At 40.9% G+C, this 288,358-nt stretch overlaps 14 protein-coding genes across 40 annotated transcripts in view; 4 read left to right on the forward strand and 10 right to left on the reverse strand.

Annotated features, from left to right (window-relative positions):
- The window catches only part of LOC147316196 (NFU1 iron-sulfur cluster scaffold homolog, mitochondrial), a 3,972-nt gene extending 1,374 nt beyond the window's left edge, over window positions 1-2,598 (reverse strand). Inside the window, exons 1-7 of the mRNA XM_086259491.1 lie at window positions 2,470-2,598; window positions 1,950-2,047; window positions 1,725-1,860; window positions 807-873; window positions 606-717; window positions 458-521; window positions 60-234 (exon numbers count right to left, since the gene is read on the reverse strand). Coding sequence (XP_086115617.1) covers window positions 60-234; window positions 458-521; window positions 606-717; window positions 807-873; window positions 1,725-1,860; window positions 1,950-2,047; window positions 2,470-2,534 — 717 coding nt within the window. The 5' untranslated portion in view covers window positions 2,535-2,598. The remainder of the gene's footprint in view (window positions 1-59; window positions 235-457; window positions 522-605; window positions 718-806; window positions 874-1,724; window positions 1,861-1,949; window positions 2,048-2,469) is intronic.
- A 2,945-nt stretch (window positions 2,599-5,543) lies between these two features.
- LOC147316197 (transmembrane protein 150A) lies at window positions 5,544-10,294 on the forward strand. Its single transcript, XM_086259492.1, has 7 exons — window positions 5,544-5,858; window positions 6,507-6,554; window positions 6,647-6,712; window positions 6,805-6,872; window positions 6,963-7,093; window positions 7,606-7,783; window positions 9,068-10,294. The coding sequence occupies exons 1-7, from the start codon at window positions 5,794-5,796 to the stop codon at window positions 9,259-9,261; spliced, it is 750 nt and encodes a 249-aa protein (XP_086115618.1). The 5' UTR covers window positions 5,544-5,793; the 3' UTR covers window positions 9,262-10,294.
- Window positions 10,295-10,854: 560 nt separating this feature from the next.
- Window positions 10,855-21,671, reverse strand: eif4e1c (eukaryotic translation initiation factor 4E family member 1c). The gene is made up of 7 exons (XM_086259493.1): window positions 21,537-21,671; window positions 20,117-20,202; window positions 12,944-13,039; window positions 12,673-12,736; window positions 12,440-12,553; window positions 12,177-12,316; window positions 10,855-12,059 (listed from the first exon to the last, which is right to left on the reverse strand). The coding sequence occupies exons 1-7, from the start codon at window positions 21,552-21,554 to the stop codon at window positions 11,945-11,947; spliced, it is 633 nt and encodes a 210-aa protein (XP_086115619.1). The 5' UTR covers window positions 21,555-21,671; the 3' UTR covers window positions 10,855-11,944.
- Window positions 21,672-24,751: 3,080 nt separating this feature from the next.
- tet1 (tet methylcytosine dioxygenase 1) lies at window positions 24,752-65,389 on the reverse strand. Of its 2 annotated transcripts, none has more exons than XM_086259495.1 (12): window positions 65,163-65,389; window positions 62,252-64,596; window positions 33,311-35,507; window positions 32,288-32,378; window positions 30,448-30,541; window positions 29,570-29,778; window positions 29,337-29,487; window positions 29,042-29,131; window positions 28,693-28,830; window positions 28,367-28,543; window positions 28,134-28,278; window positions 24,752-28,040 (listed from the first exon to the last, which is right to left on the reverse strand). In XM_086259495.1, exons 2-12 carry the CDS (start codon window positions 64,427-64,429, stop codon window positions 27,022-27,024), a joined length of 6,489 nt encoding a protein of 2,162 aa, XP_086115621.1. In that variant the 5' UTR covers window positions 64,430-64,596; window positions 65,163-65,389; the 3' UTR covers window positions 24,752-27,021. The 2 variants fall into 2 exon arrangements, with proteins under 2 accessions (XP_086115621.1, XP_086115620.1); XM_086259494.1 differs by having other exon boundaries at window positions 65,081-65,389.
- A 921-nt stretch (window positions 65,390-66,310) lies between these two features.
- On the forward strand, window positions 66,311-71,540 carry slc25a16 (solute carrier family 25 member 16). Its single transcript, XM_086259496.1, has 9 exons — window positions 66,311-66,448; window positions 67,346-67,438; window positions 67,528-67,661; window positions 67,858-67,921; window positions 68,043-68,164; window positions 68,299-68,365; window positions 68,476-68,638; window positions 68,738-68,806; window positions 70,496-71,540. Exons 1-9 carry the CDS (start codon window positions 66,355-66,357, stop codon window positions 70,650-70,652), a joined length of 963 nt encoding a protein of 320 aa, XP_086115622.1. The 5' UTR covers window positions 66,311-66,354; the 3' UTR covers window positions 70,653-71,540.
- Window positions 71,541-74,962: 3,422 nt separating this feature from the next.
- alox5a (arachidonate 5-lipoxygenase a) lies at window positions 74,963-85,679 on the forward strand. The gene is made up of 14 exons (XM_086259497.1): window positions 74,963-75,270; window positions 76,182-76,380; window positions 76,491-76,572; window positions 76,662-76,784; window positions 77,383-77,489; window positions 77,586-77,758; window positions 78,741-78,887; window positions 79,016-79,219; window positions 79,295-79,381; window positions 81,325-81,503; window positions 81,692-81,813; window positions 82,223-82,323; window positions 83,508-83,678; window positions 83,888-85,679. Exons 1-14 carry the CDS (start codon window positions 75,121-75,123, stop codon window positions 84,065-84,067), a joined length of 2,025 nt encoding a protein of 674 aa, XP_086115623.1. The 5' UTR covers window positions 74,963-75,120; the 3' UTR covers window positions 84,068-85,679.
- A 27-nt stretch (window positions 85,680-85,706) lies between these two features.
- On the reverse strand, window positions 85,707-184,974 carry marchf8 (membrane-associated ring finger (C3HC4) 8). 8 transcript variants are annotated; one of them, XM_086259499.1, is made up of 9 exons: window positions 184,821-184,974; window positions 157,573-157,773; window positions 111,441-111,491; window positions 102,967-103,046; window positions 101,646-102,575; window positions 95,097-95,277; window positions 92,940-93,075; window positions 90,740-90,754; window positions 85,707-88,929 (listed from the first exon to the last, which is right to left on the reverse strand). In XM_086259499.1, the coding sequence occupies exons 2-9, from the start codon at window positions 157,666-157,668 to the stop codon at window positions 88,625-88,627; spliced, it is 1,794 nt and encodes a 597-aa protein (XP_086115625.1). In that variant the 5' UTR covers window positions 157,669-157,773; window positions 184,821-184,974; the 3' UTR covers window positions 85,707-88,624. The 8 variants fall into 8 exon arrangements, with proteins under 8 accessions (XP_086115625.1, XP_086115626.1, XP_086115628.1 ...); XM_086259500.1 differs by lacking the exon at window positions 184,821-184,974 and adding an exon at window positions 184,508-184,810; XM_086259502.1 differs by lacking the exon at window positions 184,821-184,974 and adding an exon at window positions 183,815-184,282.
- A 4,691-nt stretch (window positions 184,975-189,665) lies between these two features.
- On the reverse strand, window positions 189,666-204,855 carry zfand4 (zinc finger, AN1-type domain 4). 8 transcript variants are annotated; one of them, XM_086259523.1, is made up of 11 exons: window positions 204,502-204,855; window positions 203,830-203,892; window positions 203,012-203,317; window positions 200,022-200,097; window positions 199,261-199,328; window positions 198,945-199,131; window positions 198,427-198,568; window positions 196,637-197,872; window positions 196,335-196,389; window positions 191,393-191,510; window positions 189,666-190,737 (listed from the first exon to the last, which is right to left on the reverse strand). In XM_086259523.1, exons 3-11 carry the CDS (start codon window positions 203,193-203,195, stop codon window positions 190,602-190,604), a joined length of 2,202 nt encoding a protein of 733 aa, XP_086115649.1. In that variant the 5' UTR covers window positions 203,196-203,317; window positions 203,830-203,892; window positions 204,502-204,855; the 3' UTR covers window positions 189,666-190,601. The 8 variants fall into 8 exon arrangements, 5 of the variants coding, with proteins under 5 accessions (XP_086115649.1, XP_086115647.1, XP_086115648.1 ...); XM_086259521.1 differs by lacking the exon at window positions 203,830-203,892; XM_086259522.1 differs by having other exon boundaries at window positions 203,012-203,892.
- Window positions 204,856-205,381: 526 nt separating this feature from the next.
- washc2c (WASH complex subunit 2C) lies at window positions 205,382-216,256 on the reverse strand. 5 transcript variants are annotated; one of them, XM_086259508.1, is made up of 31 exons: window positions 216,084-216,256; window positions 214,339-214,482; window positions 214,039-214,203; window positions 213,790-213,858; window positions 213,535-213,708; window positions 213,317-213,410; window positions 213,171-213,229; window positions 213,025-213,078; window positions 212,816-212,911; window positions 212,625-212,709; window positions 212,391-212,450; window positions 212,127-212,272; window positions 211,937-212,027; window positions 211,796-211,849; window positions 211,504-211,710; window positions 211,251-211,399; window positions 211,051-211,161; window positions 210,438-210,533; window positions 210,251-210,352; window positions 210,054-210,161; window positions 209,799-209,968; window positions 209,539-209,659; window positions 208,905-209,297; window positions 208,684-208,812; window positions 208,479-208,580; window positions 208,279-208,353; window positions 208,021-208,080; window positions 207,317-207,544; window positions 206,434-207,168; window positions 206,168-206,339; window positions 205,382-206,050 (listed from the first exon to the last, which is right to left on the reverse strand). In XM_086259508.1, exons 2-31 carry the CDS (start codon window positions 214,480-214,482, stop codon window positions 205,902-205,904), a joined length of 4,398 nt encoding a protein of 1,465 aa, XP_086115634.1. In that variant the 5' UTR covers window positions 216,084-216,256; the 3' UTR covers window positions 205,382-205,901. The 5 variants fall into 5 exon arrangements, with proteins under 5 accessions (XP_086115634.1, XP_086115637.1, XP_086115633.1 ...); XM_086259507.1 differs by having other exon boundaries at window positions 205,383-206,050; window positions 208,905-209,336; window positions 216,084-216,255; XM_086259511.1 differs by lacking the exon at window positions 212,391-212,450 and having other exon boundaries at window positions 208,905-209,336.
- A 2,396-nt stretch (window positions 216,257-218,652) lies between these two features.
- slf2 (SMC5/6 complex localization factor 2) lies at window positions 218,653-234,564 on the reverse strand. Of its 7 annotated transcripts, XM_086259517.1 has the most exons (22): window positions 234,357-234,564; window positions 233,642-233,676; window positions 232,828-233,160; window positions 232,631-232,716; window positions 232,261-232,509; window positions 231,107-231,152; window positions 227,140-228,563; window positions 226,935-227,017; window positions 226,740-226,853; window positions 226,469-226,636; window positions 223,257-223,362; window positions 223,089-223,176; window positions 222,862-223,003; window positions 222,641-222,728; window positions 222,370-222,546; window positions 221,919-222,013; window positions 221,395-221,482; window positions 221,076-221,198; window positions 220,869-220,946; window positions 220,686-220,772; window positions 219,697-219,765; window positions 218,653-219,582 (listed from the first exon to the last, which is right to left on the reverse strand). In XM_086259517.1, the coding sequence occupies exons 3-22, from the start codon at window positions 233,096-233,098 to the stop codon at window positions 219,013-219,015; spliced, it is 4,152 nt and encodes a 1,383-aa protein (XP_086115643.1). In that variant the 5' UTR covers window positions 233,099-233,160; window positions 233,642-233,676; window positions 234,357-234,564; the 3' UTR covers window positions 218,653-219,012. The 7 variants fall into 7 exon arrangements, with proteins under 7 accessions (XP_086115643.1, XP_086115641.1, XP_086115642.1 ...); XM_086259515.1 differs by having other exon boundaries at window positions 232,631-233,107; XM_086259516.1 differs by having other exon boundaries at window positions 227,140-228,560; window positions 232,631-233,160.
- A 4,975-nt stretch (window positions 234,565-239,539) lies between these two features.
- LOC147316206 (phosphoglycerate mutase 1-like) lies at window positions 239,540-245,654 on the reverse strand. The gene is made up of 4 exons (XM_086259526.1): window positions 245,364-245,654; window positions 243,292-243,566; window positions 242,130-242,310; window positions 239,540-240,743 (listed from the first exon to the last, which is right to left on the reverse strand). The coding sequence occupies exons 1-4, from the start codon at window positions 245,500-245,502 to the stop codon at window positions 240,574-240,576; spliced, it is 765 nt and encodes a 254-aa protein (XP_086115652.1). The 5' UTR covers window positions 245,503-245,654; the 3' UTR covers window positions 239,540-240,573.
- A 4,196-nt stretch (window positions 245,655-249,850) lies between these two features.
- Window positions 249,851-253,584, reverse strand: marveld1 (MARVEL domain containing 1). Its single transcript, XM_086259530.1, has one exon. It carries the CDS (start codon window positions 252,914-252,916, stop codon window positions 252,431-252,433), a length of 486 nt encoding a protein of 161 aa, XP_086115656.1. The 5' UTR covers window positions 252,917-253,584; the 3' UTR covers window positions 249,851-252,430.
- A 273-nt stretch (window positions 253,585-253,857) lies between these two features.
- Window positions 253,858-257,118, forward strand: LOC147316208 (uncharacterized). Of its 2 annotated transcripts, none has more exons than XM_086259528.1 (3): window positions 253,858-254,074; window positions 255,172-255,535; window positions 255,619-257,118. In XM_086259528.1, the coding sequence occupies exons 2-3, from the start codon at window positions 255,186-255,188 to the stop codon at window positions 255,869-255,871; spliced, it is 603 nt and encodes a 200-aa protein (XP_086115654.1). In that variant the 5' UTR covers window positions 253,858-254,074; window positions 255,172-255,185; the 3' UTR covers window positions 255,872-257,118. The 2 variants fall into 2 exon arrangements, with proteins under 2 accessions (XP_086115654.1, XP_086115655.1); XM_086259529.1 differs by lacking the exon at window positions 253,858-254,074 and adding an exon at window positions 254,091-254,811.
- Window positions 257,119-262,131: 5,013 nt separating this feature from the next.
- LOC147316209 (uncharacterized) lies at window positions 262,132-269,676 on the reverse strand. The gene is made up of 3 exons (XM_086260189.1): window positions 269,641-269,676; window positions 263,622-264,238; window positions 262,132-263,543 (listed from the first exon to the last, which is right to left on the reverse strand). The coding sequence occupies exons 1-3, from the start codon at window positions 269,674-269,676 to the stop codon at window positions 263,450-263,452; spliced, it is 747 nt and encodes a 248-aa protein (XP_086116315.1). The 3' UTR covers window positions 262,132-263,449.
- Window positions 269,677-288,358: the final 18,682 nt, after the last annotated feature.

Below are 288,358 nucleotides of genomic sequence, written 5' to 3' on the forward strand. Positions count from 1 at the left end.
CTTGATATCAGAAGAGTTTACACAAAAACTTATCCCAGAACGGCTCTATAGATTATCACCTGTTCCACTTTGTCCACTTCAGGGATGTAAAACTGCATCATGTTCTGGATCCCATTTTTCAGTGTGACAGTAGAACTGGGACAACCTGTGCAGGAACCAACCAGCTTCAGCTTGACTACTCCGTTCTCAAAACCCTTAAAGATGACATCACCTCCATCCTCCTGCACTGTAGGTCTTGTGATTAAGAGCGACCGTATCAATTGGTACAGAACAGGACAGAGAAACAGTGAGATTAAGACCGTTATCTCAGCACAACTATCTCTTAGAACACTAACAACATCTTTTTTTGTGAACGTGAGTGAAGCAATAAGGTATTATGTTACCGTGCCATAAATACTTTCTGAAGCGCAACTGTGGTTTACTTAAGCAGCTCTCAACAGTACTGAGAAATCGCTACCTGATTCTGGTGTCCAGAAGCTCCTTTATCATACAAACAATATCATCATCATCTTCAGAATGACCTACAGTAAAGAGAAATGTAAAACATGAAAATATTTACACAATTTCAAGTCAAAAAGTTGCATGTTTTCACACTGTACACTCACTGCTTTCATGGTGCACTGCTCCCGTTGTTATCGGCTCACCACTCTCAAAGAACTTAGCAATGGCCTCCAGAGCATGACGCTTAATGTCCGTCCACTCAACATCCTCGTCCGTCTGATAGGAAAACAAACATCTCATGTATTATATGATTAGACTATAACTACAAAGACAAACTGTATTAATGTAGGACATTAAATACTTACTTTAGTGACAGTAATGAAGTCGGGGCCAAAGAACACACTCTGTACTCCTTCAATTTCAAAGAGGTCTCTGAGAGAAACACATTATCATGTTCAGTAAGAAATAAAAAAAACATATCATGAAACAATGAAGTCCTTTTGGTCTGTTTTGTGATTACAAATCAGACTCAGGATACTAAAAGTATCAGCAAAGAAAAAAAAACATCCTGACAATGTGCAAAGGAACCCGATGTGTCTCTCCTCAGGAATCCACTGAGGACCAAAATGTTATTTTCAGGGTGTACATCTGTCACATCAGCTATACGTATTATTCAGCCAAGCAACCCCATCATGATCAGAACTGAAGACACCTCTATTTGTTTATAGAGAATGGTAAAAAAGAAAGAGAAAGAAAATAGCCAGTGAGTGACAAACTGCTTAAAGCTCACAGGAAGGCTACACAGGCTCAAACCTGCCCCCCAGGAAACTGAGGCTACGATTTGCATGAGCTCAGCAAAACTGGACAATAGTAAATAGTAATAAAATTGATCTGTTGAGTCTTGATTTCTGTGACATTCAGATGGTAGGGTCATTAACTAGTATAAACAACATGAAACCATGGATCCATCCTGCCTTATATTAATGGTTCAGGTTGTTCGAGGTATAATTTTGTGGGGGATATTCTCTTGAAACACTCCTGAGTTCCAACTGGGAATAATTTAAATACCACAGCTCATCTGAGTCTTGTGCTAAGCATGTCCATCCCTTTATGACTACAGGGATGATTCAAGGAAGCCAACAAGGTCTAACCTAGTATTAGCACAGTGTACCTTATGAAGTGAGCATACAGTATATTCTTCTTGTTTTAGTGCTAGCCCTGTTACACGTGCCTCCCAAGGCTTCAAATGTGTTTGAAGTGCAACACTAAGTCTGACACACAACCTGGCTAAAGAAGAACATCCAGTCGAGCTTGGAGAAGGAAAGTCAAGCGTTCCACTTCCTAGGACAGGTTTACCGGGAAGAAACTTCAGGCTTCTGGGGTTCGGTGTATCTTGAGTCTGGATGGACAGGTGTCTTACTGTAAGACATTACATAACCATCAGCTCAGGCATAACATAATGCAGTGAACGTATATAAGGTTTTCAAACTTCTAAAAGAGTTTCTCACTTGGGAATTGTGTGGCTCCTACGAGGTGAGGCTGGACTCTTCTGAAGCTCTGAGTCGTGGACAGTGAGTGGTATGAACATCTGGTCGGCTGTGGAAACCTTGAAGCACAAAGAACACATTACACCTTATATCCCCTCAACTCATTCATTTATTGAGGCAGGATATAAACGGGTGGCGTTGTTATGCATGGAATAACCTTCTCACTAACAATGAAGTTTTACTATGCTAACTAGCTAGCGGCCGTGTGCCAGCTACCACGTGATTTTCACAGTGAAAACGACTAAACTAACTAACACTAGACTAAACTACTTTCTTCCACAGCTCCAACCACACCTAGGCGGATGAGTTAGCCTGGAGACAAAGCTTTGTCCCATTTGTTTTGCTTGCTAGCTATGTAGCTGGCTAAAAGCTAATTTCTGTCTCAAATGCAGAGACGCGGCGCAATACTGGTTTATGCTTTACACAGACTCATCATATAGGTATTACAGTACGGTGGATCAACGCTGGTGATAGTTCAAACCTAAAGTGAGCCGTATTTCTTGTCCGTAAAAGCTGCTGAAGACCCCATCTCATGCGCGCCGCCATTTTGTTTGTTTAGAAAATGAGGACCCCACTAGTGATGGGATTTCCGGCTCTTATTAGAGATCCGGCTCTTTCGGTTCGACTCACTAAAAAGAGCCGGCTCTTTCGACTCCGAACCGAGTCTTCAGGTTGTTTTGTTGCTTTAATTAATTTATTATTAACAATAATATAAAATTATGCACAAAAGGAATTACTAACATAAAAACAAGTGGTTTTATTTATATATGTTTATATATAAATATATGCGGTGGCCCCTAGAGACAAAACACGTACAAACTCCAAAACACATTTCTAGCATGAACTGAACTTCCAAAGCAGAGCTACTAGATCACTTAAATTACACAATTGAAAGCATGTGTGTATTGTTTGTGTATTTATACACAGGCACTCATATATATATTCAAATAATTTAAAAAAAAGTTCATTTACCTGTTATTACCACACACCAAATCCGGTCGTTGGTACTTGCTGGCTTGTGTAGCCACAAGATAACAAAGGCTCAACACTGCGCCCAGCATCCTGGAGCACTTCTGTTGTCTTTTGTACGTGTTTTGAGTTTTTATATGCTTCTGAGTTTTTATGTGCTTCGGAGTTTGTACGTGTTTTTACATGTTTTGGAGTTTTTACGTGTTTTGGAGTTTGTACGTGTTTTTACGTGTTTTGGAGTTTGTACATGCTTCAGAGTTCGTACGTGATTTGAAGTTTGTATGTGCTTTGTCTCTAGGGGCCACCGTAAATATACTTTTATTTATTCACTCCACATAAAATGTAATAAATAAATCATATAATACAAAAATCAGCTATTCACATTTCAAGTTTTAACTATTTAAATTTTCAGCTTTTTCCTTTCACAAATTTAAAGTGAAAAGAACACAAAACACTGCAAACCACAACACAATTAAATATAAATTATAATATGAAAACTAAAAGAACATGCATATTCTCTGTCATATGGACCTGCATGAATAAACTTTCTCAATCCTTTATCATCTGCAACTGAAAATAGTTGTGGATGATTACTATACCTTTCTAATGTTGTTGTCCCTGCCTCTCTTTCTCTCTCTCTGGCTCTGTTCCTGTGCTACTGAGTGTAACTACCGCCCCTCCCCCCTCTGCCCAGCGTAAAGCACAAGGCCCGCGTGCAGAGTGAAGCGGAAAAAAAGTGCGAGAGAGAGGCTGAGAGAAAGAAAAAAAAAAAACCCACGTGACGGCTCGCGATAAGGAGCCGGCTCGCGTCGTTCACGTCAAAGAGCCGGCTCGCGTCGTTCACGTCAAAGAGTCGGCTCTAAGAGCCATTTCGTTCGCGAACGACCCATCACTAGACCCCACGCGGCAGACAGCCAGACAGCACGTTGAGCTGCCACGTCTTTTTTGGCACCTCCACAATAAGTATAACGCCCTAGAACTTCTCTTTCGGCCTCCCCAAACCCCGATCCTCTCCTGAAAGAGTATTGCGTTACCTCACCGTGTAACAGAGTTGAAACAACGTTACTAAGAACAAAGAATGCGCCATAAATTAAAAGAAAACTTTTCTCCGAAGAGACGAGTGATCATTTCTCCTTTGAGGATTTACATTATTCCGAAATATAAAAGAAATATCTGACACTGATTTATCATTTGCCCTGTGATCAAGTGTTGTGGATTTATTAGATCATCCATGTGTAATGCTTCAGGGAGGCTAACCAATGACTTTCAAAAGTTTAAAAACGAAACATGATTGGTTGCTTTTTCCTAAACCAGTAGGTGAAGAAAGGACTTAGATCATTAAATTATTTTCACTCCAGTGATCCACAACAAAATATATTGATAATCAAATATAAATATAAGTGTTGGATTTACAATTTAAATGCATTCTAAAAGAGCAGCCTGTAATTCAGTTGTTGAGTAAATATATACTGTATTGTGCAAAAGTCTTGAGTCACCGCTCATTTTATCATTTGTTAGGAAAACAGGAAACAGGTGCAGCAATTTACTGAAACTTGTGCAAAGACGTAGAAACACAGTAAAGGAGACAAAAGGTAGTTTGTACCATTCTAACTAGCTTGAAAATCAATATTTGCTATGATTACCTTTATTTTCCAACACAGCCTGAAGACTCTCAGCCTACTTTCTTGTCACCTCTTTAAGCAGCCTTCATGAATAGTTGCCTAGAATTCTTGTAGCACATTTAAAGCTCTTCGTGTTTGTGTGTGTTTTTCCTGTTAGGCTATGCTTTTACTGTGTGTGTTTGGGATCATTGTCATGCTGACACGTGGTATTGCACAGTGGATCAAAATCTGATGGTATTTCTCTGTTTTGACAGGTTTTCTGACACCACTGGGTGAAATTTAGCTACAAACCATTACAGGGGACCCACTGTGTTTAACAGACGGCTGTAGACGCTCACTGCTGTACCTCGTTCCTGACCTCTTCCCTACATATTGATGATGATTTCAAACAAAAAGTTGGATTCATCAGTCCATAAGACCTTTTGCCACTTTCTTGTATAATTTGGCACATCTCAGCCTTTTCCCAGTGTTTGGGTTGTTCAAGATTTTTGCACAGTATTTTATGTGGGGAATGTAGAAAACAAATATTGGATATTTTCCTCCAAAATGTAGTAGAGAATAAATGTTATGTAGTATAAAAGAGACTACAGCACAGACACACACACATGTACAGTACAAGTACCTGAAATTCATATTTATTGAAATGACTGTACAGGGTGCACGTAGCCACCTACCTGACAGGAAAGACAAGACACGGGGCTTAAAGCATTCCAAGCTTGTCTAATCTAATAATCCTACCAGCCATTCATTGGAAAATTCTCATAAATTCAAATCTGTGCACAACTCCAAACATTTACTGTTTGAGTTGATCTTTAATACGTGTCAAACAGAGCAGTAGCTGGCAAGGACTATAGAAGGGAGACCGTCGACAAAACAAATAATGTGACAAGAAGACCAACCCTGTGTTTCATAATATTTGTTGTAACACAGCAAGGTGGTGCCCTGAAGGAGTGGCAGAGACAGTCTGATTTAAAAGGGAGGTAGTCCTCCGGATGGAGGAAGACTAAACTACCAACAGCAGTGCAAACGTCTGCTCCAAGGACTTGAAGTTAGGATTTTTTTGGGGGGTTTTCTGTTCTAGTACTGATTGTATATAATGCTGACTGCATGAGGCTTCTATAAACCCCCCAAAGAGGCTTGACATTGAGTATTTTTAAGACAGCTGGACCTCTGGAATCCGTCTCTTTGCTGCTTGTCGTCATCATCATCCAGACATGGGGTTGTGGATTATTTTCCCCATCTGTCTTTCCCTGGTGTCCTTCATTGGAACGTGGAGTGTGTAAGTTTACTACAGATTCACTGTTTGTTTTTTGACATTTACACTGTCATAAAGCTGTGGGAACGTTTTTAAACATGTCATTTTTACTCAGTCATAACAATGTTCTTTCTATGTGAAACTAGTAAACAGAGTTTATTCATATCTGAATGTTTTTCCCGATAACGTCACACCACGTACTTGATAGTCAAGCTTAGTACATGAACTGCGTTTTCCTGGCACTTTCAGAAATCAGTGGGATTTCTGCAATGCTGATAACATTTGGCCATGAAGAGGAAGTAAAGAAAATGGCATCATATTATTTCCGCTGCTTTTCACAATCTTTTATTGTACTGTTTTATCTGCACATCGTCTGTGGAAACAGTCGTCGACGTCAGAGCAGCTTCTAAATGTAAAGGCACGTCAGAACTCACCTGCTTTGGAGTTTGAAAATATGTGAGCCGGCTTGTTCTGTTTGCAGGGTGTGAACTGTGTCTGTCACTAAGTTCATAAAAGAAAATCTTGTTGAACAAACGACTTTAACGACTGAGTCACACCAAACTGAAAACGTGCTTGGCGTTGATGCTCACATGCTGTGACACTTCCTTGGAAGCATTTCTGGTTTGATGTTTGCAGATTCTTAACAGTTTTTCTTTTGTTTTATATTTCCAGATACGGGCTAGCCTTCTCCAACAATCATGTGTGCGCCCTCACTGACTGGTGACTTTTTAAATCATCCTCATTTTGTTTTAAATATGACCCAGTGTTTATTTAATAATGCAGCCTCTAAAATGGAATTAACTTGTTCGCAGGGGTAACGGCAACTACTGCAGGGCTAATCATACTGATGCTGGATGCTGCTGGGTTCCTACAATAAGGTAAAAGAAGACTAAATGCACCCGTTCATTTTTCTTCTTCCTTGGAATGAAATCTTGAGACAGAATGAAACAAACTAAATATGTTATTTCAGCTCAAGTGGAACATATCCGCCAGAAAATTCACTTTTTACAGCCACAATCAACGCCGGATCCTTCATGTGTGAGTTTACCTGTTAAATGCCTAAACCATTATACACACATATACATGTATGAGGGATGTGTGTCACACCAACTGCGATCTCTTCTTTAGTTTTCCTGTTCTGCATATTCCACCATGCCCATATTATGGAGAGGCACTCAAGTCAGTCCATGCTGAGTAAATTTGCACTGGTCTTCGGTGTGATTGCAGCCATGGGGGCATTCGCAGCCGGAAACTGCAACGTAAGTGCCGAACGTCATACTGCAGCGGTGTTTCTGCAGGGTTACATTGTTTCAGATCTAAATGAGAATTTCTGTTTGCGCTTGTGCTAAAACAGCAAATAAAGGCGGGTATCTTGTAGCTTTAGGCCATCTATAATGAGAGCCCAAGCACACTAAAGTGCCATTTATGCTTGGGTTATAGTGTTTTTTAGTGTGTTAAAGGGCAAATATGACACTCTGCTACGTGATCTGTAGTGTTATACTGCACTTACATGTAGTGACAAAACGATTCTAGAAAAATCAGTTAGTGAAGCAGGAATGAAAGGAAACCAGTTATAATTTAAACAAAGGGTTTAAGAACATCCAAATACTTGGAAAGTGTTTCAAATCATAAACCTGTTCGGCGACATCGTATTTTTCACTGCACACTGCCTGATAGTACTCACTCACATGCCAACACCTTTCGCAATCTTAGTCTTGATTTAAACAGCCTGCTATTATTCGCTGGATTTGATGGTGAATGTCCTCCACAGCCGTTTCACGTGTCACTCCTCCACTACCTCGGGGCTGCCATCAGTTTCATGTGCGCGTGCTTCTACACGGCCATTCTCACCGTGCTGACAGGGAAGTGCGCCCTCTCTGGATATGAAAAGGTTCTCTACCCACTGCGAATCATCTCCACTGTGATTCAAGTAATTGTGACCGTCATCTGTATCCTTTCACAAATCATGGAGCCAACTTTATTTTTTATTTTTATTGTTGTTGTTTCTTAAGCCATACCCATCGACCTTGTGGCTGGTTAAGCACGCAGGTTAATAGTAAACTTTTGATGGGTTAATTTGGTGTTCCTTTAAACAAGGGATTTCAGCAGCTAGCTCTAGAACTAATGCATGAGTTATAACACACTGGGACATATTTGGATCCGGTCAGCTCCTGTGTTTACCAAGTGGGACCGGCCACAGAAGTCCACATGACAGAAGCAGATACACATTAATGACCTTTTTTAGTGAATTATTAACCATAGCTTTCCTTTCCTTTTCCTTCTAGCTTTACATTTGTCCTCAACCTTGTAGATCTATGGGATCAGATGCACAGCAATGAAACATTAGACACCTCATTTAGCATTTAGCAGAGATTCGGTGATTGAGGTGGCTGTAGAGCAGGTCATCAACTGATTGGAAGGTTAGTGGTTCGATCCCTGGCTGCTCTAGCCTGCATGTCAATTACCCTTGGGCAAGATACTAAGCAAAAGCTGCCCTCTGATGCATCCATGGGAGTATGAATGTGTGTGAATGTTAGCTACAAGGCATTTAAGCATAGGAAAAAGGTGTTTGTGTGAATGGGTGAATGAGGCATGTTGCATGAAGCTCTTTGAGTACAGAAGAGCACTATTTAACATCAGGAATACAGAATCTATTGACTGTGCAGAGTAGCAGAGTTTTTCTTTCCTCACTTTTATAACTTACTTTTATGGGTTTCTTGTATATTTTTACATATGGTTAGTTGCTGATATCAGTCTGCAGTGATTGGGGAAGTTATTCTTTCTTTTTTTATGTGACAACATTCATGAGGTTTACAATAAAACGGATTGCTGTGCTGTGTGTGTGTATGAGAACAATAGCCAAAGACGAATGGTTACTGAATGTAACTTCAGTTCTATGAGTAAAGGTCAAACGTGTCTCATTGGTTGCAAAGGGTGGCTAGATTGTTGAGCAGATTTGTTGTGGTTGCCATGACTATGTGCTAACTCTGCCCCTGATGTATGCACACAGTAGTCAGGTGTGGGAGAACTCCAGGAAGAGCTGGCCCATGCAGCTGATTCATGCTCATCCAATAAGAGTGTATTTAATCCCAAATTAGCCCACATTAATGATAGAAACACAGTTTCGCCTCATATAGCTATGTTCTTTTGTCAAAGAAATGTGTAAGCTCTATGTCCTCCATAGTTTTAACCATCAGTAGACCAGTGAAACACCCTTAACCCAGAACCTTCAGATACTGTCTTGTTCGCTCAGAGCGAGTACTTCTACATCCATCTGTCTGCTGTCTTTGAGTGGATGCTGAGTATGAACCTGGAGCTGTTTGAGCTCAGCTACGCCGTGGAATTTTTCTTCTTCTCGTCCTATATGCTCTCGAATCTGTTGAACAAACAAGATGAGGTAAAGCCTTTGATTATGACGATGTCCTGATATAAGGCTGCCAGGATCCAGCTGAACAATGCAGAAAGTGAGGATGCTGCAAGAAGGACATCTGTTACTACAGTGGCTGGATCGTGGCTGAAGGACCAATAGTGTTTTGTTTTTTCCTTTTCTTGGATGGATTGGATTGGATGGTCTTCTTTACTAATTTTTTTCCATATTTATTGAACCAAACGAACAAACATACCAGCTGGATTGTATCTCACGCAGATGCCCCATCTACAGAACAGCTTATTTTTGTTGTGCAATCATTTTTGTAATGAAAAATTTGTAAAAAAAAAAAAAACAAAAATAAAAAAAAACCGCTCACAGATCAAGTTTTGTGTTAGGTAACAGCTCTTCCATAACCCTTTGGGATGTATTACTTTCACACAAGGAAGTCATGCCACTGTGCTGATAAACATATCTGCGTTTGGAGCTAAAAGGGTGGAGGACTTTTATTTACACCGTTTTAAACAATAAAAGTCTCCATGACGCTATAAGATCCTGTTTGACTGGATGATTAACTTGAACGACAGTAAAAAAATAATAGGCGTCATCAGCCGCAGCTGGTCTAGCGATAGACCAATGGACATTACAAGCAATCTTGGCTACATACACTTAAGGTGATGTTGTCAGTACCCTTTCCATTCCAGAGATTTTCACTGTGGTCTGTTCGATGTATTGCAGTGTCTGTGTGCTTTAGAGGAAAAGCCGGAGTAGTGATTTATAAATTGTAAAGTTAAAAAGGAAAGAATAGTTTCATGCCTCTGTGTCCCACATTAATACAGTATTTTGAACCAGTTTGTTTGCTTCACATTTATGCATCTGTGGCTTCTATTGTTTTATTCCACTCTTGATCAGTTGCCAGCACATAGTTGGAAAATGTTGACCCAGACACTGATGAGCATCGAAACATTTACAGGTGTATAGTTGAATCGTCACTTTTCAAAGTTTATAAAGTAGCTAAAAGGTATTTTGAAAATTTTCTGACCAGACATGTTAACAATGCTGAGAGGTATTCTGACATTTTTCTATTCAAATTAAAAATAAAAAACTTAAAAATGTGCATTTTTCTAAACTTTCATTAGAATGTAAAAGTTAAATATACTTCCATCTCTTTTGAAAAGCTGAAATGTGTTTTTATGGCTTCGTGCACTTTTTCCCCCCCTCTTCCAGATTCTGTCATTTTAGCTGCTCTTCAGTTTGGGTGTATCTGTAGATTCTGCTCGCAAAAAAGAAAGCCAACAACTTGAATCCAGCTGTGACAAAAACACAGCATTACTTCATACATTTCTCCTCTGTGTGAAACTGAAAAATAACTTCCTCAGAATATACTGCTGCTACATTTTTTTTGTGGTAGTTTCCATCATTTTCAACAAATCTGCAAAGCTTGTGAGTTTTTGGTCACTTTTAATTTTTCCTCATGAGTATGACATTAGCCCAAGCTGCTTCTCACTATAGCACTTACTAAAAAGTCAGATTTTTGTTCCCAGGAGTTGGTAAATACCACAAATGGTAGTCAAAACGGAATTTTAAAAATCAGCTTAGTGTTTAAGAAAGCAAGTTTGCCAACTTTAAAAACCTCAAAACAAAACAACACGCTTCTGGTTTTAATGCAAAGCACTTAAACTTTACTTGAAAGAAGGTAATATACATCCTGGAATTACAGATAATAAAGATACATTATGAGCAAAATCATTTCACAATGAATATCATCTTTCTTTTGCAACAACCAAGAGAGGAGTGCGACATTATCTACAGTTTTTGTTAGGAAGAAAACAGTGAAAAGCACACCTAATTCTGTCGGCATCTTTACTGTATGGTACACTGTAAAAAATGTCATCTATATGCAGTAGTCCACATTATTAACCTTAATAACAAAAAAAGAAAAAAAAAAAGAACAATTTGAAAAATCACGAGCTTCATGGTTGTCTTTCAACTAAGTAACTGCAATGCATACATTATAAATAAATGTAAAGGGAAGAGAAAAAAAGTTGAGGGGAAAAAACAAAGCAAAACCTACAAGCAATATCCCATAATTCCAGCATGGCTGAAACAACAAGTGGCCTTAATCCAAACCCTACACTTTGGAGTGTGACCACAGCTTTTACAAACCCTTAAGATACTGTAGATTATTTAAGCTGGTGCGTCTGAAAGCCCGGCTCATGCTCAACACTTGTGGATAAATCAAGTTAAAATTGCCCTTAAAATTTGTTCTGTATGAGGACGAATTGCCTGCCTTCTTTTTCCTGTGAGGTGAGAAACACTTTTTGTAAAGAGTGAGAACTCAGCATGAGAGAAACACAAGGCCCTATAGTTAAGTCTTTCTTTTTTAATTAAACAACTCAAGCCATTAAGTATTGGAAAAAAAAGCTTGTTCTCAGCTAAGCTAGGAGAGGTCACTGATATTAATCACAGAAGTCTTCAACTCTAAAAGTAAATCATCGTGTGTTCTCTTACTCGTCGTACAACATCTCAAGCCCGATACCCTTCCTCCCCGTTTTTTCTTTTTCTTTAAACAACCGCTCCGCTGGCATCTTGAATTGGGAGAAGCTCCAGCTGTACACGCTATGAACACCTCTCTTAGCAATAAAAGGAAAGGACACTACAGTAGTTGACAACTCAAAAATTAATGTGATGATGCAGATCGGCAATTGTTTAAATCTACAGCAAATTGAAATGAGGAGCTTTTTCAAACGGAGTACATGTTCTTGGTGGTGGAGCCGCTCTTACTGGACGTGTCGTCGTGCGACTGGTAGCCAATCATGGCTTTCATGGGGAGGTTGAGACGCTCTTTGTAAAGTTGCCTGTGAAGAGATGAGATGGAAGCAGTGTGAAGACTCAAGCAAGCTCAGTGTTGCCATCTAGTGGTCCACTGTAGCTCCTACTTGCGTATTATGAGTAATGTGACTTTAAAGGCTCACCCTATCGTCATGATGGCGTCCCTGTTTTGGCAGTTGCTCGTCCAGATGGATATTTTGTCACCTTTAGGTCTGACGTTGACCACAGCTCCGCAGACGTCTTCACTTGCCTCATCAAATGACTCACCGACTAAACACAACAGCTGCAAAAAGCACAAAAAAAGTCAAACTATACATATATAGATTTATATTTAAATCACAACCATCAGGGGAAACATCCAATGGATACGACTCTACTGAGTGGTTTCAGAAAACAGCCGTCTTACCGTTTCCATCCAGTAGCGATCGAGGTCATTGTGCCTCTGTTGTTTGTTGAGAGTCATCAGCCATCGACCCCCCAGCTTGTTCCTGTCGTCCTCCCACATGGGCTTGATCCCATCCTGACGCACAATATGAAGCAGCTATTAAACCCTATCCATGTCTTTAGACTCTGCTGCAACTGAGATTAAGGGAAAATGTGTAAACATTTAACATAAAAAAAAAAAAAAAAGAGCCTTACCTTGAATAAGCAGTAATCGCAGCCAAAGCCGAGTTTACTTGGCTGCTGTATGTGGTTGTATAATCTGGTAGAAAGATGAAAAAGCAGATTCCCAACATGAGTGTGTCGAATTGTAGAATTTCAGAAGCTTTTATCAGAACAATGGTCATTAAACAACAATCAGTAAAGTGAAACATGCTGATCCTGATTGACATTACCATTAAGGGACATGTTGTGCACATTAATAACAAACCATCAATAACTCAGACTGACTTCAGCAGAGAAAACTTACGCCCAAAAATCTTCCACTGTGTCAAATTTAGAAATGAGACGCAAGTTCTCTGTCCAGCTTTTGCTCTTGTCATTTTTGAAATACCACAGGGCCCATCTAAAAAACAAACAAACAATAAAATAAAAATGCATCATTCATAGAATTCAGTATTCATAGACCAAGAGGTAAAGAGCGTAATTACACTGACTGTTTGAAAATCTCTCAAAACCATGTCGGAAAATGCAGATTGCTGAACATGCATAAACTGAAAATAAAAGAAAGTGCATGACTTTGCCCCAAATTGTGATTGAGCAAACCTCGTGAGTGTGAGGGGAAAACTCCCTGCTTGTTGACTTCTCCATCTTTGTGGGGATCAGAAATCAGAATTGTCATCACTTACAAATGTATCAACCTGGACATATTTCCAGTCTGTCGCAGAGCCAACACAGTACGAGCTTTTCCGATGTCAGAAGGTAAGTGGGGTAATGCCTGGGTAATACTTGGATGGGAGACAGCCGATGGGAATACCAGGTGCTGAGAGCCCAAATCCGGCCATACCAGCCTGAGTAAGTCTGTCTCTCTCTTGTTTTTCTACAGTTACATTTTTGTATTTTAGCCTGTTTTGTGTCAGAAATTAAGTGATTTCTCTGTAGAAAGACATTGGGCAGCATGGTACGTGATTTTGAAACCACTATACAGCGCTGCAGTCCACACACCTTGTGCTTTCCTTTAGTGACTTTGGACCTTTTTTCACTTTGCCAATCTTTGCTAATAGTAAAGTGCAGGGTTCTTGGAAAACACTATTTAGGGTTCCTACTTAACAGCAGCTGGGCTCAGTATAGGGTATTTGGTACTTTACATTTTCTTTTTTTTAAATAAAACCATTATTGTTAGCAATCAATTCTTCAGTACAAGCATATTCAATGTTTTGTATCTCTTTTAATTTAATAACAGCTCAATGCTGTACCATCACTGTTAAAATCAAAAACAAGGACTCAAAGTCTATTTTATGTTACAACTGCGTGAAACGTTTACCCTAACAGCAGACGTACACGCTGTTTCACAGAAGAACACAACAGCTAGTAACAAAAGCATGAATGTCAATGCAAAAAACAAGAGAAAGCCAGCCATCAACCGCACTACAAATGCACTCTTTGTTTACAGTGGCTGCTGTAATTCTTTTATGCATTACCAAGGGGCAGTGGGTGGGAGGCTAGCAGGCAGGGTTCAGGGCAGTGAGAGGACATCAGCTGAACCGTTTGCCCCCCCTCCACTTACAACTGTAACAAACCCACCCATGTGCCATAGACACAAATGAAGCAAATGGACCGAACAGAGCTAAAAGAGAGGATGAAAGTATATTTGTTTAATGCGAACATCACACTGCACATACTGACACCAGACTGCTCACAGCCGTGATTCTTCTGGTGAACCCAGAACAGTCACAAGCCAAGACTACATGCCTAGTAATGGCATATAAACAAATATGCCAGACAGCAAGTCAAGCCAGCTCTGTTCTTCACATGTACTTTAAAATCTCACGAGAGATAAAATGATCATTTCAGGCCAATGCAGCCAAATGAAACAGCAAACCTGAAGGGGACTGATTAATTTACTACTGTGACATCACCCTCTGACACAGACAGTAATATGTGATTTGTTCAGCTGTGAACTAATCAGCGTGCTCCAGTCCCCACAGTTTTCTGAATGTGTGTAAAGTAAATAAGAATGAGCCGCAGCAGAGCTAGAGAAACACTGTCATCTGAATTTTTAATAGTTCAGCTGCCAAACACAGACGAGTTGTTGTGTTTCTGACTTTAAAAAAAACACGGTCGTGATTTTAAAAATAAAAAGAGTCCATGGGCAGACAGGCATAAACTATCCACTTCACTTTCAGCTCCAGTAAACTGTATACTAAACAATTTTCCAAAGCAGAAGCTGAATGCGTTCTTCCTACTTCCCAGCAGCTGCTGGTTTCGCTTAATGACGGTGCCATATGAAAATGGTGCTGCATGACTTTGAAACTTGAAAGTGATCATCTTATGTAACAGCTGAGTAACGGATCTGCGCAGTCTGTTCAAATCCATCTCTGGACTCACCTTCAGACCGCAGCAAGATCCAAACTCTTTCCAAAAGCAAGAGAAAACCTTCATAAGCAATTATTATATTTAAATCTATGAAAGCAGATATTAAAGGGAATCTCTTAAGGATGGTAATAAAGTATCAGGGAATAATTCAATTAGATGGCACAGATATAAAACACCAAGTATGATGCACTGTTATCAGTAAAACTATCCATCATTATTCCACCTTGAACAGATGTCAAAGGGGATTTGTCTGCTAATTATTCATTTAGTATTAATTAGTGACTCTGCGTGATTCACTGTTAAAACTAATCTGTATTTACTTACACTGAACCTCTGTGCAACCCTCACATTATTCATTTAAAAAAACAAAAAAAACAAGTTATTTTAGCCCCTCTCAATTTAGCAGCAGTAAATATTTATGACAGACAAAAGCAAAAATCTGCAAGTACAATGAGACATGCTGTAGATTTAAAAAAAAAAAAAAAAGGGGATAAGAACTTGTCTTCCTTTACCTAAAAACTCCGACCTCACTCTGAGAGCGCCAACCACTGATGCTAAAACTGACATAACAAAGCAGCTCAATCATTTATTAAGAAACCAATCACACCTTCGGCCGGTGAGACAGTTAAAACACATCTGTGATGAATATTTAACCACAAATTCCAAATAACTCAACAGTCCTCTACTTCCTTACAGTGAAGCCAGAGAGAAGTGACAACACCTAGCCCTCAAAATGAGAAGTCTGCAATCAAAACTGTCAAAATGGAAAACAAACCCCCCACGTCAATATGTTTAAATAAAACCAGGGTGAAAGCAGCAGAGATGGACAGCCTTGACCTCTGAGGCTGAGCTGAACAAGCAGAATGACCTAGAAGTGACTTGCCAAGAGAACCATCCAGCATTTCCAAACCGACTGTACAATGCTCCTGAATAGCTCGTCGCCACTGCAGAACTATGATAACATTTCTAAAAGGACAATAGAAAAAACAACAACTGCAATTCTAACACAGAGGAAAAAACAAAACACATGACTCCTCAATCTGCTCTTCTGATTTTAAACCTTAAAATAAGAAAACAAACAGAAAGTGCAAATATGAACCTGATGAAAATAAACTGAACATTTATCCTTACTATGATGCTCAAGCTGTAACTGCTTGAAAACACGTTTGCTGTGCACTCATCCATAATTTTCCCAAGTGACTAGATGGGTAATTTGAATATCCTGTTTACGCTGTCAAAATAAGTGCTGTGGTGAGTTTCTAATTTCACTTTCATCCAAGAGACCAGAGGGACAAAAAGAAAAATCAATCAGCACATGACTGTAAGTATGTTTGTGATGCCAAAGACCAAAAGTCAAAGTACAGCTCCCATCCTAAAACTAGATGAAGATGAAATGCCAGTTTCAACTCAATGTAAAATAACACTTTTCACACGGTGATAAATACACAACTAACCTTATTCCTAAAGGAAAACTTCTTCACTGATTTCATAATGAAACAGCTGTTTTGTCTCTATAGAGAAAGGTTATTGATCCTAAGCGATTAAGTACATTTAGCCCCACCATCTCTGTATGTTTTCAATGAGCTCAGTTTCTGTATTTGTGTGTAAATAATGATGAAAAAAAGAAGTCCCTCTTCCCTCTGAAAACGGTCACAAAGGTGATATTTGAACGGGTGTTAAAAAATCAGTAGGCGTGAAATGTTCAATGGTGTTGACACCTTTCTGGATGGGGTGAAATTTGGCACCCTGGTAAGCCTGAAGAGATTCTATTATAATCCAAATCAACCCCAACGAGTTTCGTCTGTGCCTCAAACTATTTAATTAACATGACAAAACCAACCTTAAAAATTGTTTCAGATGAGAGTCCAGTCCCGGGCCCTATTTCAGGAAGCCGGTTTAGTGCAAAGTCTGACTAAGTATACCCTGAGTTAACGAAAACTCTGGTTTTTCGGTTTCACAAAGCGAGTTCAGCTGAAGCCTGAGTGAGTCACTATGACGACACACTCCGTGAAGCTAACCTGCCCCCTAGCAGGTTTACTACAACTAACCCTGACTGTCCCCGCCTCTTTGTCAGAAACCTGACAGTAGGAAGTGTCAGATATGGCGTGTCCCTTCCTTGAAGAGCCAGTAGATCTTGAAGCCCAAATACTCCGCAGAGCTCTCCGCCGGGAGAGAGTGATCAGAGCGCGTATGGACATTTTATCATTACCTGATGATTTCCTGTGCGAACGTTACCGTTTCTCAGCACAATCAATAAGTTATTTGGATAACATCCTCAGGCCATATATTACGCATGTGACACATCGCGGACATGCGCTCAGTCCATTACATATTCTTTGTACCGCACTCCGTTTCTTTGCAAACGGGAGCTTTCTGTATAATATTGGTGACGCTGAGCACGTTTCCAAGGCTACCGTCTGTCGGGCAGTCAGGAATGTTACAGTTGCACTGAAACGTCTCCTGCACTCGTTTGTGGTGTTCCCCGGTCATAGACCCACAAGATTTATCAAAGAGGGATGCCACAAAATTGCAGGTAGCAGGATGACCAAAACTTAATTTATGATGTGGTGATGCTTGGACTACTACATAAATTTTACATTTATTTTCACGGTTCCCAGGCATGATTGGCTGTATAGATGGCACTCACATTCCAATCATTGCTCCTTTAGTAAATGAAGGAGACTATGTGAACAGGAAGTCTTTCCACAGCATTAATGTACAGGTACATAGTTCCCTGTAGCATTTCAAACTAACAAATTATTTCATTATAGTAATGGATGCTAATTTGTGTTCTCTGCACTGTGAAGATCATATGTGATGCTGCCAACATTATGACAAATGTGGAAGCCAAGTGGCCAGGCTCTGTCCATGACTCACAAATATTCCGTGAATGTACACTGCGCACAAAATTTGGACATGGTGAGTTGAAAATACTTTAAAATATATAAAGACCAATTGCTACAGGGACATTTGAACTGAAGTGTATCCTTCTGTCTTAGGAGAGTTCACTGGCTACTTGCTTGGTGATAGGGGGTATCCATGTTTACCCTATTTGCTTACCCCTTACCCTGACCCTGAACCGGGCCCACAGCAGCGATATAATCTGGCTACTTACAGGACAAGAGCCAGAATTGAAATGACTATCGGAATGCTTAAGGCCCGGTTCCAGTGCCTGCAAAGACTCAGGGTCACCCCAGAAAGGGCATGTGACATTATTGTGGCATGTGTGATTCTTCACAACAATGCCACAATTAGAGGAGAACACTGTCCTTCTGAACCAAACATCAGCAGTGATCCAAACCATGAACATCCTGACCCTCCCACGGACATACAAGATGGAAGCGCAGTCAGAGACACCATATGTCACAATCATTTCCTTTGACCCATCACCTCAACATGTTGAAAGAAGAATAAACAGATTTTTTGTTCAACTGGCGTTATTGGTCGCCTGTATTTCCTGTACACAAAGTATTAAAAGATGTAAACCTCATAAAGTGTCTCTGTTGCTTCCTCCTCTGTAACAGCTGTCAATGTTTCTTCATTATTTTCCTGCAGTAAAGAAATAAACAACATTGCTGTTCTACTGTAAACTCATATAATCTGTGGAGTATTACTCACAACTGCATGTTGGTCTGGCTCAACAGGAGGCTGCACCAGATGCAGTACACCACCACCATCAACTGATAGAATATGAGGTTTATACAGGTCACTTATAACTTACAAGGGACCAAATGGCAATTAACAAACATATACCAATCACCTTACACTTCATTGTCATTATGCTCTCAAAGACAACCAAGACTGAGGCAAGGCAAGATCAGTAGGAAAATAACTTCACTACAAAATAATCCATTATGGTAAAGAGTTTATCAAATGAATGAGCAGCACTGCAAAGGTGACTGTGAAGAAAGGATGTATGCACATCATGTATTATTTTGAATTTACCCCCTATGTAGGCACTTGTGTCTTGCGGGGTTATTGACTCAGAGGATGTCCCCACAGAGATGCCTTCAGCCACAGGGCGCCCACTGTTTTGGCTGAGGGCCAACTGCTCAGCCTCTGTGAGTGGTGGTGGTGGAGGACCCCCACCTGTTTTTCGGGCCTCCGCTTTTTTTCTGTTGGCTATAACGGGCCACATTTGAGCATACAGAGTAAGCAAATATGTACTTGTAATGTGCTCAGATAATTTCAATAAGTGCTTACAGAAAGAAAATTAATGTAGCCTCTAACTGCAATCGATTTACATCGGACAAACAGACCAAGCACTATGGCTCATAATACAATTCCACCTTACCTGTTTGGACTATATTTTTATATTTCATTTTTACTTGCTGCCAGGAACGTTTGGGGCCTGTTGGGTTGCACCTGCGCTCACATCACATCACAACATAAAATGTATAAAATAACAAATAAAATAACATATGATAAAATAACGTGTTAAATGGGTGGAAATCCCTAGATCAATGTTTAAATTAACACTCACGCATTGACTCTGTCGGCTATGTTTTGCCATGCATGCTCCCTGTCTTTTGCAGCTGAGGCTGTGTTACCTTTTTTTCTGCAAAATTTGCATGTTATCGGCATATGCTGCCATCAGAATTTCGGCCTCAAGCGCTGTAAAATACATTGACCGCGCCTTCTTTCCCTCCGTCTCCATGGTGACTCGCTTACTCTGTGCTCCGCTTATCAGGGCTTTATGTATCCTCGTGCGCGCGCTTCACTTGGGGTTAAAGCAACTCCGCGTTAATTGAACTAATTGTTATCAGCCTTTCTGAAACCGAATATTCCGAGTTGGACAGTTCGGGGTTACTCAATCCTGAGTATCGTTTTTCACTCTAAGTTTTCTAAACCGGCTTCCTGAAATAGGGCCCCGGTCTCTGAATCAACGAGACGGGTGTGTTTGATCTCACCACCACACCCACCTCTTAAGGCACAGATTGGCTTTTCTAAATGAAACCTCCCCTGTATCTAATTTTAGAAATGCTTACACCAGCCATTTCTGATTGTTTGGCCAGAGGATTTGCTGGTTGTTGCAAGAAGACTGCAGAGTATGGAAGCACAAGCAGCTTTCATCCAAATCAAACTCAGAACCTGGTTTGACTCTCACCTGTTTTGCAAAGGGTGTTTGATATACTGCTCAGGATTCGCAACAACCTGACCGTCAGTCTGTTGATCTTCAGTTTCAGTTGTTTTCTGAGGAGACATGCACACAAACACATCACAAAGTCAACCACACAAGTCCACTGATCACAAATGGCAAAGAAATTTGGGGTAGTTGGGTCAGATTTATATCATAATATTGCTAAAGTCCTGCCTTTACTTCAAAGTCAAAGTTAGTTCAATATCACAAATTTCAACAAAGTTAACGATAAAAACTTAATGGAATGGTCATTGCCATATACAGTTAAGGGCTTTTGTCGGGGGTAATCACACACTTAATTTCATAGTGTGTACAGTATCATAACATCACAAAGCACTGCAAGCTTTTTGTCATCATCATCATCATTATTATTACTACTACTACTACTGAGTTTCTAACAGAAGCTAATACATACTTTTACAATTTAGGGAATAATTCCAACCTTTCAAAAAAAGAAAAATAAGACAGTAAAAACATAAATTACTTAGACTGATTCACAAACTCCCAGCATAATCTAAAACATACCAATTTAATCCCTAAATCGGGGCTACTTAAAGCCCCTAATAAGAATAGTGTAACTATGTAGTCCAATGTATGTATGTATATGTATATATATATATATATAAATAACAAAAACCTTACATGATCTATAAAATGCAATATTATTACAGTATAGCTTGCATTTAAAGTGATCTACAGAAACGTAACAAAGGTATGACCTTAAGCCCCTCTGTTTTAGGGGGCCTTAATGGGGCCTTGTCCCATTATCCAGTTCACAGCTGGGCTCTGCCTTATACTCTTGCATTTTTATAAAGATTCACTTAGCAACATCAGAGTCCACCTCAACTACATTTTTAAGGATTAGACGCAGGAGCTGATGGAAAACAGTCAGCAGGGGGTATATACAAAGAAAATCAATAAGCTAACTTTACAGATAACAGTTACTAGCATTAGTTTTAGCAGATGAGCTAGGCTAGCTGCAGGCTAGATATACACGTGTCCAGACTTTCTAAAAATGCACCAATAATATATCACCACGGGTGTTTAAAGGTAATGGCATTTCATTAAAATTGTCGTAAGATATCGACTGTAATACCCGACTAGATTAAAACAATGCGTTGACTGGAGTTTGAATGAACGACGTGCAGTCAGTCACTCCCTCCCTGCCCAACAAAGTCAGGCAGTGCCTCATACATCCCCACTGCTGAGCATGCTAGCGCTAATCCACGCCAACATCTGTCAACTCAAACGCGTTAATTTGGCCTAAACGCCAGTTCGGTTTCACAGAAGCAAAGTTATGCGATGTATGTAGTAGGTGAATTGGAGATTTATCCGGTCTTCACGTGCATATTAGTCGATTTTTTGTGCTATCTCTTGTCTCTCTTACCGGCTCCGATGTCGCCATCTTGACTGTAGAAGTGATCTGCCCGTTCGGCGCTCCTGCGTCACTCCAACAGCTCGCTCTGCTACGGAAGCCGCCTCAGTCCTGTTCGAGCTGAATGACCTGAATCCGGGGAGTCGTCGCAGGAGAGTTACACCCACTACCACTGAGTGGCTGCTTCTGAGGACAATAATTTAGATAAACCAATGTGAATAAACCTCCAACTAATAGTATTCATGCAGGTATATTCAAAACGGTTAAAAATATCTATCTCTGCTTTGAGTATTTTATTTTGTGGTGATTTAAAAATTGTAATACCATCTACAATAGTTTCCAGAGTTGATTTCAGGTTAATTTTTATTGCTTAAAATATTTAGTTTGTATTAATGTTACTACTAGTGTAGTACTTGATATGAAAAATATTTCTCATGTGAATGCCTAAACCAGCTTAAGATTAAAACCATTTAACCTTTAGGAAGCCAAAGTCCTAATAAATATATGGCTTCCCGTGATTATTGTACTGGGACATTTGGCCAAATTGAAATGGACTAAAATGAAAGACATTTTGTGTGTTTGTATTCTTTTTAGTAAGTATGTAAGTAAGTTTTAATAAATAAATCCTCTCCCGTAAATTTATTTCCCATACATAACCATAAAGTGGTGTCTAATAGAATAAGACAACATTAAAGCAAATAGGTTTCAGGGATTAAAGATTTGTAAAATTTATCTCGTTCTGTCTTGTGTAATTAAATTACACACATGTTAAGGACACATTTGTGTGTCTGTATTTTTTCTTTGGCAAACTACCCTCAGCCTCCCCCCTCCCACGCCTCTACTGAAACTATTATTCATGAGCCCAAAGAGAGGTTAATTTAATTACAGTTAACTGTTCATGCTGACCGGGGGAGTTTTCCCCACTTTCCCAGCTTCCATAGAGGCGAGAATGCAGTGAGAAAAAGACAACGCTCCAGGGGTGTGTACTGATTCACCTTTACTAAAGTTGTGAATTTACAGTTTGAAACTTCAGTTAACTTACTTGTGACTGAAGCGATTTGAAACGATTGTTAACAATTAAACTTGCACTCAATTTTAGTAAGGAAATGTGTGTTCTTTGTTGTAATGATGCGTCTTGGCAATAAATCTTTTATCATTGGACAGCTAGTTTATGTCCACTTAAATGGTGCCATTTATAAAGAAAATGCATTTGTGGGTTGAGCAGAAGAGTTGAGTATGTAGCTGAAGAATCACATTTTCTTTTATATAACATGGATGGCCGGGTGCATGTTCAACACTTACCCGGGGAACACCTCCACCAGGATGCACTTATGGACCGAGTTTATGGAGGCAGTGTGATGGTTTGGGCAATGTACTGCTGAAAAACTTTGGGTCCTGCCATTCATGCGGGTGTTACTTTGACACGTACCACCTACCTAAGCATTGTTGCAGACCATATACACCCTTTCATGGAAAATGCTTTATCCCCGATGGCTGTGGGCATCAACAACAAGTTTGAGGTGTTGACATGGCCTCCAAATTTCCCAGATCTCAATCTAATCAAGCATCTGTGCGATGTGCAGGACAAACGAGTCCGATCCATGGCGACGCCCCTCACAACTTACGGGACTTAAAGGATCTGTTGCAAACATGTTGGTGCTAGATACCACAGCACAACTTCAGGGGTCTAATGGAGTTCATGTTTCGAAGGGTCATGGCTGTTTTGGCAGCAAAAGGGAGATCAAGTGCATGTGTCTGATCGCTGTATATATATGTATATTATATTAATGAAACATGTTACGGTGAAGGGTTTGTTCCTATTACTTCTATATCAATCAAAGTGTGACATGTACTGGAGAGACAGATGTACTCCAGTTGACTTTGGAGTCCTGGAAAAACCATATTTTCTGTATGAATCTATCAGATACAGAAAACATGGAGGACATGACAGCAGTTTGCAGGCATGCATTTATGCACAGCTCTTAAGGTCCCACCACAGCATTTCAGGTAGGTTGAGGTCTGCACTTTGACTGGGCCACTAGAGCATCTGGATTTTTATCTTTTCAGCCAATCTCTTGATCAACCTACAGAAGACACTAAATCATACAAATGTACTGTAAAATGAATAAGAGGGACGTGTTGGATGAAATGCCTGAGCTCACACTAATGTTAAATCATGCACTCATAGTTCCCGACTCCTGACCATGCAGCTGTGGTCACATGTGATCAGCTGAGTGAACGCATTCACACAATAATGACAACTTACAAAACTTACGGGGATTTAACACTGTGGCCTTTATAAATCATGCTGTTTTTCACACTTGATATGTGACTTTTTAGTTTATGGACTGTCTTTTTGCTTTTTTCCCCTTCTTTGCTACTCCAACTGAGCAGTCAAAATAATTTAAAATAATTAATTTTTCCACACATTTAGTCCTTTCTGGAATCACACACAGGCTCACACTCTGATGGTAGGATCAGAAGCATTCGTCCAATCATAGTTGAGGTTGTGATGAGGCTGCAGCCTATCCTAGCTTTCATAGGACAAAAGGTAGAGCACACCCTCGACAAGTTACCAGTCTGTTGTAGGGCTAACACAGAGAGGCAACCATTCACATTCACACCTGCAATTAAGTTAGGATCATCAATTAAAAGCTGGTAACTCCATACATGCTTTTGAAATGTGGGAGAAAGCTGGAGTTACACAGAGAGTTCTTGCTGTGAGTAAACGGTGCCAACCACCACATTGAAAAGACTGTCCTTATATTTAAAATTATGTTAGTTTCTCCTGTTACTTTTGAGCCTAAACAGTTAATCCAACTTAATTCTTAAACCCCTTAATTAAAGCTAAACAAGTTTGTGCTTTCATCAAATCGTAATGTTTTGATCTAAAATGCACTGTGGCATTATACAGAGACAAAACTCCCCAAATTGTGTCTTTGTCCGAGAGATTAGGGATCTAACTGTCGGTTGTGCTCTGAAGGTTCACTGTTGTGCTGAAATCACATTACACTTAATTTATTCAGGAGAAAATCACTGTCATACATCTACAAGCTAGCTAGAAAATAACGTCATGTTTTTACTTCAGGAGGCAAAGTGTACAAAAACAAGTAATGTTTCATCTTTAGGGGACAAAGTCTGAGTGACTTCATTGGAATACCAGATCAGTGAGTCATACAGCCAGTATAGGAAAATCAGATGGAGAAAAAAAAAAGAGGAGATCATAATCGGGTCCAAAATATAAATATGACTTTATTTCACAATCCCGAAAGAGATCAGCCATCCATAAAAGGAATGCGAAATTTATTCTCTTCTCAAGTCTAAACTGGATATACTTTAAGCGACGTACAGTAATTCAGTTTCAAAGTAAGCAAGATCACCCATTGTCTAAACACCGGTAACAATACAGTAAAAACAATATGGTTCACATACATATTTACACATTTTCTACTAAGAATTTTCCCCATTTTTTTTAATGCTGGTGCTCGTTGTTAGTTCTTTGTTGATTAAAGAAATGGACTAAAACCGTCCCCCACAGTAAGTCGAGAGAAACATTTAGAACTGTAATTTCATCACGTGATGTTCAAAAAATATTCTTTCTAAATTTAACTCATTTAAAAAACAGTTTTACATTCATCTTTATTTGTGTGACTTTTGATAACTGCTGCAGAGTTGGGTTTAACTGTGGAAGACATTTGAACTCTATGTGGACATCTGCCCATAGTGCGCTGTTTTACTTGTACTTGACAAATTAAGGTATGTCATGATGTTGCCAGCCGGTAACGACCAGAAGAAATGAACTGAACTGAATCAAATACAGGATCAGTGAGTGCTGAGTTTCAAAAAGCACCGTGCCATCACTGTTATACAGTACATAAGCAGGTTGCGTCAATGCATGTACCTTGACATCTTGTCCTATTAGCACCAAAAGGAAGTCAAAGTGTTTAAAAGACCCAAATGCGTCTACAGGAAATGTTATGCCATCAGTTTTAGTGTGAATATTATGTCTCCATCTCTTGAGTCATTCTTAAAATTAAGAGCTTTGCTTGTATGGGTAACAGAAAAATAACAAGGAAGAAATCCTGATTAATCAGGAGTTGACACCAACCCCCCTTTTTTTAGACCCTGTAAAAAAGCGTTCTGTAAACAAAGTTTTCGCAAAGGTCAAGCACCCGAAATCGTCTTAGGCAGCTGGCTAAGTGGGATCTGGTGTTTGAGTGGTTTCACAACAAAAGACAAGGGAAAAGAAACAGATTGATTATTCAGCAGTGGCTAATGCAGCTTTATGCTCAAACTTAAGAGTATGGACATAAAAGCCGAGCATGATCTGTTGACATATCTGACACTTTGTGGTTTCTGGAAAGAAAAAAAAAAGGTCTTCTTAGCACCAATATCATGTACAGTAGGTGTTTTAATTCCTATAATCACTCTTGTTCCCTATAAAAAACTGAATTCCTTTTCCAGAAGCTGAACGTAAGTAAAGTGCAAATGATGATAAGCACTTTACTGATGTAGCATTTCACTATTCCTCGCTAGGTGTTTAGTTTCATTAGATATGTATGTCATCTTCAATCAAATGAGTGAAACGCAATTAAGTGCAGAAATACTGTAAAAAAAGAAAGAAAAAAGGATTAATGCTAAAAATGTCATATATTTCTCTGTCTGTACATACATATTCAGGCCTATGAACTGGGACCCTTTTCAAGTTAGGTTTTTAAAAAAAAAAAAAGTGCTTTTTAATATGCCATACATATCTGTGAATAAAAGACAAACTATCCAGATGTGGATATAACGAATAAACAAACAACAGACCGAGGAAGTACATTTCTTTCATCAACCGCCGACAGAAGTCAGAGGCAGCAGAAAGAAATGTGTAATGCTACATGTGACAATCTGTAGTAAAAATATGCAGAATATTAGTCTTGTTTTCTACATAATGTGATGTAATGAGTTTGCTTAATAAAGATTACAGTGAGAATGGCACCAATGTAAAAAAAAAAAAAAAAAGCCAATGAGATTCATCTTCTGAAAAGAGAATTACTGGCTGAAATAAAAAGTAAATTTCTACTGTACAACATAAAATCTGAACACATAATGCAGGTCATCGTAGAAATCTTGCAGTAAACAGGCTTACACCAGAAATTAAATATAAATCGTTATGATCAGAATAAATAATCACATCTTTTTTTTCTGTTTGTTCTGTATATAAAACCAGTTTAAAAATGTATTTTAAATGCTTCAAAGCACCATCTCTTTACAATAAAAACCGACACCGAAACTCACAGTTAAAAAGCCGACAACCTTTGGTCTTCTTCATCGCTCTGAAGGAAGAGACGAAGAAGGGCAAAGTGAACAGGTATAAGAAAAGCTCGATGAAAAAAAAAAAAGAATAAAAATGAGAGTAACAGTTTAAAATTGTCTGAGGTAAGGCAGAAGCACAGGGTGTAGGAGTTTTCTGTGTGTGTGTGTGTGAATGTCAAGGTTTAAAACACGTTGACTAAGACCAGCGATTGTATGGACCCGTCACTTGGGTAAGAGCATACGGGGACGCGGTGATGACCCCGTCCCTTGGGAGAGTCCATGCCTTACGTGTGGGGACATTCATAATCCTCGCCTCCTCTGTCTCCTCACCCTTTTCCTCCTCTCCCTCCACCCCTCCAGCAACTTTACTAAGGCTGCCCTCCAGCCTCAATCTCTCAGCCTCCTCCTCTCTGTCCCGTTCCCGCTTGGCCATTTTGGCATCCCACATAGCCATCCCGTGGCCCGGCTCATTTAGAGACTTATGCTGGTAGAAGACTAGAGAGATGCGGGTGGGGTGGCTGCGATTTGGCTTGAGGACTGGAGTAGTGGCGTGGAGCTCCCGCCGCGCGCACTCGATTAGGATGGAGCCGTGCGACGGGGCCACGGCGACTCCGCCTATTTCGCTGTCGAGGAAGTTGTGTTCGCTGTCTGACCACACCTCTTCCTGCTTCACTTCATCTGGTTCAAATGGTGGAGTTTGTACAGGGAAGGAGAGAGGAGACATCGGTGGGAGGCCATGACCCCTAGCCTCTGCTATGACATCTCCCACAGACCCATGGAGCCCATTGAGCCGGCTGAAGAGGCCCTCAGACGTTGGACTGGGGGAGAACGGAGAGGGAGGAGGAGCGCTCCCACTGGGAAGAGGTTTGTGCTGAGGAGAAGAGTGCACCTCTCTGGGCTCAGTTTTAAAAGCACCATCATAGTCAGCAGGTGTGTTACGTGGAGGTATACACTCTGTCGGAGCACACTGGTCACCAGATGCTGGAGAATAACCATTCACTGTATCACTCATTGTCTTGTAACTGAGAACTGAGCCATTCTGTCCAAACTGGAGGCCAGGCAGGCCATGGGTGTTGGGTGAGATGACCTCCCTCTGCGGGTTGACTCCTGGACCCACAGTGGGGTAGCTGCTGATCTGGTTATAAGTGCAGGGTTGATTCTTCTCTGGTAGGTACCTTTCCACACTAGCAGGTCTGTAAGAGCTGTTGTATCCAGCTTTTGTTTTGTTGGAAGAAAATTCATATATTTTAATGTGGTTCTATTAAAACAGCTATAAATCTTAAATGACCAGTGGCGTGAATGTACTACCTGTGTTGGGGCTTTCAACTTTCACTTTTCCAGGAGTGAGAGGAGTCACCCCGAGCTTCTTCTCCAGTCGCTCTGCTTGAGCCTTAAGGCGAGCCTCTTGTCTGATCTTACGGGCTGATTTTACCGGCTCTGCCAGCAGACGAACCTGACATGTACCAAAATTGAATTATTTAAAGCATGTTAACACTGCACACTGACCCACAACAAAACAAGATCCTTTTTGGTTCACTCACCTCTCGAGGAAACGAAGACAGAACTTGAAGAGCACCACTTTGGATCTTTGCCATCTGGCCCTCAGCGTGACCAAACTCATCTGTGTCAGAAATCTTGTAAAGTGGCAGCACGTGGAGCTGCTCATCCTCTGGCATGTTACGAACTGCACGGTTGTCTTCCTTGGTTAAAGTGCAAACCTAAAAAACACCAACCCAAAGCCAAAAAGCTAAATTTTCAGCCAAACAGGATCGGTTTAATACTTCCAAACAAAAAGCTGTTGACCTTCAAATTTAGATGCACCATGTAGGAGTAAATTACATGGTATCGCATTCTTAAGCTTGCTTACCACGGTGCTGCCATTATTCATGTTGCTAGTGTCTTTGTGAGCGTGTGCACAGAAATCCACACAAGCTGTAACCCCAGAAAAAGGACGTCCCTCCTTCTTGCCCAGCCGGCATTCACCCCCCGCCGCCTCATATTCCACCTGTGAGACCCGAAAAAACAGGACACTAAGGAAAGATTTCTTAAAACTCTTAAGAGTCCGTAGAATAAACAGGTCCCAGAAGTAGCCTGGAGTGAGACTGTATGGAAATTTAAGGAAAAAGATTAACTGAAAATCACTTCCGCTGAATTAAGTCAAGCCCAGGAGAGCAAAGGATTACCAGAGACGAATGTGGTTGTTTCCCGTTTCATACCTGGTTTTGGAAAGCCTGAGGAGCCAGTTTCTTGTAGAGGGGAGCGACCTCGGTGGCAAGACTCTGAAGGTTGTTTTCTACCTTCAACTCCTGAAAATAAAAGCTAACACTGTTCAAAGGAACCTACTTCTAACTCTTATTGTAATATCCAACATGGTTCATCAGCAGGCAAACCTTCAAAAAACTACTAGCTTGACCTAAATAATAAGAGACGATTTTTCTCTCAGATTTTGCTGTAAGCTGTACTGCTCACTCATTGTTTGCTGCTGTAAATTAAAAAAGCACACTCTCTCACCTCCTCTTGGTAGTCACCTTGCAGGCGAAACTTCCGAGGAACTTTGCTGCGTGCAAATTTGCATCCATTGAAGTACATGCTCCAGGAGCAACCAAAGGAAAATGAAGCTCCGCAGGTGTCCGGATCTAAACCCTGGCACGCACATGTGCGACTGTAAAGAAACGGGAAATAACAAATGAAAAATAAAGAGGGAAAAAGAAGTGTTATGGAGAAATAAAAGAAGGGGTACTCACTCTTCGTTGAGCGCACAACGACGGCTGGTGGGGGAGCCGTACTTAAAGAGGGTCTCTGTCAGCTCCTGGTATAGGTGGTCTGCCACCGGCCGAGGAATTCCCTCCCAGGCCAGGATGAGGATCACCAACACTGCCGAGTCGCAGTGGTGCCCTGGCCTGTGGCGGACCAAACACAGCAGCTTCTCCTCTTCACTGCCACGCCGGATCACCTGTCAGAGGACATTTAATTTATAAATACACAAGCGTCAGTCACATTTGAAACTTGAATTGCAACACAGACGAATACACTAAGCTCACTACATAGATCACTCTAAGTGACCTGCCATACCACCAGACTAGGCAGAAAATGTTGTGAATAAATTTGCAATTTAATGCCTCTGACACGGAGATGGTTTTTGTTTGTCTGTTTGTTTGTGTTGTTAGAAGAAATTATCAAGAAGTTATGGATGGATTCATGTGAAAATTGTACCGGAGGTGGCTAACTTTTTGACTTGATCCACATTAAGGTCTGGTACTGGGTCCAGGAATACCTGGACGAACATTCTGTGTCATATCTAAACAAATACCAATAAAACTGAAACATGAAAAATTGCTGTTCAAGACAAAGAAAACACAAACTAATCCACATATCCTTCTTGATCTAAAGACTCTAAAGTTCATGCCATGGTTTATGCAGCCATAGCGGAAGTACGCTGTCTCAGACTGCTCGCTATGTTTAAACTTTAGTTACACAGTTGGCGGCAGCTAAGGTTTTGCCATGGTGGTGATAAAAGCATAAATCAGAGGCTGCCTTTCATTTCTTACACTAAATATACTGGCTCACAACAATGTTTACATTTACAGCAGACACATTCAGGACACAGACACCAGCCACATACCCATTTAGCTATTGGACACCCCTGGGAGCTCCTGCCTTCTTTCCCAGTGTAAACAACAACTTCCACCCTTATTGCATTTCCTTTGGCACCATACCTAAAACACACACACACACACACACACACACACACACACACACACACACACACACACACACACACACACACACACACAATAAATGATGAGTCTGTGCTCTTCACAAAAGAGCATATAAAAGTCATCGGCATAATTTCTGAAAGTTAGAATAATATTTAAAAAATGTAACAGTTCATACAACTATTTTTTGTTTAAAATATACACCACTCATCACAAAATAAGACAACATCAGTTAAACTTCAGGGTCATTCTGTTCAGTTAGGAAGTATAAACCACTATGAATGCATTTAGTTTGGTGCAAATCGCACTGGTGTTGTTTGACGTTGCCGTCATCACAGCATTTGTTACGGTGTCTTCAGACTCTTTCTCTTCTGTCACATGCACTCTATGTGAAATTCATGTCCCTGCTCTCATCAGCCAAGAGAACAAGATGCCACTGACAGACCTGCCAGTTCTGGTGTTCATGGGTGAACGCCAGTTAAGCTGCACTATGCTGATCTGTGAACGTGGGTCCGGCTAAAGGACGTTGAGCCCTGACGACACCCTTGTGGAGCCTGCTTGTGACAGTTTCCTCAGAAACATGCAAATGATTAGCCCCAGGAGGTGATTTTTGTCGGACTCTGGAAGTGCTCCTCCTGGTTTTCTTGGCAGAAAGGTGCAGACAGCGATCCTGTTGTTGGGTTGATGCCCTTCTACAGCCTTGTCCAGCTGTCTCACTCTTGAGACACAGCAAACCTTCCTGTGACAGCACATTTGGATGCGGCATTCTGAAGAAACTTAGCTGCCTGCAGGTACCATTTCATGGTAGCAGCAATAACAAGGACACAAGCAAAAAGAAAAACAACAGTGTGGAGGGATAAGGAGAGGGTAACGGTAACGGTGCATCTCGAGACCTCCCGTTCATGATCATTTACACTGAAGTAGGTGAAATGGGTTCACAATGGTTCATGCTTCCTAACTGAACCAAACTGTCATCCCTAAAGTTTAACTGACTTGTTGTTAAACTGCAGAGAACAAGTACTCCCTTAATGTTTTTGGGATGCTGTATCTTCCCTCATTTCTAACAAAAATCTGGTAGGATGTAATGCGTTATTACTGCCAGAAGGTGGAGGTAATAAAACTAAAAGCTGTTTACCGACTTACAAGAAAAATAGTAAAATGCGCAACCAACTACCAAGCATTGGATTGAAAAAAGGCGAGATGTGGTTAGAGTATTTGGATGTTGGGCAATAGTATTTCTGCTCAAAAAGCCCATATCTAGCATGTATGGATGGCAATATGCTATATATTACACATGAGGAAGCTTAACCCTTCCTGAGAGCAACTGACAACACAAAAACCTCACAGCATTTCAAAATAAACCCTTTGTGTCTTTTAGTGAATGACAAAGGTTCGTATAATGTAATAGTGAGCAGTGGTATGTGTCCAAAAGAGCTAATTAGACCAGAGACTAAACTATTTCATTTTTACCAGCCAAGCTGAAAATGTACGTTAAGTGTAGCTGTCAAATGGACAAGTTGTATTTAAACAAGCTGTCATCCTGCTTTACGGGCCCCTCGTCTGAGCTAGAGGGGTTTCCTGTTTCAGCATGCTGTGTGTGTGTTGAGCTATCTCAGCAGTGCTTCCTTTTAATGACATAGCATGGTTGTGATCCCGCCCCATTCCACCAAGCCTGTGGTTTACTAGTAAGCTGTGGTAGTAAACACACCCCACAGCGTGTAAACAACGCCGCTGTAGTCACTCTACCTGTTCTCCATAAGTTCCCTCACTGCAGCGACGCTGGGTCCTGCCCCAAGATGAGTATAGTAAGGGCCCTCTTCCTTTTCAATGATCTGGTCTGTGAAAGACAACAATGAATATTGGAGCAACTTCTTCAAATAGCATTCCACTGATGCGTTGCTGGCACGTTTAAAGAGAAACACAGACAACCTGTTTGATATTTTTAATAAAAACATCAGGTTAATGTTGAAATACAAACTAAATGTAGCTGGATTTCAGTTTCAGTTTAGGGTTCATCACCTTGGAGGTCTTTTGAAATGCATCATAATAAGTCAACAACCCTCCACAAAACATTCAAAATCCTGCTCCAAATATGGCAGAGAAATGCAGCCTTTTATGCTCGATTTGGCTGTTGAATTAGGACACAGTGTATGTGTGTGTGAGTGTATGTTTGAGTCAGAGTGAGAGAAAAAAGTCAGTTTGAGGTCAAACACCAGCAGTCTCACTAAAAAGAAAACTCTAAAGGGACGGCTCACCCTAAAATCAAATACACATGTTTCCCTCTGGCCTGCAGTGATACTAAGCTTTGGTGTAAGCTGCTCAGTTTAGAAGATATCACCTCTTTCATTCTGATGTCTCACTTTACTTGAATATAATTGAACTAGATGGCTCTCATCTTTTAATGCTCTGTTAGAAAGGAATTTGTCACACAACTTGTTGTCTAGTTGATTAAAAAAATGTTCTAAATTGAGTGACTCACAATAAAGACTTTACTGCTGAGTTTTAAAATGGACTTTTTTAATGCTTTGACCATAGTGTGACTGCAATCTAATTTCATTAGACGTAGAGAAGGCAGTCATTTGTATATATTCTATCTGTTATCGCCCAATCTGGGCAAATCTCACCAGCAACAGCTACTCAGCTTTATAAACAACTCTGCAGGCCAGAGGAAAACATGTACATTAGTCTGTTTAATTTCAAAGTGGTTCAAATTTAATGTGATGGAAACACATGCACTAAAAAGTTGAAGTGAAGACAGAAGCAACTCACCCACACACTGACAGGATGGAAGATCAGCCAGTTTTTTGGAAGGTGTGTTGAGCAAGTTCTTGGTAGGGGTATCTAGAAAACTTGAGGGAGACTCCAGAAAACTGTTGATGCCGTTCTTGGATGGAGTTGAGTCCGCAGAGTGTCCCTGACTCCCATCAGTGGTTGTAGACAGGACAGTGACAGGTCCTGAACTCTCCAGCTTGTAGTAGCTTTGTTGACTTAGAGGAGGGGACTGGTGAGCCCCTGAGAAGCCATTAGCCAGACCATGATGCCCAGACGTAGGGCTGAGAAAAGCTGATTTGGCTGGGCTGGTGTTAGGATCAGCACCGTGCTGCAGCCCACCACAGGGCTGCGCTACCTGAGATAACAAATGCTTTTCGTACTCTTCTGGTCCTGCAGCGTAACCATTGCATGGATTATGTTGGTGAAGTGGACCTTTGGAAAGGGACCACGGCTGGTTTTCTTGACCAGAAATGTGGTTGAACGTTGTGAGAGTGCTATAGTTCTGAGTCTGATGCCCTAAATGAGATATATTTTGAGTGTTAATCTGATGGATAAATTGCTTCCTCTCCTCCTGTGCCTCAGCCAAGTATCTCTTCAGATCAATTTGAGCCTGAGGCAGAAATAGGTTTTTCTTGTGGTGAAGTCCTGATTTACCCTGCAAGGGATTCTTCTGGTTTCTGCTCCTGTACGGCGTCTCTCTATTTGGCGTGCGCTGATTTAATCCATCAGTTTTCTTCTTTCTGGGCTTGGAAGGCGCAGCTTTTGTTTTCTTCCTGACAGGTGTTTTCTGACTGGGGGGCTGCTGGGATTTGTAGTTGTATTTGATAGCTGAAACAGGCGCTCCTTTCAAAGGATTGTTCTCTGACTGCTGGTTGTGCTGGGACTGGATGATGAAGGCTAAATTTGCCAGCTGAGCTGCCACTTCCTCTTCATCTCTGTTTCTACTCACTTTAGCAACAACCCCACCCTCCATAGACAGACGCTCATGATCCTTACTAAACTTCACATCAGTGGGGGTTTTATAACTGAATTCAGACTTAATGACAAAAGCACCACAATCCTGTTCTGACCTCCTGGAGATTGTTTTATCACTGTGTGAACTCGCCTCCAAGAGACTCTGCAGCTTGTTTATGCTCAACCCGTTGGAGCGCTGGATGACATTCCCTTGTCTGGCCACAGGAGGTCGTATAACTGACATCTGGTGTAGTGGTGAGCTGATGACAGAGACTTTGTTGTAGCCAAAAGCTACTGCGGGTTTGGCTTCTTGCAGGACTGTATTTGTACTCGAGGCTGATGATGGCACAGCAGTAGAAATGGGATGTTCACACTTACTTTCAGTTTTAATGGACCCTGGTGTGCTTTGAGGTATAGCTGCCAGCTGAGTCAAGGCCTCAATAGCGATAGCCTGATCAACACTAAGGTTTCTCCTCTCTGCCAAAGATTGCACGCTTGGTAACAAGACACTTGGAAGAGGCTCACTTTTAATGGGTGGGGGAGTGCTTTGCAGATTAACAGGAGTGCTTTTCAGATACAAGTCCTCTTTTCTCACAAAGTGCAAATCTGGTGCCTCTGTTTTGATGGAGTGAAGTATGGAAGCACGAGAGCTGAAGAGTTTCTCCTCCAGGCCCTTCCTCTCAGTGACAGAAAGACACACAACGGCTGCCAGCGTAGCCAGTGGGTCCTCACATACCTCATCTTCATCACTCAGCTGCGTGGTGGTCTGTTCAGTGATCCACACCCATGGCTCCTCCTGTTTTATCTTCTTTAGTGGAACTGCCAAGTCATCTGGAGGAGTCATGGGTCCATTCTCAGAGTCTTTAGGAACTGCAGCTATGATATTCCTTTGAGGCTCCAATGCCATTGTAGTCCGTTTCAAAGCAGACACAGTGGTCATATTAGCACCAGGTTTAGGTTTTATCAGGTTTGCAGCAGAACCATTCTGAAAAGTCACAGAAGAGCATACTTGTTGGTGAAGTGGTGCAGTGCTGGTCAGCTCCAGCCCGGGCTCTCCTTTAATAAGTATTGGCCGTACACCTTGGTCCAAGACCTGGTCGTGGGTGAGTGAGTGGGTAATGGGGGGAGTCTGTGTATGAGGTATGTGGCCTTCCTCCCCCTCATCCTCCTCTGCTGCCATGTGGGTGTCATCCATCTGTGCTTTGCCTGTGCCATTTACCAACCCACTTTCTGGAACCACCTGAAACACGGAGAGAAACAAGAAGAGAGAGGTGACTCAAGCTCTCACAGTACACAGGGAATCAGCTTGTTCTAAACAGTCACGGCACAGCGCACAGCAGATTGCCTCTCAGCGTGGCACGAGCATCTGCTGCAGCCACTATCAAGGCTGTGGAAAATATTATGGCATTGGGAAAACAAATAATCTCCTTTTTCACAAATCTTGCCAAATCTGACCTCTAAACACAGCTAATAAAAAGTTAAACTAAGATAATTCGCAGTTGAGGCTTCGATAACAACTAAATTAATATCAGAGCTCAGGAGTGTTGAGAGCAATGGACCCAGTAGCTAAGAGCCAACAAGTAAACATTTGGAGTCATCCAGCTGCGCTACTTCCAGTGGGTCACTGAGGGTATGTGTGCAACATGTATGTACGTGTTGTGTTTGTCCTGGGCTTGAATGTGTGCTCCTGGGTATGCATGTGTGTGCATGCACACGTGATTATCCACACAGCTGGCCTGACATTACAGTATAGCCCCTGTGCATCGTTAAGAGGGATTAACCCACTGTGGGTCTTACACACAGTAGCTACGGCACCGCCTGACCTTCATGAACTGTGATCATACAAAGGTCAACCGTGGCGTATGGATTACCCACAAAAACATTATTAAACATGTTCTACTACAACCTGTTTAGTACACAGATAATTATTTCCACAACCTATACTATCTGGAGACGTTTTAAGGCTTTGAGTAAAGTGTGTTTGCTACTGTAGTATTCATGCTGCTTGGAAGCACTTTCTACGAGAACATGCAAAGAGTACTCTGAAATAGGGCTGCCACGATTAGTCAACTAGTCACGATTACGTCGATTATCAAAATCGTCGACGACTGATTTAATAGTCGACGCATCGTTTGAAGCTTTGTAAGATCACAAAAGATGCAGGAATAAGTAGTAGGTTTTACGAGTGTAATAACGGACTGAAACAGAAGATGGCAGCACTGCATGTACAAGGATGCCAGCTGCCGTTAAACCCCGAAGAAGAAGAAGCTGTGTCCCAGAATTCATAGTGCAGCCCAGCTCTTGTGGGCAGCTCTGTTTCCAACAATGGCGGCAGCTAGTTAGTTTTAATATTACTCTTATTATTCTTTCTGGGTCACAAAATAAACGTTTAACATATTTTCAGGGGAGAATGTAGCTGTGTAAACCTCAAATATCTGCTCAGTTTATCAAGACACCACATATTTTCAAAAGCGCTCCGACGTTTTCGCAGACGTCTGTTACCCACTAGCTCGATAGCTAGCCGGGGGCTAGGCTCACTAGAGCCCGTGAGAACACCGGACTCCTGGCAAATCGTTTTCAAACCCACCGCCGTCTCTCACTACTCAGGTTAAACATATATAAGTCACTTAGATAACTTAAAAATGTTATTGTTTAGTTTTTTTTATAATTTTATTTGTTCCTGAGTAAATCAGTTTGGCTGAGATTAAAGTTATAGTTTTTACACAGCTGAATAAACGTCAAGCAGACAGCTGATTATCAGAAGTGTGAGATGCTCGAGAATATAATCCGGTGTCTTGTTATGTTTAGATAGCAAGGAGTTTATTCAACTTCACCGAAACAATCTGCAAATTTCATTGAAATTGAATAAACTATCATCTTGTCTTTATTTTTAGTTAGCACATAACTTAAACACTTAAAGCTGTAAGCTAATGATAGTTATATAAGAGCAGATGCATGCTGGTGCAATAAGCTGTAAATTTTACGTCCAATGGATGCATGATCTGATTAGTCGACTATCAAAATAATTGTTTGTGGCTGCCCTACTCTGAAAAAGTCAGTCATTTCTTTATATTTTGCTTCCACAGAGCCAGACTTTATTGTAACTTTTTAAAGGCATCTTGAGCAGTAGTACTCATGTCTTTCTGAAGGTCTTTCACAGTTTTCTTAGGACAAGGGCGTCTTTTTCATTCTTTCCTAGCCCAGTCCTTGTACCCTGATCACTTTCAGTTCATTTTTTTTGCTTAGTGAACCACTCCCCTGTGAATAATTCAAGCATAAAAAGGCACCTATCTCAAGGGACCAATCGGTGCTGTGTCTACACATACCAGACAACTTTGGGAAAAAAAAAAAATTGTTCCCATTTCCTTAGTTTCCTTATATTATCTGAAAAATGGGCATATCTTGGCATGCTCAAGAGTCAGTCCAGCAGACAAGAAGTATCTTAAAGTCATATCCTTATGATAGTGGAAATAAATTTAGCAAAGATCTGACACAGGACCTGAGAGATGCATCAGCTGATCTGTTTACTGCTAATTGAGGCATCATCAGAAATAATCTAACTGGAAGCTGTCAAGAAGCCAATGTTAAGAAAGCAGACTTTACAGAAAATGCTGAGGTATGCCAAATTACACAAGAACTGGCAACTTAACGAGTAATTAATCCAAATATTTGGTTTGGTTAAAACACGGTGGAGGTAATTTCATGGCTCAAACTGATAGGATTTTGTACTGTCAGATTTGATCCAACAATCTTGAAAGCATCTGATTGGCAATGGTTTCATTTTTCCTCATGACAATGATCTCAAACACACTGTCAATGTAGTGAAAGCATACTGGGATGGAAAAAAAACATCAGTCATGGATTGGCCTCCTCCTGACCAAGACCTCAACATTATTGTAGCAGTAGGATCATCTTGGCAGACAATGGCAAAAAGACAGCCAATATCCAAAGAAGAGCTTTGAATATCCTTCAAGAAGCCTGGAGAACTATTCCTGTAGACTACTTAAAAAAGTTAGAAGAAAGCTTGAGAGTTCAGGTTGTGTTGAAGAATAAAGGTGGTCAGAGCAAGTATTGACTTTCAAGGTTATTAGAACTGTAGGAACTTTTACACAGCACTGTACAGCTGGCAACTGAAAATATGAAAGCCATCCTTAGTTTTTAACATCTTGAATAAACATATGATCCACTGAAGACAAGCTGTTCTTTGTTTTAGCTGCATATCAAATCAGAACTAAAGCCTTTAGCTGTGGAAGAAAAATGTTTCAATGTGACAAAGATATATAAAAAAAAAATCAGTATCATGTGCCAAATCTCAGCTGACAAAAGGATGTTAAACTCACTTGAGTGTGCTGTACATACTACAGTGCAGCTGGATGTATGTTCTTTATGACTGTTTACCTGGCATAAACATCCATTACAGTAAATCACATCAACTGGTTTTAATGTGTTTTACAGCAGGTGATGTGCACTGACAGATCAAGAGTAAGCAGCAGCAGCAGTTTTTTTTTTTTTTATTTAACCTTTATTTAACCAGGAATGTCCCGTTGAGATCAAAGACCTCTTTTTCAAGGGAGTCCTGGCCAAGAGGCAGCACATTTCAAGACAAATACATACGAACAAACAAAGTTAAAATTACACAAAACAATTACACATTATTGAGGCAGCCTGTAGGCCTTTGAGTTTAGTTTTAAAAACATTTAAAGACAACAATTCAGTTAGTTTCCAGTCTTTCTGTAACATGTTCCATGAAAAAGGCGCAGAGTGGACAAAGGCTTTCTTACCCAGCTCTGTGCGGACAAGGGGAACAGACAACAGCAGCTGATCATTTGAGCGCAAGGAGTAAGAACCACTATTTGTCCTTGTGACCAAAGTACAAATATAAGGAGGCAGCAATCAAAGCATAGCTTTGTAAATAAAAGTGTACCAATGCCCCTGTCTTCTAATGGCCAAAGAAGGCCATTTTACTCTTAAGTACAAATCACAGTGATGGGTCAGGTATTTACAATTGGTAATAAACCTCAAGGAAGCATGATACATCGTGTCCAACATTAGAAGACATGAAGAAGAAGCGTTCATATACAGAATGTCACCATAATCTAACACAGATAAAAAGGTTGCAGTGACAAGACGTTTTTTTACTGCAAAAGAAAAGCACTGTTTATTACGGAAGAAAAAACGAAGTTTAAGTCTCAGTTTCTTTACTAGTCTCTCTATATGTGGTTTAAAGGTGAAGGAGTCATCAATCCAGACACCAAGGTATTTATATTCATGAACTATCTCTATGACATTTCCATCAAGGGTGGACACCACTGGAATAGGCTCCAGGACCTTCTTTGACTTGGAAAACAACATTAGCTTAGTCTTGTCAGCATTGAGAACTAATTTTAGCTGAATAAGTGAATGCTGGAAAGCAACAAAGGCTTTCTGTAAAGTTTCAATGGCCTGAGCAAGAGATGATCCATAACAGTAAATAACTGTGTCGTCAGCATAAAAATGCAAATTTGTGTCTGAGACATTTTGACCCAAGTCATTGATATATAAAAGGAACAGAAGGGGACCCAAAACTGAGCCCTGTGGCACCCCCTTGTGGACAGCAACAAATTTAGAACAAAGACCTTCAAGTTTAATGCACTGGGTTCTATTTTTCAGATAATTTGAGAACCACGCTAATGCATGTTCTGACAATCCAAGGCTGAGCAGTCTGTTTTTTAGGACTGCATGATCAACAGTGTCAAAAGCTTTTGAGAGGTCAATAAAGAGTGACGCACAGTACAATTTCTTATCAAGTGCCACAATAATATCATTTATCACTTTCATAGTGGCAGTGTTAGTACTGTGTTTTTTCCTGAAGCCTGACTGAAATTTGGAGACAATATCATTAGAGTACAAAAACTCTTTCAACTGGTCACAAACTAGAGATTCCAGGATTTTGGATAAAACACACAAATTTGATATTGGCCTATAATTAGTCAACACCGATGGATCACCTCCTTTCAATAAAGGCAAAACGAAAGCTGATTTCCAAACCGCTGGAATTTCTTTGGTTTTAATTGAAAAATTAAATAGAATTGAGAGTGGTTCTGCAATAAAATCAGCTGCCAACTTCAAAAAATAAGGTTCCATCAAGTCTGGACCAGGAGGTTTTCTGTGATCCAAAGCCTTTAAAGCTTTATGCACTTCATAAACACTAAAAGGTACAAAGTTAAAACGGTCTCCAGAAAACATAGAGAGTTCTGGGCAAGTATTTGTTAAAAAAGTTTCTGCAGAAGCAAACAAGGAACCCACTGATAGAAAGTGTTCATTAAAACAATTCAAAATTTCAGTTTTATCATTAATTGAGACTGAATCTTTTACAACAGATTTAGGAAAGGTTTGAGTCATTTTATTGGCGGAAAAAGACTTGATTACTTTCCAAAATTTCTGTGGATCATTGAGGTTCTCAGTGGTGACAGACAAAAAGTATTCAGATTTGGCCTTTTTAATAAGAGAAGTACATTTATTTCTAAGCTGTTTGAAAACAGACCAATCAGTGGAAGTATCTGTTTGTCTCGCCTTGTCCCATGCTCTATTACGCTTGTGTATGCTATCTGCGAGTGTCTGCGAAAACCAAGGATTTTCTCGACCTTTAATTCTAACTTTCCGTAAGGGGGCATGTTTATTAACAATTCCCATAAAACTTTCCTTAAAATATGTCCAAGCTAGCTCTACATCTGGTAATAGTCCGATTTTTTCCCAATTAACTAATGACAAATCATGATGAAAAGCCTGTTCATTAAATTGTTTAAGATTCCTTTTGCACACTATGCGTGGCTTACATTTTGGAATTTTAGCATTTCTGCAAACAGCAACAACACAGTGATCACTTAGGTCATTACAGAAAACACCAAGTGAAGAGAATTTATGAGGTACATTTGTTAAAACCAAATCAATTAATGTAGACTTTTCAGGGCATTTAAGATTTGGCCTGGTAGGAAGATAGACTAGCTGGGTAAGATTAATTGAATCGCAGAATTCAATTAAGCAGTACATCAATATAAACCAGATCTCCTGTGAACCCACAGACCAAACAAAAAACACTTGTGTTTATCACCTACATGTGCTCTTTGTTCCCTCCGTTTCCACTGGACGTGCACCAGATTTAGATTGGCACACTATTAGTGCACTATTTTTACTGCACTTGACAAACAGAACGATGTATGGGAGAAGGGAGTTTTATAGACTGCACAGGAATACCTGTGGAAAATGAACCATAAACCTTATGTTTATTTTACAAAAAAACCTGCTCGACTAATGGAGCGGTAACACAATACTGACATTTTTTTAACCGCTTTTCATAAAACACAACAATCCTTCAAGTCTTAAAATGTGCTCAGAATCAGCCTAAATCTGGAGCTGGTACCAGTTCACTTAAAAGATTCTCAGAAATCCCGAACAAAAAGGGAACATTGTTTTCAACCATCAAAAGCATACAGTGACACCTTACATGCAATAAAGTGGCATCTGTAAAGAAGAAGACACTGAAAAATAGGAGATTAGGCATTGTTCCAAAGCTATAGCTGGAAGAATAAAAGGCACACAGAGGTCAGAGAGAATACAGATGCTGAGCTATCTTCTGCAACAGCAGTGTGAAGACAAGAGTTTTAGGTGTGTGAAGTTCTTTCTTACAATCTTACATTTCTGATTTGCATACAAGCACACATCTTCCAACTGGGCCTTATAAATGACCTAAAGGTCTCCTGACTGCATCTTGCCTGTTTGTCCAATTATTTTTTCCATTCTCAGTACTAAAAATACACAGAACAGCTTTTGTCTTTGGCTCAGTTTCTAACTTTGCTGAAGCTGGAGTTTCTCCTTTAAGCACAGGTTAAATGTTATTTGACAACTCAAGAGTAAATTGCAGTGACCACGGAGCTGTTTGTGATTAACATAATAATAATAATAAACTTTATTTATAAAGCACACTTAAAAACCAAGGGTATGCCAAGGTGCTTAACAAGTAAAATAGAGTATAGGAGGAGGATAATAGAAATAGGACCAAAGCAAGTACTAAATATGCAAACAGATAACTGTCACTAATACATAGGAAAGCAACAGGTACAGAGCAAACAAGAATTTAAATGAGCATAGAAGTGCATGATATAAAATCATAAAAGAAATATGGGAAAGCTAAATGATCACCAGGTCTTTTCAGTGATGTGGTACTCCTGATCACTCTCTGGTTTGCTGCAGTTACTCCTCAGTCCACTGAACTCCCCATGGCTGTCAGGATTGTGTCTGACTACTAGAAACACGCCGCTGATGCAACAGATAGTTCAAGCTCAGGCTGAGGCAACACCAAAGCTGCCAATGCAAGAATATGAGATAACCGCTCTGCACTGAATGCACAAATGGGCCAATGAAAGAAAAGAGGAGTGAAGAAGATGGGGCACAGTGCAAGAATAAGCAGCATGTCACAATAAACTGCTTTCAATGACAAAGCAGTACTGGCTGCCTTCCAGCACTGCACCAGACACACACGTCGGCATGCATGTGTGTGCGCGTGTGCATCCGTTTGTGCATCCAACTGTTTATGATCCGAAGCAGACATCAAAGTGCAGCCTCTGCTTTTAATTATTTTACATTTATCCTTGTAAAAGCAAAAAGCTTAAAAGCAGGATGCGAATGCAAAGTCATGTGTTCTCATTTAGCCACTGGGTCTCTGGAGGGAGCTCGGACTGTGATGTGCTGGTGCTGCGTCTTTGTGCTTGTTGGGTATATCGCCGGGTTAGTCACTTGCAAACACACTCTTCTTCTTTTGTGTTAGACAAACCGTGACTAACTACGGAGCTTGTCAGAGCTTTCGGAATGAATAAAACATATCCAAGAGTGGCTAAGGGTGAGTTCTTAACACACAAACACCCGTTCAGAGACCTGCGGCAACAGAGTGTCACTACTACATGAATCGTAGCAACCCTGTGTCTCTGTCTCTCCAAAGAGAGCAAATTGGGTCTCCAAGGAGGTTTGAAGTAGTGTGCATCTATTTGTAACGCAAGACCACAGACAAAAACACGCACACATGCACAGAAAACACATTATACATAGACATCGTATGAACTGCTACAACAAAAAAGTGAATACTCCGATTTTCTTTTGCCACATTGTGGGTATGCAGAAATCATACCGTTAAGCCTGCCACCTCACAGCACCCTGACATTAACACACTGAAAAAACACATGCTTCCTTCCTGAGTCAGAGCGTAAGTAGTGGTTTATATGTGTTTCTCTGAACATGTGAGAATTTCCTTCATTCATTGAGTACTTCCTGTCTGCGCTGAGCTCAATATAATGTCGTCTACACACAAAACATACTACCTAAAGAGAAAAGCGGTGAAAAAGAGCACGAGCTTAATCAACTATAAAATTATAGAGATTAAGACGGCGTCATTAACAGCGAGACCCTTTCCTACAAACCGCACAGTAATAATACTGTTACTGTAGCCAAACAAGTAAAACCTGCCAAGTTACGACCCAAGGCTTACAAGCACTCCACTTTTCTGCTAAGCAGTCAGAAAACAGCAGGTGCAGAAATATGGCTGTTCAAAACACTGCAAGAAAGAAAAGGGGAAGCAAACGGACTCTTCATACAGCACAGTGGCTTAAATAAAGGCATGCAATAAAAGGAAAGACGAGGGCTTTCTTGTATCCATTTGCTGCTAACTTTGTTGTCCCAGCCCTTAAACCCACCTGGAAAAGACAAGACAAGTGCTCACACACAAAAGGCCAGGTCCTCAGTGAAAGGGACAATAACAAAACAGGCGTCCAAATAAAGCACTCCTGGTCAGCTAAATCCAGGGTGGCGAGGAGAGAGAGACACAACGGCGTATACCTCTAGATGAGCTCCACTGTAGCTGACCTATCTTGCAGTAAGACAAAAGAACTCAGGGTGAAGACTATGGTTGTCTTTACCTTATCTGTCCTCGGAGGAAGCCCCTCCGGTTTAGGCAGCATATCCCTAAAAGGTATTGGTGGCCATCTTGCTTTGCCTGCCTCCAGCCTGCAGAAAACATTGGCTACAGTAGCCGTACGCAGGGCAAGCTCCTGGGTGTCATGACTAGCCGCCGTAGCAAAGCACTGCTACAGCAGGCGCGCACACACTCACCGCACATACACAGACATACAGACACACACACAGATGGGATGCCTTTTGCAGACGCAGACAGAGCCTCATCAGCCAATGGCGTGAGGACCTTAGCGGCTTGTAAATTATCTTCCATGCCTAGACTCTCCTAAACAAAGGATCCCCTATGTGGGCTACTCCAGCCCTACGCACAGGGATTGGAGCAAATTGTGGAATGGATAGTGCTGGATCTGGATCAGTTGGACAGAGCTCACCAACACAGGACTATCTCAGAGTTGATTGTGCAACTACTAAAATGATTAATCCATTATTCAATTAGTCAACTTAACAACAAAATTAAGAACAACATTTGCTGCTCCTGGATTATCAAGCTTCTTATTTCTGCGTTTTCAACTGATCTTGCCAAATAACCAGATCTGAAATTAAGCTTTGGGGATTTTTAATGGTTATTCTCAGAATTTTACAGACAAAGCAGTTCATCAGCTAATCAAAAATATAATTAACAGTAAATAAAGATTACTCACAACTGTCAAACTAATCACAGGTTTAAGTTAGTTGGCACCTTTAACTTACATGGGGCTGAAATACTGCTAAAAGCAAAAATGCTTATAATGATAAGCAAAAACCACCATCACATGACAGTTACACTGGACAGCGAGTGCTTTTGTGCCCCTTGAGGTTTAAGACATGTGATTTATCATTGTAAGGAAGTTTTGCATTCTGTCATCATCAGACACAGGATGAAGCAAGACACAGTCTTTGCAAAAGTCTGGAGTGACTCCTCATTCCTTTATATTTTTGCACACAAGAAGTCAGAGTTTCTTGTAATTGTCGTCTTAAGCAATCTCAATAGATCTCCAGGACAAGTTTTTCTTTGGAAACTGACTACTTTTTCACTCATTTTCACTCCAGCCCTTGCACCTGGCCATTTTTAGAAGAATATTTTGTTTTATTTGCTTGTTTTATCATTCACCTAGCATTAAAAAAGCACCTAACTCAAGGGATGAACCAGTTTTTTGGAGTAGCAAACTATATCTTTAGGCACTTTGTTGATAGCAGCCTGGCATAAAAAGCTTCTGTTTTTCCCCCATTTCTTTAGTTGAATGATGAATGCCAAAAATAACAGTTTAATGGGCATCGTATTTTGGCTCCAGCAGGGTGATTCTCAAAGAGCTAAACTTGGCATATCTTTTTTTTTTTTTTTTTTTTTTTTGGCATATCTTAGAAATGGCATATCTTAGAAATGTTTTAGGAAAGTGGACAAGTTGAAGATTTAGAAAAGTCATGTCCTAAAGAAACTGGAAAGAAGTCCAGCAAAGATCTGATGGACCTGATGCATCTGGACTTTCAGTTGATCCATCTCTTGTTTGCTGAGGCTTCATCACAAACGGCCTCAGTGGAAGGGAAACACGTAGAAAAGGCTGAGATATGCCAAATTACACAAGAACTGTGCCAGTGCCAACAGATTTTATGGAGTGATTAATTCAAATTGCAAATTTTTGGTTCAAATTGTCATCAGGAGGTCCGGAGAGAGATACAACGGTAAGCGTCTACAGCCATCTCTAAAAAAATACAGTGAGATTTTGATCCACCATGCAATACCATCTGGAAAGCATTTGATTGGCTTTATTTTTCAGCATGACAATGATCCCAAACACACTGCTACTGCAACAAAACTATACCTGGATATAAAACACCCAGTGTAGCATTATCAGTCATGGACTGGCCTCCCCAGAGCCTGGACCTCACCATTACTGAAGCACACTTTGGATGTTAGAGGCAGCTAACATCCAAAGAAGAGCTTTGAATGTCCTTCAAGAAGCCTGCAGAAATATTCCTAGTATTTAAAAAAATGTCAAGAAAGCTTTGCTGACAGAGTTAAGGCTGTGTTAAAGAATAAGGGTAGTCATATTAAATATTGACTTTCAAGTTCTTTAGAACTTGAAAGTCAATATTGCAAGATAGGTGAGCTACATACTTTACATTCTGTATTTTTCTAGATGTTTCAATAAATTGCTGCACAGATATTACATTTTCCTAGCAAAATATGAAGAAATGAGTGATGGTTCAAGACTTTTGCACAGTACTGCAAGCATAGGCGAATAATTTGCTGCACCATCTATAATTTCTAAATGACTGTCTTGTTCATCCACCCCTAAATCCTTTCCTAAACAACCCCACTCAGGAAAAGCGTGGTTAGTAACTTTGCCTCTTTTAAAGGTAACCATGTGGCCAGAAGCTGAGTTCAACCCAGGACAAGGAAACATGAAGGTAGCCAGAGCCAGTGCCTGCTGTTAACAATCTAGCAACCAACCTCAGCCATGGGCTTGATTGTGGGAGCAGATATAGTTCAGCGCAGCCCAGTCAAAACAATAAAAACTATATCAGTGTAGCATCCAGCCTGCAGTAAACATGTTCAACCAAAAAGATAAGACAGCTGCGCAAACATAACCTGTGGCGGAAGATCCGATCATATTGATGGATTTAGCACTAAGTCGTGTCATAATTTCAAACATTACTGAGTAGGATGTTACACCAATGGTTTGTCTTTGAGCCTAAAAGACAAACCATATGGGAAATGACTTGATTATATAAGAGACTTGGGAATTTTTACACTTTTGATGCACTTTTTTGAAACGTGTACTCAAGAATTGCAATCTTAGTCATGGCTCCGAAGGGCTGTTTTTTATCTCACTGCAAAGTTCAACAGTCACTGAGTTTGTCAGTTACACTTATCACAGTCAAACTGCTGCATGGTGTGGCTTCATATATATTAGCCCCTTTCTGCAGCTTGATAAGTTCATCATTTTTGCATTTATCCTCAACATTTCAACACAACATTTACTGAACACTTGCTGTGGTGTACCACTGCAGCCATGAAATACTGCCATGTGCATTTATGCTGCTTGAGTATTTGCATCTAGAAAATGCAAAGAACATCTTACATTTAAATTATGATGAATATCATTTTATGTATTCTCACCTCATATCCCCTCAGGAAAGTTTTCTGATTTAGTCTCAGATTGGGAGTCGTAGCAAACGCTGGAATAATACCAAGGAGTAAATATCTTAAATGTCTTTGAGCAGATAAGTGTGTAAGTGTTATATCTTTAGCTGAAGTAGCTGAAAATTCAGTGTTAATATCTATGAACACGTGACAAAAAAACACGTAAGATTCTAATAAGTTGTCTTCCCCAAACGCTTCCTTACACACTGTAAAACAAGCACAGACGAAGACTACACACTTGAAATATGCACGAGGAGTGAGTGCGGTGTGCTGAAGCAAATTTCGTCCCCACAAAGTAATATCTCCACACTGGCAGTAACTGTGAAAACCCTGTCAACACTACAACAACTTGCATATTGCCAGCTATTTAATCACAATGTGGATTAGTGCTTGCAGCTGCACAATTCATGCTGACAACCAGCGCGGACATGCGGCAGTCTTTCAATCTTTAACATAAGACTGAAAGGACACAGTAAAGTGAGTGCACTGCTCTTGAAAGCTTTGTTTTTAATCAGTTATTCACTGACCCACCTTAAACCTTGAACATATGCATGTTAGTGTTTTACTATAAAAGAACCAAAGCATAACATCTGAACCGTGTCTTCATTTAGGGTTGATTAAAGATGTGCAAAAGAAAAAACCAATAGCAAAGTGCATAAAGAGTTATGACTGAGGGAAGTCTTACCTGGGTGATTATCATTGAGAAAAATTCACGTCCCAAATAAAAAAATCTTTAGAATAAATGTTAATAGCTCCTTGGTGTTATTCATTGAGATGGTTGTGGTTGAGCTCTCCTCTGAATGTGACCAGTAGTCTAACAGGTTTAACGCTGCAACAACATCAACAAGCCACACTGCTAAACAGGTTACACCAAACACAACTACGTCTCCTACGCTTGTTTGTGTACAAGACATAGCTGCCAACCGTTATCATGTTACTATCACTTGGCATGTGTTGCTAAGGCCCCTTTAGCAGGTAAAAGCAATGTAACACAGCTGTCCTACATTCCCCAGTGTTCCCTCTGGGTGTAGCAGACATAAAAATGCTCTTATCTGATTATGCAAGCCTTCTGGTTTCAATTCACAAGACAATGTGATGCAATTTAGAAAAAAATTTGCAGATTCCTATAAAAAAATACAGGTCAAAAAATGCAACCAGAAAGTTCATCTCCTTTAAGCGTCTCAGGCTTTTAGACCGCTCCTCCTCCTCCAGCTGCCACTCCACTCGACAAAAAGCTCGACAACTTCTAACGATATTCCACCACGCCCTTAATTTTCAGCTCTTTAAGTGTCCCGTGTGTTTTTTTTTCCTCTTTAACGAGCTGCCCAGCTCTCATTAGGAAAAAGAAGCCTGGACATTAATCACCCCAAGCTACAGTACACATGCACAGCAAGCGACGTAAAGAAAGTCATTCGGCACCGCAGTCGTAAACTGTCTCTGATACATGTGGAGGCTGACCCACTGGAGTCCAGCCCAGTGATGGAGCAGTGCCAAGCATTGCTGCCAACACTTGTCATTACTACCATTACAGCAGACGATAATGTAAACTTGTCTCTCAATTGCATGGAAAAGTTACAGACCATTGATGAAGGGCAAAAGTATGAGGGAGTTTCTTCTCTTTTTGGCTTCTTTACTAAAGTTTTGACTTTCTACTGATCATCTTCATTGTGTCAGGGACAAAAAAAGAGAAAAAAACAACAAAAAAAGACAGCTTTACCATCCCAGAGGTGGTGTTGGATATGCTGAAGTGAGAGGTAACAATTATGGGAAATGGGAAAACATGACTCTACGCTTCAACTTGCCCCTTTGCTTCACATCCAGCCCACATATACACAACCTGTCAAACAATCAGTTAAACACCTCTTTGTGTAGGTCAAAGCTCAAAAGACTAACACATGTCAAACATTAGGATACTCAGAATGAACAGCAGTAACCTTTATGCAAACACCCACTTTAGCATTTGGATCCAAGGCCATATGGAATATTTTCCTTGGAGAAAACCCTGAAACTATAAAGTCTGCATTACCTGAGAGGAGGCGCAGTATGGCTCATAATCAGAAGACCCCTGAGGCTACTCACATATCACTCTGATCCCTTTTCCAAAAGCACATCTGCAAGCTAAACACTGTAACTAAATGCCTGCACAGCGACTTTCCGCGCTCTCTTCTGCGTGCTCTCTCCTTCAAACGCACACAAACAGAAATGCATGTTTACAGCTGTCACGCTTCCTTTGTGGACAGTTAAGAGCCCATGGGTGAGGCTATTTTAAGGACACAATGAATTCTCATTCAAAGTTCATTTCACACACATGCCGAGTTATGTAACATCTACAATCTCAATCCTGGAAGGAAATGTGCACTATTCGACACCACACCCATAAACCCACATGGACTCAATTTACAAGCTAGCAGTGGTTGGTCAGCATGAGGGGACACGGGGTCATTCCCTCTTTCACCCCTTTCGCTCATCCAAGGAAGGAGGGCAAATCTTCAAATCTCTATTCAGCAACTAAAGTGTCCCCTGCAGCCTTGCAGCTTCTTTCATGGATTTAACCTGTTCCTGGACCTTCTGAGTTTGGTCAGTAGATATAGGACAAAGATTTGCACAAACACACAATCATATATTAAGTCCTACACGTCTGTTTTTCAGGTTTTAGAAGCTGGTATGTATAAATCTGTAAATAATTTTCGCCCTGGGAAGGGTTAGAAGGGAAAGGCAAGCAGGTCCTTTGTTTTATGTACACAGTGATACAAATGCAAACACAAACACTAGGCAGGCACAGCAGCATGAGGGCCTCAGATCCTCTAACAATGACACAGGAAAAGCCTTACTTAAGTTGTTGCTAGTGCGACATGCTGAGTAGGCATGGTTGCCATATGATTGTGTGTACACACAATGGTGCACACACACACACACTTACACATGCATACGTGTTTATAGAGAGGTACACACTAGGGCTGAACGATATATCGCATTTGCGATAATATCGCGACATGATCAAGTGCAATTTTCTAACCGCAAAGGCTGCGATTATACTCTGGACATGTCCAAATTCATGGGCTGCATCCTCCTGAGGCCGCATTTGTAGACCGATTACGTCACAGCGACGTGCCGAAGGCTGTCCAAATTACTACCATATCCCAGAATTCATAGCGCGGCCCAGCCAAACTCCAGTTTCCAGCAATGGCGGCCGCTACTAAGTTTTAAAATTACTCATACTAATCTTTCTGGGTCACAAAATAAACTTTTAACATATTTTCAGGCGAGAAAGTAGTTGTGTAAACATCAAATATCTGCTCGGTTTATCAAGATATCCCATATTTGCAAAAGTGCTTCGACGTTTTCAGAGGCGTCTGCTACCCACCAGCTCGACAGCTAGCCGGGAGCTCGAGGGTTACTGATGCGGCCGAGAACGGCACAACTCCCGGCACATCATTTTCAGATCACCGCGGAGTTTCGCTGCTCGGGTTAAACGTAATATATAAGTCACTTAGACAACCTAAAAATGTTATTGTTGGGCTTTTTTCAGTGTTTTGTTTGTTCGTGAGTAAATCGGTTTGGCTGAGATTAAAGTTATTAGATTAGATAAAATAAAACTTTATTAATCCCCCGGGTGGGTTCCTCCTTGGTTTTCACACAGCTGACTAAACGTCAAACAGAAAACTTATTAAACAGAAGTATGAGACAGTCGAGAATTTACACCAGTGTCTGGTTATATTTTAGATAGCAAGAAGCAGACGGCCGAGTTTATTAAACTCCACGGAGACAGCGGTGATGCTAATCAGAACTAGCCTTCTGATTCAGAAGGCTAGACCGTCCAATTTCACGCCTTTAAATTTTAAAGGCGTGTTTGTGTGTGTGTTTATACAATTGCTATTATGTTTGCACTTTATGTGTAATGTTACTGACTGCAGAGATCAGTAAGATGTGTGTATTTTTTATTTATTAGTTTTATTTATTTAATATTATTTTTTAATTGAATGACTGTCTAGTAGTTCACAGATGTCGAAAAACTGAGTGTGGTAAAGCCACTGATTTTTTTTATGTATATTTCTGCAATCTGCACATTGTACTGACTTTCATTTTAATGTTTACACCAGGGTTCCTTGTCAGCACTTTATGCTCAGATGTTTGTAAGCTAAAAATAAACTATTGTGTATGTTCAAATATACTGTTGTGATTGAAGAAGTTAAATAAAAATGTCAGTCATCAATTCATGCATCACCTCATGTCATCATAACAGAGGTCTGTCTTCCAGGTAAGAACAGTTTAAAATTAATGTAATATAGTATTGGCCATACTATATGATGTATTGCTTGTCTTTGTTTAATAATACAGAAGACAAAGACCTTAAAAAATAATCGCATATCGCATCGCAATCGCAATATTGGGGCAAAAAATCGCAATTAGATTATTTTCCATAATCATTCAGCCCTAGTACACACAAATTCCATTGGTGCATTAAAAGAATTACATTATTGCGTGGCAACAGAGAGAGATGAGAGGATAATGAATGAACAAAGGGAAAACAGACAAAAGAACAGACAAAGCCATGAATTCATTATAATGATTACCCTTGGTCGATGCCATTTGGAAGAGGTCCTTCAGAACCAATGACAGGAGGGAGCAAGCAGATGAGTTTTTATCCTCTTCAGGTGTATTAGTGATATTCTAAATTAGGCAGGTTAAATTAATGCATGAATGAGCTCTGGTTTCTCCAGGAGGCCATTGTGTGCCCTTGGTAGGATTTGATTGGCATTGCTTTCAACAGGGGGGGGGGGGCAAAGTCAGCATTTCTTTTCACCCAGAGAAACCAAGTGGCACGACTTCAAAGCTTGTCCAGGGACTTAGGTTCTCACAACAGTCAGGACACGCCACAAACTCACAGATTCAAAGGACCTAAGAGGGCTAAGCAGTGAAGCATTACTGGCATCAAATTATGCATATTGTACAAAACAAATCAAACTGCAATGTGTTTTAACTGCAAACAACAGCTGAATGTGCACTGAAGTATCAGCATCCCCTGTCAATAATTCACCATCTCCTGTTATATGTAACCGCTGGAGATTTCTGTGGTTCTGGGGCACAGTCGCCTCACAGCAAGAAGGTTCCTGGCTCAAATCCCAGCTGGGCTTTGCATGTTCTCCCTGCTCCTGCCAGGATTTCCAATGAGTTCCTTCCTCACACAGATTAAAAACATGCACATTAGGTTAATTGGTGATTCTAAATTTATGTACCTCATGGGTGTCTATGAGGTGCCTAAAGTGCTTGTAGTGTATAGATAAAGCACTGTATAAATGTGTGGTTACATGTGGATGTTATTATAAAGTACTTTGAGTGATCAGTAAGAGTGGTGTAGACATGGCAGTTGATTTCTGCCTAATTATGTAAATCAGGCATTAGTAAATGGTTTGAGTTCTGGGGCTATTGGTTCTAGGGCTGCCACGATTAGTCGACTAGTCACGATTACGTCGACTATCAAAAACGTTGACAACTGATTTAATAGTCGATGCGTCGTTTGAAGCTTTGTAAGATCCCAAAAGACGCAGGAATAAGTAGTAGGATTTAAGAGTGTAATAACGGACTGAAACAGAAGATGGCAGCACTGCACGTACAAGGATGCCAGCTGCCGTTAAACCCCTGAAGAAGAAGCTGTGTCCGGTATCGTATCTGTGTCCAAATTCCCCGAAACAATCTGCAAATTTCATTTAAAATTTAATAAACTATCATCTTGTCTTTATTTTTAGTTAGCACAGACCTTAAACACTTAAAGCTGTAAGCTAATGATAGTTATATAAGAGCAGATGCATGCTGATGCAATAAGCTGTACGTTTTACGTCCAATGGATGCACGATCTGATTAATCGCAAAAATAATTGGTGACTAGTCGACTATCAAAATAATCGTTTGTAGCAGCCCTAATTGGTTCCCATTAAGTGTGTCTCACGCAAAACACATAATGCTCAGTCTCTCATCGAGAATCCACTGCTTTGCATTGCATGTGAGCACTCAGTGTGAAAAAACTAAATGATACAGTGTATTAGTCCTGAGTGGCTAATATGGACCGTTGATATTTAACCTTGTTTCCATTTTTTTTTAAAAATATTTTCATGTTGCAAGGTATGAACTGATCATCTAACCACATAATGCCAAATGTATCATATCTGATACGTGAGTTGCAGCACAACTAAGGGGTGGTTCAGGCTCCCCTGATCCAGCCCCACCTTTATCAAAAAGTAAAGTTTTGAATCCAATCTTAAAGCTGGAGAGGGTGTCTCTCTCCTGAATCCAAACTGGGAGCTGGTTCCAGAGGACAGGGGGCTGAAAGCTGAAGGATCTGCCTCCCATTCTACTTTTAAATACCCTAAGAACCACAAGTAAGCCAGCAGTCTGAGAGCACTTTGCTCTCTCACTGCAGGAAATACAAAACCGTAGTAAGACTTCCTAATGATTTGTAATGATTCGTAACATATTGCAACAACTAGCAAGGAGACTATACTTGGGGTATAGCAAGTGGTTATACAAAGTAGCAAACATTTGTTTCAAATGATGTTTGATCCTAAGAGTTTTTATGTGATGTTCTTGGGAATGTCTTTTATCCTTTCAAAATTCCACATTTGCGGCATGTGTAATTACTCTAAACTATCAAATAAGCACAGTTACAGACTGAGTGACTGAGTGTCGTTACTGTGGACCTTTGTTTTTCCCCATACCATACAATCAAACACGACTTGGTGTCTGATGACTCAAGTCGAGTACTTTAGGAGCAGCCATACTGTATAACCCCAAAGCTGGCACCATCTGGTCCTTGCATCAGCCCAGATGCATAGGAGACTCTGGCCAAATAATCAAACCACAAATAAAATAAAACAGACATTTCTCCTGGTTCGCTGAGTCTATTTTGGGTCGCTACCAAAGCTCTGCAGCTATTAATGATAACTACCTCACAAGGTAGTTATAAATTTAATTGACTTGGACCAGTTTAACAGAAAATACACAGCAGCTTTGATCACAGGGGAGCTCATGTAATAAAATGCATGTCTCTGCCAGGGAAGAGAAGTCAGAGTAGAGAGAGTACGCTAAAGCGCAATTCACCCTGCTCTGTCATAATGAGTTGGCTGTATTTAATCACTGACAGTGTTTCTGACATTTCACGAATCTTCCTCCCTACCTCAGCCCCCTTCTGTCCCACACGTTTACGTAATGAAGGGGAAAAAGAAAGCTGTCCTTCAGCTCACTGCCAGAGTGCCCACGTGTGCATGTGGAGGAACCTGTATTCATTTATTTTACAAAAAGTGTTTATTTCTCTCTCATTGACAACCAAAATACAGAGTCACATGGAAAAAAACTGTTGTGGTTTTGAAAAGCAGTTCACATTAATTTTGAGTCATTTGACTTTTTCTGTTGTTGTTTTTTTTTGTTAATATCAACAATCAGGGATAAGCACAAGTGACTTCCTGTCAACTTCAACTACTGGCCAAGCATTATAGCCAGCAGGGGGCGACTCCTTCAAACTGTGCAAAAAAAACCCAACAACTTACTGATGCCACATTTTACGTACAGTTTCTCACAACGCTAAGACTTACTTCTTTATATCTTTTTCTAAAACAGTTTTCCAGCTGAAGTCCCAATATGTCACATCAGACTTTTAAGAAAACAACACATCTTAAAATATTAACACTACTGAGCAATCATTACACGCTCCAATAAAGGTACTGGAAAAACAGCTTTAAGGATATTTAACTCTCATCTTTCTAATCTGAAAAAAGTAAAACCAAAGTTGACTATGTCATGGTCCCCGTGCCTGACCGGCTGGTCTTCCATCTGTTTTCTTTTCCTCTCTCATTTCCCTCTCGCGTTCTACGCACTACCTGGGCGGAGTTCATTGCAGGCTCCCGCCTCTGGTCCTCGCACCTGCAAACAATCATCTGCGATTCATCCCTCACTCAAGTTCGCTACTTAAGGCAGCAGCTGAGGATACCTCGTCGCTGGATTATTGTGTAACCCTCGTCAGTGTTACTTCAGTTCTACAGCCTTTTTTGAGTTCCCTTCGAGTTTTTTCCTGACATGGATTCTCCTGTCCGTATGCTAGATTCTGCATGCCCCACCTGAGGATCTGTTGCCATGACCCTTTTGTGAGTGTGGTGAGTCAGTGCGGCATAAACGTGGGGAGGATTCCCTGAGAGGAGAAAGCTAACTGTGTGAAGAAGTCTACCTGTGTTTTCCTGATCCCTTCATGAACCTTGGTGACCTCGGACCCCCCTTCCCTCACTTGTATATATCGCACGTGGAGAGTAAAATAAACAAACTAATCTTTGTGATTTCAGTCTGCGTCTGAGTCCCTCCTGTGACTCTCCTCACCTTCCCTTATATTTAGAAAAGTCACACACAGAAACATCAGTGGATTTAAGCAATGATTCAAGCTCATGATGGCAATAGAAGCTCTGCTTAGATGGAGATTCACTTTGACTTCCTCCAATCATGTGCAGCACAAACATCCAAGGACAAGGTGTGCCAGTCAGAAATACTGCATTAAACCCAAGTGCTACATCTCAGACTCTACATGCCTTAGTTAGCATGTTAAACATTGAAGTTCATGACAGCACAATTAAAAACAAACAAACAAACAAACAAAAAACAACTGAAGAAGTATGGCTTGTTTGGTTTTGCAAACATAGAAGCAAATTCACAACAGAATGGCTGGAAAAAAAAAATCAAGGTGCTGCAATGGTCCAGTCAAAGTTTAGACCGCAATGTGACTGAAATGCTGTGGCAGAACATTAAGAGAACTGTGCATAAACAAATGCCTAAATCAATGAAATGAAGCAACCTTTCACAGAAGACTGGGTGAGAATTCCTCCACAACAATGTGAGAGACTTATAAAGTCACACAGAAAACAAATACTTGAAGAATTAAGAATCATAGGGTGTAGTTAGTTGTCACAAGTCTACCTCGAGTCCTATGACAATCTTTCTTTGTCACATCATTGCATGTATTGCATATCTGGCGACACTTGCGCCTTATGCTATACTATACATGAGAAAGTGCCCAGTTTCCCTTCCTCGTCGGCTTTCCCATTCATGTCCCGGCTTACTATGAACCCGGAACTGGCTTTTGCTGGTATAAGCAATTTTGAGACGCTGAGATGTCTGCCTCCTGTGGTTATTGTTAGTCATCACAAGTGCACATCACTGTGCAAGAAGTGTCTGAGGGAGTGAGAATGTGTTTAGAGTTTTGCAACAAGGTTAAAATGAGATCTGCCAACTGTGTCTAACTAGGCGAAAACTGTTACAGTCTCTGATACTATAAATTGGTGGAGACAATAGGCGTTATTGTTTTAGTAATTCAGAAATGTGTTATTATGATCTCACTGAGCATAAAACAGATGATAAAGCAGGATTGCTAGACTGTGCACCGTGGTCAAATCAAATTTGGGGAAAAAAAGAAAAGGAAAAACAAGATGGCAATGGCAAAAATGCCAACTTAAGACTTCAATACGAGACTTCACAATGCAGGGCGGGATCCTACTATGACACGGTTGCTATGTCCATCTTTTATTCTAGCTGTGACTCCAAAAAGTTTAGATACAATTTTCTTTCCCCTTTCTGCTTTTCACCCAGGCTGGTTTGCAAATACTAATAAAGCTGGATTAGAAAGTGGGGGAATTTGACATAAATTTGTATGCATAGTTTGAAACTCTTAAAATAAAAAGCTCTGAAACGCAAGTCTAGATGTAGATCTAACTTACTAACCTGTGTAGTTTAACCTAATCACCTGAATGTAGGTTACTGAACTAAAAGTCTGACACTCAGTGGTGCTTGTGGTTATCTCCACTAATCCTCATCGTGACCCTTAGAATGCCATCACACAATCGTGGCAGGTTAAAGGTCAGCAGACAGACAAAGAGGTCACCATGGCAACCATAAGTGCTGAGCATCTCCACTGTTGTCTGTGAAAAGAGGGGGATGCTGGCTTCAGACATAATGGGAGAATCGCTCTTACTTTGTGTCGTGCTAGTTAAATTTGGGAACAGTGAGGGCGTTGCTGCACACAGCTTTGAATATCTGCAGCCATCGCTGCTGGACGCTGCTGCCTGGACTGCCAAGTCTTTAATGACACGTGTTACTCTTCTGACAAAGTGTGCACAAAGGAGGAGTAGGAAAGGTGCAGGAGATAAATGAGTTTGCATTTGAAGCTGGGCCAAGCTGGATGTAAGCAAGCTAGTTACTATTTGCACAATGTAGTGCCCAGCTGCAGCTCTATTGTCCTGAACTGAAAGCTGCCATTATAGGTTACCCCAGACTTACCTAAAGTGTGCCTCACCAGGTGCATGGACTTGATAAACACAGTTACAGACAAAGACACCAATAGTCACACGTGATAACTTACAGTATGTATGAACAAAATAAAGCTGTGCTTTCTGTTTTTTGTTATTTAAATTGAACTCATTTGATCTCATATATTTTATGAGACAACTTGGGGCAATGTAAAAGTACAAATAGGTTGCAGTGTAATTATGTGAACAGTGGTCAAATGAGAGCAAGATACATGCTGATATTAAACAGTTAAAGCAGATGAAAATTCTTGAAAATTCTTAATCTTTTGATTTTGGCGGATATTGAAGGTTTTTCCTGTCAAATTAAGAGAGAGCACAACTACCTGTGAGGGATATCTTTAAAATGGTGGAAAAGGCTGTGAGTCGCAGTGTTTTTAATTTCATTTAATGGTACTGACATATAAACGTTAATAACTTTATCCCTGACAGCTAGCTTCTCCAGTGGATAAACACTGAGTCAGCATAGCTGGCTTGAAACATGTTAGGACTGTTTCAGTCAAATATATGCTCTACAAATAAAGAAGGTCTGTTCTCATTAACTCCACTATTTTATTTCTGGCAACTACGTGCTGACATGTGGATTTGTGTTTAGGACCAGGTGTCCTCACAACCCAGTACGAGACAAAGCCACGAGGGGACCCTCAAACCTGAGCCAAAGCAGACAAATTCAACTGGAAAGCTTCGCTCTTACTGACCACTTCTCCTTCTTGCACGAACCATGGAAGCTCACAGATGTACTTTTTTCAAACATTATTTATTTTTCTTCTACTTTTCACTATGTGTTCTCAAAATGTTTTGTTTTGGGGGGGGTTTTAAGCAGTTTTGGCATATTTTTCTGTTTTGTGGCAGAGCAGAGTTTTTCCTGGCTCACAATGGGCCTTTGGGGGTAACAGGACAGTAAACACAACTGAGCAGTGAAGGCAATGAGTCTGTTTTACCTTATTTGACCTATTTTTTTGTCACTTTTGACCATTTGATAAACAAGAATGTGAATTATGCAAATGAAGACTCAATTTAAAAAAAACATTCAGAAAACAATTTTAAGACAATCCTGATTATTTTTATTTGGTTTTTGCCCCACCCTCTAAAATTTCTTAGAGGGTGGGGCAAAATTTGCAAGGAAAAAACACCCTGAAGAGTAAAACTCAACCAAACCCTAGACAGGCAGCTCCATGTAATACAACCACGCACAGAATCCGCATGCCCCTACATGAACTCCTCTTTGGCCTCTCCACCTTCTTTTCCACACACTCAGAGTTAGAAACGTTTGCTGGAAGGGTGTGTGAGCTTGATTAGCAAGACTAGCCAGTGAGTGTGTCAATGTATTACTCATACTAAAGCACATATAAAGCACACAAATAGCAGTTATAACAGAAGACAAGCGATAAACTTGCTCAACCAGTTCAGCATTTAGAATAAGGCATAGGATGAAGTTCAGGACTTCACCTACATTTCACCAGGATGACAGCATTCACCCAACGCTTCGCTTGCAACGCTTGGTGCAGGCTCCATGACAGTAGTCATTTTCAATTTAAAAACCTGTTTTCAAGCCACAAACACAAGCACTGCTGTATGGGAGGCAGCAGGCCAATGTGATGTCAGTTAAGAGCAAAACAACTGGGCTCTGTTGTTTGAATAAGGGTGGGTCAGCAGTTCTACGTCACTCTGTACACTGTCATCCAGCAATGACATTGTACATGCAAGCCCTCATAAAAACATGCACAACATCAAGAGTCACCACCAGATATGCTGTAAGTGTGTCACTGAGTCGCTCAGCAACTCAGCACACCCTCCACCCACACACACACACACACACACACACACACACACACACACACTCTGACCTACAATTCAGGGTAATCCCAATAGCATGGCTGCAAATCTCTCCCTGGCCTGATCTTTCCTTCCTCACCCACTCTCATACTGGAAATAAAAGTCTCTACTACTAAGAATGCAGGTGTTATATAATCAGCCCTAATCTGTTTCTGTCAATGCTACCGCTCTAAGGGTTCTGCTAGGACATGCATGCACGCTTGCACACACATGGACCCTCACACACAGTTGTTCACTCACTCCTCACTACAACAGTTTGACTAGAAAAGTGGTTGAGAAAGGTAAAACTTCACAACAGAGTATACTGTATATGTGAGAAACTGAAATAATAAAGTGGGCGGAGGTCTTGGTGAATCTGCAAAGTAACGATGGCCAAAAAATATGCACCATGGTACTAGTTAACTTTCTGTTGTCTCACTGTATCTCACTGTACTATTACTGTTATCAATAATATTTCTGAATAACTAACCCTTGGCTCATAACTCCTTCTTCAGTCAGAAGCAAATACATCATTTTAATGTTATTATTACAAAGAAATATGATCCACAGTGCTCCTTGGGCCAGGGAAAATGAATCATTAAGTCAGCGAACTGTCACAGAACTTCAGCTCATTGCTTAGTGACACTGGAGTAAAAATAGGACAGCTGGTGTTTGCACGATAATAGTTGAATCATTTGGCATTCAGTGACCACTGTAACTAGTTGCAGCAATTAACTGGTAACAAAAAAGGTTGAGTGCGCAACATGCTATGGGCGACAGCTTGGGTTGCAAGGCAATTGCACAAGTTCTAAGGTGGATGGCACCCTGTCCTTTTTGTGGTTGGATTTAAACTGATTGCAATCAGTCTCAGGCAGATTAGCGAAGCTCTGCAAACAACTATTCTAATTCATAAATGCAGACAGACTGACGACACATTGCAATCAATCAGTCTGCATCAATGTGTCCCCTTTGGGGTTATGTCAGGAAGGCCATGGGGCGAAAAACTGCCAAATCAAACATGCGGCGCTACCCGCTGTGGTGAACCCTCGTGACAAGGCCAGTGAGTGTAACTCGTGTGGACTGAACTGGTTGTCGACTGGTTGTATTCTGGTTATTTTCCTATATAAAAGCAAGGTTGTCATTTTGCAATTAAATCAATGTCCTGAGCAATTATTTGTGCAGGTATTTCAGAATTTCTGTTTCAAATCTATGAGGTTCTAGTTCGACCCTGAATGCAGTGACTTTGAATTTCTGTTTAGTGTCCTTTTCTGTGTATGCAGACAGGAACAGATTTAAAATTTTTACCAATTTATTACAGTTAATCTCTGTATTACCACAAACAGATTGCATTTAAATGCCAACTTGACCCCATTCACATACAAACTGAAAGCAGTCTTGCGTTCTATCATCCTCTTAACACGGCAAAGTTGGTTTGAAGACAGCAACTGATTGCGAGTGGTTTACACAGGGGCTTCCATTTCTAAATCAACCATTTCAAATGCAACAAGATGACACGTTCATTGCACAGTCGTGTATTCTCTCGATTGACTTTGGTACATGTTAGAACTAATTTTAGGTTTTAATGGTCACGTTCAAAGCAGGTATAGATCAGGTATGGAGCCAGTTTGCAACCTTACATGCTCCTGTCCTCAAGTCTGAGTTTTTGCCATCAGATGTGACCTCCTCCACTTATTAAAGCACATTTTGTATTTGCTTTCATGTGATTCCATTACTCTGTTTATTACCCACATTGCCTGTTTTTAGTCTTTTCATTGATATATAATTAAGTATCTGGCTTTCATCTTTCTGTCAAAAGCAATTCATAAACCCTGTTTTTGCTCTTTATTAAAGTTTATTATTATTATATATATAAATACATTACATAATTTCAAGGCATCCTTATTCGATTCACTGTTTTATCATAAAATATGTCCTTTGGTAACTTGGAGAAAAAAAACATGAAATCTCTGTAACTACTTACCCCTTCAGAAACACTTGTAGGCATCACATGCAATCCATAAAATAGTTATAGTCTGGATTGCGCCATAGATTGCATACACACACAAATACAAACACACATGCATTCGCACACAAAAGACCAATCCTCCAACCACGTGCTGAACGGCTGCCAGTCATGTGACAGCTTCTTCCCCTCTCTCAACACAGTATTTTCTCTGTTCTCAAAAAGTGGCCTTAACAACTATTCGCCAACCCCTAACCCTGACCTAACCGTAAAACATGCCTTCAGCACGCTGGACTTTTTTGTGGCCCCCATAATGGGGACATGCGCCCAAAATGTGACATGCTAAACAGATTTTGGTCCCCATGGCGTGAGTAATACCTGGGCCACACACAAATATGCTCACTTCCCCTTTCACCCTGTGCATTTCCCTACAAATAACAGGAAGACGGTGTGAAGTTCAGCAAGTGGCATCTGTTGAGACCCACAGAGAGAATTCACAATAGGAAAGTGAAACTTTTTGTTTCAACTGTCTGGTTTAAGTCAACTCACGATCACTACTATTTGCTAGCTGGCGGCTGGGAAACCTCAGAGATCAAAAGCAATGCACTCAGACAACAGCAACCACAGTTTTCTCAGCTGATTCAGATCAGCTGTATATTCAAACTCAAATCATTCTCTAAATTTACCTTACATGCTGAGCAATGTCTGAGTTGCTATCAAATGTAGTAAAAAAGAGGCAGTAGGCCTCACCTGTGCAGCAGAGTGAGTGTGTGGAGATGAAGGTCTTCTCCTCTTCAGTTCCACGCATTTCCTCAGTTTACAGATTTGGTGACCGGTCCTGCGGTTGAGGCAGCAGCTGCACTGGCCGCAGTTGATCTTCCTGAGGCACGGTTCGCATTCCCCACACCTGCGCCGCTTTTTCCCCTCCTTCCTCAGCAGTTTTGAAGCGGCCCAGGCGAGCGAGCAGGCCCCCTCTTGCGCCCAGGATCCGGGTTGAACAGATAAGCTGGGGTCTCCGTAGCCGGCCTCTGATTCAGTCTCAAAAGAAAAAGAGGATCGAGTGCTCTCTGAGCTGCAGGAGAAGGTGGAGCTGCTGTCCAGAGAGGGAGTCGAGATCTTTGGCACCAAATCCTGCTCTGGCACTGCTACCTGAACCTTGCTGAGGTTTAGTTCTAACTCGGTTGAAGGGGCAGCCAGCTGGGAAAGTAGTGCTGAGGACCCCAAAGGTACAGCCTTCTGGCTCTTGTGCTCCAGTGGCTCTTGAATGAATTCACTATCTTTGGTTTGTGACTCTGCTGGTGTGCAAGCTAGACTTTCTCCTTGATTAGGAAGCACCTCTTGGCTCTGTGGCTGGTGTGGTCCCCCGTGGCAGGAATCCCTCATATTGCTAGGTTTGAGGGAATCTGTACGGATAATAACTGGCATATTTCTTTTCACTACAACCGCCTGCACCATCAGGGCTGCTTCAGTCACAACTGAGCACCCTGGAATTTGAGGTTTAGCACCATGAGTGGCAGGTTGAATATCTATCTTACTCAGAACTTTGCCAAGTGACTCTGAGGTGGAAGGGGCTTTGGTGGGATTTGAGGTAGCTGTGTTGGAGACCGGTAGCACACAAGCAGGTAATTCTGACTGTGCTGTCAGTCCCTTGTTAGAATGAGGTGGATCTGGGGTTTGACAGGCTGGAGTGCCAGTTTGGGGGTGCGCAGGAATGATGGAAACATCATTCTCCTTCTGTTTCCTTCCTCCATCTTTATTCTCACAATTACCCAACCTCCAAGTGATGTCCTCAATCTCTTCCACTGTCTCTTTTTGCCTCTGAACTGGCTTTGTTGCTTCTATTCTCTCTTTCCTCTCATGATTTATCTCCTCTCTTCTCTCATCATCAGGTGTGACTCTTTCACCTGTTGTTTTATCTTGCAATATCAGGATGTTGTTTTGCTCTTGCTGTGCAGTACACACATTATCTTCCTTACCATCGCTGGCAGGATGATCAAACTTTTTTCCAAGGATAGCTGAAGTGTCATTTCCCTCACAGTTGCCCTGCACCTCCAGTGAGCCTGTAGTGGTTGACTCTGAGGACTCAGGAGGTGCTTCTTTACTCCTTTCACTGCAGAGTTTTATTTGTCCATCAGCATCATCAACCTCTGGGGCTCCAGAGACACTCTTCAGATCACCTTTACTGTTATGGCTGTCAGTAATTTTCTCTTGCTGGGTTATAGGACCATCACAGCTGTTCTGCACACAGTCTTCCAGTGTGTTATTACACAGTGGTGAATCAGCTTTAAAAACGCTGTCCTCTTTAGCACCTTTGACTCCGAGACCCTGGTCTTTGACATTTTCAGGAGTCTCAACCTCCGTTTTTGGACCAACTTCCTTGTCATCACAATTTTCCAGTTTCTCTGCTTCTTCATCAGGAGTTGAATCGTTGATTCTGGTACTCGGTCGCTGGTTTCTTTTGTTTCCGTGCTGGGGTGCTGATCTTCTCCTAGTGCTCCCCCTGCTGTACTTCCCTCTACTGCAAGGTTTAGGAGGCTGGCAGGAAGTAACAGACACTTGTGTACCCCGCTGGGACTTCCTTCGCCCCAGGGGGTCTTGTAACTTGCCACAGTGGTCAGGCGGATTGCTCGCCCGTCTAAGCCTTGCAGATCCTGTTACATTTAGCGAATGGTTCACTCTGCTGGGGGACCTCCTGGGACCTTGAGCAGCAGGTCTGCTAAACTCTCTTCCATGGGGACTTTGGCTTGACTGTGCTTGGGCCCTGGTTTTTGAACTTCTGGGTTCTCTGGATGTTTTCTGGGTCCTCTGTGCAGCTCTTCCTCTGGTTTTATTTGAACTGCAAGTTTGCCTCTTGGTGCGGATCGCTTTCTGGGTGTTCTTCCTCTGAGTAGATGTCTGTATCCTGGTGGGTCTGGTAGTAGCAGGCATGGCTGAGGGTATGAAAGGGAGGATTTCTGGCAGCCAGCATGGGAGCCAGGTGAATGTTTATCTTTTGCTTAGCACACAATTTTTCTTTCTTAAAAAAAAATCCTCCTCTTCTGTATTTTGAATGCAAACTACGATGCTACCCTGATTTTGCTATTGCAGTGCATGACCTAAAAAAGGGAAAACAAATGTCACAATTGTGCGTTTTCAGTGTAATAATGACAAACTGTTCATGCACTCAAACACCACATGACTATAACAGTGTAATAACTACAGGAAACGACAGCTTTTCCAAGCATTGTGTACAAAGACGAGTCAGATAGGTTGACGTTAATATAATAAAATATTTTGAGTATCATAAAAACAAACCAGCTTTAAATAAAAACTATAGCTTCCACAGTGCCTTAACAGTTTAAAGGGCAGACACGTTGAAGAGCACAGGGCTCTGGCAGGAGGTCGGATCCTGTTTTCGTCTTTCTGACTGACGGAAGAGGGGGTTATTACCGTGGAAGAAAAAAAAGCGCCTTCAGCGTCGCTTTCAATTACTGTTTTGCACTTGACCGCTGTCAGTAAAATCACAGAGGTGATAAGAAAACCTGTTCTGTCCCCGGTGTTGTTGTATTTACACGTTTACAGCTGAAATGCTCTACATACCACAGAAAGAGAGAGAGAGCGAGAGAGACAGTTGCACTGTCTGAACTGCTAATAATACCCCGCTCCAGCGAGACAGCGAGACCTTGTATTGGTTTCCCTCCTCGGCAAATATAGAGCGCTGGTAAGTTCAATCCTCTTCACACGATGACACATGGACATGATACGGGAAGGAGCACCGACGGCGTGAATACGCAGCGACGGGGAATGGCTGGTTTTCGGCGTGCTTCGTGTAGCCTTTGGGAGCACGACACCCGTTAAAATGTAAATCCCTCTTATGTCTATCCATTCAGGGCAGCCCCGCTCACACTCCCTCCACCAGACGCAAGCAGGCTACAGTCACTCCGCTGGCTAAAAAACTCTCGTCTGCTTGAAGGGAGCGGGGGGAAAACCTGGAGTGGAACACACTCCGTTTCGCTTCAACCAGCCGCCTGTATTTCAGTATTACAGTCACGGTGTTAGCATGCGGCGTGGTCGCTAATGGGTACTTAGCTAAATATTAATTAGTTAATTAATTAAGCGAGTTTTCTTCTTTTTCCTTCGTTAATAATTAAAGAAAGACGCTGGGTAATATTTTAGAATATTTCTAATAATTTTAAGGAAAATTTCGTCTCACCGGTGACGTTTTACTTTGCGATATAAATTTCACGTCGATATCAAAGATATTCATAAAGCTATATTAAAAAAACACAACCATCCTCTTACGTCATAGTTGCGACGTCGTTCGCCGTCATTATCGCGCGACTTTTTTTCTGCTGAAGCCGTCAGTCTGTGGGCGAAGGGCATGAGCGTGCTCACCCTTGTCAAAGCCTCATATCGATCTGCATTTGCGGCATTTAAACGTGACTTTCAGCCTTTCGGCTGACTGACGAAGTGTGGGCTCCGTAAAAACCAGGAGTATCTAGAGGAATGAGAGAAACGAGAGAAGGAGGCGACTCAGCGAAGGAACAAAATATTTGTTGACTTTAATTCCTTGTTCGGACTTATTAATAGTTCTGATTATACTGTGAGTATGGTTTTTAAGACGTCCATGGGTGCTGTCGTCTCTTAGCTCCCTGCTACTTGTGACTACTAACCTTCACAGTGGTGCAATTTCTCAGTGACTAACCTTACACAACCTCCATTTGGCCATTCAAAAAGGACAGCTGGCTTTGCTTATGGGCCCAATTTTGTATATTTTAAGCAATACCTTAAAACGACACCCACATGCTCACAATCTCATTTTCCTTTGCAGAACCCGTAAAGTCATGGATTTGGCAGATCACTGAGCAGGGACGATGACATCGGAGGCTGCGGTCTCCACACGCCCCACCATGAGCAGCACCCCTTCCAAGGGGGACTACCACTGGGTCCGCTCCTTTGTGGCTGGAGGTAGGGTCTGACACATCGGCTTACAAGCAGTGATGTCTCCAGTCACACAGTTTCTTTGCCTTAATTTATTTTTTATGAATGAAGCCAGATTCATTCATCGTTATTACTGATAATAGTGGTGGTGGTTATCACTGTTATCTCACAGCAAGGTCTTGGGTTTGAATCCCATTTGCATGAAGCTTGCATGGGTCTCCACTTCCTCCCACAGTCCAAAAACATGCATGGTTTTAGGTTAAGTGGCAATTCTAATAAGATGACGATCAATGTGAGTGCCTCTGCCTGTTTGTTTTTGCTAGCACCAAAGTACAAAGCGTTGCATGTGACCAACAAAATAAAATGAACTTTGTAGACCAATAAACTAATAAAGCTACATAAATTGTAGGGGGGGGAAAGTTAAACATTCTCATCTGACCTGCTCTTCAGCTAAAATGAGGGTGTGTCTCTGGCAGGTGTATTAGTCAACAAGAAAATACTCTATATTTCTCCTTTAACTAAAAGTTAGATTTTCACTTCACAGTTCAAAATTTACACCTGATATATGAATAATAAGAAAAACATTAACATCACATAGTATAACAGCTTTGTAAAAGTACCAATTAAAGTGCACTCCAGCACTGTTTGATTAAAGAACACGAGCACTTTCCTGCTAAATTAATCATTATTTGCATATTTCATCTCTGTAGCTTTAGTGCAACTCACAAGTAACACCGATGTTGGCTCAGATTGGCCGATCTTGTTTGGACAGGTTACCTGTGTGTCTGACTTGCCACAAAATGTTAAATGTTTGACATTGTTGTGCAAGAAAAGGGCAATTACTTTTGCTTGTTAGTTGTAGATAAATAAAAAGAAAATACCAATCATTCATCTGTTTCTGAATGGCATTTTCTTTGTTTTTAGGTGTAGCAGGATGCTGTGCCAAGACTACCATCGCTCCTCTGGACAGGGTCAAGATTCTTCTTCAAGCCCAGAACCCCCATTATAAACATCTGGGTAAAATAATAATAGTAATAATATTGAGCTAACAAGTGTTTGCTTCCACACGTCTGTATAGGAGTGAAACTTTAGGACTTTCTTCGCAGGAGTAATTTCCACTCTCAGAGCTGTGCCAAAAAAAGAAGGCATCCTTGGCTTGTACAAGGGTAATGGGGCTATGATGGTCAGGATATTTCCTTACGGAGCCATCCAGTTCATGGCCTTTGACAAATATAAAAAGGTACAGTATGCATTTTATTGTGGAGTGCTGCTGTCAAAGGTCAAAGCTATAAAAATGATTAAACCTCATGCTGTGTGCTTTAATGTCCGTGTATTTTGTGCTGTATTGGCATCACAGCATTCGTTTCATCTTTGCATTGTTTTATTGGTTCGTTGATTTTCTACCCAAGCTGATGTTGCCAATATTCCCTTTACAGCTGCTAAGTAAACAGATAGGCATCTCTGGACACATCCACCGCCTCATGGCAGGATCTATGGCAGGTACTGATAATACCTGGTCTGTGACAGTTGGGTGCCATGCACTCCTCTGACGTAGATAATGTGCCTTCCTCTAAGCTAACCATCATTGCTATTTGTTCCTCTTTAATTACTAACTTTTCAGGGATGACTGCAGTGATATGCACTTACCCTCTGGATGTAATCCGAGCCAGGCTGGCCTTCCAGGTGAAGGGAGATCATCGCTACACTGGAATTGCTAATGCTTTCCACACCATCTACCTTAAGGTGATCTGCTAGTGATCAAATAAGCGTCTAATAAACTAAATGCTCTTCACACAAGATTGTAGCCTTTAATTTAAGATCAGCTCAATTTGCCTGCAATACCCGTTTTTACATTTGCTTCTTCTTTTTTTGTGAAGGAGGGAGGCGTCTTGGGCTTCTACAGGGGACTTACTCCAACACTTATTGGAATGGCGCCTTATGCAGGTGATTTTTGGAAATATTTTTGATGCTAGTATGTGAAGGACAACATAAAATGCATTTTTCCCTCCCACATATATAACCAGTGTGGGTTCTGTTGCATTGTATGCTCCTAGGTCTGTCTTTCTTCACCTTCGGGACCCTGAAAAGCCTGGGTTTGAAACATTTCCCAGAGCTGCTTGGACGGCCTTCCTCAGACAACCCCAATGTGCTCATTTTGAAAACCCATGTCAATCTTCTCTGTGGAGGGGTTGCGGGGGCTATTGCTCAGACGGCATCGTAAGTGACTGGTTAATTTGCGATGCCCAGCAGGGCTTTGCTGTTGATTAGACTGATTGACTGATGGTTCATGTGTCACGCTGTATGCTGTCTCACTAGGTACCCTTTGGATGTGGCTAGAAGAAGAATGCAGTTAGGCGCTGTGCTTCCTGACTCAGAGAAATGTGTGTAAGTATCACTGTTGTTCGCTACATTCGCCTCATTTATATGTTACAAATAGTTAAATATTTATTTTCCTAGTATAAAGACATAAAGACAAGATGTTTTAATTTTAAAGTGGAAAGAAAACAAACAAAGAAAAAAAATAGGTGTTTTTTTTTTTTTTTTATGTGGTCTGACATGATTTTACATTCACTGGTCACTTTATTGCTTGCCCTGGGTTTGAGGCCTTCAGAGCTGCCCTAATTATTCATGGCATAGATTCACCAAGTTGCTGGAAACACTCTGCAAAGAATGCCATGTTTAATGATGGCATCACACAGCTACTGCAGATTCATCACCTGCACACTGATGATGCAAACCTCCTCTTCCACTGCATCCCAGTTGGATTGAGATCAAGTGCCTATAGAAGCCGTTTCATTCATGTCATGTTCAAGAAAGCAGTTTGAGCGGATCTGAGCTTTAGAAAACTATCATTCACTGGATAATTTTCCCTTTTTTGGGAGCATTCACTGTAAACCTTAGAGATGGTTGTGTGAGGAAAGTCCCAGTAGATCAGAAAGATTCAGACCAACCCGTCTGGCACCAACAACGATGCCACTTTCAAAATCACTTAAAACATGTTTTTTCTGATGCTCAGATTGAACTTTGGCAGGTTGTCTCGGCCATGTCTGCATACCTAAATGTATTAATTTGCTGCCATCTGATTGGCTTACTAGAGATTTGCGTTAAACAGTTAAACAGCTGAGCTTGACAAAGTGGCCAGTGAGTGTATGCAACACATTCAGAGAGAAATGAAGGGGTAATTGGTTCTTAGGTGTAATGTCATACTGAGGGGAATAATAGAAAAACACCTCACACAACACAGCGCTGATGAAGTTAACCTAAGTCGCTCATCAAGCTGAATAAATATTTGATTCTCGTGTCTTTGCTTTTAAAAGCACATCTGATTATAATAGTCTCAGTTTTTATGCATTCTGTAACAAGAGCTCCATAATAAATAACATTTGTCTCCCATTTACATCTTTCACTTCCTTGGTAGTGTTTGTACATTGACTGCTTAAAAAGGTTGATTTCACATTTGGTTTTGTGTGGTTAACTTAATGATTAAAAAGGAGAAAATTCCTGAGGTTTTGTGCTTGTTTAGTCTAGATATGGTACTATTGATTAAAAAGGGAAAAAAAGGGCCGACATTTTTAGTACTGTAGTAGTAACTGAGTTATAAAGCTACAGCTACATACCATTCATAGCTGTAAAGTTCACAGATGCCAGTATAAACACTTCTCACCCTTCTTGTGTTCTGCTTACAATGTTATGTAAAAAAATTTTTGGATGTTTTCACAAGTACAGTTCATCGGTCACTACCAAAGACAAGTTTTTGTGTGATTACAGCTGATTTATGCAACCTCAAAGGTCACGAATAAAAATGGCAAATTTTTCGTTTCAAAAAACAAACATTATTTAAGGTAGTTTGGAGATTAAATCATTTAAATCTGTTCCCCATAAAGACAACCTCAGTATATATCAATAAAAACGTGGTTTGATGACTGTTAGAATAGTTCAAGGATACCCTGAGCACCTGAAATATGAAGGAAACCGCTCAGTTTGTTTTCAAGGGATAAAGAGTTAAAAAATACTGTTTTTCTTTTCTCTTCTAAAAGGTGTATTTATTTATGTATTCTGTCTTTACCTAAACAGATCACTGATCAAGACACTAAAGTACGTGTATAATACGTTTGGGGTGAAGAAAGGATTGTACCGAGGCCTTTCTCTCAACTACATCCGCTGTGTCCCCTCCCAGGCCGTGGCCTTTACCACCTATGAGTTCATGAAGCAGGTCCTCCACCTGAACTAGTGGCTGTTTTTTGTACCTCCCAGGCTGCACCCAGGCCTTTGTGCTCCTAGACTTAATGCCAGCCGACTTCAACGCTTCCTTCATCTGAAGGTTGCTCACTATGTCTTAAACTCCTGAGTGCAGGAACTGCCTTTTCCTCACCGAAAAAGGGATTTGAATATGAAATGAAAAATCAACTCCATGTCTGTCCTGTTTCATTCCTTCTTACTTTTTGCTTTTGTAATTCAACAACTCATAATTTTAATTTCTTCCTTCATGCTCATAAATGGGTGTAACCTGCCCCACAGTAACCCTAACATTATTTCTTTTTAAAGCTGCATCATTCACAGCGCGCAGTGATCTGAGAAATGCATTTTTATAGTGGTGTTTTCTATGTTCTGACCTGGTGAAGAGATTTTAAGATGCATAAAATGATCCAACTAAGCTCTCTAAAGAAATATATATATATATATATACATATATACATATTAGGGGTGCAACGATACACAAAATTCACGGTTCGGTTCAATATTTTTTTCGATACAAAAAAAGTTCATGCTTTTTTAATTTGTCATTTATTAAAATTATAAATATATATTTTAACTCAAACATACGGTTTTTAAATTTAATGTTGCTGAAACAACAAGGGGATAAAATAATAATTCTATCTGATCGAGAAATCACTCAACTTTGGAAAATCGAGTTTTTTACAGAGAAATGGCTCTTTCCAAAATAAAAGCTATACTATACGCTTCTTCTGGGCTATATTCTCAGCAGCATATTAAACATATCAGGTCCCTATGAGGAGAATCCTGTGCTAACGGCTGTCTAAATGACTCGGGTAAAGTTTGTAGCATGGGTGCTTGTTGTTTTTGTCTGCTTCCACTTGTCTTTGCACTAGGATGATGTCCTTGTCTTTGCACTAGGATGATGTCGTAAATGTGCAGTCATATTCATTTTGTTCCCACTAGTGCTGTCAGCGTTAATCTGAAATGACGTTAACGCCACAACACAGCAAATCTCCATTAACGAGCTACCGCAGATCGCCCTGTGTGTGGGGCTGGACAACGTCAACACCTTAACGAGCTAACTGCGCTAATGCACTAGTTCCCACCCATGTAATTGAGCATTGCGTGGCACATCCGACATACTGTTTTACTTTTGTCCATGACGCGCTTACCTTCAGGGTCATACGTCATATGAAAACCAAGATAGTTCCAAAGGCCAGATCTGAATGAGGGTGGGGGAGGTTCAATTTGCCATGTTGCAACGAGCTTAGCTTCTGTCTTGCTAGCTTGCGCTGCGCTCAGTGGATCTGCGCTTGACAGTGCAGCCTAGGCGGAGTAGTCGAACGCAGATCCACTGAGCGCTCAACACAGACAGCATCGTCAGAAGAAAAGTTGATAAAATAAATTAAAATTTTGTATTGTTCGATACATATGCGTACCGAACCGAAAGCATTGTATCGAACGGTTCAATATCGATACGAGTATCGTTGCACCCCTTATATATAATTTTTTTTTTTTGTACAGAGAATAGGAATGTGTTGACGTCTTTATTATATGTCATATCTTTATTTTATTTCAATGTGGTAAAACGTAGCTTTGGCTGAAATTTGAGAGTAATTGTAAAATAAGTTAAAGTATTTTGCAGATTTAAAGCTTAGTGTTTAATTATAAACTGCACAACTTAAGGAAATTGCATATTTTTTAGAGATGCTGTGACATATGTGGTACATGACTTTTATTTTGAAACAATCCCTTATTTTACTGCCAGAATACTTAATTAGAGCAGTTACTGTGTACATGTTCAAATGCTGAAAGACCCTTGCTCTTCTGTTTAACGTGCTCTTAGATGTCTGAATGATATAGTCTGTGTCTTTGATTAGACTGAATCGTGTCCACCGTCGATCACTGGTGTTCACACAGATCTTTTGAGATGCTGAGATTTTGATATAATGTGGATTCTGGGCTGATATCGTGGAGGGACACGATTGCCAGATGGGACTCAGGAGTAATTTGCACTTAATGACTCTAGCTGTATTTATTGATTTAGCGACCTGTTGCCACTGGGTGGCAGCACTGATATGTTTTGTTTACTGTTGGCAACATTCATATGAAATCAACAACTTCTTGACAGATTAAGGAACTTGGGTTTGCTTTTAACCACAAGAAGTCATTCAGATAGTAATAATCATACATGCTGTGTTTCACTGGAGTTTCACTGTGACTGTTTACATTTATTGTCCAAGAGGAGAGAAAAAAAAGCGAATTAATTACTGAAGAAAAAATTATGTTTGGATCTTTTTCATCACATGCCTTCAAGTCACCAATAATAAGGATCCTTAATTGTTGATCAGGCATCCTAGTTTTATTTAGCCTCTTGCCTTTCTCTGCATTCAATATCTCACTTCTTCAGAGTGATTAGTATGTTTTATTAAACATTTGTCTGCGTGAGTCAGCTGATGCCTCAGCTTTAACATGTGTGCGTGCATGTGTGTAGGTATATATGAATGGGGCGGGGAAGTGCAAAAGGCAGATTCTTAAAACGGTGCTTTCCACCATTATGGGTTTGTGAGTCTTTCAAATGAAGCCGTGTCTACATACTCTTTATCACAGTTTGCTCATGCCCATCACAGAGGGATTTTCCCCTAATATACACCTCTGTCTCATTTGAATATCTCCTAGAGAGGTGCGCTGTTTTACGTCGACAGCTCAGCTGCAAATTTGTACAGAAGATAGCTTTTTTTTTTTTTTCTTCTGATCTGCTGTCCGTTCATAGAGTAATTTATTGCTTAATCCACTGAAGTCCCAGAAGATCCAGTTTAAAGTGTGGACAGGTTCAAACTGGTCTTTAATCATTCTGTTGGAAAGCACACTTGAGGGGTCAGAAAGGACTGTTGTAGCATATTGAAATGTGCTGACATTTTGGGCAGCTTACACGCTCTAAAGACTCGGTGTTAGACACAGACTTGTGACTAAAGGTGTTGGAAAAAAAGTCTAAAGATGTAGGAAAGCAGACTTCTTCCATATCAAAAGTTTCAAATGTAAAAGTGCAGGTGACGAAGTCTGTGTGTGACTTCAATAAACAAATACAGTACACCTACATTGTTGGACTTACTGACATACTAATACCAAGTTGCAGCTACTTTCAGGAAACAGACCTTTCAGCAGTCATTACTCCAGAGTGCACAAATGCTTTCATCATTGTTTTTCATACCGTTCCTCTTATTTCCATATTGGGTTTTTTAAAAACAGCTTTCCCCTCACTCGATGCTCCTACTGCCCACTGCCACTGGTAATGGATTGTTATTGTTCGGGTGTTTATGTGGAGAAGCACTGCCGGGCTAGATGGGGCTGAAAGAATATCTTTTTTTGTTTTAGAAATGAACAATGAAAATGCCTTGTTTTGTTTGTTTGTGAGCTTTATTTTCTGACTTTGTACTTGTTCAGTTTTAGTTGCCATGCTTTTTAAAAGCAGTGTCTGAATGATATAATTACATGCCATCTTCTTAAAACAGTACGAGGTCTGGTATCTTTATTTTTGTCTTTGATTTCACGTTTCTTCTGAAGATGCTGTCCCTTACTACTCCATCCAAGTATGAGGAGCAGGAGTTTCTTTCTCCTTGCTTTTATCATTTACGAGAGGAAAAACACTTTTGAATCCAGTCAGTGACGAAGCAACAACTTCATTCCTTTTCCCACTCTGAGTTTGGCACGTATAGCTCCTTTTTCATGTTGACGTTATATTTTCCCCCCCTTTAAAACCACACAGGGGGACTCGCTGATGCATTTGCATTTATTTTACTAAAACTACCATCCACTGTTGTCCCATGGCACCTAGTGATTTGATTTGTAAATGAGACACAGATGCAAAAGATACACCTAATAGAGACTCATATGTTTTTTGATACAGTTTCACATCAAATTAGTTAAAGTCTGTTAGTGTTTTAATGTAGGTTGTCGTGCTCGTCTCTGTTTTCCTAAAGGAATTCCAAAATCAGGGATGCTGTCCCTTATATACATATTTAAAAAAACTCCTTTGTCTGCAGACAAAGGAAGGTTTAAAAGAAAGAAAGTTTAATTTGATACTTGTTTCTGGAATAAGACACCTTTTCTTGTGTCCACATTTATGTCTGTAGGCCTTAAAACACCTACAATAACAGAGGAAGGACGGCTATATTATATTTTGACCTCATTTCAAGTCAAAGCGTGGCAGTCAGTCACATCACAGGGAGGTCAGTTAGTTCTCGTCATGCACCTCCCCCTGTCACATGATTATACAATATCTTGATGCTTGAGTTGTAGCAACAAGTGCGAAGTTTACATCACCGAAGAAAAGCTTTTAGGCAAGAAGGGGAACCAACGGCTGCTAAACATCTCAGATTCAACCTCTCGTAGGTGATAATAGAAGAGATTTACTGCAGATTTCTTCACCTTCAGACGTTGTTGGGACATTGCTGGAGTTCTTTACGTCCTGTGTGGTCGTCATGCCTTCTTATACAGTTACAATTGCCACAGGGAACCAGTGGTTTGCGGGGACTGATGATTACATCTATATTACACTTGTGGGCACGGAGGGGTGCAGCGAGAGAACGCTCCTGGACAAACCTCTTTACAATGACTTTGAGAGAGGAGCGGTAAGTGATGAAAAACTGCTGCGAAGATGACTGTTTTATTTTTATTTTATATTCATGGATGATGATCACAAACAGCTGATAACTGTATGGTTGATTTTCTAACACTGGAAAATAACTCAAAATGTTAGAAATATTCCAGTGTTAGAAAATCAGCACTGCTCAGTGTTAGTCATTGTTAATCTTCAAAACTAACTGGGTTGCTTTTAAACATATAACACTGTCAAAAGTGTTCATTTAACACCCAACAGTGTTGTATTTAACACTCAGAGTGGACCCATATAGACACTCTCTAGTGTTAATTTAACACTGGAGATTTTGCTGTGTGCAGTGACGGAAACGGAGCCACTTTTATAACCCGATGAGATGATCAGTAGGTTATTAAAGTAGCACCTTTCAAAATTAGAATTACTTTCAGTACAAAACAAAAGGCCCCACAGGACTGAGGTCACCTTCTGCCAACACCTCTGTGCCAAACAGCCATTTTAAGAGCTCAGAGGCCCTGTGCGCTTTGATTAATCTGACCTGTTTTGGCAGCAGTAGGGGGGCATTATGCACTATCAGGGGGGTGGTTTTAATGTTACAGTTGATTGTGGTAAATCTATGGGTATAAATTAAACAATGGGAAATTACAGAAAGTGAATTTTATATTATAAATGTTAAATTTACTCATTTCTAATTTCTTAGATTGCTTAGATTTAATTTTCAGTTCAAATAATATATTAAAAAGGTTTTTCTATTTTGTTTACAGATTATAGATTCAACCCACTTACAAACATGCATATGCTTCTATTTTGTTTTTTACTTAAAAATGTCCCATATTACATGCTTAGAAATTTCTTTTCCCCCCATTTAATAATAAACTGGCAGTTTTCAGCATTCACTTTTGACGGTAGATGTTGACCACGTTTCAGGTGGACTCCTATGAGGTGAGAGTTGGGGAGAACCTGGGTGATATCGTCTTGGTGAAGATTGAGAAGAAGAAGTACTGGGTGCAAGACGACTGGTACTGCAGGTACATCACTGTCAAGACCCCATCTGGAGACTACTTGGAGTTCCCCTGCTTTTGTTGGCTGGTGAATGACAAGGAAGTGGTGCTCCGAGATGGACGAGGTAGTCATCTCTTGTTTTGTTTGTTTGCCACACAAATCACATGTTTTGTCTTGTTCATCTGTCAACCTGCAGTGGAAAAACGAGTTCCACACTTTTTCTTTCTCTTGTAGCACATCTGCCTCAGGATGATAAGACCAGTCTGGTCAAGCAGCACAGACAGAAAGAGCTGGACGGGAGGAGAAAAACCTACAGGCAAGTTTGCGCTGCATCTCCAGCTTGTTATTGTGAGGTACAGGCAGGCTGATGAGGATGTTTTCTAACAACACTGCTGCATTTTACAGATGGAGAGAGTGGCAGCCAGGCTTTCCTATGAGTATAGATGCTAACAGACACAAGGATTTGCCCCGGGACATCCAGTTTGACAGTGAGAAAGGAGTGGACTTCATACTGAACTACAGCAAGGCGTAAGTGACCCCACTTACAACTGCCTGCAAAGGTGAACGAGTCCCTCAGTATACAGCACAGAGGGAGTCAGTGGAGTTTTAACCCCTGTTTAATGCAAAGCATTCAGAATCAAACGATGGGCTGATGCCTGATGATATGCTCTTTATTTTCTGTACTCAGGGCTAACCAGGAAAAAAACCCAAAACATAAACAGTGGTGTCATTGTCTGTTTATCACCGGAGACATTTGCATTGCGCTTGTAGGCAGACGTGTGAGCTTGCGAGTAGATGCAAACACAAAACAGATCCAAAACACAACTGTTTGCGTCACGAGCAGGGTGAACAAAAATACTCATGCTAATATTATAATCGAATGGCTAAACCAGTTATCCATTTTGAGCTCCAGTTGTTTCTTCAGAAATGCTGCAGCTTTGTGGACAGAAGTAACGTCAAAAAGTGAGCATTGCTGCATCATCAGACGTCGTTTTCTTTTCCTGAAATTATTTTAACAGCAGTGTTTCTTTGATTCTTTGCTCCAAAATACATCCAATTTCAGATTCTTTGGTTTTCTTGAATGTTGTGCATAACGGTGATTGTGATTACGATGATGATTTTCCAGAATAGAGAACCTGTTTGTGAACCAGTTCATGCACATGTTCCAGTCCTCCTGGAGTGACTTCTCTGACTTTGAGAAAATCTTTGTGAGAATCAAAAACACCATTTCAGGTCAGCTTCATCTACACTACATTATACAAACATACTTATATCACATTAAATATTTTAGATATTTCCTCTGAGATTCTGACATGATATAATATTCAGAGTATGTGATGCAACACTGGAAAGAGGATTTCATGTTTGGATACCAGTTTCTGAATGGTTGCAACCCTGTACTGATCCGGAAGTGCAAGAAGCTCCCTGACAAGTTTCCCGTCACTCATGAGATGGTTGCTGTCAGCCTGGAGAGGGAGCTCACCCTGGAGGAGGAAATAGAGGTACACATGGCTATGTTTGTTTCTCTGAATGTAGTGGATTTATCAGTGTGAAAAATTTGTCAGGTTTATGTTGACAGCAGCTACAGCTCTCTTTAAATCTCCCGCTAATGCAGTGGTTCCCAAACTTTTTTTTTGCCAGCCCCCCCTTTATTTTACAAGAAATAATAAAATAAACCACTACCCCCTTTTGAATAACAGAAAAACGAACCGTCTTTATTGTGTTATTATTTTATGTCTATTTTTTTTGACTGTGTAAGAATATTCAACGCTGATGTCAATACATTTTTCAAAAAATGTCTCTCTGTGCAAAATGGGTTTAAAAACATAAACAACTATGTTTTAGTTTTGTGAAAAAGTGAAAAGTGAGTGTCGTTACATTACCATTCAGTTTGAGGGCTACAACAGAAAATTATATGTTTATTCATGTGGTATCGGATGGGATTGTTTTAACAAACGAAGGACATTTTTCCTGATAATTATTTTTATCCTCCTGTAACTTTACTGTATAAAGAGCTAAAACCTCCAAAGTTTCAGGAATAGTTAGTCGTTATAAGAAGCGTTCGTGAACTAAAAATCAAGAATGTGGGATACTGTTTGTCCCTGATTTGGAGAGCCCAACGTGTGTTCCTGACGCAGGGGAAACTAATTCTGTCGGGGATACCTACCTTGGCACGACAGCTGCTGTTCTAGTCTTGGGTTTGGAAGCATATCTGGCGATGCTTCAGCCTCTGGTTTGCGTTTGTGTGGGAGCCCCATCAAAAAACCTGTCCATTATGCTAGCAGTGTCCAAGGAGGCGCGCCCCACACTTTGGGAACTAATGCATAATATAAACTGGTGTTCTCCAAAAGCTGATTCTGTTCATCTGGACGTTTTTAGTGGGAGAAACATTTCGTCACTCATCCAAGTGACTTCTTTAGTCTCAGCTGACTGCAGGTTTGCCCAATCTTATAACCAAAAAATAAACTGGTGTTCTCACTCCAGGCAGGTAACATCTACATAGTAGACTACGAGGTGCTAGACGGCATCACTCCAAACTCCACAGACCCCTGCACACTGCAGTACCTGGCAGCTCCGATCTGTTTGCTATACAAGAATGCTCAGAACAAGATCATGCCCATAGCCATACAGGTAAAAAGATGCTCAACAGCAGCAGTTGTGTGTTACGTTGTTTTTAACAGGCGACCATTTCTTCATGCAGCTGAAATTTCAGTTTGACTGAAACTCTTGCTTTTTCATTCCACGCTGGTCTTTTTCAGCTTGGCCAGGTTCCAGGTGAAGACAACCCCATCTTCCTGCCAACTGACGGTCAGTACGACTGGCTGCTGGCTAAGATCTGGGTCCGCTCCAGTGACTTCCACCACCACCAGACAATCACACACCTGCTCCGGACACATCTGATGACAGAGGTGTTTGGTATTGCCATGTTCAGGCAGCTTCCTGCTGTTCACCCTGCATTTAAGGTAAAACTCCAGCTTATTATTAAATGTTATGACTTATTGATTCCTTGGTTTACTGGTTGTCCATCCTTCTCCCAGCTACTCATCCCACACATTCGTTTTACCATCGCAATCAATACCAAGGCTCGAGAGCAGCTCATCTGTGAGTGCGGCATCTTCGACAAGGCGAGTTTGTGGATAATCATTCCTTTAACCTTAATGAATAATGAATTCATTCATTTCTTCACAAATTAAATTTTAACCATTAGAGGAAAAAAATACTCATAACCTTCTCTCAGACACATCATTACGTACAGCTGCTTAACATATTATTGATATTTATTTAGACTCATTCTCTCTGATTGATCTTTCTGAGTTAACTTCAATAATTACCTTCTCCAAACCATCGGCGTGTCTATTAGATCCAATTCATACAAGAATGCTCAAAGAAGCCCTACCATCATTTAATGCTTCAATCTCAAATATGATCAATTGATCTTTATTAATGGGCTGTGTACTACAGCCCTTTAAGGTTGTAGTAATTAAGCCATTACTTACAAAGCTGTGATTTGTCACTTGATCCAGCTGTCTTGGATAATTATGGGCCAGCAGCTAACTGGGCTATTACAACTAACTAATCGTCTGCAGAGTAATTTTTGTGCTCATCACAGCACAGAAATGGCTTTAGTGAAGATTAAAGCCGATCTTTTTATGGTCTCTGACAGTGGACTCCTCTCTGTGCTTGTACAGCTAGACTTCAGTGCAGCGTTTGATACTGCTGACCATAATATTGTATTCCCTTATGCAGTATCATTCAAAGGCATAGCATGCATAGCACACAACTCTATTCGTGAAGCCAGATAACACACTAATTAGGTAAACTGGAGGAATGTCTTTCTCACGGCGATATTCACCGGTGTATTAATGGAATGGACCCAAATGCAGAACACAGGAGGAGACAGTACTGAGGAGGGAAAATAAACAGACGACCTGACAAAGACAGAATGACAATAGACAGACTAAATACACACAGGAGGTGATCAGGGGAAGTGGAAATACATGAGGATACACCTGACACAGATGAACATCGTGACACCACAGGGGAAGTAAAACAAAATACATGGAACATGGACACAAGACTTTCAAAATAAACAGTAAACATGACAAGACATAGACCTGACAACTAACACAGAAGACAAGAACAGACTCACAGAAGGGGGCATAGAAACCTAAACTAGAATAAAACTCAGCTAAATCCTAACTAATAATGACAACACAAGAACTAAGCATATATTCAATACAATATAAGAATATAAATCACACAGGTGACTCAAAATGCTGGGTCACAGCCCCAGCCCCTGACAGTCTTAAAGATTTAAAGACCTGGATGACCTCTAAATTACTGCCTCTATATTCAGATAAAACAGGGGTCATTGTAATTGGCCCTAATACCCTTTACTTAATCTGGATGACATTATTTTGGCCTCCAGTGAGGAATCTTGGTGTCATTTCTGTCCACCAGTGCACATATTATACAAATATTTAGGACTGCTTTCTTGTGCACAACATCTCTAAAATAAAAAAACATCCTGTTTTGGAGTGATGCTGAAAAAGTAGTTCATGCATTTATTACTTCCAGCCTGCACTATTGTAACTGATTCCTATCATGATGTCCTAAAAACTCCCAGAAAAGCCAACAAAGGCTAGAAAGAGATAGCATATTTCCCACATATTGGCTTCTCTTCATTGGCTCCCTGGTAAATCCAGAACTCAATTTAATGTCCTTGCCTTCACATAAAAGGTCTTGAATAATCAGGCGTCATCTTATCTCAGAGATCTCGTAGTACTGTATAGACCACTTTGCTCTCAGACTGCTGGTCTATTTGTGGTTCCTATGGTATTTAAAGGCTTTCAAGCCCCTCTGAAAGCAAACCCAGTCTCTCAACAAACAAACTTAACTGGATCTTCCTTTATTCGCAAAACACTGAGGCTTAGCTTAGCAAACAAAAATCTAACTAACATAGTGAAATAATGAAGTAGGGAATTTAGCAAAAGTGCATTCCTATTGAAGACTGAAAGTTAAATTTGCTTCAGTTTAAATAAGGATGATGTTCTGCATCCTCATAAAGGCGAATGCAACAGGCGGAGGCGGTCACGTCCAGATGGTTCAGAGGGCTGTGAAGACTTTGACCTTCAGGTCTCTGTGCTTCCCTGATTTGATCAAGTCCCGTGGTGTGGACAGTAAGGAGGAACTGCCCACCTACTTCTACAGGGATGATGGCTACAAGGTGTGGGAGGCTACCAAGAGGTGAGGAATGACTTTTTAAAGTTTTAGCACAGAGCACTGAGAAAGGAGTGAGGGCAGTTGTAAGAAAGAACAAACAGCGAGAGGTGTAGGAAGATTTCTACCCTTGTGTGTGTGTGTGCTTCAAATAAGAGAAGTTACAGCATTTTTTCCCTCTGTACGTGACATGACATCCGTTTTCTTCCCCACAGGTTTGTGTCTGATGTTGTGAATATTTATTACACAAGCGATGAGAGAGTGCAGGGAGATGAAGAAATCCAGGCCTTTGTTAAAGATGTGTGCAGCTTCGGTATGCAGGACCTGGATTACTGCGGTAGGTAGAGGAGTTGTTTTGCGTGAGGTTTCTTTTGCTAATGCAGCATCGAGCAAAATACACCACCCAACCATCCATTCAGACTTTTTCTCAAGGAGAAAAGATGCTTGCTCTCCTACTCTGGTGTTTTCTGGAAGACGGGTATGACAGGAAACAGACAGCATTATAAATTCAAATCTGCTCTCTTATGGATGAATAGTTTAAGGGTGAAGGAGGGAAGCCACAGCAGTCTGATTGTGTCACTCCCTGAGTCCTGATGTTGTAATGCTTCTGCATTTCACCACGCTTGTCTATTCTGAGTGCAATGTGCAGAGATAGACTTGCAAAAGAAAAAAGCGGTGGAAAAAAAAAGAAAGAAAAAAGCTTGGAGCTCATTTTGTCGATTCTATGTTCCCACTTTCGTGCATAGAGTTTCCCAAGTCCGTGAAGACACGCGAGGAACTGATAGAGTACCTGACCGTTATTATCTTCACTGCCTCAGCCCAGCATGCAGCTGTCAACTTCGGACAGGTAAATGGAGGCGTGTCTAGAAGTGGAAATTCATTGATTTTTAAGTCAAAAAGTACCTACTTAAAGTAAAAAATGTCAGAAATATTAGAAAAAAACACTTGCTACTGCAGAAGTTTCATTAATACAGAAAAACGTTTTTGTACACTGTTCCTACTGAAGCATCAGTGTGTGCATTTAAAACCCGCAGCAAAGTTTTCCTGCTGCAGCCGATTGAGGTGAAACTAGTGGTGACTACGTTTCCTACAGCAGTGGTTGTTACTCTTTTTGGTAAAAAATAACGCCCAATAAACACAACAACATTAACAAGCACACACATTTCGAGCACACACATTCTGTAGACATAGATATAGACATGAAAACTTGATGATTTTTTTTTTGAAGTTTTGTTTTTTATTTCTCTTGTTGTTTCAGTTATATTTGCATGTTCGAAATAATTCTATCTATCAATAATATTTAAGCTTAAGCTATCCTAAGAGAGTGGCAGCCAAGAGAACTAAAGGTCACATAAGGTCGGCAGTTCGATCCCTGGCTTCTGCTAATCATTTGGCATGATACTGCATCCACTGTGTGTGTGTGTGTGTGTGTGTGTGTGTGTGTGTGTGTGTGTGTGTGTGTGTGTGTGTGTGTGTGTGTGTGTGTGTGTGTGTGTGTGTGATAGATACAGTAAAGCTATGAATCTGTGAGTGAATGTGGCTTTTGTCAGGGGACATGTGGCAGTAACTTCACCCTGAGAGAATTATGTTTTACATGGTAATTGAACCTATAACTCCCTTTATTCTCTGGTCATCCATGTGTTTTCAGTATTTTATATATGTATATTTATATTTGTATGGGGTCTGCCTACAAAAAGTCTGTTTAATATAAAATCTTAAACCTTTTATGCAGCTATTAATTCCACATGTAATATGCGGTGCAGTATTTTCTTATGAAATCTAAAAGTAAAATTAGAAAGCAGAAGAAGATGAAAGATTTTGCTCGGTATTAAATCTGGTTCTTTATATTCTTCAAAGCTGGCCCTGCTTTATACAGGCCTTTATTATTAAAGTACATAAAACAATATAATCAGAAAATAAGTACTAAGAATATATATTTATTCTTTAATATTTATTCTTTAACATCAGACTTGTACTGTTGTACAGCACTTGGGTAAATGCACACACTGTATCTTTGTGTACATTGTGTAGTATGACTGGTGTTCCTGGATCCCCAATGCTCCATCTACCATGCGGCAACCCCCACCCAACAAGAAAGGTCTGGCCAATGTGAATTTGATCGTTGAGAGCCTTCCTGATCGCGGGCGCTCCAGCTGGCACCTGGGGGCCGTCTGGGCCCTCAGCCAATACCAAGAGAATGAAGTAGGAAAAGCACACAGACAACCGTTCGAACACTTTCAAATCTCAGCACAGACACACCTCCAAAACAATCAAAAGTTTGATACATTTGGTACATTTCTCATTTCCCAAGATGCTCTCCTCTGCTTCAGAATGTACTTCTTTTTTCCTTCCTTTTTCCTTGTGGCCTTCCTCCAGGCTAAAAAACCTATCACGTCTCACTCTTTCTGCAGTTGTACCTGGGAATGTATCCTGATGAGCACTTCACAGAGAAACCGGTGAAGGATGCCATGGCAAAGTTCAGGAAGGAGCTGGCAGAGATAACCAGCTCCATCAAGAAGAGGAATGAGGGAAAGAAGCTACCATACTACAACATGTCTCCTGACAAAATCCCAAACAGTGTTGCAGTTTGAGAATTCAAACAAGACTAATTTAGTGGAGAGGCTCATACTTATACATACAGATTGAAGATTGATGATGTTACCGAGCTGTCCAGATATGCTCTATGTTACCTATGATTGGGATATTTCTGTGGAAGCGGTTTCTTTTTAATCTTGTGCATCTTGAAAAATCGGAATATTTTGAAGGTTTTTATTGTAATAATTCAAGAAGATAAACTTTCATATAATCTACATTCATTATACGTAAAGTGAACATTAAAAAAACGCTTTAATTATGCTGGTTATGGTCAAAAATCCAGGGTCCCAAATTATTTGAATATTTCCTGAAATGAATCAAAATTGCTGAGGTGTTTTTGACAGCAGCTTTTAGCTTGTGTTCCTTTTTGAGTCCGGTGTTTCTCATCTAACTGTGACTATATACCCCACACATTCTCTCTGTAGTCCAGGTCAGGTGAGCTGGTTGGCCAATCAAACACAATAATAATAATAATATGGTCAGAAAAAACATCTGGTAATTATTTTGGCACTGTGGGCAGATGCTAAGCTTCATGCCGGAAAATGAAATCAGTATCTCCATAAAGCCTCTCAGCAAAAGGAAACGTGAAGCTCTAAAATATCCTGGTAGATGCCTGTGTTGACTTTGGACTTGATGAATCTCAGTGGACCAACCACCAGTAACAACCAGCACCTCGCATCATCACAGATTCCAGAAAGTTCACACTAGAATTCAAACACCTGTGCCTCTCCAGTCTCGTACTTTGATAGAAAATGTACTTCATCTGAAATAAGCAGCAGTTCACTTCCTTCTCTCCTTAGCTCATGTAAGATGCTTCTGACAGGAATGACCTGATGTTACGGATGTGGGTCCTTTCCTAAGGATGTCTCTCCTGCAGTCCTTGTGAAGTTCTCCCAAATTCTTGAATCGACTTCTCCTGATAATCCTCTCAAGGCTGCTGCTTGTGCACCTTTTCCCTGTCCAGTCAACTTCCTGCTGTTATGCTTTGATACAGCGTCTGTGAGCAGCCAGCCTTTTCAGCAGTGTGGCTCTCCTTTAGGAGGGTGTTGGCAATCTTCATCTGGACAACTGACCAATCAGCAGTAGAACTACACCGCCGAAGATATGTTGTTTAATCATTATGTTTGAATAGTAATTTATGCAAGCAATATTCTAATTTGTGAGAATTAGTGTGTGATTAATATAGAATATGTGAAAGTTTACCTTTTTCAATCACAAAAAAAAAGTTTTTGAGAGTTATTTTTTTAAAGATCCACGGGTACATATTGTGTTGCCTTCATTCACTCAAACGATGGTGTCTTTCCTCATCTTGCCCTTGCATAACAATTACTTAAGAGGTTGAGAGAAGGTGACAAACCGTGTTTTCTGCTATATGCTGAATGTGAAGTTTGTATTTCTGTCATAGAAAAGTTTTAGGGCAAGATCATTGAGCGGCGAGCTGAACGTTTCTGTCGCTGGCATTACAGCTTCTGGCTAAAGAGCTGATTTCAAAATGATTTGCAGCTTATTTGGGTGAAAATAAATTAAAGTGCTACAGCGCAACGCCCTTTGAAATGTTTTTAATTATCCATTAAGACTGTATTTGTCCCTGCTTGTTTTTTTTTTAAAAGTCACAAAGTTTTAAAAGTCACTTAATTTTTTATTTGGTTGTTCTTTTAATTACTACATATTTTGTTCAAACGTGGGAAATTAACTGAAAGCACATCAACATTTTTCATAAAAACAAAAAAGTACATTTTACCAAATTCTTTACAGTTACTATTTCAAAGCAAATTCACAGACAGACTTGCGGAATGGTATAAGACAGGGGAACAGTCATATATGTTCAAGTCCAGTCAGTAGTAAACAAATGTAGCTTTTATGCAAGTTACACTAGTCCCAGACATGATCAAATTTTAGTCACCAGGTAATCAACAGACAGCCTAAAATAGTGAGGCTGAGAAGAGTCTCAGTTGATGTTCTGCTCCGTGGGATTATGGACGTAAAGGGTGAGTGACGCAAAGACGGTAAAGAGGATAAGATGTTCAGAGAGGAAACAATCCAAAGCCATCACACTAGAACAAAACTCCTCTCATATTTCATTGAAGGAGCCAGCTCCTATGGGTAGAAAGTAAAAAGACACCACAATCAATTTAAAAACTAAAAAAGGACTGAAGCTTTGAGCAACTCTATTATCTGAATGACTACATGCAAAACAAGGGCTGAAAATAATTTTCTTCTATTAGTGTCTGGGAAGAAAAATTAAGTGTAAGTTGCATAAAATTCACTAATGAAAGGGTCTTTTTTGTGTGTAAATGAACAAAAATATGCTGTTTTCAGTTAAAAATAAATACAACAATATAAAGAAAGTAATTTTCTATCCAGAGGACATCCTGGACTTTAAACACCGGTACATAATTGCAGAACAGAACATCAACAAAAGGGTAATTGCACTTTTTAAAAAATTAAATCTGTCTAATTGCACTGAGCCTCCCGGGTACTGAAGAATCTGAGATGTTTCTCATTACTAGGTCTTAATCCAACTTGACACACAACAAGTCCCTCGGCTCATTTATGTATTAAAATTATATTAAACTCCAGATCTCAAGTCTCCGTGGGGCATATACATAAATACAGTATGCAAATAACACAAAACAAAAAAACCCCAAAGCGCTTTATTGCTGCTGCTGAGCAGTAATTGTCAGGTACGTTGTTGGACCATCATTGTTCACAGACAGTATACTGGTATCAAATACAGTTTTTGAAAAATGTGTGTGTTGCTGGAATGGCTGTAAGGCTCAACATGAGCCTGGGCATTGCTGTGCTCTCACATAGACAAAACGCACTTACAATGACTGTGAGCCCCCCCCAGAAAAAACACCCACTTCGACCTGAGAAATCAACCGCTGCCCATCTCAGGCTGCACCTTCACTTTAACACCAGCAGATGGCGGTACAGTCAGCTCCTCAAAAAGCAATGATGCACATCGACTCTGTCACAGCCATAAATAAGCAGCTGTATTGCATTGATTTTATTAAAAGAAACTGAGTTTTTCTGAACGTAATGAGCAGCAGTGAAATCTTACACTGACTTCAAAGTCATTCTTAATGCTTAACTGTGGAGTAAACGTGGCAAAAAAAGGTGTTTTTTAAGCCAGAAATCAGTTGGCTGTCTTGTGATCGAATACTAAAGTAGACCAACATGTAAGAGAGCGAAAACAAATAAAATACACTTACACCGAGTACTCATCTGAAATGCTCACTAAGAATCCTTTCACACTTCCACCTTAATCTTGCTTAATTAAGTGAAAAGATTAAGTGTGGCTGGATTGTAACCATGCAAAAAAACAGGGTAGGAGCTAAAGCATGTTTCTTTTTTGTAGTTAAAACCTTTGGTTAAAGTTCAGTGGACAAACTGAAAGTAGGCAGCTGTGGATTCCTCGAGGCTTGTCCCATGGCTAAGCAAGCGAGTTAACATGTTAAAAACTGTAAATACCTATTAAAAACAAACAAACAAAGAAAACAAAACACAAGCGCGACGTTGTTTATGCCCGAAGGGCCTCATTATGATCGAGACAAAGCGCAATTTCCCAGTAAAAAAAAGATTTTTTTTTTCATTTTATAAATTTTTTGAAATCATTTTTAAAAAGATTACATTCTCAAAGCCTTCAGAAAGTTCACCATGGGGTACAGAAGTCAAGTGGCTAGATTTTCCATCATCTGAATCAAAGTTATGCAACTGACATCGTTCAAATGACTCATTTTTTTTAACCCCAAATCCTTTTAGTCATCCACAGAAGGATTAATCTTTAAGCATATGTTGCACTTGAAGAAAAGTTTGTTTGCTCTCCCCCATTTACAACGTACAAGATACAAGAAAAAAAAAAAGAGGGGGCAATGAGAAGAAGGGGTGGGATGTGCTTTGGGGACTAAAAAATAAAAAGTGCTTTGATGCATCTTCGGATCCAGGTCTCGCTGGATCCAGACCGCGTGGAGCTGACAGACCGCAGAGATGGCAGTATCTGGAATGTTCCAGAGATCTTGATGCATGGCGCTACATACTGATCCATGGCAGGTTAGCCCGACACTCACAGGAGGTAAAAAAAAGAACAGATTGATCAAAACCCACAAACAAACCACACATCGGGGACCTGTAGACCTCCAGAGCCTTTTGCAAGTCCATTCTTTTCAGTCCAGCTCTCCCAGAGGTGTACATTAAAGAGTCTGTGTGTGTGTGTGTGTGTGTGTGTGTATACAGAGTGGTTTGCACCAGGCCTCTTCCAACATTTACAGAAGTCAGTGTAAAGAGTCTGTTCCTGGGAAAGGAAAAGATGCAGGTGGAGGGAGGAATACAGTGTGATAGGAGGAATGTAGGCAGAGGGAAGCTCATGGCCTCTCTGTCTTTGTGGATGGAGTTTAGGGAGTATAAGGTGATAGTGGAGGACGTGGGTCATTCTGGCTTCAGGGAAAAGGGTACGGTTGTTCCTCAGTGACCGATCACGACTGTTCCTCTCCTCTGCGGGCCTGTTTGGGTGTGGAGTATGTGCACGACAACCAATGGCACAGACTCTGTTGTCAGACATGAAGCACCTCCATACTGTAGTCCTCTGTTTCCGTGTACTGGGAGGAGTTTGTGTCTGACAGATTGGGGGCCAGAGCCTCTTTGTTCTCCAGACTCGGCTCCATTAGGGGGGGCTTCTCCAGTGGATACTTTTTATATGTCTCTGGACGGTTCTGCACATATATGACCCGGTTATACGCCTTGAGTCTCCTCCATAGATGGATGTAGACTTTGCACTGGACGTACATGAAAACCAGTCCACCTGTAAATCCGATGGCCACCACCACAAGCTTGGTCCAGAAAGGCCATTCCAGGATTCCTGAGGAACAGAGAACAGACAAAAAATAAATAAATACATAAATATCAACAAGTGGACAAGTCAAACACAGAGAAGACTGTTTATAAGCTGCTGCAAATTCATCACATTTCAGTGAATTGTTCAACAGATCATCCTTTAACTAGAATATGCATTAGCAGTGAGGATATCCGCTGCAGGAAACTGTGTCTCCCATTCCTCTATACTGCAAATAGACACTATTATTACAAATTGCCCAGTGTGCTCTACTTTTTCAAACAAGATCTTAACAATTTACTGATAGAGATTTGCCTTTTTTTAAAAGTCAAATTTGTACAGGATTAAAGTCAAAGTCCTGAGCATGGAGAGACGCATGAGATAGCGAGCATCCTGTCATATTTCTATGGTAATGCAATGTGGGTGGGGCCAGTCAATGGGATAAAAGTCAATTATTAAGTTATCTTTTCAGATATGCTATATTGTTTGCATTGTGGCAGCTGACACTAACATTTAGTTTATTGTGTGCATTAATTTACACACTGCTCAAAAATGTGAAGGAAATTAAGGAAGCAGAAACCACTGTGATTTCACCTATTCTGGCATAAATGAAACTAACAGGTGCAATGGAGAGGCAACAACAAACAAGTCAACCCCCCAAAAAAGGGGAAGCATGAGTAGCCACAATAGTTGTTGCTCCTCAGAAAAAGGTGCAGGTACCAGGTGTGCTCCTGGGTTGAAGCCCTTATACGGCCCTCTCCAGCTCTCCGTGTGCAATGGCTCATCTCCTCCACACTGTTGAGACTTCAGATATTTAAGTAACTAAATGATCTGAAATTCTTATCTGGTTCTACAACCTATACACATCTCTCAGCTGACTGCTTTTTAGAAACTCTCTTATATTATTATATCCATATTACCCATCCATACTGCAGTGCAGACTTTTCACAATTTACAGACATGGTGTTCAAAATTGAATTGCCCAATTAGACGAACAGAAACAAAGAAACAGGGGGATAAATGGTGGCACCCTGCTGCAACATTTCTACTTCATGATAGGCTGGGAGCCTTTGGTACAAAAAATGAACAAACAAATGACTCTTTTAAAAGTGGAAACACTGCCAAAAAAGGTGCATCTGTCTATGCAAAACGCTTAATGTGATATGCAGTTAATTAGGCAAAGTACATTTCTGTAACTCCAGGGGTAATTATAACACCCTTGCAAAAAGCAGAAATCAAAGAAGAGGATATAAATTAGCAATTTCTGGGACATATAAATATTTGTAATAAGCCTCAGTGCTCTCTAAAACAAATAATAAGAGGCAGCGAAAGTACTCAAAAATGCCCGAAACCCATCCGTTTCTTCATATTGGCTACCATAACAGCTAGTTTAAGATATAAAAGTGCCTCATATGAGGAATGCCAATTCAAAGAAGGCAAACATAATATAACCAGTGTGGTATTAACTATGCTGGACAGAGATGTCAGGGGCTTTCTATCTAGCATTATGAGAAGCGATTAATGTGTCATTTGTTGTGTGAGAATATGTCAGCGAGGTTCATTTTAATCAAAGCCTTCAGCCACAAAGTATAACACAGAAAATAAATCACAGCATGTTCCTCAGCTTTGTCTGTCTGTGTTCATTAGGCGGAAACATTCAGGGAGGTGGTGTGAATATAACCAGCCTTAAAGGATGAAGTACGATTATTTCTACTCGGATATCAAAGAAGAAAAGGGAATTAAAAGGACGTAAAGAGTGGCTGAAAAAAGGACTTGGTACAGAAGGGAGGGAGAAGACACAATGTGAAAGTCAAAAGGTCAAAGTTGAAATGTTTACCTGGGACTCTTCCGGCTGCATGGGTAAAGAGTGTAAGTATCATGTATTACAAAAGACGTACAAACAGATTGAAAGAAAAGGCAGAAATTAAAAACGATGTCAGATATTACATTTACACAATTTCATCATGCAATCAACATCAGCTCTGTTCCACAATCATACATGGAGAAGAAACGTCAAGATGTTTACATCCATCTTTCCTTTTATTTTGAGAGCGAATCTAGAAGAAAAATAAATGGCCGTGGTTCTGTGAGGCAGCAGACAAGCAGGACTATTTGGCATCACCATGGTGACTGGACCTGACAGCCCTCAGGGACTGTAGCAAGTCTGAATCATCAGGTTGGGCTTAACAGGCACAGCCTGCTCTTCCATCTGTACACAGTTTTGAAAGTGCCAAATATGCCAGGGAGGGATGAGTAGCAGCAGAGGTAGTGCCAGCTGATGCTACAACAAGTCACCATTACAGGAGCATTCTCCATTTTTATCCCTGATGATGGGAGCCCAAAGTGGATGCCCACTTTTTATGGCTGTAAGAAGCAGCTCAGGGAGCCCAGTGTTATTTTCCTCTTATTCTGAGATTTGAATGAAAAACCATAAAGCCCTGCTTGTTGGACATTTTTACTATAGCCAGCAGCAGGTACCAGTTTGGCACACGCATAAAACTGGAAAAAGCTAGAGGCAAAATCTGAAATATTGCGATGGAAGAAAGCAGTCACCCTTTTCAATAAATATAAAAATGTAAACATAAATGCTGTGCTCAGAAAACTGCACACCTTGAAGGAATTGTATTTCAGATCAATACCACTCATGTTTGTAAGCTACATAAAGCATGAGTGGCCAGTTAGCTTTCCTCAAAAGTAACAAAATCACGCTATAAGCACCACAAACTCACTTATTTGTCATTTTGATGTGTTCAGATCAACGGTCCCTTTTTAGCCTTCCTGAGAGTCCCCAAAATATGCTGTGCCCTTTCATGAACAGTCCAGCACTCATTACATATTTTCTACACTTTGATGTGCTCATCAAACACAAGAGTAAAAACCAGGAACATTTTGTTTACATTTGGATATAGCTGTGCTAGCCGTTTCCAGTCTAAAATATCAGAATAATAAGTTATCTAAGTCCATAGACTGTATATAAAAGAAGGCTGTAGCTACCAGGTCTGAAGCGGAAGCCCTTTGAATATGTAAATAACCTGCAATAAAGACTGAATTCAGCAAATATAGACAGACAGATGTGCTTCATAATGATAAATAAGCAGGCCTCCAAATCCTCCTACACACAGCCTAAAGGTTTTTATCTATTTCAAATATTATGATGTCATCATGTTGTCAGGCACCTCCTAGCAACAGGCTAAAGTCACTTGTTTATGTACCTATGACACCTCAAGAAAATATCTTGTCGTTTTCATTTTACATCAATTGAAAAATTATACTCCTAAAAGTCGACTTATATATGGCAAATTACAACGTCATCATGTTGCCAAGCAACCACCCACCAATGGGATAAAATCAGCCATTTAAAGTGTCACGTTATTCTAATTTTACCAACAACAATATGGACAGGCCAAACAATAGTGTAGCGTGGGTCTATACTAGTATTTAAAGAAAAATTTGTATGAGCTATGAAAAATAAGGGCAACGCACAAGTACCGTCTTTCTAGTGGCCGACAGTGGTCGACTCCTGTGCTTGCAAAAAGAAGTTCATAAGAAAAATCACCCTACGGTAAATCATTTCCATATCCTTGTCACTTCAGTGACGTAAAGCATTGCGTGTGATGTGTAGTCAGCTGTTGCATCCAATTTTTTGCCACAAACACGCATGTGCCAAACTCATACTAGCTGCTGCTGTCACACAGCTGTCATACCACTCACATCACACATATATGCTAAAAAAATTCCAGACTTTGCACACTATTCCTGTCTGGTTATTTTGCTGAGTACAGTTTTTCTTTTACAGTCAGATTAACCACAAACTAACCTTCGACACACAAAAACAGCATCACTTAAAAAAAAATTGCCTCACTTAAACTAAAACAATCTCTAAAAGTGTCAAAGAATGAGATGAATATTTTTGAGTGCTAGTCACAACTTGGAGACAATTGTGGATGAATAGATAACATCCAAAACAAACATGTACCACAGACGATGTTGTATTAATGTTTTAGTGTTTGTTTGTGTGCGTGAGAGTCAGTGCTGACCTGATTTGATTTCCTCTGCTGTTCTGTCGATGAGAACGTAGAGGGACCACACCACACAGGTGATGGCGATGATGTGGAAGGTGACTGAACACATGATCTTTCTTCTCTCGCTCGCCGTCATCTGTAGTTTCTCCCACTGCCAAAGATGGAAGACTTTTGAGCATATTCACACACATTTAAAAAAAAATAAAAATAAAAAAAGAAACATGCTTTCAAACTAAGCAGAGCCTCTATGGCTGAAAACTAAAGCCAAAGATCAAATTCCTCTAATGGCCAGTCGAAACTGGCTCCAAAGTGAGCCAATCCCCTAAAACTCCTACACTGAAATGCCAATTTTCAGTCATAAAAACATGTTTCCATTCTGCTACAAAAACTGTTTTCATCTCTACAGACAGTCTGTCTGAAATGTTCATGTTCCAGCTTTGGTTAGTGAAATTCTATTTCCTTTGATTAGTCTGTTAGTTAGCACCAATTAGCAGATATATACGTCTCTGTATTGCACCTCCACAACTGATGAATGCAGCCTGCTAAAAAGGCTTGCTAGCATAAGATGACAGCACTCTACCCTTTGATCTAAATATGGCTACTTATGCAAGGCCATTCAAAACAAAACAAAACAAATAAACAACCACAAAAAAACAGGACGGCAGCCTTGATGGCAAAGTTAAGGGAGGTGAAGGTGGCATCATCCATCTTTTATATACAGTTTTTGTTTGAAACACTAAAATCAGGGTGGTAGCCTCCTTGTGGTTAGAAACAAGTGGTTGCCCAGAGGTTTATCAAGTAACACCTTTAACTTCTGGGCGAAGAACTGTTGACAAGGCAACTCGTCTCCCAACAATCACGATCTGACTCAGGCTGACTGCAATCACAGGCTGGTGAAGGTTTGCAAATCACTGCTGTATTATTTATAATCTGAGTCGGTCTGCATGGATGAGCGCAACTCGCCTGAATCTGATCACTTAGCAGCGGACTCGACTGGTTGCATTCTGGCTATACTCCTGTATAACATCGAGACGCTGTTTGTGGAGGAATTTCTGTTTCAGATCTAAGCAATTTCGTGTTTGAATTTCTGTGTATGTAGACAGCAGCAGATTTGGTTAATTGCCGTATTAATACATATAGATTGCATGCAATAGGCAGCTTGATCCCATGCTTATTGGAGTTTTATCACTTCGAAGATGGCAACTGATTGCAACTGGTTGCCGACCTGGTCCCCGTCTTCAGAGCAGCCATTTCGACAGCCACAAGATTGCAAGTTCATTGCACACAATCGCAATAAATTTTGGTTGTGCTGCAGTCTTCACCTACTGTTTTTCCCAGATGTGAAAGTACCATAAAGGCCTTTTTTATTCAGCTCCTGTCAGCAAAATCCAGTGTTACACAATGCTTCCTGGCAGGGTTAATGAGATAGAGAAGAGCATGGCATGCAGCATCCAGGTGATATACCCTGCTACCTGCCAGGAAGCTCAGATAACTGTGGAGCACCTGGTCAATCATTGGCTGCACTAAAATAAATGCCAGAAATCTGCCCAGCACTAAAAAGAAATCACATGATATCTGTACTGTCAGATAGCTTTGTGTAGCTTTCCCAAACATCCAAATCCATAATAATGAATTCAGTGATGAATAATTGCAGGGTCACTTTAATAAGACGCGGGTGTTGCCGAACAACATGACATCAAGCACTCTTTAATAAAAACTTTCATACTGACAACAACATCCGCCTCTCATCTCAAATTTCCTTGTGCACTCACACATGAACAACTTCAATATTCACCCATGGGATTCGGAAGCTATTAACAGCAGAGCATTTGTTTAAGGCCTTTTGTGCAGCTAATGAAGGGTGGAGGAATTTTAATTAGAGTGTCCTGCTATCTTCAGGCCACAGTGATTGATAAGAGCCTTTCAGGAACGTGGACTGCCTCTAAACCACTGAAAGGGATCACAACCACCCGGACAAGTGGTTTGCTTATGAAAATGGCTTATTGTGCTCTTGTGTCTGCACGACAAGACTGGAGATAGTTTTTTGGTATTTTTCGCTTCACAACAAAGGAGTGATGTGAGCTAAGTTAGGACGCAGAGACAAGACTGTGACTTTAATAACTGAGGCTGAACTGCTTAACAGCCAAATATGCACACACCTAACCAGCTTACCTTGCGCAGTGGTTTGAGTTTAGTCTCCATGATGAACTCGTATTTACACAGCTCACAGCAACGAGTGTCAGAGCTCTTGATCCACTGCTGTAGACAGGACTGGTGGACAAAGCGCAAGCTCCCTGTGCAGTGGCATGGTGTGATCAGAGGGCTCTCGTCATCCCCTTCGCAGTGACAAATCCTGCGGGAGGCAGAGAATACAGTCAACACTAAGCTACAGGCTAGACAGCTAGTAACAGGAGCAAGATGGGAGAGAGGGGAAAGATCAAAACGGGAAAAGTTGGCAGGCGAAGGCGACACACTGAGAAAACTTGGGAGTTGTGTAATATAAGACTGCACGTCAGCAAAGCTGGAGTAGCATCGCCAAGAGCACAATATGCAACTGATTTTTCCACACCTACAACAGCTTTAGGTAAACAGGTGAGAATATGATTTCACAAACAGAGAAAACAAAATTAACACCCTTGTCACAGCAGAGAATTCATGTCCCACATGAGTAAACCCAGTAAAGACAAACTAAATAGATTCATTTGCAAGTCCAAACAACATTTTGAGAAACTCATCTCCTGCGTTTTTTGTGTTTCCGTGCAAAACTGAACACTTTTAATGTCATTTCGCTCTGTAGCTGTACAGCACTGAGTTTCATTGTCAGACAAGAGGTAATAAATGTTATAAATATGTGAGTTTTTTAATTACTGTAATACAGTCCATGACAAATACGTCTGTTTGTGTATCGCTGCAATGCTGCAATGCACTGCTACGAACGCTGATGAAGGCTGACGTGCCTTGGAGTTGTTGCACTTTTAACACCTAACAAATGTTGGCCAAAAAATAACCACATGAACACGATATTCGTTAAAAATACTACAGGAAGCAGCTATATTCTCTTTAACAGGTGTTTGTGATGCTGTGTCCAGTCCCCGTAGATGCCTGGAAAGCCTCGAGTACAGACACCGACAGCTGGAACATTCGATTAGGCGTCTGTTGCCTCTAATGACTGCTGGACAGTCTGTTGTCAGTGAGAGGAACCAATCACTTTTCCAATAGACTGACTTGAAGGAGTCCACCACTCCAACATCACACACATCAGATGCTGTCTGATAGGATGGAGGATGTTGGTCTGCGTTGCCAGACACTAAGGAGGAGTATGTTTGTCCGAATCTTTCCACTCAGTGAAAGGCAGATTGATGGGCAGGTCTGAGCAAATCCAGACTATGTGGACACTTTCACCTGCACGATAGTCAGGATCTGTCAGTTTTAGTGGTGAGAGGAGGTTACATCACACGCCATGCCTTACTTGAGAAAGTAGAAAATTATTATGATCTTAGACTTCAATGTCAGGACATCGACTTTGTTGTGGTTTTTCAGATTACAGTCCTCAGTGAATAACCAATAAGCACCAAAATCAGGCTGCTTGTTAGACCACAACATGACATTGATTAAAAGCCGGACTGATGTCTTTCTCTAGACTACCAGGGTGCCTGATAAAGGGGTTAAAGGTGTTGTAGCTTAAAAAGCAAATAATACCTTAAATGGGTACAGAATACACAAAGCAGGGCACATGTTCTATTAATCTATTTTTCAAATACATTTTGTTCCCTACAGATTTCACAGGCAGTAAGATCAATAATCCAGGAACGTCTTCTGTGATGCTTTCTTCTCCTGAGTGGGTTGCGAGGAGCAATGGCATGTCTTTATGGGCTGGAAGATGCAAGCAAACAAAGCGTGGCGAAGACGAGGTGGAGGAGGAGGAGGCGGAGAGAGCCGGGTGTTCAGATGGGATTGTCTTTATCCTGGTTCATGGAAGGATAACAACATGAAGGAACACATGCACGCCCACGTATGCGTTCACACATGTTAGAAAAGGGAGCACACGAGATGACGTCTATTTCAAGACTTTGCTGAACTGGCCAGTGTTACAAGATTAAAAGACAAAGTGAACAAAGGTGGATAAAAATAGGTCATATCCAAAGGTTCTTAAGCAGAGGAGGTGGAAGAAGTGGAATAAGGCCTGGGGGATTAAAGGAAAGGCGAGACACAATCGACATCACTAGAATAAGTTTTTTGTTGTTGTTGTTTTTGATTATGGATAGACTGCTTTGTTTGTGTTCATTTGCATGCATAACGAGATGATGAACTGCAGATTCTCATCCCACACATACTGTATTTCTATTTCAATTTAAAAAAAGAAAAGCCAGAGGAAGTAGATCATTTGGTGTTTATATCAACGATTTCTGCCTGCTGAAATAAACAGATCTGACAAATTATTCTTCTTATGTGGGAGGAGATAACCACAGAAAAATCCCAACACCTCCGCATGGAGTTGCGGTGGAAATGCAGCGATCGGTAAACAACACGAGCGGATGAGGGCAGAGGAATCTTTCACTGAGACATTCAGGGAACTTTTCACCTGATTCCACAACAGGCTGAACCGCCTCGGCGCAACATTCACCTTCGTCATTTAACACGAGGCGCATCCATATATTCCAACAGATTAACATAATAACCCAGGCGTGGAAATTCACAGGTAAATTAACTTTTTGTCAGCAGCGGCACATTCCGTGCACTCTTAGGACGTTAAAATTAAATTTGCATCACTTGCGTCCACAACACACCCTGTTTGACGGTAGTTTTAAGATGGCAGAGGCGCCGTACGAGTATGACAACATTAAAATGTGAGAAGCAAACAGAGTCAGGAAATGACAAGCCCCAGAAGCTGAGAAGGAAACAAGCTCAAATGCCTGCCGAAGCGTTCGCTTTCTTCCTGTTCCTCTTTTTTTTTTTTGCTTCCTTATAATTTTCTCTGGTGGCATGAAGCCAGTCTTTTGCACTCCACACTCCCTCGATGTGTTGCTTAAACACTGCCCTCCCTCCATTTATTCCTCATTCTGCCCTCATCCAAAAAAGTATGTGTATGAGAAGACACCACTAATCTGTCTTCTCTTGCTTTTCTGCTGAATAGATTTTCCTGTGGAAGATATGTGCGGCATCTGAAGTATTTGCCTCTCAGACTCTTTTCAGTCTGCGCAGTTTAAGCGCTGCCAGAGACATGCTGATCAATTCAGTGGCTTTAGTAGCTAAGCAATCTCTCTCTGTCTCCTTTTATTTTTCTTTCTCCTTTCTTGTCTCTGATCATTTAAGCGGGTACTCGTTTGTCTTTGCATGAGCACGCTTGCCTTCAAAGAGAATATTAAATTTGCTGAGGAGACATTTAACTGTTGGAGGAAGGTTAAGGAATTACACAGACCCTAGCTGTTTTATGCTGTCAGATTTAAAAGCTTAAAAGCTACCCTGTAATGCTGTTTTTTTGAACATTAGAGCCACTGCGGCTCAATGTTATTTGAATTTCCTGCAAATTAAAAACTGAGTCATTAAATCCTACATTTAGTTGATTATGGAATAACTAAAACTTTTGATAATTTTCTTTTAAAATCGATGCCAACTATTTGAAAATCATTGCATGTTCTTGCCTAATCCACAAATATGCATTCAGTAATGCATATGTATCAAAGTAAAGAAACAAAAACTGGAGAAAATATAAACTTGAGTACAATTGCTGTGATTTAGTTAGGAGGTTGTTCATGGTTAAGGAAAAAAAAAAAGGGGGGGGGGGGGGGGGGGTTCAGGCCCATCTGAAAAGGTCACTGTGCTCCCTCGGCTGAATTCTGCCGACACACTTTCAAAGCTGTAAGTGAAATTAAATCCTACAATTTGGTAATGAAAAGGTTGTACACCCACATCACAGATATCGCAGTAACAACCAAGCGCTGGGAGCTTAGTGCACCTGCAGCAAACGCCGCAGCGACCGAGAAGGACTGAATTTGGAGTACACACCCCTCATTTAAAGCCTGATCAAAAACTGCACACAAACAGAAATGTGTTGACAAGATTTTGTGCTCACACTCTGTGACTCCCTACTGTTCTGATGTGTGTGTCTTTATGTCTCTTATTTTGTAAACTATGCTACCAAAAACAGATATTTTTGCACTTCTGTATCTGAATGAGAATCAGATTTATTGACCAAGTACTCGTACACATACAAGGAATTGGGCTCCAGCTGTTTCTTTGCTCTCAGTGCACGCAACAACAGACAACACTGAAAACAACATAGCATAGAAAATAACAACACATGAAGCTTATTTATGGTGCAGAGTGTGAGTATACTGGAAAAAAGTTTGGATTAAATAAGGGACGGATAACTAGTTACTACATGTATGACCTCTTTACCTGCAATACATTTAAAACTCATCTCAAACGATGGCTAAAAGGGGATCAGATTAGTGATCGTTAATTTTACAAATAACATCAATCATCTTTAATGTTGTAAGTTTTTATATTTACTTGTTCTGTTTTTTTGCTATGAGATGTTATGCTGTAATTTGATGTATTTGTTGTCTGGACTACATTGTTTGACATTGTCTGACGGTCTGCTTAATTCCTTGTTTACTGTTTTTTGTCTGACCTGCCAGCGACTACAGATGAAAAGCAGCCTTTTGGATAAATCTGGCATATTTACACTGATATGCTCATTAATATGCACGGCCCCTTTCAAATAAACAAATTCAAATGAAAAAAATATGCATATGATTGCACACGGGTTCACAATGTGGTTCAAAGTAGTTTGTTAATGCTTTTATGAATTTGTGTACCTGTAAAGGTGAACCATGCGGTTACGACTATACAGGATAGCCTCCTGTTGTGCTTGCATGCTTAAGCAAGTTATTATTAATTTGAAAAACCACACATCTTTCTTTGATTAGAATTTTGTGAACACATGTGACAACATCTGGCCAGAACCTTTCGAAGTGGAGTTTGCGTGTTGTCCGCGTGTCTGTGTGGATTTTCTCTGGGAACTTCCGACTTCCTCCCACAGTCCAAAGACACGTGCTTACCTGGTTAAAGTGTAATTCTAAATTGCCCATAGATATGTCTTTCTCTTGTACTAGCGCTGAGACAGATGCAACCTGTCCATCCAACTCTTGCCCTACAGGACAGGCTCCAGACCACAAGATGTATTTATTTATTTATTTATTTATTTATTTATTTATTTATTTGTATCTGGAATAAAAATAGTTTTCAAGTGAGAAAGGTGAATTTTCAAGTCAAATGCTTCCTTGTCAAGCTTGGTTCCCTGAGCCAGCAAACATACAAATGCAATCAATAGGAATGTTTGAATTCTTTGAAGGAATAAGCTTTTTATGACAAAGCAAATCCGGCCATTTTGTAATGCGTCTAGATGAGAAACACTTATCTGCTTGGTGACATTTCTAATGAGGAAGTGAAGCAACTCCCTTCACACAGCTGACTTTCAGCCACTACTCTCTGAACTGCTGACAATAAAGGAGTTTGATAATAATTAACCAACTAGTCACCTGTGAAACAAACAACCTCCCACACATACTTTTCATAGGTGAGGTCAGCATTAGAGCTGCGCTCACGTTTTAAGCCACCTGACAGAGAACTGGAATAACGTGTTTGTGTGTGCGCGTGTGTGCGTGTGCAGTCAGACTATCCAGGCTATTTGAAGCCAATAATCTGCCTTTTGATCTCTGGCCTTCACTTTGCCACTTCTAAGCTGGTGTTTCTCCATCGGCCCACAGCTGACATGTAAATCTGGAAAGCAGTAGATGCACACACCAGAGCCAAAGTGACAACAAACAGAGTCATATATAATTCAAAATCCTTTAGATCTCATTAATCCAGTGAAGTGCTGCCACGCTTCGTATCGACAGCAGGAGTTAAAATTCCCGTTCTTGGCAACCAGCAAGATCTACTCATCTGCAGAGACCTCGCAGCCATGACCTGGTCTGTAAGAAAGTTACTCACAATGTGTCTTTATAATAAGAACTGGCTCTGGCAGTAAGACGGCATCCAATTGGTCATGTGACAAAGACTGATGGTGGGCCCAGACACGGGCTATTTATTGTTCTCTGTTCCACTAGTTCTCAGACATATACTCTGTTCCTCTGTGCTATTAAATTTTCTATGCTAACCTCTGCCCTTCTATCAATTCCATAATAGTCCTATTGCCCTCTATTCCTACTGCAAAGCCTCAGGCTTATGAGCCAAAATCAATCAGATTTTTTTTTTTTTTGCAGCCTATATACGACACTTTACTGCCTCATCGATCTAACAAATGAAAAAATATTTTAAAAACACAGCTTGGCAGCACAATGAAAAACACAGCAGAACATTGAGATAACAGTGAAGTGAAATTAGATGGTATGAAATTACTTTACGGCACATTTGTGTCACACACAAAAGGGTTGAATTGGAACAGCTGAGGAGGAGGTGGACAGTGTTGTGGTGTGTGGAAATTAAAGCATCTACGTGTCAGGTTCTTCTGAGTAACTGCTCGACTCTGAGCAGGGATTTAGACTACAAATACCACAACGAGATATTTTCTGGGTATACAGGCTATGGGATGAGAAGCTCTCCACTACTCCACAGGGCTCTGGGATTCACTGCCACGTCACGGTACAGGGGTGGTCTGGGCTTTACGTCACAGGAAGGGTGGGTGTGGATTACGCCGTCCAGACAGTCACCCACCTGCAGCAGTCCCCGGATAGAGAATAAGGTGACAGTGGCCCCGTTTTCTCTGACAAAGGGGATGGACAGCAGTCCAGATCGCTGTCTCCTTCCATATAGCACACTGGAGCTAGAAGTCCAACTGACGCAGCCACTCTCACCAATTTTGGAGATGCTGGTTGACCCGTTTCTTTTGAAGTAGGACTGGGCTGGTCTTCCTCAAACACATCGTCATCTCCCACTAAATCCTCAGAGGGCAAGCCTGACTCGCTACCTTCCAGCAGGGCACTGGAGGACTTGATGTGGAGGTGGGAGGCGTAGCTGCCCAGGTCTGAGCATTGCAGGCTGGCTGATGTAGAGGATCGAGAGAAGGGAAGGAGGAGACGAAGAAAATTGGAGCTTGGGGAGTTATGGGGGTGGTGGTGGGTGTTGGAATGAGGAGCGGTGAGGACACCGTGATCAGTTGGGAGACAACTGGCGGGCGCTATGCCCAACATGTACTTGTAGTTGTTGGTGAAGGAGGGAACGAGGTGGGGCTGGGCGCGCGTTGAGAAGCCAGGATTTGGGATCTGTTGTGTGGGCGTTGCAGCCAGCTTGCAGTTGAGTTTGTGAGCCCTTCGATCCAAGTCAGGAGGCTGAGCGGGCTCGAGCTTCAGCTCCAACTCTCCCTCAGAGCACGTGCGATCTATAAACTGCAGACCTCGGCAAAGACTGTCCACACGCTGGCCGACGTCATTCAGAGACACCGAAAACCTGAGCGAGTTGTTGGAACGGATGCTGACGGAGGACGGACGCAGCAGAGAGAGCCAGTCTCGCTGTTTGGCGTGTTTGGAAGCAGGTAGGACGTCTGTGCAGAGGGTGGTCACTGAAACATCTCCTGAACCCTGACAAGTTTTACCCTTAGAACTCAAAAGAACCACTGCTGTCTGCTTCTGAGTGTCCTGATCCTGACTGATGATGTGATTGTGCGTGTTTGTGTGTGAAAAAGGAGCACGCAACAGACAACAGCGGTAGAGGACAACAGGAAAAGGTAGGGGGAAAGACAAAAAAGAGAAATGGAAGAGACATCATGCATTTAAAAATAAAGGAGTTTGAAAAATAGGATATATAAACACCAGATGATTAATGTTACCGTTAACTCCATTTAGCAGCAGCTTGCAACTAAGGCTGCTCCCAGCAGTGACATTGTGCCACTCAGGGGTAAAAGTTAAGCCAACATCACCCACTGATAAGCAACTTCATCACTGATAGACTGATAAATAAAGTTCATTTACTGCACGCAGGTGTTCATATCAACCTGGACAAATATAATTTCTTGGCATGAATTCAGACTGAAAGGTACCTGCAGATGTCCTGGCTAGACGGGGAAACTGACGTCCTCGAGAAACTGCACGGAGCGTTGACTGAAGTCGGGCTTCCAGCCTGAGAAACAAAGCACACGCAGAACAAAAGGCAGTTTAGGACAGAGAGTACAGGCACGTGAACATGAAACCCTACAGTTAAATAAATACTGCATCAATCAACAGGCGATTGTATTTTCCGTGGTGGCGGCCGTGGCTCCGCGTGGTGAGGAATTATCAGCGCCAGCGCCCATCAGCACATTTGTGTGATCTTTACACAAAGAGAGAAAGCATGTTGTGTACTGATGCACAAGATGATAGAGAGGGGAAAAACAATGCTGCCAGTTAATCTGTCTAGTTTAAGGTGAAATCTGCAAAAAAAGAAAAATAATATCAACAGGCGGCTGCGAAGAGAGAAGTGCTGATGAGACCGATCGAGAGTTAAGAAGAACGAGGCGGCGAGCGAGGCACGGCTGGGGGACGTGAGGCTGCAGATTAATGCTCAGCTTCTACAGAGAATAATTTTTAAACACGTGCACTGCAGGTGCAAGGCTGTTAGAATGAAAACACCTTCAGCATCATCAAGGCTTTCACCAATATTTATTTTACAAACATATGAAGATTACTTTTTCCTCAGATTTTTTTTTATGACAACTTGGGTTTTACTTGCAAAATATTCTCTTATGTCTCACAGGATAATAAATCTAATTGATCAGATGATCATCCTGGTAGATCATTCAACTATTTTAGTGCACTTAACCAATTCAGGTGTATGAGACGAGTTGAAGCCTTTCCCAGGAGTCATAGGGGGACACCAAGGACAGGTCGCCGGCTTGGCTAATTCACAAATCATTCATAATTCACACCCAGGGTCAATTTAGAATCACAAATTATTTACTACATCATATTTTATTATTATGTAGCGTCACTTGGGTGTTCCAAAAACGTTCACTTAGATGAGTTCATCTGTGAGACGAGACAAACTGTGTGGCTCCTTTTAAATAAGTAGAACTGCTCTCAATCATTTCGTTGTATCAGACCACACTGAAGCCTTCAACATAAATGTGATATTTTCATCCTACTTTCAACCAGAACAGGATTGAGTATATTCCCTCAAATACAGATAATATTCCCTAAAGTCTCCCATATTGACAGGTTCAGACAGGATACATAACAAATGAGATCAGACAGTGTTTGGGTTGCTAACATAAAGACATGGGGGGGAGGGCCTGGTAATTTCAGCAAGAAACTAATTACCTATTGATTTAATTTCTAACTAAAGGAAAGTTTATAGCTCACGGCCGGACACCAATCAATAGAAAATTCAATTTCCAGCCATGCCCTTTCATCCTGTTTATCTGTCTGTGCATGAGCAGCACCGCTTCTTTTTCCCCACTTGCACACAAAAGCACTTAAACACACTGTCCTCCTGTTTCACTTCACTGTTCTTCCACTGCTTACTCAGGGATGTAATTTACTTAAATCTTTTATTTCCTCTGTTTCTTGTTTAATTTGACTCTTATTTTAAACAGCTCATGTTCAAGGTCACCGTTTGGTGCTCTGGCAGCAGTCTGGCCAATAAATGTAAAATGAAAAGACAGAAGTGGATGAGAGACAACAATTAAAGCGTTATTATTTAGCAGACAGTACCACAATAAACTACAAAAACCGAAAGCTACTCAAATGAAACTCAAGAAACGCCGAGTTTACCTGAAGCATCGTGGGAAATACGAATATGGGCTGACCAATGAAGCAGATAGGGATCTTTATTAGTTACGTTCTGTGCAACTCGGCAAATAGATAACTCACTGCGTCTTTGAGCGTTCAGACAATAACGTAGTTGAGGTAATAATGATTAACTTCCCGTTAAAACCCTGCATGACTCCATAGTCCTATTAAACAGCTGCTCTTTCTTAACAGCTCTCTCTTGTGAGGACCTGCTTTGATGAGTAAATAACTGCCTCCGTTTAACATATAACAAAAAACGCTGGAGGCAATGATACTTCAATAACTGCTGAAAACTGGTTTTTGGCACCACCGACAGTTGTCGCACTTTGAAACCTCTAAACTGTGAAAGGAAGCAGATTCGCGCTTAAACGTATCCATTCAGTTATGGTTCTCTGACTCTGATGTGCTAATTAGATATAATCCAGCCTCACTTCACATTCACCCTAATGAACACCTGTTTATTTTATTGTGAGTGCTGAAAAAAACTCATATTATTATAATAACCACTAATTTAACCTCTCTCCTCAAGCACCACCACGCACTCTCACGCCACGCATAAATTATTCACTTTTGTATTTGTTGCACTCTCTCTTATCCCTGAAACACCTTATTACTCGCATGTCATTACCTCTGCCTCCTTCCTTCTTCGATAGCCTTAACCTGCACAGACGTAGCCATTGGGGCCTTTTCAAGTAGAACCTTTAAAATCTAACAGGAGCAATGAATCACTGGCTCCCATTGAGAAACTCCTAACGAAGCTGGCAAGAATCAAAAGTTCACTGTTGACCTTTAAAACTGTACAAACCTAACCCGAGGTGTCAAAGTTTGTAACCAAAAAAATACGGGTAGTCTAATCTGAAGCTTAACAATTATTAACATATCAATTTGATCATGAGTGAGGTTTTTTTTATTGTGACGCACAATATGCAGTTCAGACCAGTTAAACTTGAAATGTTTTGTCAAACTTTGATTTCCCAGGACAAAAATGAACTTTACCGAAAGTGTTTGACATTTTGGAAAATAAGTTTATTATCTTTTTTGCCCGTGGTTCAGATGAGAAGATCGATACAATTATAAAAGGTCTGCGCGTTATACGTGAAGCTGCAGCCAGCAGGTGATTAACTCGGCCTCGGCTTTTGTTTATAACCTTCGTGGAGGTTAATCATAAAACTGATGAATATTACAGCTGAGATACGTTCTCATGCAGCCCTGCGCAAACATTTGATAAAATCTATTTTTAATCAAGAGCTTCTTTAATCCATCTACAACGACCGCAGTTTATACTTCTATAGTTTTCTCTGGCTCACTCACTCGCTTCTTCGTGGCTGTTGCAAGGTCATGCTGCTAATATAAAGTGGGGCCTCCAGCTGTGCAATTTATATCCCAGCAATATACAATACACTTATGTGTCATTACATGCAGTGCGCTGATACCCACAAAGCTGAATACGCTGATGGGTTTGTGCTGTGCCGCAAATGCTTGCGTATCCAACCACCACCATCAGATATAAGAAACCTCAAACACGAGATGAGTAGCCTAGTTACATTAATCATACACACGCATACTAAATAATCACCAAAGTATGACGCCAAAGCAATCCTCCCTAAAATCTAATGCTGTCAGATTTGGTGTTATTTTTATTTTTTTGAGAAGCTACAAACTCATTAGAGCTTTAATAAGGGTGATTTGGTAGCAGCAGGTTATGCAGGAGGCAGCAGGAAAGCTGATGGACTTGATTGGCCAATCATTTTTCTGGCACTCGAGACTCTTAAATCTTGCCTATCCATCTGTTTCAATGGGCCCTCATGTGAGCTTGCAAAAAAATGGCAATCAGTGCAGTTTATTCAAGTCTTCGACAGGCTTCAAAGTGGCAGCACCAAGCTCTGAAAACGAGAGAATACACTCAGTTTTAAATTGAATATCACCATCCCCGCCTTTGTTTACTATAAATGACTTGTGATGAAGGAGAAACTACCCACTCACTCACACCACAGTTATCATCTCGTGCCGTATTAATGCTGTACCAGTTGAAAGTAGATTTACTGCAGTGAGCAACAGAAGCATCCTCAGTGATCTAACCTGGGATGATGAGGCGTTTACTGTCAACATCAGACACCATCTCCCCGGCAACCCAGTCCCGGTTGATCAGACCCCAGTAGCAATTATCCAGGGATCTGCCTTCTTAATCCAAAGCCACCTTGTTTCTTTCTCTGAGGCTTCAGTAGCTCATCTAATTGACTTCCTCTAATCCTGTCCGACGATGCTCAGCAATGCAAAAGCTTTGCAGAGCAAATCCTACCTCCTTCAGCAGCTTTGCCTTTAGGATGGCTCACTTCTGGTACTCGGCACACGGCCTCTCTGCCAGTTCCAGCCTGCTCAATACCACATGCCAGTCACTGGCAGTGCTGAAGAGGCCAAATAAAACTTCAAACTGTAGATGAGGTTTCTCTCCAGCCCTTTGGTCTTTGGCTAATGGTGGCCCATGAGGGCTATGGGTACACTATTAGTGGTCATGATGAACAATAGTGTCCATCTCCAAAGGCAAGGTGTCCAGGAAGGAGTTCTTTCCAAAGCAAAGGGGACTGGAAGGTGTCTCACTCCTGCTGCAGACATGGAGGTTTGCTGGACTGACTAGGACATCATACACAGCTTGAACCAAGAACCTCAACCAGTCGCACTCTTGTTTCCACGTTAGACCATCAGGCAGACCTCACATCGATGCTAGTTTAATTTATGACACTAAGAAGTCAAATACTTCTGTTTCAAGCCATAATTGTGACCTAAATGTCAAAATAATTATGCTAACTAATACTGATAAATTCTGCTAACGCAGCGGTCTAATGACTTTTGAGACCAATTTTCCCTAAATAATGTTTTTGACTAATAAACCTGCACTTTGGGCTCCTTAGTGTGTACTTCTTTAGTGTGGCTGTGTGAAAGTACCTGCCAAAACGTTTTCACAACCGTGCCATGTCTAGATGACAACGTAAACATGTTTTTTAAACAAAACTGCTCAACATTTTTTTGTTCCAGCTTCTGAAGCACAAGGAACTCTAAGAGCGCTGGGTTTTCCATGCAGACTAAAGCTTCCTGACGTGGTTTGTGGCAGTGAAGCACATGTAACGTGACATCTACACAGTGTGTGGAAATATGTAGATCAACTAGTAATGCAGCTTCATGTTTGTGCATCGGCTTTCTGTCAGACGAAAACTTCTGTTGTTTTTTTCCTTCTCATCTGTGCGGTTTTTTTTTTTTAAATCTTGATGGATGTTTTTTTAAGCATATCCCATCTCGCTGATAAATTCTCTTTGAGCATTCGACCTACGCATGCCTCCATCACTGCCGTTCGACACGCTGTTGGTTTTTTGGACTGTATGCAAGTGCATTTCCATAGCTTCTGTTTTGGTTGAGTTCCTATAATCCTTCTCTGTACGTAGCCTGAGAGCTAACAGATATAAATTATCATCATCAAACAGTCTTTGCATTAATTTATATTTATTTTTCAGGCCAAAAACACCCAAACCAAAAACAAGCAAGATTCAGTTAACTAGAAAGAAAAAAAGCTGAAGACTAAACCATCATAGAAATTATGATAGCAGGAGATCTAAACAGCAGACAACATGAGCCACTTCTGTGACAGCCTCTCAGATAAAGTTCATTTCCATTGCTGTTTATATTATTTGTGCCCACCCTCCACAGGTGTCATTTTACAGCATTCAGTCATTTTTCAGGGACCAGGCCCTGCTTCAGCAGAAACGCTCAGAAATAAGTAATGTGCCAGATTGAACACAAAAACTATGTGCTCATTTTTATCAAAATAGTAGCTTGGCTCAGTGCCTTGTTTTGACTTTGTGGTCTGCCAAGCTGAACAGACCAACAGAGAGGCTCTTCTAGTGATCAGAGGTGCAGATTCAGGTTGGATGTTGCAGCTGCAGAGCCTAAAACTCCAAAACTGCAGCAGCTTGAATTCTAGAGCACCACCAGATGTTTGGCCGACTATAAGCGGCAGCCCACTGAGCTGTGAGTCGCTGCTTTGTGTCTTTATGAGGACTGTAATACTATAATTCCTTCCCAAACCATGTAGGAGGCATCACACAGCACCCTGGCACTGTGCTAAAGAGAGAAAGGGCTACAGCTAAGCCTCCTGACCTCACTGAGTGGAAAAATCAACTCACGCCAAATCAGGAGGCAATCCTCAGCCTACATCAGAAAAGCCCGTGTTTTTTCAGACAAGTTTATCACCGATAATGGTTAAATTTAACAAAGAAATGTTGATTATCTCCCCTCAACACTGCCTTTCTTTCACGATTCTCAGGCTCGGCTTGATGGAAGAAAGGACTCAATGAACAAACAAGCACCGGGGACAAGTGAGATGATGAGTTTATGGTCGTGGATACGCGTATACCTTCATATCCACGACCACACAGCTCAGCGCCCCTCAATGACAAGTTCACTGATGGAGGCAATATCACCTTTATGAAACAAATGAGCCCCCGGCCATATTTGGCTGCTTGTTTTCCTGACATCGTATAAATCTCTCTCTCCCGGTGTGTGTATTCCTTGTGACAGGTATTCCAGGGGGAGCAACAGGATAGCTAGAAATAAGATTTATTTCTGAGTCATCTTCAGAAAAGCTGTTCGATTAAAGAAAACAGCAATAAATAAATAAATAAATAAATAAATAAATACTGGGAAAGCCAAAAAGGCCAAACGCATCCCTGCCAGGTTATCCGTGTAAAACGAGAGCAGGTGCTTTAAAAAAATGAACGAATGCTTTAGATGTTGTAGCATTCGGATTATTCTGGCTGTATGACTGTGTCGAGCTGGGGATGTTATGAAATATTCCTCTCAGGCCGATGCTGCGGTTATTTATACAGAGAGAAATCTTTTAAGTAGGTCAACAATCGAATACGAGCGCATTCATTTTTGATTTGGTCTGACTGGAGCTGATGCGATTCGGCTTGAATCCATGCCACGCGAAGCCGTTCAACATTTGTTTTGGCGTCCTTATTCTGAATGTGGCCGGAGCTCATGTGCAAATGAATGAAAACAATCAAGTGTCAGTGAAGACCCCCCCAAAAAAACCCCAAAACAAAACAAAGACCCCTTCAGCAGTAAATAAGGTGACTCTTATCAGATGTACATTTCACCAAGATTCAGCTTTACAAACATAAATTAACTTGACCTACATTTGATATTTTTTCTGCAAAGAGGAACATTCGAGTCACTGCTGCAAATATGAACATCTTTCATCTCATGCTGTCATAACTGCAAAGCGTGGAAACTTGTAAATACACTGCATATATGCATAAAATCATCGTCTTCAAGCAGCTTCTAGGGAAAGTGGTCTCAGGGAGATGCCGTCTTAGTGAAAACACATTACCCACCTACAATAATCCACTGCTAAATCTTCTCACTTGGAGTCTCTGTCAAAAGATTATTGCACCATTTCTTTGTCTGCGATTCTCAAAACGGTCCACCGACTCAACCGGGCAACCTTTACAGTCATAATCTGACTCGCTCTCCAACTCTGAAGACTCCCAGCAGGCTTTTCCATCCAGAGAACAATTTATACCAACTTAATACCTGCCAGTCAAATGCATTTCCCTTTAGGAGCGAGTAGGAAACACCAGCTGCCAGACAGACCGGTGATTATTAATTAAATCTGTCAAAGTTAAGAGCTTTATTCAGACTTTATGTCTATCATTTAGAAGCTATGAAAAGTCATGGGAAGATTAAAAACTTATCACACATGAAAACACCCAGATCAAAATTATTATATGATTATATAACTTTATAGTTTTTGCTTTGAGGATTGCAAAAAGTTTTGTTTGCACGTACTCTAGGTACAACGTTCACAGACTTTGTACTCACTGCCGCTGCACTGATATAACAATCAACTGTAGCGCGCTATAAAGTCTGGACCTCCCGGATTTAACTAGAGAGCAAGAAGTCATTGTAACTAAGGCTAGGGTGCAAATTGGCTTCTTGGTGTAAAAATACATTTCCCTTTACACGGATTATCAATGGTCTGTTGTACTGCTAAAAAACGTGGCATTAATATATATTTTATATCAAGTTACACATGATATGTTGAATGTCTACAAGGTATGGCACATATAACAGATTTATTTGCCATCAAATGGGCATATTTTTGTAAATGTCAGCCAGTTGTTCCCCTGCAGACATGGAGTGGCACACTGCCTTAGAAAAACTGTATTTTTGTTACTATAATCGTTATCCTGCAAACGATCAGTGCATTTGTCTCTCGGGTGCAATACCTCTCATCTTGCTCATGTTTAAAGAGCGAGCAGCTCATGGATCAAATGTTATTGCTGGAGCCTTCCCATGGTGACAGAATGACCCAGACATCTATTAGCACAAGTAAAGGTTTTATCCTCTAAGAGGCTCATGAGGGGACAAAAAGACATTTTCAATGCAGGCTGTAGCTTTACCTATGGGAGCCATGAAGCATAAAAGGAAAGAGAGAAAACGTAGAAAGACAGAAGTCTCAGAGGTTGATCAGAAAGGTGGCTCTGATTATGGCGATGTGATGAGAACGAGGCAGGTCATCTATCAGCTGCTTACACTCCTGTGCATGTCTACCTACTCTGTCAATCTCCACCTTCAAATACAGCTCACCTCACTGTCATCTTCTTGTCTACAAGTGTGCTCCCTTTTCTCTGTGATGGACCCAGGCTGTACATCTTCTATTCAAATTTTTCTCATTTGTATGTGCTTTGCTCACCTTTGATATATTGCTGGACCGGCTTGCTGAAGGACCCAGAGGCTTTTCATTCTGTAAAAGATAGAACGACAGCTCCAGTAAGTGAAAAACATTCAGAAACACAAAAATGCCATCCAGTCCATGCATGCACTCTGCATACTAAAATCAGACAACAAAGTGAAAAGCTGCCTGACAGAAATATGTGAAATGATAGCATTATCATGGTAATGTTAGCATTAGCAATATTTACACTGCTCACTGGGTTAGCTTAGTATGCTAACCTTTGACAATTTGTACTAAGCACGTCGTTCAGCATAAAACCTGAAGGTATCCGAATATTGTTAACTAAAAAGTTTTCAAAGGATACATAGGGCTGAAATGCTAAGTCCATCATTACTGCTTCCATAGGAATTAAGAGGGTATGTAGCAGCTAGGTGCTGCTAACTAACTGCATGTGATAATCAGTTCTGAATTCCTCCAAAAGTGCAGAAGTTCAGAAGTTTCCTAGTGAACATTCCAGCAAATTCTCCCAATTGTCAGACTACACAGCATTAAGAGAAATCGCAAAAATCCCAAAGAGCAAAATGTTAAATGTTATGTTCATGACAGTACAATAAGAAAAAAAATCAAAGTATAACTTGTTTGGAAGGTTTTGCATGTTTAAAGCCTCTTCTCTCTAAAAAGAACATAGCAGCATGGTGTAGGTTTGCAAAACTGCACCTGAACAAACCACAAGATTTCTGGAACAATGTCCTTTGGACAAAAACCAAAACCAAAGTAGAAATATTTAGGCGTAATGCACAGCACCATGACCAAAGACATCATAGCAACATGTTGAATGTGACCTGGGGACTGGAAGGCCCCCGGGTCACCATGAACTTCTCTATAAACCAAACTATTCTAGAGTCAAATGTGAGGCCATCTGTCCGGCAGCTAAACTTGGCCAAAATTGGGTCAAACAGGAAAGCAGCAGCAAATCTACTACAGCACGACTGAAAAATAAAAGAAGCAGTGCTGCACAGATCCAGTAAGTCCAGATCTCAACCTCATTAAAATATTGTGGTGGGACCTTAAGAGAGCTCTAAAGAGAGAGAGCTGTACCTGCAAATCTTAAGGAGCTGAATCAACATGGAACAGAACAGTGAGCCAGAAGCCAGAAGATTATTGTTATTATTATTATTGGTAAAGGTGGTTGCACAGGCCACTGAATCATGGGGTGTACTTGTTTTTTCAGATGACTACATAAAGAAAATTTTCAAAAAGCTCTGTAACATGACTGTTGTTCAATCTGGGTGAACGCAGCAGACCAACAGAACAACACTACCGTTTCTACAGGCATGCTGCTGCTAGGGCGTCTTGAAAATAACCCCCCCCAAATGTATGATAAAATAAATGAAAAAACTCAAATACGGAAGGCTCAACTAGGCCCGATTCTTGGTCCTTCTCAGTGTAATGCACTACATTTCTTAGTATCTCAAGGGCCTGCAAGCATGTGCTGTTTGGCATTTTAAGTTGGTAAATCTAGTTTCTCTGGCACAAGACAAAAGGAGGACAAGCCGATTGTATAACGCGCCCATCCAAACTCCAAATCAAATTCAGTCACAATATTTGTATCATTACCCAGCGAGCAAAAACAGGCAAATATTTCCAGCGTTCAGCATAGTCAAGTTTTATAATGATCCTCGAGTCGCACTAAGTGTTCTCGGCTTGCATCAGAGACCGAGACAAACAGCCGCTGGGGCGCTGTGCTGCATTCAGTGCTGTTATTAAGGCTGGGCATGGTTCCTTAATGAGTAATCAATCATAGTTACATAACATCCAAGTTCACACCAGGTCTGACAGGGCTGTGTATGAGTTGGACACAAACAAATCTTTGCAAAGAGAAACCAGCTCTGTGGGGAGAGTTTTTCAAATTTATGAAGACATGAAAGTACGGCCCGATTAAACTGTTGAGGCGTAAAAATTGGCTATATTAGCCCCCGCTGAATTCTGCCTCCTCTTCCTGCACGCTGTAGACCACACATTGTGCGCTCAGAGACCCTTAAACAAGCCGATCCCCAGTGGTGATTAGTGCAACGTGACCAAAATGTAATGTGTCAATGAGTTAATTAGATAAACTGTTAACTCTTAACTCTCCTGCACTTATAGAACACATTTTAAAATGTGTTGCTTTACAGATGACTTCAGAGAGCTTTTCTCATTAATCTATTTATAGGATTCGGATTCGCTCAAAGACACTTCGGCATGTGGAGACAACATGAATCAAACCACCATATCTGCGGTTAGCTGACAATCCACTCACTCTCCTGTGAGTACCAATCATCCCTGACATTTAATACTGCTTTATTCACCTTCTTACCAAGTATGTTTTGTGCTTATGTTTGCTTAAGTGAAAAAATTTCTACTTGTTTCAAGTCGATTTTCTTCTCAGTAGCACTCTTGTTCAATTCTTTAAGAGTTTGTTTTAAGAACAAAAGTTAAGTTTGGAGGCTTTTCTTTGAGAGAGAGGGAGATCCAAAGAAAAAAAAAAAGCCAGAAAGTAATCACATCAAATAATTTACAACAACCACTTTCTTGCTGTTTAAGGCATTAAACAGCAAGGTAGCATCAGTCAGGGGACCCTTAAAATTAGAGTGACAAGAGAAAAGCGCTACACCTAAAATTTAATTTTTACTATTCATTTGGTGGATTTTTCTCCCACTAATTTAACCTCATAGGACCTGGCGTCCACATATGTGGACATCACATTTTGGGTTATTTAGACTAAAATACTCAATTTTGCTCTACATGGGCCTGATATCCACTTACGAGGACATTATACTGCTACTGTTCTATCAACATTTTAAACGAATGTCTTCATATGTAGCTCTCATTTTTCTTAAAAACAAAAATAAGGTAAAAAATTATTTGTTTTTACATTCATCGGGCCCCAATCAGCCCAAATATCAAAGAGAAATTAAAAATGCATGCTGTGGAAGAGTTCGGGTCTTAGGAGGTTAAAGAACATGGTGTATTTTTGAGTGTATTTAGGCCCCAGGGCCTTTTGGGAGTGCCTTCCCATTTTCCTACACACAGAAAAGCAGTATTTGTTTTTGGAGATATAAACACTGGGAACTTTTATTTTGCTAATAAGTATCAGCAGCCGAAGTGTTATCTCCACCATTTTTTGCCAAAACAAGCCTACACCCACACCGCACCACTAACAGACTCTACAATATGTTACAGTTTCTAATTACTTAAGTGCTTGACGTGTCCTAGCTGTGACTAGTTGCCATAGTGACTGAGGACCGTTGTATGTCCCGAGTCTCAATCACTTGCTGCATCTCCCCGCCTCCTTATATTTCCGTTCATGTAAACATAAGATAAAACACGAAGGATACTTGCAACACACCCACCACCTAACGCAGACCTTCCTTTCCTTCTCCCGTATTTTCCATGTTTATGTGGCAACTTGGATATCGTTTCTTAGCTAAAACTATGTGATTAAAATCTCTTAACTAGTAGAGTTTGGACAATGCACTCATATGCAGGTGTAAAAATTCCTGACCTTTAAAGTATTGTCCTACTGTCTTGTGGTCTTTTGTGGAGCAAAGTGCTGCAGCAGCAGTGAACGCAACTGAAGAGGAGGCAGCGTTGACATCTCGTGTCATTGTTTGTTGACTCAAGCGTCAAAGTTGCGGTGATTATCTCCAATCTCAAAATGCTTTTATCTCAAGTTTAAATGGGAACTCCTCCAGTATGATGCACTTCCTGTTTTATATTGCCACATAACTTGAAGCACTTGACACACAACAAAAAGTGCAGCGATTACATGAAAACATGGTGAAAAATGAAAAAACATCTAATTACAAAAATGTACTTTTGCAGATCTAAATGCATGAAGAACCAAGATGGTCTCTTGCTGTGCTAGTGGATTAAGGTGAAGCAGTTCCTCCCCATTTCCATGTCATTACTTCTTCAGTGCATTCAACACAATGGCACAAAATGGCAAATACAGCTCTCAATGGGCGCAATTTGTTCAGCAAATCAATTGTCAAATAGTCGAGGAGCATAAAAATTCATTTTTTCCTTCCAGGAGATGACAGCGAGGGATAAAGGGAACAGCAGACTAAAAGAACAAATTGATGATCCTTGCCCTTAATCCTTCCTTCTTGGTTAAAAAAAAGCAGGAGAAAGCGATAACAAGAGCACATCCCCAGACTGAGGGGTTCTGGAAATAACAAGGCCACAAATGGACTCATGGCTTTTATAGACAGCAGTGATTAGAGCAGACAAGCTGAATACAGATGACAAAAGAAGAGACGGGAAATACATCTTCATTTGTCGTCTCGTTTAAGCACAGGTTACAGTTAAAACCCCGCACTGCCTAACTGTCTTTCCTACAGTACAAGGTCTGCGAGTCACCTTCACTGCCACGTCTGTAGACTATAAAGGGTCTGCTTCTCTAAGCTCATGCATAATTCTGATAAAGGAGAGCTCAGGTTTCACAGTCCACTGTGCCTGTCCTTCTCCACCTCCTCTGTGGGTCTGTTAGCAGCTCCAGTCTTTGATAACACAACTTTCATACTGGACTCTGAAGACTCTGGCTTGTAATAGACGAAGCTTAAGAGAGTACAGAGGAGGAGAGGTCATATTCGGGGGGATCACTGTGTTTTTCAAGGGTCTGTTCTTAGCCCACAGAGAGAAGGGCTCAGCTCACTTTTATGGAAGAATCTCAAGATGATAAGACTTGTGAATTTAACCCAGACTCTCTCCAAGTTCCTTTCATCACCAGAAGCCATTTGAACTTGTCAAAGATTGTTTCTTTGTTCAGTTTTCCACCAATAAAAAAAAAAAAAAAAATCACTCATCAACAATTTGTTTAGATCATCATTATATACCTCTATTTTTTAGTAGGGCAAACAAACGTAATATGAAACATTTAGCCTCGTTAATCACATTACAGGTTTTGAAACTGAAATTGCGATCTATACTTAAAACCTAGAAATGAACCAAATTGTCGATTAGAAACATCAGCAACAACTTGCAGCCAGTTTTTACAAAAGTCAGTTTTTGAGAGCCTGCAGCTAACTCATTTTCAAGCATCTATCCCAGTTTTTCCAAATTCAAGATGATGCCTTTTAATGTCTTGTTTAACCCAAACTTTCATTACTGATGCACAACCAGAGAATAATTAAATGTGGATGGAATAAATGTAAAAAGCTTTGAATCGTGTGCTGTTGGAGGACGGATAGTGGTAAGAGCAAAACTGTCCAAACAGCCCTCCAGTAAATGTCTGATTTTCTACTGAAATGCTGTTTTAGAGAAGTTAATCTTGCTAACAGCTGCTTCCGTCCGCTTTCCGCATCATTTCTCGCCATTGTCGCACCAGAATAAAGATAGGTCTTGTGTTTGAGGTCAACAGCTTCTCAGAATACTAACCTGAGACTTACAGTCAGCAGGACTGTTTAAAGCACCATCTGCTCTTTGCCTGAACCAGCAGCTGCATCAGTCTCAGTATCGACATGAAGCAGGGTTTAACACACGAGGTCACCAGTGAGAGCTGCTTGTCAAGTTTGCCATCCCACACTTTTGCACATTTTAAAATACTTCGAAAATAAATAAATAAAATAAGGTACTTTTTTAAGTGCTGAAAAAATGCTGCTTCTTTTATTTAGGATGATTTTTAACACTTTTTCACTGCAAATCAATGTGAAAGTACAATTCACTCTTCTCAGTCTGTGTGTATTATTTGTTGTTGCCCTCTCAAACGTTTGACTTCACCCACTTAAGATTCTTTCAACGGTTCACAGAGGACATGCCTGGACATGCTGCATCTCTGATCCATGGAAAGCACGATAGTAATGACGGCTCACGTTTGGCAAAGGCACTAGAATTTATTTTACGTCTTTCTTCAGAAAAAGGAAACACTGGTGTTGCTTACTCACAGTAAGTCATTCAACTTCTATTATCAGAGCAAAATAAACCGTTCATCATCATTACCAGCAACATCTCCTGCCTGGAATAGTTTAATCATTTCCAGCTTTCAACGCTTTCAACTTCCTTAGAGACAAAAACAGAACAACAAAGACGACTATAATGACAAATGATCAGGTTCAACAACAGAATCACAATGGGGGGTTTTCAGGGAGGGGGGAATAAACACCTTCATTAGGGTGTCAGTTGAAGGATAATTGGGAAGAGTAAAAATGGATGTGGGGCATTTTAATAGTCACCTTGAGAAATGGGCCCAGTCAAAAAAAACCCACCTTTGTTCAAAAATGACTTGTAAATACAAAACATCTCAAACAAAGAAGGGTTAGCTCTCTCTGCCCTGTGCAAATAAAGCAGCTTTCTTTTTGCCAACGTAACAATAAAGAGTTGTAGTACCTCTTTATCATCTCCTGCTACAAATTGCTGACATTGTAACAAGATGAGGGGGGAGGAGGAGGAAAAGACATAAAAAGTAAGAAGCAGAGGAGGCAAATGAATGATTGCTATCAGACAGTGGTAATAAGGTGACTGTCGAAGGAATTAAATCAGCAAAATTAATGGACAGATGTACGTGTGTGTGTGCATGTGTGGCGTTTTTTTTCTTCCTCTCTCGTTCATTCTCTGTAAATTCATTACAACTCTACACGACCTCTGCAGGCTGCTGAACTCTTCGATTCAATAGAAGATGTATCATTCGTTAATCACCACAGCTGAATGACCCACAACTCAGCTACGCCTCTGAAAGCTTAAACAACCACAGCGCTGCAAGCCATAGCTTTGACTTTTCCCTGTGCATGCTGTGTGTTCCCCCCTCTGCAGCAAACAAACAATACCTACAACCAGAGGTGTGGACTCGAGTCACTTGACTTGGACTCGAGTCAGACTCGAGTCATTAATTTTATGACTTTAGACTTGACTTGAAAAAACTGTTGTAAGACTTGTGACTTGACTTGGACTTTTACACCAATGACTTGGGACTTGAATTGGACTTGAACCGGTTTACTTGAAAAGACTTGATATTTTACCCCAAATATAAAATTTAACACGCATATTATATAGAGATTGAAAATGTGACGTCATTCACGGGTAGAACCGCAAAGGATTCTGGGAACTCGTGGCAAGCGGTACTAGCGCACGCAGGCTTTCAATTAAAATCAGTTATACAGCGATAAAAAGAAACACAAAAATGTCAAGAAGCTGTTGTATTATTAACTGCAATAGCCGGTCGCATGACAGCCACGGGAAGCCGACGGGTAAAGAGATCGGTTGTTATCGGATTACGTCGTTGAAGAGAAATTGTTCGAGCCATGTTTCCGAAGTAACAAAGACGCAACGGATGGCCTGGATCGCAGCCATTCAAAGATCAAATATAACGTCCCAGAACACTCCAGCTCACAGGTTAGTCTGCTCCAAGCATTTACACGAAGGTCAGTGTTTTTTAGTAGTTAATACGTCATTTTCATAACATAATTGGTGATATAGGTTACAAGCAAGTCTGGCGCTGAACAGAAATTGTCGCGCTATGCTCCTTTATTTATTGTGCATAAATAGTAAATTGTCCTGACACAATATTGCGTTTCGCTTCTGTTATTATGGTACATTGACAAAAACATATACTTTTATTCACAGGATAAAACAGGTTTTTTGTATCACTAATTGCCCAGTACGATTACAGCATACAGTCTTATTGTCACTGCTACATTTCTGTGATGCTACCAGAAATTATTTCCACTACTAATTAATTACCGTTGAGCTCAAAGGTCCTATTAATAAACGGTTAACGAATGTGTATTTATGACGACGATTTGTGAGACTGGTAAACTTATGATACATACGATGGTCTTTCGTTCGACACGGTGCATTTCAAGGTCCTGTACCCATCCGTCGGTAAACTGTACCTGGGCTTGTTGCAGTGACCTGAAGTTACTAAACTTCATGAGTGTATGCACTCACTCCAAGAACCGTATGATTATAAATATGCATATAAATATGCTAAGATGAGATAGCTGACTTCATCTAACTAGCAAATGTTTTCCAGGCTACGTTGGTGATACAGTTTTTTTTAATGTGTATGATATTTTTGTCATGCGATTTTAAAGCTGGTCCTACAACCGCATCCAAGAATAACATGCAGCTTATCTCAGAAATGTCGGTGAAAATTATTCTTGGAGCTAAGTTTAATTGAGCTGCATTTTAAAGAGGTGCAATTTCACAATTTGTGTATATTTTCTAAGTTCACTATTTTGTCATGTGTTGAGAAAAACACAGATTTTAAAATTACATGGTCTAATATTTACATTTAGCATATAACTGCAACATTATTTTTTCATTATTTTTTTTTTAAAGACTCGAAAGGACTTGAAATTCAAAGTTTCAGACTTGTGACTTGACTCGGACTTTTACACCAGTGACTTGAGACTCGACTCTGACTTGCCTGACATTACTTGAGACTTGACTTGAGACTTGAGGATAAAGACTTGAGACTTGCAAAACAATGACTTGGTCCCACCTCTGCCTACAACCAACTGGAAACCTATTGATTTGCCCCAAACTGCAGTTACTTTAAAGCCCATTTGAGTCTGTCTCCAAAAGCTAAATCCCAATTTGTCTTTTTGTTAGTACCATTGTCTCCATGCTACATCATAACAGGTCTCACTGGTAATAGGACTACTGCTAATCTTGTAGACCTTCCCTCTCACCCTTGCTGGGATGCTTCTGTCACAAATAACCCCTGACACTCATTTCGACCCACTCCACCCTGACTGCACTTTCTTCTTCACCTGTCCGCTGCTTTGGATGGCTGACCCCAGGTATTTAAACTCATCTGCTTTCACTACCTCTACTCACTGTTACACCTGTCTCCCTCTCATTCATGCACCTGTTTTCTGTCTTGCTTCTACCGACTTTCGTTCCTCTTCTCTCCAGACTCTCTTCCACCTGCTCCCTACTCTCACTATAGATCACAACGTCATCTGCAAACATCATAATCCACAGAGAGTCCTGGCTGACCTCATCTGTCAACTTGTCCACCATCACTCCAAACAGGAAGCGGCTCTGATGTAATCCCACCCCTCCCTCAGACCCTTCCACCTGTCACTTCTCCTGCACAGCCCTCACACACATCCACTCCAGACTTCCTCATAAAGTGACACGGTTCCTCTCTTGGCTCTCCTATCAAACACTTTCGTTAATTCCACAAAGACACAGTGACCTTTTTTATACTTCTCCATCAGCACTCTACAGCCTTCAGAGAGTTCCATTAGTACAAAAAGGTGCATGAATATAAATTCCTTTAAAGTAATTCAACACATGGCAGAACATACTCCATTCAGAATCCAATCCATTACAATGTTGCCTTCCTACAACCACATTATTTGACCAGTTCAATACTGTAAATAATCCTTAAAGTCTTTAATCTCAAGGGTCAAAATCTGAAATGGTGTATTTGTTTGTGTTTTAGCAGATAAACCCTGGTGGGTGTTATGGATTTAAGAAGGCAAAAAAAGAATTAGCATAAACAGACGAAATTAAATAAAAGCTGTGTGCATGCACACTTACATTACCCACACAATTCACACAAAATGTGTTACTATTCAATTTTCACATTTAAGTCTTCTGTACGTTGCATACTTGCAGAGAAGGCTGAAAACATGACCAGGCTGTTAAAGCTCCTGCAGCGTACACCCACACATGTACTCTGATCACCCAGAACAACTGAAAACAGCACTTTATATTTCATCTGCAGAAAAAACCCTAATTTTACACATTTACTGCACTAGAATTCCGAATCTTAAATTTTTATCATGGAAAGTTGTGCTTCCATGACACTTTCATGGACTTTCAGGTTTGTTTGCTGTTCTTGTTACAGTTTTCACTTTGCCTTTAACAATGTGATATCCCATTGCTGATTATAATTATCTTTTAAAATACAATTATTGACATAATGATAATATTACATATTAGCACGACAGCACTTTGGGATACAGCCGCTCTACCTCCTTTCATTCCTACTTTGAGTGTGCATTTGAGTGTGCACACACACAAACAAAACCCCGACACAATAAAGTTAAACATCAACATGAGTGACAGTAATATTATATGTTATTTTTATATATTTTTTGTACTACTTGTAGCATTTTTTGTGTTCTGGTTTTAAGCAAAACAGGATTCAATCACATGAACATCTGCATCGTAGGTTCCTCCTTCAATGAAGACTAAGGTTTAAAAAATAGGTTATGAAAGTGACTTCTGAGGAAGTAAAGTTTTGCAGACTAAAGGCACAAATGCACACACGCGCACACGCATGTACACACATGAGCACGCACACAGTTTTTAGTTGAATCATGGTGGTGCTTTCTTCTTTTGTTTTTGAACGCACAAGCTGCAGACAAAAAGGCACAAGATCTTCTTTCCGAACGCAAATAATAAAACGAGATCACATAAAAATCACATAAATCAAATGCCATCAATGTCAAAGATTCCATTATCAAGACACTCGTAGCCTGGAAGTACAGCTGGGGCGCACAAGTGTGCGCACAGGACAGACTGGAGATAAAGGGATATCCGAGTAAACACCGCTCTCATTCGCTCCTCTGTTGTTGAGATTGTAGTCACACGTCATCACAATATCAAGTATCCACAAGAAAGAGTGCCATCGAGGGAGGAAGCTGGCTTTCATATGGTTTCCTGTCCTGTCAGAGTCCAGTGGCCACTTAAAAGGGAAATACAGGCTGACTCTGAGGGGGCAGCTGTGCAGGAGAGCAGAACCAGATGAGCGAACACAACTATGCGCAGTACCAACCATTAATGGAGAGCTCGGCTGACCACAGAAGTTCCAGCAAACCTACAATAACTGTGTCCAGGAGGGGGAAAGAGGCATGATATACAAAGGAGGTCATGCACTTTAGAAAAATAGGTGGCAAATTGAACAAATTACAGATTTTTAGGTGCAGCTTTCTCCAAGATCTATCCTTAAATTGGATGCTGCAGTCTTTTCTGTAGAGAGGAGGAAATGATTAATCAAATGGCAGCCCTAAAGTGTCGTTGCTCAGCATCAGTGTGTGTCTCTATGCACTCGTGTAGGCGTTTAAAACAAACAAAACACTGTGGAGACGTCATGAGAAGGAGACAAACCCCCCACTCCACAGACTGTATCTGTGCATTAATCGACAGCTTTCACGCCTCTGTGTGCGTTATGTCTGAGCTCTCATCAGACGTACGTGAGCTTGTGGTTTTCCCTTCTTCCGCCTCTTTTGTTCTGTCTGTCCCCCACCTTCTTTCATCTTAAGCATAATTATATCAATATGTCCAAGCATGAGAGACAGTGACCATCACATGCAATGCAGTACTGCATGGACGGTGGCCTATTCTATAGTCAATATAAAATTCACCAACAATGAAGCGCCACAAGTTGGTTCTATAGTAGCTGCATGACAAAGTGAAAGCGATGTATGACCCGGGCCCGACTGCTCTGCGAAAGCATCAAAAGGTCCAAAGATACGGTGAAATATTTTTGTCACTCTACATGAAAGCCACATTTCCTCATTAGCTGCACTTGGGCGTGCACTCTCCTACATGACACAAGTCATTATTTATAACTTGCGTGAAAAAGTCAAGCTACAGATAATTAGTTCAGCGGAGTGCCTCCTAACTAGCTGCATTATTAGTGTTTGAACCCTTGGTCCCCTTGTGATAAAATCATTACACTGGCAGGCTCACAGAGACAAGCAGGAGAGGAAGGAGAGAAATGCTGACCGTGAGTCATCACATCAGTGAACTTTCAGTTTCAAAAGGGAACTCGCAGACTCTATTACTGGCACTCAGTTTAAAAAAAAACAACAAACAACAACCAAAAACCGGAAAGAGAGGCCAACATGAAGTTCAAACACGTCTTTTCTTTATAGCTGGCAGCATTTAGCAGCTGCTCAGAGAAGCTTTAGCACCCCCCTTTTTTTGGGAAAATCTTTTAGTATGTAGCGTGAAGAGTAACAATGGCATAAACGCGCAGCTCTCAGTTCTGCCGAATATTAAAACCGCACTTGTGGGTTTTCAAAAAGGAGACTTTTTTAAGGGGAAACAAGAAGCAGAAGTGGAAAAGAAAGCAGCAAACACAGGTCCTGGTGCAAAATACTTCGCAAAATAAATTGTCAAAAGAGCACTGGGAAGGTACCCTGAAACTCCTGCAGCCTGTGCATCACTATCCTCTCCTTTCTCGGCCTCATCACCTTCTTGGCTCCTCTTCCTGATTTCTCCCTTCATCTCCCCTCTAGAGCAGGTTTTAAGCCCTGCCATGACATGTGACTGCACTAATCTCCCCATCACCCCCGTTACCAGCTGGCGATTTGACACAAAGCTTTGCGATTTGGTGCATCAGTCGATGATGTGATATGCCAAGCCACTGACTAACAGGGAAAATACATATTTAGATGTCAGACTTCTCTGCCGCTGAGACCTTGTGCGTTTATCTGGAGCAACTGTGTTTAACTATTAGCAAACACTCACAACAGCACAGGCTATTTTTTGCACTTACAGTTAAATGACAGAGCACATGACCAAAGACAGGGCTTAGTTTACAGTGTCCTGTACTTTGGCCGCCTGTTATCAAACACGATGACAGCACTCAAACTGAAAACAGTTTGAGGGAAGTTATATACAGTATGTCTGCGCACCCCTACTCATCCTGAACAAAAGGTCACCGGTACAAGAGAATGTGGGTCAACCGTTCACGCAGAGGAGATGGCGGAGGCTCCCCTATAAAGACAAAAAAAACCCAAAACAAAAAGATGCATGTGGGTACATGCACCGAATACAAACGTGCAAACAGGATCCCTCAGCGAGAGAGAACAAAGTAAACAAAAGACACAAAAGGAGGGCAAAACAAATGTAATGTACTCTCTCACACACACACAGCCATAACAACCACCATCACAGTGATAGATGGCTGTCTCTGTTCATTTTAGTCTTCATTCCTTTCTCTGACACATACGCATGCACGTAAAGAGACACATTCCTGGCAACTCTTTCATCACTCGGCGACTGCAGTGGAAAGAAGGCCTCAGCATAGCAAGCAGTGATATGGAGACCACAGTGAGCCTCACTTCCTGTTTATTATCACGATCTTTTCTCTGAATGAAGCCTCATACAGGATCATTTACTGTATAGACGTACACACGATGAAAGCAACGTTTCTGACAGGATCTATCTGCATTCGTCCCCGAGCGGGAGCAGCAGCAGTGTAAATAAACAAGAACAACAATGACATCAGTACAACTCACAAACAAAAGCAACACAAATACACACGGCAGCAACATCACCAAGAGGAAGAATCTGTACCTGAATCTTCATCTTCCAACAGGAATTCATGTCTGGATCCTGGAGTCACCTCACCCTTAGTCACACACACATAAGCTCATCCACCCACACACACACACGCGCGCACACACACTCACCCTCTCACACTGACAATGGTCGTTCAGGGAGGTTGCATGCCCCCTCTATAAATCCCTGAGGTGAGCTGAGACCGAGAGAGAGAGACACCGAGAAGGAGAGACAGCCGAGCCAATGCGGAAGTAACAATGTCAGCCGTCGCCGTGGCGACTGGAGCTACCTCAGCAGAGTGCAGAAACAAAGACAGACACAGGAAAAGATAGAGAGAGAGACGTCAGAGGGAGGGAGAATAAGTGGCTGCCCTACATTTCTTTAAACAGACACACACACAAGCACACACATGCATATACAAACACAGAGGCTGAGCTGCTACCGACGCTGCTGCTGCTGCTGCTGGCTTGTCCAGGCTTGCTCGCCCTCTCCCACACACACAAACACACACACAGAGTCAATCTGATACTGTAATCCCATTGGCTGAGCCACTTCCTCCAGCTGATCTTGATGAGCAACGGGGGGAGGGGCAAATGTTGTTCAATCATTCAAGAGAGGGAGGGTGGTGCCCTTTAAATAGACTCCCTCTGCTCGGTACACTGAGCTTAACCTAAAAGCACCTCCCTCTAACCCTACTTAAGCTTGTCCTACACCAACACACACACACACACACACACACACACACACATACAGAGCCTCCTCCTTCTCAGTCCATTACTGTTTTAAGACAAAGAGTTAGCCACCAAACCTGTTTTAAGCCACTGTCACTGTCCACCAATCCGAGAGGGCCTTACTGCCGTCTCTCCACCAATCCCCGGCTGGCAGCAAGGGATGCAAGGTGGAGCAGAAATGACAGAGGGTAATTTATTACACACATCCTCACAGCTACATTCAAGGACAAAGCTACAGTATAGCAGAATCACCCAAATAAATACTAGGACAAAGGGGATGAAACATAATAATAAACACACCTATTAAACCTTAAATACAGCCACGACTGACAACAGAACTGGTGGTTGTGGTGGTGTTTGGGGGGGGGTGCAAGCAATTGAAGCATGCAAACATCCCGTGTCTGCCACCAGCAGATCACATCCTGCATGTACAGCAAAAAGTCCCACAGGGCCCATAAAATTTGACTGTGGGTCACTCTGGAGTATAAATCCCTGCTTCATATAACATTAACTTAACCTGCCTTAACAGTCTCACCTTCCCTCAGGGGATCAATATTGATTAAAGTGTTGCTAAATCGACCTTTTCTGGACTTGTACCTTGCAGGCTCAACAACCTCAGAGCCCACTTAATGAGAATGAATGATTTTAAAGCTGCGTTATAAGTTATCTGCTGTGTACAGAGACATGTAGATAATGTATTATTTGACTTGTCTTATAGCTTTTGTTGAGCTCTATCGTTCAACTCATTTATTATTCTAAAACTGTGTTGTAACAAAGTACAAATACTTCATTACTGTACTTAGAATTTTCAGGTATATGTAACGTTTTAACACAAATGTCTGTACTTTCCATTCCTCACATTTTCAAAACAGGCTCGTTACTTTAGGTTTAATGCATTTGAGTGTAGTTCTGGTTTTCCAGCACTACACGCTTCGAACATCAAACCAATTATAGTCTAAATGGAGGAAAGAATAACATTCAAAAAATGATCTTACGGGTGTATTCATCACTGGTGCTTGAAAGTTTCCAGTTTTCTGTTTTCTGGAAACTTGAAACTTAAATGTCGTCTTTAAAGCCTTTTGGTTTCACTTCTGTTCTTTAAACATTGATGAGCCACTTCAACCAGTCTTAGGGTTCCTCCACCTGCTGAATCCCACTTTAATGATTAAACAGTTTTTTAAATAAAAATAAAAAAATGAAAATTTTGCCCATGTAATAGTTTTTAATACATTAATATAAGGTTCAGTTAGCGCTGCACAAAGCTATAAGAAAGGTCCTTTTCTCAGTCACCACGGATGACGCACTAGACTTATTGTACTATGTAAAGAAAGGCCAGGTCCTTTGGATTGCATAACAAGCTAAGCGGCACTTTACCTTATTTGAGTAACACTGCTTAAACAGCTTTGGCGTCTCAATAGTCTTAGAGCAGAGTTGCTGGTCCCACTCATGAACTTTGCCCAGTCAACGCAACAGAGATTTTAACAACTGAACAACAACAGCCACATCGCAGCCATGCATCACACTTTGAGTGGAAAATAAATTTACTCAAGAATAGATCAGTTTACCTGAACTTTAATAATTTGCTTCTACCGTCATTAATATTAATTTTAGATATTAGACATTAGAATAATTACACTTCTTAATCCTCTACAGGGATTAGCATGTTAAAACGTTTTTGAACACTCTGAGATTTGAATATTAAACAAGAAATAAAATACAATTAGTAATAAAATATAATTTTCTATGTATTCCTTAGTTATTTGTTTACTTGTTTATGCCCTCTGTGGCATTCAAAAAACAAAAAACTAGCGTTACCAACAGCACCCTCTGGTGGACAAAATATGCAACAACATTGATAACATAGGTAAAGGGTGTTTCTTCTATCTCTTCTTTACTGTTTAAATTTTCATTTATCTTTCATTATAAATGCCAATACATATACATATAATATAATTTATCTAATAACAGCCCACCGATAAATTAGTCAGGCTCTAGTCAATAATAAAAGACTAAATAAACAGTAAATAAATTACTATGTAGTATTGCTAGATATTCTGAAAGGTAAACTTTCTGAGAAGTGATTTTCAGTATATTATTAACATCTATTATTCTTCTGAAAGTAGGACTTTTACTTAAATCTGTAAGCAGTACTTACTAAGTTTAACTTCCTCTATAACTGCTGATGTTTTCTTGAGGTCTGCTGACACAGATTTCCGAGACAAAAAGACAAATACTCGGTATCCCTCAGGTTTACAATAAATAATGATTCCACATCATGTGGCACCTATTAGATCATTTTCTTGTGAAATACCACGAGGCCAAAAATTGTACAAAATAATGCAACTATAGTCAAAATAATGAGGAAAACTATGTGATGTGGTTTAAACGCGTATATCAAATGAGCATTCCCACTTTACCAAATCTTTTAAGTTTTCCACTGAAAGTGAGATTTGATTATGCCACATTCTCTCGAGTACATCAAAGCAGAATAAAAAGTACAAACCAGCAAAACAGGAGCAAGCACAAACCACCGCAGTCTCTAAACGAACACTACGAAATTGGATTTCCCCAAGTGAGGAGGTTTGTATAATGAACTCCTGAATCCATTCAGCGGGGCACAGTTTCTAAAGGTAAAGACGATGCATCGAATTTACAGCACATTATCACAATGTCGCCAGCAACGGTAATCTTTGCAAGTTTCACGACAAGCTCATATTATTTAATCTTGGAGGGGGAAAAAAAAGCAAGACAAAGATGAAAAGATCAGAAAGCCAATACAAGAACCATCAGCTGTCAGATGATGCAAGTGCAGCTTTCTCTGGTCAGTCAGCCAGCAGCTCTACGCATTAACATAACATGATGAGGTGAAGATCTCTCAGCACAGGTGTCAATAAATATCGATCGCAAATTGCTGATAATTACACTTTAATAGCAGTTCAGGGCATTCGACCCCACTGTTGCGCTCCACAACGTCGTTTACCTCTATATCACCAAAGCCTCTTCAAATGTGATTGGTCAATAGAATTTATGGTAGAAACAACTGCATCAAAAACCCTTTTACAGAGGCTACAGGTTGGATGGAGAGGGCATACAAAAGTGAGAGACACAAGGCAAATATTCGAGAGTTGGATGAGGGGGTGAAGTTTAAGGGAAAATGTGAAGGGACGGAGAGAGACGGAAAGCGGAAAGAGAACTTTTGACAGGCTGATTTCTACAGAGGGAGAAACATGTCAGATATCCCGCTGGGTGTGAAATTGAGCTGTAATAGCCTTTTCACTTCATATTCAAATACAGTCATGCATACTGATAACTACAACTCTACAGCTTGTATGTCTGCAGCATCAATCAAATCTACCTCCAATTAAGAGAACGGGACGAGCGGAAGAGAGGGGGGAAGAAAACGAGAGGTCCGTAAGGAAAGTCTCTTTAGAACTTCAGTTTTTTGGGGTTTTTTTGGGGTTTTTTTTAATATTCTGTAAAACGTTGAATAACCGCAGTGGGATCCCTTGCTACTTATCTGGTGTAACCATATGCAATTCTTTGATCTGGGGCTTTGCTTTTCATTTACATATCTCGGTATAATGCAGCAGAGGGTTGTTTCTGCGCATGGTGTATTCATGGGACAATCTCCAGATTCGAATACACAAGCCCAAACATTAAGTGGGCCGTCACCAGCGGCAGCACAGCCAGAGCACAAAGCCATCAATTCACCATCCCAAAAATAACAAGAGGCTGACAGTAGCAGTTTCATTGATTTGCAGCTCTCCCCACTACCCACTGTCCTCTTGCCCCCCTATCTTGTCATCTTTTCAATTTTGTCACCCAATGGCGCACATCTATCCCGACGTGTGAACGCCGATGGAGAGCGGCTGAAAGGGACGGCTGCTGCGAGGGCAGCGGGGCCGATGGAACAAAACTTCAAAATGATCTCCTTCTGCGAGCCACACTTTCAAAAGCTATTTCTGTCCAGGCTGTGTGGCAGAGATCGGACTGTGGAGTGTTGCCAGTATGTGCCCGATTACAGTGTTAAACAATGACAAAACAGCACGCAACACTCATGCTGGTGCCGGTGTGACACACACGCGAACGGTATTTAAAGTCAGCGGAGAAGCCCACATGGAAAGTTTACCTCAATTAAACTGCACTAATTCAAAGGCAGTTCATCAACTTAAATTTGAGAAAGACTTCAGTACGATTTCAGAAAGAAAGGCACTGATATGCTCTGAGCCTGTAAGCTTGAGGACAGTAAGCAAACAAAACAACATAAACTTTTGAAATATATTCAAAGCTACATTGAAATACAGTATATACAGAGAACACAGAGGTTTCTACAATTCTAACCAGCTGAAAGTCAATATTTGGCAATGACCACCTTTATTCTTCAACACATCCTGAACTCTGTTAGGAAGCTTTCTTGTAATTTATTTAAGTAGTCTTCAGGAACAGTCCTCCAGCCTACTTGAAGCACATTCAAAGCTCTCCTTTGGATGTTGGCTGTCCTTTTGTTGTGTTCTCTGTCAAAATGATCCTACACTGCTTCAGGCCAGGCTCTCCATTTCTCTTCCTTATGAATGGCTTCTTGACAGCCATCCTTGGCTGTTATCATTGTTATCATTTCTGATGAGGCTTCTGCAAACAGTAGATGGATCACTTGAAGAGTCAGATGCATCTCTCAGGTCCCATGTCAGGTCTTTGCTGGATTTGTTCCCCTCTGTTTCTCAAGGACCTGACTTTCACCTACTGTTCATCTGTTATACTTTTTTGTCCTTTTTCTTTTTTAGGCCTGACATGTCTTCTTTTGACTCCCCTTGTCCATTTTCTTCAAACTGTTTGAGAGCACGCTGCACACCATGCCAAGATATGCCAAGCTTTCAGCTACAAGCTCTTTGGGAGTCAATTTTTATCTTTGGCATTTTTCATTTAAAGAAATATGAACAAATGATGTGTTTTTGTGAGAGGCTGACAGTAACAAAGTGCCTAAAGATACAATTTAAAGTTGGTTGTCTCTCTAACTTGTCTGTTATGTGCAGACATAGCAGTGGTTCAACAGTTGAATGATCAGCTGAGGTCAGTGAAGAAAACAACACACACACGCACACAGAGGTATAAGGACTGGACTGAAAATGAGTGAAGAAGCTCTCACTGTTAGAAGTAAAAACAGTGAAAACCTGCTCGAGACCACTTTTCAAAACTACAATTACGTCTGGCTCCTTGGAAGAAAAACAAAGAAAGAGGTGGCTCGAGGCTTCTCAAGATTCAAACGTTGTCATCATGTTCAAAAGCAGGAACATCTCGTTAGCAGTTTTAGCCTTTTGTACATTCAGTCAAAATAATGGACATGTGTAAAGATAATGAGTAACTTATGTATGTGCTGATGTACATATAATATTTATTCCAAGCCTTGTCTGTCTTTGAAGAGTTGGAACTAACTGATCTAGGTAGCGGTGTTCCAGACACACAGGGGGCCTGAGCTGGGAAAAATGATTTATGAATTTATAAACTCATGCACTTTCTGTGATTCAAAAGCCAATTTTGCCACAGTGTCTTGTCTTCAAGTCTTTTATTATTCATCTTTTTTATTTACATGGCACTACATGATGCACAATCCTATTAAAGCTGCACAGTTTTTAATCAATTTACCTCAGTTTCACACAAATTGTTTTTCTTCACAGCAGCGTAGGAATTGGAGGAGCTGGAAGTGACAGACACGTTTGAAGATTCTCAAAATTCAGCCAACTGGTTTTCTCCTGGGCTCTGAGCTGCTACGTTTACGACAGACACGTTAAATTTTGTTCAGCCTGTTTCTCAACTAATCTGTCCCCAGTGGAGAAATCTGAACACATTGTTCTCCTCTGTGAGCAGCATCCAGAAACGTCAGTCGTGATGCCAATCCTTTTTGTCTCCTAGCATCCCCCTGCTGCGGACATCAGTACAGATCAGAAAAAGCTAAATATCACTAATGAGTGAGTCACTATCGTGGTGAGGAGCAGAACAGGCTGTACTTATTATTATGGCGACAGAGGAGTAGCTGCAGTACTGTTGACAATAAGCAGAGACTTCATTTAAGTGAACTGTACTATGCATGTTGATGAAAACTGAAGACAATCACAAACTACCTGATTTAAGTCCACAGTGCTGGTAAATGTGTGCTTTTGCTAAAGTGTTTTCATTTACCAAATGCTTCATGTAGGGAAAAAAACCCAACTAATTTTCTGCAAAAGACCATCTCAATTCAGGGCGGTATCGTTCTTATCCAGCTTTGGATGACAGTTTTAAATTCTTCCCATTGCAACGCTCAAAGAAACAGCTGTGTTCTTTTCTTCATCAGCGATCGGAAAGTTCCCCAGATGTGCTTTGGCTAAAGTAACCAGTTGTTCGTCATGCTTTAAATCCTTTCCTCCGATTTGTGTTTGAAAATACTTCCAGCTAACTATAAACTACACCTCCGCGCCTCTCGCACATTTTAGCTTTCAAGCCAGCGTCTCCTTTAACCCCTCTGTAGGTCGACGCCTGGCGAATCCACTTAAAAAAAGACGGATTTTCTTTTGTTTGAAGTCGTTCTGTTCGAGATTTGCTTTGATGTTTAGCGTCATTATCCAACCACATCATCCAGCTTGTACCGGAGCTTCAGCTGCCGGATATCCGACCTGATATCCCGCTGTAAGATGTGTCGATAAAATTAGGAATTTCCCCTCAATAATGGTGGAGCTGTCCGTGCCCTGAGGCAGGAAAGCAGCCTTAAATGATGATGCTCACACTGATGCACTTCAGTATTGGTGAAGTGCATCAGTGTGCTGCGTTCTTTGTAGGCCCTGCTGAATGTTCTCGGTAGCATGAAGTTGCTTGTTAGCAATCAAGATATTTTTTTATTGAAACCATCCCAACACAACGCTGCATTTTACCTAGGTCCTACGCTAACACCGAGCTCTGGGGTTCTTTCATCTCACTGATGATTCCTTAATGCACCTCGATGTAAAATAGCTGCATTAATAAATTATATCCACATAGTTTCTTGAACTTTGGAATGACAAAATTAATGGGATATACTGATTAAAAGTCTTCTGATGTCTTTGCAAGGCACAGATCATCAAGCTAAAACACTTGGTGTAGTAACCATCGCACACTTTCATCATGATTCATTGATTGCACAGCAGGTTTGATAACTCCTGGAGAGATACTCATCTTGTGTGTTAAACAACACTCTCCATCAGCATCGTTAAAACTCCAAATGAAGGAATATTCTTTAGAAAAGCTGAGTTGAACCTTTGAGACAAGATGCATTAAAGCTGGTTTCAATTTTTTTTTTTAAGCGCGCAGGTGCTCAAAAGCTTAACAAGACATTTTATCATGACTTTTGCCTTTAATTTGCCATTCATCTTCATTAGCATTAGCCAAGGCAATTACATACTTCTATGAAGATAATTTGAAAGGACTTATTGTTTCTCACCTCTCCACTGAAGACACGCAGGCCTCTTTTCTAAAGTCTGCCAGTGTCTGTGTTTATCAGTGTTTGGGAATAAAAAGACAAAAAGCACCTCTGCAGACGCAAACATCAGCTCTATCTGTATCCACATCAGAACCTGGGGCTTGTGATAACCTTCTAAATGAGACAAGTATTTCAGCAGTGCATTGCGGTCTATAAAGAGCGGAGGACAAAAGGCCGGAGTTGGCAACGGTCGTAAATCCTGCTCAAATGTGGATCAATCATTTCAAACACTCCCTGTAGAAATAACTGACAAACAATTTCGGGAATGGGACAAAATAATCTCTAGGTTTATATGGCAGGGGAAAAAACCACGGATTAAGTACCAAACTATTCAGTTGGCTAAAGACAAAGGAGGGTTGGGGTTCCCATGTTTGAAAGACTATTATATTTCTGCTCAATTGAGGACATTAGTGTGTTGGTGTAATGTAGATTATCAAGCGAGATGGAAAGAACTAGAAACAGTGACCTTAAAAGATTCTCCAATTCAGGCAATTCTAGGGGATGTGACACTTATTAAAAAACAAATTCATCAAGGAAACCAATGGATTAACCTACCTTTAAAACTCTGGTTACAATTTCTTAATAAGAATGATTGGATTGAAGAGGTTAGGATTTTAAGATGGTGCGCTTTTGACAGTGATTTTTTACCTAATGAATTAGACGTAAGATATAAAAAATGGTCTGGACAAGGTTTAACGGCATATTGTATGTTTTACGATAAGGGAACTCTTAGGGACTTCCAATCAATAAAAGATCAATACCAGTTAAGTAAAACGGACTTTTTTAGGTTCTTACAAATTAGGCATCATCTATATAATTTTATACCTAAGAGAACAGATCTTTTTTCTTTACCTGTTCTGAGTATATTTGTCAAGGCTTATCAGGCTGACACAGGCCTTAAGGTGATTTCAAGATTGTACAAGGGTATACAAGAGGTTAAGAAGTGGAATACTACCTACATCAAAAAAAAAATGGGAAAATGAAACAAATATAGCAATATCAGATAACATTTGGTATGAGCAGTGCGCTTTTCAGTGGAGAATTTCTAGTTCTAATACATGGAGATGTTACGGTTGGAAGAGTATCTGTAGGTTTTTTATTACCCCTGCACAAAGTAAACATTATTTTAATCACTCTAATTGCTGGAGAAATTGTGGGGCCCAAGGAGTAAAACATTTTCATCTGTTCTGGTCTTGCCCAAGGATCAACATTTTTTGGGTATTGATCCACTCTGAGTTGCAGATTATTTTTGGTATGCAGCTTCCCTTTAATTGGGACGAACTTTTGTTTGGATATTTATACTCAGTAAATGTAGATAAAATGTCTAAGCAGTTGTATGGTATCCTGAGTTTGGCTGCCCGTAAAATTAGAAAAGCTGAGTTGAACCTTTGAGACAAGATGCATTAAAGCTGGTTTCAATTTTTTTTTTAAGCGCGCAGGTGCTCAAAAGCTTAACAAGACATTTTATCATGACTTTTGCCTTTAATTTGCCATTCATCTTCATTAGCATTAGCCAAGGCAATTACATACTTCTATGAAGATAATTTGAAAGGACTTATTGTTTCTCACCTCTCCACTGAAGACACGCAGGCCTCTTTTCTAAAGTCTGCCAGTGTCTGTGTTTATCAGTGTTTGGGAATAAAAAGACAAAAAGCACCTCTGCAGACGCAAACATCAGCTCTATCTGTATCCACATCAGAACCTGGGGCTTGTGATAACCTTCTAAATGAGACAAGTATTTCAGCAGTGCATTGCGGTCTATAAAGAGCGGAGGACAAAAAGCCGGAGTTGGCAACGGTCGTAAATCCTGCTCAAATGTGGATCAATCATTTCAAAATGCCTCTCAAGTTGCAGCAAAGTGATTCCAAGCTTGACCAAAATTGCACTCAGTTAAACTCCCACTGCGTGCATGCGCGAGTGCATGCCTGATGAAACTAGTCATTAAAAGCTATTGGAATGCGGACAGCGGCTCAGACCTACGATGGCGGAGTTCTCTGTGATTTTTAACTCTTGACCCGGCTGACCTGATATCGCTAGCAACAGACAATTAGCGTGCTCAGGAGTCGGGGGGGGATGCACAGAGATGCAACTAAACAGTGTACAATGGTGGTTATTCTGTTTTAACAGACCCTCTGGGAGAGACATAACTATGCTAGCTGTATATATTCTTTGAAGTAAAATCAATAGGCAAGCCGACTCTGACTTACAAAGATGGCAGACTGAGAAGAAAAACTAAGGATGCTATCATATCTTTTTTCTTGAATGAGAAAGTAGAGTTTGAAGACTTTTATTAGGCCCAGCTTTTCATTTTTATTTACCCAGCCATTTCCAGGCTTTGCAGGGAGAAGGGAGGGTTTTTATTTTTTAAAGGCTCTGTGAACACAATTGATGCACTCCATCCAGCTCCTTTAAATCCATCATCTGTGCTGGACTATACATGCATCAGTGCAGCAATGACCTCAGAATACAAACATATCCCACCTCAGTGCCCACTTCACTCCCTTTTGGGCTTTCTCCACCACCATCTATGACATCATTAATCTTCACCTGCTGTTAAACAGATGGCGCCCTATTTCTGACCCTGGACAGACGGAGAAGTCTGCATTGCAAATATACGAGTACAGATTTTTTAATATATTTTTTTCTTTTAAGTAGGTTCCTTTTCAACCCAGTTGTGATTTTATTTTTCCAGCCTTCACAGATCTGATCAGAATTTCTGGGCTATAAGCAGCTTTCCCCTTCAGGACGTGAACCCTCAGCAGGTGATTCCTGCCATGCAAACACACCTGACGTTACAAAAATGCTTCTCCTACACCTGAACCTTTCATTTCTCTTTTCACCTGCGGGCGACGGGTTAAAACGAAACGCGTTAGCCAATAGACTGTGTTTAATATCGTTACACAGAAGCAACAGTGATATAATGCTAAAATGGCACAAAGCAGCACTGCTTCACTTGTGATCTTAACAGAAAGCTGCATGCATTTCTTCACACAAAAGCAAACAGCACGCAGAGGAAGTATAAATAATTCCTCTTAAGTCTTCCCATCACAGGACAGCGTCTTCAGAGATCTGTTATTTTGCCAATGAACAAAAGACTACAGCAAACAGAAACTCCTCAGACAGTTTCAAATCTCTCCAACTCTGCTCGTTTGTAGCGTTAGATTCTTTGATGTATTTTACACCAGTGAGATGCATCTCAATTTATTTTTTTACACCACATCTACCTAAGGCGTGCAACCTTGGATCTACAAATCTTCTTGCTCTCCCACTTCTGTGCGCTGATGATAGACAAAGGAGAGATCTGTCCTCTGCCCACCTACAACAATCCCCATTTTAAGGTCCAACCTCATTTGGCTCCCAGACAAATACAGTCCACAGCAGTGGAAGGCGATTTGCATTTAAAGGCTGTTCATCTTACACGCCTCCTTCCTGCAGTTCACTGAAATAAACATTTGCATTTTGAATGCCTTAAAAATGTTCAAACTTGAAAGCTGGAAATCTAAACCACAAGGCAAAACTAGGAAATTAAGCTATTTTAAAAATTAGAAGCTATAACAGCCTGTAATGACAAAGAAAAAGACCAGAATTGTTCGTGGTTAGAGTCAAGCTCAGTGCTAAAGAGGAAAATGAAGTCATTAGGTCCAAACTCCACAAAGTGTGAACGATGAGTAGAAGAAGCGAATCAAACATCTCCTAGTTTTACGGAAAAACTGCTACAGGCGTTGCATCAGGAAGCATTTTCAGGTTCAAATGGCCTGGTCTTTCAAGGGCAGGAGGATAATACACTGTTTGCTCTACTGCCCCCTGCTGACCATACCTTTACAGCACTTCTCTTGGGGTCTGATTGGTAACACCAGTCATGGTAAAAATGACACTTTCTTGGAAAGATCCGTGTTAATTGGCACAAATTATTGGGGTTCGAAAGACACTGGAGACAAACATCAGTCGGTTTAGTTTAAAGTAGACTGAAATTTCTTTGGCAGAACTGCTCAATTAAAACACGACAACAACAATCACCAACATCCATCCAAACATAGCCTCGCTAAATTATTTCTCTTTTTAAAGCTCACAGTTCTGGAAATATTTAAATTCAGTTACATATTATTACTTCAGCCATGATTAAAGGGGTTACTGAATTTGACTACAACATTTTTGGGCCTAACCATTCACTGTGGCTCAGGAGGATGAGCAGGTCATCTACTAATTGGAAGGTTGGTGGTTCAGTCCCTAACTGCTCCAGTCTGCAGTGTGAACCCCGACTAGCTCACAGGGCGTTCATCTGTGTGTGAATTTTTGATAGAAAGCACTTAGATTCTTAGATGAATGAGAAAAAGAGCTGGGAAGACTCAAGTAGAGCAAAAAAGCACTGTATAAGAACCAGTCCATTTACCATGTACAATGGCAGTTTATTGGAAACACCAATGACTTTGATCTCAGTGCCAGTACACGGACTTTTCGGCCTCTTCACTAAGCTTTACTGACAACCAGCCAGGTGCTTTTTGCATTATCTTGTCATGGAAGACAAATTATTGTAATGGCCAGCAAGTGTGCTTTGTACTAGAGTGAATATTATTATTATTCAAGTGAATCTTTCATTTTAATTTGACCTGTTGTGTGGCTACTTCAAAAGCAGCACATTATATCGCCGTGTTTGTTTGGATTCAATTAATTGAAAGTGTAGCAACCAAACATTGTTACTAATTTCCCTACAATTGTTGGCAAATTAAGTCATTTGTGGAGCAAAACTAACAGGAAAATTACACATAACCTCACCATAATAGGACCAGTATGCGCAGTGCAAAGCAAAGCCAATCAGATATTTCAACATAATTACAGAACTGGTGCCAACTTCCCTACAAGACATATGAGATGTGACAGTCCAATTTTCACACTGACTGCTGCTACAATGTAAGAAGGCCAAACTTATTATGCTCCTCTGTTGAAATCTAAAACATCCCCAACCCAACCCTGGCTGACGCCTCAGCTGTCTCGACTGAGGCTAAACACAGCCTTCACAGCTGTCTACCTCATCGTCGTGTCCGACGCATCTGTCGCGGTCCTTGATTGACAGCGAAGCGCTGGCTTCGCATTCCAACTAGCCCGCTGCTCATCTACGCATTGCTCGGTTTCGGCTCCATATGGGCCAATCTCCTTACGGTATCGCTCAGGATTGTTGACTTTCTCGTGACACATCTGTAAGGATGTCACGACGGGCCCGCCGCAAGCTGTTGTGACTTGTTTCAGATCATTTTTATGACAGTACGAGACAGCACAAGGATGACAAAAACGGCTGAGAGGAGTATCATTGCACGAAAGAAAGCGCAGCCGTATTTTAAAAACAACAGTGTTGTGTTTACATAGCACAGATCTGAGCGGCTCAACCTCCCCCCCCCCCCCCCCCCCCCTCCTTTCACCCCCCGGGGGGCTGCTTGAACTGTTAAAGTAACAATGTCACACTCCAAAAATGTTGCACTCCGTGACCGCTGCTGCTCACATTAAGTAGGAGAGTGTAGAGCCGAGGCTTACACGAGCCACTGAATGAGCAGCCTCCCCAGGACAGAGGTTGTCTCAGAGAATGAAAACTGCACAGCAAATCAAACCATAACTATTAGGCCAGAAATGATCCACTTCACCTCGGGTTAGGAGGAGAGAGACACAGAGAAAGATGGAGCGAGGCTTGCAGAGGAGCAGACTGCCTTTTACAGGCTGTCTTTTGAAGTGATAAGCATGAAGTCAAAATCCCATCGCTCCCAGCCGGCCCACACTCCAACCTTCGCTTTTTCTGCATTTCCATCTCCCACGGCTGGCATCTGAAACACATTTCGCCGTTCCCCATCCTCTTCTATGTTTTTTTTCTTTCTGCATTTTTCCAGCAGCTCTCCGTTTACTCAAACCTCCTTTCAATCACTTCTCCCGTCCCACTCCGCCCTATCAATATTTGTCTGGTCAGCTCTCTGCCTGTGCAAAGACAAGTGCAAGCAAATATTTTGTGGGAAAAAGCAGCATTTCCACCTGAAATGATTACACGCTTTCTTCCTGATGACATGCTTTGGCTTTTAAAGCATCTCTCCTTGGCTTGTTCTATCATAAGCTTGCCCTTAATTGCAGACCTGACCTCAGGAGTGTTACACAGTGACATCACAAAATGACTTTTAGTGTGGTTTGCAGTCAATCGGTGAGCAATAATCCTTACTTTATGCTTAAATGCACTTGTTTTCCAGATTTCAGGTATGTAAAATTTTATAATGGATTTATGTGAAACTCCAGGGAGAAGCAGTGATAAAATTTTTATAAAAACACCATTTATATTCTTTGCATTCAGCATTCCTGCTGTTTGTTCACCAGTTATTTACCTCTTCCGGGTGATTGGCAGCTGGCTTTACCTTTTTTTTGGAACTCAGTGTATTTTGAGTGGTCAACAGGAGCAATCCAGCAGATCCCCATCCATCAGCTAATAACACACCATTGTCCTTGCTGTCCTGAGATCTCTTTGTACATGACGGCACATGGGCTTCAAATTTCACTTTTGTAGTTGGGCTTTGTTCCCCTGTGTGCAAGTCACATAGCACAGATGACCAAAGATAATATTTTCAGGACGAGCTCAACAGGTTTTTTGCCAATCCAAGAGGAAAAAACATTTAGCCGTGCCCAGATCAGCTCACTTCCTGGATTCACCGTGCACAGCCTGAAATGCAGCAGAATCTGTTCGATGGTTTCTGACAAATCCAACAACAACAAAAAAAAACCCCGTTAAAAACAAGCAAACAAAAATGAAAAGTCGCACACTCAAGACTTTTGCCGTCTCGTAATTTAGTCATATTGCAAGACATTGCTGCATAACAAAACTGCAGATTTTCTCTTTACTTCTGGGTGTCTGTGGTTGCGTGAGAAGCATATAAATGACTGAATAATATAAATAAACAACAAGCTGTGGCTTCAGTGGGTACTGCCTGTTAGTTTGGGCTCTGCACAGTCTTTACAAAAACTTTCCCGCACATTACTGTTCCAGTGCATGTGCAGCAGCAGAGCTTTTATGTGTCATTTAAGAGCGCCAACTATAAATTGGATAAAAGCAGCTTAGAGAAAGTTCAACGCGATGCAAGATAAAAAGACAAAACCAAAGAGTTTCAGGTAGCAGCTCGCCAATGTCCTTGCCAGGTTGTTTCTATGGTGATGACATATTCTCTTCCCCCATGTTTGTCTTGTCTCTGTACCCTGAGATTTTCGTGTTTCACATACAGCACCATTGTAATCTATTAGCGAGCCTGAGGGAGGCCACGGCCCTGAAAGAGATAGGACGGAAGGAGAAGAAAGAAATGCGTTCGTTCATGCAAGGATTGAAAAGACGCCACCTGATTGCTGTCAGCCCTGGCAGCGTGACCCCAGGCGAGGGATAGTGGAGCAGCCACCTGGCCTGTGCGGAAGGTGCCGTGAGTTGAAATAAACGCATCAATCACAGTGACAGAGGACTGACAGCAACTATCCACAGCTCCTGCTCTTACAAATAGGCTTCACCTCGATTTCACGGGGAAGACATTCTTTCTGGTTTTGGCTGCTCTTCAGATCGGCAACAGGGGACACTAGTATAGAGGGTGGATGTATCGGGTGCGCTGCCTGAATACTCATTGAAGTAAGTGGGAAAGCACGGCGCTCTCCTAGCACACACGGCTTTTGACAGCTCCGACAGAAGCAGAGCTGAGGCATGTCTGTGGCAAACGGCAAACTATTTCTCCACGTTCTGCCCGTGCTGCTTCACTCCTGCTGATACTACTCTTATTCAGTCTTTGCTCCGTTTCTACGGCAACGACAGGCTCTCGCTTCCTTCACGCTGTTTACAACAGACCAAAATTGTGCTCTTTTTCACCTTATCTCTTTATACTCTCACCTGGCCCCTCTCACCGTGATTGCGCGGCGCACTCTACCTTTACTAATTTCTCCTCTCGGTAGATGGAGGTGAATGTTAATGTGAGGCCGCAGTCCTCTGCACTCTGCAGTACTCACTGAAAACCTCATCTGGACACCGGGTGCTAGTGCATTCATGCAGCAGCACCATCCAAAGGCTAAGGAGAGAGAAGAGGAGCACTGTGCACACAATTTCATGGGATCAAGAGTAGCGTACGACCCGTGCTACATGTCATTACGTCTCGCACTGCCCGTTATCTTCATCGGTTACTCTCTTGTCTTGAAGTAGTCTAGCGGCGCACAAGCATATTCGCTTCACAGGGTCAAAGAATAACATTCGTCTCAAACTATACATAATTTACATAAAATCGTCTACAAGTAAAACACTTGTAGACAGAGTTCCTCTCTCGAAACAAGCCGTGTGACATGTTGAGATATTTTGTGCTTGGCTGCTGAAAATGAAAGAAAATGTGCTGTTGAGACTTCTAAGCAACAAACATCTGGTTTCCACTCCACCTAAGGGAAGTGTTTGCGGATGTTTTCTCCCTCGCTTTTTTGTAGCATAATAGCACAGCCCCCTGCAGTAAAACATAATAGGGAAACTCAGCAGATGATTTAAATGCCCATGGTGAAAAAGCCTGACAAACTTCCACTCATCTGTTCATCATGAGACTCAAAGATATGGTTTTCTTTGGAAATTATATGGCAACGTAACATAAATGACTTCACAGATTTATAAAATGTAACAAACAGGTGGGCAATAATACATCCTGAGGATGATCATTTGGAGTGAAAAGAGAATTTCTATAATTGATTCAAGTTTTAACTTATGTATAACAGTTTTAGAATCATTTCAACCCTCATTGTGAAGCTTGCTTTAGTTTTACAAGAAAATGAGTTCTGCATCAAGCTTAAGGGTGCATTATTTTCTTAATTCTTATTTAAGTAGGTACGACTCCCATAACATAAATAAAATGTAAAAAATACCGACTACCCCTCAGCCCTCGAATAGACACACCTATGGTACGGTATGGTAATTTTAAAATCCTAGATGGCGTCCTTTGTCAGTTTTCGACTTCACAGGATTTTCAAAAAACTTGAACTTCACTGAGATTCTATTGAGTTGTTTTTCTATCCTACTCGTGTTATGTGAAACTAGAATGAGAGCACCTTAGTTGCCCAGCCCTAAACTCAATATGTTAAAATGCTAGATGTTGAACAGGCACTATGCAAGGATCTAGAGATTTCAGACCTACCATTTATTAGCTCAAACATCAAAAGACATGAATGCTTTAAAAGTATCAACATCAGCTTTTCTCTAACAGCATGGTGGGAGTTTCTAAAAATAACGGAGTCTTCATTAATCCCATGCAAACGTACACCTATCTGGAATAACCCTGACATATTACAAAACAATAATATGATTAATTTCCCAGAATGGAGTTGTAAAGGAATTAAATACTTAGAACATATATTAGAGGGAACAGAATTTATTCCATTTGACAGACTAGTTGAACAATATGGGATCAACAAGACAAGGTTTTTAGAATATCAACAAATTAAATCCATAGTAAAAAAGAAATTTAACCTCAGTCAAGTTGAATTACAAACACCACTAAGTGCGGCACATTTTCTTACTCTTAAATCCCCCAAATTATTATCTAAAATATACAGAACACTTTCTAAATTAGATGAATCAATATCCCTTCCTACTGCAAAGTGGGAAGCAGATTTATCAGTCAACCTAGACCAAAACTTCTGGTCTCAGATTTGCTTAAAAACTTTTAAATTAATTAAAAATCCCAGTCTGCAATTAATACAATACAAAATACTTCATAGAGTGCACTATACAGGTCATCGGATGTTTAAGATGGGCTTTACATCTTCCAACAACTGCTCACACTGTCAAGGCAATACACCAGACAATTACATCCACGCTCTTTGGTTCTGTCCACCAGTGCAAAAGTTTTGGCGCGAGATATGTGAAGACTTATCAAAATGTCTGAAATGTAACATTCCAACTTCCCCCTTAGTGTGTTTGTTGGGCAGCTTAGATAATGTCACTTCAGAAAAGAATATAGCCCATATGATCTTCACTGCCCTATGCATAGCCAAGAAAACAGTCCTCATGAACTGGAAAAATAAAAATAATCTTAATTCTAACCAATATAGAAATTATCTATTAGATTACATTAGTCTTGACACAGCCTCTGCCACCACATCAGATCAATTGCTCTGGGCCCCTTTTATCAGCTCCATCACCTAGTGGGGGTGGGGGGTCATAGTTTGGTCCCGCCTTCACTGTTGTGATTGGTGAGGGGGTAGGGACAGGCTTAGGGCGTCGGGGGGTTCCCCGGAGGCATCTTCCTTGGGGGGCTCAACCCGGGGTAGCGGTCACGTCCGGTTGAGGGCTCTGTTGGCTCTCAGGTGACTGTTTCCTCGCGGCTGCGTGCAGCGGGGCTAGGGGAGGGTCTGTGCTGACGGACGTGGGTTACTGACCTGGCAACCTGGCTGCCCCTGGGTGGGTCCGGGATGGGCGTGAGGTTCTGGGGGTGCTCCGTCTCTGGGCGGGGGCCCGGGCCGGGCCTCGGGGGCTCGGGTCCTGGTTGGTGTGTTGCCGGGGTTGTGGGCGGGTGGGTGCATGGGGGCCCGGCCCTGGAGCAGGGTGCCGCCGGTGCATCGAGCCGCCTGGGGGGCTCTTCAACTGGTGGGGGGGATGGTCACATCTGGCAGGAGCTTTCTTCTCTCAGGAACTCTCTGCAGGAGGGGGAGATACAGGAGAGGTGGAGGAAGATCTCAGCCTGGGCGTTTACCGTCTTATGTAGTCTGGAAGATGTGTGGTTGGTGGGGTGGGTGCAGTTTTCTCTGTGGTGGGGTTGGGTGGACTGTCCGGGGCTCTGTGGAGCCGGGGGGCGCTACTGCACTGGGCCCCGGTCTGATGGGCCTGGGCCCCCCTTCCCTGGCGGGTCGCGGAGGGTGGGAGTGCCTACTGGGGTCAGCGGGGGAGCTGGCCCCAGGGAGGGGTTACCTGCCCCTCCCTTCCTTCCCTCCCCATCTCCAGCTGCCTCCCTCTTCCCGCTCCTCCACAACCACCCACACATGCAGGGCCTTGGAGTGGGGGTATGTCACCAGGGTGCAGAGGAGGCTACCCCCCCCCTGTCCCCTTCTGGCTGCCTCTGCCTCAATTTTATCCCACAACTTAGACATTCACATTATTCACACTCTCATTACACATACATATAGGATCTTGGGGGTGGGCACAATCACGGAGTCCAAATCACCATCAGGGTGTATACCTCACCCCTGACGTCGTTGCCCACCTCTCAATTTTAAATACACTTAGTCATTGAGGGCTAGCAGGAGGGACCATGCGCTTACCTGCTGCTCCTTGGCAGGTAGCTCCATGCCCTCCTGGGTTTTAATTGCACCTTAGAACACATATGCATCAACACTACAATGAGCGGGTGGAGGGAGGTTTGGAGTCTTCTCCCACCCCCATTCTCTGCGGCCTGCTGGAGCGGGGGGGCTAGTAGGAGGAGTTGGCCGTCCGACTGCGGTCTGGGGTGTGGGGCCTCCCTGCTGCTGCGGAGTCGGGGTGGTCTGCCTCTCCCCACCGCAGGGAAAAGGGTAACACCACCTGGGTCTGGGTGCAATTCCCCCCTCCAGGGGCAAGGGTACCTAGACCCGGTTTGTAGAGTACGCTTGGGGAGTGTGATTGTGTGTACAGCGTCTCTTTATGTCTGTCTCCACGTTGGTTGAGTGTGGAGTGAGTGCATATGAGAGCATGAGGGTGGGAATGGATGTTTGTGTCTGTGTGTGCCTGTATGTCTGTGTCTATATGTCAGGTTGGGTATCAGACGCCACCTCTCTGGGGACACCTCAGGCCCTCCAAGGTTTGGAGGCCTATCTCCACCCACCACCACTTCCCCTGCCGGTGGCGGACTCCCTCAGGTGTCGGTGTGTTGGTGGTTCTTTGTGTCTGGGGGTGGGCGTCCGGGTACACACCGGCTCACTCCTTGGCGGCCGCTTGTCGGGGCCTGGGGCCTGGGGCTCGCTCGGGCCCCTTTGGAGGTGGGGTGCCCCCGGCCTCTCGGCCTAGGGCTCGGTCACTCAGGCGCAGCTGGGGGCCGGCGGAGCTCACGGGCGCGTCACTGCAACCCCCCCTGGCTTCTGCTCCGCGGCTGCTGAGTGAGCCCTCATCTGGGACTCTCCTCAGCTCTTACTGGAACAGTGGCGCGGCTGCCCCTCTGTTGGTCTTCCATGGTCTCTTGTGTTCTGGGGGCCTCTGGATGTCTGGAGTTTTGATCTCCTCCATACCCGCTTCACACCCTGGAGGATGGGGCTGTGGCCCCCCCACACTCCCTAGCAGATCATTACATGGAGAAACCTTTGGAATGCAAGCATGCTGATCCACACAGGTATGCACACATGGGTATTCACAGACGCGGACTAAAGCTTTCTTGGCTGCTGCCTCAAAGCACACTGTGCGCTGTCTATCTTGCGTGCTGCACAATATCGTTTATTACTTAGTAAATACTGATATCTATGACTAGCTAGTTTATTGTGATGGTGCTTTGTTTTCTCTATTATTATGTTGCTCTTTGTTGTTTGCTGTCTCCTCTGTTTGTTTGTTTGTTTGTTTGTTTGTTTTTTCTCCATACAGGTGACCCAGGAGTTTTTTTTTTTTTTTGTCTCTCTTCCCCCCCCTTCTCACCGTCTCTTCTCCCCTTGGGTTTTCTTTCTTTCTCTCCCCCTCTCTCTCTCATTCATTCCCCCTGTCCTATTTATTAAAAAAAAAAAAAAAAAAAAATGACAAAGGATGAACTGAAGCTCTGCCATCACGTAATGTCGCATACTGCTGTTTCTGATGTCATTTAAAAAAAGGAAAAAAAAAAAAAAAAAAAAAAAAAAAAAAAAATGTTAAAATGCGCTATATGTTTGTGCTGTTGTGGGTTTTAAAAATATTTCATCAGCCTAAAAAGAGACTGTACCAGCTTCCTCTAAAACGACTTTCTTACCTCACAGCTGGTCCAACATACGGTAAAGCTTAAAGCTACTTGATGTTCAGTATGGCTAAGCTTTCAGTCCAAACTACTATAGATACAAATGATTGCTGTCACATGTTGTGCTAGATAATATTCTAGAGAAACCAGGCTTGCAAGGCTCCTTGCTGCCGTTAGCGTCCTGGATAGTGAGTCCAACTTCACCCACCCACCACAACACCCCTGAACATCAATAAATTTACACATTACACAACTGTACTGTGTCCACTTGCAGGAGCCTGTGCAGGATTTAGTGGCAACTTGCGTGAGGCTGCTGCTACCACCAGCTGAAGTCATCCAGCAGCACCCCTCCCATTCTTATGTTGTTGAAGAATATGCAGTTTTCTGTCACGCCACTATAAAAAACCTCGCATTTTAAAAACCTGGTGGAGCGGGCCAGCTTCTATGATGGGGACAGAATCCTTATGGAGATATAAAGGGTTCATTCAAAGCCAATAAGAACACAATGATTTTAGTTATAGGTGATTGTTTCACTAATACACAGTGAGTCGTTAAAAGGGGGAGAAATCTGCTTCCAATGTAACTTAAAAAAAATTAAATAAACTACAAACTTCTTTCATATAAACGCGCTGAGCAAAAGCACAGAACCTGAATAGACTTGTTACTCTCCGAGCTCCGTCGGGCATGTCAGAAAAAGGAAACAAACCTGTGATTTTGCTTCAGTAATCGGTACAGACTTAATATAGTCTTTGTTTTCTTCCTCCGCGCCTTTTCAATTCACTTTTAATGAAAACAGCTGTGAACCACCACCCTGCATGTTGCAGTACAAAAGTAGCTGTTGTTCTATTAAGTTACAGCCTGCACAGATTTCAGATGCACTGTTTGCCGACATGCTGCAATGTGCTTATTTTCTGAAATGACTCCCAGTCAACTGTGGATGATATCTTTAAATTAAAAGGTGTCTAAATCCGGCTCTCGAACTGACTCCAAACATACCAATTAGAGTCTCCAGTCTTTGGATGGCTCTCGTGTCTAAAGTATAAACAACCATATTTAAGCGGTCTTATTTTGTTCCATCCTCAAACTTGTCATCAAAGTGACCATTGAATGTGCCATTTAAGGCTCTCAGTAAAGTGGAGACAAACAAAGTCCTGTCAGTCTGCAGGCACAGTGTACCAGTATTAAACATGTTAAAGGGCGTAACTCTGGTTTCTGCAACTTTGGAGACACTTTAATGGTTATGAGCATCAGTCCTATTAATAAAATGACATTATATTAAATTTAAGTGTAACAAAATGGAGACAAAATAAATCACTCAGGGGAAACGACTGTCTGCTTCAGCTCAGCTATGAGGGATTATTACATATACACTAGATTCAGATGGCGATGCCCAATGAGAGGACAAGTTACTCCATTCATACTAAAGTGCACGTAAATGTCTGTATCATATTTAATGTCAATCCACCCAATGGTCAGCAATTTCACTCAAAAACAAAGGCAATGACCTCATGGTTGGGGTAAAAAAACAGTTCTTTCTCCAATAACAGATGCTTTTCATGACATACACAGACAAAAAAACCAAATACACTGGCAGGTGGCTGACGGAGGTGGTGAACCTGTGGGTCAGGCTCCCCTGGAGTGCTGCTACCGCAAGCGTGGAGCGGTGTGGATGAGAAAAATAAAGAGCTTTCGATGGGGAAAAATAGATCAGTGATGCCCTTTAGCTGAGCTTTAATTCAAATAAAAATTAAATAAAATTATATTGCACTGGAAGTGAACTGCATTATGTGTACACTATGGCTAAATATAGTTCATAACTGTGGCTCCCTAGACAACAACAGGAAAGAGTTCACAGTGTGGTCATGGATAAAACCTTGAGATGATTGAAAAAGAGATGGAAGGAGACAGGACGCAGAGGGGAAGTGTTGAGAAGTACAGATGAAGGCATTTAGGGACTCGGGTACTGAAAGAAAATGAAGCCTTGGTAGTACGAGTCTATTGTGCATTCGTGCCTACGGGAGTTCATGAAATAAACCTCCCCTCTGACGGACCGACCACTGGGAATCCGATTACCATCTTACCAAGAAAAGAAAGTATTTCTGCCCACTATATCTTTCTTTCTGCTCACAAGAGACTTATTATACACCTGTGTGTCCACCACATTGTGACAGAACTGAGAGTCCTGTGAGACTTTCATTACACACCTGGGGTACGACGCCCCACATGAATAGCATACATCAGGAAGCGATTGCGTGCCAGACGTCACGCTGCAGCGATAGAAACATCTGCAGTGTCTCCCAAAGAAGATGAATTTGTTTACTGTGGGAGAGCTCAGAGAGCTTCCACCATTGATCTGGCTGGCGGTGTTGGCTGAGTGTTTGGGGGCTGTTCGAGTCAGGAGAGTCAAGTCAGCATGTCACAGACAATTAACGGCGTCCTCAGACAACCCCACGGAGAGGCTTTCCAGGGAACACAGGAGCAACAGAAGGGCCCGGATGGGAAACAGAGCACAGGCCGAGGAGGCAGCAGCATCTCAAAGAGGGAAGGGGGACCAGCGGATTGAGCCTTTCATGTGGTGATTTCATGACTCCCTCCTGGAAATAATTTTATCTGTGTTTTGTTTTTTTATTCATCTTTGTCTGTCTCTGCTTATCTGCCGGCTCTTCAGTTGTGCTGCTCTGCACTGCAAACCACAGTCATTTCTTCAACAGAGATATTGAAAAATCTGAGGGGGGGGGGGAAGCACCTTTGTATCAAGGTGCAAAAATTTAATTGGTTCCCTAAAATTTATTCCAGCAAAGTGTCTAATTTGCAGCTGAGAGTTTTTTCCCCTCCCCTTCGGACTAGGTGGATTTTCTGTCCCTGCGGTGAGTGACGGGCTGAACAAATTTCCACAGGTGACTAGGTTAATAGCTATACATCTGTCCACTTAGGATAGAGAACATCCCACAGAATATGCAAATTACGATATCATGAAATTATGTTGTTCCTAAGAGGACTCCCAGTGTAAGTGCAGCTTAATGTATACATACATTTACTGACTAATTGCCCCTTTTTTGTAGCAAAGTGTTAATTTCGAGCTTTGAAACCGTGCCTATATGGGGTGTGTGAGAGACTACGGGTGGTGGAAGGCAATGAGGCATGGGATAATTAGAAGAGATTGTGTCCCCTTAACCACTTTTTCCTCTAATAGCTGCCCTTCTGAAACGCTCACCCTAACACCGGAGACAAAGAAAAATCTCTTCTGTTTTAGTGGTGCATATTATGCCATGTCTACTAGCACACACAGCAGCTCGGGAGACTGTAATTATTTCCTGCCATTTCTCTTGAAGTCTATTTTCTTCTGCTACGGGTCGGCTGTAATCACATATATAAAACTTAATATAGCACAGACTGTTGAGGCTACCAAAAGAGAGCAAAATCACCCATGGAGCCATCATAGGGGCTAATGAAATTAAATCTTTAACAAGGTGAAGCAAAGTCCTTTCTCACAGCAGTCAAGGCCCTCAAAGGCGCTGCCGTCATGTCGACTCTTCCACATTTAATTACGTTTTTTAACACTTCGGCCTCAAGTGGCTCCGTGCAGCCGGGGGCCTTTGGGAGACCCCTGCAAGACCTGCACAGACTGGAGAGAACAACAACACCAGCTGCCGCCGCGTGTACCTGCATCCGGAGCGCACGTCCTCAAAAGCGCTTCTAGTAAGACCGAATCAAATATAGAGAGAAGAGCTTTACAGAAAACTGCAAATACAGCGTGGATAGGAAATCCTCCAAGTTTGTCCTGAAAAGTCTTTATTTTTTAATATAAAAGTGCTAAATGACAAAGTTAATTACAGCCTTATGGGTGTAACACTTCCTAGTCTTACTCACACCTTTCAGTTTCCATCAGTCACATTTTGTATGAGGCTAAAGGTAGGATGCAGAGTTTCTTGAATTCCTCCAGCGTTATATGTAAAGTAGGTTAGTTTGCTGACACATAACATTCATACCTTTATGAAAACTGCTGCCAGAATAGAGAGAATGCCATTTGCCTGTGTGTTATCTTCTCTCCCCAGATCCTGCTTTATGCACAGGCAAGGGCACCAGTTTGGCCTCAGAACATCTACACCAGGATGATGTGCGCAAGTAAGATAGGCAAGCAGAGAAATGATGTGTACACGTTTGTATTTGTGTTACATATGCAGAGTGTAGGTGCACATGGTTGGTTAGAGATACATCAAAGATAAAACACAATTACGGTAAATTACATTAATTTTAAAAATGTGCCTTTGCCCTTGAAATGCTCATTTAAGCAGTCACACTCTCCTACTTGACCAAAGCTGTGTCCAACTAGATGTGACCGCATCGGCTTTACTCCTAACAGTCGAGTCACACAACATGTAAACATTTCCTTTTCCTGATAATGCAGCATTTCACGCCGAGTTTTCCCAGCCCAAAGGCTTTACGGGCAAATATCATGGTATTTCCATTTGTAAGCCCCGGGGCACGGCAATCTGGAGGGGACTGATTTGGACAGTCGGATCTACCAAATGTTTGGAATATGTTTCTCTGCCTCTGGATTGAAAAACACATTTTCACTTTTTAAAAAAATGCATTTGTAGAATTTCATTGAACAGTATTTTTTTTCCTTTGGAAATGTCTAACAGATATAGTAGTGCTGTGCATAAACAAGTCTGTCTGCCATGTCAGCTGAAATGCTTCAACCACTAACAAAGTTACGTGAAGCAGTAAGTACATCCCGTCCTGTTCAGGAATAAACAAAATTAAATTGTTCTGTGGAAAAGGAAACTGGAGCAAAACACAAGACGAAATTTGATAATTTATGACTTTTGGAGAAATTACTTCTTGTACGCATTTTCCTCATTGGTTTGCTGAAATTTCTGACCGCTCTTCAATGCAACAGTCTTTCAGTTACAAGATGTTTGAGGATATTATTAGTTTCAAGTCTCCTCGCAACTTTTTAGAATTGGATTTAAACAGTAGAATCTACCGGAGGTAGATGTGACTGATACATAAACACACAGAAGACTGTAGTTAGATTTAAAAAAAATAAATAAATGACTGCAGGGCTGAATGGTTCATGGTTGGCAGAGTGTGTGAGTGGACATGTGGGCTGCTGGCTGTGAAGAGCAGTGGGGGCACTGTAGCTGAACTAAGCAGAGAGCCCAGAGTGTGGTGAAATAATCCAAGCAAATAAAGAGTGATATCAGCCAAATCGGCTGCTGTGCTCCGGATTTGACTGACGAGGTGGTGCAGGGCAGCCAACTGAGGTGGAGCAGAGTGGATGACGGGTGAGAGAGATGCTGCAGGTGTGGTGAAGAGGACAAGGTGATAAACTTTTTAGCCAACTGTGAGGTCAGTTTTGAAATCCGCGCAGTGATCGGCTCCCTTTTTTTACCTTCTTTATTTTAGGGCTACTAATACCACCAGTCATCCAACTTTTCCATAATGATGTTCTTTGACAATAATTAAGTTATAAGTGGATTCTAATAAACATTTTAATGAAATAAATCATTTGCAATGTTAAGAAATCCCCTAAAATGTAATCGTAAATACTCATTTTGTCAAATCTTACTTGTAATTGGAAACATTTGGTGAAAATGAATTCATTACGCCCAAATATTTGTGTCCATTTGAATAGTTTTGTGCTTATGCAGAGCTTATTTAGAAAAGTATACAATCTGTGCATCCCTCAACACCCCCCCCCCCCCGTATACTGTAGGTCACCGCAAATGGAGGAAGCACCACAAACCAAAAGTAGGGTTATAATGAAAAGCAGACAGTGTCTGTATTGGACACTTTGTTTCACTTCAGCTCTTTGTAGGTTTGCTTTTCGCGGTGGCTGACTGATGGACTAACAATAGTGCAAGAAGAGTAGCCACAGACTCGTATACAGGTTCTGCACAAGACCAGCATACATGCATTAAAAAGCCATTATGTGTTCATCAGCAGGTGGACAGATGTCTGTCTATTTGCTCTGCTCTTTTTGAAAATGTAAGCATTACATTTGACCCGCATCTATCTGACTGTTGATATAAGCATCTTGACACTAACATTTTCGCTCTAGAGGCAAGCCCCAAACAAACTGGCAGATGGCAGAAATCTACACCACTTGTAGATAATTTTCCTTAGAGTGAAATGATTTAAATCCCCTGCCAGACTGAAACACACCCTCAACCTTTTTTTCCCTTGAAGCCTTTAAAGAAGCCTTTAGATCGTGCCATGATAGCAGCCCCCCACACACACACACACTTCATTAGCAAAGAGATATACAGAAACTCAGTTTTAGATATTTAAATAAGACAAGTTGCTCCTATCATTCTCTGTGGCATCAAATCTGCACATGAAAGTGTGATAAATGTAGGGATGTGCTTCATTTTTGTCATGTTAGTGATCTTTTTTCTTTATTTAAAATACTGTGGAACACATCCAAAATAATGTATGAACCAGCGGACAAACGGCATTAAACCTGAGGAACAAAACCAATTTCTGCTACAGCAACAACAACAACAACTGCTTCATTATGACAGCAAAGACAGACACATTAAATGGTCCCAGTCTATCCCGGAGGCTTTGTTCAAATTCAAATTCAAATTTTATTTGTCACACACACACACACAACCATACACAGTATGACATGGGGGTGAAATGCTTGTAGCTGTACAATGCCCGACCATTAAATGACAGAAGAAAAGTTTTACAATATTTACAATTTACTACAAAAATTTACAAATTAACTTAGGAATTTACAGTAAAGAATGTGCAAATAGCAGAAGAGATTATAAAGATAAGGATTATAAATTATAGGAATTATAGGATTATAGGAAATGTGTGGTGGTGCGTGTGGTGACGTGTGTGAGAATCCAGTCTTATAGCGACGTGTTTGGGAGAGTCCAGTCCTACACCTGGTTCAGGGCCCGAATAGCCTGGGGGAAGAAGCTCCTCCTCATTCTCTCTGTTTTGGCCTTAAGGGAGCGGAAGCGCTTCCCAGACCTCAACAGTGAGAAGAGTCCATTGTTGGGATGGGAGAGGTCCATCATAATCTTCCTAGCTTTGGACTTGCACCGCTTGGTGTAGATGGACAGCAGGTCAGGGAGCTCTGATTGAATGATGCGTTCTGCCGAGCGCACCACCCTTTGCAGATCTCGTCTGTCCTGCTTGGTGCTGTTCCCAAACCAGGTGCAGATGTTTGACGTCTGAGTAGGGGTGGGTTTTTATAATCGATTCATCGATTAAAATCGATTCTGGCTTGGATAACGTAAAATCGATTCATTAAAATCCTGAATCGATTTTTTAATATAAATTTATTTTGTCCGAAATGCCAGAATCTCTGGTGACATCTCACAAAATTTCAAGAACCACCAAACAGTAAATGAGAGCAGGTACAGGGATTCTTCACATAGACTTAAACACAGGGCGTGACCCGCGGATCAGAATCAGTTAGATGTCGCCTTTCTCACAGTCGGGGCTGAAAGCCGACAGCTGACTGATCCGGGTCCGCGCTTTGTGTGCACGCCCTTTATGCGCTGATTCTAAAGCTGTTAGTTTGATCTCTCTCCAAACAATATTGACCGAATCAGCAGCAAAAGAAGATCCAAACGCTTCACATAAACATCGTCATGAATTCACTCTTTTACTGTTTTGCTTCCATTGCGATGCGCAGCTCTCTCTCTCTCCCTCTCTCCCTCCCCCTCTCTCCCTCCCCCCCCCCCCCTCTCTCTCGAACAGTTTCGCTTTCTTCATTATTCGCTTGCTTGTTACGCACAAGTCTACTGTTGTTTACAGCGCTGTCGGCCGCTGTTTTTTTCCCTTTTACATTCTTCCGAAAAGAAAACCTCATTTCTGCTGTTCAATACTGAACAAATTTAAACTTTTTAATATTATTCAAAATGCAAAATGCTTAGCCGTGTGTCTAATAAAACCGCTGTAACGTCAGAGGTAATGTTCATTAATTAATGGTTTTCTTTCGTTTTTGATGTACTGCAGAATATTTTTATAAAATCCCAGGCCAGGAAAACCTTCATGTTTTTCTGTGTTTTATCCTCAGCTACTTTGACACAAAGGCATCTGCTGTGATGCTCACACCTTGGATAAAGTCTTGCGAGTGTCAGCTTCCTTTTTATAGATACAAAAATATGTAAATGTTCTGATCTGAATTATACTTCTGACTGTCAAAATTTCCCAGATTTAAATCGAATCGAATCGAATTAAATCGAATCGTGGATCGAATCGATTTGGGACCTTGTGAATCGGAATTGAATCGATTCTAGAAATCAGTGACGATACCCAGCCCTACGTCTGAGTGTTAAGTTTTTGCCGCGGTGGTCAGTGTTTGATCTTGGTCTACAAAGCCCGACAAGGCTCCATCAGTGCCCAGGAGCGCCACGGCGGCAGCTGTTATCAAACCGCCAAACATCAGAGGAGAAACAGTCCCCTCTGTCCTTGACTCCGGCACACACTTATTGAAGGAAAAAGCCTCCAGCGCTCTCTGTGCTTTCATAAAAAATAAATGCGGCATCAAAAAGGGCAGGTATCGGGTATCACAGTGTTCGGTGTATGCACAGTCACAGAAGCCACTGAATATAATACTAGTGTTATTGAGATCCCATATGTCTGCATTATTATCAAGTATGACAATTAGAGACACAGCTGCACCTCCTGAGGCTTTCCTTCTCTGTTCATGCGGCATGATGTTGTGATTTACTATACAATATAAACAGGCAGCAAGTCACCCTGCAGATGGAGCCACGATAATTAGCAAGCAAACACAGATAGCTAAGTATACATTCCCCACATCACAAATAGCCGAGTCGGTTTGCTTTTCTCCATCCTTACCTGGCAACATATTCCAGAGCTTTACTTTATTGTCATCTCATGAATAATCCATTTGCTGCGGAGCTTATCAAAAACCCCAGACTCAAACAAATCTGACCGTTTTTTTTGCAAAGGCTGAGAACTTTCTTTCACCCACCCCTCCAAGTAATAAAACTTCCGTAAGTCGTTTGATGCTCTTATTAAAATATTTTTAAACCTCAAATTATCTTCCCAAACATGAATTCTCAAGTGAAGGACTCGAGCGCGTAGACAAAGCGCCCGCGAGCACACCACCAAAGAGAATTTCGAAGAAGACGAGCTTGAGCGGAGCTGGAGGAACGAGGCCGAAGAGGGGCCAGCAACAGTTACTAGATGTGTTGCTCTCCGAAGGAGCAGCTGACTAACTCTGAATCCTAAGCAGAGGAAAGTTGTGCGTTTTCTTTTTCCTCGAGGCACTAAAAGACCAGTTGTGTTGTCTGAGAGGGCCAGATGGGTCTGCGCTCTGTGACTAAAGTCCGGGCACACGCACACACCTCCAGGACCCTCAAGCTCATCAGCATTCACAGTAAACGCTTGCTGTTTCCCCCCTTTTCTCTTGTCCTACACTCATTTTCTCCTTTTTCCTCTCTGCTGATGGCTCCATGGGGAGGACTGGAATCGTTACTGTTTATCCAGTTATTCCTCAAGGAGGTAAAAAAAAGGAAAAAAAAAGAAAAGAAAGAAAGACAAGGAAGCTCAGCCAGCAGGACACAGACACTCAGAGACTGATAGAGAGAAACAGAGTGAGAGGCTAAGCAGAGACAAAGCTTGGACCTTTACACTGTTAGCAAACATTGCGGTAGGGAAACCAAACACCGCCACCCAGACAGCATAAAGCTTAAGGTTTCACTTTTATTCCCAACAGACTGAAGCAACCTTCCTACAACTGCTCTCAGATTTAAACCCTTCAATCCTGTTTCACATGGATCCTGCAAAAAAGGTTTCCAAGCTCCAAAACACGTTTCCTGCCTAAACAACAGGATGATGTCAAATAGTCTCAGTTAATTTCAGTTCACTTTCACTTCTGCAATGACTCTTAAGTTTCATAACCAATACAGACCGGGCGCATCACTGGATCAGTCAGTAATATGTGTGTGCATGCAGGGAAAAAAATACAGGAAACCTGTTGGGAACACCTGCGCTGCTGCAGTTGGTGAAGCTCTAAAAGAGGGTGAGGAGAAAGAGAGGGTCACCCACATATCGTCGTAGCGCCTCGCTTTGTTCTCGTGCTGAGAGCACTTCAGTGTGCTGTTTGATAAATGCTGAAGTACGCGGAGAGAAAGTAGCAGAAGAAAGATAAAGTCCGTGCAAGACTGAATGTGGCCACAGCTGTACTGCTGGTTTTCTTTTTTATTACTGATAAACACGATGAAAAGCCTAATTTAAAAAGAACCCCGATGCTTCAAAAAGCACAAAGACTAATATTTAGTCAGAACCTTAAAATCAGGCAGACACTAATCGTCGTCTCTGAAGCTCATATTTTCACAAATCTTTGCGTTTTCAGATTAGAAATCTGTGGTTAAAATCTCCTTGACTATTAAAAATTCAGATTAAAAGCAGCAAAATATAAAAAGATAAAAGTGTTCAGAGTTGGTGATTCGACTCAATTATTTTGCAAAAAAACCAAACGGCGAACAATTCGCAAACACAAAGAATAAAGAATAAATCCTGCATGTGCTGCAGCACCTTAAACTGCAAAACCGGATGGCCTAAAGGTGGTTTCAGGCACAAATGGAAAAAAGCAGCCCGCGCTTTGACATCAGATGACAAATCTCAGTTCAACCCACAGGCAGCAGAAATAATTTGTTTGTGAGGGAAATGTAATGAAGAATTTACGTTTCTGTGCTTAGATTGCCGCCCCGCCATTAAAAAAAAAATTAACTTTCTGATTGTTCTCTGACAGGACACCTGGGATAACGTTCTCTACTTCCCACCTTCGCACATTTTATCTTCCGCTCTCGTCACACAGAATTAAAACCGTTTTGCTTTTGTCTGGGCTCAAGCTGACATTTCTACCAATCTTCCTCCGAGGCATTTCACTAAGTTGTTTTACAACATTTCCACCCTGTCGAGCCCAGTTTGAAGCAATGACGCAGTAAAAATGGGGGAAAAAAGGAAAAGAGGTTAGAATAATTAAGTTTTAAGCCATCTGGAGAATTTTCTTCCTGTGGGTGTTTGAGTGACAGTAAATACAGTATAACTTAAAGTGGCATTAAACAGAAACACTCGACTCAGGCTTTGGGAACGACTACAAAACAAAAGCTGCAACAATATAACCGAGGCTTTGTTTGCTCTGGGAAAATGTGAGGGAACTATTTTTTTCCCCCCACAGTGTAAAAAAATAAAAAGCAGACTTTTTGAAGAGATGTGTGGCTCTCAGAGGCTGAGGAGTAATGAACCTACGAAACAGCACTGCACATTAAGACGTTTATGACGACAGTGCCGATGCTGAGGTTTGGTGATATTTAACAAAGTTTTGAGAAAATGGTTTGAGTCATAAAAATTTAAGGGCTAGGCTTGGGTTTGTAACAAGGGGGGGAGATGTGACTGTCAACGGGAAACTGAAAACAAACAGCACCGTTACTTCCTCTATCACTCCAGACTGACTCATAACTCCTAACAGCCACTTTAGAGTTTTGTCTCCTGATCATAAAAAAGGAAAGTTTGGCTTTCTGGTGAAACAAGTCATTCCCCCCCCCACCCACTTACAGGCCTTGTTAGGGACTTGTCCAGATTTTGGGCAGCAAATATCAAAGGTGTGTTGAATTAGATCTTTCTGCATTCGTCCAGGGAACAAAAACTACAGATAACAACCGTCCCATATCTGTCAGCTGTGTCCCTGCCCCTCATATTTATGACCCGGTTTATCCCATAAACTCTTCACATACCTGCTTGTCCTTGTCTTTAGCTTTCCCGCTGCCCGACACCCGCGACGAGGTGACATCACGGGGGATGACAGACATTTGGTGCAGTGGCATGTTCATCCCAGCAGAGCCAACCGGGGGGGACGCTCACACACACACTTCCTGTCCCGCTGCCAGAGCAAAGGGCATGTTGGCTTGAACTACGAGACCTTGCCAGCACCGCCCCTGCGGAGGACACACATTACATCAAAATTAAACATGAGCATCGTTTTCTGTCGGAGCAGCTGGAGAGATGAAATGCAAATGTGGAGTAAGAAGCAAGAAATGACAGCCCTGAAGTGGTACAGCTGCATTTTAAACACTCAAGTGTGTTTTCACCTGGTTTGCTCATTACTCGATTGACTTCTTTAGGGATTCTTCAAGTTTTTTTTTAAGTCTAAGTTGATTAAATTCAAATGCTGACGAGTGTGAGTCTTCGCATTAGAGAGCCAACCTCTAGAGTCTGGCTATTCATGTGTAAATATACCTAGCTCTTTTTATTTATGGTAATGTGGCTTCAGTTACATATGATGTAAGGGAAGAAGGAAGGAAAAAAAGGATGTCTATACAACAGATATCTGCATATGAATGTGCAGCATTTGCTGGCAGATATTTGACACGGGAGGCTCTCTGTTGGTTTAGTTTAGTTAAAGTAGTCGTTTATGATAGTTTTGTATTTTCTAATTAGCTTTTTTCCCATTTTACTTTGACTTTTGCATGTTTCAGTTTAGTTTAGTCAACTGTAAGAATCTTGGTTGTAGGCACCAATCACATTTGAGCACTGCTGAGTTGCAAGCAGATAAAAGGCCCGTGTGGAGACCCTATTGTTAGCTGAGACCTGAGAAAACCTAAAATACTAAGTGCTGATGATGTGTTGATCATAAAATTTAGACTTGGGTTTTGTTTTGTAGATTTATGCTGCATTTATGTGCAAAACTGAGTATGCATAAGTGTATTCTTAGTGATTATTATGAGGCATCTGTGTATTTTAAAGACATCTATGTTGCTGTATTTGGTGTTTTATTATCAAACTTATTTTACTAGTTTACGATTTTAAATCAGAACAAAACGAAAGCATTCCCCATAATCACCTCTGCCCTTCTGACCCGGAGTACAGTGTTAAAGGACCTTCAGACTTTCCTCAAATCCCAAAAGCACAGTCAGCTACGACTTTCCAAAAGAGAGCCGTCTCTGAACAGCACGAGCGCCGAGTGAGATATATTACCACAGGGGTGATTTCCAAAGTGTAAACCATATCACTGCGGGGGCGTGCATGAATTCACTTTTGTTTTTCCAGAAACCTGGATTCAGACTTTCTGCAGCAGTGACTGGTGGTGAGTCGGTTTCTCTTTCAATCTGATTGAGTCAGAGTCATGAAAGCAGCAGCGGCAGCAGCGTGGGACTGTCCTGTGGAGTTACACAAGAGGTTTTACACACGGGTCGTATTAACTTCAGTTAATGCAGCCATCTGTACTCCCACTGACAGCAATTAAGCTGTAGCTCCTTCTCACCACTAGGCTGTATATGTGACTGTGTGTGTGTTTGCACGCAGCCCAGCCTGCCAAACAAACCCTCAAGCTCCACAGTATGAAAATGACTGGATTAAGACACCAAAAAGCAAGCGGGACAGATGGGAGGTCAGTAAAATGGCAGTAATCAGAAACCAGTGCAGGAGGGGGAAAAGCGGGGAGGTTGGTGGCGGCACTCATTCAGGGCTTCGGACTGAGAATGCCACACAGTCTCACTGAGGAGACGATCAGACCATCGCAGCCAGAGCTGTCACTTCAGCTCATCACCGCACTGTATCTGATAAGTACTCAACAAGATGGAGAGGTGATTACGCACCATCAGCAGACGCATCAGCTTCTTGTGCAACAGCTGGCAGTCTCAGCTTGATGTCAGTACACAGTGTGGGGGAGGGCGGTGTAATAAAGAGGCAGCAGAAAGCACCTCGGCACCCAAAAACAAACAAAAAAAACAAAAACCTACTCTTAAGTGAACGAACAAACAAACTGCAGGCTTGTCTCAGACCCAGTGGGAGAATCAGGGATGCAGTAGAGAGTGCAGAAGTATCACAAACCAGGATGAACACCCTAATGCACAATCGGTCCAGAGTGTAGCCACTCTTTGCCTTTAGACTGTTATAACATCATAGATGAATATCACACAGCACTGATATGGCAATAAAGTGTGCATCATGTCTGCTTTCCTCTTGCTATAACACAGCATTTTGATTTAAACATGCAGGCAGTAATGGTTAATACACCAAATTACCAGAAAATAGCAATGCACACTAATTCAACATGCAGAGAATACATGCATATTCATTGCTTCTTCTCCCCTCTTATGTAGGCGGTTTATATCGAAGATGATCATCTTGCACCATATTTAGAATCTCAGAATCACTGATGCCGTCATTACTGTGGGAAACGTGCTGCGACAGTATTATGAGATACTCCTTCTTTCTCCACACGTAATCACTTGTGTAATTGTTTATCCTTGCAGATGCTCTAGAAAAAATACATAAATACATTGATTTTTATAAGCAGAGGCACTGAAAACAATAACTGTATCAGTGGAAACCTCCTTTCGTTTAAAACATCCAAGGCTGTTCCTAATGATCAGTGCAACTGTTTGCAAATTATGCACATTGCTAAACGCTTAAATAATACAGCCTTAAATTTGTTTACAGCTTCATAATGGTGCATAATAAACTGTTTATTTTTAACATTTCTGTTGGGTTAAATATACATTTTGGCCCGTCTGTTTTTGAAATCAGTGAAGTAACAACAAATGCAGATATTTCACCAATGGCACAAAGAGGCCCTGAGCGATTAGGCGATTACACTCTCATGATTATTAGGACCTGAACCCAGCTGAATACTTAGCTAACTCTTTGAGGTCCACACCAAGAAAAAAGCAATGGAAACATTTTTTGTTTGCATTTCTTATTGACTTGGGTGGGTAATAACCACAATCAATTTTGTTTTTCAATAGACCCTGTAGTTTTTAAAATATTGATCTCTACCAAATGGTTGAGCTGTCACTTCATGGTAAAAGTATGAAATGCAAATACAAGTACAGTAGATAATACAGTCGAAAAAAAAATCAAATAAAGGGCCAAATTATAATCAAATTAATGACAAAAACTATTCAGGGCATTGGATACAGTTTATTTCTAGTAGCATACCAGTGATCATTGCTGGTTTTCATTCCATCAAAGGAAACTATTATATCAAACAACAAAATACATGTTTTTTTAATCTGCAAATGAGAAAAATATTCATATTCAGGCCACGTCTGATTGAATGCTACTGTGCAAAATCATTTTTCGTTTAAAAAAATAAAATAAAATAAAAACAGTGGAAATCAAGCACATCTGCTTGTGGTTTTGGTCGTGGGGGTCTTAGGGTGTAGCATTTATTCTGTGGTCTTGGAGAGCTGAATCATGGTTGTCCAACTCTAGATGCTGGCTTGTTAACTTGGTTCAGACACAACCAGGTGGAATCCTTTTGAGAGCCATCGGTTTCTGGTCCAGTAGGGCACAGTCCCTCTTGTAGACCAGGTATTCAAGTCAAGGATGTATCCGAACAGTGGAATATGCCATCTCCTTAACTTGTAACTTATAACTTGTCTTATACAGGTGTAATATAATACCAGAAAGCTTAATTCCTCCCATATGCTAATTATATACAGGATGAGTGATTGGCATGGAATGGTGATCTTTGCATTGGACTCTTTGCTCCACCGTTTGACCGATGAAAGAGGCATGAACCCACAGGCATTGTTTAGGTTGACACATTTGGTGTCAAACGATTTTATTGCAATCAGAGCTTCATCAGACCTGTAATCAAAGGCTCCATGGCCCTTCTTCATCAGGTCTTTGTCTGCCATCAGGGAAGCTCCACCAGTGCAGTTTGGTCATACAGTACCAATGCCCCTGACACCCAAGGAGGTGTGCAAGTTCTGGCCCAAGCTGAAACTTGTGAAGAGCTGAGGTTCTTTTATGGGTTTGCATACTCTTTTTTACAACTTTGGCCCCTTAGCGGTAGCTTCTGTTCCTTTTCACTGAGGGGAGCATTGAAGAATGTAGATCCCCCTTGATACAGCAGCAAGTCGTGGATGATGCCAGATGAACTTGGCCGAACAATTTAAAACCCCACTCATCTGGTGGAGAGTGCCAGCCCTGTTGGCTTCATATGAAACCATGACCTCAAACACACTGTGGTTGAAGGTGGATGGTATCATGCCACAGGACCATGTGATTTTTAGCCATATAATTGTTTAGCATCCATATAGTACTTGTTAAACATGAAACTTCCTGTTTGGGAGAGGGATAAGAAGAGCTAATAGTTTACATTCACAGTGCCTTCTGGTGGATTTTTTTGGGCATTACGGATGTAAACCAATTGGTAGAAAAGACTCAATAAGGTAGGTCTAGTTCAGTGAAAGCCTCAGTTAGATATAGGGCCTGAAAATGTGCTCTACCAATTGGTTGAGCAGAACCCTAAAGGGCTAGTCTGGGTTTGCTTTAGACAGCAGCCCGCCCACTCTCACCATCATCAATACACAACAGCAGAGTTTCAAAAACTTTGAGAAACTATGCCAAGGAACGCTGAAGCTCTTCTGTAAGTTTGCCCCAGTTTTTCCTTTTATGTAACATCCATCTCTACACAACCCTGCAGAGGTTGCTCATTGTGGTGCGTTTATACAGTAGCAAGGTCAACTCAATACCACAACAGGGGAGGGGAGGGGAGTGGGGTGCAGAGAAGAAACGGTGCCATACAAAGATGTTCATCTTTGTCCCGAACTGCTGATTCACATACCACTGAAAATAAAAGAGTCTGTTTTGTTGTGAAACACAAAAGCGCAGCCGAGTCTCCCAGAAGAAGAAGAAAACAAAACAAAGCGCATTTATATTCGACAATTCAGTGCACCATTTACCAAGCTATTGCAGAAAGCCGTGTGTCCTTAACCATATTTAGATGTCAGGGTGGTTTTTCGGCCGCCAAGTCTACGTGGACGTAATTTCTTCAACTGATGGCATTTTTTTACAGAGCTGCTACGCTACCGCAGTTGTTAAATGTTAAAGGTTTTATTAACCAAACTTCAGCTCTTGAGTCCTTTCCCTTCCCTCACCATCAATCTTGATTACATTAAAGACAATGGACTCGGATGCAAAAACAGTAAATAATTTATTCCCTAGTGTGAGCGAAGAATCAAAGGTCACTTTGATGGGCACAAAGCCCTTAGAAGTCATATTGCACCTGTGTGCATGAGGCTAATGAGTTGCAGTAAATTAGTGTGGGTCAGGGACCGAGTAAAGCCCATAGAGAATTATCACAGGGAAGAATCATTAAAGCTCACGCTGTAGCTCATCCACGAAGGTTTGCCTTAATTTAAAAAAAGCCATTTTGTGAACTATGATGTGAAGTAAACAAGAAGGAGGAATGAGATAAATCAGGATGGTCCGTGTCACTCGCTCAAATGTTTCCGAGGCGCAGTCCGATGACCCAACACCAATGTTCGCCGCTGTCTCCACAACACATAGTGCTGCTGCACCAGCGAGCTCATTACTATACATCCCAAAAATAACAACTGCAGTAAGCCCAACAGCACTCTTTGCTTTTAATTGGCATTGTGTTTCAAACCTAAGGTCTTTGTTGGACAGAGAGGTTGCACTAATGGGGCGAGAGATGTGTTGGAAAGACAGCTGGGAAAACACGTTTGCGATATAACAATGTCTAAACATTCAGTTCAGAGCTCTAAGTGTGAATATTTTAGGATTAATAAAGCTAAACTGATTCTGTCAATCAAGCTGTCATAAAGTCCTTTGGATGTGATGTCACATCATGCCATTTCCTGTTGTGTGTGTGTGTGTGTGTGTGTGTGTGTGTGTGTGTGTGTGTGTGTGTGTCCCCTCCAGGCTGGCTACTAGTCAAAGAGTTCACTGTAACACCATTAAAATGCTAGCAACTTTCCAACCAATCTCAGACCTCCTATGGTTTCAATTCAAAGTTAACCTGTTGCTATGGCAGCAGCCTCAAGGGTCAGCTTAATCTCTAAGGGGGACAATAGTTTCTTATAATGCACTTCTAAATGGTTACATAATGTCAGTAAAAAAAATTTCAAAACACATTTCTGTGTGAGGGCAGTTTTCAAGCAAACACCAGCCATTCATAAAACCAATATGTAGGAAAAACAGAGTGCATTTAAATTTTATTTTAGAAGGCTTTAATCCCACAGCCTGTAACCAGACAGAGGGGATTCGTGAGTTTCACATGGCTGCTGGTAGGTAGAATAACAGTAGCAGTGCCTGCACTGAATCCAGGCATGCTTACAAAACTATGGGACAAATCTGACTACTGTATGGACATATGCTGTGTGCCATGGTACAAAACAATAAAATAAAAAATACTGCATCCATGACAAATAAAATTGTTCAGACGTCAGTGGCTGATGCTGATCTATTAAGTTCCTTTAATTAATTTATTTTCTTTCACTGGCAAAAATGCAGAAAAACTAGAAAAAACATCTCTTCTTTGAGGCCTGTGTTCAAATTTTCAAAATCTAGCCTGTGATGAAAGAATTGAGGCATAGTGCCACACACAGAGTGTAAAAGTCCAAGTAGGGTGGTTTAATAACAGAAGACCTCAAATCCTCTGTGAAAGCTCGGTGCATTAAAACTGAACCTGATGAGTGAGAGGCACTGTGACGACTAGTGAATCATCACGTCCTACTTTGTAGTGTATCTAACAATGCCTGATTGTGACCATATTTTACAAAACAATAATCATATTTTACTGAGACTTACTTTAAGCTGCTGTCACATATCAAAGGAGCAGGTCATTTTCTCATAATTTTCTGTACCAATTATTTGAACAGGAAGTCATTGTGGTGTTACGGGCAAGCAATCTTTAGCGTGTCTGTTTTGGAGGAACTTTATTTTCCATGTAATCACTTCTACTCTTAATATTCTTTCAGATTATGAAGGAAAACAAAACAAACTTCAAACAAAGTTCACTCTTAAATTTCAGAGGGAATTTAAAAAGAGTAAAATTCAGGATATTCTGTTTTTGCATGTGTCACAACACATCTTGATATTTCCGAGATGGCAAAACTGCCCCCCCGGTAGATAAGACTCCTGGCCACAGAGGATCCACCCAGAGACAAAGCCATCAAAATATTAGCTCCTATTACCCAATGAAGTCTATTGATTTGAAAAACAACTCAGCCCTTCTCACCATCTCTGGCCCTCTCTGCTCCTGAGCCAGGTAAATCACAGCCCTGCTCTCCGTTCTGCTCAGATGAGCTCTGCTGTTACTCCGTTTGCCAAGGGGCTCCTCTGTGTCCCTGCTGTCAGATCAGACCCGAGATATGGTCGAGAGCGCGTTCTTCAGTTCTGATGTGCAACCAGGCAGAAAAACTCAGCTGTGTATCAATCAATCCAAACATCACTGTAGTATAGCTATAGTCTATATTTAAAGAGGTGTCTTCCCAAAGGATTAGTGGGTTAGGGCAGATACCAACAGAGCATATCAGATAGATACAGAGTCTGAAAGATGTTGGACGTGGAAGAATTTCAGCCATATGTTGCATCCTAATGAAGAGACTGTTCTGCATTTTAATGAGTGATAAAATGCTCAAATGTGACTGTAGTAGCCACAGTAAGCTCCCAACTGCATGGTGTGTCTCATTAAGATGCACCATACAGTTCTCAGAATTATTTTTTTTTGTCTCATAGAAATGTATTCAGTGTTCATTTGGCAGGTACAGTATGACGCTTGGAAATGCAATTTCTCCCTCTGGGGGATGTGCGACTGTCACTGAATTCTTTCACGAGAGGAAAGGAAAAAAAAGGGAAAGGCTACAAATATGGTTGCATGTTGTACTGGTGGCTCCACTAAAAGATACAAGTCAGGGGAGAGAAGGCGGGCACAATTTTACCATGGCGCAGATGCTATAGCTGTGTTGGCAGCGACAACTAGACTTGATGCTCTGCCAGAAATCAGAGACTCTCCAGTCTCTGCTCAGATTAACAGAGCATCAGTTAGACCTGATGGACTCTTCTGATAAGGCCTCGTACACTTGCACAAATAGGCGCTGCTGTTTTTCATAGCTTTGAATAAAATGTTAAACAAATTTAGCTGTCAAACTTAAACTGTTGGATAATTTAACAGCCACAGACAGCACACACACACACAAAAACACAAACACACAAGGATGTGCCGCACCGAGCTCCAAGACTGCTGATTACTTTTTCATAAAGTACTGGGAATAAATTACCATAATGTTTGTAGCCTATTGTCATTTCAGCTGTAGCTGCATCATTTGCACAACCGTGGCTTATATTTCACTCTCTTTTCTGACTACCAAATTGCTATTTATCCTAAAAGCAAGATTAATAATATAGATGTTTTTGATTAAAGTTCATTGTATCCCTAATGTCTGTTAGCTGTCCCGTTTTATTATATGCAAATGAGTCCCAGTTTGGAGGTGATTAATTGTGTAGAAGGAGGAACGAGCTCTTTTGACATCTGGGATAAGCAGGCATGTTGACTAGAAAAATGCACGAGTTAGTGCCTTCCTTGTTTAATGCATCTATAAACACAAAAAAACTTCACCCACATTTAGTAAAATGACCTTGACTCTCTTCTTGTGACGGGAAGGCGTGACTCATGCGATGCCAGAGCAGATAGACCGAGAGAAGCAAAAATTACGACATAAATAGAAGCGTGCATACTCATAAAGACCTTCTGAAACTCCCCCTCAGCTTAACGATTAAATGCAGGACAGAGGATGTGTTAATTCACAGTATACATTTTTTTTCTCTCACCACCATTACCAGAATAGATGCAGTGCTCTCTGCCCTGAGTACAGGGAAATTCTGTTTCAAGTGAAACTGGGATGAAATGACTCATCCTGCAGCAAAATTCATATTTTTACATAAAAATCTTATTTTACACACCGATGATAATTATAGTAGTCTTCAGTTACCCCTCATTTCTCTAGATTTCTAGGGAAATGGGAAATGCGCTGGTGTATTTACAGGTAAATAACTTACATTGAAATACAATATATGACTCCAGAGAGCTAGAAAGTCAGTATTTTACATGACCTTCAAACATAGCCTGAACTGTCTTGTAATTTCTTCAAGTAGTCTTCTGAATTAATTCTCCAGGCTTCTTAAAGAACATTTAAATCTCTTTTTTGGAAGTTTGCTGCTTTTTGTTTATTTTCTGCTAAATTGATGCTGAGATTCTAGCTCTGGGGCCCGATCCAAGACTGACAGTGTCCCATTTTGTGTTTTTTTTTCCATCCAGGTATGCTTTTATTGCATTAGTAGTGCATTTGGGATCATTGTCATGCTGAAAAATGAAACCATTGGCAATCAGATGATTCCCAGATAGTATTTCATGGTGGATCAAAATCAAATTTTTAGAATTCCACCAAACCACAGATCCCTGTTGTGCCCCTTTTCCTGAACTCCTCTGTACATATTGATGATGATTTCAACAAAAGTCTCAAATTTGGATTCACCACTCCACAAGATCCATTTTTAGCCAAGCTCTTGTATAATTCCACATACCTCAGCTTTTTTCTCCCAGTTTCCTGTGTTTGTTTGTTTTGTTCCTGTTTCTTAAGGACATGACTTTCAGTGTAAATGTGTTTTTGTGGCAGACTGCTAGAAACAACACTATTTAAAGTTGGTTCTTTCCAATTATGTGTAGATACAACACTGACTCATCCCTTGGGTTGGGGTGCCCTTTTCATGCCTGAATGATTTATTTAAAAAAAAAAAAACAACAACAACAAAACAACTTTTCCCTGAAAATGTTTTCTCTGCAAATGGGCTAAAAATGAATGAAAAAGCAGCCAATGTCCAAAGAAAACCTTTGAAAGCCGGGAAAGCTATTGCTCAAGACCACTTTACACAATTACAAGCAAGTGTGGCTCCTTGGAAGCAAAATATGAAGAAATTAGTTACTCAATACTTAGCACTATAATTTCCACAGAACCCCGTATTTTTTTCTATTGCGCATTTCTTGTATAGCTACTTGCGCCACCTGTTGTGTTATTAACTTTTGTGTCATTGAAAAGGCCATTCAGGGCGGAGCACGGCACCTTAGCTAAGGCTATTTCCTCATGGTTTACACTTATCCTTTATGAAAACTCCAGAATTAGGTGACGCTTCTTTGTGTCATAACTTCTGAAAAGCACATTTGTTTTTCCCCAGGACTACACAGAGAACCTCTTGGGATCTAGCATTGCTTTCAAAGACTCAGACTAAAGTTTAATAAGCTGCGGCAGCTCGTTAGGCGTCAGGCACTTTGAGGACTTGGAGGATGGTTCCTCCCACTCCTTCAGAGCAATTGTTCACAGCAACTTCCTGAGGTGTTGGTGTCACAATGAGTCTGCCGGGCAACCAGCAGAAATTTGTGGGAATTTTTTTTTTATGTCATGCTAATAGTTGTACAAGGATCAAAGCATAAGGAACAAGTTTAAAAAAAGAGAAGACACTGCATACCATAATAATTAGTATGACGGGCTGACAGGTGACAGGATTTCTTCTTTTTTTTGGTTTGTTTGTTTTATTATTTACACAGACAGACAGGCTAGCTATTTCTAGCACTAACCACTGAGAGCTGTTTCAATCTCTTTACCCAAGTCTTGACATGAAAGCAAGCAGGCCTCTGTCACTGTGGCATTTGGACCCCAACTGGAAAGCAGCATCTTAAAGTGTTTATTCTGTTGTGTTTAAAAATATACTTCTCTGTCTGTAAGCAGCGCAACAACAAAAAAAGCAACTAAATTCAGAACGAAAATATGAAGAAATCTCTGGTCCCATCTTTTTATAAACATTGTGCAACGACCACAATATTCAGATAGAAGGGCGTACATTTTTATGCAGCTCTGACATTGCCAGGAGCAGATTATCAGTTTCAGCCTGCAGTTAATAAATGTTTACTCCCACAGCTACCTTGACCAGAGGCCAAACTGAAATTTCGGTGATCGTCTATTGTTCTAAAACCTCAGGCTAACCCTCAAAGCTGAAGTGTTTATGCCTTTTAATCCAACAAGAGGTGATTTATGTTTTGTAAAAGGTTTCGCTTGGAAGTGATCTGAAAGGGTTCAGTTTTCAGATAAATAACAGGGACACTGACAGAGGGCTTCGCAGCAGTATCGCTGTTTTTAATGCAGCAATTTTCTTCTGTATGGAGACTTCATAAACTGCTGTGACGAGGCACCAAAAAACTAAATGCCAGTAAGTAAAGAGGAAACACGGCTGACTCAAAGGGAACTTGATAAGAGTTTTTGACAAGAAGCTGTTCAATTTTTTGGTGGGTGTGTGATGTGATAAGGGGGAAGAAAAGTTACCAGCCAGTTTATCGTACAATTGGAACGAATAAGGATTTAGCTGGAAAAGCAGACTTAAATATCTGTGGGGTAAACGCAGGGAGAAAAGCACAATCATCAAAAATCTACTGTATGGAGATGGGAACTGAAATTGCCAAGATAGGCAAACAGCCACACTCCACAAAACACCAGACTCGAGTATGCAGCTTCTGTAATCTCTCTGCAACAGTAAATACTATGAAGGGAAAGGAGAACATAGAATACAGGAAGCAAGAGCCATCTCTGCTGTGTGCAGGCAGATTTGAATATTACACTCACACAGGATAGATTTTAAAAACGCAGTTTCTTGTCAGCACATGTCCAATTTACAGTCGTATCGAACCCCGTCTGCGGGTGCAGTCAGAGCGCTGCGATCAAGTTCAGTGACTTATTAGCACAACTGCACACAGGCACAGCTACAGATGCAAAGTCAAAACCACAAGTACAGATTCCCATTTGCATTTTGGGAACATAGCCAAAGGTGATACCCAGATATTGAGTTATAGTTAGCGGACAGGTGCAGCTTCTAGATGTCAATGAACAGATAGAAGGCTTTAAAAAAATATCTGATTTTCTATCTTGGTAACGATAAATAAACGCTTATCTAAAATAATTTTTTTTTTCAAACAAGTATGTGTTGTTAATTACTGATCTATTCACTGCAGAGTCCCTTCTTTCCTCATTTGGACGTGCTCTTTGGGGCCACTAGTGATGAGGCTGTTCAATAAAGTTTAGTGAAAGCCTGTTAATTTTAATGAGATGCGGACAAAAAAATGTGGAGACACTGCAGTGTGTAAAGCATCACGCTCTTCAGCTGATGTTGTGGATTTCTGTGTGCTGAAGTGCCATTGTGGGTTACATAAATCCCTCCGCTGTGTTAGGGATATATGCATTTCAAACAGAGCAGGCACAAGCAAATCAAGAGCCTATTAGATCAATCAAATAGCCTGTAGAACAAAAAAAAAAAAAGGGGTAAACAAAGCAATCACATGTAATCAGATGTCCTATTTTGTAAAAGCATACCCAAACATGTTGAATATGCTGTCATTGTAAGCAGAAAATGTTCATGTCGCAGGTTGGAAGCGCCAAATGTTGAGAATGGTGCTTCAAAATAAAACTTGGATATGCAACAGCTTAGATCATTAATAGGAAGCGAGAAGAAGGGCTAACTATAAACACACATTATGCTATTACTTTATTTTTAAGCAAAAAGATTTGATTAAAAATGATGCTTGTGTATCTGAGGTAGTATCCGCTTCCTCAACTGCACTCACCACTACATTTTAAATGGCTGAGTTGTCTGCAGTGTTCTCTATTATAGATAAAAGCCAGCAGCCACTATGTGCTATTTCTATAAAATACTCAAATCTGGTTCCATACACCAGAACTCGGATCTTCTATAACAGTACTAAAAGAAAAACAGTCCACAGGACATTTAATCATAAGCTGGATGGTCAAATGGAGGACAAATATATAGTGTTACTGAGCCTCAGTTTGAATACTTCGGTTAGTGTAACTGGAGCATTTAACCATTATTGCTGTTGTGATGGCATGCCACACATGGTAAGCTCCACACCACCAGTTGATTCACTTTAGTTAATTTACAGTCACTACTTTAATATATTCTGGTTATTGTTCAATATTGTTTCTTTATTAAATGTATTTATTTTTCCATCACACCTTCCAACGTTTATATGGCGTGCACACATATTAACACTGCAAGTTCAAAGTTTTGTTTTGTTATATTACATCTTTCTTTGTTTGAGTTACCTGGGGTTTGGCTTCTCCTCCTGTCTGGCAAAAGGTGTAGCAAAGGGCTGGGAGAGCTGAAGTACCACTGACAGCCTAATTGGATGGAACCACATGCTTCATTGCCTGGGGGGTGTTTCATGTTTGTTTAATTGTTTTGTATTAGTTGGTTATATGGCAGCCATTTAGTTTTTCCCCTTGTGTGTCATTTGGTTTCAACAGGTCAGTTTATCATATGTTTGTTTGAGATTTTGTTAATTGTTATCTTGAGTTTAGTCTATTTAGTTGACCTCTTTTATTGGCCTGCCTGTTTAAGTTTTGGCTTTGTTAAATCTATTTTCATATTTTTGGGTCAATAAAACCCCTTTTTTGAATTAAACACCTGTGTCCTTTATGCTTTACTGCTTGGTCCCTGACAGCTGTGCTAGCTGTTGTATTCTGTGGCTATTTACAGCTTTTCGTCTGACCTCAAATCTAACTTCTGAAAGCTTCACACCCACAACACAACCCCAGCCCTCACCCTAACCCTACTCCTATTGGATAATTGGTCATGTGGCCAAGACATGACTAGACTTATTCTGAAGCAGCCATTTTGACAGGAAATAGTAGCCAAACACAGTTGCTGTTAATCATATTGACGCAGCTTCTGTTCTATTTAGAGACAGAGCCAAAATTTTCAGTAACACGTGTTTCGAAACTGGTCCGCTAAGGGTGAGAAGTGTACTTTCCAAACTCAACTTTTTGACCGTCAGAAACATCTAAACCAACCAGTTCCTGAAAGTCTATTTAAAACAGCAATCTGAAGGCTGTATGTTCCCTGCGATGGGCCAAACCGGAAAAGAAAAATTGTGACTCGTTGCTTTTATTCATGCTAACAAGGTTTTACTTGCGTGTTTGCCTGTCAAAAACCACATGGTCTGTTTGAACAGTGAAACAGACACATGTGAAGTGCACTGCAGCCACCACGAGGTCACTTTCACAAAAAACTGACAAAAACTTTTTGATTGCTTTGCAACAACTTAGAGACCTTCTCACTTATTTTCAATGTTTTTCCTCCATTTCATTTCTCATTCAGGCACCTTAATCACTCGTCAGTTGAAAAGGAGTAGTTAGCTCATGTGCAACAGGAGAAAACACGGATTATTCTTCAGTACATTTCATTTATCAGTAAGGAATACCATGACATCCACAATGGGTATGAATACAAACTAAGATAACTCCCCCCAAAAATGCAATATCATGCAAGATTTTATCCATGCTGTGCAAACAAGTACTGCAACATGGTTTAAAATACTAAAATATAATTTCATTTTATCGTCACTGGCCTTACTACAGGATAAACATCTAGTGCAATTCCTCAAAAATAATGACAGTATTCCATATTGTTCTTTTAAATTAAGAGTGGAAAATTACTAACATAGGTGGGAATTTTAGAATATCATTCATATCAAGCGTATTAAGCTCCAAAATCCTCATACATGATGTTTTCAAGCCTGCCTATAACTCGAGGGAAGCTGACACTTGTTCTTACTTAGTTCAACAGTTGATGATTTTACTCCGTTTTACAGTAATCAATATCACTAAGATGAATTTCACAAAAAAAAACAAAATTACACAACACTGGATACTCAGCTGTGACGGCCAAACAGGATGCAGTCTGCATTTCTCTGGGAAACTGTAGCTGTTTGTGTGTGCGTTCAAGGTTATGCAAATCCACTACTGACATTGTGCACACAATATGAAACACACTGACCTGGACTCGTAGATTTATTTGTATTATAGCCACTAATGTTCAAAACACAATTCAGGGAAAGGTGGTCTCATCAGTGAAGAATGAGGAAATGAAAAACTAACTCACCACCCAAGTAGAAACTGAAAGCATGTTCCTTTTAACCACTTTTCTGGCCATACCGGTAAACAAAGCCTTTTTACTGGTAAGCGTGTGCTTCGGCACACAGACAGCTCTGTCCCTCGGGCTAGTGTTTGTCCTCCTGCTGCCTCGCTGAATAACCCGACTGTGTGGAGGAGTTATGGACCAGCAGGCAGTTTCAGCCCACCACAACGCTCCGTGAAACAGCAGACGTGTAATATGCGAGTGCATGTGGGGTTCACCACTGTGTGTAGTAAGTGCGTGGACACAGGAAATCACACACTGAGAGGCAGCTTTAGAGGCTGCTGGTCTGGCTGCAGGTCGACTCAGTGGCTAGCAGCAGCAAAAAGAAGCTAAATGACTTCATAACTGCATGGTGGACAGTTGGAGAACAAGCCTCCAGCAGTTATACAGCATTTAACCAGCAAAAAAAAAAGTCGCTCTGCTATATAACACACGCACTGAATCTGAATTAGAAAAACCTAATACTGCAACTGCTATAGAAGAATCTGTCTTAATCTTAAGACTTGCTTTAAAACGGAAATGTTGGATTTTTTTTATTTTTTTATTTTTAGTAAAAGGAAACAAAAGGTGGTTTCCAAAAGATTTTCTGAGGTTTGTCTGTTACTCATTTTATATCCTAAGAGCAAAAAGATAAAACATTTAAGTCAACATTTTAACCATGCTCCCTATGATATTTTTGTTTTAGGTTTTCAAGATGCTACTGAGACCAGCTATGATGTATGGTTTTGAGAAAAAAGACAGAAGGCTGAGCTGGAGTTGCAGAGTTGAGCATGCTCAGATTTTCATTGGGAGGGACCAGAAAGGTCAGAGGGACAACTCATGTTGAGATGTTTGGAGACGCCGTTAGAGAGACCAGACTGAGATGGTTTGGACATAAGTAGTGGATTTATTGGAGAAAGAATGCTGAAGATGGAGCTGCCAAGCAGGAGGAAAAGAGGAAGACAACAGAAGGTTCAAATGTGGTAAAAGGAGGACAAGCAGAGGGTTAGTGTAAAAGAGAGGGATGCTAAGGATAGACTGTGGTGCTGTTACAGCCCCTGTAGCGGTAGCAGCTAGTAATAGCAGCTAATAGTAGAAGCTGCTAGAAGAAGATTTTACAGAAGAAATGAGCAACATGCAAGGAGTTTGAGTACCAACTTTTACCAAGAAAAACAAAGAAATTTTAAAGCTTTATAAATAATCAGACTCCTCAGGCTGTATCATCATTGGGCCACCTAGATATTACACCTAGAGGAGCTGCTAAACCATGAAACCCTGCCATGAAGCTCCCAGCATGTAGATTTTGTGCTGATGTTAATGTGAGAGGAGGTTTGGAGCTGTGCTGTTGTTGAATGAGCAGAGTGCTGAGACACTTTGCACCCCAGCCCTCAGCAACCTCCCTCTCCAACTTCATGTGGTCTGATACTTAATGTGGGTGATTTGTTGTGGTTCCTGAATGCTTTCATTTTGCAATAATATAACTTACCTAGGAGAGAAGAAATTTAATGAGCTGATTTGTTGCAGCAGTATTATGCTATTACAGTACAGTGAACTCTGCTTTTTGGAACGGCCCAGGCAAACCGAATGGCTACAGGTACTAGAGTTTATACACCTGCACTAACAGCTGAATTCAAAGATTCAGAGGTATGGCCCAATACATTTGTCCATATAGTGTAGCTGCCCAAAAGCAGACAATTATGGATCTGCATCTTCAAATGTTCCAACAAAAGATGCCTGAAGCATTTTAAATACAAAGTCCTGTGAAAAAAAAGGGAAAAGAAGAAGAAAGACGTTTAAAGGGAAAGGGCTGAGAATGTGTTAAGCACTAGTTGGATCAATCATGTTTTGGGTTTGTTATGTAGCAAGTGGCACGGGGAAACATTTTATTGGTGAGTGGAAAGATTTACTCAATTAAATAAAAGCAAGCTGCACACTATAACAGCAAATGGGCCAACTCAAGAGGCTCGTGTTGAAGGTTTGCCATCGCCCTCACAGCCCTGAACCTAATCATCATCATCATAGAAAAACCTTTGAATACACTTCAAAAGAGCAGTCCGTGCACAAAGGCCAAAAATGTCACAAAACTACAAGCAATTTGCAGGAAGAATGGATGAAAGTCCTTAAAATAGACAAACAACAACAAGAAGAAAAACTTCGAATGAAAAAACTTGTTACTTTATACTGAACAAACCTTTGCTTTGAAGCCTTTTTTCTTTTATCCCGTAAAGGTCATCGTTTGGCAAATTCAAATTCGCAAAAACAATTCAATGTCATTCTATGTGATAAAAACTAAAAGACAACACCTTTTCACATTTTTCAAAACAGACTTCACAACTATTTGTGTGGAGACAGGAACATCTGGAAACATTGAAAAGTAAAAAAACTGTTTCTGCTGGGTTAGATACCTTTCTTTTTTTTTTTAAAGGAAAGAAAATCATACATTTTTGTGGCAGTGAGACATCGTCCACACATAGAGAACGGCTTATTTATCAGAAAACCTTTTAAAACATGTCCTCATGCAGTCAAAGCTCATCTTCCTAGTTTTCCATTTCAGTAAAAAAAAAAAAAAAAAAAAAGAACAAATGAAAATGTCAGGACAGTTTGACAAAACAACCTGCACCATCCACCCATCATCCTTCTGTAATTGGGGTAATCAGGGCTGCAAAATAACCCAACCTTGGCTTCTTAGTTTGACCCATGTGACACTATCAACAAAACCATAACAGCTCCTCTGGGGTGGTTAACAAAGCTACGAAAAGCACATTCCTGGGAATATCAGCAGCTGAGCTCTGACAAAACAACATCTTAAGAACACATTATGCTTGTCAAGAAAAAAGAAGCTTATTGCTGCAAGAAACGGTTAAACGATGTCACAGATCATGCCCGTATCAACATCTGCATTCGTTCAGCTGAATTCTATTTGTTTAATAAACTCTTCTGTTGCTTGAACACCTAATTTGAACATAATACATCTCACAATATCTAGCAAAGCTCATTTATACAAGCTATAGCAGGCTGAATTCATTATTTAAATCACTATTAATAACTGCAACACAGTCAGGATTGAATTATCGTGATCAAATAAATGTGGGGTGCTCTTAAGCAGGGAGGGGATTTGGGCTGGAATTATTTCTGCTGCTGTAACCGGAGAACGTCTCTAACATGGATGTATTGTAATGAGATGTAAGTCTGAATATGCTTAATGAAAAATGCAATGCAAACACCACCAGCAACGGCAAACAGTTGAAAAGTCATTAGTGAGAAAACCTCATTGATATTCATGATGAAATGACGGCTCTGGCTCATTCCACCTCGATATTAAAAGCAGCTGAGGATATATCCGTGCTGTTTACAGTCAGGTTAATTGTACAGGAAAACCCAAAATTCCGCACATCATTTCCCAGACATTACATCACAGTCGGAGTTCTTAAATACAGGGAGTGCAGAATTATTAGGCAAATAAGTATTTTGTCCACATCATGCTCTTCATGCATGTTGTCTTACTCCAAGCTGTATAGGCTCGAAAGCCTACTACCAATTAAGCATATTAGGTGATGTGCATCCCTGTAATGAGAAGGGGTGTGGTCTAATGACATCAACACCCTATATCAGGTGTGCATAATTATTAGGCAACGTCCTTTCCTTTGGCAAAATGGGTCAAAAGAAGGACTTGACAGGCTCAGAAAAGTCAAAAATAGTGAGATATCTTGCAGAGGGATGCAGCAGTCTCAAAATTGCAAAGCTTCTGAAGCGTGATCATCGAACAATCAAGCGTTTCATTCAAAATAGTCAACAGGGTCGCAAGAAGCGTGTGGAAAAACCAAGGCGCAAAATAACTGCCCATGAACTGAGAAAAGTCAAGCGTGCAGCTGCCAAGATGCCACTTGCCACCAGTTTGGCCATATTTCAGAGCTGCAACATGACTGGAGTGCCCAAAAGCACAAGGTGTGCAATACTCAGAGACATGGCCAAGGTAAGAAAGGCTGAAAGACGACCACCACTGAACAAGACACACAAGCTGAAACGTCAAGACTGGGCCAAGAAATATCTCAAGACTGGTTTTTCTAAGGTTTTATGGATTGATGAAATGAGAGTGAGTCTTGATGGGCCAGATGGATGGGCCCGTGGCTGGATTGGTAAAGGGCAGAGAGCTCCAGTCCGACTCAGACGCCAGCAAGGTGGAGGTGGAGTACTGGTTTGGGCTGGTATCATCAAAGATGAGCTTGTGGGGCCTTTTCGGGTTGAGGATGGAGTCAAGCTCAACTCCCAGTCCTACTGCCAGTTTCTGGAAGACACCTTCTTCAAGCAGTGGTACAGGAAGAAGTCTGCATCCTTCAAGAAAAACATGATTTTCATGCAGGACAATGCTCCATCACACGCGTCCAAGTACTCCACAGCGTGGCTGGCAAGAAAGGGTATAAAAGAAGAAAAACTAATGACATGGCCTCCTTGTTCACCTGATCTGAACCCCATTGAAAACCTGTGGTCCATCATCAAATGTGAGATTTACAAGGAGGGAAAACAGTACACCTCTCTGAACAGTGTCTGGGAGGCTGTGGTTGCTGCTGCACGCAATGTTGATGGTGAACAGATCAAAACACTGACAGAATCCATGGATGGCAGGCTTTTGAGTGTCCTTGCAAAGAAAGGTGGCTATATTGGTCGCTGATTTGTTTTTGTTTTGTTTTTGAATGTCAGAAATGTATATTTGTGAATGTGGAGATGTTATATTGGTTTCACTGGTAAAAATAAATAATTGAAATGGGTATATATTTGTTTTTGTTAAGTTGCCCAATAATTATGCACAGTAATAGTCACCTGCACACACAGATATCCCCCTAAAATAGCTAAAACTAAAAACAAACTAAAAACTACTTCCAAAAACATTCAGCTTTGATATTAATGAGTTTTTTGGGTTCATTGAGAACATGGTTGTTGTTCAATAATAAAATTATTCCTCAAAAATACAACTTGCCTAATAATTCTGCACTCCCTGTACAGTGACATCAAAACGGTTTTGTGTGTCCAGCCACAGTGGCTGCTGCTGCTGCTGCTCGTGCCAATTACCTTGTTTCCCCCAAAGTAAGTCCAGAAACAAACAAATATAGAAACTGTGATGAGATGCCTACAGGTCATACCGCTACTGCATAATGCCAGTAAGTCTGACAGAAAGAGCAACATTTTTCTTAAAAGGTCACACATAATTTAGCATATCATGTTTTTCCTTTTTTTTTCTTAAATGCCAGTTCTTTCTGTATATTTTATGGTTTGAAAACATAACTGCCAGCTAGAAAGTTTTGTTAAGTAACATGAACATTTGGGATAAACCAGTTCATGTAAAATTACAGACAGCCATATGCAATATTTCCCAGTGTTGGCCTATCACAGGTAGACTATATCGTACACTGTGGATGGGCAAACTGTGGTTTGGCTTAAGCGGTGTCATCATGTTGTTGTGTGCTAGATTTTAAAATGCACTGCCGGAAAGTTAAAGGAGAACCTTATTTTGTACCACATTTATAGAGTTGCAATTTTGGGTGCTTGTGTTTTCAATAATTTGATTAGCGCATATGTGAAAGTAATCCCTGTGACCCAAAAGCTCTAACCACTCAGTTTCAGCCGATTCTTTTCCAGTCTTAGCTCTGTAGGAGAGTGACCATCCTTAATATGGTCACCTCAGGCACACGGCTTTAACTGCGAGTGCACCTGCTGTTTGCAAAGGAGAGCCAATAAAAAGGAATTTGGCCTAAAGGAAGAGGACCTATAAGGGCTCATTTCAGACAGGTGAATAAACTAAGGGGCTACACCAAAGCCCAACATAAAATAAATGTGGATTATTCTGAACTGTAAAATCATGCAAAGCTACTTTAATACAGTCCAAGAATTAAACTATGACGTTAGAAAAGAGAATTCCAGGCCCACTTTATCCAGCCTATTTAGACACCAAGAGACGATTAGAACTTTTGGTGTTACTAAAATAGTTTTTATTTGAATTTATTTATTTATTATTCATGTCAAGGACAAACAACTCAAACTTATTTTGACCCCTGCACCCCTAATGTGGACATCAAATCTGTCAGGCTATCATCACCACATGAGTGGGCTAGAAGACAAACACTTCTGAAATCAGCATGTGCATGACCAAAGCTGAAGTTTTGACAAAAATTAATCTGGAAAGCACGGTCGCTATGATGAATCACCCATCAAACAAGTTTCTGCAAGTTGACTTTTTACTACAGCAAAACTAATTGAAATGGATGGCTGAGTGGCTTTCAGGAATCTAATTAAATACAATATGGAGGAAAGATTTACTGCTCACTAAATTAAAAGGGTTTCACAATACAATGTTAGCACTTAAAGACAGCTGGTACTAACTAATGAAACTGTGGTAAACAAACCAATTGACAAATCGAATGTTATTTTACTTTAAATGATTCTGTTAAAGTAAAGAGCTGCGACACATCTAAGTGGGCTGTATTAAATTATGCCATTAAACTCATTTTACCATGTAAAAATGTTGGGCTGCATGTGGCCCACGATGTAAAATGAGTTTAACATCACCTGATGTCATTATAAAAGCTGCTTATAGGTCAGACCCTTTATTGCTCGTCTCATCATTTCCTGGTTTTTGTGTGGACAAACACTGGCGTTTGCTTTTTTTTAACCTTTGAATCTGAACACAGTGTAGACAGAGAGTAGGGAAAAGGGTTTGCTTGTGACCCAGATGTGAAAAAATGCTCCAACGACAAGTTTGATGTGACAGTTTTGCAATTTTTAACTGAAACGAAAAAACACTGACAGAGCAGGTTGAAGAGATTTAATGAGTCAAGGCTACAAGCAGTTAGCAAATCAAGACAGCCTCGCTTTGCGGCGTCATTTTAAAAGCAAAGTCAATTAAATATGACAGCTGACATAACTGCATCATAAATTATTTTGTTATAGCCCAACCAAAGCTTTATTTTATTATCTCAGGTGTAACAGCGTTCATGTAATTTTTTTTTTTAATTTAGGAACACTTCTAATTAAATTCCTGTCATGGTACAGTGTGACAGGATATTATACCATAGAAACCGTGAAGGGTGGCAAGTTTTATCATTGTGAATAACTAAAATGTATGGATAAAAACAACGGCAGGAGTACTGCTCCCACCATCATTTGTCTGGGAGCCTGCTGTCCTTGCTGGCTTTCAGAAGCACTTTAAGAATTGAAAAATTCTTTAACATAGTCTAACGAGGCTGTTATCTGGTTTATGGGCAGGAGATGCAAATTAGAGGCACAAATTAGAGAAATAAAAACAGCCTTAGGCCTAAACTTCCTTGTGTGTGTGTGTGTGTGTGTGTGTGTTTACACTAAATGAAGTTGGCTCCAAAGTGGCCGTCACCACGTCAAAGAAGCCATCATAACAGCTGTGTTGTGTTATAGCAGACATAAAAAAACAACTTACAATCTTATCTACAGCAACATGTTCTGCAAGCTTTTGTGTTTAAAAATCTGCTGTCATCAAACAAACATTGTGATGGTGACTTTATCATTACAGCTCAGGACATATAGGTTATTGAGCTGATATAGCTCTTTTATTTGGTGGGGGACTCGTGATTATTTGGTTATCTCTGAGAGCACGGTTATCATTTCAGCATAAATTAATAAGATGTTAAATGTGTGTCTGTTAGGCTGACAGGATAGCAGGTATCATGTTTACACTGTGGCAGATTAGTCAATCTACAATGGGGGGAGAAAACAATCAGTCTCCTTCCCCTTTCCTTATTCTTGGTTGGCTGCCACCAGCAGACAGACACCTTGGGAGTCTGTGAAAGCCCTAATGACATCATCAACCATAGCCCACTAACTGCAGCAGTGCCATCCCACGGTCCGTTCAGCTGAGCCAGCACCTCTCCTCGGCTGATGTATAGCAGCTGTCGAACACTACCCCGTTTCATCAGAGGCATTACAACTTCATTGCGCCTGGTCAACACACACAAAGTCAGAGTGAAGAAGGCCACTTAAAATCTGACCAATATATCATTACAAATGCCGATGTTACTGTATTACCTATGCCGCCATAAGCATTACCCCAGTGTGGTCTGATTCACATAGGTGCATGACATCATCCCAAGAAAGGAAGTCATTAGACTAAATCAATGCTTTTATTCCCTGCAGACGAAGTCCGACCTCAGGGAAACAATAACCCAATCCCGGCCAGCATAATGTGATACCTTTATTATGTTATTATGTTACAGTTCAGCCATACAAGACGACTAGCGAGGGACATATACCTATAATTGTATATCCAGAATCAGATAACAGAAGCAGCATGAACCAGCCATACAAATTACACTGGAAACCTCGCAGTACAGTTCCAGCTGCCATATGGCCATAATACTGTTAGGATAATTTTAATTTGTTCACAGTCTACGGCCAATTAAGAAAAGTAAAACTTGCTAAACTGAAAGTCTCTCAAAGGGAGGTTAATCACGGACACAATCACAGCTTCCTAGCAAGCACCAGAGTCCAGGAAAAACCCACATCCTGAATAACACACGCACATTCTCCTGCAAAACCGGAAGACAAATATGTAGGAAGACTTTTTTTTTTGTTGGCTGGATCCATTTCCTGTCTCTTAGCACATTTCAATCAATATTATTTTACAGATTAAGCACGCAGAGAGTGAGGAGACTGGGAGCAGCTAACATAGAGATGCAAAGCATGTATGCAGATGCCATTTTACAACAAGACATAAAAACAGGAATTCAGCACATTAAAAAAAAACGTAAAAGAGAAATTATTTGGATATTTGGGGTTTAAAATTACTAATAAAGCAGTGTGGTTCTCCATTAGCACAAAGTTAATGTAGGGCAACAAAACAGGAAGTGCGCCGACTGCTTTCTTGTTAGTATAAAAATTGCATTTTTTTTTGAATAAATTCAGAATAGTAATCGATTACTTTATAGACCAATTACTGAAAATATGACAGGTCAATTGATTATGTGAATTTTTTGTAGTTTATGGAAGACAGAAAAAGCAATAAATAACAACCAAAAACAATTTTTTTTCTATATCTGTTCTTAGGCTAAATTATGCGCAAACAAGCTCTATGTTTTTAGTAAGAAGAGACATCTGCTCCTGTTCCCGTAAAGTAATTTGTCAAAACAAAGATGTGAACTAGCGGATGAATCAAAAGTAAAACCTTTTTTTTTCCCTTTCTTTTTTTTCAGCTGAAACTCTTCTGCGAGTCAAAATGTTTTTGCCTGTTGTTAAATTGAATTTGATTGAAACTGCTGCACAACGCCACAATGGAGCCTGTCAAACGGATCCTCTGTTCCATATTGTAAAATACCGTGGGAGGCACATTTCTCCATCGCAACCAATTGTATCAAACAATGACGGCAGTGAACTGGCAGAAAGCTACTATCGAAGCCTTCAGATACTTTTGATTGCAATTCTTTCCGCCCTCCAATTACTTTCCTCAGAGCCCATCTCGACGTAAAGTACAAGCTAATTTGCAAGCACACAATGGCACAGTCCATTAAGACTGCAGGCTCCTTCCCTCGCAGTTTAGCAGCTTAACAGACAGTGTTCCAGTACCTATACTCGTGCTATTTAGTATGCCATCTCCCAAGACATGCAAAACGCAATATCAGGAAGTCCTTCCATTATTAATTAACTCACGCCAGCACGGCTCTGTGGTCATTCTGACCCACGGGCCCCTGCACAGAAGATGCATCGCGCAAGTGTTCCCTTCAGCTCAACAGATGGCCGCCCATCCTGAGCCTGTTCTGCGGAAGGTTTCTTCCTGTTAACATTCTCATAGGAAGTCTGTGGTCTTCCCTTTACAACATATTAAAGGCATAAGCTCTTCATGCTCCAAAGTGAAGCGCTCTATGATTAAGATTTGTTGGAAATTGGCACTACACAAATAAAAATGAACTGAATTAGTAAAGGCAGCTGCACTAACTACTTTAAGTTGAAAAATAAAAAAGTTAAATTATGGGATTTGGAAGGCAGCGACAGCCTCAGATGCCCTCTTCCTCCTCCTGTTCGGAATCATAATTACGGCCTTACTTTCTCATTTCCATCAGCACTCGGTTCTAGCGGGACGACAGAGTCTGCTGACAGCTTCGTGCGGCGACAGCTCTCGAATAGATAAAATTTCATGACTGCAGAATGATTGTTCAGTCGTCATTGTGGAGGACACACAGTCAGCCGGTCGCGAAAGAAGTCAAGAAATGGAAAGTAGACGGAGAGGGGAAGGCCGTCTTTCTGCGTAATGTGGCCATAATGTAGACTTCATGTGGAAAATAATATGCTGGAACAAGTGTAGACAACACACTGGGTATCAAACGTCTGGACAAGAAAAAGATAAGAGAAAGTAGGCATAAAATGATATGATTTCCTTGTTGTAAGGCATACGTACTCAGTAGGAAAACTCATGGGAGGAAAAAAAATCACCTTTTTAGCTACAGAAAATTCCCATATTCCCAATTTTCTTTTTCTAATTTCAGATTTTTCTGTTGAGCATAAATTAAAAACTAAATTAAACTCAGACTGCTTGCCTACAAAGATCACCATCTGTCGCTTCTCTTCAAACACTCCCTGTCAAAAATCACAAGAAAAAACACAATACAATGTGAAGAATAGGATTACAGACAAAATTAGCATTTAGTTATCAGAACGTTTATGTATGCATACTACACATACCAGCAGCACGACGAGGCTCGTCATCACAACAAGCTCTCAGCAAAGAAATAACCCAAGCCTACAATAATGTATGACACAGACACCCAGCCGGTTCTTCCCCTTTCTCCAGCATTAACCTAACAATAACCCCAAACCACAGAAAAATCCAACACCGCAGCACAGATGGCATCAAAAGAACCGGTCTTTGACATGAAGCTGAGATGTGTTACCTCAAATTGAACATGAGTGAAGGGCTTGCCCTCCCATTTGGCAAAGCACACACCACGAGGATGAAGGGAGAACAGAAGGCTTTAAAGTACACTAGAGTGCTTTACTGCATGTTTAAAAGCTCTGAACAAACTGTAACACACAAGCAGGAACTGTACAGCAGAGCAGCACGCGTCATGACGGGGGTGATGATGGAAACAACTGGAGAAAGCTGATCCTGCAGCCAATGAGAGGACAGAGTGTAATGTGAGAGCCACTGTGGCAATAAAGTGATCAGTGGGTTTGATGTCAACATTAAAGCCTTACCATTTAAGAAATAAATAAATAAAGTTCAATTCATATTTTCCACGTTACTGCGCAGATATATTGTTGTTGACGTCAAGCTGAAGGCAAGAAACCAGAATCACTGGTGACACTGATCTGAAAAGCGCGCAGCGATGCAGGGCGCTGCTTCTGGCTTTATTATGGTTCATAAGGCGACACCCGGCTGGGCAGTGCGCCTCGTAGGACCTACAGAGAATACGAGATGCTCTCCGAGCCACAGCGAGCTGCTAAGATCACACCACGCCGATTTTTGAACATTAACATCCAAATCAGCATTGATCCGGTAAAGTCAGGACAGGACTCCGCTGCTTTCTGAGTAATCCAGAAGGCACAGCACTGACAGCAAAACCCTAAGATGGGTTTTTAGCGGTATCGAACACCGATAAATTCTTTCTTCATCATCCGGAGTCTCATCGCATTCCAGCAGCAAATTGTGGAATTGTGGGAGCGCGTTGAGGGATCCGGGAAAACTAACAAAAGGCTTGCTCGGGCAACATTACGTCTTCCTACATCGAGTCACACACACACACGCTGAATGCACAAAACAACGAGACAATAATTAATAACAGGCATCTGAGCTGACACAAACACTCTGCCGCTGTTTTCCCTTTCTCTCTCTCTCACCCTCTTTTTGCTGCAGAGCGCACTCGCTCACATTAAACTGGATTTTCATACCTTAATCACAGCAGGCTACGAGTGACCGTCGTGAGGAACAGAGTGTCGGCTTCAACAGCAGTCAATATAAAAAACAAAAAAACAAAATAAAAGGGAAAAAAAAAGAAAAAGCAGCAAATTCTCACGCTATCATCCCAGCACAGTTCAGAGGCACGTCCGAGCGACCCCCTCCAGCCGCCTCAGGTCGGATTTAATAAAGCGAGAGGCGCAGCGGACACGCTGGAGCCTCCTCAGCGTGGACGTACACATAACTGCATCGCAGCGAACGTTGCTCGTTGAACGTCGTAAAGACACACGCGAAGAAAACACTCACCGAATGTCGACGCGTTGTTTATTTCATTGCCCCCGCTGAGCAGCTGTTTGTAGTGGTGCGTCACCGACTTCCGCGTTAAGATGGAGTGGAAACAAAATGCAAGAAATAATTAATTTAAAGGACAGGCGGCGCACGCGGGCGAACTGACTGAGGGCTGTGCACTGCCGAGGAGAGGAGGATGGCGATGATGATGATGATGTGGTGATGAAGGTGACCATGATAGCTTTTGATGATCGTGATGGCAGTGAGGTGGAAAATAACCCCACCGTAGTGATTATAGTGATAGTGAATAACAATAAGTGATAATTAAAAGGTGCCATAATCAGTATTTTATGCGACAAATGGTTCCCTGTGTAATTTTAAGGGTGTTACTCACAGTGAGAAGCCCACAAATATTCAAATTATGGCCTTTAACATTTTGCTTTAGTGTCGAGCAGCAGTTTTAAAGAAAATCTGCAGCAGCCCATAAAATGATGGGCAAGCAGACAGAAAGTAGCAGGTGAAAAGTATACCTCTGCATTTCTATGCATTTTCACTATAAAAGCTACCCTGCCAGTGCCGAAAGGGCGATACCAGCACTGCTGTGTCTAAAGTTTGAACCACTGAATTGAGTGGCTTTGGGAGGGGCTTCCGAGAAATTTATCAGTGAGTGACAGATGCTCTGTAAAAAACGGTTGTCAAAGGGCACAAAAGGCAGAAGTGGCTCAAGAATGGTGCTTGGAACATCACAGGGTCATGAAAAAGTCTAACAAAGGCTCAACAGCCAAGGAGCCAAAATAATAATAATTTCCTTCTGGAATCTGTGGTTCATCAGCTGATGCACACATGACCACAACAGCTGTTCTCTCAAGTGGCCAAAAACTAAATTTAAGTTGCATTATCATAGAAGTTGAAGCACCATCAGCTTATATCGTTCCTGTTTGCCTCGTACAAAACAATGAGGTTAAAAAAATACATCCATTTTATTGGAGTCATCATGAAGATCTGTAATATATTCTTGACTCGTGCAACCAACTCTGGGAAATTACATATCGTGACTAAGAAAGGGGCAGTCAAGGACACATATTTGTACCAATTTACCAGGCAACATGCCACATGTTAATTACAGATGTGCTGCTAGGTGGATTTTGTTCACTTTAGACAGAGTTAGGCTCCCTGTTTCCCCCCATCTGTAGCTACACCAAACTACACACATCTTACTTAACACTCTATCAGAAAGAAACGATTAGACATTTCTTATTTTAAATGACATCACATAAAGTGATGACTACAACTTTTTTAATTAAAAATGCTCTAGTTTGTCACATTGTTCTAATATACTCAAGTAAAGAAGTTTTCAGATTATAAATGTCTGGTTGTGTATCGTGACACTTCCAGCTCAAGTAAATCCCTGCTTGTGCTGTAACTCCACGCCAAGAGAGCCCCTCACTCCCAGTGCAGTATGTTGGGAGAGACTCAGTTGTTAAAGAAGGGAACGTATCCTCTGTTGACTCAAAGCCTGAGCTCTATCTCTGTGAAGCCTTTCATTGTATTCAGCCTTATTACTGATGCGCAGTCTGACGCTCTGTCCTTGGGGTGGGACAACAGCGCTTCTGTGCTCTGTCTGGACAAAGTGGGCACCTCAGAAACGAGTCTGCCAAACCATCATGCGTGTGTCTCTGCGTCAGAGAGATACAGGCCGTCTTGCAGTGTGGTAGGGAGGATTGGGCCATGGCTTTTGTATTAAGTGGGCAGAGAAGCAGGCGAGTGAAGCACAGCTGTCCTGTTGATACAAAAAAGAAAGAAACACATTTACAGGATGAAAACAGAGCTCTTTAACAAAAGGGAGAACAGAGCCAGAGAGAGAATTGTATACCCAGCCCTAACAGTCTTTTTTGGAAGCAGCTAGAATTTCTTTCGAAAGAGATTAGAACAGGGTGTGTGTGTGCTTAAGTGGAAGGAACGGGTGGTGTAAGAGCAGGGGGTTAACATAACAAGTCTCACTGAGTTAAAGATAAGCAGAAAGTAAGCAGAAAGAAAAAGAGAGGGGAAGAAAAAGGGCAGAGGAGGACAGAGAAAAGGTGGAGTTGGTACCCGAGTAGAACAATGTAGGATTAATTCTTCCCAGGAGGTCAGTGGTTCTGTCAGTAGGTGGGACCAAAACTAGGAGTTGGTGTAAAAGACAGACGTGTGGTTTCAGTGTTAAGATTTCCTTGGCGGGTGTCTTTCGAGCTCTCTTACCCGCACATGAAACCCATCAGACTAGCAGAGCTTGATCGCCCCAGTGTGCGAGTACATGACTCAGCAGTGTTGAGCCATGTGCATATTCTGAACACTTGGTGGAAAATGATCATGCTCGTTTGTGTTAAAACAAGCCTTTGTACTCTACGCACTTTTCCGTTTGTTGGTTTCAACATGTGATCGGTGTTCCTCATTGTGCCGGCACAAGCTAAGATCAGTTCTTTATTCTTTTCAAATTTTTGTAGCCAACAGAACCCAAAGCATGGCTGAATACAGCATTTAAGAGTTCTAATGACAAAAAGCGCACACACATTTTCAGGAACATTGTGCACTTTGATTGTCTTAATGGACTGTTTTTAAATGGACAATTAGTAACCTAAGATTTTGGATTTTGAAGGAGCCCTTTCCTATGAAAAGAGTCTGCCAAACCAGCATTTTAGTAATGCATATCATTGCTTTTACTCTCGGTGAGAATGATTTCTTCTTCTAAAAGCATGTTTGGAAAAAGAGAAAAAAAACATTGTTTTCCACTCGGTGGAAAATATAGACTTGCAGCACTTGGCAGAGTTGCAAACAGCAAGCTGAGCAACCCCAAAACAGAACAGTAGAAAATAAGCATTTGCTGGATGTGTTTATGTGATACACTGCAAAGAAGCAGCTGAAGGAAACCGAATCAAATACTCAGACAAAACCTCTATATATCCCGAAAGGTGCTCTATCATGTGGGAATGAAAAGAATCCCCTATTGGAAAAACTACTGCACTGACTTAGTGTTGCACTTTCATAATCCACAAAAAAAAAAATCGAAATCTTTCATGCTCAGCAATACAGTTTGTGTTGCAGGCTCTCCTAAAAAATGTATTGTCTCCAAAACTAAGCCAAAATAATGTGCCTTAAATCCAAGTAAGTTCTGTAAAGTTCATTTCGTAAGCTTGTACCTTTAGGTCAGTGGCTGTTTAAAAGTGTGTTGGCTGCTTTCTAAAAGTTTCTGGGAAACTTCCTTACCTTTGCAGCGCTCCCAATGGAACACCAGAACCAGCTGAGGCCAGTTTGTTTTCTGTTTATCTGCATGCTACAGCACAACAGGCTATGAAAGTCAACCACTATTTCAGGTCAGGACACTACCAGCAATTTTACAGAGTAGGGTTTATATATAGTCATCAACTGATAAAACTTTGTGTATACCAAAATAATGAAAAGGAAAAAACCACAACATGTTTGCAATTGACACGCTGATGCTATTATGTGTACACACACACACACACACACACACACACACACACACACTGTACTTGTAGGTTCATAAGACTGTGATGAGCTTTGCACATATTTGGTCATAAATCAGAGAATTGGAGAAGCGATGAAAGGCATTGATGAGACGGCACACGCAGTAGCCAGACTTTAGCCTACGGCAACCATCACCACCACTTGAATCCACCTGACTACTCAGCCAGTAGCTTGCAAATTTCTGTTTAATGTTCTAAAAACTACATTTTCATGTATTAGTTTCACCACTTTCACCAATCTACTGCCTCCTGTTGCTGCACTGATGAGTCTGAAATGAAATCAGCCTGATGCATTATTAGGTTATAAACTTCATCCTTTTTACTTTTTTAAAGTACCTGCCCATCTCCAGGTTTAGGTGCATTTATCTGCCAAGAGAGAATAAGCAGTATATGCTGCACAGCCCAATTATAGCAGATCAAAGCCAGGCAACACGAAGGAGGAAAGTGGGGATGAAAACAGCGAGACGTGATTCAGGACAGGGTTTGTTTGCTTCACAGGAACAGCACCCAAAGTGGGAGTAAAGTGAATAATAAATAGAGCCCCCCTACTTTTCATTCATTTCATCAGAGTGAATCACAAGGAAACAAAGACAACATATTTCTGTTCTGAGCAACATAAGAGTGTTCTCATATTTACTGACTGCTGAACTAGCCCCACTTCACAGGATTAACCTGTGTTTCAGATGTGTGCGTGTAAAATTACAGCTTTCTCTCTGAGCATTGATAATGGGTGGACATTTAAATATGTGATCAGAAGGCTTTTAAGGAATTTGCTTTAATGTCTCAACCAGATCAGAAAGCTTCAAGCATGTGATGAAAATAAAAACTGTGTAGCAACGTGTTTGTCTTTCAAAGTTTACATATACTCATCATGGGCATGGATGTCATGCTAATTCTGGGCTTTTAATGATTTATAGATATTCAGGAACCACCAAGGTTCAAGCTTGCCATGAACCGGTAACTTAGCTCATGAAGGCAAGCTTATACTTTTACTGAGGTTTAAAAATGTTCAACTTGTCACTAAGGAGCTAGCTGAGGGTCTGACTCGGCAGGAGGGGTTATTTAATGACAAGAAACAGAAACCATTTCCCCTCTCCCAGTAATAGTCCTCACCGTGATGAGGACTATTACTGGGAGAGAAAGGTCAAATATTCAATCTGCAAATCTTGAGGAACTGAAACAGTGAAGCTTGAAGACACTGCGTGGAAATGACAAGAGGAGCGCCGGTAAGAGGGTGAAATAAGCATTTCCCTCAAGAAAACAAAGTCTTCTATCAGAATGATAATTTTAGACCAGCTGTTGGATTTCAACCAAACAAAAATGACGCACAGAAAGAAACTTTCTGGAAAGAAACTTTATTAGATCAAACCCCTGTAGATACTTTACGAGCATTTAAAGTTTTTGAAACAGCTGAGCAATAAAAAAAGACTTACAAAAGATTTTTTTTTTATTTTTTTTTTTAAATGGCAACCACCTCACTGTAGACAAATACCATAACCAACACCCACTCCTAATACAGTTTACTCAATAGGCAAACAGATTACTGACATCCACACCTACACACACTGCATACTTAACCCTATTTTTAAAAACCAACCTGTAATTTAAATAAATCATTAATAAATATTACGTATTTTATCATTAGGTGGGTGTACGGTTCTCTTTTTAGGAAGATTTCATTAGTGATGCCGGTATGTATGTGCCCATGTAAGAAAGATATTTAAATGTGCAGAATACAAAAAAAGTAATATTGAAGAGGACAACTAACAATAAGACAAACACAGAAACGTACGCCACCTTTCCCTCACAAGGAAAGTCAAATATATAAATATCATAGTTCTAAAGTGCATCTCTCAAAGACTTGTCAAATGAAGTCGCCCCGATTAAAAACAAACAACAAAAAAACCCAACAAAAGCCTAAAATAGGTATGTCTGAACATGCAGCAGATATATTTAGCAAAAACTACCTACGTACATGCACAGATTTTTTTTAATGCAATGAAAAAAAAAAAGGCAACAGATAAAAAAGGGGGGTATACACTTTCACATTATCAAGAGGTGATAATTCTGTGCCGTTTCAGTCCACTGGTTTGTTCACACTTGGCTTTACAGAATATTTTATTTAAATTTTAGCAAACTTGGCTGATTAAAAAGAGCACACAGTGGTGTAAAAGTTCATTCTTTCCTTTACAAATTCATTTGCAGAATCGCTTCCATCCTGCAAGTTTTAAACTTCTTCACTCCTCATCCGCACGTCTGAGACAAGGTTGCAAGTTTAGATCTTAGGCAGCTTGGGAGCATTGATAAGGGGGTTGGTCTCTTGCAGAAAGCGCCGTCCGGCACCCTTGTAATCATAAGTGCAGTCATGTGTCTCTGCGTAGCGGTGAACTGCACAGAAGTTCTGACCGCACCTGTAAGATTTAAATAAACATTCAAGTTTGTATGCAAAATATATATTTTTATAGTACATTCCTCTTGAGACTTGATAGTCAGTAAATTAAAAAACAAATAACAAAATCCCCCTTCAGCAGGCTGTTTGCGGCATAAATGTGTAAATGCAAAGTCTAGATTTTCTTTCCTTACTAAACACCTCTTCTGGTTACACCTGGTGGTTACACCTCTTCTGCCCTCCAATTTGATTAATTTATTAGCACTAACAGAGTAAATTACATTACTCGTTTAATCACAAAGGCTTACAGTTTGACTAAAGCAGTAGTTGGGAACATAACCACTTCAAGTGTTAAATGTTAAGAGATTACACAGTGTTGCATCAGATTCAGTGTGTACGCCATGGACAAGGCCCGAGAGGGACAAGTAATCCATATTAATGTGGTGAGGAGAAACTTTGATAAAGCTAATAACTTGTGACAGAACAAGCAGCGCACAGAGATGTGTTATCATTGGGGATATGGCAGTAGGACAAAACGACGAACAACGAAAAGACCGCTTTGTACAAAAAGGCTCGCTTCAAGGACGAGACTGACAAAACCGGGGGTGAGATGTGATTTAGAGGCAGACAGCAACTGTGTGAGTGAGCGCAGCTGGAAATGCGGCTGGTACTTGTACCTGCACTCATAGCTGGTGGCCAGGCCAGTCTTCTTGCCACAGAGGAAGCAGTGCTTTGAGCTCTTCTTCTTAGTGCCTGTGGGAGCCTTGACTGGAGGTAGGTGGTATGTTGGAGTGCCTGAGAGAAGAGGAAAGACTATTTATTTATAAGACAGTTGCCAAAGACGAGCGGCTGATCAGACAAAACAGTGCAAGCCAAAAGCGTATGGACCCATATTCATAAAGCTACATTTGGCTGTTTGCTCATCACAGTGGGTAACTCCACGTTTGATTTGGCAACTCCCAAAAGAGAATTTGTGTCTCCCGCTAGAATCAAACTACCAACCTTTTGCTTGCCAAGCAAATGCATTAACCACTAAACTACAGAGCCGTTATGCACCTGTAATCATGTATGTTTAGCAAAAAAAAACATCAACAATAAAAAGCAACAGTCAGTCTTCTTACATTGAACACATCAGCCTAACACAGACAGATCATTAACCCTAAAAGCCGTTCACATCTTCCATCCAGCTGAAGCCTCAAAACCGGTAGTGTTCCGAAATCTTATCAATAATCATCCCTTTCTCCACGACTTGTATTTTCTTAGGTGACAGCTCATCTGCGCTTGTGGTTAATTATTGTTTGCAGAAGAAATTTCTAATCCTCCTTGCTGTCAATCTGGGTCTTAGATGTTTCATGCTCATATCTCCCATCATCCAGCAACAGCACTAAGAAACTGAGGTTCTCTTTGATGCTTACAAATCACTATCTTTTAAAAGGGAATATAATATACCCCTGTACTAAGAAACGAGTGCATACAAAGATTATTCCAATATGTATTTCAATTTAATGTACAGGTATCACAAAAATCAAACAACAGGGCACATCATGATGGTATGTTTCCCAGCTTTTTTGTTTTAAAATGTGTGCACAAAGCGCAACTGAATAGCTTAGGCACATTTTTCACTTTTTGAGAAATCACTTCCCTGTAATTTAGACCCTTTTAACCTTCCCTATACCTCAAATTTGCTCAGGTTAGATCCATCACAGCAGTCACAGAGGAATAAAAATGCTAGATCAAAACAGGAGTCACAAAAAAAAGGAAAAGAGCACTTCTTATCATTTAATGCTCTGGGGAATGTTGTACTTCTCACTAAACTGCATCAGGCACATCAAGCAGCTGTTTTCACCAGCTGTCAAAAGGCAAAACACCTGTTGTGACATCACGAACTGGAGGGTGACCAAAAACGCAATATGTTTTTCAGTCCCAGAAAGCTCAGCCATCGGGCTTTTCTCTGAGTTATTTTCATATCGTGTATTATTTCAGCAATGTCAACCGGTAAAAACAAAAATCACAATGGTGTTATTTTAACAAGAGTTTCTAAGCAAGTCTTCACAGTTATTTTAAGGTTGGTTTTAATAAAGTTTGCATTGTAAAAATTGTTAATGAGGGAAACCAGATGTGTTGTTGTAATTATAGTTTTGGGCAATAAAAACAAACAAACAAAAAAAGCAAACAGTCTGCGTTTTTGCATCAAATATCTTTCTATGAAGAAACCCAGCATAAAATACATGATTCATTTCTTTAGTCAGGAAACACTATTTTGTCAGCGTGTACCCGTGATAATCCTGTCTGTGGAAGCATTCAGCTCTGTGAGCCAAAGGGGATGTGGGAACATACAGATAAAACTGACGGCTCTGTGATCAAAGTACAGCAAGCTTGCAGGTTGGGGTATGGGATTGGATTTTTATTTGTTTTGTACGCTTTCTTTTGTATGCCATCATGTGTCTGCTACCAGACAGTGTTCAGCTACAGCCAGTAGGGCTGCACGATTTTGCATAAAATGAGAATCACGATTTTTTGGCTTAGAATTGAGATCAAGATTCTCTCACGATTTTCTTTTCCAGTGTAAATATTTATTGCACTTATTAACTGCACATCAACTTCGTAACAGTTGAGACTGAACATAAAAACAATAAATAAATAAACATAAAAACAACAAATGTCTCACGTTTTGTTGTTGCCGCAAAATGTTGTACTGCTTGAAATTCCGTCTCCACCATTGCTCGACGCTGCGTGTATAGAGCAGGTAGTGCAACAATAGAAAAATAGTTGCGGGACGGCACTGTGTAGCGTTTGTCTAGGGTGTTGATCATTTTCCTAAATCCCTCGTTTTGCACAGTGTTGATGGGAGCCATATCTTTGGTCAGGTGATAAGTGATAGCCTCCGTAATTTCTTTGTGCCTGCGGGAGTTCGACGTGTATAGGGAAGCGCTGTATAAGGTTCCCGTTATTGATGTTTGGGTGGAGACCGGAACGGATTTTCTCCTGTCACTTTCTCGTCATCCCTGACGTGCTCTCCGTTGTTTTTTCCCTGCTAATTTTAGCATCACACGGCACAGCTTCTGTATCACGTGGTATAAGGCTCCGCCCTTGACATTTGTTGAGCAGGAAGAGTGAGCGCTTGTTTTCATGCAGAGTACGTCCCGGATCATAATGCGGTACAATGGTCGTCTTTTTTATTTATTTATTTATTTATTTTTTAAATCGTTGTCATTTGGAAACGAGATCGCACATAAGTATGAAACGAGATCGCGATTTTCTAACGATTAATCGTGCAGCCCTAACAGCCAGTGTCACTCGCATTATCCACATTGGGTTTTTGTAGTAAGCCGAACTTCATATTGTTTACATTTAATTAAGTGTGTTCCCAATTCATTTTTCTAATCTTTATAGTGCTCACTTAATTCAGGGGAGCTGATATGTAAATTTGTGTGTACACAGCAGAGGGAGCCTAGCATTTCTGATGTTCTGCCATAGATCAGTCACTGGTGTCAGTATAAAGGTTCCAGTGATTTAATGGAGCACCGTAAGAGGTTTGTGGAAGTTGGTTTATCTGATACCTTCATAAATCAGAAGCGCATGCAAGTGGAAATGAGTTTTAATACACAGGCCCTATGTATTTTCTATATAATTATTTATAATTGGACAGTTGAGGCTCTACAACCAGATCAGTGATGTTCAGTAGCTTATCTAGCTCACAATCATTAGTAGATCATGATCCAATTTATAGGTTACCGTAGTATGTGAAGTATAGAAATTAATGACAATTAAAATTGCAGGAACAACAAATGTGACCTTGAGCATAACTCGGGTGCTCAAGGAAAACTGTCCCATTAGCTGATCTTTGTGTTCAAGTTTGATTAAATTCTGACCAATATTAAAGGAAGCAGAGTGATTCTTGTGAATTGTGTAGGGAGGGACAGATAGTAAAAGCCTCATGCACTCATTTAGCTAAGGAGTAACACATTAAAAACTTAATTTATTACTGGGAAATAATAGCATCATAAGAGAAAGTGTTGCCATAACTTTACCAGCCTTGTTCTAAGGAAGACTCTGAAAAGCAGTTCAGGACACACACAACCTAAAGTGCACCTCTATAGTTACCTTGACTGACCAACTGCATATAACAAAATCTAGAGACTTTGCCGCAGGGGCTTGAGCTTGAGTATTGCTTAAACCAATTCCAGCCTGTCATTCAGTCCACTCTGTCTCTGCTTTCCTGCCTACTCTCTGCTATGTCCTGTCAAAGCTAAAATGACAAAAAAATAACAACAAAAAAACTAAATTAACACCATAAAATCAAAAAGCTTTTCAATAATTACATCTTTTTTTCGAAACAAACCCAAAATTTAATAAATAAATAAATTTGATTTCTCAGTTTAAGCATAAACAACTGACTGAACTTTTTGCCATAGGGGGAAAAAAAAATCTCAAAGTGAGTTTAGGTTTTTTCTTAAAAATCCCTGAATGATGTAAAGAACTTTGGTGAGAAAACAAGAGAACCCCTGAGCTGAATGCAAAGTACTATACTGTTTATAATGTGAGAATATCCTCCATTAGTACTGAGGTAGATGGTACAGGACTCCTCTTTTTACACTGAAGTGGAAGATAAATTTGCTTTTAAAGAAACCATGAAGGAGGCACTTGATAACTTTGAGGCAACACTTTAGGTGATAATATACACAAACTATCCCTACTTTTTCAGATCCTGATTGAAGACATCAACATGGAAGGGTCAAACCCCAAAAAGATACAAAAACCCTACCCTATCCCTGGTAGAAACACACACACAATTTTGTGCGCAGTACTATACAAAAGTCTTGAGCTGCCCCTCATTTCTTTAGCTAGGAAAATGGAAAAGAGACACAGCAGACATATAGTATGTCAGGCAAAAACAGATTGTCCAGTTCTAACACAGCCTGAACTCTCTTAAGAAAGCTTTCTTGTAATTTATTTACATAGTCATCAGGACTCCAGGCTTCTTGAAGTACATTCAAAGCTCTGCTTTCCAGATGGTACTGCGTGGTGAATCAGAATCTGACAGTACTCTGTGTTCATAATTCCATTAATTATGACAAGATCCCCACCATTTAGGCCCAAACTATGCCTATGCTGCTAGTAATAAAGTGTCCAAAGATACAAATTAAAGTTGCCTTTTTGCGAAATTGTCAGCTGTAAGTAGGCACAATACTGGTTCCTCATTAGGTGTCTTTTTTATGCTTCAATTATTCATTGGTTCAATCCCCCACCTGTGATAATCATGTCCTTGTTATTCAGTGTATTGGTCAGCATGTATTAATTCATATTTTTTAACAGACCAAAGTAGCAACTTACAAATAAGTCAGCATTTTGCTTGGAGAATTAAAATTCTTGTAGCACTGACAAAGTACACACTAAGGTCTTCTACTCAGCTACACTGTCTGTATGTGACTGCGCCTATAAAAGGACAACATGTTAACTCACAACTGTTCATTTACAATCTATACCACCAGAGCATAGCAAATGATGTTGCACTTTGCTTCAAAATTCACAACTCAGATGTCCATTCAAACCACAACAATGCAAAAATTTCTTAAGCTAGTACTTTATAAACGCTAATGTCGTTTGCGTGTCCCTTACCTATAGTCCCAAATGAATTCATGACTCCTCCAGCTGATGCAAGAGTGCTGGTGGTCTGAGAAAAGAGCAGAAATATTAAATGTTTTTACAGGGTGCAAAACTAAAACAACTGCAGCCTTCAACTTAAAAAAAAAAAAGAAAGAAAGAAAAAAGTGATTTTCTAAAAATTGTTTTGAATGACTTCAATGAGACTGGCTGACCACACAAATACTAAAAAAAAAAATAAAATAAAAACTTTTTAGGGTAACTCAATTTCACAAATTCAATCTTAGCAGCTAATGCTGACACTTATCTGTGCTCACCATGTAAGAAGCTGATGCTGGGGGTAATGGTGACATTTGCCTTATGTGATCATCCCGCAGAAGTCTGTCAGCAGGGATGGATGGCAGCCTGGAGCCACGGCTGCCCTGTCCTGAGGCAGTTGCAGGAGACAAAGCCAGTGCAAGTCCCAGACTCTCTCCAATACGGTCCCTGCTGCTGCCGCCGCTGATGTCTAGAGCCCTTGTGGAAAGAGAAGCCAAGAGCTCCGAGCTATTGAGAGACCCCACTGGCTCCTTATACGCTTGGTTTGCCACCTTAGTGATGTTTCTTGCTTCCCTCTTAGAGATGAGCTCTAGCCTTTTGCCAGGTGACTCTACTTTAACACCACGAATGCGTGGTGGATGAGTTGACAAGGTGGTTGAAGGGTGAGGAGATGTGCTGCCTTGTTTTGCTGAGGATTGTGCTTGAAGATTAGGCTGTAAACAGGAAAGTGTGGACTCAAAAGGCTGAGACAACAGTCTAGCTGAAGGTGACAGTGAGGTGGAGGCAGGTAATGGTGAGGGAGGGCTGATATGAAAGGATGCGCTAAGCTGTGTCCCATTAGCTCTGCTGGTGAGAGTTTCATTTGTCCCACGTGTCCAGGGACTAACGGGGGAGGGGGAATGTGGCAGTTGGTGCTGAGCCTCAACCTCGCGGGTCTGACAACCTTCCTCTGGCTGGGTGGACACATCCAGACTCAGAGGATCTGACAAGTCACCAAATGGAGATCCAGGTTGAGTTGGTGCTACAAGCCCAACAGTTTCGTCCAATACACCCAGCCCAAATGATTCCCCTACAGGTTCAACTGGGTCAAATGTGGCATCAGGTGGCCCCCTGGTACACAATGGAGGGAGCTGAGGGTATACACAGTCCCTCATCAACCTAGTGCTGCCAATGTCCAACCGGGACACTTTAGGAGGTGGGCGGATCTTGGCAAAAGGTGGGCATGTCTCCCATGGCTCCTCCTCCTGAAGCATATAACAAGACGGGGAGGAGAAAGAGGGAGGGGGTCGTCTAGGGATGGGCAGATGGGCAGAGGTCGCAGCAGGAGAGGCCAGAGAGGGGTCTACGGATTCATGGTCTACAATTGGAGGTAGAGGGGCATTTGACTGCCAAGGCTGGTTGATCTGAGGAAGTGAGCGCAAGAGGCGATGATGGTGTCGAGTGTTGGAAGGTCCGAAAGAGCTGCCACAGGGATGAGGGCTGACAGGGGCCCGTGGTTTTACCTTTGCAGACTTCTACAGGACAGAGACATGGACAGAAATTAATAGACGGAGTTATATCAGATGATTATCTTAAGTGTATATTTACCCATGTTGGAAAAAACCCATCATACTACTGTCTAGATTTAAGATTATTGCGTAAATTTGATGAGTGCTAAAGAAAATGTAGGGCCAGCACAGCTGAATCTAACACAGCTCTACCCTCTTACTAACGAAGGGAAATTAGTGTTTGGTGCTTCATATTGGCTCCATGCAAAAATATCATTATCACTCTTTAAAATAATCAGAACTAATCAAAAGTGACTAGACTATTAGATGTAATTTGATTTTATTCCTTTCCTGATTAAAAAAAAGATCAAAACATTACAACACAAAATATTAAGCAGCAAAGACTGAAAGAGCATTACATCGTAATACAGAAAGCTCTCTACGCACAAGGCAAACACATATAATGGATCCAAGGTTTATATATTCACTTCCGCATACACGGTATCATGCCTCAGCCTGATAAAATATGTCAGACAAATGACAAAATGTCATTGATTTTCTTTGATCTCAAAGGTTCCTACCTTCTTGTTGAGGTTCATGTCCTCCATCTTGGCTTTGAGCAGCTTCATTTTGGTCATAGTGATGGAGTTCTCAAGGCTCTGCTGTGCAGCTGTAGAACTCTCTCCATCTTCTTCGGCATACACATTGAACACAGAGCCACCACTGGAAAACACAACGAGGGAAGAGAAATAAAAAACAAAACAAAAAAACAACGACAACAAAAACAAAAATACATTAGCAATTCAGTGTCACAACATTTAATTGACACAAAAACAAGGAAAAATAAGACCATAAATTCAGCTGTAACGATCTACAGCTAAAACTAAATATCCTACAAAGTCTGTATAATTATACTTCACACATTGACACATTGAATTGTACTTTAAAAAGAAACGGAAACATTTCTGTTGTGGTTATTATCATGCATGATCATGTGACCATGAAGAGTACAAATTTCTAATCACAATCCAAATTGTGTGCATATTTACAGTATGTGGAAAGATCATATAAAATCAAAAATAAAACAAACTATGACAACCTCAGAGATTCAGATACGGGGGTCAGGGTACCATCTCCCCTGTCGACCACACGGAAGACATTTAGTTGGTCCCCCTCACGATAGACCACAAACGTGACCTGTTTGTTAGCCAGGTTTTTCTCCCAGCCTTCCTCCTTTGTGCTGTCCATCAGGTCAGCCACTTCTTTAACTGGATCCTCCATGGTTACTGACAAAAGAAGAGAGGGGGTTTAAACTGCAAAAAAACAAGACACTTTATGTAATTTAATAAAAAACAAGGAAGCAGATTAAAACCAAAAGCATAAAAACACTGACTACAGTTTGTCAGTCTTCTTACCTCTCCTGGTGTTAATTGGGCCTCCTCTCATAGCTAAGACCAGTTTCAAAGTGCAGCCCTCTGCAATGCTGCAAACACAAATCAAATGATAATACATAAACGCCATACCAGTAATATCAGTGCAAATATTATGAAAGAAAAGGAAATAATGCATGTACTTGGAGGGTAAAATGATTTACTTCTGAAGCAGAGGCCCTGATTTAAAGTAAACAGCACTTCAAGGGACAGGATGTTTTCCAGATGAACTTAAGTACAGGAACGGGAATCCCACTGGAACATTTGGCGCATATGGGCAGATGTTTCATCGCCTACTCTACCCCTCTGCTTCACAAACTTAAAAAGCATGCTGCAGAGTGTGATAGGGGAGCCGAACGAGATCTCACCAGAGACTGTTCATGTGGAAAATTAAGTGACAAACATTCATAACAATACCACCATCTGCAGCCAGCAGAGCACTGAAGGATGAGTTCTGCATCTCATAAACTGACAAGAGTGGATAGGGCAAATTCTCCAAATATGCTGTTTGTCTCACCCAATGCCACATATCTGGCTCATCTACAGCATGCTGAAGTGAATTATAAGTGAGTCACCACCACAGCAGGAAGGCTTTTAATGTGCACCTCCAAATGACACTAAATTTTCACAGAAAAATTTTAAATGCTTCCTGTCTGTAACTGCTCTAACAAGCTCCCCTGTATTTGTGATTTTGCCTTGACAGCAGTGCTCTGAAGGACACAAAGGGTCAGGAAGAACAGTTTTACCCGTAGTCATGTAGGCAATGTTCATCGTCCAGCTCCAAATTGTTCCAGATAAGGTGTTGCTGGGCAACAGGGATACCTTTACAGTCAGAGAGAAGGCAGGAGAGAAAACAACCAAAGTTGACAAGGACCTGTTCATATTTGATAGACAAAGTTCAATTACCTGACAGACATGCTCCAATTACAAGCAATTGCACATGACTAAAGATGATTAATGTCTGCCCCCTAAAGACAAAACTAAGCAATCACAGAAGCAATGACGACTTAAACATGGAGGCAAATAAAAATAAACTATTTATGAGCTAGAATGTCAGCTAATGCTGTATCTAAAACTATTGGATACGTGTCTAAATTGAAACATTATTCCAAGTGGGACCAAAATAACAAAACTCCAGTAAAAGACTGACAGGCTACTGAATACAAAGGCTCTCTAGAGGTAATGATTGGAATAAGAAGTAGTGTATGAGTAGGAAGCTCTCAGGAAGCTCTTTGTGCCCACAATCAGTGAACTCACTGCCCCGGTGCTGGAGGTGAGCCAGTGTTAGTGAGCAAGCAGTGGTCTCTTCATTGCAGAGTGATATGCTCATATGCTCACAAACACGCAGGCCTGGCTGACAGACCTCATCACACGCAGAGGTAGGGCTGGGCCATATTATACCGTTCACGGTAATACCGGTATAATGTTAGGCAACAATAGGAAAATGAAATATCGCGATAGAATATGAGTAAAACGCGCATGCGCAGTGCCTTTGTTTTCATACGCACATGGCCGATTGTTGAGTGAAACAGATGAACCAGAATTGGTTTGTAAAAATGGTGCAACTTCAGTGATGTGGAACTGGTTTGGTGTTTGTCCGTCAGATACACGACAAAGCACATTTTTTTGCAGAACATGCAAGCGGCCGTCGTTATTGTCGTATTTGTCGGACTAAGATGCTCTTAAATCTGGGAGTAATCTGGGTCCTAAACTCCATATGCTTCAGTTCAAACGAACACTGCAACTTTAATAAAACGATCAGCATTGCTGCTTTACCAGGTGTAACTATGAAGTTTAACTTCCAGGCATCCATTAAAACAAAATTTATTACATTTAACAGAGTTAGAAGTTAGCGGGAAGCTAGCGGAAGTTAGCTCGCTAGTTTCGCTAGTTACCTAAGCATGATATTGCATGTTCTGACTGAGAGATTTCTGAAAAAAATCAAACGTACAGCTCTGCTATCACTTCCAACATAAATGAAGACAGGAAACTAAACAGCAGTGACGTTTGTAGGGTTACTGAAGTTGGGCTAGCTGGTATATAATGATGTGCTACGTAATCGCTAGCGACACAGCTATGTTAGCATAACATAAACAGGGAAGCTGGAGGACGAACACTAACACTTTTCCACTTATAAAAGTTAACGTTAAGGTTCCTCATGGTTAGAGACAAATGCAATCGCATGGCAGGATACTGTAAACGGACCAAACTTCAGTCAGGAGAACAACTGAGATAATCCATCCACAATACGAGGTTAGTCATTAATATACTGCAACAACATGGGAATAGAGCAGCTGCCAGAGAATTCAACATTAATGAATCAATGGTACAGAAGTGGAGGAAGCAAGAAGAATGAGTTTAATAAAGTTTGATTTATCTGACTGCTTTGTTTCGCTTGATGTGCGTTATAATCCCGTGCACCTTATGGTCCGAAAAATACGTATTGCATATTGCAGTTTAATTTTGCAAAGCACCTCTTTTTAACTTCAGTGGATATTATATATGGTTATGCTCAGGATATGTCAGCCCATTTCTACTGGAAAGGCATTTCCAGTAGAAACTTTCAGCAAGGAATTTGTATTTGCACTGTTACATTTTTATAAAGCTTTAATGTACATAAAAACCAGCTTCTTATTTAAGTGAAAATAAATGGAAGGTTTTCTTTTTGCGCTAGTAATGTTGTGGAGTTGTATTTTGTCTCGCATCAATTATATCGTCAGTTATATCGTTATCGCAAATTTTCAAATATATATCGTGATAAATATTTTTGGCCATATCGCCCTGCTCTACGCAGAGGGCTTTCTGACCACAAATGAAGAATAGCGGGGAGGAATGCAGATACTCAAGGTCAGCTTGATGCTTTAATAAGCAACCTTAAATTTTTGGGGGGAGTTTAAAAAAAAGATTTCTATGTATTTGTATAAATGGAAACAAACAATTATTTCCTAATGTGGCCAAATTCTTTCTAACACAGAACAGATTTTCTGTCCATTTTTGGTGCCTCTGCCATTTCTCTTGAGACAAGCCAGCAGATTTGTTGTGGTAATGATAATATAAGGAAAATTCAGCAAACACACTGACCTTTTCGCATAGTTTTTAATGTCACAGGAAAGTGTATCTACAAACTGTAGATTAGTTTGGCGATGTGACTCAGCAAGCTCATCGCTTTTGCTCTCATTTTGTACAAACAACTGGAACAATAGCAATGCTCTGGGTCAGAGCGACCGTAAGTTTAACCAGTACCCAATGCTGGATCATGAGGCATGGGATTTAAATGAGGACAGATCGTTCCAAATTTCCCCCCCCCCCCCCAATTTCATCCAATGGGGATAATTCAGATTTCAAATTAAACCATACAACCCCAATCAAGATTAATCAGGTCATACAGTAATAAATATTGCACAAACGCAGTGTAAACGTGAGTTTGATTCTTTCCCCCCCCACTTATTTTTAAGCTTCATTACACTCGATAATAATCTGTAATTTAAGTCAACAATACAAATAACTAGAAAATTATAGTATCCAGAATTGTGTAACTCTGTCTCTACAGAGCAATGCAGAACACCTCAGAAAAACCTGACTAATACGATGGCAAAATGTATGTCAAAGGTTTTACAATAATCTGTGCATCCATTTTTTTTCCAAACAGTACAATAATATGTGTTGTAAGATAACAAACCTACCCTGAAGTGCAAACTACCGCAACATACAAACTAAACATTAGTGAGCTCCGTACCTTCCAATCTCTGGATCTTCGCTTTGACTGAAATGACAGCCTCAAAGGGCAACACGCGCAGCTCAAAACAGGTCCCTGTCAGTGTCTCTATGAAGAGCTCCATAGTGTCATAGAAAGGGAGCTTATATTGAAATGCTCCCACGCTATCGTCATTGAAGAAGGGAGGCTCCTTCCTGTCGGTCATCTTGGCAGAGTGGGAGAATGACTTTAGGAAGGTGGTGAAATGGTGGGGCTGCCCCCAGATGAGGGAGAGAGAGATTGCTCAGTGGCCTCACAACTGTCGCACATCATGCAAGATGACCACATCTGTGAGGAAAGAAACAATAAGTTAACATCACAATGTAAAATAGAATAGCATAGCCTTTTATTGCCATTGTATATGTACAACAAAAGTGTGGAAAAACCTTCATTTAATCAACACCAACTTAGAAGTAGAAGCACTGGCACTTACTATTGGGTTGAGCATTCACAGTCAAGCATCAAGGTCATTTTTGTCTACACGTGCATGTTGTACCATTTTTTTTTCTTGCTTTAATGATTGGGACGTATATCTAACGATGGACAACTGGTAGTATACAAATTTACATCAGTCATTACTGCACGTGTAATGAAAAACTGTCCTAAAAAGCAAAACTGCATTGTTGTGTTTGTAATTATTTAGCAACTATTTTAAGATAAAGGATTTTATTAGTATCAGGAGACACATGGAACCTTCTCATAAAATATTGAGGACATCATTAAAAGGGCCTGGCCAAAATTCAAGAAGATCAGATGTGTTACATAAGCCTATTATTGGTATGAGGTGTCCTGTGACTGACCACAGCCTTTGACAGCACAGCTCTTCGGTCACATGACTCAAAGAGCATCATCCAGGATAGAACCTGTGTGAGATGAGTTTTATTAAGAGAGACAGACAAAGGGGGGAGAAGGGACAAAGACCAGCAATATATGTATATTTGTCATTTTCGTTTCGATTGAACTGATTCAAAACGTACTATAACCAGATTGCTATTTGAACGCAACACGTCATCTTCACTTCAGACCCTACAAGCGTCTATCTACTGGTAACCAGTGGAGCCCAAATATATGGCATAAAAACTGAATATGAATAGTCTTGTCTAAGAAATTTCGGTAAACGAGGCCTCTGGTGTACTCTTTCAGACATTAGGGAGTTTCTAAAAAACAACCCATTCGCTAAAGGAACCTGTTAGGGTGCAGTTTTAAAGACAAAGATATCTACACATCGCCTTCGGCCATATCCAACTGTATACAAAAGACCACAAACCCACAGAAGCAGCCACGGGCCATGTAGGAAGACATGAACTCGGTTAGCTAGCTGCCTGACAACGGAGATTGATGGTTTTAGTACAATTCCAGAAGCTAACATTAACAAGCAAAGGTCATACGGGCCGTTTTAACGCCCCGCAGCTTTTTCCCCCAATACGGCGTAAACATGAATGACGTTCGCAGTACTGATCAAACCCACTTACCAGTATCTGCTGCAATAACACGATGGGAAGCCCGTCTAGCCGACGCTGCTAACGGTAGCTTTCGTTGCCATGTTAGCCAACAACTCAAACAATGGCTTTCTCAACCGCTGGCTAGCAGACTGCTAGGCTACTTTCACGGGCTTCAGTTCTGTCCGTCCATCGTCGAGGCCACCGTTACATTCAAAATTAAGCAGCACCTCATCGTGTTAGACCATGAAAACGACACATGGAACAAACCGTCGACCCGTATCTGTCGCCGAGGCCCTCGGTTGGCGACATACCTGTCAAAGACGGAGAACAACACCTTTCCGACTTCCCTTGACTGACACACAAAGGGACCAATTGACGAACGACGAGGTGGGCGGGACAACGAATCGTTGCGAACAACACCAAATTCTTTCACTTTACACAGCATGAAGCCCTTAAACAAAGCATACAGTTTATGTAGAGCAGTCGGTTTATCCATCAGACCTGACTTAAAACCTTTAAAATATTTATTTAGATCACTAGTATTGTTTTTCAAGTTTCTAAATAAATAAGTGCATTTAAAATCATTCATCTTATGTATGCGTTTATCTAAACGTATACCAATTTGTATATTTCTATGTCACCAAGCACTTCTTATACTACAGAAAAGGCTGCTATGTCAAGCACAGAATTTGGTATCACGAGTTAAAGCTTAATTTTTTCAATTTAATCAAGAAATGTAACTAAATTAAAATCCCCCCTTTACCTTTAATTTTGGTGACTTCAACCAAAGAATACAAATAAATAAATAAAAATAAAGTAAATAAAATCACAGAATCTTAATCGTAACGTAAAATCACAACTGCCTAGACCTAAAGACAGACAACATACATGAAATTCACAGACTCTGAAATAATCACAGACAATAAGGATCCTTAAAATATGTTTCTTTTTAGTTATTAAAAATGAATTTTCTTTTTAATCACAACCAAAGTTAAGAAATGGGTGAATTTCCTTAATAAAAACATTGTCAAAAATGCCTAAGATAGTAAGTAAACACAATGATTTCTCATAAACATGATATGGCACAAACCTAAAGAGATGAAATCTCACATGGCAAAGCCCATGGATGCAAACAAAACAGTTGCCGTTTAAGTTCTGGAGACTTCGAGGCTAAGCATATGGTATGCTTATAAAGTGCTATTATGTATAGGAAAGACTAACAGTATAAAATAACAATGACAACAGGATGATTTTGAAAAAGCTGGAATTATTTTCATTTGACTTTGATTGCCAAAAATAAGCCACATTATTTATATGAATTTATATGAATAAATACTCTATTAACAGCAAATCTGATATCTTTCAATGATCCAAATGACAAAAGAATGAATGCACAAATTGTACAAATCTGGCTACGTGGAAACGACAGTTCAATTCCCGCCCAGAGCATTAAGTGGATCATCAAAAATGTTGCTTGAATCCGTTGCGGTACTGCTGTTCTCCTTGGATGGTGTTGTTTTCTTTGTTTTAGGAGGAGCCTTTGCCACTGGCTTTATTGTGCTTGTTGAGAAAATGTCATCTTTAAAGAACAGAGAGGCATACATAATATTTAGTCAAACAAGCCAGGCAGACAAGAGAAAAGGCGAAATTGAACATTTCCATTAAAAATAACCACGTGCATTTTATTGTTGCTTACCCATGTCGTCATCAAATATCGATTTGGTATCTCCCTTTGCCTTGGACTTCTCTTTTGTTTTTAAAGTGTCCGTCAGGTCAGCAAAGATGTCTATGTTATCATCAAACAAGCTGGCATCGATGGTCTTCTCTTTGTGCTTCTTGTTAACTTTAGGCACAGCGGCTACTTCGTCCTGAGAACAGACAAATGTTTGAGGAAATAAACCTCATTAGGAGTACGACACAGACAATCTCATTTACATAAAAATAAAATAAGAAGAAAGGCACCTGAAAGAGGTCCTGCTTTGAAAAACTACTGCTGTTCTTGATTTCTTTACTGCTTGTAGATGAGGGAGTGGAGCTGTTGCTCAGCCCAAAGATGTCATCATCGTCATCATCATCATCTTCTCCCAAAAAGGATGCTGCCTTGGCTTTTTTAGTAGTTGGTCTTGGCTTAACCTTCTGAAAAAGGTCATCAGTGTTGCCATCAAAAATGGATGGGAGTGTGGTTTTATCTTTATCCTTCTTCAGTCCCGTCCCGCTATTGGCCTGAGGGGGCACCGCCTTAGAAGTTTGGCTGGTGGAGGATTTGTTAGAGATTGAGGTTCCCCCAAACACACTGTCAGAGCCAAAAAGGTCATCCTCATCAGGAGACAGCAGCAGCTTGTTACTGTCCTTTACAGAGTCTTTCTTTTCAGCCTTCGAGGACACTGGTAGTTTTAGTTCGGATGGTCTAGGGGAAGCTTGGGAGGGTAAAGGTTGAGCAGTTGTGGAAATGGGTAAAGGTTGAGAAGGTGTAGAGGAAGGCAGGGCTGTATGTGCAGTTAAGCTTGGTAGTGTTGGATCGACGTGCAAATGGTCAGACTTGTCCGATGTAGGTGAGACTAAACCAGACACGGTGGGGTTTGGCCCAAGAACATTTCTACCTAGGGTCTCTTCTGTATCCTCCACAGATCTTTGGGCCGCTTGCTGCCTCGCTGCTCTGGACTGGGGTCTCCGAAGTGCGGAACCTTTGGTGCGACTCTGCATGACAGAAGATTCACACTAACAATGTCAACCCAGAAATCCGAAAAATAAGAAAGACAATAATAAGCCTCAATCAAATCAATCAAAAAAACAAAAACAAACAAAAAAAACAAACAAAAAAAACAAAAAAAAAAAAAAACCACACCTTGTGTGCGCTCTGCAATGTTGTGACCTGGACCGGGGTGTCAAAGCTGACGCCTCCCTCTCTGTCTGGTCCAGCTCTTGCAGGAGTTGTGGCAGGGCTTGGGCTCAAGCTTGAGCTGGATACACCAGAGGAGGAACTGGGTGCCATGCCAGGGAATAAACTTGCATCTCCTGGCATAGTGGGTACTGCACCAGGGAGCAACGCAGCAGGGTTGATCATCAGACTGGCCTGAATGCAAACAAAATAGGGTCAAAGTGAAAAATATAAATATGATACTAACCTTTTTAAAACAGACTAATTATGTGACTCAAAAAATAAATAAATAGACATTTCTGGCTATTATCTATTCATGAAGTTTCTCATCATAGTTCCAAACAGCAGATCATTCAGAGAGAAATGAGAAACCAGAACTGTTGATGGAAGTGAAGGAAGAACAAGATGGGTAAGTGCCAACAAGTGAAACTGCAAAGTAGCAGGTGCAAACTTTGTTCCCTGTTTAATACATACAAATCAAAGCAGACAATATGCTTCATTTTGAAGATCTGAAGGTGGAATTTTTTTTTAAATTTTTTTTTTTAAAAGCCCAGACAGAAGGAAACCTTAAAAAGAAAGACATGTAAGTGGGAACAAGCTTTCCTCAGAAGGAATCAAGAGTGAAATGTCAGGAATGAGGACGTTTGATTCAATGAAAACAAAAATATTACTTGAAGCTTCCCAATCTTCGATGAGGAATCTTTTGGTTTTACAGGGCTCGGTGCGGGTTTCTGTGTGGTCAAATTACAGGTAATTACAGGTCAGAATTTAATCCAAAAGTGTTCAGCTAGAAAGAGCACTGTATTTCAATAAGGGAAACTATGAAATAAGTGCGTCTATCACAACATACTGAAAACCATTTAAAAAAAAATACATAAAAAGTAAAAACTTAGAAGGAAGAAAGCATGATATGGGCAATTCAGTCTAACCTCAGTCTCTGATACAGGGTCTGGACTTGCGAGTGGTGCTTTGTCAACAGGCTTACTGGGCTTCTCTGCTACTTTCTAAGAATGAAAAGGAGGGATTGGATTTCTGGGTTTTGAGTTTACTTGACATTAACACAACTGATATTTTTTCCTACCACAACAGAAGCCCAAAATCTAATTGCTAAAAATAATCATACTGGTACCGGAGGAGGAGCTTTTGGCTTGATGGAGCTGAAGAGGTCATCTTCAATATCATCTGCAAACAGACTCTGTGCTGCTGGCTTCACTGAGCTAGGCTTGGAACTCTAGTAAAAGAACATATCTGCTTTTAGAGACACTATGTAGCTAAGTGAAATATGTTATCTACAGGGACAAGATAGACGTAAAAATCATATCAAATATACTGACTGTAGTTTTTGGTGAAGTGGCAAATAGGTCAACATCTGGGTCGTTGTCCTTCTGCTGTGTGTGACTGAACAGCAGCTCTTCATCCTGGAACACCCCGGTGCTCGTTGCCTGCGGTCGCTCCTCTATAGACTATAAAATAATATCCAGACAGACTTTTTTAACAGTTACTACAAGAGAAATAAAATCATGCAATTCAATCAATTCTTCTGAAGCAGACAAACCTTTACAGTGTTTTTTGTTGTGGGTTTACTGGGCGTAAATATTGGATTATTCCAATCCCGTTCATCTTCCTCCTCATCATCAAACAGACTAACGGTCTTTGTTTTCACTTTCTCTTCCTTCTTTTCCTCCTTTTTGACATTTGTTGGTGGGCTGTCTTTAGACAGGAAGATGTCATCTTGATCGTCTTCGTCCAACGGGCTCTTAGTCGGCTTGTTCGGGAGAACATTAATGCCTCCAAAAAGACTCACAGCTCCAGCAGGCTTCTTTTTACTTTCGCTGCTCTCTGACGATGATGGTGGTGTTACTGGCTCAGTGTTCTTTGTTGCAGGTTTCTCCTGCACTGATGGCTTGTCCTTTGATGCTGTCACAGAAACTGCAACCTCCTCAGACTTCTGTAAGACCGAGGACGACTGAGAGGTCACATCAGGTCTCTAAAGAAAAGAGTTATTTATAGAATTTGGTCTGAATACAACAAAAGGGTGTAATATATTACACAGAATCTCAGTTTAAATATCACTACTGTTTGCTGATGCTTTTTCAAATGAAAGACCCCTTTAAAGATCACTGGAGCGAAGCATCAAAGCAAATGTTAAATACAAAAAAAACCCCAAAACGAATCATGAGTGCACTCACTTTCGCTGGGGTTGCTGCGTTTGTGTTAGCAGCATGTTTGATGCCAAAGAGGGAACCTTTATCTTCATCATCATCACCCTCATCTTCAAACAAGAGAGCAACCCTCTGCGGCTTTGTCTTACTATAAAGAGTGGCAAAACAAGAGGATATTTAAGAAATCCTGTCAAAGAGCGTTGCAAAAGTTGCAAAAGACTAAGATCAAAGTCATTCTACAATGAGTAGAAATATTCTGCATGGAGGAAGAGAAAGTCTGTAAATACCTTGATTCTTTTGTTGGAGCAAACAAATCATCCTCATCGTCATTAAAGAGGGTGCTCTTCTGAGCTGGTTTGGCACTGGGGAGACTGGATGGGGCACTTGCACTGGATTTCATACCTCCGGTCTTGGTCTCTGGTTTTGTTGCACTACTTTTTGAACTTAGCCATTGGTCCTGTCATTTGAGAAAATAATCCATCATTTAATAAAGTGCTGGCAGGAAGAATTGGAATGTTTGGTTTTTTTGTATATATTCATACCTCATCATCACTGAAGAGTGAACTGGACACAGGCTTAGTGGGCTGTGGTGTGGAGGCTTTAGCTTGAGGTGGTTTTGGTTTAGATTTAGCTACAGAGGCAAACAGATCCTGCAAGCAGAAGATTCATCAGATTATAGTGATGCAGTCTCACCAAAATAAGACTAACTTCATTTAAGTTTGTGAAGAAATATTTTCACCTCTTCATCCTCATCATCAAATAAAGACAAAGGAGCCATGGCGGGTTTGCTCTGGCCTGTAGTTTCAGGCTTAGACTGACTCTTAATGTTGGTTGAAAATACCTGTGGAAGGCAAAACACATTTATAGTGTAATAAAATGTACCAGTGCTGTTTTTAATTTTACCCACTGATGTCTGAGAGCCTTACTTGTGTATCTTCATCATCATCAGAGAACAGGCCTCTGGTCTGGGGTTTCTGAGGCTGCTTGACAGCAGCACTTCCAACATCTGGAGGCAGACCATTCTGAAATCCATAACATGATGATGTGAAACCGAATACAAATACCTTTCTGACTTTAAAGCGGCAGAATAAGGTTTTTAATCTTATGAGAAAAACAGTGATAAACAGTAAAGAGAAGTGAACTCTGTCAACAGGAGAAAAAGCCAGCAGTGTTTTCCAGACTAAATTGAATTTGGCCTATTTTCAGAAAGCACTGGAGTTTCTGCCCTTGTTTGCGCATTTAATATGATCTGTGCCTGACAAATGACTTATTCCACAGGCAGGAACAACCACAAAACAAATTGCACACCCAGACCTTCATGGAATAAGGTAAAATTCAATATACAGTCAAGTCTCCAAATAGTTGATGGCGTATTATGAAACACTGCAAAAAAATTTTAAAATGCTAGATGGCCTTCGCATTCAAGTTAATGAAGCCAAATTGAGAGCTTTTTGCCCAAAGTCCTGCCATTTTGCAAGTGAAAACACAGTAAATTTGATTTTGTCAGGAGAATATTGTTAGACAATGTTCCATTCAGACCTCCTCTGCTTTCTCAGACTCCTCACTGGTAGATGGCTGCCGTTTCTTTAGGCCCTCACTGAGCAAGCTTTTAGTCCCAGGACCAAACATGGAGATGGCCCCTGCAGGCATCTAAACATAAAAATTAATGAATGTATGAAACTCATCTTATACACTTAGTCATCATGTTTCGCAGCAGCGATAAATGTGTGCGATTATACCTTTTTCTCAGGTGGATTTTCCTTATCTGCTACTACCTCCTTGTTTTGAGGTGGAGGTGCTGCACTGAACTTGTCACTGAATATGTCCCCATCATCATCATCATCATCATTACTGAAAAGGTCAACAGCTTTCTTGGGTTTGGATTTTTCTGAAAAGTAAAAAAGGAAGTACAATCACTACATAGTCAGTTCAGAGTGTGGAACTTATTTCAACTTTCACTGTAGCGCTTAGGTTCCCATTTTCATTTCTTACCTGAGTCAGCTTTTTTCAGGCTTTTACCACTGAAGAAGTCGTCGTCGTCGTCGTCGTCGTCTTCCTCATCATCAAACAGCCCACCCCCTCCTCTGACAGCTCCTACTGGAACCTGTTTGGAAGGGGCAGTGGTCTTAGGAGCTGGAGTCCCATTCTGTTTGCTTTCCTCTGACTCGGAGTTGTTCCCTGAACTGAAGAGGCTGCTTTCTGTTGGCAGAAAGTGACTGACTTTATTTAAGGATGATGACACACACTCACAAGGTTATTTAGCCATCATAAAACTAATTCCTACCTGGGAATATTGATACAGCACCGACTGGAATCTTCTTTATAGATTTGGTAGGTTCTTGGGTGTTAATGAAAAGATATGCGTTAAGTTATAGGTCCACTTTTTAAAACATCTGTAAATATTTTATGTATATTGTTCTCTCACCTGCACTTTCTTCTGTGCTTTTCACACTTTCATTCACAGCTTTCTTCTCTTGAGACACAGCAGGTTTTGGTGCCTCAGAGAAAAGATCACCCTGCATGATGATACAACAATACAAGACAACACAGTTCAAACAGTCTCTACAATGTGGAAATCAGGTGAAACAGAGCAACCGACAAAATAACTTTATCACCTCGTCATCATCATCATCGAATAAGCCTTTCCCTCCACTGAAGAGGCCACTTTTCCCCCCAAATGGTGAAAACTCATCATCCTCTTCATCATCATCATCCTCCATCTTTGGTGGCTTGAACATGTCATCACTGTCTTCCTCAGCAGCTGTTACAATGTCAATTAACAAAACTGAGAATAATGGAATCCCTGCTTTGGAAATAAGTGATGGGAAAAGCACTAATGCAAAAATCATCATGTACTGATGAATGAATGAGTATCCTACCCTGTGGCTTTGCAGGCTTTGGCTCTTTTCTGCTTTTACTTTTCTTCTTAGATGCCAATGCTTCAAATGTATAACACGGTAGAAAAAAACAAAATATCTGAGCATGCAGTGATGAGCTGTAATGCTTTCTGGGAAATCTTAAAAGTAAACTTGGATGCACTCATTTTCAATCAAATGGAATACAATGAGCGGAAAAGATGAATATTTAAAAAGTTTCGTAATAACAGGACTCACATGCACGATCTCCCTCGGGTTTGTTGAACGGTTCACCTTTGATTCGGGCAGCTAGCTCATCAGCAAATGACGATGGACCTGTATTCTGAACGTGACAAAAACAAACAGAGCAGATTAGAAAGCAGAGAAGAAAAAAGGAATCAGACATTTCCATAACACTGTTGTTAGTCCTTTATATGGGCGTAGCATACTTGTGTGTCTTCGTCATCCTCCTTGTCTGATTCCCCAAAGATGTCAGAATCTTCATCGTCCTCTTCATCATCTTCATAACTCACCATGGAGGACTTCTAGGCAAGCGTAGGAGAAACCCCCCCCCAAAAATACCAAAAATGTTAGTTATATTTTATTTTAGCATGTATTGTAGTTGTTAATGTGTTGGACAAATAGGGAAACAGGTTACCTTCTTAATACTATTGTGAACTTCCTCCTCCTGATTAAAATCATCGTCTGAATGCTGTTAAAGTATTAGAAACACGAATAAATGTAAGGATTTAAAAAAAAAAAAAAGAAATATATATATGTGAAAAAATGTGAAAATGATATTACTTCTTCTTTGTCATCTTCACTTTCAATCACACTGTCCCTGTCACTGTCAACTGACATTTCTGAAATGACAGAAACACTGTTAGAAATATACGTTACTTTATGCGAGTGCCTACATAAGCTATCGTCAGTAATAATGAGTACTTTACCATCACTTGATAGGTCACCAAGTCCAACATCATCCTGTTCCATGAAGGCCTGGGAACCAATCAGATACGGCAGTGGTCTGTCCACATAAAGATCCTAAAGGTTCAGGAAACAGGAAGTAAACAGAAAATAAATTAAATTAATGTAAAGAAACATTATTAATAGGTTTTCTATAGTTATTACAATAATCCCCTTTAATGCTTCAAAGATGAAAGCACACCTTGGGCTCTAGGATTGCATCTGCTCTGTCTGACACCTCCTCATCCTCCGAGTCAGAGTTTCCTGCTTTAATGTCCAGATGCTCAAAGGCCGACTCCAACACTTTCAGACCATAATTCACAGCTTCCTGCATCTTAGGTATCAATTCTGCTTCTTTCTGCTCTCGAGACTTCTCCTTAAGGAAAACCACACATAATCACAGTTATGGGAATAGTTCAAGAAATATGAGTAACAGGTGCTGAATTTCTTAACGTACCTGCTGAGGCTTCTTTTCTGAAGCCTCAGCCTTGGGTACAGTCTCTTCTACTTCTTCATCATACACTCTCTGAAACAGGACATAAAGTTAAAAGACAGATTACATCGTGTAAACTTCACCAAAAGAGACCTTGGATCACTCATGGCTCCAATAGTGCATCAATAAGTTGTGTGAGTTATCATAATGTACAGACACAGCTAAGCTATAAAGAAGGAATTGCAGTGTAAATGTTTAAAAGCTATGCATTACATTTTCTATAAACTGTGTGTTGGACAGCATCAAAAAGTCATTAAAGACAGAGTGCAAGCAGCTGTCTGTGGTCTTGGTGTCACGGATCAGACTGTCCAGTTGCTTTTCAATCTCGTGTGTCTTTGACAGCATTCTCTGTGAGAAATCTTGAAGAAAGAGGAAGAGCTGTAAAGAAAAGGAAATTGTTAGACATTATTAAGACAGGATAGCTTGCAGGATGACTTTCAATTCACCAAACAGAACATACATCTTCTGTTTCTTTGCTCCATTTCAGAGCTGGGGAGGATCTTCCTGACTTACCCCTGAGTCAGCTGCTAAGGACCAGTTGGCGCCGTTTTGTCGCATCTCTTCAAGAGTCCAGGGTCTCTCCCAAATCTGAGCATCTTTCTCTAAGTGTTCACTCCTGCTTGGGCCATTTGCCATTCCCTCCGGCAACCCACTCATCTGCAACCAGATCACGTGCTTCTGTTAATGGATTTAATAATTCATACGAGCCCTTAAATGCCTCTGAAACCCCAATGGTAAAAAAATAAATAAATAAAACCTCAAATAAAATGAAGGTTTGCCTACAATGATTCAATTTTTATTTGAGCTTGTTTTGAACAAATGCATTGAATGTCAAAGCTTGGTGATGAAAATAGCTTTTAAATATTTTAGGGTTTTTTTTTGTAGTTTTTGTAAGTGCATCGTCCAGAAACAACTTTCCCCTTACCAACAAGTCTTCAGACACTGAAAAAACTATTCATATCACAGAGATAAAGTAGGAACTGAGGACCAGTTTGTCATATTCTCTACATTTAAGGTGACCCAATAAGCTTGGAACATTGTATCAAACAGACAAATCTGTTAATAATTAACCTATAAATTTTGAGTGCAAAACTGTACAATATCAGTAATTAATCTCACTGCTCTGAGATCAAAAGAAATTACAACAGTTAACACAAACAATGCGGTCTTTGGCAGGACTGTGGCACTCCAGATCAGAGTCAAGGACATCGGCATGGCCAAATAAAAAACCCACATGATGCCTCCCACAGCTAAACAGCCAGCATGAACTCTGGTCAAAGGTTTAAAACTCTCCACTGTCACTACTACTACTACAGTGTCATGTGCCTATTCTCCAGAGGTCAGCTACTTTCCTCCTGTGGTGTGACGCTTGTATATTGTGGATACAAACACCACTTTTCCGCTGCGGGAAGAGCCCAATGTTGGTTGGCCACAGTTCGCTGGTAATAGAAGTGCATAGCTGATGCTAGAGATCCATTCCAAGTGCTGCTGTATGCACGTATGTGTGTTTTTTTTTTTAACTTAAACAGTAATTGGAAAAAAATGCGCATGAAATGAAATTATCACAGAGCGTCGCAAGTCCTTATAATACAACTCCATGTTTAATAGCTCTGTATGCAGCAGGTGCTTATACAGCATTTGTACTAACATAGCTAGACTAGCCTAGCCAGAAAAAACATTTAATTGTAACGAGATAGTCACCGCTACTCGCTTTAGCTACGAGTGGTTTGAATGTGATGCAAGTACCTATTCTAATCCAAGACCTTTGAGCCAATTAAGCCACAACAAAGCAAACCAAAAACTTACAGCGGTCATTACGTCTGAGTAAATCGGAACAGATTACTTTTCTGGAGACCTTATCCAAATATAGATTTAAAAGTTTTCATGGGAGGACTGTCTGTGCATGTGCGTGTGCATACAGATACTGACTGCTTTAAATATGCGCCTGAAATGCAACACGATGAATGCAATTCTAACTTATAACTTCCTCTTTTAACTTTTATCATTCTACTAATATGCTTCGACACAACATGTTCTGCAATAGTGTTACAAGTTTCCGGAAGGAAGCTTGAGGAATCCACAGAGTTGCCTAAATGTCAGTTCTTGTAACTAGAATTTCTTTCTTGGTAGAGAAAGCGCAGACTGTTTGGCTAACAGCTAGCTTAACTTAGCTAGCCAACACCAACGGTGGTTGCTGCTGTTCCGAGCTAACGAGAGTGACACACACACAGACAAAAACCACGCACTCCCGAGCTTACCTTGACGACCTCTGGATAAATGCTTTCTAAGACGGTCAAGTGTTGTCAGAAACGACGAGGAAAATAAGATCGATTATGCAAAATTTGGCCTTTCCCTCATTGGTCTTCTGACAGGTCAGCCATATTCTGTCTGCAGACAGTCACCTGACTGTCGTTGCCCAGCAACATAGTGAAAGTGGGGCGGAGTGGAACAGACCAAACGGCTGGCTTTCCGCGTTGGGTGACTGGTGTGGTTGTCGCTGCATCTCATTCATGTTAGTGTTGCGTTTTATTTAAAATACATAGGTTATTGAATGCCAGAAGAAATCCGATATATATAAACGAGAGCGAGAGAGAACAATAAAGTAACGGCAAAGCAAAACTCTTCATTCACGTGTCAGCTGTTAACAAAAAACGAAAGCAAAACCGAATACATTTATCTGTTATTGAAATTACAACAAGACCAAATACCCCCCCCCCCCAAAAAAAAACCAACCAACCAACCAACCAAACAAACAAACAAACAAACAAACAAACAAACAAAACAAAACAAAAAAAACATGGCTAAAGCCTTTCCAAACACCAACTGTGCATGTCATGGACAGGGGGGTGGCGCACAAGATTAGATCACATTTTATGAGTAATCGGTTCGTTTCAGACTTTTTCTTCGTCTTAAACAACTAAAGAAGGCCTATTTTGTAAAATCTTACCAACCTCATATGAGTATCATGTTGCAAAGGCAAATAATTTACTTTTTTCTTATTAGTTTTATTTGCTATAGCAAATAAAAGTGCTCAGACCGCTGATATTCTTGACCCATTGATGAAAAGATTGGTAATGTGGCTGCGTGAGTTACGTGGCACTTCTTGACACCAGCTGTGATCAGCTATAACAGATTAAAAAAAAAAAACTAACTAAAAACAAGGGCTCATTTGGTCTCACTCTACTGCTTCATCTCTTGTTTGCCATGTATGTGGGTGCTTAGTCTTTTTTTATAGCATTTCCGGGACAGATAATATTACAAGGAGCTCCCGTTCTCCTGTGTTTATTTGAGAACCATGAGTCTAGATGGAGGACAGTGCCCTCTAAAGGTCAGTAACAAAGCATGTACAGTTTACTAATATGAATATCTTTTCTATAAACACCATGCAGAAAAGACTGTTATCTTTTGTGGTAATTTGCAGCTAAACCAATTACTAAAACTGACATTTTTCAAAGCAAATGTCTTCAGAGTTTTACTGATGCATGTACCTAATCTAAAGCACACCTTAAAATTAACCCACTGATTTACACCTTTACACAAGTTCTATATTTGATTAGATTAATATTTGACCATGATAATTCTGACAATAAAAGAAATTTGTGAATACTGCTTATATAAAATTAAACTAAAATGCTGTACAAAAGTCTTTTAATTTTATTTCACTGTGAAAATGGGATATACATGTAATTTATTTAAACATAGGCGAACATACATGGAACTACGTTACACAAGGTAAAAACAGTTTATACAAAAGCCAAAGATGAAGGTCAATATTTAGTACAACCACCTTCATTCTTCAGCACAGCCTGAACTCTCATAGGCAAGCTTTGTAGTAATTTCTTTGAGTAGTCCTCAAGAATAACTATCCGGGCTTCTTGAAGGACATTCAAAGCTCTTCTTTAGATGTTGACTGACTTTTCTTCCATTATCTGTCAAAATGATCCAACACTGCTTCAATGTTAAGGTCCGGGCTCTGGGGAGGCCAATCTATGATCGTTCTTTTGTGCATTTTTCCATCCATCTGTGCTTTTACTGCACTGTTTGGGATTATTGTCATGCTGAAAAATGATGCAACTACCAATCTGATGCTTTGTAGATAGTATTGCATGGAGTTTCTGACTGTACCTTTCTGTGTTATTAATTAGAGCAATTTGGACAAGACCATCTCTGATGAGAGCTCACTCTGATGAGTAAATGGATCAACTGAGGGGCCAGATACATCTCTCGTTGAATGTTTTCCTTTTTCTTAAGAACATGACTTTAAGATTTTGTTTACGTGGAGTACACTTTCTTCCTAACATTTTTTTTGTCCAACATTTGTCCAGAATTTTAAAGGACAGTGCATACCATTTGGCAGCACTTTAATGGTGCCAAATAGCACTCTTTTATGCCTGTGAAAATGTGTTTATTTTTGGCATTTTTCATGGTTCCAACTAAATAATTGTGAAAAAAGGATGTGTTTTTGTAATATGCTGCTGGTAACAAAGTGATATTAAAAAAAATTCCAAGAAAGTGGTTCCGTGGAAGCAAAACAAAAATGCATACATGGGTGACACTTAATACAATAAACATTACTTGAGACCAAAAAAATAAATAAATAAATGTGTGAACCAATCTACTTCCTTGGTACTTCACAAGCTGCCTAACGTTTAGCCAAAATATGAAAAAATGTCATTAATCTGTTGCTACAATAGCAAGTCATGGATATTTCCACAAATCCTCTCACTGTTACTTTTCTGCATATTAGAAAGATTATCACTAACACAATAGTACTGTAAACACTGGTGGGTGGACATTTTGTCTGGCGCTGCTTATGGAGACAAGAAATTAATTTAACTTAAAGTTTATTTTCCATATTTGTCCACTTAACAATAAAACAACAATGTGCACACATGCAGCAGTCAAAAAAACAACAAAACGATGAATTTTTTAATATACCAATGCTCCATCTTTCCACAAACTTTCATAAAAATATATCAGCCTGGAAGCTTGTGCCTAAATGTGCCAACAGACAAAAAAAGCGACAAAAACATAACCTCACTGACTGAGGTAAATACACAGTTTGCCTTAAAATCACTGTGAAAGTCTCAAACCTTTTGGAATTAGGAAAAGAGGTCTGGTAAATAGTGCAAATTCAGCATAACATAAGGCAATGGCTGTTAAAGCCTTGAAAACCGATCATCTCTATCAGAATAAACCAGCTGTTGGTGCCGGGTGTGTTCCTTTTCTTTCTTCAATCTCAGTGTCCTCATCAACATGCCCTATGTTGGGAGCAGCCACTTGCTCATCCACTCCCTCAGACTCCAAGGGTGCTTGAGGATCCGTCTCAGGCACTACTTGGTTTAAATTCCCAGGTACCGTTTCTTTTTCCTCTTCTGTTTTGCTTATGTCACTTGGGATACCATCTTCCTCCATTAGCACCTCATCAATATTCATGTCTTCCTCCGTCTCTGCAGTGTTCATATCTTCTTGTTCACCAAATGTCATGCCTTCTTCTGCTGCAATAACATTTGTGTCTTTTTCTGTCTCACCAAGTTTCGTGTCTTCTTCTGGCTCCACCCTGGCATCTTTTTTTCCCTCAGCAACCATGACAGCTTCATTCTGTTCAGTTAAAGTTGTTTCTCCATCTTCCTCTTCATCCCCCTCTACTTCTTCTTCCACCACAGTCTCCTCTTCTGCAGTGTCATCTTCATCCTCCTGCTCCTCCTGGCTGTACCCCAAAGTATCCCCAGGCTGCCAATAATCATACAGTTTATCCTAGAGAAGGGAAAAGACCAGCATAGCCAATAAGATTATAAAATTATCTTTTAAGACACAAAGTAAACACATCCTGTAAAGAAATTATTTAAATAATGTGTGTGAATACTGTACATCGAGAGGCCTTGTCCTCTGAAGGAGCATCTGCCACTTGGTGTAGATCCTCGCCACCAGATCCTTCACCTGGAGAAAGAAGAGGAAGGCAAGAGTTCTCATACAGGTTTATGTAGCACACTAAAAATGTCATTTATCAGAACCTCTGAAAAGAAACTTGCAATGATTTGTTGATATTTCTGATGATTCATATGAATATATTTAATATAAATATAAAGTAGTACAGATGTCTCTGGCATAGAGTTTCAGCAAGTTAAACGGGTTCCTAATCTGGAAATATATTACAACTGTCTATTAGGTCTAGCCTCATCTATACTGTTTGCTAATCTGTGAAATGCTATTAAGCAGTTTTGATATCTTGACTAACAGATCTGTGTACAGTGTTATCTATGAACTGAACTTGAAACATTTAATTTTGGAGAAAAGGCTGCCATTAGGAGGAAAGAGAAAACTCCTAACGCATTAACTGTGGGGTAAGTTTTTCAAATTAGGAACTTAAATACATGGGGGGAAAAGCACCAGATTTACTTGTGATCTCAGGTCAATCTAAAACAAGTTGAATCTGATGACAAAGATGCAAAAATGCTGGCAACCACCAGTGCTTCCCTTCTATGTCCTAGTAGACACACCTATTGTATCAATTTCTAAATCCGATGTCACCTTGTTCTCTGGTATCAATTTGAAGCTTCTATGTTGCCCTGTTTTTGAGTTATCGCATTTAAAAAGTTAAGTGTCTACCCACCTGCTCATAATGTCGATTAAAAAAGCCTTTTACAGCTGAGAGGTAATAACTGATATTCTGTCTGCTTAGTGTTACTGCTAACAAGCTACTGGCGAATGACTAGTCAAGTCATTAACATTCAAAATAGTTTTGAGCAGCATAGGCCTGGACCAGCGGCTCCCATATTTGGTTAAAAGTATTGTAGATTTTATTTTGTGAATTGCAGAAAAACACACACACAAACACACACTTGTTAAATCATGCTTACCTTGCTGCGATAAAGACATTTTTCACTCTCCCTGATGTCACATTTAACATGCGTTTCCAGCTCAGTTGACAAAAACAGCAGCTGCTTCTGAGGGACAGAAAAAAAAGGAAAGGGTTTAAACATTCAATCAAAATCAGGCCAATAACATCTAAAAATCAGATAAGACTGGAAAAAAGAATTTACCTTTTGGTGAGCGGGAAAAAACTGAAAGTTGGATGCTTCATTTGCTAATGTCAGAAGGCTATAGCACAGGTAGTAGGACTGGAAGAAATGATAAAAGGATCTTGGGTCAGAAAAATCATTTTCAAAATGATGTCCAGGTGTTATTATGGATGTAAAACAAGTCAAGGTTGGAACATTTTGCAATTCAGACTGTAACAAAATGATCACCTGCTGGTCTAGTGTGCCCAGGTCTTCTTCTTTATCTTTCTGGTTCATTCCAGAAGAGCTCGTCATGTGTCGGAAAAGGGAGGAAGGTTGCATGCGAGGAAGGTATGGCCTCAGTTCAGAGAGCTAAATACCAAACAAAAACCAAACTCTATTAATTAAATTGATTTACATATTTATTGTGCATATAGGCTTCAAATTCCCCACGACCCTGAGGATGAGTGGATTAATGTACCGGTACATAATTTAAAATTACATGTGAGAAGTGTTTCAAGCGCTGGGTTTAAAGGAAACTGCCAAGGTTACAAGTTAACCCAATTACCTGAAATTCTCTTTCCACAGGTTTGTATTTGCAATTTCCATCCAACAACTTAGAAATCATGCACAGGCTTAGATGTCGGCGCAACTCTCTGTCCAAATAAAACAAACATAAAAAGAACATTTTTCTTTTTAATGGTATGGTATTGTGAAAAAAAAAAAATCAAAAAAATTAATAAATCACAAAATGCTGAAAGTATTTGTTTTCATACTGGCTTTATTTCACTTTTACATGTCTTCATGCTATTCTGTAGCTCAGAGCATAGTAGGTTATAGTGCTGTATTATGGGATGGTAAATCTTGTGAATATCACAAGCAAAACAAGACATGCTGATACATGAAGTATCTAAGCCCTTTCATTTTCACTTCCATCAACTGCTGGCTGACAAATTTCTTAGATTCAGCTGTGTATATAAATGCATAAATAAATCAGAATCAGATAAACACAATAATCAGAAAATCAGTATATCTAGAAATTAAGTATATATGAGTAGATAGTGAAAAAAGAAGAAGGATAAAAAGACTCACTTTCCACGAATGTTGTCAGGCAGGAGATGAACTAATAGGCACATGTTGTGGTGATCATCTGTCAAATCAGTGAGAGCCAGGCAGATTTTTGGCAGCTAAAGACATAAAGCAAGTAAATAAAGTTTTTAAAGCCATACAAGCCAAGAAGCTGAGATTAATAATCTGGAGCTTGGTCGTTTAGTACTTTGTATTTAATGCAAGAATTATGAAACAAATCCTAAAATCTGTTGTTAGTCAATGTAAAGAGTATAAAATGAGAAAACTGAGCTAATTGTTAGAACGTGTTAATATTCTAAAGCAGATTAATTACATGTCTTCATAAGGAACAACCATACTATACACCACTTAGGGGATGATTAAACACAACAGCTACAAGAAAACTGTTTGCTTTAATGTGCCAAACTGAAATGTGAGGAAATAAAGTGCCAGACAATGACATTTATGCACTGACCAGAGCGTCCCAATCCCTGATGTTGTTGACAATTTTACACAGCAGAGGCTCCAGTGCCACACTCGACTCGAGGATGAGACGCGTTTCCAGGCCGATGTGACTCATTACAGTAAGGATCAACAGCAGCTCATTGTCGCTGTATGCACGTGGGCACAGACCCATGCAGTAAGACAGGTACTATAAACAAGATTAAAAAACAAAACAATGAGTGGTGGAGTTGTACTCAATCTGCTAAGCTCTCAAACGTCATCAGCCATTTATTGTCTACTACCTTTAAAACATTACTGCAGTTGTGTTCAGGGAAAGTGGTCTCTTCCTTGTTGTGGGTAGGACTATCACTTTTGATGTAGACGTCCTCCCTGCAGAAACACAGAAAAATTCAACTCCTTTAAATTAAAAAGTGACCAAATAAACAACTTTCAGCTCACGTGTTATAGTTTTATATAGAAGGTAACAAAAGGAATGAGCGAGTCATATGGTGATGACACTCACAGCAGATCTCCTTCTGTGAATGGAGGTTGCAGATTCTCATAAGGGAAGAGTTTAACAAACGGCACTCCCATGTTCATCAGGACCAGCGTCACGTCAGATAAACTGGGAACCCACACTTTAAACTGCTGGTTTCCATATTTCACTGTGGAAGTATTCACACCAAGAACTTCAACACTATGTACATTTTAAAGACAAACTACCAAAAGCTTAGGAAGGACAGCACTGACCTATTTGATAAGCAGCAGTCAATGCAATATCACAGAGGGCCTGTAGCAACTTCTCAGATATCATCCTCTCACTATGGACTGACATCATCTGATGAGATCGACAAAGAATTACTGCCCAAGCTTAAACATTTGTACAACAAACACAGTGCGGGTGTGTGTCAGACCTACCTTGAAAAGGAAACGGGTAACCTGAGCTGGACAGGGTGAGCTAGAGTTATAAGCTTCCTGAAACAATCCGATATTCACATGCAATCGCAGCTGAGCTGGGCTGGACCTGATGTAAAGCAGGAGAGTGTAAGTGGAGAGAAAGATCAAAGTTATTCATTATTTAGGAAAACTAAGAGTTGAAAATGAGTGTGCAAACTTAAATACATCCCTGAGTGCAGTGTGTTGGATAGGACTAACTGTGCTAATTTACCTTTTTACTAAGTGCCTTCAGGTCAAACTGTAGTTTCTCCTGACAAGACCTAACTTGTTGTTCATTACCCTGAGAGTAAAATGTCCTCAGTGAAGTTTATCAGAAGGCTCCATATTAGATTATGAAAAAGGTACGTTGAGGCCTTAGGATATGTACAAAAAAAGCCTTTCGTTCAAAGGTTGTCACGCCACTCTGAAGTACAGTGCACACTTGACAAATCTAATAAACATCAAGCACAGAGTAAAGCTGCTGTAAAAAATATAATAAGCTAAGACCAATGTTCCAGGTCTTAATTTAAACTTGTGTATTTTTTTAATGCTATTGGTATACAAGACAGATTCCTTTCTGTATGTTATTGTCAAAATTTGTTATCAGATTCTTGGTGTTTATGCAGGAAAAGGAAGTATTTGGTTTGGAGTTCCCCCAGACTAATGAGTAATTTATGCAAATAATTTGGTGTTTAAAATTTAAAAAGCCAACACAGAGGGACTCAGAAGAACTTGACACTTCCAAAAATGGCCCTCTACCTGACCTTATTCAAGTTGCTAACTTAGTGCATACTTCAAAAATATCTCCCATGCTTCTGAAGATTCCTCATATCTTTGTTTTTTGGGGGAACAAACAGCATGCACTAGAGTTATCCTACAGTCAAACCGGCTGATAATAAAAGCATCCGTGATGTCCACTGGAGGTCAAAAGCAGTGTTTGAAAAATGTCATTAATATATAAAACTAAAATTAGCACAGAGCCCAGTAATAGTCACACTGAACGAATGCCCATAGCTGCAGTGTTATTGGATGTTTACTTCTTACAGAAAGCTGAACTATCAATAGGGATGCACCAATACAACTTTTTCTGAATTCCATAACCATATCATGGGTTTGGGTATCTGTGATACAGTACTGATTCAATATTCAGTATTAAATTAATAAGCCATATTCCTCACTCTCAGGAAGAGACTGTGAACACATATTAATACTAATAATAATATTATAAATTATCAAAAGTAGCAAGATTAATAAGCGTACCTGAAACCCAAAAAACAACATCATACATAAAGAAAACACACTCTATAAATCTCAGTAAATTACACACGAGCTCACTGCTAACTATATTTTATATAGTTCAACAGACAGACTGTAACACTCCTCCCAACAGTTACACACCGAAGAGTCTCTTGCTCAGCTACAATAAGCACACACAAGCTCTCAAAGGGCCATAAATGATCTTTGAGTGATTCTTAAGGCTACACTTCACTCTCCAGCCAAGAAACAACGAGTCTCATAGAAGCTTCTTATTGATGAGAGCTCTCACTATCTGCTCTGTGTAGCTGTCCTACAATGACCAGTGGTTAGGCTTCCACATGTTCCCTAACCCTCCACATCATACCCTACCATCATCATTCCCACATGCCTACTCCTCCTACCATTATTAACTTCAGTGTTGCTAACTTTGTGCGTTTTTGTTATTGTTTTTTGCAAATAGATCTGGTGACTTTTGGGACCCACTTAACAGTTTATTTTCAAGAGACTGTGAATCCTCTGTTCATGATACACTATGCAGGACTCATAAAACCTCTGTTTAAGTAGAGGTAGATTTACATGGTTGCTGACATAAAATTTCAGTCAGTCAGTCAGAAAATCAACCAGTCTACATGCATTCGACTGGGTCCCTGAGGATGTTCTGTGGGAGGTACTGCAGGAGTATAGGGGTGTCTGACCAGTTGCTACGAGCCATTCAATCCTTAAATAACCATTTCAGGAGCTTGGTCCGTATAGCCGGCAACAAGTCGGACTCATTCTTGGTGGGTTTTGGATCGATTCTGTTTATAATTTTTATGGACAGAATTTCTAGGTGTAATCAAATGGTAGAAGGCTTCCACTTGGGTGGTCTCAAAACCCTGTCTCTGCTTTTCATGACACGGTTCTGTTGGCTTCATCAGGTGGTGGCACTGGAGCAGTATGTAGCCAAGTGTGATGCGGTGGGAATGCAAGTCAGCACAATCAGGCCAATGTCCTCACCCCAAAAAGGGTGGAGTGCTCCCTCCGGGACAGGGACGAGTTACTGCCCCAAGTGGAGGAGTTTAAGTATCTAGTTGGATTATTATAGTTGGATGAGCAGGCGACCATATACCACATGGCTGAGAGCGGCCGGCCTGGGTTCAAGTCCGACCCGTGGCCCTTTGCCGCATGTCTCCCCCTCTCTCTTTCCCTCCGATTTCCTGTCAGCCTTCACTGCATCTATCCAATAAAGAAAAATAAAGTATCTTGGGGTCTTTTTCACGAGTGAGGGGAGTAGGCGATCAACAGACTGGTGCTGCAGCTTTGGATAGTGATGGAAAGAATGAGATCACGGATACAAGCAGCAGAAATGAGCTTTCTCTGAAGGGTGGCTAACCTCTCCCTTAGAGATAAGGTGAGGTGGTCAGCCATCTGAGAGGACCTCAGAATACAGCTGCTTCTCCTCCACATCGAAAGGAGCCAGTTAAGGCAGTTTGGGCATCTGACAAGGACACCTCCTGGGTGAGGTGTTCCAGGCATGTCCAACCAGGAGGAGGCCACGGGGCAGACCCAGGACATGCTGAAGGGCTTATATCTCTTGGCTGGCTTGAGAATACCTCTGTGTTACCCTGGAAAAGCTGAAGGAGGTGGCCAGGGAGAGGGAAGTCTGGGCTTCTCTGCTAAGTTTCTAGCTGAATTGGAAGACCAGTTTACCCTTTAAAGCTGAGGCAACAAAAATGCCCCCAGAGGTTAATTCAATGTAATTTGTCCAATTAGTATTCAAGACAACTTTAAAGAAATTATAGATGAACAATTGTTGCTAATGCAGTATTTGGGCAAAGGTTTAAAATCATCAAAAAATCATGCACTCCAAACAATAATTACTTACATATATCTAATTTTTAGTACAAAAGTACAACAAATGTTGCCCTTTCATTTTTACACACAGAAATTCAGCTCACCACAGAAGAGTTTTTTGTGCTGTTCCCTGTGGATTGACCAGGCACTGCCTGAGCTGTAATGTATCCTGGTCAAAGATCTGACCAAACTTCTCCAGGTTGAACACTTCTTCTCCTGGAGGGACTTCTTTGATTGCAGCAGACATCAATGAATACCGCTGCAAGAATTCCCTGGTAAACAAATTCGAGCAGTTCACAATTTAGCTAACTACAGTGAAAACACGGTTCCCCAGAGACAAAATATAAAGTGGCAGCATGTCTTTGTGTGCCTTACTGTTGTTCGGAAGAAATGCCCTCCTCTCGGTTCTCCTCTGCTTCTTCATATTCAGCTATCTTCAACAGGTCCTCTTCACATGCAGTTAGCAGTTGTCTCTCAATCTCTTTTGATCTAGTGAATAATGCAGAGAGTTTCGTGAAGATGCTGTAGCTCTTGAAATGAAACGGCAGTGAAACTTTATGAACAACTCACTTTTTATTGTTATTTATTTCCTTCAGTATTTGGTCAAGATTGTTCTTGTAATTGCCTGACTTTGTTGTGGATTGAAATGGTTGCTGTGGAAAACAACATGTGATAGTTAACATCCAAATAAAGTTTTACTGTCCTTTAGCTCAGCAAGCTTATTTTTATACAGTAACAACTTTGCGTACAACAAAGACCAAGACATTTTACTTACATTTTTTGACTGAGAGCTCAGACGTCTAGGTGGACTAGGATCTGAGAATGTTCCCTTCTCAGGTGTATCTGGAGGTTTAGTAGCACGCTCCATCATCTCTTCCAAGGAAAGTAGCTGCTCATCATCACTGCTATGGGAGCTTTGGGTTAGATCCACATCTACTGCAAAACTCAGCCCCAAGTCCAGCTCCACATCTATGGGATCCTCTTCATTTATCTGCTTGTTATCACCTTTACTTTCCTGCCCCTTCAGTGGTAGAGACTGACAATAACTGGAGGTAGAAGTCTGTTCAGCAGCAGCACTGTCAGTCTCTACAGCACCTGTACTCACTTTTTTGCAGAGGAGAGATGGATTTTGGTCACCCTTAAGCTGCCTGTGTGAAGAAGGGATGGGGCTGTTTTTGGTGTCCTTATCTCGAGGAGGTGGTATTAAGTTTTCCAGTTTTACCCGTGTTAACGTTACAGTTGGAAAACTGCCTAGTGGATTAGGTAAAGTGGACGATGCTTCAAGAAGAGGACCGGTTATTTTGCAGTTTTGATGTTTCTCACAAGAGGACTCAGTAATTGAGTTGCTGGAGCTTCCTGCGATGCTGGATGAACCTTTCTCTGTTGTTTTGCTTGTTTCCCCATCTATCTTGGGTTTTACAGTCTTATTTGAGGAGCTAACAATGTAAGTCACAGGATCAGGAGTGAAAAGATCATTGGCGTCATAAGAAGCTACAGGTCTTCGTGAACGAGAAGCTTTATTCCGCTCTCCTGTCCGACCAGTCAAAGAGCTCGAATTTGGTTTCGAGGTTGATTTGTGAGGGCTACTGCTGAGTTTTCTGTTTTCTCCTCTGGGATTACTTCTTTTCGGGGTCTTGACAGAGCTACTACTGGAAGAAAAACCAGAGTGGTGACTGCCTAACTCAGCAGGTGAAGAGCTAGTAGTGTCCTTCTGAGGAACATCAGAGTTGAACAAAGTGCTTGATTTATCCCTTTTATTTTTTTGCTCGCTTGTCTTTTTCACACTTCCCTCATTTGGCTTTACATGTGATCTCATTTCCTTTAACTGTGGTACATGACTCTGAGAATAATTTATAAATGATTCCTTTGCACCTGTTGATGTTATTTTCTCTGTACATTCTTTATGCAATGATGACTTGCAGCATGACTGAGAAGATCCAACAGTAGATGACAGCTCTGAGCATGCTGACTGTCCACGTGCCTGTTCTGTAAGTAGATAGCCATCTGTGGTTTTGTGTTGGTTTGCTGACTCTGAAGAATGCATCACTGACGGCTGAGGCGCAAGTGCAGTGGGAACAGTGGGTTTTGTTGTCTCCGTTTTGTTTGAGTTTGCCCCTTGAGTACATGGTTTCTTGGCATTCTCTGAACCATATTCATACTCGCTGCGCCTCTTGTGTGATGAGAAGTTCAAGTCCACTGCTGGAGAAAGGAAAAAAAAAAGATGATATTTTCTTTTGAACAATATTGAGGGTTCATTAATGTCTACAAAATGACCAGAATTTGATAGTTTTAACTTTGTCTTAAAAAGGGTTTTACTATCCACATCAGATAAATGTACCTCAATCTGTTCACAAAAGAATGATAGTCTGCAACTGCAGAAATTTACTGGCAGCTATTCGGATAATAAACTCATCATTTCTTTTAAAGGATAAGGTTATACATTTTATGATTCCAGGCTTTCAAATGTACTATTTTTTTTAGAGTCACAAATAGCAATCAGACAAAACCACATATGCAATGGACACCCCCCCACCCAGGTATTATATTTTACAGCTCAGATGAAAAAGTCTTTTTTTTTTTTAAACATTTAAATCAACCAACAAATCAATCATGAAAATATCTACTGCAGCTCTATATGTCACATGAAAATAAAGAAGAGTAGGTGATATTTTTTGTTTTAAGCATGAAGAAATTCCTAAAGGGACATCTGAAGCACAAATTATAGTGACAACAGATCAGGATTAGGGGATTTTTTAAAAGCCATACTTCTTAAACTTTGAATTCAGGTTTTCAATCCCTGCCACAGGTGTAAAAACTTAAGCACCAAGCCATGCAGTCTACCTTGACAAACATTTGCGAAGGAATGAGTCAACCTAAAGACCTCACTGAATTCAAGCATCTGTTGTAATGGGATGCCACCACTGCAACAAGTCAGGTGGGGATATTTCTTCCCTCCTAGATATTGTATGATCAACTGTAAGTAGGACTATTGCAAAGTGTAGGCGTTTACAAACCAGAGCAACTCAACCACAAAGTGACAGACCACATAAAGTTAGAGAGTGGGTGCTGAGGCACATAGTGCATTAAAGTTGCCAACTCTCAGTAACTTCACAGTTTTAAAAACCTCATCTGACATGAACATCAGGACAAGTACTGTGTGTTTGGAGTGTGATAGTATGGCATAGGTTTTAATGACATGAAAGCATTATGTCATCAAGCAAACTGCCAATAATCAGAGTGATGTAAAGCATGCACCACTGGACCGTGAAACAGTGGAAATATGTTCTTTGGAATAACAAATAACATTTCTCTATCTGGCCGTTGACCAGTTGACCCATTAGACAAGTTTGGATTTGGTGAATGCCAGGTGAAAATTACCTGCCTAACTGCTTTATGCCAAGTGTACATTTTAGAGGACGGGGATAATACTTTATGGGTTGTACAAATGATAATAATAATAACGTTGTTGCAGCATGCCAACCATACAGTCAGCCTAGTACAATTTGTTTTCATCACTTAGGACAGTGGTTCGGAAACTTTTTTTGCTAGGCTCCCCTTTGTTTTACAAGAAAAATGTTCGGACCCCCCGCACAAACACATCCTCCAACCACACACACCCATATTTTGCTCCATTGTGGTTTATTTCACACCTCAAACATTTAGTAAACAATTAAGCAAATGCAAGCAATCTGCAAAAAATTACAGGTAGTAATAAAATAAACTACTAACTCTTTTATGCTACGTTCACACCTACACGGGTATTTTTGAAAACGCACCCGTTTCGTCCACACGTAAACGGTGTTTCGAATCACTGAAAACTGAGATTTTTTAAAACTCCTTTTTTTGTATTTACGTGTGGACGAGGAATACAGAGTTCGTCATGCAACGTCAAAGGTATGTGCCTTTTTTCACGTCACGCTGTGCGCCACGTTGTTTACATGAGATGAATTGCAGAATGACAGATAGAGACAAAATACTGTTAATCTGACTATCTGCAGTTTTTAAACGCTTACATACACACACGCAGTTACTGTCCCTCCATTTACAAAGGCAGAGGCGTCGCGATGTAATTATTTTACGTGTAGTTGTTTTTTTTCTGTGTAATAATGTTCAACATTGCTATCAATACATTTTTCAAAAAATGCCTCTGTGCAAAATGAGTTCAAAAACATAAACAACTGTGAGATACTGTTTGTCCGAGATTTGAACCCAGGGAACAAATCGTGGCAGGATCAGCCTGATATTATTTGTATCCCACTGTAACTTTACTGTATAAAGAGCTAACATCTCCAAAATGTCAGGAGTAGTTAGTTATTATCAGAAGTGTTTGTGAACCAAAAATCAAGAATGTGGGATACTGTTTGTCCGTAATTTGAACAGCCCAGCGCGTGCTCCCCACAATTGGAAAACCAATTCTGCAGGGGAGACCTACCTCGGCACTTGTGCAGGTGAAACCAAAGGGAAGATATGCTTCACCATATTTTCTAGTCTTTGGCTTAGAATGAAGTTGGTTTGGAAACATATTCAGCTATGCTTCATCTTCTGTTTTGCGTTTGTGTGGGCGCCCTGTGCTAGCAGTGTCCAAGCATTTTGCTTTGTTTTTTTCCCCCTTTTCATACCCCCCCACATTACCTGCAGGTCAGTGATATTTTCAGTGTATTGAAGCTACAGGACTTAACAAGCAATACTGCCAAACATAACCTATCTGAAAGTTTAGAATTTACTTTAAATTACAATATTACCTGAAATTAACTTTTCACTTGAAGGTGTTTGCTCCTGTTGCTGGCTCTGCAAAAAAAAAGACAAAAAAAGTTAGTGACCTACTTAAGTGATATTTGAACAGCAATAACATTGTGGCTATGCAATTTATCTTATAAAAAACAAAACAAGTGACAACCAGTTCAGAAATTATTTCTTTAAATAAACAGACTTAATAAATAGCTAGTAAATGCACTTTAACTTATTTAAAGCTGTTTTCTGCATGCCCTCTGGTGCTAAACTTTTCTAGACAATACCCAATTAACTTGTATGAGAAAGAAACAAATAATCAAACCAGCTGAATCAGGAAAAAAAACAACTGTCTTTAACCTGCCAGCTCCATTTTATAAAGTCAATTATAAAATTATAATAATAGCCAGTTTGTCTTATGGAAACTGAGTGCTCAGTTTTCTTTCCATGCTCTGCCACCCCTCGCCTAAACCAAATGTAATATTTATATACGTAATATAAATATATAATATTTACAGTAATAAGAACCAAAGAGATGCAGACAATCTCCTGTTGTGTGCTACATGTGAGATTGGGTTACACCAGCCCATATCAAAAAAATCTAATCTCTTGACAATGTCCACAGTTCATGTGTGAAAACAGCTAAATACCTTCCAACTATTGCCAGTTTCATAAATTTTAATCATAGTTAGTCTCAGTATTGATTTTGTTCACAAATATTTTAATATCTGATTCAGGTTTAAAAAAATAGATATTATGGTGGTGTTGCAAACTCAAAAGGTGGCAAAAAATTCTCCCTGTTTGTAAGTCAACAGGTGCTCTTAAATTGCCTTACTTCTGTGTTAAATAACATACAGTAACATGTTAATAAGACATGTCTTCCTACTGTCTTCCTTAAAAACCATTTTAAATTTAGAAATTGCTAAATAGTAAGATGAAAAAAGGGCAATTAAGTCTGTTTATAATGCTAAATCATTGATTTAAAAAAAAAAAAAAAAAAAATCATGTTGCCGAGGCTGGCTATGTCATCTTCTATCCTCAATCCAACCAAGTAATGAAAAGCTCTTAGCCTGACCAGCCTGGCATAAGACTGGAAAGGTAGAAAGCATTCATCATGATTTCAAAACTCGAAATAAACTTTGTGTTATTAAATATATAAAAACTTTACCTGGGAAGAGGCTACAGAGATATGCATGATGGGTAAACGACTACTGTCGGATGAGTGGGGTTTTGGATGGAGATGGTAGCCCTGCGAGGGCCAATGGCTGATATTAGGATACCAGCCTTTTGAGTATGAAGGGGACTGTGGGTGAACTTCATTGGGTGCTCTGTAGTTGAATGATGGGGTTGTAACACTCACAGATGGTCTGTGCAGCTGGACCGTAGGTATAGAATATTCCACATCACTGGACTGAGCCTAACAAAACGTTAAGAACCACATCAACTCAGCATAACTAATCATATTTATCATAAAAACACTCAACCAGAACAAAATCTGAGTTTCTCCTAAAACCGTATGAAAAAAGATGAAACAATACCTTATCTGATTCTTGTCTTTGTGTTGTTACAGTTTTACTTTCTGAGCTGGATGAAGAAGCCTTGAATTCAGTCGCTTGATCTCGGCCTATGTGGGAAGATGGCGATTGGTTGATAGCCACTGGAAGCAAAAATGTGTCAAAAGATCCTGGCTGATGGCCTCCTGGTATTGGGGGATTTAATGACATCCTAATGGTACCTGGATTGTTTGGCACAAGCCCTGGAGGTTGACCAAAGTGTTCTGGAGGACCCAACCTTTCCTTTGGCATAAAATAAGGTCTTTCCACGGGGGAACCAAGATTAAGTGAATTGCTTGAATTAAATCCTGATGAATGGATTAGTCCTGGGGGATGATGATTTTGCCAGTGTGGACCAATTCTGTCCCTGTAGCACACCTCAGGTGCCTGAATTGGCAACATTCTCCTCGGTGGTGGATTAGAAAGCCGGTTAGGGACCCGAGAAGGCTTCATTGGAGTCTCCTGGTGAAAAGATGTGTTGGATAGGGAGCGCTGCTCAACAACAAGGTCCTTTACTAAGGTAAAAAGGAAATATGATGCATGCATTATGGTCTTTTGAAGAACCTGTTACATTACACCTTACCCATTTACTGTACTTACTAAGGATTATCCATCTGTTTTTTGGGGTTTTTTTTAATTACAGGTCTGAATTTGTTTTAAGAGAAAAGTAATGACTAGCTTACCCTCTTGTGTTAAGCTTTTACAAGAGTGCCAAAAAGATCTCCCTCTGACAAACTTATTTTTCTCAATTCTGACTCTTTGGTTGGCTCAGTTGTTGATTTAACTGCTCATTGACAGTCCCACAGCATGAAACTGCACAATAAGTGAGACTATATAATAAAACAAACAAACAAAAACTTACATCATAAACATTACAGTCGAGTGCTTTATTGCACAGTAAGTAAAAGCATACACATGAGAGGCAAAGTCTCAAGGAGCAGGTAAAAGTAAAAATTTTTAATGAAAATTAACACTCGACCTGTCACTTCGACTCACCTTTACTTCTCGGTGAGAAGCAAGCTCCAAGTGGGCTGCAAAAAAGACAGAGAAATGGGAACTCAACATGTTTCTATTAACGTTTGAAGTTAGCCCGGTCACCAAGCCGACGACAATGACGCAACTTCAGTTTTTGTTTTATTTTTCTCCCCACACACAAAAAAATGAGAAAAAGAAGACGTCCAACAAAGCACGAGTTAACCTTCCACAGACAAAACGAGGGAGGCACTTGCTAGAGAATTTCTGTTTGGCTAATGGCTACCAATCACGGCATGCTATTTGAGGTGACAACATGAGATCAAATAGTTTCACGCTTTGACATGTCGTGATGTTGTTTTGACATAAAAATGTCTTATCGCCTGAAATTAACATAACCTAGCAGTGTCGCTTGAGAACCTCAGTCCCAAACAGACGTCAACAAACTGGCTAGCCGTTAAATATTATTACCTGTCAATATGCTAGGAGCTAGAGAAAAAGAAAGCTAAATATGACAGCGTTATTCATTAGCATCAGTTCCTTGCGTCGTGTTGGACTCGCTTTAAGAAGAAACAAAGCCATCTATGAACGTTTTATTTTAGAACCTACATAAACGTCTTTCTGTAGCTAGCTAGCGAATAATAAAATGCATAATAAATACTAGCATGTCGTTTGAGGAAGTAATGTTTAGCTAGCTGGCTAACGCGCGTGCAAATGACCAGTTAGCAGTTATTCATACCGAGTGTCTCCTTAGTTTTCTGTTGCTTTCCTCATTTTGAGGACTGGGAAGTCTGTTTGCAACTACATACGGCGGCAATAACACGTTACTGGTGATTCCCGGTGCCACAAACATCCTCTCCCGCTTGCAACCGCTTAGACGACACGAACTGCATCATGGAACTTGGAGTTCAAAAGTATTTCACTTTAAAGGAATTCTTTCTGTAGATGTTCAAACTATTTCCCCAAGTCTTTGGGGAAATAGTTTGGGGCTTCCGAAATAAGATAAGATAAGATAAGATAGAACTTTATTAATCCCTCGGGTGGGTTCCTCTGGGAAATTCGACTTCCAAAAAAAAAGCACAGCAACGACCGAAGTTACAGTTACAGAATTGTTATATATATATATATATATATATATATATATATATATACACATACATACATACATACATACATACAGTGGGGCAAAAAAGTATTTAGTCAGCCACCGATTGTGCAAGTTCCCCCACTTAAAATGATGACAGAGGTCAGTAATTTGCACCAGAGGTACACTTCAACTGTGAGAGACAGAATGTGAAAAAAAAAAATCCATGAATTCACATGGTAGGATTTGTAAAGAATTTATTCGTAAATTAGGGTGGAAAATAAGTATTTGGTCACCTCAAACAAGGAAAATCTCTGGCTCTCACAGACCTGTAACGTCTTCTGTAAGAAGGTTTTCTGTCCCCCACTCGTTACCTGTATGAATGGCACCTGTTTGAACTCATCATCTGTATAAAAAACACCTGTCCACAGCCTCAAGGGTGAGTACAGGGACAGGGTGGAACAACAGTTTGACAACCCTCGGAGTATGTGGCAGGGACTAAACACGATCACAGACTTTAGAGGGAAAACCAGCACACCGCAGACCACGGCCTCTCTGTGTGAGGATCTAAACGTATTCTACGCTAGATTCGACACAGCGAACACCATGAGACCGGACAGTGTGCGCACCGCGGATGACGTCAGTGCGCACACTGTGTCTGAGGAGGATGTGCGGAAGTGCTTCAGGAAGGTGAACGCATGCAAAGCTACTGGTCCGGACGGGATTCCCGGCCGCGTCCTCAGGTCATGCGCGGCTCAGCTGGCTGGAGTGTTCACGCACATCTTCAACCTTTCCCTCTCTCTGTCTGTAGTCCCAGCCTGCTTCAAAATGGCCACCATCGTCCCTGTACCCAAATCCTCCACCATCTCCTCATTGAACGACTGGCGACCTGTAGCCCTGACCCCCGTCGTAAGCAAATGCTTCGAGAAGCTGGTCAGGGACTTCATCTGCTCTGCACTACCCGACTCACTGGACCCTCTACAGTTTGCATACCGCCACAACAGGTCCACTGATGATGCCATAGCCCTGACACTACACACTGCCCTGTCACACCTGGAGAAGAGAGACACGTATGTGAGGATGCTGTTTGTAGATTACAGCTCAGCATTCAATACCATCGTTCCCTCGAAGCTGGACAGGAAACTGCAGGATCTAGGACTGAGCAGCTCCCTCTGCAGCTGGATCCTTAGCTTCCTGTCTGACAGACGCCAGGTGGTCAGACTGGGCAGCATCACCTCATCCCCCATCACACTGAACACTGGTGCTCCACAGGGGTGTGTACTGAGCCCTCTCCTGTACTCACTCTACACCTACGACTGCACAGCCACTAACAGCTCCAACATCATTGTGAAGTTTGCGGACGACACTACAGTGGTGGGTCTTATCACCAACGGTGATGAGACGGCTTACAGGGAGGAGGTCAGCGCCCTGACCCACTGGTGTCAAGACAACCATCTCACCCTCAACGTCGCAAAGACAAAGGAGTTGATAGTGGACTTCCGGAGGTGCAGAGAAGCACACACCTCCATCACCATCAACGGCGCTGCTGTGGAGAGAGTGAGCAGCTTCCGGTTCCTTGGTGTACATCTGGCTGAGGATCTTACGTGGTCAGTACACACAAACAAAACAGTGAAGAAGGCGCAGCAGCGCCTCTTCTTTCTCAGGAGACTGAAAAGATTCGGCATGAGCCCCCGCATCCTCAGGACCTTCTATCGCTGTGCCATTGAGAGCATCCTCACTGGATGCATCACCACCTGGTATGGCAACAGCACCGCCTACAACTGCAAAGCTCTCCAGCGAGTAGTGCGGTGCTCTGAACGGATAATTGGAGGTGAGCTTCCCTCCCTCCAAGACATCTACAGGAAGCGGTGCCTGAGGAAAGCGGGGAGGATCATCAAGGACTCCAGTCACCCCAGCCATAAACTGTTCAGACTGCTTCCATCAGGAAGGAGGTTCTGCAGCATCCGGTCCCGTACCAGCAGACTGAGAGACAGCTTCTTCCATCAGGCCATCAGACTGCTGAACACGTCATAGACACCTCAGCTTCACTACTGGAACTTCAACATTATGCACTCCACACTGTATATAAATGCCACTTGTTTTGCACATATTCAACTCTGTATATTTTATATATTTTATTATTATTATTATTATTATTATTATTATTATTATTTTATTTTATTTTTTTACTATTTAATTTGTAAAAATGTGTATACACACACACACACACACACACACACACACACACACACACACACACACACACACACACACACGTAGGAAAATATTTAGTATACACATCCAGAAATGCATACACTATTATATATTGTACATATATTTATTAGTTTCAGGTTGGCCATTCTTGTATTTTGCTCGTTTGTGTTGTTGTGTTTGCACATCTCTGTTGCTTGTGGGGCTCGCACACAAGAATTTCACTCGCATGTGCTGTGCCAGTGTGCCTGCACATGTGATGTGACAATAAAAAGTGATTTGATTTGATTTGATCAAACAGTCAGACTCCAAACTCCGCCATGGCCAAGACCAAAGAGCTTTCGAAGGACACCAGGAAAAGTATTGTAGACCTGCACCAGACTGGGAAGAGTGAATCTACAATAGGCAAGCAGCTTGGTGTGAAAAAATCAACTGTGGGAGCAATCATCAGAAAATGGAAGACATACAAGACCACTGATAATCTCCCTCGATCTGGGGCTCCACGCAAGATCTCATCCCGTGGGGTCAAAATGATCATGAGAACGGTGAGCAAAGATCCCAGAACCACACGGGGGGACCTGGTGAATGACCTGCAGAGAGCTGGGACCAAAGTAACAAAGGTCACCATCAATAACACACTACAACGGCAGGGAATCAAATCCCGCAGTGCCAGACGTGTTCCGCTGCTGAAGCCAGTGCATGTCCAGGCCCGTCTGAAGTTTGCCAGAGAGCACATGGATGATACAGCAGAGGATTGGGAGAATGTCATGTGGTCAGATGAAACCAAAGTAGAACTTTTTGGTATAAACTCAACTCGTCGTGTTTGGAGGAAGAAGAATACTGAGTTGCATCCCAAGAACACCATACCTACTGTGAAGCATGGGGGTGGAAACATCATGCTATGGGGCTGTTTTTCTGCCAAGGGGACAGGACGACTGATCCGTGTTAAGGACAGAATGAATGGGGCCATGTATCGTGAGATTTTGAGCCAAAACCTCCTTCCATCAGTGAGAACTTTGAAGATGAAACGAGGCTGGGTCTTCCAACATGACAATGATCCAAAACACACCGCCCGGGCAACAAAGGAGTGGCTCCGTAAGAAGCATTTGAAAGTCCTGGAGTGGCCTAGCCAGTCTCCAGACCTCAACCCCATAGAAAATCTGTGGCGGGAGTTGAAAGTCCGTGTTGCTCGGCGACAGCCCCAAAACATCACTGCTCTCGAGAAGATCTGCATGGAGGAATGGGCCAAAATACCAGCTACTGTGTGTGCAAACCTGGTAAAGACCTATAGTAAACGTTTGACCTCTGTTATTGCCAACAAAGGTTATGTTACAAAGTATTGAGTTGTATTTTTGTTATTGACCAAATACTTATTTTCCACCCTGATTTACGAATAAATTCTTTACAAATCCTACCATGTGAATTCATGGATTTTTTTTTTTTTCACATTCTGTCTCTCACAGTTGAAGTGTACCTCTGGTGCAAATTACTGACCTCTGTCATCAATTTAGGTGGGGGAACTTGCACAATCGGTGGCTGACTAAATACTTTTTTGCCCCACTGTATGTATATATATACACATACATACATACATACATACATACACACACACACACACACACACACACACACACACACACACACACACACACACACACACACACATATAAATACAGAGACAAATATAAATAAAATATACAAAGGGGATAAATAGAATAAATAGGAATAAAAAATAAAAATACAAGTGAATTGCACATTTCAAGTATTGAGTCTATTGCACTGTTGACTATTTACAAAAAGTATTGCACAAGGTATTGTACAGTGAGGTGAAGAGGCACTACAGCTTAGTTGTTCCCCCCTCCTTTGTCCTCCTGTTTCCTGTTTCCCCTCCCTCTCCCCTCCAGAGAGGAGTTAAACAGTCTGATGGCGTGTGGGACAAAGGAGTTTTTAAGTCTGTTAGTTCTTGTCTTGGGGAGAAGCAACCTGTCACTGAACAGACTCTTCTGGTTGTTAATGGCCGTGTGCAGAGGATGCCCAGCATTGTTCATAATGTCCAGCAGTTTCTTTAATGTCCTTTTCTCTGCCACTGTCACCAGAGTGTCCAGCTTCATGCCGACCACAGAGCCAGCCTTCCTGATCAGTTTCTCCAGAAATAGAGCTGAATCCATCTATTAGAACCCACATTGTAATTTTTCATTTTTTTCGAGGTCGTCATGAGAAATGGTTAATTCTGGAAAATGTCTTGCAAATACAATATGCCCCTGGGACAAAAAAAAATACCCTCTCCTTCATGAATTTAGTCAAAACTGTGGTTTGACCACCACCAAGATTTCATGCTTCATTCATTTTACTTTTGGATATTTGTTACATTTACATACCAAACACATAATTAAACACATTTTAATATTAGACAAAGATAACCCAAGTAAATACAAAACGCAGATCTAAATTCAATTATTAAGGGGAAAAAGCCACCCAGACCTACCTGTCACTGTGTGAAAAAGTAATTCCCCCCAAAAACTAATAACTGCTTGTACCACTTCACACATTTTTAGCTGGTCTAAAATCAGCTGCAAGGTCAGCTGATGGAATAGGATGAGGAGAAAGAAACACATTAACAAGTGCAATGATAAATGTAGACCTTTTATCTTTATTCCTATGATTCATTTGTCACAATATCATTGTCTAAACAGTGGATTGATCACATGTACGGTGCAAAACACACAGCATAGCCCCATTCAAAATGTCAACAAATAACACAGACAGCAACAACATAGGAGACAGCATATATTTCAATCATAGACAAGCAAAATAAGAGAAAAGGACTGTTAGCCTTTCCTTATCATCCCATCCTGCTCTCAAGAGATTGTAACATTACATCCTGTTATTAGTGAAAAGCATGAAATTAATGACTTAGAAAATAACTTCTGTACACTTTGGTGGTACTATTTATGTAAAAAATCTATATTTTAAATTAATTTATAATACCCCACAATATCCCAGTATCCTAGGTCACCCAGAGAAATAACAATGCCATCTAAACAGGTATAATTTCTTAACCGCTGCTAGTCTCTCACCAAAATAAAGTAGCAGTATTGTATGTGAGGCAAACCGAGACCTCATCTCTTCATGTAAATAGTATTGCTAACCTTGGAATTGCCTGCAGCATAAAATGGATACGTGGATTTTAGTCTTTCCTCTGCTTTTTTACTATTTAAAGGCATTCAGATATCACAGCCATTTGCTTAACGATGTCACAACCAAAGACCTGTTTCATGTAACAACAAAAACAAAGTGTTATAATTCTGTCATTAGTGAAAAAGGACATAAATTACATATTCTAGTTATTGTCTTTTTTGACGGCATTGCTAATTCTCTTTCAATACTTGCACTGTAAAGGTTAGAATATAAGATTATAATGTAATAATTAGGCAAAAATATTTACAATCTCTTGAAAGTCATGCGCTCCATGGCTCTAATGTTTATCAGTCATTTACTGTCTACTGCTCCCCTGTACTGTACAAACAGACAGCAAACTACAGTATATTCATCACATATTACAACTAAAAATAAATCAGAATTTAGAGGAAACACTAATCTAAAGCCAGCTGTTAGGGACAACCTGTTCCATCGAACACAAAGGGAGCTTTCATGGTGTTTTTCACTTCTTGGCCTTTCCCTGAGCAGCAACGGCCTCCATGGCTTTGCGTACAGTCTCCTCGTCTCCAAGGAATTGCATTGGCTTCACTGGCTTCAGGTTTTTGTCGAGCTCATAAAGGATAGGGATCCCTGTTGGCAGGTTCAGCTCCATGATGTCTTCATCTGACATTCCTACAAAAAGAACAGACAAAATGTCATTTTGTACAGAATTACTGCAATTGCTGACAGAGTGATTGACTACAGGGTACTCCCCAGTTCTCTGTATAACCATATCCTGTTTTGTTTTGTTTTTTTCCTCTAGCCTAGGCTTTTAGCTATAGCTATATTCCCTCATTAATGTCTGTTTATTTTATCTTTCGGTCCTTAGGAGCTTATAATAACCAACTAGCCAAGTGGAACACCCTTTTGTTTGGAAGGGGGGCCTTAACTTCTTCACCCTTGATGCCTAGGGGGGACCCTTAATTTGCTTTTCTTTTCTTTCATATTTAAAGCCATCCTACAGAACAAAATAGAATAGGTTCGTGAGGGTGCTCTCTACCGATATGGCCTACCAGGGCTGGAAAAAACCCTAACCTATTGTAAAGATTGTCAAAGCACATCTTAACTGATATATAGTGAAGTGTCAACACTCATCATCAAAGGTACATGGGGAGGAAAGGAGCTAAAATGAAGTGCAGAGACAGTCTAAATAACAGGGATGGCGTCTGTGCTGAAAATGTAAAGCTAATGCAGAAGTACCTTAACTTTAAAATGACTGTAACTGCATAACTGTTTATGCTAAAGACAAAATTCAAATGATTGTGGAAAGAAGAAAAGACAAGCTTTACGGGGATATTTATGGTATCATAATGGATTCACAAGGCTATGCTGTCTGAGCACAAACAAACAAAAAAGAAGAAACAGCTCCACCTGGAGTTTACCATGTGAACTTCACATCACCTTTCCTCTCAAGCAGTTGGGCTAGATAGAGAATTCAACTGTTCCTAAGAAACATTTTGTATGAATCTTGGTCAATAAAGGGTTAAACGTGCATTCTTCTGAAGGATGAGGGGGGGGGGGGGGGGGTGCCCCTATGCTTACAAAAAAGACTTATGTTTACTTATGTTTCAGTAAACACTTTCTTGATGTGTTTCTGGGCTCAGTCGCTAGTTTCAAGCAAATACATAAACATAACATATAAAGTAGAGGTGATTAAGCAGTGAACAGTATGAGAAAATAATGTGTTTTTTGAACATTAAAGCATGAATATATATTTGTGAACCTACCAAGTCAAATTCTGAATTTTAAAACATTTCCATGTGACTCATACTTTTGCATCAGATTTCCGCCGTAACTTACACTATAACCAGAACCCCATTTTAACACTGCGCTGCAACCTTCTACATGACCTCCTGAGAAATGTAACTACAATGTAACTGCAAGCATACTACGACGTGAATTGCTTGAAAGGTTGTGGTGTAGGGATAAAAGGAGTTTCTGGTTACATCACCAGTTAGGATGTAACCAGAGAATGTAGATTTCTCGCAGAAGGCTAAGTGAAGCTTTAGTGTTACTCACCCTCCAAGTGCTTGACGATCCCTCTCAGACTGTTACCATGGGCGGCGATCAGCACCCGCTTTCCCTGCTTGATCTGAGGGGCGATCTCCTCGTTCCAGAAGGGCAGCGCCCGTGCAATGGTGTCCTTAAGGCTCTCACAGGAAGGAAGCTGGTCGTCAGTCAGGTCTGCATAACGACGATCCTGCAAACATAACAACTTCATTGTACAAACTAAATAACAGAACAAAAAACTGAGATAGCATCTTAAGCTTTATTTTACCCCCCACCCAAAAAACCCACGGTTTTTTTTATATATTACATTTGTAACAGCCACTATGGTGTGGTGTCCCTTTGAGACACCCAAGTCGAGGGTTGATGGTGTCATCAGTGTGTGCCACTGGTCTCTCTGCTCTCTCTCTCTGTGATGGTGTGGACATGTGCTTGCACGCTAGTACATGAGGAGGGACGGATTTTATGTTTTACCTCTCCAGACACCTTTGTTTGCAACGTTATGGGTTGTACGAACACTGTGCGCTATGTTTGTTAAGCTGCAGCCGTTCAACCGGGCTTATATGGTTGATGAAGAGAAGGTATATTAAAGAACACACTGTGGAATCCCCAACGCCAGCGTGAGTGTGTATTCTTTTGGCTACCCTGCTAGGTGTTTTGCCGCCTCCTCTCAACCACTAAACGCAACCCGACGTTACACATTTCAAAAATAGAAAGGAAGACATGAGAAATTTGTTTCTACCTTGACTTGAACTTTGAACCTGAATGCAGAAGAACTCTTTCAGTCATACATTAACTCACACTGAACTTAGTATTAGGCAATAGCATTAAGGCTCCTACTGGCAAATAGTAACCTACTACGTCTCTGTGGTGGCCATGCTTGATTTATGCACTGTTGTGGTATTTAAGCTAAGTATGCTGGAGATAAAAAGATTGAGACACATGATGTTAAATCCACTATTTTCTCTCTAAACACTCGTGCCATTTCTGCTGATTTCTCTCATAAAGCTGGTTAGGCCTGGATTCAGAGATATGTTCAAGTCGTGGCTCATTTTTGTTACGTTTGTTTGGAGATACTTGATTAAGAAAGTCAATATGTACAAAACCATTGTTTCTCTCGGACGTCAGCAAAGTTCATTGATTGTGTTCATGCACTGCCAATATGATATCTTACCTTGCTGATGATAGTATAGTAGTCGTGGTCTGGACCCATGGGAGGAGGTGGGATATCAAATGAGCGCCTCCAGACCTTCACCTGAGCCTCTCCGTGCTTGGCAGCAGTCTCTGCCTTATTTAGCCCCGTCAGGCCTCCGTAGTGACGCTCGTTGAGCCGCCATGTCCGATGAACAGGCACCCACATCTGGTCAATGCTGTCCAAAACCAGCCACAGTGTCCTGATGGCTCGCTTCAGCACGGAGGTGTAGCAAATGTCAAACTCAAAGCTAGCATCTGTGAGATTCATAGAGTGTGAGACACTGCAGGGTTTTTTTGTCTGGTAAAATATATATTTCTTGCATAGTTGTGTAGTTATTACATTTCTTCACTCTGCTGTTTATGAATAACACCTGGAATAATGCCAATGATGGTATAGAGAGAGATAAGCCTGTATCTCAGGCCTTGCAGAAATTACATTTAGGATTGCTCAGAGCTCAAGATGATGTCTCCAATATGCCTCTGCAGTCAAAAACCTCAACCTTATAATAGAAGGTATGGTGCATATAACAATGAAAAGCATCTAATTATAACACAATGACCGCTGTTTGGTATGACTGCACGGAAAAATGACTTGACTATTTTGGTTGGGGCTCAGAAGTCTAGCTATTATTGAGCCGTAAAAAATTAGGTCTTCTGATTGAAGCTGGGTGAAAGAGCCAGCTGCATGAACATTTAACTAAATACATTACTTTGAAGTAGGGCTGCTCGATTATGGCAAAAATGATAATCACGATTATTTTCACTGAAATTGAGATCACGATTATTTGACGATATTTATTTAACCCTTTAAGACCTACTATAGAACCAAGTCCACCAGAACTTATATTATTTTTTTACATGCTGTAGTGCCATTTGTGGGAGCATTTCAAGTTGCTATACATCAATACAACTGTTATAGCCCATATTTTAATAATATGTATGCATTAAGTCCATAGTAATTACATAAATTGCAAAAAAGTGCAATAAACTACAAAAAAAATTGAAAATCGCTTTTGTTTTGTTTACATATATTTCTACTTGGAGAAATTTAAGAGGTTTATCCCTCAAAACTTTAAATACAATAAAGTTGCAAAAAATAGTTTCCCACCACAGGAAATTTATTTTGAGTGTCTTCATAGTTTTATTTTGGAGATACAGCAATTTTTATATACTGCAGGAAAAACAAAAAACAATCCTATGATGCAAATTTGCAAAGAAAACAGCAGGTGCATCATTTCACTGTGGGAAGTGTTACGAACAGCTGATAGGAACGGCAAAGCGTGTTTCTGGAATATTATGTTTTTGTTCCTGCAAGCGCTTTTTATGCAATTTTCGCAAAGCTATATGTGGAACGAAACCGTGACCGAGGACAAGCTGATGGCATAAGATGTAAGTACAACTCCTCCGGTTTCATATGCAAAACAAATTATTGCGCTAGCTTACACGGTTCAGGTTCTACGGGGATTTAAAAATAGTTACGCAAAACGGAGCGTGCTGCTCTGACCGGCTTTAAAGGGTTAACAATGACTTTAAAAAATAATATAAAATAGTGTGCAACACCACTGAAGTTTTTTTTTTAAACTCTCTTTTCAACCAACGGCAGTCACTCTCCAAATAACTTCTGCTTAGCTTTCCGAGCTTCCCTCGGGTCCTCTTAATCAGCGGTCTCCAACCTTTTTTGCGCCACGGACCGGTTTATGCCCGACAATATTTTCACGGACCGGCCTTTAAGGTGTCGCGGATAAATGAGGGAGGGGCTAATAATCGGCTCAGTCATTTTTAATGATCGTTGAAAGCCCAGATCGTAATCGTGATTAAAATTCGATTAATTGAGCAGCCCTACTTTGAAGGTTTTTTTCCCCTCTCTGCTCTGCAGGCCTTTATTTCTGTTGCAATGCAGCCACATAAAAGCATCGCCTCAGCACGTCTGCACACGGTCAGGGGGCGGTATATGACCCGATGCGCTCAGAGTATGCGGTTATGCAATTGCTAGTTGCCGAGAGCGCGATACCATACGGAATGAAGGAAGACTTCACATCGGTTCGTCCTCACCTTTTAGGGCCTGTCCTCCCCTCTTCGCCTCCTTTTCACCTGTTTCGCTCAGATCTGCATCAAACCACCCACAGAAGCGATTCTCCTGGTTCCAGTTGCTCTCTCCGTGACGAATCAGCACTAATTTGTAGGCTGCCATGAGTGATACAGATATGTCTCAGCCGATTGCTTCAGTCAATGAAAACTAGTTAGTTTAAGTATTTTTTTGAAGGATGCTGAGGATGCCGAATCTATACCCCCCAACTCCAGAGACATAGACGACTCCACTTGCTGCTGTCAAACCGTTTTATCCCTTGGATTGGCTACTCCCCCACTTCCTGGTTTTCAGAACCAATGAGGCTCAGCAGAATGATGTTTATCAACCAATGGGCGAGGTGGGAGTGAACGGTGGAGAATCTCCGACCTTTATGTTGTACATTGTACTCTATTGATTTTCTTTAGGCTGTTTGTCTTTTCAATAGTATCTATCTATCTATCTATCTATCTATCTATCTATCTATCTATCTATCTATCTATCTATCTATCTATCTATCTGGCGATTAGTTAATACTTTACAAAACATATTTTATATTTGAAATATGAATATATTTATATTATATTTTATGGGTATAGTGTAAGAAAGCAGCATGTAAGAAAGGCAAAGAAGTTAATTCTCTAATGGACATTTGCATTTGCAATAATCTGGTTGCATCTCTATTTTACCTGTTTGTGCTTTGCCTATAAAACATTTAACTGTTGCTACTGCTTACTGAAATGGCTATACATTTAAAATCTATTGCTATCAATACCCGTTTCATATTTACTCTATTAGAAGTATTGCATAATTTGTTGAGCTGTCTTCTCATTGGTTGCATTTCACAAACAGAAAGTTTGAACAGCAGTTGGATAGAGATGCTATGCTTCTGAGTGCCTGGCAACCAAATTATTAACAGCCCCTCTTATTTTCCAGCAGAGATTACAGAGATTATTTGTATATATGATGACTTTATTATTTGTTCATCTGTAATATGAACACCCACTTCAGTAATTGGTATAATTTTTCATGATAGGAAATAAAGAAATGGTAAATGGCCTGTATTTATATAGTGCTTTACTAGTCCCTAAGGACCCCAAAGCGCTTCACACATCCAGTCATCCACCCATTCACACACTGGTGATGGCAAGCTACATTGTAGCCACAGCCACCATAAAGAAAAGCTTAACAGTTCCCTTTAATGGGGAAATGACCAGGATCACCCCCGTGACACTGAAATGTAGCAGTTGTGTATTTATAGAGAGATTCTTAAGAACTAAAAGGTTAAGTAACCGCGTTTGTAAGAAAAGAGCAAAATAAAACAACAAAAAGGAGCTGATATGAGAGACGGGTTGTGTGACATACTGAATAAAATCTCATGAATAACAAATAAAATCAGAATCTAAGTAATGTCTGACTTATCTGGCAAGCCTAAACGTCCAGTGAAGAAACTTCACTTTTGTCCAGCTTCAGATTTAATATCAAATGTTTCACTGCAAACCTGACGAAACACAGTATATTTATAGTCGTATACTCCGCTTTTGTGCAAATCCTGATAACCAGCCATTTGTGACGGTGTTTCAAAGAGTTCCTTATCATGTCTGGAGTCTTGGGTGCCAAGAGTTGGATGTTGAGCCAAGTTGAGAAATCAGTGACACTCAGCAGTCACTGGTTCTTTCAAGTTTTATTTAACACATTGCTGCATCAATGTTTCTCCTCTTCATTTCATTACAACCATATGTTACAACTAGAATTGTTAGACTTGAATCAGTAAATGGGACCTTTCCCCTTCATCCACTGTTACATCCTACTTTTGACAGATATTTTGCTACATTTTTAAAGCAAAGTCTTTATGAGTGATAAACATATGTTGGTATTTTGGTTGTCTTGTCACTTTTAATCTTGTGGTCATGCTCTAGATCTAAACTAATCCAAAATGGCCTTTGCATTACTTCTTAGAAATTTCCAGTGAAGCTAGTCAGCCCCAAGAATGGTCCTCTTTGCTAAATATGGACTTGTGTGTTCTGACGTTATCTTTTACAATACTGCAATACTACTAAGTATTCAGTGGGCAAATTGAGGAACAGCATTTTTTGTGCATGTGAACAGTGTCTGAAAGCTGATTTACTGGAACAAGCCTCTGATGAGTCAATGAAAACCACATGGATATCATCAAAAACCTTCAGTGTAAAGAGAACTCAAGAAAACGGATCTTTTGTAGAAGAATAAGTAGTTCAACTGATGAACAAGAAATAGTACATATCTGTAATATTTCTCTTAATGTCTCTTAATAGTCTTGAAAAGGACAAATGAGAGTAATACACTGACTCGCCACTTCATTAATTACACCTTGCTACTGCAGGGCTGGACCCCCTTTGCCATTGACAACAGTCAAACAATCCATTGTCCCACTGCAACCCTCTCATGACTCTCAGTGGCTGTGGATGGGACAGCTATGAGAAATACTCATTTGAATGCTTTGTCCCAATTGTGCCTCCTTGTGGGTAAAATTAGTCCTTGCTTGCAGTCGCAGAGGATGCCTGGATCATAGCAAGAATTTGTAACAGTGTGTGAAAAGTTGTGCGTTACACATAGATTTTAGACATGTAGAGATTTGTGGTGCAGTTGAATCTATCAGAAACAAGTCAATGTGTGACAATCTAAAGTTTAAAATTAAAACAAATATTTCTTTTTTTCTTGTGTCATGTCCTCAGGCACATTTGTTTTAAACACATTGAGGGGATATGGGTTGAAAGAGCTATTTGCTGTTTTTCCTTACAACAGCAGTGTGATGTAACTAAAAGTGTTTGGATCTCTTTGTGTGAAGACTGTGCTTGGGTAAACTTGAGCTGGGAAACAGTTCAGAGCCATGTGAGCTATTAACAAGGACTCCATGATCCACGCTTGGAAGGAATGTTTGTTTTACATCCCAGAGTGCGTCTGTGTACACAGCACATAAAGAGTTTTGGGGCACAGGAAAAATAATCATCTTTGACATTAAGTTTTAATGACGAACGAATGAAGGGTGAATAATGTAAGTTGGAAATAAGAATCATTAAATGTCAGACAGAAAATTTGCCATTTTATCCACCCAGTGACGCAAAAAACTTCACCACACCCTCCCCTTTTTCCTGACACATTCACTCTGTAACACACTCAACATCTTGACTAAGGACTGGCAGACTGAGGAGGGAAGCTGTGGTATTTTCAAGGCTATAAATAGCAATTATCCTTTCCCACCACTCGCTGACATTCCCTTCGCACAACACATGAACACTGCGAACATTCAGAAATTGTCTGGGTAAAAAATGCTGTAACAGATATAAGAATAAGAAATCCCAGTTACCATAGGAAACCAGAAACTGAAACATCACTGGCAAACAAACCTTCCATGCCCAGAACACTGTGCTGATTCATGCCTTACACAGACAGGAAATGTCAATCTCAGATTCTTGCTGGGAACTCAAAGACGTTTTTGCACATCTCCCCCCCCCCCCTGCTCATTCACTTGTTCAGTTGGCCTCCATTTGGTTTGTCAGCCCCTCTTTCCCTCTCTGCAGTGGTGGAATGTACGTCTCAGCACTTGCCGATTAAAATGTGCTTAACAGGGCACGGCTGTGTGCTTTTGTCAGTGTTTTCATGTTTCATCTGAGTACACGTAACCTCCCCAAGTGAGACACGATGTCTGCCAACAGGAAATAAAGAGCCAAACAAACTGATAGGACACACGGGTAGGACAGAACACTTCCAATGGGAGTTACCCACCAAGAATTTGGGTGTCTAGGAACACGGAGGACCTCTTCCAGTCTTGGAGTTGGCTCTTACTGCTAAAAAATACAGTGTCATAGGCCACCAGGTCTGGTTGGTGAGAATGCTTTGCCAAATCATCTACTGGGATGAAGATCAGGACTAGGCTCAGTAAAAAGAGAAGGATGTGGTTTTAAAGTGAATGTTTCTTAAATGTGAACATTTCCATTTGAATAATGCTGAGCATGTATAAATCCCAAAATGTTCAAAAGATGGATGCATGTTTATTTCAAGTCTGTCTTAAAATTATACAGAAGGTATTTCGATCACTTCTTATGTTCTCGGTTCCTCTTGTCCATAATCATCCTGACCAGATGTCAATGTAAGGCATCAGGGACAGAATTTCAATCAATTTTTTAAAATCACTCATCATATGATTATATGTTTCCTCCCATATTAGAGGAAACAGCTCTACTCACCGCTTTTGTGGACAGGAAGCAACAAAACTGCTTCCACTGCACGTGTGGAATTTTCAAAATAAGAAAATGTCTCCAAATGAAAATCAAAGAGAGGTGATACAGTTCCAAACGGTGTGCTGTTCCTTTTAAATTTAGCCAGACTGAGCCTCCTGTTCATCTAACCTGTTAAATACTGTACGTCTGGCAGTATAAAGTTTTGTTTTTAAACAAAAAAACAAGACAGTCTTGGATTTGGTTTTCTTACCAGTGATTTAATTACAACCATAAGACATAGTCATGTCATTGTTATCCATTTTTGGCCTCATTGTTAGATCAATAAAGTTTTTCTGTGACATCAGTCCACGGCTGCAGTTTGTAACAGGGTGCTATGCTTCCAAGGAGAGGCAGAGTAACTCTTTATAACTTGGTTGCTTGCAAAAGGGTGGGAGAGTGCATGCAGGCATACAGGAAACGTCTCTTTGGTCGACTTGCCAGAAAAAATATCACACAGTTGGCACTCCAGGGTATGGTCTGACTGTATATGTACTATGTGTCTGGGTTTTCTTTTCGCCCCTTGTAGCAAACAAAAAAAACAACCCAAAACAACAACCTCGCCCTTGTTGCACCAACACCAGTAAATTTCCAGTCTCGCTACCTGTGATTAAATGGGTTCATTGTTTGCACAATCGATGTAATGTTTATGAAATAAACTCACAATGAACTCATTCACAAAACACAAGATCTTTAAACTGCGGTCAGTGAATAACGAGGGGCCTGTAAATGTGGTCAAATTTAAAGGTTTAAATGTGGAGACTCCTTTTGTGGCCTTAACTGTGAGCGTCCACCGTCACCGTGAGTCATCCAAAACTTGAACTGACTCTCCGTGGGTACTTTCAGTATCAAACCGAAACCATGGCTTCGGTTTGATACTGCTTTGTTTAAAGTGGGCTGTTATGTGCCGTCTCCATTTGGTTGTATACAACAGTGCTTTCCCACAGGCGCCGACACGTGGACAGGACGACACTCCTGATCTCAGAGGGGGAAGGGAGGGGTGCATGTGTGCGTGTGTGGAAGGGGGGCTCCTTCCCTCCTTTAGAAGCACTAGATTTATATCCTGATGCTCCAGCTGGTTAATGTTAACCCTTTCACTCCGGAAATTCTGGCCACAGATGTTTCCCAAAATCAAAAGCATTTTTTTCAGCTCTTTTTCAGATAATAATTCAATTGTACTGCTGATCTATAATCCATTAACTGCATGGCTGTTGCCTTTATTCTGGCACTTGATGCTAAAATTTGGAGCGGTAACAATACAACATTTCATCCTTGCGCTCCTCTCCAAGAAAAACTCATCATGGTTTGTTGCCAGTATGCAAGGCAAAAAAAAGTAAAGTCCAAAAAAGGAAAAGTGTGTGTTTGTGTTTTTTTAACTACATATCAGCAATGAGGATGCAGCATATCAGTACAAATCAGCCTCTTTTGAATAAAGGTGGTCAAAAAGTTGCCAGAATGTAGTTTTAGGTGCTGTTCAAGCAACTTGTCTGCAGCATGTTTTTAGGAACTGTATGCTGACTGGAATATATGAGACATCAAATCATCTTCTAACTCACTGGGCTTTATTTTCATTGGCTGAATGTTAGCCCACCTCCAGAACCCCAACAGACTGTTCCGGTAAGAACAAGCCTCTTCCCAGATTATTGTTCACGCGAGACTAAACACACGCACTCAGACATCTTTTGCAAAGTAGGATAACTCCCAGACAACTCTATCCTACAGCGCATGCATTTTGTTTGCGCCCCTTCGAATGAGTCATTTTACTTCAAGAAGCACATAGGTCTAAGGTTTGATGTCTTTCATGTGGTTTTGTGGCATAGCATGTAAATGATCCCTGCTGATTGGCCGACGCTTTAATCTCCTGAAAGGAAGTTCCATTGCTGTTCAGCTCTAATTATGTGTTTCATTTAAAAAGAAAAAAAAAGACCACAAAAGGCTTGGTGCTGTGTGTGCTCTTCGTCCGGTTTTGTCTCCAGATTTAATTAAAACAATGTCCTGAAGCAACTTATCTGAAAGCACTGATACACGATCACAATGAAAGAAAGAGCTCACTGACTGACTAGTCTTTATTATAAAAGCCTATTTTTTGCTCTTTGGATTTTTACACAATGAACTGTTGATAAAGGTTTTTGTTCAGCATACACACTGTAGCACCAGTCACATCTGTGTTGTGGAGTTGTTGTTATCACCTTGTTGTTGAGTATACAGCATTCGGACAGAAGGCACTGATTTAAACAAACAAACGAACAAACAAACAAACAAACAAACAAACAAACAAACAAACACACGGATTTTTCAGTCCAACCTTTTAGTAAAAAATAAGTACACATAAAAATATATTTAAAAAGGTAATGAAAATAAACACCTGTTAAAAAAACTGTAGCAATTCTATTTAAAAAAAAGTTCAAGGTGGACTGTTAACCAGTATCAATAGTAATCTGCAAAATGTAGGCTATGTTAAGGCCATTTCACTGTTACCACTAAATATACTGCTAGGCCACAATAACAAGTCCATACATTAATATTATAAGAGTCTTCATAACTACATAGGCTATTGTTGAGCTTAACAAGGAGACAATACACGGCACTTAGCCACCATACCAACAGGTCTCTTTCATGTTAGTAACCATCAAACACACACCGAGAAAACGGTGGCCGATCCTGTTTAACCACCACCGTGGATTGTTAAGAGACAGGAGAAAACAGAGATTAGAGTAACCGCTGAGTGAAATTACAGTGACGTTAACTATTCCTCATCTTGCCATGACCACCCTTAAGCTTCCACGCTGCTCAACATTTCACCCTCTTTGACACTTTCTGCACGCTCCAAAAATAACGGACAGGAGGTAAGCCAGCCAGCAGAAGCAGGCGAACACAGCGGCTGTCAGGTAGACTTTGTACAGACATGGATGCATGTACTGAGGCAAGTTGCAGAATGAGTTTCGATTGGTATTGTGGATCATGACGCCAATGGCCGGCAGGTAGAGCACCGCGGCGACCACGTCGTGCGCCAGGTTGGTGCACGACCAGCGATCCCCTCCCAGCAAAGGCACGAGGTCCTGCTTGTCCAGCAGGGTGAGGAAGAAAAGGGCCAGGGTGAGGAGCCAAAAGAAGACAGCGACGAACAGCACGAAGTGGATAGACCCCCCGTATTTGTTGGCGGCGATGGTTACCCACAGGCAGGCTCCGAACACGATCTGCAGGATCCGCGTAATTCCCATAAAACTCCTGAGGAACTTCAGGATGTTCCCCCTCACCTGCGGCTGGGGAGGTTCGGGTGGCATCGTTCTCTCTCCTCCTCCGGTCACTCTCGGTCCACTTTTTCCCGAACAGGGCGGGTGCTTTTTTGCCAGCTGCAAACAGCTGGGGAAAAGATGGGCAAAGTGTGAAAATAAAAGGCCTGGAGGGCCGGGCTTCTGGTGGGACAAAAGCGGGTGAGTGTGGGGTTAAAAGGAACTCTCTGTTCTTTCCACAGCTCCGGAGTTTTGAAATGATAAACCTTCTTGTGTGTTTCGTCTTTTCCGTTTTTCCTCCGTTGAATGTTGCATCTGTGTAGGGGGGCTGGGAGATGGATAGGGGGTGGCCTGTAATTCAAAGCCTGCTCCTCCTCTGCTGGACTGAACGAACACTTCACCCATCCGCTGCTAGATTCCTCGTGTAGTTCCCCTTTTTATATACCAGTGTGACGGAATGTATAACATGCATGTACAAACATCAAACCTCGACGCTTCAACTTTAGAGCCAAGAAACTTTAGTTTCTTTCGGCTGAAAAATCCATGCCTCGATTCCAGGAGGAGACACACATCCCTTTGGGATTGCGTCAGGAAGGGCATCCGGTCTAAAATCTGCCAGATCAAAATATAGGCTACTACGTTGTGCCAAGCCCTTGTTTAATAGGTAACCAGCGGGAAGCGCTTATTTTTCTTCTTTATTATCAAGATGTGGCATTGTTCTCCACTTTGCCTTTCCGCTCTAACATGCCATGATAATACACCGTCTGTTCGTACAGCACCAGTGTTTATGAGCCCCCTGCGTCACTGTGTTTACGTGTGTAAGGCGCAGGATTATCACATGTTGCTTCTTTCTCGCATAATTGACAGATGCTTCTCGTGCCAGCCAGGCTCATTGACGTCAATGGATTTCAGTGCGCACGCCCTACGTGGCCAATAGGCGGGACCAATGACATGTCCCACCCAGTTAAAGCGGGTATTGGTGGAGCGAAAACGTTGACCAAGCCCAGACAGGCTGGAGTAGAATATACTTCAGATCTTATTTGTGATTGACAGCCAGACCGAGGACACTTAATGATCGCGGAGGCTGGGCAAACCCGGTCCTGCAGCGGCTGGAGTAGTTTTGAGTGGAATAGGCACACCGATGAATACAAAGCAGAGAAAGAGAGAGATGCGATAGAAGAAAAGTGAACATTTCGGTGTCATCTCCGGGTAAGCAGAAGCTTTTTTATTGTCCACATGACTCTCATGAGATTCTTGTTTGCTGCCTTTTGCCCACAGGGCAGCGAACACAGCGCGGATTAGGGCTATTACTTTTTATTCTCTGCATGCATGTTGCTTTATTTTATTTTATTTTATTTTATTTTTAAAACAAGGTTATTTCAAGGATCAACTGAACTTTTTCTAGAAGCGTTCATTTTGAAAGCGACCCGGTAGGTTGTCTGCACCAGTGATCCGCAGCTGTTTGTTATGCAAACAGTAAACGCAGCTAGGGGAATGAAAGGAGAAGTCAGTGACGTTTGGGTTGGTGTAACCTACTTTTAAAGCGAACGCTAAACAGCTCTGTAGATGTGCGACATTGCGTTAAAGCCGCACACCGCAGCGTCAGTGTTTGGATGTCATGCAAAGTAGCTTACAATGTGAATTCTTGTTTATAGTTTGGCTGTGATGACACACACTCACAGAGCACAGGAAACTGTCCGAGGCTTCTACGGTTATGAAACATGTGGAACAAAATAGTTAATGTGTAACAGGGAAAGCAGACGTGGACCTTTGCAGAATGAAACTTGGTTCATAGAGTGTGGGGAATTTCCTTCCTGGCCAGGAGCTGATACATCTGAGACATTAATGTACATAAATAATGCTGGACTTAAACAGAACAAATGCAGGCTGGATTAAACAAGTAATTCTATTAGATGGATTACAGATGAAAGCTGTGCAGGAAGGCGGTAAGTACACCTTTATTGAGGTCACTGAAGTGAGTGCTCTGACCCATGATCAGTCATGACCTTGATGACTTATCTATCTGGTAGTATCCCACTCAGAAGCTCACTGTATGTGAAAGCAAGACAAGGTTACCATCTGCAGTCTAATGGGCTTTGACGTGCAGCCTGTCACTCACTTCCTAAAGAAGGATTATAGAATCAAACTTCAAGACTCACAGCTGACTGCCAGGTGCTTTGACAGCTGTAGATTTCCACATGGCATGACCATTGTGTTGTTGTTGTTGTTGTTTTAAATCAAATCTGAATTTAAGAACCTAAGCACCCTTCATGTCAGAGCTGAAACTCTCCGTTCCTTCTCCACAGCATAGACCCCGTGTATGCCACCTTTGCCTGTGTTTCTCTGGATGGATAGTGGACCCGCCTCACCTTCTTCCTCCATGTTGGCGGGCCGTTCCACATTGTGGCGTCTGTCTGAGAGGAGGAGCAGAAAGGCTGGGTCAGCGAACATTTTCAGCAATGTGAATCTGTGGCAGCTCCAGAGGCTCTTCAGGGCAGCAGGGGACCAGGATGCGGAGCAGAGGGCCCAGTTAATTTGGGGCCACGGAGATGAGGCTGAACTTGCTAAGGCCTTAATAGGACTGAGGGCCCGAAGCCACCACAAAGGGCTAAGGACTAATGGAAGGGATGCGTTGGGCACACACTGGCTGCGAGCCTTCAGCCACCTCAGGTAGAAACACTGCTAACCTAACACATATTCAAAAAACTCAACCTTTCAGTTACGTGAACCTGAAAGGAATTTTTGTCTCTCAGGATTGGGGAGAGCTCACCAAGCAGCCAGGGGAAAGATCCCAGCGAGGAGAGTGATTCTGAGGCAGGAGCACAGAGCAGTCCAGAGCCCCGAAGACACACCTCAGTAGGAACAGGAAGAGTAGGGTCCTCAGTGGTACTAAATGAGAGCCAGGACCCTGCAATGACACCCGAGAAACCAGTCAGATCCAATTCAGTACTGAGAAGAGGAGGGGAGAACAAACCAGAGAGATACCTACACCGAATACTCCACTGACTTCACAGTCAAAACTGGAACGGGGTTGAAATATAACACAGACACAGGCAGTGGCAGTTTTAGGTGGAACTAATAACGGAAAAGTTTCTCATAATACCAAAGTGTCTTATTGGCAGGATCTGCCCTGTGGCACACCACACATCCACTTGAACATTTCAGCACAAACCTGTGAGTGGTTGAAGGTATCTCACACCTTTTTTACAGTGAATGGCTCTCCATAACTGCCTTGTGTTTTCTTAAATGCATCCTACCAGCCACACTAACCAGGCACACTGACAATTTGTTATTGCTGATATAAGTTTAAGTGGTTTCCCTTTAGAAATCAGTATCCGGACAACCCGTTATAAAACGATTTAACTATATTGCAAAGTCACACTTTCGGTACCAACAGAAGGCTTATATGTATTTCTATATTATATACTTTATGTATGCACACGTGTTTATATGTTTGTAATTTAGCTTGAAAATATGTTAATGTTCAAATTTTGTATTTACACTAACCAATGCTGAAAAAGGAAAATGTCACACAACCAAGATCAGGTGCATTTTACCCCCCATGTTCCGGAGTCACGAGTGTGGTACGTTACACTACATTATAAATATTATGAAAAGTAGGAATAACACTGGACTCACGTCATTGTACAGAGTGAATGAGTCAAATGTTACATTGACTGAACTGCTCCACCAGTTTATCTTGTCCTTGGTTTGTGCTTCAATAAGCAGAGATAAGTACAGAATGCATAAGATGTTTATTAAGTCTGACAACACAGAAATTAGGTAAATAGAAAGAGGAAGGATGCTTGAGTGTCTAGATGGTGGAATAAAAGAGATTTAGAGATGCAGGCTGGATAATCAAAGGCTTAAAAGAGTGAATGAAGCATATACATTAAAAAGTAGCCACGCAGACTGATTAGCTCACATATAGCGCCACCAGAAACAAATCAAGAGGCACATTCTGGAGGGAGTGGTTAAGCAGATCAAAGCATAAATAATAGAATAAAGAGGAGGGATGCCCAGTGTATTGAATAGAATTTTCACCAAAGCTTCATTTGTTTAAAGTGTCAGGTAGTCAAACATAATACATTTTGAGTGCAATGCTCGCTGCGCAGGGAAAGGCAAACTTGAAAAAGCAGTGTTTAAGCTCACAGTGTGAAATCCCACTGTGCCGATGAATATAAAACCTCGTCAGATGGCTGGAAACTGAAATTGTCATTTTTGATTTTTAGTAATAAAGTCTTTGTATTTTCTCTCTGGTGTATTTGTGTATTTGTGAAAGCAGCGTTCACGACCTTCAGTCACTAGATGGCGCCAAAGGGTTTACTTTGTAGTTAAAGCGCTGTATTGAGCATGGTTATGTCGCTCATACTTTCACTGCATATTAAAATTTTCATGAACTTAAAGGTCAGACTAATTTTATTAGACAAACAGACAATCCTGCTTCTCCAGTCTTTAATAAGGAGTATCCAAGTGTTAGGGTAGCAGTCCTGGTGTGTACGTCTGTCTATGCTTCAGTTTATTTAAAAAAATCTACGTCATTCATTTTCTCAACAATTTAAAAGAAGAAAGAAAAATTGACATGTGCCCATGAGACTTTGTTTTTTTAATCCATCCCACCACCCAGTGTCTTTGTGCTCACACAGATACCACAGAGTAGTACAGGAAGGACTTTATCTTCCAGATTGTGTGAAGGATCACATTTACTCTGTATCCACCAGATGTCCTCTTCGCCTCCATTTCCCCCCTAACTCCTACTGAGGCAAAACTGAGGCATCCATGGGGCTGCTTCATAGGAGCTGAAACCTCAGCTGACTCCTCAGTACAGAGAAAGCAGGAGTCTGGCTCAGAGTTAATCCTCTCTTCGGTGAACTTCTCACCTTGTTGTACTAAAATGAGCTTATTGCACGGAAAATTTTAGTGCCCATACAAGTTTTCTTAGCTTTTCATTTAGTACCTAAATCTTATGACTGTATAGGGAAGGTGGAATGATGATCCAGCATACAGCTGCCGTTAGATTTAGTGTTTATGGTCACATCTATAATTTCTCTGCAGAATGAGCACTTCTGTATTCTTACTTAGGTATGATTAAAAGCAGAGCCCTAGCGTGGCATTTGAACACAGTGGAAACCCTGAGACTGAATTAAATATCAAAACCGGTCTTAGGTATGGCGGGTTGGCTAAATAGGGTCTAGTGAAAACTAGAATTGCAACCATTTTTAATATGTGCACCAGGATCCAGTCTTTGATGCTAAAGAAGTAGCAGCGTAAAAAATAATGGATCAGAACCCCAGAAATCACTTCACTGCTTAGAGAAATGAATTAAATTGTGCATCGAGATGTTTGAATTTGGTATATTTAGGATCTAAATCTAGGTTAAATTTTAAAAGAGTTGCAGAACACAATTAATCATGCTGACATCTCTATTTCTGTGCTAGTTATTGCAATTCTGTACACAATAGCAATGTGGTGGCAAAGTCAGATTCCTTTGTGGTATTGTTTCCTTTTAGGCAACATGCACAACGAGCGGTTTTCTAAGTTATGTGCATATAAATGAAACATCTTTAAGCTCCCTAAATGAAAAATAACAGAGAAAAGGCTTTTCTGTGCAATGTTTCAGGGCATTTGCAAATGGCATGTATTTTTGGCCCTCATTCCAAAACCGTACACAACGTGTTGAGGTTTATATTATGCATTCAGCTGACTTATCTCCAATGTTTGTACAGTCAGGTATTCTCATATTTAGCAGTCCACCCAAAAGCTGTTCAGTCCACAAACATTTTTATGTGCACTCTGATCCTTCTCGGTATTTATGAGAACTCTCTGTTGCTCCATTTCAGTTACAAATTGCGCATAACTGTGTGCACACTTGAGAGTTTCCCCTTTAAAGCTGGACTTCCATCACTGATATTGCATCTCGATGCAATCCTGTTTTGTGATGATCATGAGGCGGATTTACCTGCAACCTGTCTTCTATATCCCCTAAACACCTTTCTGATGCTTCTCCAGGAGAAACCCAGATTTCAAATCTGTTGCCCGTTTTTCTGCATTGCTTTCCAGACATTTTAGTGAAGAAGAATCAACTCAAAGCTGACGACAGATGAAGAAAGAGAAGAGTGACAGCTGCATGGAGAGCGCGGGGAGCAGGTCTGATTTTCAAAAGGAGGAAAACAAGCTTTTTTTCTCTCTATTTTTGTGTGTCTACATGTGTGTGTGATTGACAATGGAAATGGTATGGAGGTTTAGCAAAGGCATAGATCTGAGAGTTGAATGTGTCCCTGCTGCATTATAATTAGAGCACGGAACAGTAATTAATGAAATGATATATACAGTACATGCTCCTTGTGCTCTGATAATAATCCCTAACACACACACGCGTGTGCATGCGCGCGCGCACACACACACACACACACACACACACACACACACACACACACACACACACACACACACACACACACACACACAACACCTCTGTGCTGCACTTCGTCTTTGTTCACAGAAGAATCACACAACACTGCGGCACGACGTTCATTGTTATTCCTTCCTCTGTGTCAGTGTGCGCCTTTGCTCTTATGCTCGATACTGTACCGCCAAACGCTCTCGTTGGCTTCTGCAGTTTCTAAACACAGACATGGCACTGTCTCCCTGCTCCCTTTGAGCTGAACACAAAACATCACACATGATTCAACAAAAGTGTCAGCTAGCACCTTTTCAGTTTGCTTAATTTAAAGGGACTCGAGTAACAAAAACCCTTTCTGTAACCTTTAGAAATGAAAGCTGCTTTATTGAAGTGGAAGACAGATCATTTTCCTGAAACCACGAAAAGAAAACTCGATGTTCGAGCCGAAGCGCTGGTTGTGAATTGAGAGTTCAACCTTCCTCTCTGGTCACTTATATAAAATGGACTTCAGCCTCAATGCCTTCATTTCATTTGCTCAAGGTCAAACTGCTTTCCACATCTGAGACCTTTTGGTCTGTCTTCATGCTTTGCTGCCTGCAGGGCTGTTCTCAACTGTGGTGAAACGTGCAAAGTCAACTTCACATCACATCATATAATGTTGCATTGCCCATACTGGCAGCCTGAACAGTTCAGAGCAGCAGGGCATAGAATAGATTTTCAAAGCATCCTCATACCTGAGTAGCTAAGGTCACATATCAGGTGACTGTGCTGCTCCTTTGTTCTCTGTCCTTCTTCTGAACCCTCATTACACGCAATAATATTATTTTGTTTATAGTACAGCTTGTTTATATATCTCCAAAAGCACAAATCTGGAAGAGTTTCTGTTATAGTTGTCTGTTTTAGGTTCGAATTAATATGCAAACAAGCATTATCAGGAAGCAAATAAGTGATTCAATGAAATTTTAATGAGGTATTCTCTATATTGGTTCAGTAGTGTATGAAATGAAAACAATATTTCTCATGTATCTCCCATTTTAAAAGTTTTTCTCACTCACTGTTTTCCCAGGATTTTGGTGCTGTGTAAACACGTCTGCCTAAGTGTGTCATTGTTGGTTGGAGATTTAGTGTGACATCCAGTGCGACGGTGAGATAGAATGAGTGAGAAAAATGCATTACATACCTGTAAAACCTATCCCGTTTGTGTATCTTGCTAGTGGGGCCTGCTGTATTTGCAATCTCTGCATCTAAAAATGAAATTTTAAGCTTACGTAAGAGACCGAGCACCTCACATAAGTGACTGAAATGACAGAACTTGGAAAAATTCTAAGAGGATAATAATGGTGCAGATAATGGCAGCACAGAGGAGTCTTCATATAAGCAGAGTATATGATTTACGGCTGGGATGGTGCTACTCGAGCTAGAAAATGGCAGAATACACTTTAAATCACTTAGTGCCTGAGCCGTACCACTTTTAGTTCAGGAGGCTTGCAGGAAATTTGCCTTTGTAGTTCCAAGAGCTGGTCACAACACAAATAGCAGTGCAGCGTGATTTTAGTTAAATGCAAACTTCATCACTTGGTGTTTTAGTGGTAATTAAAACCATTAAATGTTAAATAGTTAATACTCTATGTGCATGCAAACATTGCCAGTGGATTCAGTACAACCTGTGTGAGAGAACACAGGAGAAAACTCTCACGTCCCCGCGACTTGACAATCACGCAACCTTAATTTATTCGGAGATCTGGTTGCAGGAGATCTGGCTTATTGTGATTTGTAATAACAGCATGTGCAAATAAAGATCAGACGATTAAAGTGGGACTAATTTTATATTAGCATGTATCACTGAGTTGGAACTAAGAGGGAAGGCACATCGGAATAATTGAGTTTAAAAGAGACCTCTGAGCCAGTGACACACTATATACACAGCAACTTTGCTTACTGCTTTCTTCTGTAACTCAGACTTACTCACGTATCACGTATGGAAACCCTGTGCTTTTGCTCTCACACGTGCACCGACATGCATGGGTGCTCAAACTTAAAATTATGCATCTAAGGCCCTGAAGAGAGTTTGGTCTTCCTCAAGCTGGGTGATATGTGTTACACATGTGACAGAACACAGCATAGGGCAGGACAGCAGTTTGTTCAGTGACCTTTTTTCAAATTTCACAGAGTCTGTCACAGCTCAACACAACCTCAGGGACGGAGATACTATCTAGCATTAAATGCACAGACGTAAACACACATATGTGGCCGTGTCCTCACAGACCAAGCCAAAGAAACAAACAAACAAATTGTCACGGTCCTGGGTCGGGTCGACCCAGCATTTTGAGTTTCTTATGTTTTGGTTTATTTTTGCATTATGGATTGGTTATTCTCTGGTGATACTGTTTTGATTACAATTATATTCTGATTCTTTAGTTATCTGATGATGATGTTGATGACGATGATGATTATGTTTGGTTTAGGTTGCCTGTGCTTGGTCTTCTCTGCCCGTATGTCCCTCTGTTTGTCCATGACGTCATTATGCCTGTTTACGAGTCTGTCTCTGTCTGGCGTGTGCTTCCTGTCTTATTTTGTAGGTCTGTGTCCTTTGTCAGTGCCTTCAGCTTTGTGCTCTCCCTGTCTCGTCAGTGTAATCAACGTCAGCCGTGTCTCCCAGCTGTTTCCTCTTTGCTCCGTTCACCTCTTGTATTTAGTGTCTGTGTCTTCCCCTACTCGGTGTCGCGTCGTACCCTCAACTAGCTGTGTGTTCTGCTTCTATGTTCCTAGTGTTTGGTCTCCTGCTCCAGTTTAGTGTTTCTTTCCTGTGTTTCAGTCCTTGGTTCCTCTGTTCTGACTTTTGGTTTTCTTTTGGTGAGTTTGTACGAGGTTTTTCCCAGCAATAAAGCTGCGCCTTAAGTTTCACTTCCGTGTCTGAGTTCTGCATTTTGGGTCCACCACTCCTGCTTGCCTGCCACACAGCGATTCATGACAGAACGACGCGACCAGTATGGATCCAGCAGACTCACTGAGGAAGCGCAGCTCAGCCTTTGACGGGACCCGGCTAGCGCTTGGAGGGCCTCCGTGCTGCCGTTCCTCACTAGCTGCTTACCCTTCGGTCCACTCACCTGCTTCTTCCCCCCGGATGCCCCGGTCTCACAGAAAACGCTCCCGCCGGTCCCGGGAGGATTACTATGAGACCGCGAGCAACCAGCTTACACCAGCTCAAGCTTTCTACAAGATGTTAGGGATCATTATAGTGCCACCCGACTCACCCAGCGTTTCCACTTCACAGCAGGAGCAGCCACAGCCGAGTCATTCCTTGTCACATTCTGCCAGTGCTGCTTCCTCTTCTACTTGGAAGCGGCGAACGTGCCGCCAGCACTCACGGCTCCGGCAGGAGCCTGGGACTCTTCTCGACCAACCGCCTAGGGTGAGTGACAAAGTCCCCCTACATTCGCCTTCTGTGTCGAGGGATAAACGTACCGTTTCCCCCAAGGCCGCTAACGTCAGCTTCATGAACTCTAGATCTTCTGTTCCTCCTGTTCCAGAAAATGACAGTATTCATTTTGAGAGCGATCGTTTCCACTTTGGTTCAAAAGACTGTGCTTCTGATGCTCCTTCGGACCCAGGAGTTAAGACTGTTTCATCTGGAACTGTTTATTCTGGGGCTATGTCAGCTCAGTTAGCCGCCCGGCCCGAAGCTCAGTTAGCCGCCCGGCCCGAAGCTCAGTTAGCCGCCCGGCCCGAAGCTCTGTTAGCCGCCCGGCCCGAAGCTCAGTCGCCACCTCCACCACATTCAGCCTCGCTTCCCATAGCACAGTCACATCCACAGCCTGACTTACTACAAACCTTATTTCAATCCTTAGCCCAGTCAATAGCTCAGTTGGTAGAGGAATCATCAGCCTTATCGTCAGCTCGGTTTCCAACTTCACAACCATCATTTTCCCGACCTTTTCTTCAGTTGCCCTCAGCTCAGCCACCTATACAGCCATCATCTTCACCTACACCTCCGGTACAGCAAGCTATGTCTATCCAACCCTTACAGAACTGTTCCACAACCTTGAATCCTAATCAGAGAGACAAACCAAACAATATTGTTATCAGTCCTCAAAAGCTGGCCAGTTCTGAGACTGAGATTCACTCCAGGGCCTCCCCAGAGGCTGGGTTTCAGCCCCCAGCAGACTCTGGACCCCTGGCGGTTAAGAAGCCAGCTGAGGACCGCACCCGGCCGTTGCTGCCTGAGCAGACTCAATGCTCTGTGCAGCTGCAGTCTGCCATGTGTTTGCCAGAGGCCTGTGTGCCTTCTGGTTCCGATCTGTGCCTGCCAGGGGCCCGTGTGCCTTCTGGTTCTGTCCTGTCCCTGCCAGGGGCCCGTGTGCCTGCTGGTTCCAATCTGTGCCTGCCAGAGGTCCCCGCGCCTGCTGGTTCCGATCTGTGCCTGCCAGAGGTCCCCGCGCCTGCTGGTTCTGTTGCGTTCCTGCCAGAGGTCCCCGCGCCTGCTGGTTCTGTTGCGTTCCTGCCAGAGGTCCCCGCACCTGCTGGTTCTGTTCTGTGTGTGCCAGGGGCTCCAGTGCCCACTGGTTCTGAGACTGTTTTTGCTGGGGGGCCCGAGGAGCCCGTCCAGCCACCAGCTGCTCCACCAGCAGCCTCATCCACGCTTGCAGCAGCAGTTTCATCCATGCCGCCACCTGCTGCAGCGCCTCCGTCTGCATCCTCCGCGCCGTCGCCTGGTCCGGATTCAGCATCCTCAGCGTCGCCTGGTCCAGCGCATGCTTCGGCTTCATCCGCTTCACCTGGTCCAGCCACTGCTTCATCCGCTTCACCTGGTCCAGCCACTGCTTCATCCGCTTCACCTGGTCCAGCCACTGCTTCATCCTCGCCTGGTCCGGCCTCCGTGTCTTCAGCCTCGCCTGGTCCGGCCTCCGTGTCTTCAGCCTCGCCTGGTCCGGCCTCCGTGTCTTCAGCCTTGCCTGGTCCGGCCTCCGTGTCTTCAGCCAGGCCGCTTGTTGGGCATCTCCGCCACCGTGGACGCCCTCCTGAACACCCTCCTGAACGCCGCCACTGCCTTCCGCGTGGCCGGCCCCCGGAACTGTTTGCCTGTCGTCGCAGTTGCCGTCCACACGGTCGGCCCCCGGAACTGAACTGTTTTGGCCTCCTGCGCTGTCGGCCTCCGGGTCGGCCCCCTGAACTTGACCTTCTGGGTCTTTCTGGGCTCTGTCCCTCCTTCCTGGTCCCCCGCCGCCCACCCTGGTTGGGTTGTTTTCTGTTTTTGGCTGTTTTTTGTGCTTCTGTTGGGCGGTCTGGAGCCCGCCCTTGAGGGGGGGGTACTGTCACGGTCCTGGGTCGGGTCGACCCAGCATTTTTGAGTTTCTTATGTTTTGGTTTATTTTTGCATTATGGATTGGTTATTCTCTGGTGATACTGTTTTGATTACAATTATATTCTGATTCTTTAGTTATCTGATGATGATGTTGATGACGATGATTATGTTTGGTTTAGGTTGCCTGTGCTTGGTCTTCTCTGCCCGTATGTCCCTCTGTTTGTCCATGACGTCATTATGCCTGTTTACGAGTCTGTCTCTGTCTGGCGTGTGCTTCCTGTCTTATTTTGTAGGTCTGTGTCCTTTGTCAGTGCCTTCAGCTTTGTGCTCTCCCTGTCTCGTCAGTGTAATCAACGTCAGCCGTGTCTCCCAGCTGTTTCCTCTTTGCTCCGTTCACCTCTTGTATTTAGTGTCTGTGTCTTCCCCTACTCGGTGTCGCGTCGTACCCTCAACTAGCTGTGTGTTCTGCTTCTATGTTCCTAGTGTTTGGTCTCCTGCTCCAGTTTAGTGTTTCTTTCCTGTGTTTCAGTCCTTGGTTCCTCTGTTCTGACTTTTGGTTTTCTTTTGGTGAGTTTGTACGAGGTTTTTCCCAGCAATAAAGCTGCACCTTAAGTTTCACTTCCGTGTCTGAGTTCTGCATTTTGGGTCCACCACTCCTGCTTGCCTGCCACACAGCGATTCATGACACAAATAAAAAAAAAAAAACCCAGAAAGACACAAATTCAACAACAAAGAGGAATACTAAAACACCTCTGCAGTGCTTCATTGTGTGTGATAATATGAGTTTAAAGGGGGAAGTGGTGCTGAATAGCTGAAATAAAAAGTGCTTCACAGGCTGACAAAACTGATTTAGTGGCATGGCTCGATTTCATTGCTTCTTTTTCCCTCAGTATATTTTTATTGGAAAAGAATAAAGTACAAAAAGAGCAGTTCCTGTGAGAATTTCAGCTTTTATTGATCCCTGTTCTCCATTTCCATTCCCAGCCAGCACACCAGCAGGCAGTACATGGAACCAATACAGTGGATATTTCTGTGTAGCCGAAACTAAACATAGAACCATCATGCACATTACACTAAGACAAGGATGCAGAACATTTTTGCAAACAGGAAATCCCTGAAAACATAAGGCTTTGATGTCAGGAATTGATGGTTCAGTGGATTTATTATGGTCAATTTCTGCTGTGTTGCAGCTATAGTTTTTAGAGAAAACTCTGTAACCCTTCTGCTGGTGTTAAAAGAAAATAACAAGATCAGCCTCCATTTAGTCTGCTTCAGTCATGCTCGATTAAGCTACTTTTTACATTTCAACATCTGGATCCTTTAATTGGCGTCTAGTTATGAAAGTAAAATGCAATTCCACTACTTTTAGCTGTAGCTTCCAGTAATACAATTTTTTTGGGGGAAAAACTAAGACTAAAGAATCATTTTGACCACAAATAACCTGTGGCATGGGTTATCTGTACTGACAAGGGATTGTCATCAACCAAGTAATCCACTGCACTCATGGTGTCACAGCTTTCCTCATCTAAAGATCATGCATCGCATTTTAACTAATGTTAACAAGCTTTGCTACTACAAACAAATGATCTACCCCGACAAGCGCTCTTAGGGTGCTACAATATTAATGCACAGCTGCAGATTAAAGGAAGCACACAGGTGTTTTCATTATGCATTTATTCAAGAGACTCACTTCATTAAAGCTCAGTAACAATGTGGTGGTTTTTCAAAAGTAAAATTCCAAATATTTTGGATCTCTTTCTCTTTACAGATTGCAGTTATATTAATACTGAGTAAATAAATAAATGCTGGCTCAAGGAAATCTCCTGAGATGGAATAAATACATTCGGTTAATGGAAAAATGCACTTACTTTGCTTTAACCCTTAGACTATGTTCCTGTTTCATGCCCTTACAGTGTGCTCCAGATCAAAATTGAGCAGGGCCTAGAATTCCCTCAAGATATGTCTATACCAAATTCTGAACTACAGCCATATTTAAACTGTCTAACTAGCCTATTTGGCATTAATAAATTGGTGGTTAATACTTAATTAATGCTTCAGAGAACAGGGAGAATGTTTTTTTTTATGTTTTACAACACTTATTTTAGAGAAACACATCTATAGTGTCAAAGTGAAACAGATACCTGAATTTGAAATATCTATTGCGATGATATAAAATATATCCTGTCTACTTTGCTTTGTAAATTTCCCATCTCTGGGACTAATAAAGCTTATCTTATCTTATTATAAAATACATCATATCAATCACTAAATAACCGTGATTATTTTGGTGGCTTCAAATCTTTTTTTGTGGTGTAGGACACATGCATCAACCTGTCAATAAAATCCACTCAACTCCACTGTTAGGATTCAAAACCGGTACTAAACAAGGTTTTGTTTGCTGCTCGCTGCCTTAAATTTGTCATGTGATTAGTTTGAGTCGGTGTGTGTTTGACTCCAGAGAGTCAATTAATACTTAAAACACGGAACATAAAAAAATACTTATTGTTTAGTGTGTGTTCAAAGCAGTGGCAGAAACCTTGCTTGTGTGCGACTAGCATGTGTTTCCCCACACTGACTGAAATGGCAGCTCAGGTGCATTTATGACTCCCTGGCCCATCTTTTGATTGTTGTTTGAGTCTCGGTTAGCTCACAATGAATGAATTCTAATTTGTTTAATTTTAGATTATTTTGTTACATTGCAAATGCAGATACACTTAAATAACACTTCTTTAGTTTAATTTCATTGCACACCATTCCCCCTCTATTATCTACAATATTGGCTCATTTAGAATCACCAGGTAAACTAACATGCACGTCTTCAGAATATGGGAGGAAACCAGGAGTACCTGGAGAAAACCCACCCACCCATGCAAAGTCCACTTATAAAACCTATTGATTTGTAGGAGGAACCATGTACTACTATTACAGAACTTGCCTATGTCATGGCACTCTCTGGCCTCTGCTCCTTTTGCTCACCATACATGACCACTCTTGTGCTGTTTTACTACCAGTTTTGAAATTTCACCATCATCCTTCAACAGTCAGCTGGTGCCTGTCTCTGCGGTAATTTGGGTAAATTTGATGATCATCAAATTTCCGGCTTAAGAATAACATTAAGAATATTTGTACTTCCTTCAAATATCAAAATAGGTTAAAGAATTCAATTCAAAAGTAGATAAATACAGGTAACAATGTAGAAAACTTGATTTTTTTATTCTTAATATTACATTTTGTTTCATGTTTTTCTTCAGTGCCCGAACTTGTATGGTGACTAAATATTTGAAAATATGTTTTTTGCCCTAATTTAGCACATGGACATGCTAACCCACTAAACTAGTGTCCTATAGACTTTCAGTCATGTTGTATCCCCACAACTAAATTCCTCACATGTAGGTAGCTACATTATAAAGGATGATCTGGTTATTACATGCAAACTTTACACTAATTTCCCAAATTAGAAGAAGAGAAAAAGTATTCTGTGTGCATTCTGCATGACATGCTAATAAAGCACTCCAGAGGATGGAGGCCGAAGAAAAGGAGCATTTTAAAGGGTTTCCACCAACACCTTTGAAGTTAGTCTGTAGCTCCCAGGGAGGACGCGACAGAGGGCTAAACGAATGATATCCTTAATGGAAAAAGACCCCTGAAGCCCTCTAAACCTCCTTGATCCGATGAGAGGACACAAAGAACGTGCGTGGCAGATAAAACCCTGCACCTTTATAGACGTCTCCCTCCCCATCACTTTGCATTCAGATTAGTCTCTTCAAAGGGGCTAATTCAAACACTACTAACGCAAATATGTCTGAACACAGCTCCCCGCAGGCATTGTCACTTTCAGAGGGAGAACTTATTTGAGGTGCAGTGTGGAAGACAAGTGGAGACAAGTTGGTGCAAGAAATGGCTTTAAAACAACAGTAAAGGGCCTAGGTTGGCAAAATGTCGCATATTAAATTGAAGATATAATTGCTTGTGAGCGCTCTGATGTGTTATGAGGGGGGGAAAAAAGTGGTCAGTATAATAAATGACTGACAGACAAGGGCTGACAGTCTGCTGTCAGTTGTTGTTATTATTTATCAGGATTCAGAGCTGCGGGAGTTTGTTAAAAATCAGCTGAAAATCCGGGGAGTAGTGACCCAGTTCAACCCGCCTCACCTTCCATGCACCTGGTTTAATGCATCAGATCTCTGACCTGTCATGATGTGTTATGATAGGTTTAAGATGGCTCTAATGGGTTCTTGCATTAATTATGAAAATTACTCTATCATTCTGCACCTCTCAGTGAAGAGCAGCTACTCAGATATCAGGGCATTAGCAGGAGGATGTACAGTGTGAGATGAGGACTAAAGAGGTGGGGGTGGGGGTGAAAGCACTGTGCGATGTGCTTTCACATCGCACAGTGCTTTCAGTGTTGGTAGATTTTCACCATAAGTGGCTATCATCTTCTCTCACCTCTCGCTCCTTTAGCCCTGAAGAGGTTTGCAGGATTTATTTCAGTTCATTATGAAAATGTCTATTTATTGGCTTCAGACCAACTCAAGCGATAACTCTGTTGCTGCCTCGCTTCAAACAACACTGGAATTTCTTTTGCTTCTGAAAAGTAATCAGATTCCCCTATTTCAGAGACATTCTGAAACCAATCACGTTTAATTCAGCCTGTCTAACCTACAAAGTGAACCTTTTGTGATGGTTATTGAATGTTTTTGAATTGCCCTGTGAAACACAATAGTGTTCAACTAATGGCTTCTTTCACACAGTAATAAGTAGGCAGCTGATGAGCAGAACACAATTACCGAAACGACAAGTTGCATTGATTAGTTAATAGCAAGTTTACTTAGGGCTTCATAATTGATGATTTTCACACATCACAAAAATGAAAAAGGAATGAAGTGAGAAGCCTTTGTGTGCTATAAGGACAAAGCGTAAAATTTAAAGCATTGATCATTTTGTCATATTTATGCATATATACACGAATCAGGCACAACATTATGACAAGCTGCCTAATATTGTGTTGGTGATGCTCGATTGGATTGAGATCTGGGGAATTTTGGAGGCCAAGTCGACACCTCAAACTTTTTTGTTGTGCTCCTCAAACCATTCCTGAACCATTTTCGCTTTGTGGCAGGGCACGTTATCCTGCTGAAAGAGGCCCCCGCTATCAGGAAGTACATTGTTTCAATGAAAGGGTGTACACAGTCTGTAACAATGCTTAGGCAGGTGGTAAGTGTCAAAGTAAGATCCACATAGACGACAGGACCCAGGGAGAAGAAAGAAACGGTCGGCTCATGACCTGAAGCATATCACATTATCTGTCAAATATGATGATATGATTAGAAATAATCCCTATATTTAAAAATATGTTCGTTTGTCCTGTTACGTTCTTAGTCTAGGTGTGTATTGAACGCAACAAGAAATTGGCCCCACTCACCCAAGAAAGAACACAAACAGTAGTATCTTTGTGCTAAGTAGCCATTTATTTGCTTCAGCAGTGAGCAGTGCCAAAAATAACAAACAAAACTCCCTAATGGGTAAAACCAACCAAAAGACAATTCACTTACCTAACTTTCTAAACGAAAAACAGGAGAAAACTTAATCAACAAAAATGGCTTCTCACGCCTACTAGGCAGCTGGAGTGAACAATATATACAAGGTGAACAAAATACACAAGTGCTACTTTACAAATCTATTTACAGCTATTTACAAGATTATGGTACTAACACCAGACACACACACATGAGGTGATACTTGCAAATCAATTGGCAAAGACACTCTACACAGCAACGAATCAAAAACACAGGTTCTTTGTTGGATGGTGGAGGTTAGGAGAGAGGGGGCCAGGTGGCTGTCATCTGGTGGTTAAATACTGGAGGTGATCAACCAATTATCCAATCCGAGGATAGGCAGAGACTCTACCTAACTACTCAGCAGGCACGCCCAGGTGTCCACCTCCTAAGAAAGAAAAGGGGAAAACCCCACAGCCATCCTCTGGTGGGAGGAGTCACACATAAAACAAACGCTGACAACATTGGATCATAACAGTCCCCTTCTGAAAAAGGGGGACTACCTGTGGTACATTCGACTTCCACTGGATATAAATGGGACATGGGGTGTTCAGAGGTCAGGTAAACACCCTAGGCTCTTTCCCTTTTGCTCAAAACGTTCCTGAGCATTGCACTGTGACAGAGTGGACTGTCCTGCCTTGGGGGCACAAGCACTGCACTGTGACAGCATGCACTGGCTTGCCCTGTGCCCCTCAAGGCAACATAGCGAACCCTGTATTGCCCCAAGGGGGACTTGGTCATCAGCAATATATTGATGGCAAGTAAACATTTGCAAGAATACCAAGACTCAAGGTATTCAGTAACAGAACATTGCACTGCAACAGGTTAATCATTGTAAATCACTTCACCTGTCAGTGGTTTAACTGTGGCTTGAGTATCTTTAGTCCATGTAGAATCACTGGTTGAAATTCCTACATGAATTCTGTGGTTGTGAATCCAGTCTTCACTGTTATGGGCTTTTAATGCCAGGCTATGAATGATGAATTAATGCAGTCTCATGCATAAGACAGTTTTTGAGTATGTTTTATGTCACAAACCTTTGAAGAAATCTTTACGCACTGTTAGCGAGCAGGCTTTATAAGTAGTAGTGACTCTGTCTAGGTGGCTTCACACTTTCACATTCAAAGCCAGGATATCAAATAACTGTGTCACCACTCCCACTTCTCTCACCGTCTGTCAGTGTCTGTCTCTCCATGACTCGCTCCTTCGCTTAAATCTCTTTCATGGCACCTTCTGTCCTTTTACTGTGGAACTGCTCAGCAGATCTGTTCTAATTACACTGAACGATCGAGCTATACCACATATTAGTGTGTGTATATGTGTTTGTGTGTATGAGTGAATTAAGGTTTTGACTGTGGTTCATTAAATCCTGTGAATCTTTAGAAGAGGATCTGGTTATCATGCTGTGTGTGTGTGTTTGTGTGGCTCATCCTGTCCATGTGTGGCTGTGGATTAGACTCAGGGGGTCGAACTTTGATCATGGGGTTCAGAGCAGTGCAGAGTGGCACACACATAGAGGGGAGGAGAGAAGAGGGGTGAAGGAGGAGAACAGAGTCGACAAAAATATCTTCAAGTGTGTGGCACAGTGCTTGCCCTCTCTCTCGTTACACGCTATCCCTTCTTCTTCATTTTCGTCTCTCTTCAAATTGATTGATTATTTGCATTTGAAGCAACAAATACAGAACCAGAGACAGGAAGGTCAGACTGGTGAACAGCTGAGAGCATCCTCGCTTACGATACAAGGCTGGCCACAGACTTTTATTATCAAAACACATCAGCTTCCCCTGTAAAGACTTGTATTTATCCAACACTCATCTGGTCCTACACCTTAGCTTGTTAAATGAGCAATTAAAGAAACATTCAGCAGGCAAAAGTTCACTGCTCAAGTCGGTCTGAAGGTTCATTTGCTAATTAGCTACTCACCTCCAGCACTGTTAACAACTCACCATCTGCACACAGTTGGGGTATTTGGTGTGAGCTACAAAGCTGGTTTGTTTACTTCTTTCGCACCTTTTCCCTGCTGGAGCTCAACTAGCCATCTGCTGTCAGTCGTGGTGGATATCTTACTATAACACAACATCTTCGTCTGTGCGCTTGTTTGTCTGCAAACTTGTCCTAGACCACCACAAGTTGAGCAGCCAAACTTAGCACACAGGTACATCTAAGGCCCCTGAAGCTTTTTATCTGTATCGGCTATTAGGACATCAGCATGTTGCCTAGTAACAACCCACCAAGAGGAACCAAAATGACACATAAGAAACATATAATTATTATTTTCTCAATTATACAAGCTCACCAGCACCATTAATAGTAATATGTACTTACATTACATATATTATATTAACATATTATTACTATGTACTGTATTACTATAGGGTTTTTACCATATAATTAGTGTTGCTGTAATTTAGTGCCATAAAAATAAAATTGAAATGAACTGAATTGAATAATTAAGCAATAGAAATTCCAGATAGCAAGCTGATAAGGTCTAACTATTATTTTTTTAATCTATTTCTTTTATTAAAATTTAAGCATATCTATAATACACACATTATCAGGTTCCTGTCAGTTCAGGTTCCCATCCTATTGTACTTGGACAGCTCTTATCAATATTTCTGTTTAAGTGACAAGAAGAGGACAATAGAAATTGTAAGGTGTGCTCATCTAAAGCTTCATATTATTCCGTTTAAGGAAGTCCACAAACCTCTAAGTTTATACTGACTAGAATAGTGAAACTGTTGTTAAAGCATTATTTCATGCAGTCGTCAATGATCTGCTCTCTTGTGTTTTGTTTTTTTTAAATCATACAACTCTTTACGTTTTGTGCAATGGTTTATTTACAAAATTGTATTCTACAAACAGTTTTGTTGAGTTGTGCCTTTTGTGATTTACTGTGTGTATATGTTGTCAGGATACCTTTCTTATTTTGCTGTTATGTACTTTAAAGACATTTCTAGGTAGAGCTTCTCCAAAACAGCTTCAAAATGCCCCAAAGAAGGCTGTAGTATGTGGCTTCAATTCATGCTGGTCAAATAAAGGCAAATAAATCAAATACAGTGTTCCTGTGGAGAAAAAGGCAATTCTGATATTTTGTCACACTTGTAACTGATAGATTTACCTAGAAAGCAAAAATAAGGGGATGTTCCCTGGGCTACATGCAGTTTTGGGCTTTTATGGCTCTTATTCGACAAGACAGTACAGAGAGGAAGACAGAGAAAGGAATTAGGGAGAGAGAGGATGAATGACACGCAGTGAACTGCTGCATGCAAAAAGGACGTCGGCTGCAGTACATTGCGGGGCATGCTTTACCAGATGAACTGCAGGGGTAGCCCATTTAATAAGACTGTTTTTTATATGGATGCATAAAGCCAACTCACTGTTTTACACTCAGATACAACACTCCATGTTAGGATGCCTGGGTCGTCGACCCAGGGTTTTTGAGTTTTTGATATTATTTATACTTCCTAGTTTTTGGTTTCTTTGAGTTCCGTCTTATGGTTTATGTCTCTGTCTTCTTTAGTTGCTCTGTCTCCCCTATCACCTGTATCCCCTTGTCTAGTTCGCGTCTCTATGTATCCTTAGTTCCTATATCCCCGTGTTCAGTCAGTGTTTGTGTCTGCCCTGGTCCCACGTCTCTGTTCCCTCTGTAGTGCCTGCATGTGAGCCTGTGTTATGTGTTTCCTGTTTTACTTTGAAGGTCTGTGTCTTATCTCAGTGTGTTCAGTTTACGCTTCCTTTTGTCTCGTCAGTTCTGATTTGCCCCAGCTGTGTTTCCCTCCTGTTATTCATTCCCTGATTGCTCCCTCTGTGTATTTAAGCCCTGTGTTTCTCTGTGTCTGTGTCGCGATCTACCGTTTTCCTAGCTGTGTGTTCTGTCATTCCTCCTGGTGTAAGTTTATTTTGATTTTTCCAGTTATGTTATATTTGAGTTTAACATTAAAGTTGTTTTTGAGTTCACATCTGTCTCCGGAGTCTGCACCTTGGGTCCTATTCCTGCCTGCACACAGCCACACCTAACACTCCAGGCTATACTCTCCAGACTGCCTAGCTCAAATGCAGTCTTAATTCTTTACCAATAAAAAAAGGCTAGATTTCACCCCATTTTGCATGATTTTACCATTTTTTATCCATTCTTCTGGAGTTTGTTGGTGCTTTTTGTTATTTCAAGTATATCAAACAACTGAAAGCCACTTGCACTGATAAGACACCCATAATTTACACATTTATACAGCTGTTTGTATGCAGCTGGATATTTGACGAAACTTTTTGCAAATATATGTATCAGTATTTTTAGTTAGTTCAGAGACTTACAGCCAGCTAACAGATCTCACTAAATAATAGAGGCAAGTGTATATGAGTTTATTACTAAATGTAGTTATTAATGCAGTTTTTTGTTATCTGAGCTCAGCGTCTTACAAAGAGAGAGTGACATGTGCTCTAGAAACTGTACAGCCCCTTGAGGAAAAGAGTTTTATTTACTTGAGTTTAGCAAATAAAAATAAATGGTCTTGACTTTTCTGGGTCTAATGCTGCATATGCCTTCTTTATTTTTAGTGACAAACCTTTGTACTCCAAAGCTGCTGTTTCGTTGATCATACACATAACATAATTTAACAGACAGGTTAAAAAAACGGTGTCATTCGAGTTTCATTCATTACCGTCACTGTTACTATGATTGTTTCTGTGGTTTCCTCCATCTGCACAGTAGTGGCCCACTGTTAGCATCAAAAGAGCAGTTTTTGGCTAGAAGTGGGAAAAAAATACTTCCCCGCACCAAAGCAACCATGGCTTTGCTTTTAAAAACTTTGGATCACCTCCACATTCGTACTTGAATCGAAGCGTTCAGCTCCTTCCCTCCCCCAGCGTACAGAGATGTGATGAGACAGTAAATATGGATGAGCTTCTTGCTTTCTCTCACAGTTTCTGGGGATTTTTGTTGAGCATTGGGCCCCTGGAGCGCTCTGGCAGCCAATCTTTTCGTGAATCTTCTGTTCGCTGTTCAATTATTCAGTCGGGTTCCATGCTGGAGACAGAAACAACAGGCCGAGAGGCTGGAGACAGGGATGCTGGGGTGAAGCCACCAGCTCTCTGTAAATCACTTGATGTGGCTTATTTGGGTTTTTCAAGTAGCGGTGAAATTGCAGGTGAACGTTCAAGGAAGCATTGCAATATTTAGGTTGGAGTTTCATGTGGCAGGGAAAAGTGCCCTCTCTGGCTTCTTTCTCTTTCTCTATGCTTCTCCTTAAAGGCAATGTGATGGGAAACACGGGGGCCCTGTGAGCTTCATGCATAGTAATGTTGTGACTAAACGCAGCACTCATATGACAGGTGCTATTTATGTTAGCAAGGACTAATAACTTCTTCACAGGCTTAGTTTCTCTGCTGTTCCGAGCACACAAAGTCCTCCCGTTCTTGAATTGCATCCAGGATCGTAATTCTGCCAGAGAAGTGGGTCTATATTTCTCCTTCACACTCATGGCTCATGTTCACAACGCTGGTGATGTGATTCCACCCATTTGCTCATGCATACACGCAGGCTGATTCTTTTTTACGCAAACACGCACAATGTGTCAGCCTCACTCAGCAGGAAGTTTTTTCACATGAGGTTTCATTTCAGGGAGGGAGAGAGGTGATGTTGCAGAGAGAGATGAGGCCACGGCACAAAGCAGCAGGAGGGAAATGAAGATTAATTAAATCTCCGGGGTTTCCAGGAAGTTTTTTGGGCACAGACGGAAATCCGAACGCACCCCCCATCTGGGAAGTGACTCTGATGTCAGGAAAAGATGGACGAGGCCACTACCACGGGTTTTTAAACCTACATGAATGCATACAGTTTTTCCTCATTAGATGTCTTGCAGCAGACGACTTTATTCAATCACGTTTGTATATGATTTAACTATAGACAGGGAGGCACAGAAAGGTAGCTATAAGGACACCTACTAGATAAAGGTTATTTAATAATGCCAGTATGATGAGAAATAGAATGGCTACACATTTTCAGGCTTTTACCCTCTGTCAAGCACTCTGTTTGTCAGTACGTTTTAATGTCATGATTTTTTTCAAGCCCTCAAAGCCTGATCAATGACACCAGCAGAGCCGTACCGGTGGTTTCCTTACACCACACACGATTGCATTACAGCCAGGTCTATTGCCTCATTGCAGAGCCTCACATTTGATTACTTTCTTCTAAACATTTCTGAATAGTAAGCAGAAGAACTGATGGTCTTTCCAGCCCAGTCACCCTCCATCCTCATTCTCTTCCACCTCCTTCTTTGATCTGTTCCTCTCCATCTTTCTGTCTTTCTCTCCAACTCCAGCTGAGTCTCCCTCTCGCTCTATCAAATATGAGATTGACAGCTGTGAGCTTTCACATAATTGCGTCATAATTTTCCGCCTTCACGCCTTTGATTGCTAAGCCTATAAATACTATAGATGCGCATTTGTCTATCCGCTGGCTTGTTTCACTCAGTCTCTCAATCTGTGGCTTAAACGAGCTGTGTCTGACTTCTCTGTGCACTGTTATCATCTCACTTGGATGTTTGACCAACACAGTGCAGGAAGATGTGGGTTTAAAGCTTACTTTTACATTTCACATTTATCATCAGAGGGATTCCTGTGTTCAGCAGTTAAATATTTGATATATAACTTAATTGCATATGTATGAGTCTTGGATTTTTCAGCTCAGAAGAAAGAGTAAATGTACTTTTAATGTGGATTTTTTTGTGGCAATAACACTGATTTAAAAAATTGGAGCAAATTTAAATGTAACAATGTTAAATTAGTAATTTTAAAAATGAAATCAAGCCTTTATCTGTACATGAATATTTTAAATTAATCTCCATTTAAATCAGATAACTCACATTTGAAATGATTCAACAAAGCAGCAGGATGCAGTTTGAGCTTGGAGGCTAATCTCGGAGCTCATCACAAATATAATTAGGTCCATAAATTCTTGGACATTGAAACTGGAAAAAAAATAGTAATGTTTCTGTACACCACCACAGCGGATTTTAAATAAAACAGTCAAGATGTGATTAAAGTGCTTTAATTCAACAAGTTTAACAAAAGTATTTAGGTAACTCATTTTATATGTAAAGAAATCAAACCATCAAACCACAAGCTTACTGAAATGTATGTAATACTTCATACAAAAGCCTTTCTTGGTGATGAGAGCTTCAAGACACCTCCTGTATAGACACATGCACATGCATTACCCAGGTGTGATTTTGCAGAATTCTTCCACACAAACAATCTTTAAATCCTGAAGGTTTTGTCCATAGCTTGTCAGTTGGTTACAGGTCAGGTGATTGGCTGGGCCATTCTAGCAGCTTTATTTTTTTCTCTGAAACCAACTGAGAGTTTCCTTGGCTGTGTGTTTGGGATCGTTTTCTTCCTGAAACCTCCACTCTAGTTTTATCTTCAACATCCTGGTAGATAACAGCAGCTTTTAGCAATTATGTGAAGTATGTCAGTGGCGTACGCTGAAAACTAGCCCGACGCCATGATGTTCCCGACTCCAACCTTCACTGTTGGAGGGTGTTTTTGGGGTGATATGCAATGCCTTTTGATCTCCAAACATGGAATGTATTATGGCATCCAAAGAGTTCAGTTTTGGTCTCATCTGACCAGACTATAATCTCTCAGTATTTCACAGGCTTGTCTATTTGTGCATACAGGCCACTGAATTGTTTTAATTGAAACAACTGTACCTTTCTGATTTTCTGATCTGAGCTGTCCGAGATGATATTTTATTTGAAAAGGTGATTGTTTACAGCACTTATACTAATGACAGTAGTGAGATTACTTTTAACACTAGATCTCAGGAAAGTTTTACAAATTGAGTATGTTTCAAGTAGATTAAACACTTAAATTTGTCAGTAATAAGCAAATCACACACTCTGGAAATGACTTGAAATATGCTAAAACTAATTTGATTTACATGCAAATTTTTGAAAAACAATGATTTTGACTTTGTCCTTGTGAACGCTGTGTAGGTGATCTTGCAGCATGTTCTGGTCATTGCCTCCGGCTTGTCCCAGTGGACAGAGCTGCCATGCTGCTGGACTTTTTCTTTCTTTTTTTTTTTGCTTTTGGATTCATCCTCCACTCATCATCAGCAGGACAGAGAGGGTGTTAAATGTGATGGCCCCGCTGTTTCCCCTTTAACTCAGTGCCATCAGATCCAATGTGACATGCACAGTGCTACGCAAGATCTGAACTGGCTTCTCACTTCACAACAATCTGCAGTGCCTCGTCACAGGGCAAATGCTGCTATCTCCTCTAGCACTGCCACGACACACGTATAAACTCATAAAGACCCAGATAACCTCCTCACCCAACACACACGAGGAGCAATTCATTCTTAGCGCAAGTGTGATTCATCCTTTGGTGTCTGTCAGTTTGTCCCGTGGACTCATCTATTGTCTCGCTGTCTCCTGAACCACCCTTGACACTCCTATGTTCGCCGTCCCCTCTCTCTGGATTCTCTGATTTTAAATCTGTCAGACTGAATTAATACTAAAATGCGTCATGTGTCAAAACTGTCACATCTGGATTGGAGATTTGAATTTGGCTTTCAAAATAAGATTATTATTCATGAGCGTGTTGGAGTATTATATTTATTTTTTCCTCTATCTTATTTTGTTTTCCAGTCTTTAACATTTTTTCCTTTCAACATGAGGCAGAGGTTTCTACATTGTAGATTCATTCAGCTACATCCATTAAAATAATATAACCTGTATGCTTAGAGAGACATTAGCAGTTGAAACTAATGAAAACAAATAATTGAGCCAGTTTGCTTCTGACAGGCCTATACAGTATACCTCTGGTAATGAAAAGACATTAAGTACAAGACCTGTTTTGGGAGTTTGAGTGGATTTCTGTAGGCACTAAAACTAACCAGCACATATTTTACGAATCATATGTACATTTATTGCACTGGTCACAGCTAATGAGGTATTTAAAACATTTTTGCATTAACTTTTAATGCATATTAGTGTTTTACTTAAGCAAATAAGCCATAATTAACATTGCAATGCGCCTTTTGCTATTAAACTTGTGTAGGCTAATAGTGAAGCACTTTCAATATGACACATAAGAAAAAGCACAGGTGTTAGAGCAATAATAGGAATCCAGTCTATTTAAACGCCTGACTAAAAGCCATTGTGGCGATGGAGCAAGAAAAATACCACAGTTCTGAACAGGACAAATACAGCGTTTATTTATGTCAGTAATTACATGAATCCTCCATTCTTGCTGTGAATATTTAGTACGTGGTTTGCAGGTCAAGTTTCCTGTTGTGAAAAAGGTTCCGTATGGCTGCAGTGTCATAATTAAAGTTTAATACACTGTGGAACTCTTTAGACCTCACAAGCCGTTGCCCATAATAGAAGTAATATTGCAAGATAATTAAAATCACTGTGCACTGTATTCGCTTCTTTAGAAACCACACACACTATTACACCCACAAGTTGTTGGACAAAAGCCTCTTCTTCTTGCCTCTGTACGCCACCACAGTGGATTCTAAATGAAACAATAAATGTGTGATTGAATTGCAGAATTTATTTTCAAGGGGTTTTATAAAAATAAAAAAATTGGATTTACTGTTTTGTTTGTTTTTCAGCGCTCAAAATAAGCTTCAACTAGTAATCAGCTTCCGCCTGCAACAGTACTTTGTTTCAGGTGTGACTGTTATGTTCCCAAGTAGTCCAGGTGATATGTGGAGGTAACAAGTAGCCTAAGACCGAAAAGACAACAAGCCATGGCCACCAGGGCCATAACTACTGAAACTTGTGAGTCAAAAATTTGTGTTATTTATATAATTAAGAAGAGACAAAAACCCCTGGAAATTTTTGAGTTATTAGGTCAAAAGTTTGAGATAAAACAGGACAGTTAAAAATAAATAAAATAATGGGACACTTCCATAAACTTGTCATGGAGAACCACTGCAGTGTTACGCATGCCACAATACACTTTCCATTTGAAAAACTGTAATCTCACGAGGTGTCAAAGTTAAAAAACAAACAAACAAACTACTAATTATACCGTCTACGTTATTTATAGAGGCTTTGGGCTAATCCCTAAAGATCTTATTCTCATTTAATCCAATCAGATCAATGAGCAGCCTCTCTTGAGACCTTGAGTTGTTGAATTCATAAAAAGAAATAATTTTTATTGATTGATTTTTATTAAAATCTTGTATGGTTAATCCAGAAATGCGTGTACGTTTCTCAAGTGAATGCATTATGCTTGTGAAATATTTAGCCACCACCTACTACATGGATTTATTATAGTCTTAGTAAATAAAAGTGAGAAATAAAGAACCAAACAGTGATGGGAAAGGTGACAGCGATGGTGACAGTGCATATTTTGAGAACACAGGTGAAAGGTGGGAGTAAATTTAACGGTAACTGAGCCTCTGGAGCTGACAGTGTTTCATGGTAACGTTAGCTGACTGGCTGAGGAACAAACTGAACAAGCAGCTTGTTTCAGGTAAGACAGCTCCTTCTGTTATGGGGTATTAATGTTTCTAGCTGGTTTTAATGAGCACATCAAATGTCTGTTTGTGTCTGTGATCAGTGCTCTCCTGGTTGGTAGTCTGTGTAGAATTTGCAGGTGTCAGTGTGATCCAGGTGTGACAGGCAGCTATCAGACAGATGCATTTGGATGGAAAGCCAGGTATTTTGTTGTGAAAGTTGCCAACAGATGGCATGGAAACTGATGGATAAAGCCTGCTCTGATGTTCCCCTGTAGCTGAATTCATGAATTTAATCCTGCATTAATAAACGTGTATCAGCGAAGCTTTTATAATATACAATATGCTCATATAACAATGCTGCCGATGTATTTAGTTATTAGGTGTCTGATATAGGCATTGAATTTCATCTGTATTTTGCTGTGAGTTGTTGTAGAAAGGTATTATTCAGTGTCCAAAAGTTGATCCTGTTCATCTGGGCGTAGCGTTTTGTGGGAGAAACGTTTCGTCATTAATCCAAGTGACTTCTTTTGGAGATTTACTTTCCTGGATGATTGAGAATGCATCAAGACGTATTATTCAGTGGTTGACTGCAACTTCCTTGCATACTAAACAGATACTGAGACAACAGAAACACCAGATATTATGTGGTTTGTTAAGTTTCAACTTGAATATGGTTAAGCATTTATTCTTTTAGATTTTGTCACCCCAGTTAACGCACAGAGAGTGGGTTAGTTTATAATTTTGATGATACAGTAATAATCCAGCAAATGAATACAAGCAATGGAGCTGAAATATAAGATTTTGTGCAGAATAACCTCATATTATTGTAGCCGCAGTCTGATTTCCAGGTAATGAATAGATGTCAATTGCTGATATCTTTTTAACCTCCAATAAAAATGAGCCCCAAGCTGTCAGTGATTCAGCCAAATGTTAAATGCTTTTCCATCCTCTTTTGGCAGCAGTTTAAACATTTCAGTTCTCTGGACTTTTTCACATTAATAACTGTAAGAGGGGAGGCTGTCAAAAAACCCAACTGAGAATATATGAGGTAGGAATCAGAATTTTCATGATTTAAATCCATGAATATTAATGCTTGCGGTGGGAATTATTTATGATGATATACATAGTATATTTGTATGAGTGTGTTTTCATTATGCTGCAGTACAATTGGACCAGAGGGAAAATATGTTTCAGGTGACCCATGACATGCATTTCCAGTACGTAGATTGAGGAGGACACTATAAATATTCTAGTACAAGTCGACATCACAAACAAATTTTCTGCAGTATTGATTAACCTCAATGGCAGTGTTACGGATGTTAGAAGCCTTGGCATTATTTTTTTACCAGTCAACATTAAGAAAAAAAATTCTTTACTTGAACTTTGCTGGTTTCCCATGTGCACTGCAGTCGCAAACTTTTTAATTTTTAACCTTTCCCCTAAAAAAGTGCATATGACACTACAAATACTCAGTGCAGTTCAATCAGACGCTGCCAGCTAGGGCTGTGCAACATTATATCATCCACAATAATACTGTTAATAATGCTTATGTAATAAAACTTCATATAAATGAACAAAGTTAAGCAGTTGACTTCATCCAGTTGACTAAAGTATAAAAGCGTCTTATTTTCCTTGACATTAAGTGTGAAATGTGTCCAATATGTCAACTGTTCCTCTCAGTCGCTGACCTATTGTCACATTTTCATGAGAAAGAGGAGCATGAGAGTTAGCTGAACATGTTGCACGCAGATCTGAGGGTTGTGCATCTCAGGGTGCTGCTCGAGGAGATCATTTCTGACTGGATCAACTCGTCCCAGTTTTTTTTCCACACATCTGAATTAGCTCTGATTAGATCTCATCCCTCCGGAATATTTTCATCTCCTCTTGTATCCTGTGGCAGGGCGTGGTCTGCGGTGCCGTGCAGGGAAGGCGGATGCACCTGCACAGCATCCACAATCATGTCCCAGCCTGTGGTTGTGGTTGTTGCAGCCCATTGTGAGTGTACAGCAACCGCGTGTTGGAAAAGTGGTTAATAAAGATGCTGCAAAGCATGAACATGCCACCGGGTCTGGCGTGGTCATTCGCATATCCATTTCATTTCATCATGATTTTTTTTATCCTCGTCCAGTAGTTTTTATTTAGTTATCGTCTTGTTTTTGGCAGAAAAAAAAATCTTGGTTAACAAAATTACCACTGGATTATATGACATGTTTGATTAGATGATTATTCATCATTCATTTTTATTTACCACACTCGTCAAGGCTGCTAAGGATGCGCCCACTCCAGATATAACCACCCCCCCTGGGAGTTTCTTGAAGACCAGAGGGGTACAGCCTCTGAGCTACACTCTTCCCTACACTCATTTAACCCAGTGTGGAGGTTCTGCTGGACTGCTGGAGGGAACACAACAGACTCTACCCACGACTTTCAAAACTGGCATAAAAAGTACTTGTGTGTTCCAGCTACAAGTTCCCTGTGAGAGCGAGTTTTAGCACTGGGGGAAATGTGGCGACCTGCCTTTTCGTCCCTCGAGTGGGAAAATATCGACAGGCTGATGTTTCTTTCCAAAAACCTGTAAACACTGAGGCAGTAAGCCTTTCCTGCACAATCCTGTCTTGAATTCTTATTTGGTTGCATTTTAATGTTGTTTCATGCAGCACGCCTCTTTCTTTAAGCTTCTCCACCTTTCGCCTGTCTGCATTTACCGCGTCAAGTAATAAAGCATAAGTTCCTTCAAAGCTATTTTTAAAACTGTAGTCTCCACTTAGTAGCCATCCTTGCTGATCTCCTTCCATACTTTCGAGCAGCTCCTAAAAGAGTCCGGGAAATAATTTATTTCCTTGCAAGTGGGTCACTAAGCAGACGGGGAAGGTGAAATATTGAGATGCATTAAATCATTGGTAGCTTAAAGGTGGGATGTTTTGAGCTTACAGATGTGTCTGAGTACATCGGCCTGTCTCTGTGTGTGTGTATCTGTGTGTGTAGGGTTGAGGTGGTGTTTCACTCTCTAGGTCTTTAATAAGTTAGGGCCACTGGAGCCCATGGTTTAATTAAGAGTTGGAGACAGATTTAGGCCTCGGCAGCACCACGCTGGTCTTCTCCTTGGACACACATGCACACTAAAGAAGCAGGGGTGTCCTTGGATGTTTTATGAATTACAATCAAACCTTTGAAATAAGATGGACAGCACCAAGAAAAGAAGCACATTCTGGAAAAATGGTAAAAAAAGGATGAACTTAGTGGGGAAACAAGACGTAATGTTCAGAATAACCGAGGGGACTGATAGACGTGAGAATGAATTGCACAAGAAGACGGTGGTTTTTAAAATCACACCGGAAATCTTCTGTATTCAAGGATTTCTACAGCAAGCCTATTCAGCTCTGGCTGTTTCTGAAAGCATGGGGGAAAGGTGAGGGGGAAACAGGCCTGTCGGAGCCGATAAACTGTACACCACGATTATTTATCTCAGCTGCAGGTGGAGCCTTGAGATGTGAAATGTACAATTTCAGAATAACAAGACAAACTTTTTCCCCCCTCCTCTCTGTCTGAATAATAATACTTTATCTGTGTTTTTCTGCTGTTTTGTTTCTCCACCTATGCGTTTTTTTTTTAAAGCATAAAAAGTGTATATCATAGAGAGAACATAGAAGGAACTGCACAGCAAAGACTTTATGATAAAGCTGAAATAAAACTGCACGTAGCCCCTTTATTCTCTCACGCAGTCGAAATTCAGGTGTTGGGCATCAGGGCTGATTTTTTTTAAATGTTGCCTTTTATTTTCTCTCACTTTTGAAAAAGTTGTTTTCAATGTTTAAATCATGCCCCATCCAAAATGACCATCTTCACACTGCATATAAAGGAGCTTAACAAGTTAGTGTAGCACTTTCTTTCTAAAGCCTTCTGTCACACACACGCTCTCCAATGCACGATGAGTTATGCGTTGTCAAAAACTTCCATAAAACTTTAGCAGTTTTTGCCGCTTCAGAATCATAAGAATTCATTTTGGCCCTAAAAACAAATCTTTACATCATATTTTTATTACTTTTGACTGAGCGTGTTGCTGCAGTGGGATGTTTGTTTAGGGTTTTTTCAGTCAGCGCAGAGATCAATCTTAACATTTTCTTCAGGCAAACTGGCAAAAGAGAAAAAACATCAGAAAATTTAGTGCCTCTTTTATTTCCTGTATACACAAACAAAACTTCAAGGAGAGTGATACCCCTGCAGTGAAAGAGCTGTTCTGTTACTGGCTGTGGTGACATGAATGTATTGTTCAATAGAATATTTAATTAAATATTAAGGTTTTTGTTATTCAAACGTTACTTGGTTCCTATTACCGGTACTGAAATTTTTCATTTACTAGAAAAGTCACATGTCATGCATCAGGCATGAGTAAAAATTATGTTTTTTAGAGCCCGAGTAGATTGTGTCTTGTGATTGCATGGATGAACTTTACGAGTAAACTAGGACACTGACAGAGGCTTTGGGACCATTGTAAGGTCATGACTTTGACCCAGTGTTCATCTCTTCCAAAGTTTTTCTGTAAGAAACATGGGATGTAGTAGCTTGAATGATTTATAAAAGAAGGCTCAGGTTGATAGTGATTTATTCAGAGGAGCCATATGACATGGGAGTTACAGCTGGTGAAAAACTTTAGATCAGTCTCTAGTAAGAATATAACCCATCTCTCAGTGACGTCCAAGGGAAAGTGAGCAGTCAGGTGAATGAGACAATCCAGAATCTTAATGGGGAGAAGAAAATCAATGAGCAGGGAAAAGGTTACTCAGAAATAACCAAACTTTTGCCTGACTAGTCGTCACTGAAATAGGTGTAATGATCTGGTGAAGGCTGGAGGCCAAGCTGGTGGTTTTATGGGCAGGAAGATGATGAGGAAAGTGGAAACAGGTGTGCCCATGGGCCCTCATAGAACATGGGAGAGAAATAGAAAGACAATTGGGACAACTGGCCAGAAGCTTTAACAGCTGATTAGATGATGGTGGACCAACAATCTGACCAAGTGGCAGAAACGGCAGAGGAAGCACTTGTTCTGCTAACATAAATCCGCAGGTTCCAAAGTTATGAACGCGAAGGATGGTATGCAAACACTGAATACTAGCTAAAAAATTACGTTAATATTAACTTAAGAGAAGTCTGCGCAGAAAGAAAGAGATGAGAATGATGTTGATGGCAAAAAGATGGGTATTTACCGAAAGTGAGATGGTCAACTGCAGATCAGTATTGGAAGAAACTGTGAACAACTACCAACAAAATGCGCTGCAGGTCAGAATGTTTACTGGGACAGAATGACTCCCTTTAGTGTGGACTTTAAGCAATTCAGAGTTCTGCAAAGAAAAAATACCAAACATATATTACACTAAAGGAAAATAACGAAAAAGCACAATATTGCATCTTTTAAACTGCAACCAGCTTGACATTTAATCAATGAACAGACTTTAGGTTGGCAGCTTTTTGATTACTTTTCAAAGTCAAAAGTAAATGGCTGTCAGGATAAAGAAAAAACAAACAAAAAAGCGATCGCTCGGTGTCCTTGTGCACGATACAGACAGGACGTGACCCCAATCGATGCACAGCAGACTGTTCACAGCCTGGGAGATTTACGACTTGGACTTTCTCATTTAAACTCTCCAAACCTGCTAAGCAAAGGAGGCTTTCACTCAGGGATACCTTTAAAAAAAAGAAAAATTATTTCTGCAAAGTTGTTCAATCAGTGGTACCGAGTGCAAATTTGACTTTCCTGATGAGGCTCCGCTGCTTTCACTCGCTGAGTTCATCCCTCATCCTTATTTCTCATCACATTTATTGACTTCACAAGAATTTTTTTCCCCCCAAAAAGGAAAGAGCTCCTTGTTAGTATGCAGAGCAGTCGAAGTACAAACGCCACACTTCTCTTTTTCAGAAGTATGAAAATGAAATATTCATGACTACAGAGAGCTATCTTTGAGAGAGAGCGGCGAGAGCGAGATGAAGATGGAGAAGAAAACAGTTGCCATTTTGACACGACACTCAAATTTTCATGGCGTGCCGGCCCTCTTTTAGGACACCTGAACTCCTCTAGCACCTGTTCGCTCTTTGAACCTGGAGAACAGGTAAAAATAGCTCATCTTATCCCGTTCCCATTCGAACTGTCTGTCTCCTCCTCCCGTCTTTCTATTGTTCCTCCAGCGCTTTTGGCGAAATCTCTGTGACGGCAAGTAGCAAAGACTTGGCGCCATCCCAGCTGACAAACTGAAGGTGTGAAGTCATGAAGCTGCTGCTGTATGGGCTGGTGATACACGTAAGCATTGTAAGTGCTTTTGAGTGGCTTAAGCAATGGATTAAGTGGTACAAATAACACAAAAAAGGGAATATTAATTAACCACAAAAGGACAGATTTATTTTTTCTAATGAATCAAATGAAAAGTGTTTACAATCTTCTACATCCATCACCTACTTTGTTATTTTGTTTTTAATAAAGTAGGTGAAAGTAGGTAAAATAAGCATTTATCATATTTTTATGATATTTTAATTCTCAACCATACAGGGAAATCTATATGCACAAAACATCACAAACACTGTGCCACTAGAATGGCAGCGACTCATGTGACAGACGTCAGGTCAGCTTTTGAGCTGGTCGTGCCAAACTCAATACAGAAAATGATTCTTGGAAAGATGACTCTAAACAGACGGCTAACTTTCTGGAGAGAGTTGAAAGGTGCTGCATAAAATGCTTTTACATGGGTAAATTTGCATGTAAATGTATATTTTGTCACTCTTGTGGTCTATAAGTCACAGGATAACTCAACAGCTGTTCTGTGGGATTCAGAGACAGGCAGAGCAATAGGTTGTGCCACTAGAAACTTGCCTTGTCAGACGGGAGAGAGATGTTTTCAGCTATTATTACTCCATTAAAAAAAAATAAAAAATTTAATAAATAAAAAAAATGTCATATGGATGAGTAAGTCTTTCCTTTGCCCGTTAAAAAAAGTTTTAATGTACATTTTTTAAATGAAAAATGAGTAATATATCCTCCGTGAACCACGATCTTTGACAGGTAAAGAACACCACTGCACTAAATAGTGATTGAAATAGTTGGTAAAGGAGTTAATAATGAGATATAAACAACAACTAAACATGCACTGGGTCAAACTGACCCAAGAACATCATTGCTGTACCTGAGAAATGAACATAAAAAGAGGATTAACTAATAATTGTTAAAAAAAATCTGAACAAACAGGTAATTTTTTGCAACTAACTGTAAAATATATGTTAACAAGCAGCTATAACTTTTTTTCAGCGTCTTGAGAAACTCTTGGCAGGTTTATACCTTCTGGTTTGTTTTGTTGCTGAAGTTCAGAAATTCTGCCTTTGCCCGTGGCAACTGTCAGTCAAACCAGTTTTTTCCACAAAAGACAACATTTCGTGATAGGAAAAGCACAGCTGTCAAAAATAAAATAATAATGACCGAATCGCATTTAGCTGCTTTAGTTTCAGGGTCCTGATATTTTGCACGCTTGCTCACTGTGACCCTGTCATTTCTTAATGGGACTTAGGGAAAAGGATCGGATTGCTCGTCTATACGATAAGCTTAAATGCCCTCTGGGAAAAAAAGACCTAACGAGTTTAGAAAAAATAAAAACTGCAATCAACATATTGCCGTTTTGCAGATAAGTTAAACAAGTTGCTTTAATTAAGTTGCAGGGCAATTTGCTGTATGCTGCTGCAGTGATGCAAAGAATACTAAAAGGCAACAAACCAG

This window comes from Aulonocara sp. 'chitande type north' Nkhata Bay, linkage group LG13 (assembly GCF_057382095.1).
Source record: "Aulonocara sp. 'chitande type north' Nkhata Bay isolate Kocher_YH1m ecotype deep benthic linkage group LG13, A_spYH_male_GT1.1, whole genome shotgun sequence".
NCBI lineage: Eukaryota > Metazoa > Chordata > Actinopteri > Cichliformes > Cichlidae > Aulonocara > Aulonocara sp. 'chitande type north' Nkhata Bay.

Coding starts and splice junctions, on each gene's coding strand:
- LOC147316197 (XM_086259492.1), top strand. CDS start 5,794: ATGGGGTTGTGGATTATTTTCCCCATCTGTCTTTCCCTGGTGTCCTTC. Junction 5,859..6,506: donor TTCATTGGAACGTGGAGTGT/GTAAGTTTACTA, acceptor TTATATTTCCAG/ATACGGGCTAGCCTTCTCCA. Junction 6,713..6,804: donor TGCTGGGTTCCTACAATAAG/GTAAAAGAAGAC, acceptor ATGTTATTTCAG/CTCAAGTGGAACATATCCGC.
- eif4e1c (XM_086259493.1), bottom strand. Junction 13,040..20,116: donor AAACACCCTTTGCAAAACAG/GTGAGAGTCAAA, acceptor TTTGTTTTTTAG/ATGGGCCCTGTGGTATTTCA. Junction 12,317..12,439: donor ATCGCTACTGGATGGAAACG/GTAAGACGGCTG, acceptor TGCTTTTTGCAG/CTGTTGTGTTTAGTCGGTGA.
- tet1 (XM_086259495.1), bottom strand. CDS start 64,429: ATGCCTGCTACTACCAGACCCACCAGGATACAGACATCTACTCAGAGG. Junction 35,508..62,251: donor ACACTCACTCTGCTGCACAG/GTGAGGCCTACT, acceptor TCCGTGTTTCAG/GTGGTTCCAGAAAGTGGGTT. Junction 29,488..29,569: donor CGTTGTGCGCTCAACGAAGA/GTGAGTACCCCT, acceptor GTTTCTTTACAG/TCGCACATGTGCGTGCCAGG.
- slc25a16 (XM_086259496.1), top strand. CDS start 66,355: ATGACATCGGAGGCTGCGGTCTCCACACGCCCCACCATGAGCAGCACC. Junction 68,366..68,475: donor TGGAATGGCGCCTTATGCAG/GTGATTTTTGGA, acceptor GTATGCTCCTAG/GTCTGTCTTTCTTCACCTTC. Junction 68,639..68,737: donor GCTATTGCTCAGACGGCATC/GTAAGTGACTGG, acceptor CTGTCTCACTAG/GTACCCTTTGGATGTGGCTA.
- alox5a (XM_086259497.1), top strand. CDS start 75,121: ATGCCTTCTTATACAGTTACAATTGCCACAGGGAACCAGTGGTTTGCG. Junction 78,888..79,015: donor TCATGCCCATAGCCATACAG/GTAAAAAGATGC, acceptor GGTCTTTTTCAG/CTTGGCCAGGTTCCAGGTGA. Junction 82,324..83,507: donor CAGCTGTCAACTTCGGACAG/GTAAATGGAGGC, acceptor TACATTGTGTAG/TATGACTGGTGTTCCTGGAT.
- marchf8 (XM_086259499.1), bottom strand. CDS start 157,668: ATGAACATGCCACTGCACCAAATGTCTGTCATCCCCCGTGATGTCACC. Junction 103,047..111,440: donor GGTCCAGCAATATATCAAAG/GTGAGCAAAGCA, acceptor TTTGTTTCTCAG/GCTGGAAGCCCGACTTCAGT. Junction 95,278..101,645: donor CTATCCGGGGACTGCTGCAG/GTGGGTGACTGT, acceptor TGCCTCCCGCAG/GATTTGTCACTGCGAAGGGG.
- zfand4 (XM_086259521.1), bottom strand. CDS start 203,195: ATGACCGACAGGAAGGAGCCTCCCTTCTTCAATGACGATAGCGTGGGA. Junction 198,569..198,944: donor CCCGTATCTGAATCTCTGAG/GTTGTCATAGTT, acceptor TGTGTTTTCCAG/TGGTGGCTCTGTGTTCAATG. Junction 191,511..196,334: donor GAATTCATTTGGGACTATAG/GTAAGGGACACG, acceptor CTCTTCTCTCAG/GCACTCCAACATACCACCTA.
- washc2c (XM_086259507.1), bottom strand. CDS start 214,482: ATGAGTGGGTTGCCGGAGGGAATGGCAAATGGCCCAAGCAGGAGTGAA. Junction 209,969..210,053: donor CACTCTTCAGTGATGATGAG/GTATGAATATAT, acceptor CTCAAATGACAG/GACCAATGGCTAAGTTCAAA. Junction 206,340..206,433: donor CAAAGCAGGACCTCTTTCAG/GTGCCTTTCTTC, acceptor GTCTGTTCTCAG/GACGAAGTAGCCGCTGTGCC.
- slf2 (XM_086259515.1), bottom strand. CDS start 233,098: ATGAAGCCTTCTCGGGTCCCTAACCGGCTTTCTAATCCACCACCGAGG. Junction 221,483..221,918: donor CCTGACAACATTCGTGGAAA/GTGAGTCTTTTT, acceptor TTATTTGGACAG/AGAGTTGCGCCGACATCTAA. Junction 220,947..221,075: donor TGGGCACACTAGACCAGCAG/GTGATCATTTTG, acceptor CATTTCTTCCAG/TCCTACTACCTGTGCTATAG.
- LOC147316206 (XM_086259526.1), bottom strand. CDS start 245,502: ATGGCAGCCTACAAATTAGTGCTGATTCGTCACGGAGAGAGCAACTGG. Junction 242,311..243,291: donor ACTATACTATCATCAGCAAG/GTAAGATATCAT, acceptor TTATGTTTGCAG/GATCGTCGTTATGCAGACCT. Junction 240,744..242,129: donor GATCGTCAAGCACTTGGAGG/GTGAGTAACACT, acceptor TTCTTTTTGTAG/GAATGTCAGATGAAGACATC.
- marveld1 (XM_086259530.1), bottom strand. CDS start 252,916: ATGCCACCCGAACCTCCCCAGCCGCAGGTGAGGGGGAACATCCTGAAG.
- LOC147316208 (XM_086259528.1), top strand. CDS start 255,186: ATGCCACCTTTGCCTGTGTTTCTCTGGATGGATAGTGGACCCGCCTCA. Junction 255,536..255,618: donor CGAGCCTTCAGCCACCTCAG/GTAGAAACACTG, acceptor TTTGTCTCTCAG/GATTGGGGAGAGCTCACCAA.
- LOC147316209 (XM_086260189.1), bottom strand. CDS start 269,676: ATGGTTCAGGAATGGTTTGAGGAGCACAACAAAAAA. Junction 264,239..269,640: donor TTGAGGAGCACAACAAAAAA/GTTTGAGGTGTC, acceptor GCCTGGCTGAAG/ACACGGAGGCCGGACCAGGC. Junction 263,544..263,621: donor TGGAACCAGCAGGCACACGG/GCCCCTGGCAGG, acceptor GAAGGCACACAG/GCCTCTGGCAAACACATGGC.